Here is a 288,358-nt window from a genome sequence, read left to right on the forward strand (position 1 = left end):
GAGTTCGTTGAGTTCACTGACAAAGAATTTTGGTCAGGTTTAAAGCAATTCTGGCAAACTAATGCATCTCAGGAGGAAACAGTACCCACACTGTATAGTGGGGATGGAGTGCTGGTGATTTAGCTACGCTGTGGAAAGAATAGTTTGAGGATCTCCTCAAGCCTCGAAGAAGAAGCAGAGTCTGGGGATGATGGGGAACAGCTCCTCAGCAGTGTCTACTCTGGATTAGCAGACTGGGTTGGTGGGTTTCCTCTTTAAGAAAGGGGAGCTATTAAAACTATTAAAAACACAGACGTGTTGTTTAATTGTCTGTCTGTGGGAATAAACTTGAAAACAATGATTCTCAGGAAGGTGAATAAAAATATGATTGTTGGATTCTGTAAATGGATTATGGACTAGAATGATAACAGCATATTATGTGGTGGTTAAACTCTAAAGAAAGATTCAAAAACAACATTTTGGTGCATCATTTTATTTTGAAAGGAAAAAATATACATATACATATACATATATATATATATATATATATATATATATATATACATATACATATATATATATATATATAAATATAAATGGCCTTTAGAAAGCAGAGAGGAATGTCATGATAGGAAACAAAAAGAAAACCTTAAAGTACATTTACATTTGTACGCTTTAAAAATTCTTTAAAATATGAAGTTTCAATAAATACTTCAATACATTTAGGCATGCGGATATATTTTTCATGATTTACATTTCATTACAGTATCATTCTTAAAAGCCCCCCCAATCTTCGTTATTGCACTTACGTTGTAACTGGTTTGTCATCAAACCAATCACATGCATAAGGTCGTAAAGGTCAAACTGGCAAAGAGTTATGGGTGGAATTTGAAATCTACCAGAGTTAAAATGGTTAAAAAAAAACAAACAAACAAACCTAAAAAAAACTCCTGTAAAAGTTAAAAAAAAAAAAAAAAAAAAGAAAAGAAAAGAAAAGAAAAAAGGAGAAAGTCAGATCATCTGCTGCCAAAGGTTTACACTCATACAGATATATTTAAAAATCTAACAGGATGAAGAGGAACTGCGTGCAAATTATTCATGATGACTTTAACACTTAGTCTTTTACTCTGACAGTCGACTAATTGTCTTCCTGTTATACAGTATGCAGAAAACATAATGCTACAGTTAGCTTAGCTTAGCATGAAGACTGGAACACAGCCCCACAGGTATTTTAGGAGCGATACTGTTGAGTCTGTGTTTCCACAGGCCCCGCTAGTTTAGAGACGAAAAAGATTTTTCATTTTAAAAAATCCAGTATTCAGAGACATGAAACATAAACACAATTCCCTAACATTTGCTATGTGTAGTTATTTATTACTTTAAACAAGGCCAAATTCAGGTTTGTCAGAATTTGATGGTCTGTGTTTAAAATCAGCCAAGTAACAGTCCTGCTTTGACATAATTACATCATAAATAAACAAAACAAAACTAGTGTCTAAAACTCATTAAGTATCGCTTTTAAACAGAGAAGCTAGCTCTGTTTTTAGTCTTTATGCTAAGCTAAGCTGGTAATCATTCAAACACAGCAGCACTGATGTTATCAGTGCAATGTCAGCATATGTGGGAAGAAAAAAGAAGACACACATTTATTTATTTATGTGTAATATATATATATATATATATATATATATATATATACATACATATATATATATATATACATACATATACATATACATATACATACATATGACATGTTGCTCACTCAGTGCATGGCTTATCAAACAGGAAAATGTGGGATTAGTTTTTCAGTTAACAAGTTTTCTGAACAGATATTAAAAACCAAACCAAAACACCCCCCCCCCCCCACACACACACACACACACACACACACACACACACATCAACACAATCAACAACTCCAGTAAAAAAGGTAAGGAAGCAAGCTCGGAAAACATATTTCATAAAAGAAGGCAGTGGAAAGACAGCATCTCTCAGGTGAGGAAACTGACAGTAAAAACAACAAATGAGCGCAGCACAATAAATAGAAACGTCACACATACTCCTAAAGCTCATCTATGAATCCCTGCCACACCGTGTAAAGCATCTGAATTATTACAAAATAATATGCTGGTTATTTTCATTGTGTGGAGATAATAGTAAAAAATAAAGACAAGAAGGAAGAACACCCATCACCGTTTCCTAAAGCCAAAAGCAATGTCTTCAAATGTGTCAAATATCTAGGTTACGGTTAGCTAATGTGCAGCTAACTATCACATGCTAAATGAAACAGAAAAAAGCAGCAAAACAAAAAAAACAAAACAAAAAAACAAATAAAATTCTAAAAATTCAACATATCGGCCAAATATCATTACACTACCAGCTGATATCGGCCCCTCTTGACTGACGCTACCCCCCAAAAAAAAACAAAAAAACAACGATTTTACCGATATTAGTCAATATTTTCTTTTTGCCAGATCAATTTTGCACTGTTGAATTCTTTAAAAAAATAACACAATAAAGAGATTAAAAGGCAGTTATATTTTAAAATTAAGATGAATTTGTTTGCTAGCACAAAAGCAGAAATAAACAGGAAAGAAATGTCAGTCAAACTCTTATTTTAGAGAATGTGAAATTCTAGACCGATAACAATCTGTGGATCTGTATCTAAAGAGCCGAGCTCCATTATAGTGATTCATATCTACTTTTTTTTTGCTTTTTGGTTCTGCTATTTGTCAATGATGAATCAAGATCAAAGTAATAAATGAAAGGGAATATGGTCCCAACAATATTTCCATCTGTAAGGTGGACAGTAAACTCTGCCAAACACAGAAAACATCCAAAGCTACATTCAAGAAATCATTTATACTTCAAATGGAGCTAAAATAGAAATGTCATACAGGTATAGATCTGTCAAAATACTGACCTGGTGTTAACGGCATCCTTATAAAAGAAGTGGAGGATGCACAACAACAGATAAAGCTTGTTATGTAAAACCACAGCTCTTTGTGTGCTGATGATTACAGTGTTACAGTGTGACTATGACGGGAACACCAGGGGCCAGATGTGCTACTGGTCTACATCAGCACCAAGCTAAAAGACGCCGGCAGGTTTTCTTTGTGGCTGGCTTTATCGTTTATGTATTAGACAGATTTTTCAGTTCAGAGTGCAAAGAAGAAAAAAAGCAACACATTTAAGAGAAAAACTCGAAAAATTGTGGCTTTTGTTTCAGTCAAAAAGCATCGCTTTACTTTTCAAGGTTCAGCTGATCTTCTGGGATCAATAACTCATTAGAACAACAACATCTTTTTTCCAGCATGTTCATAAAAAGACACGCAAGTCATGCTCTGACCTGGACTAACAACACAGGGACCGTCTGCAAAGTGTAATGCCGAAACGTATAATACATACATATCCCGTTAATCAAACCATATGTAAAAATGAGCTTCTATTGTTATCAATAATTGGCAATTTTTACAAGGGAAATTACTAAATGACTTTCAGCTAAGAGAACATTTAATATCATTTCCTTATAAGCTTTTTTATTTTTATTTTTTAACAATTTGCAGCAATGGACCACCCAGAATCTACATGTTGGTGACATAAATGAGAACAAAGTTATTGCTGATATGAACTTCTTTTTTCAGTGTTGAACTTTATGATCCCAGTGCTGTCTGTACAGGTCAGATGATGACTTTTAAATGCATGGAGTTGGTTTGGTATGCTTGAAAAAAGGCATACCGAACATATTTGTATGGCTTATTAGTCCCAGGAGTTCACATATCTGAATTTCTTCTAACTTAACCTGGAAACGTGTAACGACAGATTCCTTCTTCCGAGTTTTATTCTCGTAAATTTGTACATTTTTTTCCTCGTACATTTGACACTTTTTTCTAAAAAATGTACCACATGTTTGTGTACATATATGAACCACCATGACCCTAATACGCTTTTTAAGTTCAGGCATTTTTGAGTTGAATTTGTCATTTTATTGAACCTATTTGAGTCTTGTCTTTGTCCTGAATATGAGCAGCCTCACGCAGCATGCAGGAGTGAAACAGAGTCATGAGCACATTTACAGTTACAGTAAATTCGACAGACAGATGGTTTGGGGTTGGCCTTACTCTGGTCCTGCCTGAGACCATTATCCCAAGAACAGCTGTCCCAAACTCCAAGATCCCACGCAGACTTCATCGAGTTCTAACAGAAGAGTTCGCCTTTGTCTCAAAACATATAGATTCTCCTTCAGCTGTTTTAGAGTGAAAACCTACACTTGCTGGATTACTTGCTTCCTCGTCCGCTCTGCATGTTTTTGACCCACTCGTTTACACTGCCCTCAGGAGACTGCAATGGTTGAACTGGTGGTTAGATTTGCACATTATCAGCATTATCAGCACATTCTTGCATTAGTAGCATCACATCGAGTAAATCTGGCCCCAGGTCTGTTATTCTCACACATATTTAGAGCTGAAAAGCAGCAAATCTACAAGTTTGCGTTTGTCTTTGATGACCAGCCGAGCTGTCTCATCCTGTGTGACGTGCAGGTAAACAGAGATTTTACACATTTGCAAGATGACTGGATTATTTTCTAACAGCCCTCAGAGTATTTGGGGGCACTTTGTACTGCAATCAGGCGCTTTCACAGTTCTAAAGCCCTAAAACAGATGCTGGACGTTCAAATTGATTCCGATAAACTGCGTGGGTGATTACACAAAACATCATCTCAAAGTCAAAGTTTGGCGATTTTGTAAATATGAATGTTAATACCACTCTCGTATGTACTCAGTCCAACTATTCCTTTAAAAAGATGTACAGTACAAATGCTTGTTGTGTAGTAAAATGTAAACGCTCAGACTGAAGGTTTACCATCACTGTGAGCAAAATTCGTGTCCTCAAACAAACCCGTCACAGCAAGCTACAGTACGACTCGGACGTGATGAGAGGTCAGAGGTTGTATCCTCGCCCAGAGAGCCACAGCAATGACATTAAAAAAAAAAAAAAGATTAGTGGTCCATCTTTACAAACAGCGTACATGAGTAAGAAAAAAATCCTCTAATATATATTAAAAAAAGAAAAATCGAGGGTTTTTGTTCAAATTGCACCAAGAAATCTCCAGGTGACTTAACCCTGGCTTGCCTGCTTAACTTGGTTTCACTTTGTTTAAACTCTTTGTGTTAAAAAAAAACAAAAAGGTGGGGGGGTTAAAAGATTCCTTTGATGAACCGCATTAGTTTTCCCAGTCAGTGCAGGGAAGACCTTCATCCTCTGACTCTGACTCAGGAGAGGCCTCCTTGATTCTCCTCAGAGCCTCGTGAATGCTGCGGGTCAGAGCGTCGGCCGAGTGGGGGAAGCTTTTGGGATGACGCTGCTGCTCCGGTCTGGTCCGTACCTTCCTAAGCCGGACGCCCTGTCGGATCTGAGCCAGGATATTGTTGCTGTCGTCATCCGGATCCGGGCCCAAGACCCGCAGCTCAGCCTTCCTCAGGTGGAAACTGCCCCGCTTGAGTGAGGCCAGCACCTCATCCATGGGAGAGCTCGCTGAGAACACAGGGCAGAGACAATTAGCCTCACAGTGTTTAGGCTTGGTTCACCGTTTAGCACACGGCCAAACAACCTAACAACACACAATTTAGCTCCAACCTCTGTTTAAATACACCATTTCCTGTGACTGATAAAATGCTTAAATTACCTCATTTAAAAGTAGGTACCGAATGAGTGTTGTGCCTTACATTAAACATTTGTAGTATTAACCAACCATGAAGGTCTCTACTGCAATGAAAAGTTCCCTGCCCACCTCTCCTCCACTGCGACGAGTCCAGAGAAGCCGTCTTCCGCAGCTTTTTCCTCGCCGTTAACAGCTGGCTGCTGTCAAAGAATCGAGGGGAAAATGGAGCCAGCGGGAGCGAGGTGGAGTCAGACTCGCCTTTCTGGTGTTGAAGCGTGACGGCTGTGAGGTTCTTCTGCTGGTCGTCCTCTGAGGTGGGAAGTGGTGGAGGAGGCGGAGGAGGAGGCGGTGGAGGCGGGGGACCCAGTGAAAAGTTTGACGGCGTGGCTGAGAGTGGGGGCAGCGATAGGAAGGGAGGCGAGGGATCGAGGCCTTGGAGGTCGACCGCAGGTAAAGAGACGCTGTCGCAGCCGTACGCGTCCGGCGGGAGAGGAGCAGAGAGTTCTGGGAGATCTGAGATGCAGTCGGTCTGAACGCCGGCAGCCTGGGTGCTGGGCTGCTGCCCAGCACGCCTCCGACTGTGAGTCTGACTCAGGCGCAGGCGGCTTGACTTTAGAGTCACCTGGCCTGGATACCTCTGTGTGGGGAAGCAGCAAGAAAGAAAGTAAAGCTGAAGGACTGAGTGTAGTTTAAGCAACATTACACACATGATTTTGCTTTAACCTCCTAGGACCTGGCGTACACATATGTGGACATCACAATTTGGGTTATTTAGACCAAAATACTACATTTTGCTCTACAAGTGCCTGATATGCACTTACGAGGACATTATACTTCCACTGTTTTATAGAAATTTTAAACAAATATCCTCATATGTGGCTCTCACTTTTCTTAGAAACAAAAATCAGGTTAAAAAAAAAAAAAATCTGGTAATTCTTTGTTTTTACATTCATCAGGTCCCAATCAGCCCAAATATCAAAGAGAAATTAAAAATGCATGCTGTGGAAGAGTTCGGGTGTTAGGAGGTTAATGTATCAAGACTATGTAGATGTCACTACAAGAGCAAACACAAACACAAAATCATCTTTTAACTAAAAAAACGAAAAGTTACTAATCATTGGTGTTTGCGGAGGATTCAGTGAAGGTTCCTCCTCAGATGACGTGTGTGTTTATGTTAAGTCCTCACCTGCTTGAGGCTGCGAAGCCTGTCAAGTGTCCTCTGCCTCTCCTGACTCACTCTGGCGTTTCGCTTAGCTTCATCATCTTCATCTCCCTTTTCACAGAAACAGCAAATGAGATGAATGTGTTGTAGCAGGGTGAGGAACAATTGCTGCTTTCACTGCTTTGGTATCGATATTTGAAATTTGTCTCGCAGCAAGTTCTAAATCAAAAAAGTTCAATCATTGCTACAGAATATTTGCCATGTCTGTGAGCATCAAAGTGGACTCCCTGTTTTCTTTCTGGTGCTATAAAAATAAAATTGCATTGAATTAACTGGTAATATCATCTCTTCATTTACTGATAGAGTAGAACAGTGAATATATAAATCCTATCTCTTGCAGCCACAGATAGAAGTTTCTTACCTGCTGCAGCTCCTGCAGGGATTTGCTGTCAGTATGGCTACCTTGGCGCTGTTGTATCTTCTGGTTGTGATTGATGATACAGATTTCCTATTTGAGGAAGAACAAAACACAAACATAATGTTATTATAAACAGACCTGTCAAACTGATCCTTAACCCACATGAGATAAAGCACACGACCGTATCTTTAGCTATCGGTAATTTACCTTCTTATTTTTGAGGTAGACTTTCTTGGCAGTAATGCGGCCCCTGCGGGCCTCGAGCTGCCGGGTCCTCTGCTGCAGGGCGCAGAGTTCTTCTTCTCTGAGGGGTGACGGTGGGGTCGTGGGGTCTTCTACACCCTTCATGGCATCAGGACTCTCAAAGGTATCGTAGTACACCACCTCATCCTGTCGCTCTGGCAGAAAATCAGAAGACATTGAAGATTCAAATGCTGCTTGTGCAGCTTATACAGCTCGTAACAATGGCTCGAGGATTTGATCTCTAACTGACTATGAGTAGAAGAAAAAGTGGTACTGAGTGATAAAGTCAAAGCAGGACAGCTGTGGTGCCACGGGGTAAGCAAAGGACTTTTAACTGGGAGGATGAGGTTGGAAACCAATGAGAAGCCAAAACATTTTGTTTTATACTTGAAAACCACATTTTCAGCACATGTAAGCATCAGTCACGGGTCTGACACACTGAGCTATAACAGAAAAAGAGAAAGAAAAATAACAACCCGAACCAAACCATCTAAAGAGATGCTCACCTGTCATCTGCCTGCGCAGACTCTGCAGCTGGGCAGTGAGCAGCAGCTCCTCGCAGCGCAGCACCTCGGCCTGAATGTCATACAGCTGCAGCTGTAACTCATAGTACAGCGCCTCCAGCTGGTCCAGGCGAAGCATGGCATCCTCCCCACCCTGTAGACTCTGCATCTAGAACAACAACCACAGAGACTATTTCAAAGGCCAAAGGGCACTGTCCACAGGATTTTCCAAAAGCTCTACCTGAGTGACTGTGCATTTATATTTCACATTAACACATCCGGTGGAAGCTGAGCCAGTGTTTGTGTCTTCTCTAAGTGCTATGCTACAACACACTGACCAGGTACATTTTTAGTTTTAGTGTATTTTCAAATGCACAGCAAACATTTGACCTCACAGTCATTCCCAGTGAGTCATTTCCACTCCTACAGACCAGGAAGTTGTTCCCTCCATTACAGGATGCCACAGCCATGAGCTCATTTTTCCATCACGGCTATTATCTCGAGTTCTTCTCTTCTGTTAACTTCACTATATCCATGTCCTCTTATTGTGGCTTCTTAAAAACAAACCTGACTGAGCACCACCTTTTCAGAACACACCCAGATAGGCTTCAGAATTTTGACACCGATCTTGGTCCACATGTGTGATTCGTTTTTGGGTGTTTTTTCAGCAGCATCAGCATGTTATGTTTTACCTCCTCCTTCAAGCCATGTTTCCTCTGTTCCAGGCAGATCTCTTTGGCCCTCATGAGCTGCAGAGTTTCTTTGGAAACAGCAAACTGCAGCCGCTCCATGCGTTCAACCGCCGCTGTCCACGCTGACTTTCCAAACTTTCTCTGGTCAGCTCGCATCCTCTCGTATAGAGCTATAACACATACAGTAAAGAAGTAAGTGAAAAGGGCTAGAGCTGCAGCGATTAGTCAGCTAGTTATCTGGCAAATGATTAGACATTTAAACAGCAGTTTAATGACCATAATTGTGGTTAATAGTTTTGAATCATTTGGAGCAAAAAGAACATGTGAAAAAATGGTTTGGCCTAAACGCTATAGTTTATTTCTGGTATAAAAAGAGGAGCGTTAAATGCCTAAAATGGACAAACCAGCAGCGCTTTGACTTGAAATCCGAAGTAAATAAAGCCCATTTGAGGAAAAACATATTTTTATTCCAATTCATAGCAGAGAAGGTTTGAGGATTAAAATGTGTCACGAGTCAGGGTGGAGTGTATGTTAATGACTTTGGTATGCCAGAGGTTGGAGATGAGAACAGAGCCAGAATGTTTTATTTTCACATGATCTCTAAGCGCTCTCTTATGAAGTAAACATACTTTTATAAAGGTTCAAAGGTCACCACAAAAACAACGCCACACATTGTTTTCTGAAGAGAGAAACTAGCCTCCTGTGTGTGTTTACCTTTCTGAGATCGAGTTGTGGTTTCAAAGAACTTGACAGTCAGGTCTTGAATGGAAAGCACTGCGGCGTGAGCCTTCTTCTGCCACTCCTCGTCCTCTTTTCTCAGGCTCTCCACACGACGAGGGCCGAGTCGCTCAGTCTCCAGAGAAATCTGGCAGGAGTTAAGGCAGCTTGTTAGAACAGCTTAAATGTACAGTACTTACATCACATCAGGTATCATCAGTGAGGTAACAAGAGTTTTTATAGGAAGATTTTGCAACACATGTTGGTATTTATGCCTTGGTTTTACTGTTCTTTAATAATGTTTTTTTTAGTCTATCTTTGTTTACATTTTGGCAAACAGGCTCCAATTAAATGATGCCAAACTAGCAGCTGTTGGTTCCTGTTTATGTATGTTTATGTATACTGGATTACTTTGAAACTGTAGAAAACTAAAATGACCATCGTAGACTGTATATAAAAGATGGACGCAGCTTCCTGGTCTGAAATTTAAAGCAGACGAGGAAGCTCCTATTAGGCCACAGTTTTTTTTCCTGATGAGTTTATGGACTTGATAATTGAATTTCAAGCAAGAAGCAACATTCTTGTGCCAAAAACTTCAGCTCTAATCGCGATTTGAGTCAATCCCTCTAGACTCACACGTCATAAAGCCCAACTTCAGAGAGCATTAGAAGGCATGTTTACACACACACACACACACACACACACACACACACACACACACACACACACACACACACACACACACACACGTTTATGTATATATAAATATAAAAGAACAATTTTTCAATCCCAGCTGGGCTAACTTGGCCCAAAGAGAAATCCATTGCCTTAACTGCCTCTTTGAGCTTCCTTTTGTTTGAAGAACACTGGCATGCACCTGTTCTGATCATTGTATGCCCCGCCTTCCTTTCTCCAAATCCCACTTCACGTCTGCCAGTTTGAAAACCACCACAAAAGACCATCTATAGCATTCTGAAATACCAGGAAGTCACAGCAGATGGTGATAACAAAAAGGAAATGGCTTAGGCGCGTCTGTGCACGCTTATACAGTGACACTGACCCAGTATACTTGTGAACAATAAATAAAACGATACATGCGCCGAGGTCTTTTTTTTCCCTCCTGCCATGTGAAAAAAAGAGTAAGAAAAAGAAAAGCGGTGTCACGTGGAGTTGTGTTCTGGGTGTTGAGGGAGAAATACGACCCCCTCTAAGAGGAGAGGGCAGGGAACAAAATGTACACACAATATAAGCTAAACTCCTTGCGAGGGCCTCCTGTGCATGCAGTCGTATTTCAATATCTTGATGCAAAACAGATGTGCGTAGGTGCTCAAAAATAAACAAGACTATAATAATCCCAATCAAAGCCCAAAGGCTTTGATTTATGTTAACCAGCATACTCTGTGCTTTTATTCTTGTGCAAGTGAGGCACAAGAACAGGGAGTGGTTCGGGGGTGAAACCGGGAGCAAGCGTGGGAGGAGAGTCTACATCAAAAGAAAAGAAAAAGTCTGGCAGGAACAAATCTTAGAAAGTATATTATTTATTCACCTAAAAATTACAACAACATGAGGAAACAAGAGCAAGGTTGCCTTTTAGCAGGTCGATCCCACCTGGTGAGGATGGACAGACATTCACCAGCCTCCTTTCCTTTACCTCTTTGCATGCCATCACTGACTTTGTCCCTGCTGACATCTGCAGCAAATAAACTGAAGAAAACATCTCTGCATAAAGTTGGCTGTTGATCATCAGTCTGTTAGACTGGTTTTATGCAAAGCTGAAACGCATCCAGACAACTGACAAAATGCATCACCTGCTCTACCAGTAAAGCAGGCCAAAGCCCGTTGAAATGTAACACAAACACTAGCATTTGGGGAATTTCCTGAAATGTGCATTGTTTGAATATACTTGGTGTCTGATCAAAGTCTCAATAAGTTATGGAAATAAAAGAAGTGCGGTGCAAACAAGTGATGATTCAAACCTGTAAAGTTGCTAGGAAAAGGTGACACATTCCTATGACTAATATACATTTGGACTGTGAGCCAAACGTAGTAAAGGAGTTTTACATTTTAATTACATGTCAGCTTTGAAATGCTTTCTGCATGTTTGGCTGTCTGAAAAACAGGCCAAGTAGCCACACAAATAAAATTAGCATCCTTTTCCCCCAGCCTGCTCCCTTCTAGCATTTTATCACTCACTTCCTGCATACAGTTTAAAAATACAAAAAACAATGGTGGTGGGGGTTGGGGGGGCTGACTGAGTTACGTCTGTTAACACCTCTGGTCATGGTGTCATACAGTGATATGTCAGCCCTACTTAAAACAGAGGTGTGACGCCATTTCCCACGCTAAAGTGCTGGGATTACAGGACGGATGCTGTCATGGTAGCCCTTATCTCATTTGATTAAAATAGCATGACTGTGGTAGATACGAGGCAGTCTTCATCAAACAATTATTTATAATTATTTGAAAAACCTGCAGTTCCTTCAAAGAACCAATTTTAGATCGTATCGTGAGGCATTTTGTTACTAGCATCCTGTCGCAAAAACACAGGAGTGAATGCATTAAAAAAAAAAAAAAAAAAAGACAACACAGTTAACCAGGGATAAAATATAATTTTTTGGACCAGGAAGGTGATTCTCAATCAGATATTAGCTGAAAACTTGACATGTGCAGCGTGTCCTTCACATCTACAGGAAATGAACAGTATCTGAAAGTCACGTCCTGCAAAGAACTGACACAGGCCTGGGACGTGCATCTGGCCTAACAGTTGATCAAGCAACTGTTTCCTGAAGCCTTATCAGAGATACTCTCAGTGGGAGGGTGGCCGCCAGGAATCAATCTTAAGGATGGGAAACAGGCCAAACTGCACAAGAACTGGATTGAAAATCAGTGCCAACATGTTTTATGAATTACTGGATCAAAATTTTACATCTTTAGTCATCAGTATGTATTGAGGAGGTAAAAACAGAAGTACAACAGTGAGTGTCTACAGTCATCTGTAAAACATGGTGTCTTGGTCATGGTTTGGAGCTGCTGAGAAGGAAGTCCTTCAATATATGATTTATTTAATTAACTTTGTGGTCTAAATGTTTAAGTTCAAAGAAAAAATGAGGACACACCGCCGTCCCCAAGTTTGACGAAAAGCTGTACACCGAGCAGCAGGTATACCATCGCGTCGACGTCCTCCATTGTAGGGTTGTGTGTGTCGCATGCAAATGGCATCACAGGACTTTCAAGAGCATTGGTGTAATGACCCCAGGCACATTAGGTGACATTCATATGTAATGAAAGCCACCAAAACCGAGCCAAGTCGAGTCCCTTCGAGTCGAGTTGAGTAGGTACTAGTGGAAAATGGCTTTTTGAGTCACAGGAAATTAAAACAAAGCTGCCTCGGTGACACACTGAAGTAATGACAAAAGAAGTCGAGGAAATAAATGTTTTTCAGTGATGCAGGGCGGTGGAGAGGTGGAGCATAGATAAAAGAGCAGAAGAACTTAGCAGAGGTGAATCTAGTGTAGCATGTTGATAACTGTTGCCATGTTAGAATGAATACAATGTGAAACTGTAACTGGAGCTCACCATGGCACAAAACCATCTCTGCCATGCCACAGTGAAACCACATTTTTAATTCATGGCTGCCCTCTGACCTCCTGAGCAACAGGACACCCACGCTGGACTGCTCTGACATGCTACGGACAATGCACCGTTCACCAAAATGCCTGATGAGAGAACATTCATTCAATTTTCCATCAGCTCTTCGCTGTTTCTGGTAAGCTCAGATGTCTCCAGTTGAGAGCGTGAAACCTTTTAGCTGAAAATTCACAGTTGAGCAGTAACAATGGTCAAATTAATGATTATACACATATATTCATACATCTCAGCTCCTAGTTTGTCAGCAATATTCAGTGCTTTCTGACATTTTACAGACTAAACCATTTTAAAGTTAATTTAGGAAAAATAATGATCTCCAAGAAGATTAACCTAACTTTTAAGTACCAAAAAATATATCATGCGAGTATTAAATAATTTTTTTCCAATTCTCTCTAATGTGTAATACCTCTACCTGACAAGATTACACCTTACTTAGATTACTTTCAGACAGTCATTTCCTCTTATGTGATTCCATCTGATTATGTTAGCTTCGTATATGAATGGCAGTCTGGTCACTTTTCAGTAAAGGTCAAACATGCATCACTTTAAACTTTCAATACATCCTGAGTCTGAATGCACGTAGTCACATTAACAGCATGCACAGAGCTCTCCTCTATCTGAAGTTGCTTAGCTCACAAGGGGACAATTTTTTTTTTTTTTTTTAGAGAAATCATCATCATGTCAGGGGCAAAAAAGAAAGGAAAAGAAACTGTTAGACTGTTTATTAAATATCCGGCCACTTCAACATTTCAGCATCAACAGTGATCTACAGTATAAACATCAGAGTGAAAAAGATGGTTTGCTTGCTTTTAGTTGCCACATCCACTCACAGGCCTCTATTCTATCTATCACAGATTTAAGACGTTATCAAATAAAGCTTTACAATTTCAATAAGGAGAACAGAGTCTGGCTAATGAAACTCTTTCTGTTCTTTGGAATCTCATGTACAGAACATTATATACTGCAAGTACTATGCATGGTTACATTACTGTTGCAGGAACGCTTACATGAAGCCATAAAAGTGACATATGTCTGAATAACAGGACGCCACCATTTAACAGACTGATGAAACCAGCATTGTTGTTTATTTAAAAGGGCTCCGCTGTAACATTGCAGCGTGTAGGTCCTTGAAGCACTTTGGTCTTTTCACAATAACCTCATACATGCCATGTGTATTACTGCATTCACACTTGCAGATGAGGTCAGAACAGGTTGTAATACTAGCACCCGTCTGCCTTTTTCCTCCTCACCTTTACGACAACAAGCAGGATGCAAACTGCATGTAAGTGACATTCTCCTATGTGCTGATTCCCTCTTACACCTCTTCCCCTTTCTTCACAAAGGAGAGAATCTCCACAAACCCCTGACTCATCAGTTTGAAAAAAGCCAGCTCCCTTTAGTCTGTGTCAAGGTATCATTTGCATACAGCTTTGTTTTCAGCCGTTGGATCGCCCTGAAGGGAGCAGGTGGTACAGCTGGAAAAACTTGGGCACATGAAGCACATGGAGAAAATAAAAAAGGTTTGAGGTAAAAGTTGAAATAGTTGCATTCATTAGACACTACATTAAAGTTCAGGTTTAACATCATACCACACACAGACTACCAAACAAATGCTGAAGGATTTGTTTTCAGCAATGTAGCAGATCTATAAAACCTGAGGAATTAAAAGAAAGTAACAGAAAGTCTGACTCTCAGACTCTCACTGGTTGTAAAACACCTGAAAAATCTTGGGGTAAAAAAAAGAAGAAGAAGAACAAGAAGAAGAACAAGAACAAGAAGAAAGAAATGTAATCTTAGGAAAACATTTTGATGTTTACCTGTTTTTATTTATCTATTTTATTTACAATCACAAATTCTCTATTTCGTATTTCAACAGTTAAAGCAATATTATAAACATTACTATGTAGTATATAAAAATGCTGTCATGGGCTAAGCTTGCCACATGCTGGACTACATTTCCCAAAATGCAATTCATAAGCTCTTTAATTCAACAAAACGCCATGCTTTTATAGCCCCACCTACCCACCCGCAGCACAACAGTTTGTATTGCAGCATTGTAGTAATCTACACAAAAATGTACAAAATGTCAGTGAAGGCTTCACACTTTGCACAGTTCATCAAAAACACATTGCTTATTTCTACTGATTTTTTTTTTCCACAGCATAAACAAGACTGCTAATCTTAAAACATAAGACTGCCAACACAGCTTAAAGGATTAGTTAATCTGCATTAATGGGTTACACAACTTATAAGCAAAAAATATTCACTGGTCATGGCCGGTTGTGTCAAATGTAAAATATTCACAATTTTTACTATTTTCTACCTTTTTTTCCTTGGTGCTTTGCACTCTCTTGCTCAAAAGAAAGATACAAAAAATATAAATAACTAATTGGCTATAGCAAAATACCAGAAGCTTTGAAAGATAAAGTACTTCTCTTACATTTGAAAAAAGAAATCTGTAGATTTACTGATTCAGACATATTTTTCTTATTGTCAATAAATAAAAAAGACCAACAATCAATGACGTGTTGGCCCTCCTCTAAAAACAGGTTGTGAAAAGAAATATTTTTAGTAACACTAACTTTACACTTTATTTACAGGAAACTATTTTAGGTTATAGATAAATCCATAAAGCCTTTGGTAGCTGGACATTTATAACAACAAACCACAGTTTATATTTGACTCAGTTCCACTAAGTGCAACACTGATGTGTTTTTAATATATCTGACAACAGTGGAGCTTTGCGTACAGCGAGTAGAAAAATGTACTAACACTTAAAATTTAGATTTCTTTTTTCCTTTTTTCCTAACTATTGCAAATATTTAGACTTCTCCTTTAAAAAAAAGTGCAAAGGGGAAAACAGTGAAATATCTCGCTTAGCATCAGCATCCGCCCAAGAACCATCATAACACACACTCAGAAATCACACCCAAGAGACACACACACACACACACACACACACACACACGCTGTTAGTGACAAGATGCCGAATAAGCATGCTGTGAAAGGCATGTTGACAATGTAAAATACTCACAGCCCAACTGTGGGTGAAAGACTGAGACAGTCTATGAAAGAGAGAACAGGTAGAGAGATAGTAATAGGGACTGTATGGGACATTATTTCTATTGTCCATTAAATTAATGTCCATGAAACGTGCCTAACATGTGTTGTGCTTATCAGTGTAGACCGACTCTGTTTAGAAATGAATGGCAATTATTTACAAACATTCACCAATCTGTCTGACAGTGTTTGCAATCAGTCTGAGCTAGACCACAACTATTTGGATACAGGATGACTCCCAAGAGACAACCCAGGCAGTCGCCTTGTGATCAAAAGTCAGGGATGCTGCATGACCAGTCTGTGGGCAATCAGGTGATCACCCTGACCACTTTTGTGGCTGAATGTAAAGAAATTCAGTGCAATCACAGCAACCTGAGCTAGTTGCAAGACAGTTGTTGTCCTATTTTCACTCTAGTGTGACATTAGCTAACTATTGTCTGATTGTCTTGGTTGAAAATATGAATTATCATATTAGTGAGAAATCAGCTGACTTATCCAATTTTCTATTGAATTTCAATGTTATGTATATCACTTCTTATCCGCTGAGCTTTTGGACAAGTGTACGAGAAGCAGCTAGAACTCTGACCTACTGACTGAGCAGGCATGTGCCTCCTCCTCTCCATGAAGTCTGTGAGACAGTAGGGATTAGTCTGTGGATTTACTTCCCTTTCCAAGCCTAATGAAGAAAAGCAACAAAGACAGAGCAGAGAAAGAGAGTGGGAAACAGAAGGCTGTGCTGAAGCTGCAGAATTACTGAGTGGTTTAGTGACTGCTGCAATAATACTTATGCTGGTTAAGCTGCTCTGCGCTGGGGGAAAGCCTCTCTGCTGATCCTCTGACCTCCACAGCCCCCAGTAGCAAATGCATAGCGCAGAGCGGCTACTACCCAACCATCATTACCATTGCACCCAGCCTAAACACCTAACACTGCTGGTCAATGCACTTGGCTTAGAAGTGTAGGCTCACCATGTTCAGGGATCGTTTTCCAGCACTAATCAAACCATAGCAACAACACTTTAACTGCTAACATGCACCACTGTAGAGCACACCGACCAGTTAGTCGGCAATAGCTAGTGCTAAACCTACTTAAATCAAGCCCCTCAAACAGATGGTATTTGTATCAGTGTGCCTGTGTGTATTACCTTAATCTGCTGTCGGCGCAACATTGCCAGTTCCCTCATGTCCCTGAAGGGCTGAAGCAGGTAGTGGTAGAGCTGAGTTGTGGCTTCCAGCAGCTCTCCATACGCTTCGTCCTCCTCCGGGTACACCTGCAGCAGCTCCACCATGCTGTCCATCGCTTTGTGTTTATCCAGCACCTGGAGATAAAATGTGCATTGAACAGTATAGTCAGACAAACAGTCCACACAGTGAAAAACACTGCACTGGAGTAAAAGGTTGCTGATGCGAGAAATCTCTTTAATAAATTCCACAATAATAATCCAAAAGACTAAACACGTCAGGCTTTACAAAGCCCTAGTGGTTGCCAGTAAAGACCAAAATCTAGACCAGAAGTGCCACAAATAATAGTTTTATAGTTTTTACAGGCTTGTTAACCACTAATTACTGTACTCTGTAGCTTTTAGCTGGGTGTAAATATAGTTAAATCAATAGTTAGTCAATCAGCAACAGATTTAATGATTAAATAGTGACTTAACATTCAAGTCTTTTTTTTAAGTAAAATTCTCTAAGTTGACTGGTTTCAGTTAAGGTGAATATTTGCTGGTTTCCTGATAGTAAAGTGAGTCTTTGGGGCCTTTAGCTCTATTACAGATCACCCAAAATACCTGAGAAAGTATTGGGCAGATATATTAATAATGACATTGTTAGTCATCCCTAATTTTCAGCAAGCATCACTCAAACCTGAGTGCATGGTGTATTTGTATTTGTTAAAGCTCTTAAGCTGTTTATCAGGTGCATGTTAGTGGGTGAAAAGAGCACCAGGACAGTGTATGAAAAATATCACCAGTGGTTTTTTTTTGTTTTTTTTAATGACTGGATATGTGACCTATAAAATCAGCATGTGTATTAAATGTAGCAGGAGAAACCTGGTTATTCACATATCTGTTTACATAGTAGATTTCTGATATTCTGTGTGCACCCATGTGTTGACTTCTCACCATCACAACCACTATCTTATTCACCCACAGAGACAGATCGGAACCAAGGATAAGAAGTTAATTATTCACTGTGTCCTGGTCCCGATTAGTACTACAAGTAACACAGGCATGTTTCTGAAAAGCAGAATGTGTACGTGTCTGCATGTTAGTCTGCTCAGTACTTTGTAAAATACACAAAGATACCATGATTTCATATAACTAACACACTTGGAAAATATACCAACACACCTATTTGTCAGTCTACTTGTCCTGCAACTGGTGCGTTGAGGACATTGGAAAGTTGTGTGAGCTCAGAAACATGTGCATGTTAGAAAAATTTGAACATTATCATTAAAAGCTTTAAATTGATTGTAATTTAATGCCAATGACATGCATCTTTTCATAATTAGGCATGTCGTTTTGACTCTTTATAGATATTTTGGTACTATATCTATATCTATCTTGGTATAAGTACTTTGAGTACTGAATTATTACGCAACTACAGTCCTGTGACAAAGTCTCAAATGTCCCTAATTTCTGTATATTTTGCTAGGAGAATGGGAAATTGATGCAAACATACATGGAAATACACTACAGAAGCAAATCAGAGTTTGTACAAATCTAACAAGCTTGAAAATCAAGATTGCATGACCATCTTTATTCAACATAGACTGAACTCGCTTATGCAAGCCTTCATGTAATGTCTTCAAGTAGTCTTCAAGAAATAGTTCTCTAGGCTTCTTGAAGGACATCCAAATCTCTTCTTTGGACCTTGACTGCCTTTTGTTGTGTTCAGAGCTGTGCAGCCAGTCAGACACTTTCCAGATAGTACTGCATGGTTTGATCAAAATATGGCACTTTACAATACTGATAAAAACCTGCTGCCACTGAGTTTCAGTTCTTATGCAATTTCGCTTATCTCAGCCTTTCCTTCTCATTTACCTTAAGAAGGGCATCTTGACAGTCACAACTGAGACCATTTCTGATATTCCGTTTCTGATATTCCGTTCACCAAGTTTCCAGCTAATAGCTCTTTGGGAATCATTGTTTTGGTGCAAAAAAGCGATTCTATACCTATACTGGGAACAAATTCTGTGTTTTTGTGACAGTGTGCTTGTAACAACAGTTTAAAATTGGCTCTTTGCTAGGTTATCTGTCATTTGTAGATAAAACAGGCTTTTTTGTCTGAAGGACAAGGATAAATGTAAAGTGGCTTACTAAACCAAAACAAAAGAAAAACACTTCTCTGAAGTGGTCAAGTGCAAGGGCTGGACTGGAAAGAAGTGAAAAAGCAGACAATGTCCAAGGAAAAACTTTGAAAGACCTTCAAAAAACTGGTAAAACTTTGCTCCAGAATACTTAACCTTCCTCTTGCATTAGGGTCGGCAGTGGCCCGTTTTTAGGTTTTAAATGCATAAAAGTGGATATTAAATTTGTTTGTTTCAGCAAGACCTTAGACTTTGTCAGGAATCTCTATTTAAACAAAACAAAACAAAAAACTGAATTTAACTAAATTATAAAAAGCTCTGGTGAAAATGATGACCTTTGTGTGTTGGGGTTGGTTTCGACCCAGTTCGACCCAGTTATAATATAAGACTATATCCTTGTCAGATGCCCGAACCACCTCAGCTGGCTCCTTTCAATGTGGAGGAGCAGCGGCTCTACTCTGAGCCCCTCCCGGATGGCCGAACTTCTCACCCTATCTGTAAGGGAGAGGCCAGCCACCCTTCGGAGGAAGCTCATTTCCGCCGCTTGTATCCGCGATCTCGTTCTTTCAGTCACTACCCACAGCTCGTGGCCATAGGTGAGGGTATGGACGTAGATCGACTGGTAAATTGAGAGCTTTGCTTTTACACTCAGCTCCCTCTTCACCATGACGGACCGGTGCAGCGTCCGCATCACTGCAGCCGCAGCCCCAATCCGTCTGTCGATCTCCGGCTCCCTTCTCCCATCACTCGCGAACAAGACCCCGAGATACTTGAACTCCTCCACTTGGGGCAGGAACTCGTCCCTGACCCGGAGTGGGCACTCCACCTTTTTCCGGCTGAGAACCATGGCCTCAGATTTGGAGGTGCTAATCCTCATTCCCGCTGCTTCACACTCGGCTGCGAACCGTTCCAGTGCGAGCTGGAGGCCTTCACCCGATGAAGCCAACAGAACCACATCATCCGCGAAAAGCAGTTGTTGTTGACAAAAGCAGTTGTTGACATATCTTTTTAGTCCAATAACTCCTGGCTTACATGGTAGGGTAATTGCTGCACATGTCATCAAAGTGACGCCTGGGATTACCTGGTTTGCTGTGACAAGAATAAGTGACATCAAGACACGTTTTGATCCGTTTATGTCATTGTCATTTTTTGAAGGAAAAAAAGTCCATGGCAACATTTGGAATGGCATTAATGAGAATACCTGGATGCCTATAATGGTGTTCTTCTTGCTGGTGTGTACAGATCCAGCAATGAGAACACTGATAGTCTTAGGGACACATCAACAGGCAGAACTATTTTCCAGACTACAATGTCACTTCAGACCTTCGGAATAATATCAAGAGTCCTCAGATTTTACAACACCGATACTAGAGCAACATCTGACAAGCTTGCTCCCATTAGGAACGGATGCAGGTCTTTCCACTGACTGATGTTCAACCCTGAGGTGACAGTAGATGAACATTTTGCCCCTTCCCATGAAAAATGCACCTTCTGGCAATACATGCCCAGTAAGTCAGGTAATATGACATTATGTGATGTGATGCAAAAACTAGCTATGCATAGAACTGTGGAAGATGCGGAAAAGGAAAACCAGTGAGTGACATCCCTGAGAAAATTGAAGGAAAACATCTAATCTATGATACGATAACTGGACTGCAGGGGTCACAATGTGACAAATTCTTTACCATCTATGATACTGGACAAGAACTATCTGCCACAGATAAAAACAATACAGGTATAAAAGCTACTTTTGGCTGCTCCTTTATTCACCAGGGGTTGCCATAGTAGGTAGCTCCCATGTTTGATTTGGCAGATGTTTATACCAAATGCCCTTTCTGACACAACCCCCAAGAGGTTTGTGTTTCCCTTTGAAACAAAAAAATGGTATAGGTATGATTACAACTAAGAGAGCCATTGAAAAGAAAAAAAAATCCCTCTATAACATGTAATGTCAGTCATAAATTACACTACTTCATCACTGTAGTCACTAAAATAGTGTTCTCAGTTAAGGGTTATTGATTCTGGAGCTGCACAATTACACTGCAACTTAGAAGAAAACAAAACAAAACAAAAAAAAACACTGTTGGTTTTAATTTGTTGACTTAAAATTTAAACACATCCTAAGAAGCTTTTGCACAGCTGATATTCAGACTTCAAAACACATGGCGGGGGATCCTATTTCTATGCGTGCTGGTTCACCGTCAGGGCATACTGGGACACTTGGTGGAACTGGGTCATTATTAACATTAGTAACTCCACCCATGTTTCCCTTCTGTCCGGAATATGTGACGTGAAAAAGGTCTATACTGTGGCTTATTCCATGACAACGGTAACCTTTGATTTTTTTTTTTTTTTTTTTTTTTACTAGAAACTATTGCCAAGTTAATTCTGTTATCTGTAGAAAAGGGCTAATGTTGCGACACTGGAGTCACTTGCTGCACCAAATGTGGGTCTAATTCTGACTCATGATTACAGTCAGGTCCAAACAAAAGCCCTTTCAAAGCACAAAGAAAAAAATCCTAGTAATCATGTGTAAGTGCAGGCACACTAGTGTGCGTGGTCAGGAATGATGCCATAAAATACATTGTTTAAGTGCAGTACAAGACGAATAAATTGGCCTCTACTGTTGCTGATTCATACCATATGTCCAAGCGTCCACAGACACTTCATTGTTCCAGAGAAAATAACCATTAAAACAACTATTGTTCACAGGAAATACAATTCACCTCCCAGCTCTCAGAAGCCAGCAGCTTCAATTCACACAGCATAATACTTCTCCTTCACGTCTGCCTCAGATAATATTGAAATGTACCACCACACCAATCGTCATCCAAAGTAGTGAATAAAGTGATCTCGCTCTGCAGAAACAGATAGATATGAATAGAGACTCCTATATTAACTGTGGGCTGAGTTTCCACAGCCCTCCACAGTGGGTACTGGGGTAGACACTACACGATTCAGCTCCAACACTGCTCCTACTGTTTACTTTAGCTCTGCGTAGCCCTGGAAACCAGTGCCCAGCCGTACACCCCCTGCAGCCACTGCTAGCCAGGAAAGCCCCTGAGCTAAATGAGCCGACTCTAATTCAGACTGGAGAATTTTAGAATAAATCGCTAAAGCTGGACTTGCACATTTTTCTTTTACAATTCCCATTTTTATAATGCAACAATTTCACTTCCTGCAGTGATGTCATTTAAATGGTCTGATAGATTTGTTGGGAACAGTATAAGGCAAAGAGCTGCTGCTCTTGCCCTCCAAAGCCAATTGTATTACTTGTCTTAATTAGTTTTTGGGCAATTACCAATTAATCAATAAGTTAATGAACAGAAAAATACATGGGCTGCTGTTTTAATAACTGATTTTTCATCATTCATCATCACATTACAATCCTAGTATTGTAATGCTTATTTTTACCATAAGTGACATTATATTGACGATGAACTGAATGTTGTCAGGTGTGGGGTGTGTAGGTGTGTCAAGCTTTTCCTTTTCTTTTTTTTTTTTAAACTGGGACCAGTTAAACAGTATACTGTGCAGCTGGTTGGCCTGCTGCTGGCCTGTTTGGTGACTGACAGAAAAAAGAAAAAGCAGGTAAACTGACAGATCTTAAGATTACTTGAGCTAACAGCTGCAACCCCGTTGCTTTCTAGTAGACATGCCTATAGCATGCAGGGGTAAGTCTAAAGCTTATTTTATGGTACGGCACATGTGTCCTTAATTACCTATAGTGAGCCTACCAAGAGGTGTTGTCAACCTACACAATCATGCTCCTGTGCAGTCCTCCAAAAACCCAACAGCATGTAGCTCAGGTGTCCTTACTGAGAGATATCTATTTCACTTCAGCTCTTTGTGTGTTACAACTTTACTCTTCTCCACAGCTGACTGAAGGGTCAAAAACATCAAAAGCTGAAGCAGCCCACAGACTGATTGTACCACATACTTTGGGGACTGCTTCCATCTGGCAAAAGACACTCTCTGCAGGTAGACGGGCTGTTCGTAGCTTCCTACAGCCTGCCAACACACCACCAATGGAAAGCCATGTTCACCCCATAAAAAAGGGGGACAACATTTACCCTACTGCATTTAGTTTTATGTTATTGTTACCATGTTTTTTGCAGATACATTTTTATAATATGAAATCTAAATCTACTAATAAATTATGATACATTCTTGTAGATTATGCTACCAGTACTATGTAATTACACATTTATAATGTAATTAAATGGGACTTTTTTGTGGGGAAATAAATGGACTGGTATTCGTATAACTACTACTCAAGTTGACCACTCAAAGCACTTTCTACTACAAGTCTCACTCACCCTATCACACACATTGATACAACGCTATTATCTATGCCTCTAAGTGCTTTGTCTAACACAGACACACACGCACGCATGCCCGCCACAATAAAAGCATGAACTACTGCTCCTGTGGGGAAAATAAATTATGCTGAAAACTGCACAAATGAACTGGACTATTTGTTTGAACATCAGTCTGATATTGCCTAGTGTGATGTTGAGCATTTAGAATCCCCATGCACCACATCCAAAAGCTCATCATTTAAGAACAATCCTATTAACTTTCATTAAAACTGTACTCAACTGCTGCGATCATAGTTTTTTGTTGTTTGACAAATTTAAAAGCTAACAATTATTATTTCACATTGTAAGACAAAATTACTGTAACCCCTGCTTGGTCCATTTTATTGTGTACCCAGACATCAAGCACACAGCTGAAGGCACCATCCAGGATTTCAGGCATTGCTCTCTTTTAAGTGCCTCTTATTATTACTCTGACTAGTTTACATATCATTTGCTTATGCCTTATTTGTGTTCTGCTCTTACTCTTGTTATTCTATACCAGTCTCACACTAAGAGTATATTGTGTGTATGTTTGCTTGTCTGCTATGGATAAATATGCATGTTTTAAAGCAGTTTGCAAATGAATAAACATAAAACCTATGTTAAGCCTTGCTGTTAAACAGAAGGCCTTCCAATGTGAAATGAGTACATAATAATTACAGGGACATTCCTGGTAATATGCACTACAGTATAGCTGCAGTATACCAGCTCTGTCATCAGGACTTACTCTTGCTGCTGCTACATCTGCTCAGTCTTGCTGAAGCAGTTTCCCTTCTGCCTTTTAATTGAGATGTGAGGCAGGAAGAGAACGCCCTGACTGAGCAGAGACTGGATTTTAAAGCTCGTTTGAAACTGAATGCTGTTCAGGAGTCGTCAATCCACAGACCTCAGGCCTAAATCTTTCAGACAGCTTGATTGGTTCTGGCTTTCTCGGCACAAAAGTTTCATGTAGTGATAGATGAAAATAGCAATGCCACCTGTAATCAACAGAGGTAATGTCAACTGGTTAAACACAACGTTTAAGATGCATTTTTAATATCAATAATTTGCATATTGTAACTATTATTTTACTTATTTTTGAGGAGTTGCTCTGACAAAAAATTGTCGGAAAAGTACAGCTTCAGTTTTATGTGTTCCCATTTTTAGCTCCAACAAGACAATACCAGCAGGCAAAACAGCAATTGCCTGCTGGTATTGGACATGAAAAGCAATCTAACTAAAAAGATGTGAGTGACACAAAATGTAAAATACCCCTATACATAAATGTGAATGAAGTAAACTGCTCCGTTCAGTAACTGTACAGCAGACTAACAACACAGCTGTGCCTGAGGCAAACATGCAGACACACCACAACAAACAAACTGTGGGCGTACACAAAACACGCAGAAGCCATGTTAACCTTCAACATGCAAAGGTCAAGAGGTCGCCCAGCAAAGAAGAGAAACTTGATTATTGTACACATTTAGGCCTGAATTTCAAACCACCCGGAGGAGTAGTTTAACTGTCAGAAAATTTACAATGGTTGTACAGATTTAAACGTCACTGAGCGAACGATTACAAAATGCAAAGATGCTGCTTTTTCATATATATCACAACAATAATATATGTCATACATATATTTGCATTTATTCAAATGACAAGCATGTTGATTGCCAGATTCCTTCTTGACTGTTTTCTCAGACTACCAATCGCTATATAGACATTGGCAACTTGGGCTTACAGGACTACACACATGAAACAAGCAACTAATCCCTTTTTCATTACTCTTTATTGTTTTGCTATATTTATTTGTACAAATGAAAAACTTTACATCAGTACTTTTGTCTTTGCCTCACAATATATTATAATCTAAACCTGACTTATAAAACTCTACTATTTTCAATGTTATAATTAGAGTATCATCTATAAACAACAGTCTAATTTCGATTGCACAATCTACTGATATTTTTGCTTTTATGGAAGAAATTGTCATATTTTTGTCATTTTGGTGACTACATATGGCTACATGGTTTATTTTATCAAATATAACAGTTTACAATTCAGGAAATACTAAATTTTTAAGTATCTGAGAGGCCAGAGAAAATTTAAAGGTTTCATCTAGTCATGTTCAAATTGATCAAAACATACTGGAAGTGGGTCAATACACCTTTTTCCAAAAATAAACAAGTAAAACCTTTGAAATTATTTGATATATGGAGCTATAATTTCACAGCCTTATATATGTGCAAATTTTAAACCATACATTTCCAGGCAAATCAGAGGTGCTTGAGCAGAAAATGTTCTGATCTGAGATAGAATGACTCTTATATGATACCTGTGGCTTAGATTTTATAGTAAACACTATAGCGTGATTTTTTACGTCTGCTTTCACTTTAATCTCTCTGCGCTACAATTGTAGTTAACCTCCCATCACCTTTTGTTCGCTTCACATCCTTGTCATCGCAGAACAACAAAAAGATGTTAAATTGTAACTATTAACTTGCAACATGTCAGGTCCCCTGGCAATAAGCTCGATTTCATATGGCATCAGGCCACAGATAAGGAAAAACTGGGAAAGTGTCAAAGTACAATTATTAACAGCAGTGATTTTCAGTCTGAAGCTTTTCTAGACAAACCAAACAATCAGGACAGGCTATTCAGTGTTTATGCCAAATCAGAAAAAAATTACATAAACTGGCATTTTAAAGGGCTCTACGTAATGCAGTCAAGTCATTTATTTACTATACAGGTCAAAAACCTAAAAATATTGTTTAATCTGATGAAAATTATCATTCTTGGCAAGGATTAAAAAGAACAATTTTCTGTGTTTCTGTTGCTTGGATAGAGCAACATAATTAGTGGAGTACGGAAGCACATTACTATAAGATTACCATATCTTTATGGTAAAAAACTGTCAACTTTACCTGAGGTAAAATGACATGCCCTCCTTTTCTCCCAATATCATCATGCAATTAAACCACCTACAGCCCTGAAAGTGTTGGAACCAGGTCAGCATACTTAAAGTCAAAGTTCATCATGACTGAACCTGGAAACTTGGGAACAAGTACAATCCAATAAAACAGAGTAAATATTACATCTGTTGCTGACACTATAGTGTTCCAACGTGAGGCTGCAGCTTATGATTTGAGCTAGATTACATTTTATTGTTATGTATTAGTAACTGAGGAGTTCTTCCACATGAATGTGTTGGATAAAATAACAAATAACACTAATTACACATCAAAGGAAGAGTCATCTTTGCTGCTACTAAGAGCTGCCCCATCTTTCACTTAGTTCCATTATCGATTAATCTAACAACTGTTTTCCTGACTAGATTTTAAACACCTGATGAGAGCTGTATGTAATGACTGCTGCTCTTTCTATAAAACAAGTTCAAACAAAACTCATTCCTGTTTCCTCTGAAGATGTGCTCTGTCACATATGAATCACTAAAGTAATTAAGTATTCCTTGCTCCTTGTTAACCAGCCGTTTACTGGTTTGGTGCATCAGTCAGTTAAAACACTCTGGAGGTTAACATTTTTTTCCTGAGGCTACAATTATGATAATAACTTACACCTTTATAGAGTATCTGGCACTTCACCTTGCTTTGCCACTCACATCAGGCTACAGACATGAAATATAGCAACACAGCTGGGCTAAATATACACCTTCATCTGTCTAGGATTACACTGAAGCAATCTCGACAGCTGTGGTGACACATCATTCCTGTAACTCCACCTCTTTTTGTTCTCCTGTTTTTCTATGCAACTCCCTTCCAATGGTTCAGCCAACTGGAGTGTAATGTCTGGCCAGACCAGATCATATTACTGGCTTGTGAATGTGCAGCAACAGATGGTAGATCACAGGAGGGGAGGGGGACAAAGGAAGAGGAGGGAAGAGAACCAGCAGCCCATGACTTAAAATTATACCAAAATTGCCCCGTTTATCAAAGAAACCCCCCCAAAACTGCCTTTCCATGTAATGTCAGGCTGCCATTAAGAGTGTACTTATCAGATCTCACATCATCAAGTACTAAAAAGCTTGATTCCCTGCTTTTATTTAAAAGCAAGTCAGACTTCATGACAACTGAATAAGTTACTTCACCTCTTGCATGCGTCTTTTGGCCCTCTCCAGAGCATCTTCATAGCCTTTCTGCCTCAGCTCACTCAGACTCTCGTAGTACTCCTCGGTGTCGTCGCTCTCTGAGAAAAGCACCTGTGAGAGGATCTTCCAGCCGCAGGTGTCCAGGGCATGACCCAGGTACACCTGCAACTGATAGCACAGGGCGTCCGTCTCCCGCTGTGACATCCCGGGCGGACCGAAAAGGACAGTCCACACGCCGGACTGCTCCTCCGGGAAAGAGGGCAAACAAGGCTCTAGGTCCGAGTTGACGGCGCATAGTTGGAGGTGGGCTGCTCTCAGTTCCTGGAAGGAGAACAGTCCAGCCCAGCTGAAGTCTTCGCGGTTACTGGCCTCGATGTCACCTGGGTCTGCATCATCCGGAGACAGCATGACATCCACTGGCTCCAGGATCTCCATATCCGTTATCTTGGGTGTCACAACGTCCCATGACCCTAAAGTGTGACTTACGCACTCATATGACTTTGAACTACCGGCTTTTAAAGTCTTCCTGTCTGCGTTAGCATTTGTTGCGGGTTTCCCTTTGGGGACAGAGTGCGGTCTAACTTTACCCACTTGGCAGACTCCATCTTTCTTCGCCGTGACGGGACTTTTTGTGTGTTTTTCAGCCACGCAGGCACCGGTGGGAGGAAGCCCAGCGATTGGGCCACAGTCGACGTCCAGTAAAGCGCTCCGTCTCTGCACGGTTCTGTTGTGGCAGGTTATGGCGAACTTTCCCTCGACGTCGTTCCAGGCCACAATGAAAACAAATTTATGTCTCTCTTTTTCGTCGAAGACTTTGGGCCGGACGGACACCCATCCGGACTCTAAGTTATCCTCCATGATGAATGACATCTCATCCAGCCAGTAAAAAAAGACACTTAGATATGCGTTAGCCAGAGGAAAAAAATCTTCCCTGATGTCGAGGCTAAATGCTACTCGTAGCCACCGACAGCAGACCCCACGTTTAAAAAAACAAAGTAAGATTTGGCGGAGCTACAGCGAACAAACCGACGAGCTAGATTAAGAGATGACACAAAGCTTTCTTGCTTTGTTAACCCGCTGTCTGTTGCGTGTGAGCGGCCGAAAGCGCAGCCAACGTCGTTGTCCCTCCTCCAAATGGTCGGATTTGGGATTCCGACATGAAGAAGTTCAAGCAGCCAAACGCACTCGGACACCGCGGTCTAATCGAAGGAGAGAAGTCGGCTTCATATTGCGGCAGCTAATGTCCGTTGCCATGACACCTGGCCGCTCACCTGCCCGATGCTCGCGCTGTCTGTATGTGCAGCTCTTTGTCCGCTCTCAGACAATGCCGTCGCGCGACGCACATCGGCTCTCGATGTCACGTGTGAGCTTCTGTTTACAAGCAGAAGGTGCGTGCGTGTTTGTCCGGGGAGGGATTTAACTGGTGACCCCCCCCCCCGCCCTCCGGTGTTGCATTCCATCTCCACGATGAAAATGGTAAATATGATGCTCCTAGAAAATGTCGATACCGTACTGACATGCAAAACGATCTTTGAGCAAATTGTTAGTTAGTTGACTAATATTTCTTTATCTCTACAAAACAATCCCAATAATATGCATTTTAAAAGACGTTTAATGATGCATAAAATGTACAATATGCTAATGCTGGTTAACTATATCCGCTAGTCTCTCTTTATACCATGCGAACGTGAAATATATCAATTTATCATTAAAAAGCAATGCAAAGTCTAATATTTTATCAGATGCATTAAGCGTGACATGTCTTTCTATCACAAACTTTTATTCTTTTCACAATTCTTTTTATTTTTTGGATATTTTTAAACACAGTCCAGTTGTACATACTACATCCTAAAACTGTTTTGTTCATTACATTAAAGTGTTTAACGTTTTCATTATGCGTACACTTTTTCCACATGAACCTTTGAAGGCAACATAACAGTCCGTTTCTTTTAACAGCTTAATAAACCAAACGGCAAACGGCACACAAAGACAGAAAACTGTTCCACGCAAACTACTTTTTAATTCAGTAACTTTACGTGGTTAATTTTTAAAAAGTGTTCATTACGATTTGTACTCTTTTGTTTTTTATCTCTATTCCTCTGTCTCTTTTCCTCACTTGCATACGTGCACGAGGAGCATAAACATCTGCACGTGGGCAAATCCATGACGCAAATACGTACAGAACGTGTTTAGTGCCAGACTGCGTACGGTAAGCGAACTGGGTCAAAACAGATTTATGCACCATTTATTCTCTAAGAAAGTTAATTTTCGTATGCAACTTAAAAATCAATCTAGCAACTAGAAAAAAAACGTCGAGTGGGGCAAAGATTACCTTTATGGTGCTTTTAACGCTACTAGAAAAAACACACAAAACTGTATGTAGAACCAAGTGGGTTAGTTTACTAAGGGCCTTTTCCAAAATCTTGCTGGTGCTTGACTTATATTTAGAATCTTTTCAACTTTTGATTTTCTCTGAGTGCAAACTTCAGTTCTGTTAGTCACTGCAGAGTATTTGTAGAAATATGCCAGCCTTTGTTGACAGTAAGCTTGAGATGGAAGATGTGCGAGGATTCAAAGTACGATGAGGCAAATCTCAAACGTGAATATGAATGTAAAATACAATCAACGGCAGAAATTTTGGCATTGATTGTATTTTTTGAACGTTTCGTTGTTTTATTATTATTATTTTTATTATATTTGAGGGGGGAAAGTAGTCTGAAAATAAATGCATTTCCTGCTTTTTAATTCTCTGCCTCTTCTGGTAAATCATGTGAAAACACATTGAAAAGACATTTCAATGTAGTTCACCAGGTGAAGGTCATGCATTATTGCCATTAAAATTTGGATCAGTTGAGTCAGTGTGCGGAAAGAATACTTCAGCCTAATAAACACAGGAAACCAGAACTCCCTTTGGATTTCCATGGTTTAAAAACAGATAAGCTCTACAGAGCTTTGTAGATTGTTCCCTTATATGGAAATAGGCACATTGATGTCTGAGTAATAATCTGTTAAATTGACTCGATGTTTCACATTTGGTCTCACCCACTAAGGCATGTTCTCTTTCCAATAAAATAGCACCTCTCGTACACTGCCACAGTCCCTGTTTTGACCTCACTTTATTTACTGCTCATTAATTTCTATAGTTAAGGTGTAAACAAAAAGAAAAACTTGTAATATTCCACTTTGAGACCGGTTGCATCATTTATCCTCTTGGAAAAGTAAGATGATATAAATTATATATATATTTTTTAAACAACAAATAAATAGCCCTGCACCAACTTTGCACTTTGTCCTTGTTTTGCTGGTTTGTACTGAAGTTATTAACTGTTAAACCAAACTGATAAAACTTCTTAATTTTACTTCAAACTCTGAATCCAAAAATTTATGTGCATGTCAGAAAGGGTGAAAAAGCACTTTAATTGCAACATAGCAACTTCAGACATTAAATTCTGAATTCTTCAGACCTCAATCCAGTTGAGCATCTGTGCGACAAAAACAAAAACCTATTTTAGGTGATAAGCAACACACCATTTCCTGAAGTTTGACTTATATAGGTAAGGCTATGTCCATATTAATGCATTTTCGTTTGAAAACACATTGTTTTCTCTCCGTTTTGGCCTCCCATCTACCCTGAGACGGCATTTCCCCCTATCCGGGTTAGTGTGGACGTAGTCTAAATGACCCTTCCAAGGAACAAAACCACCAGTGCTGATTTCTTTGTTGCCGTTTGTCATTTATTGCTGCCCACATCATTGAGACATTACTTGAGTGCTTTCACAAACAACTGTACATTTGTAATACAGTAATTTCACTTTTTTTCTTTAAACAGTTGTGATGGTCATAATAACACTGTGATGGCTCAGTCTGGAAAGCCAGTTTCAAAGGTTAAGCATATGATGCCAGTCTTTCACAGAGTAAAAATGGTCCTAAAAAAGAAAGAACTTCAGCATTTCGATCTTTTTTGGTACATAAACTTTGGGGAATGTGTGAGTATGCCTTCTCACGCCACCCCTTTGCTTCTCCTCGTCAAAGGCCTCAGACAGGAGCTCAGTGGCCTTGGCTGGCCTTGTCAAACAGAGCCTCCAGCTGCTCCTTGGAGGTAGCCTCCTTTTGCTGCATCAGGTCAGCGTGGCCTTTGGTGACTCCCCAGCTATCAGGTGTGGACATGGAGGGGCAGAAGGGGCGGCCAGAGGCGGGCTTCAGCTTCTCCCAGTAGTCACGGCGGGCCCTAAAAAGAGAAATGGCAAGCTGTCCTGAAAACAAAACAGTGGGAATAATCTTGAGGTACTTTGAGAAAACTGAAATAACATCTACCTAGCTCTAACCCAAGGCTTGGTGTGCAATGACAGGCCACTACCCCAGCTGCCATGCTTCTCAGATCCAGCAGGAAGACAACCTCGCTCAGCTTCCAGCTCCTCAGCCAAGGCACGGATGTGATACGGTTCAAATCCGCAGCAGCCTCCAATGTAGCGAATCCCAGCATTATATGCTTCCCGGGCATATTTATGCATGTCCATTCTGGTCAGGATCCTTGGCTCCAGACCTGTTGGAAGAGGAGTTTATTTTTGAGGATTTCTTAAAAAATTTTTTATGTGGATTGAGAATTTTATTTTATTATTATTATTTTTTTAAAGTAGGGTAATGACCAAACGGGAATTCCGGCAGGTCGATGAATCCCTGGCAGCCGCAGTCCGGAGTATGAAAGGCCAGTGGCTGGGACATGTAGTGAGCCTTCAGCCCAGCCTTCTCCACACCCTCCTTCATCAGTTTCACAGTCTTCACACAAGTCTCTGGGTCAAAGTGGCAGTTAATGCCAACAATATCAGCACCTACAGAGAAGATGTGCAGAACAGATCAGAACTGAGGCAATAAATTGTTGAGATTGTGGAAAATTCTTGTGAGAAATGGTAGCAATCCATGTTGGTTTCAGCTCAATGCTGGATGTGTCGTATCAGTGCACATGGCTGATTACCTCAGTATCTGTTCATACCACCACTGGATGGCAGCAAAAATCTGATCTACACAGTGGCTTTAACAGGAAATCTAATGACTGAACATTAACACAGACTAAGACTTCAAATGAATACAGACTGCGTGCATTGAGTTTAAGATGTCAGGTCCATACCACTAACATGCTAAAAATGCTTTGTTGGTGTATTTGGAGATTGTGACAAATGAAGTTTTGGACCACAAAAACAACACCAGAATCAAGATATTTTGAAACGTAGACACTTTGCAGACCTTGCAAGTCTTGATTTTTTTTTCTTTCCACATAACAAAACGAGATGTCCAAACACCCACATTTAGTTTTGCAGTGCTGTTGCGTAATAATATGCGCACTTGTATGACATACCCATGGCAGGCCTGATTGCATTGCTAGACTATATGCCGTATGACATAGGACCCGAGCACTTCCCAAACCAACTAAAATTAGTCTTCTGGAAATGTGTAGATCAGCTAAATGTGAGCAAAAGATTGCCAGCATCTGATGTAGGAAACAAAGATTGGCGCAAAGCTTCCACATGTGCCAATGGGAAAACTATACTGAATCCCACATGTCAGCTGAAGATAGCAGGTCCAAAAACAAGCTTGAGCATAATGTAGCACTAAAACAGGGTGAACAGTTTCCCAGGAGGGTAAACAAGTGCAATGGATAATATTAATTACAGACCCACTGTGTCCCTCCAGTGTGCAGCATGCACTACACCCTGACTGGTCCATCTACACAGAACAAGACCAGTTCATTTTAAACTGCTTGACCTGACAAAAAAGCAGCTGTGAAGAGAGGTGCACTTAGCTCTGAATACAACATTGAGGCCCCATTAAGATACTGAATACACTGTATGTTTTCCACATGGTTCACCGTACCAGGAGGTGTGCGGACCACAAATGTGGGTTCTTACCAGGCAGGGAGAGAGGAATGAAAGATGCTATAGAGTTTCATTACAGGAAACAACTTTAAGCACACAGGCTTTCTTTACAGAAGACGCATCGTAATACTCTAGACCGAGTTACCAGGAGAAGTCTGGAGTACGAAGAAAACAGCCTTAAGTTTATAAGAGACATTTCAACATAGTTCATAGTTATTCATAGGCAGAACTGTGTGCAGCTGTTTGAGCAATGAAGTCGTGATAATGAATTTGAAGTCTGCTTTTATCAGACCTGATCCAAGAGCTTCAATGACATGCAACAGGGTTCAAGGATGCAATTGTGACCACTGATGTATGCATCTATTGCTCTGTAGTTACACTACCAAAACATTAGTTCTCAGGTAGTTTCTCTAAACTCTGCTGAGTTTCTTCATATACATCAAACAATGGCACCAAAATTAAATAATATTGTTGATTAAACATTTTTTTAAAGTCAACTTTTCTTAAATTCCTATTACTCAACGTGCGGGAACTTGTCTTACCAGCTTTAACAAGTCTGACTGCACAGTCTCCAGGGCTGACGCTGTTCAGGTCCCCTTCAGGTCCAATGCACAGAGTCGCAGCGACTGGCTTACCGGAAGCCTTCAAAACCTGGACTGCCCACTCAGCCTCTTCCACGTGCTCAAAGTACTGCAAGGAAGCACAAAACGTAAAGACTGCTGAATTACTAAAACAGTTTAAAGCTGCTGTGGGAGCTCTTTGGTACCCCTCAGCTCTACAGAGACCTGCAGCTTTTCTTGGTCAATCTTTTTGGTTTTCTGGTCAAGCAAATAAAAAATAAAAATTAAAAAAAAAAAGGAAAAGGGGGAGAAAAACAGTCAACAACTGGTCAACAACAACTTAATATCTCACTGTTGACCGGCTCAGTACTGCTCAGGTCCAAAAAAATGCTACACTATAGCAAAGCATCCCTGAAATGTCAGAATGAGATTGTTGTACACCTGAATTCAACATACCGGTCCATAAAGGCGTACAGTCATGAGTACAGTACAGAGTTATGAGAAACACATTCAAATACATTTTTTTGCAGGATACACTTATCTCAGTTACTTGTGCTATTTAAGCAAACAGAAGGGCCGTGTCTGCAACCAAGGGAGGTGACTTTGCTACTCACTGAAACGACTTTCTTTCTAAAGTCTAAGTGGAAAAAATATATAAAGTGGTCATTAGTAAACCTGGGCTCCAGCATTTAGATACTGAAATGTGAGCAGTTATACAATGACATGGTGTAACACCCCCCCAGACTTCTTGAGAGTTCAGCACCTTATGAGAGGGGAATTACATGAATATATAGACATAAAATATATAAATGCATGAATAAATTAATTTCTAATTGCAAAGATGCCCAAGCTGAAAATGTTTCATTATTAATAAAGTCATTCAGAGACAGGAGGAGAAGAGATGATATTCTAACCTGCTGCAATGGTTTTGTTAACTTTGCTTTACTCCCAAATCTGCACCGAGACAGTTCTAGTTCAGGGTCATCTCTTTAAATGTTGACCTAAGTGATCTCTTATCAAAAGTTGCTTTAAGTTTCCAGAAGGAAATGTTTAAGTTTATGCCATACCTCTGCAATCAAGAAGTCGACATTTTTCTGGACAAAGACATCGATCTGTTTCATGAAGATGGCCTTGACCTCCTCCTCGGTCTTGCCGCTGAGGTATGCCGGGGTCTGAGAGACTCCACCTGCCACCAGAGCATCACCCTCATTGGCCACCTCTCTGGCCAGGTCACAAGCTGCTTCGTTTATTTGGCGTCCCTGTGGATGAAAGGAAATATTTTTTAAAACCACTTATAAATCAGTTCAACTTTCATGTTTTGAGTCTGTTTAAACCCCTCTGCATGCTTGATGAGAGCTCAGAGCAGCTGCACATGAAAACAAACTCACGGTGAAGCTCAGAGTCTGGCCCCTGTTCTCCAGTTTGTCATCGCTTGCGTAGAAAGTGAACGTCTGCATGACATTGGAACCAGCTCTCAGGAACTCTCTGTGCAGCTGCCGCACTGCAACCACAACACCCCCCATTCAGCACTCACAAAACTGGAACTTCAACATTTAAGCTTTAAATGGAGACCAAGCAGAGTCCTACCCGCTTCGGGGTGCTCGGCAGCAGCTTCAGGTGTCCACGGCCCGGCTTTTACATAACCTCTCTTCTCGAGGGCGAAGACAAAGCCTCCGTCCCCAATAACGACCTCTCCTGCATCCAGGCGCTCCAAAATGTTCTGCCGTGAAGTTAACACGCAAATCAAATCAAAACAACACACAGAGCTGCACAACACCCATTTCATTGCATGAAGCGCGCACAAGCTGATTCAAGTTCAGAGCGCCCTTTACATTTTTTTAATCATGCAACATGACGAGAAACATAATAAACAAAAACAAAATACAACGTGTGCAGCGCAATCATTATCCAGGACTGATCGGAGTGCACGCCTACCTTCTTTTCTCCCGCTGGTGCCATGATTACTGTAGCAGTGACCGCCTCACACTTCTCAGCAGCAGAGTCTTGAGTTTGGAAAAGGCTCGCTTACTGCGTCCACGCTGCATTTATAATCCAAGATGGGTGTGTCGCTCCTGATGTCACCCGAATACCACCTCCCTCTTCCACTTCTGATCTTGTTGTTGGTGACGGCACAGAATCCGTAAAATCTCGGCTCTGTGGAGAGGCGTTGTTTGATCACTTTTGAGGAATAAAAGTACAGCATCTAACCTTTATAGGAAGTTTGAAACCATTACCTATAAAAAAAAACAAAAAACAAAACGTTTTCTAAAATGATTTTTCGCAGTGAGTGTTTGTGTAAGGACAGGTCAGGTAAGTGAACACACAGGGTCAGACAGCACTGCCTAATTTTTGTGTTTGTAGGTCAGTTATGCCTAAGAAAGAGCTGAATGAATTGTGTGTGTATGCTCACTGATGATGTTATGTCAATGGCAACTGGGAAAACAACGATGTGGTCACAAGGGAGCCACCAAGGGGGGCCAGGGGTGGCACTGCCCATCCCCCAAAATTTGCTGGCCCCTCCCCTGGCAAGGCTGTCCTATTTTGGTAATGATTCTAATAAACATGAGCACAAGAGAGAAGAAGACACCCCACAATGAGTTGAATGACATTAATTTGTTATTTATTCCTGCTTAAAACAGATTGTTATGGATTTCAAAATCTTATTAGATTTGTAATATGTACATGTTTTCAGTGATATCATCTTTGATAGCAGAAAATTAACTAGGCATATAATTCTTTTCTTTCTCCCTTTTTTTTTGCCATATTTTTCAAGTAGCCTATATTTGACAACATCATAATAAGACTGGAAATTCTGTTTTTGGTTTGCCACCCTAATATTTTTAGTGGCCCCCATATGGCCACTCCTATGTAAAAATTCTGGAGGCACCCCTGGTGATTACACCTTACAAACCAGTAAGGTGTAGGTTGTTTGGGTGTGACAGGGCTGAATATAGAAAACAGTGATGTAAACTGGGGTCAAATCCTCAGGTTCAGGTCTTTGGCTCAAGTCTTCATTCGCCACACAACTGCCATGGTAACTGAGACCCTGTTCACCCAGCATGCCATGTTTTTAGGGTCCTACACAGTTTTCTGTACTCGAATATGCAGTATTATATGAAAAGTCTAACTGTTTAGCAAAGTAATGAAAGAAGTATTTAAATCATTTACCTATGTAAAATAAGCAATACTACAGTTGAATTTGGATTAAAATTTTAATTTTTGCTCTAAAGGAATTAACCAAGGACTGAATCTTGATGTCCAAATAGCTAACTGTGGCTATATCCAGAGTGAAAACATATATTATATACACAAGGCTACTAATAAAAAGTATGGGAGGCAGAGAAAGGAAAGAGCAAGCATCAAAGGTTAACAGCTTTTATTGGATTTCAGAGAGCAGCTAGTTACTAACAACGCAAGTCAGTTTAATTCAGATTTATTTATTTATTCACAGCAACCATCACCTCAAGGTGTTTATACTGCAAAGCACAGACCCTAGATTATTTGCGAGAAAAATGCCAACAGCCAGATTCCCCATGAGAAAGTGCTTGGAGATGGTGGGAAAGAAAAACTCAATTTTAACAAGAAGAGACATACAGAAGAAATGCTCAGGGCATCACAGTGGAAGTAAAGTAGCAGTCTTGAGCATGTGGCAGCATGATTAAGGGATAGTTCAGGGTCACATGACCCAGCCCTAATGAGAAACGATAAAACAATAAAGTTTAGTTCCAGTAAAATAAACTTGTGGACAAATGATGGAAAAATAGATCCACATATATCTGGGAATTTTTGAAATTGGAAAATATTGTTCTGTAAAGACAGAGTTAACTGATATTAGGCCGTAAATGACCAAAGAGATGATACCATATGTGGGGGGTGTAGACTTAGGTGTGGAAGCTGGGTGGGGCTACTGCTCAGCTGCAGGAGGAGAGGTGGAGCAGTTGATTAAGGGACCAGCGATAGTGAGGTTCAAGAACAATAGAGCAAATGTCTGTAAAATCAAGAAATTACTGTTCCATCAATATAAAGAAAAACAGTAAATTGAGGATATGGATCAGTTACCAAAGTTTCGGTACAGGTCTGCTATTTCATGATGATTTCTAGCCCTGGTTGCTATGGGTCTGATGTTGCCTGAGGAGTTTTATCTGTGTATGTTTGCATGTAGTAGAGTGAAGCCATCATTCCAGATCCAAAAAAAACCCCCAAAAAAACCCAATGGGAGGCAGCAACTCAAAGGCTTTGTCACATTGACAACACTAAAATCTATATGAATCTCTTCAGTCATTCAGCAGAATGACGTGTAATTGCTGTGCAGTGTGTGTTGTTTGGCAATTAGTTGCTAAATTTAAGAGCACCCTCACTGAAAAGTTGACAAAACCTCAAATCACAGGAAGAAAAAGAAAATGTCAGGCGCTACCACTGCACTTGGGTTTTCCATTATTGTCTTTACAATAGAATCTGACCATAAAATAAACCCACCAGACATGGAGTTGGAGACTGAGACGGTATTCTCCTGGAGACAATTCTCTGAGTTTCTCAAGCCTTTAATTAACCGCCTTGTGCTCTTCAAATACCTGGTCTTCTATCTTGTCTCACTTTCCCATGCTACATTTATGCCACTGATCCCACATGGATAGCTTATCTGATTGGCTTGTCGAGAGGAGTTGCCTGAGACTGAGACTCAACAATGTGGGAGGCACAACCAGAGGCCTGCTTCTCTCTTACCTTAACTCAGGAGATGCAGAAAGTATTTGGCTAACCTTTCTATGAAAAACATGTAACTAAACTCCATCTCCCCCTCTGTCAGGGCAAAATTAGTGGCTGAAATGACAAAGTCTTCAAAGCCAACTAAATGATTGACTGCTGCTTGTTTCCTTGCCTTACCCATACTCCCCTCAGTGAATTAGAATCTTGGTCAATCACATCTTCATCTTTCATGGGATTCCATCATATTCTGTCTCTATAAAATGCATCTTTCATCTCATAAGTCTGGAAGACGTTGCATTTAGCCCTATGAGCCTCATACTGTACGTTCTCTCTTCTGGTTACCATCCTCATTCCTAAAGCTAACCAGGAGATGAGGACTGCCCTCTGACAATCCTTCCACCTGGAGTTCTCAGCTGCCCTGCCAACCTAATGCCTCCTCAAGTATTTCTCCTTTTTTATCCTTTCTTGGCTATCAATCTCCCTCTACAGGGGTAACAATTAGCTGTTGAATCAGCTAAACCTGCATACATACATGAGCACAGGAAATGAGCCTGCACTGCCCCCCTCATCTCCTCAAGATCCAGAATCAAGCTAACTGCTGTTATATGCCTGTCCCCAGTTACAGACCAAAAGGTGCACATTCAAAAAGGACCAAAAGAGACAATCAGTGCTCTCTTAGTTGTCCTTGTATTTTTTTTTAGGTCCTGTGATATGAAATCTGAGTTGTCCCTTGGAATTCACCCCAACAATTCCCACATCCGTATAGTTTGTGTGTCCTTGTGAAGCAGAGCCACAGGAGGTGGACAGGAGGTGGCGGAGGCCATCAGCTTCTGCTGGGCTGCAACTTCTGCAGCCACAGCCATAAGTCTCTACCTCAGCAGACTGCCAGATTGTGTTTTACCACACTAATATCTTTTTAATTTCTTCCTACTCATCAGCTCTTCTCTCTGAGCTCAGCTGCCCAGCCTTTCCTGCCTGATTATACTCTCTCCCCTGCCTGCAAAGTTTAAAAGAAAGAGATGAAATTATTACTTTTTTATATGTAAACAAAAGGCAACACATTATTTAGTCACAAGCAAAACCAAAACTGCACAAAAATTTTAGGTTAGTCTAGATCTCCATGGCACTCCTCTGGCAAACCAGCCCAAACTAACACAAGAGTCAACGAGGCCAAACAACCAGTGGAATGCTAATTCTGAGGGCGGCAGAGCAGACTTGTCATTATGAACTGAAGACAAACCACACACAGGGAGAAATATATTTATATAATTTTCACTGTGTACAGATGACCATATAACATTTATTAAACACAACAATTGCATGGATATGAAATCTGACTACATATTTACTCAATATATACAACTCAGGCACAGTGGGGGCCACAAGCCAGGTACTCCTAACGCCAATCCCTAGATCGGATAAATGGGGAGGGTTGCATCAGGAAGTGCATCCATTGTAACTAAAACATGTGGATCGCCATTAATGAGATTTCCACACTGGAAAATGTGTTAGAGGGCAACAAGAGAGAAGGACAGACAGGAGTGTGATGGTGAGAGCAAAGATTTTAAATCTAGGGACTTTAACTGGTAAAGGGACAGAGCTGGCTGATATGGAGAATTTTGGTAAAGATGTATCACAGATATATTGTGTGTGCAGGAGACCAGATGAAAGAGAAGCAAGGCTGTGAGCACTGGAGGTGGATTCAACCTGTTATGTTGATGGGAAGGCAAGTGGAGTAGGGGTAGTCTTGAAGGAAGATATGTGAAGATTGCTGTAAAGGTGAAGAGAGAGCCTGGAAGTCAAAGGTGTGATGTTGAACACTGTCTGCCTTGTTGTATGCCCTGCAAGTTGGATGTTAGTTAGAAGTGAAAGAATTATGAAGTAAGTTGAATTAAGTGTGTCGCCATGAGGGAGAGATTGGCAAAGCAGACTTAAATGGATATGTAGGTGAAGGGAACAGAAGTGATGAGGAGGTAGTGTTAAGGAGAAGATAAGAAATGTAGATGGTGGGTGGTTTTGCAAAAAGATTTTTCACAGACTTCAAAAATATGGAGGAACATGGGGTAATAATGTATAAAAATGGAGGAAGGTGCGCACAAGATGACCTTAGCCTATGCAGAAGATGCAATCTGAAAGATGCACAAAATTGGTCTGCAGGGCAGCTTTTGAAATGAAGAAGTGGAAGTAAGTGAAGGCAGATGCAAGGATTAAATGGTGTAGGTTGAAGATGGAGGAATATTGCAGAAGTGGTGCTCCCACCCCTTTATGCATTCCAAGGAAGAGGGAGGAAGTTACAAACTGATCATACCACACATTATGCGCCTCGCTATGAAACCTAACAGAATAATGGATATGCTGTTTTGTGCCCTTGGTGTTATCAGCACCTGTGAAAGGAGTTGTCTTCTCCACCTGCTGAGGCTGAAATAAGTTCATCTAGTTTTAGAAACTTTCACTGAACAGTCTGTTACAGTGTCACAACTAAGCATATGCATAAGCACTTAAATACTTTAAATGAGAATAACAGAAATTTAATATTACAATCCAATGAACACGGGAAAGAAAACAAGGAGTCTTGGAGGTAGAATGAGGAATTGCAGGAAAGTATTTAAAGAAGGATGTTAACAAAGATGTGGGGCACTCAGAGAGATGCAAAAAGTACGAAGGAATACTGGGAGTTTAATTGTTTTAGACTATGTGATGTAAGTGTTTTGTAACATGAAAAAAACCCACACTGTTGTATACTCAGGTAAAAATAAAATAAGATAAGATAAATAAAAAAATGGTTAGAGTCAAGGTTTGCCCTGGGATTGTAGTTAGGTTTACGGGTTAGGTGTGTGTGTGTGTGTGTGTGTGTGTGTGTGTGTGCGTGTGTGTGCACCACACTGAAATTGGAAAACTATTACATCACAGAATTATGATTGATCACTTGCTGAACCTGGACCAACATTAATTATAATGATCCAGATCCAGGATCAACACCAACATGGGGTTTTCAGATTGTGCTACAAACTCTAAACAGAAAGCTCCCAGGGTGAGTGAATGAAATAAAATTTGGAAAACTATCAGTTTTAAATACTGCTGTATTATTTTACCATGTTGCCTCACAGCAAGAAGTTTCTGGTTTGGAGTCCACCATCTGGTCGGGGCCTTTCTGTATGGAGTTTGCATGTTCTCCTTAGTTTGCGTGGGTGTTTTCCGGGTACTCCAGCTTCCTCCCACAGTCCAAAGACAGTGGGCATTTATTGGGTTTAGGTTAACTGGGGATTCCAAACTTCCCATATGTGTGAATGTGATTTTGAATGGTTCTCTGTCTTTCTGCATTTTCCCTGTGACAGCCTGTAAATCTGGCCATCTTAGAATGAAAATCAACTCTGGAAATTTTTTTATTATTATTATTTTTTAGAAGAGTTGTAGGCCTTCTATTGTTGTATTTAACCATAATTTGATACTAAGTGCAACAGTATTCCTGGAATTTTTACAATGTCTATTTAAAAGTATTCGTTTTTAGATTAGCATGTTAAGCTAATTATGCTAAATGCTAATGATGACGTTGAAAAAATTTTTTTTTTAGTTGTTTACCTGTTAACAATGATATAATACAGTGCAGGTTATTCAGGTTAGTCAGGACAGGAAACTGATGAAAGCAGGAAGAAGAGGGTTTCCAATGGGATATTATTAAAGTGCAGCACGTTACAGTCCAAACAGAAGCTGGCAGCCTATACACTGCTACAGTTTTTTCTTCAGCACCATTTTTTAACCCCACACTCAAAAACCTTTCTTTATCAGACACAACGCAGTAAATTTTTAACTGATCAAGTCCTGTTTCTAGTCCATGTTTGAGTTAATAATTAGTCCAGCAACAGCGGTGCTGTTCCTTTGTTGTTGTTATTTTGCAAGTGTTTGTGTAAAATTATATATTTTGCCACTGCACGCGTTTGCATAGACTCTGGCTTTTCTTTTTTGTGAGCTTAACTATTACATGCACAACATGCATCAGTACTGTAGTGAATATCCTTTCTTCATTTCTGTGTTCATATAAAGCAGTTATCAGCACCCAGTTCAAACCTACTGCAGCTGTCCCGCTTGGGTTACAGGCTCAAGGGCTACTCAGAGATAAATGCTCCCATATCTCCCGAGAACCAGCAGCATTATAAGCATAATTTCTGCATGTTATGTTTTTGTGGCTTAAAGCGCTGCTGTCATTATGCCAGACCACAGGACTCTGTCACATTAATCACCTTTTCTGCAGAGCTTATGTAACCTCTGCAAACCTAAAGTCTTCCTGTTCATAAAATAAACACATGGCACTGCTACATTTTTTAGATGTTGCTGAAACAAACTGATCAAATGCTCACAATTGTTTTAAGTTTTCTCTGACAGCACATTAGTTTAACCCTCAACAAAGTTTTTCTTCTTTCTTTCTTTCTTTTTTTTTAAACCAGCCTAACTGACCTACATTTGAAGTCTCAGCACACAAATCGTTAACTGCGTTAAACCTTCGTCCTGACTTGGTTCGCGAACTGTGGGCGTGCCAAAGCGGCTGTCAGTGCAAAAGTGGGATATTTGTAACTGCACACGACAGTAGAGGGACTCCGAGAGAGGGGGTGGTCATGCTTCGTGGTGCATTGGTAGTTTTTTTAAACATCAGCACTGGTTCTCAGTCATGGCTCGGATACTAAACCTCATCAAAGTTCAGTTGCGCAGAGATTTAGCCTCGTGTCGAGGCGTCGCTGGGCAGCCTGTGAGAACCATCAGCTGCACCTCAAGAAAACAAGCAGAGGAGAGGTGAGACAGTTTAGTTTGATTCATTTTTAAGGATTCTTCTCATGCAGCCAGTTTTGGTCAGGGTAACGATCACAAATGAGGCTTTAAAAATGCCATGAAAGTGATCGATTTGTGCAGCAAAACTTAACGTGATATGCAAGCTTCACACAAAACTGTTGGACTTAACACACTTTAGTCTTATCTGACCTTAAAGTCTCAACTTGCTGACCTGACCTCAGTACATCATTATCAAGCTACTTTTGTAACTTGTGCATGTTGCATGGCGCTGTAGCTATTTTACCTGCAGTTAAATTGCTTCCTGTCCTGGCAGTGATGCATCTTCAGTTTTGGGAAAGCGGTGGAAGGACACTGCAGAGACTGTCATCATTGGTGGAGGGTGTGTGGGCGTCAGCTTGGCCTATCACCTGGCCAAAGCTGGGATGAAGGATGTGGTGCTGCTTGAGAAGACTGAGCTGACAGCTGGATCTACCTGGCATGCTGTAAGTTTACAAATGTGCTGAGACCAAAGACCCTACAGGGGTCCACAGGGTCCTGAATGTGAAGCCAGAGAAAGGCCAGGGTCACACATTTCACTTCCATGTTGGTTGGCGACCATTATTACCTTCATTAACGTTGAAAGGACCACAGCCCAAAGTCAATAAACCACTGCTCCCATTAAACTTGAATTTTACATCAGTTATTGAAAGAAATCTTTACATTTGGCTTCTTTCCTTCAGTTGAATTGTAATCTGACAGTTGGAGTTTTGCATAACAGAGTAGAATAGCAAATGGTCAAAATTAAGAGACTGGAAAGAGGGTATATTTGGTATTTGTGCTTGGAAAATGAGAAACAATTATTTTATTTTATTTTCAAATTGCCTTTATTTTTATATTCTCTGAATGAGCTTTCTTAGCTTAATACTTAAGAAAAATATTATAAAATGACTCAATTTTGGGTCTTGGGTCAGCGATGTGGTGTAATGATAAGCATAACATGTCTCCAGAATAATTTGAAGGTACTGAGCCCTTAACCTCCTAAGACCTGAACTCTTCCACGGCATGCATTTTTAATTTCTCTTTGATATTTGGGCTGATTGAGGCCCGATGAATGTTAAAACAAAGAATTACCAGATTTTTTTTAACCTTATTTTTGTTTTTAAGAAAAATAAGAGCCACATATGAGGATAGTTGTTTAAAATTTTGATAGAACAGTAGCAGTATAATGTCCTCGTAAGAGGATATCAGGCCCATGTAGAGCAAAATTTAGTATTTTGGTCTAATAACCCAAAATGTGATGTCCACATATGTGGACGCCAGGTCCTAGGAGGTTAATACTGCTAGAAAACTGATGTCTGGCTCTTCCTCGACAGTGAAAGTGTTTAGATCCAGTACTGGCAAGTGGCTGTCATCCAGTTGTTACTCCCTTTCCAGTGAGAGCAACTGTTAAGTTTTCAAGGTACTTGTGGTCCTGATCCTCTTGCTCCTTACACTCCATGTTATTCATTTACAAAAACGCAACACTCCTATACTATTAATAGACATTTCACATGTCAGAGGGGAAACTTGCTCTTCACTTACTCGCCTCATTGGATGGGCAGGGACCCAGTGGACACTGGGTGAGGAATTAGGGTAGCTGCAGACCAGGGTAATTGCCAACCAATATATGTAATTCGAATCAGAATCTGAATACTTTATTGATCCCTAGGGGAAATTATGTTGGTTACAGTGCTCCAGTACAAACAATAACAAAAATGGACAATACAAGAAGTAAGAAATAGCACAATATATAAAAAGGGTGTAGCTATAGCACTATACTGTGTATTAGGTGGATGAGTTGTACAGGGAGATGGCCACAGGCAGGAATGATTTCCTGTGTCGTTCAGTGGTACTTTTTTGGTAATCTCAGTCTCTCACTGAACGTGCGCCTGTGGCTAGCCAGCACGTCATGGAGTGGGTGGGAGAAATTATCCAACACTGACTTTATCCTGGATAACATTTGCTTTTCCATCACCACCCTAAGAGAGTCCAGCTCCATCCCCACAACATTGCTGACAGAAGTTGTGATTTCTTTTTTAATGTTTAATGAAGAGCGATATTAGCGGTTCAGATTATGTATATTGCTATAATGCTCCTTAGAGCTCCCACAGCTTTAAGGAATATTTTAGTGTTTTGGCTCATTGAATTTTTTTTTGCTGCCCCCAAGTGGCCAAAAAGCAGTTCTTGCAGCTTTAAGTTGGAATATGTGAAAGCAGTATTTTGGTGGGTGTATTTTCCAATTATCTTAATGGTGTGTTTGTATTTTAGGCTGGCTTGACAACATACTACCATCCAGGGATCAACCTCAAGAAAATCCATCATGACAGCATAAAATTATATGAGACCCTGGAGGCTGAAACTGGACAGGTGAGGTACTTTCCTTAGCTTTCATAGCTTTTACAAGCATAACTGTATTTGTATATTTGTATACCTTTTATATTGACTTTCTCTGCAGGCAGTGGGCTTGCACCAGCCTGGCAGCATTCGTATTGCTTCAACACCGATTCGAGTAGATGAAATGAAGTACCAGATGACCCGCACACACTGGCATGTGACAGAACAGTACCTCATCGAACCAGAAAAAATCCAAGAACTCTTCCCTCTGCTTAATATGGATAAGGTCTGTATGCCCTTGTGGATTAGTCACATTAATGACTTCTGATAGCAAGAAGTCATTAATTCGATTGTTCTCAAACTTGTTCCTGCTCAATCTTTTTATTGTCTTGAAACAGACATTAGAAACTGTGAAGAAGCACAGTGTTTATCTGAACCTTGACAGATGTGGTTTTGGTATTCAATTACCTAAAACTTTTAAAGCCAAATACTTGACTTCTTGACAAGAGTTAGAGAAGATAAATATCACTCTGCTAACTGTTCACTAATTATTACCCCTGCTATGGAGGATATGTTTTTTGCACACGTGCTTGCCATGCTTACTGTCTATAAGCGCAACAGCTCGAAAAGTTTTAGATTAATTTTGATAAAACTTTATAGGGGTGGAGAGTAAGTGCCTTAAAATTTTTCTTACATCCACCAAGGTCATTAAGGTCAGCGTAATGACCTGTTGGTCAAGAAATAACCGTTTAACTTAGATGAGTCTTACAAGTGTGCTGTGTATTGTCAACATATAGAAAGTACAGTATAAAGATTTTAAGTATCATGTCACATTTGACCTCTGACCTTTTATAAAAGTCAATAGATTAATCTGAAAGTCAGAGAGATGCTGTGCAGAGCTATTTAAAACCATTTTTCCTTACTGCAGTTGTTTGTATTGACAGCATATAGAGAATGATATATGGGGATTCTAAATATCACATTACTTTGGACTTCTGACTTCTTCTTCAACATCAAATACGGTCAAACTTTCATAAAATTATAAATAATAATAATATTATACAATAAGCTCTATATTGTATAAGTAATAATATTCATTCCCTGTTGATTACAAATCAATACCTATTATCCATTACCTTCTCCTGTTTGTGTAATTAAAGTAAACATTGGTCATGGTTTTTAGTGCGCTACAAACCTCTGAAAGCACGTTAAAAAAGATTAAAGAAAACAAAATAAATATAATAATATAATAAGAATAATATAATGCTATTCCCTTAAAAGGAAACACTGCCCAGACAGTGAACTGCCTTGGCGGACATTTGCGTTCTTGGAGTGCTTCCTGTTCCATTATGAAACTACAGCAAGGAGATGTTTAACTTAGACTCCGACCAATACTGGATTTTTGCAGGCAATTCCAATACCAGCTTTTAGACAGTAAAAGGTTCTCATATCCCTCTATCAGCTGTTATATTAAAAATACAAGATAAAGTGATGAGCTCATTGTTTAACAGATTTCAAGCAATGTATTTCAAGAACTGGTTAGATACTTGCCATAAACATTCCCCCACTTAAGACCATGCATGCGTCTGCTTAGTTGTAATGCTGCTCTGGTACATACTTTAAAAAGTGCTGAGAGTATTGTAACACTGGAGTGCTAGACTCTCAAATGGCACAAACTATGTGACATTTCTAAATGACTCTCTGCATCTTTTATTTGTAGCATGGTTTTGTAAACAAACTAGTTCCATCTAGTTCAGACATTTCAGATAATCATATCAGTATAAATGTATCCCTGATCTATATCTGTATATCTATATCTATATTTAATGATTAAATTAGGTTTGTAGACTCTACAATAGAGAGAAAACCCCTACAGTAAGATGAACCCCATGTGAGCAAACACTTGGTGACAGTGGGAAGGAAAAACTCCCTTTTAACAGGAAGCAACCTCTGGCTTGGGGAAGGCCAGCCATCTGTCATGACCGGTTGGGAGTGATCCAAATCAAGAAATATGTAAAAATTATTACTTTATCTGAGCTTTAAACACGAGTAGAAATCTTGCTGAAAAATGGATGAGCTATTAAAGTTTAAAATAAATTTAGAAATGTTTTTTTATTATTATTTTATTGCTGAAACATGTCATTGTATGTTCCTGGTTTTGTGCTCTTGGCTCTGTCCAAAGTTCACAGTTTAGCATTAGATCCAAAGCTAAACATCTCGACGAGTGTTGTAAAGTTGGGCTTTAAAGTTGACCTGATCCAGCGCTCCTGAAATTTACCAAACACAGTTATGATAAGGGAATAATTAGTTGATCTAATATTAGGTTTTTGGTATGACATCAGCTTGGAAAGGTAAAACCTACAAACCTCTTAAGTTAAATGACCCAAAGAATGAGACATCTGTTGATATGTTGTTGACCCGCGTCTGCTTAAGTGCTTAGAGTCGTTGACATATTTCACTGTTAGCAATATATCTTCATGGAGCTGCTTGATCAGCTAATTATTAAGTTTATTATTATTATTGAATCACCATTTTGAATTTGTTGTGTGAAGGTTTCTGTTTAATCTTAGGTGTTGGCAGGTCTTTACACCCCAGGAGACGGCCACATCGACCCTTACTCTCTGACTATGGCTCTGGCTGCTGGAGCGCGTATGTATGGTGCCCAGATTTATAATAATGCCCCCGTGACGAGCCTCAAGCCAACGTCTGATGGCAAGTGGGACGTGCAGACCTCTCATGGAACAATTCGGGCAAACCGCATTGTCAACACAGCAGGTGAATATTCATAATCTCTATACGCATTTATTCAAAGGATAATAGGAGCAGTGATCCTGATATTTTAGATGGTAAACACTATATCCATGCAGAAAATGTAAGGAAAAGTACAAGGGAATAAGTGCAGTCCGCAACTCACATGTGAATATGTTCAAGTCCAGATTTTTCTTCTTTGTCTCAAGTTTCTTCGTGTGTATGTTGGTAAAAGAAGAACAGTTTTTGTTTTATTTGTTTCTTTTTTTGTGGGAAAAGGATAGATATCGGATTTCAGAGCACAGTAAAACATCTTATCTATCTATAGATACTCTGGTAGGAGACCTTTGCCCACCCAGACCACTGGCTGAAAAGTTTAGAAAACAGAGTTTTTGTTCTGAACCGGGTCATACCAGTTCTTGGGGGATTTTGTTGGCCGCGACTCTTTGCTGCTGTTGCCTGTTTTTCTGGCAGAAGTTCAAGAATGTGCTTCACTCTCTTTCTCCTGTCTGTGCTCCCCTGTGGAGTCATGCATTTCATTAGTCACCCTTTTTTTAATGTAATGCACAAACTTAGAAACAAATGGCAAATGAAATAACGACTGTAGTCAAACAACCACCGCCAAAAAAAATACAAGAATTTGAAAGATATGCACGGTTTAAAAATAACAAACTAGAAACAAAACTATGTCTGTTCATGTGTTTTGGAGCACACACAAAGGTGTAAAGAAGCTGAAAATAGCAAATATTTAGCAGCAGAGCATATTTACTACTTCATTCACATTTTCTTCCTTTCATATTTTCTTTACTCTGGTTGAATCCAGTTATGTTGAGGCCTTGCTGGCATTTTGCCATCACTGTAACAGCCAATCGACTTAGGGCAACAGGTCAGATTTCATCCAATCTTGAAGCAGCAGCACATGTAATCCTCCTCCTCCTGACATGCAGTTCTAAGCCTTTCACTACTGCTGTGCTGCTGCACCTTCTTGCATGCAGGGACTTTGGGTTTGTGGTTTAGCTTTAACAAAAGGCAAAGTTTTACAAAAAAAGTTTAAATTCATTCAATTAATATAATTTTTTGTGGTTCTTGAGTTTCTTCTGCTTCATGGGCAGTCTCACATAGCGTGGCAAAAAACGCCTTTACATTCTCAAACTCTATGCTTCTACAGCAAACATCTCTTTGTTGAAAACATCTCACAGTTGAAAGTGTGGTCTGCAGTACAGCCTGTAAGTCCTCTTCCTATCAAAGCATCCTCCTTACCAAAGAGGGCTCAGTTGAAGCCAAAGCTCATGGTTGCCATGTGAACCTAATATACGAGGCGATCGTTTGATTATCTTCAGTGTTTTCTCAATGTTTCTGTCTGTAGTACTAGAGTCTGTTCATCATGTAAAATATGTGTGTACAGGCTGGTTTGGTTCTATTTACTTGGAATTTCATTTGTTGTTTCAGTGATTTTTTTTGCATGTATTTTTGCACCATTGCATAACTTTCGATCTGTTATTAATAAAAACTGTTTCTAATACTTCACTAGTTATCATTTTTAGCTCTTACTTAATCGTTAGTCTTAAAAACTATTTATTAGCATTAGATCAGTAACTTGTAGCTCACCCTTTCATTTCCTTATCCATCCTTATTATAGCAGATCACATGATGAAATAGTGTAAATGTATGGCCAAACTAGCAAAGTTAAAACCTTGCTTTAGTTCATTGAGGTTTATGAGCATTTGTTTTTGCACCACTCACTTAAGGCCCCGCCCACAGCCTTTCAGTCAGGAGTCTTGACTTTGATTCGGCCATTGCAGCAACTTGATTATTTTCTTTTTCGGTCATTCAGTTGCAGATTTTCTTATGTGCTTGGGATCACTGTCTTGTTGTATGACATAAATTTCAGCCAAGCACTAGCTGTTGAACAGATTGCCTCATGTTTGACTGTAGAAACTGCAATATGCAGAGGAATTCATGGTCGACTTAGGGACTGCAAGGTGCCCATGTCCTTTGGCTGCAAAACAAGCCCAGATCATTATTACCCCTCCACCTCCACAGTTGTTGTGAGGTGTTTATGCTGTGACTACACTTTGTCTGTCCAAAGGACATTGTTGCAGAGGTCTTGTGGTTTGTTCATATGAGAAGAGAAGAGGCTTTCTTCTGGCAACCCTTCCAAACAAGTGATACCTGCTCAGTGGGTTTTTTTGTTTTTTTTGTACTGTCTTTAATTTTAAAATTTAGCATGCTAACCAAGCCCCGTACAGTCTGAAATGTAGCTTTTGCTGGGGGGGGTTTCTTTTGCAGTCTATGCGAACATTGTAAATGGGCTGGTTCTTATATCTACTCTGAGCACTCAGAGCACTTCTGTTTAACTCGCCTTAATCAATCATTCACACAAGCACTTTTTCTGTGCTTTTCCTATGTAAGTACTTTCTATCTAACATTCATACACACTCATACTGCGATGGATGCATCAGAGAGCACCTTAGTATCTTGAGCAAGTATATTTTGCATGCGGACTGGAACAGAGCGGCATCAAACCACCAGTAAGGGACCTGCTCTACTTCCCGAGCCACAGCCACCCCAAATTGTACAATCTGACTTTGCAGCAATTGTGGCTTTGTGTTGACACAGCCCTGAATCTTCCAGACCAGCAAAATGCCAAAACTATATACATGTGTTTACACTTTCTAATGATCCATAAATTAAGTGCATTTTTAGCAGCACCTGGCTGCTACTTGCCCTCTGAATTCCTGTGGAAGCAGTAAGTGTGATTTGGCAGTTTTGCATTATGTCATCCTTTACATTTAGCTAATTATATAAACTACAATCCATCACTTCTGGATATCTCTTCTGACCATTCAGTGCCTCACATTGTAACATATAAACTGGGTTAACCATTTTTTGTTTTGAATCGTTTAAGTATTACTTCTGGCTAACTTGAATTGCTCTCCCTCCAGTAGCTGATAATAAACTTTTATAAACTGAGTCTCTTCAAAGTTGTTTTACGCATACCACAGTTGACTAGCAGCACCCACTGAACTAGACATATTCTGAGCATGTGGCAAACAGCTGTTTTAGCCTCTGATTTTACAGTAAATTGGTCTGACTATTATAATTCTCAGAGAAACAAACTTTACTCCATTAACCAATGTTTACTAGGTAACTCAGTAACTCTTAAAGTGTTGTGTATATGAAGCTCCAACCTGTAACCAACTGTAAATAGAATCTGCAATGTTATTATGTTGCAGACTTACATATGAGTACATAGATTGAATAAAAACTCTTGTGAAGAGTTGCTGACAAGAGTATGTTGCAACACTTGGCTAAAGATAGCAGGGATAAACAGGTTTTTCTCTGGCTTCACACTCTGGGCCCCAGCAAAGGCATTAGTACACATCTGTGTTGCTTTCACGTGTCCCAGCATATTTGTTTTGTGGCTATTAATTTATAAAACGGGTTATGCTGTACTTCAGGTGTATGCAAATTTATTTTTTTAAGAGAAAGAGTTGGGGAAACTCTAAGTGAACACATTCAAGTAAGCAACTTGTGCAAAATGTTGTGATGTTGTAAATTAAGCTTAGTATTCCTTCTACACACTGAAGTGCCCTCTATGTGAAAAAACTGCTCTGGTGAATAATGTAGAGCTTTGAACCCTGAGGGTAACTTCTGATTCATGTCTGGTGTCTTCTCATAACATGTGATTTTTATAGTTGTGACTTGTATTTTCTTTTTTTTTTTTTTTGCTTCTAATGCTGTAATGCTTATACATTAGATTAGCGATAGGGCTCTTAAACTAGTTCCTCGTGGTTTATATTGAATCTATTTAATCTGTGCTGTCTTATTTATTCTTGCCTTCATTTTCGGGTCTTATGTGTGTCTGTCTTGCATATATCTATGTGTACACCTGTGTGTTTGCCCCTGTGATATGACATTTTTATGAAATCTAATCCCTTAACCCTCCTTGCAAGTGATGAAATACTCCAGCAGTCAGTGTTATTAGAAATCCAGCTTGCACCAGTACTAGCACACCTTGCCAGTATTGGATTGGACCACCTGCTGGTGGCATATTTTCAAAAACTGACCTCAGAGGTCAGTACTCACATTATAGCATCACATAGTTGGTGTAGATTTGTCAGCTGCACATCCTTTATATGAATTTCCCATTCTACCACATCCCAATGTTCTACTAGATTGAGATCTGGTGACTGTGGAGTACAATGAAATCATTGTCATGTTCAAGAAACCAGTTAGAGATGGACTTTCAACCTTGTGACCTGGTGTGTTATCCTGCTGAAAGCAGCCATCAGAAGACGGGTACAAATGTGATCATGACGGGATAGACGTGATCAGCGGCAATACTCAGGTAGACTGTGCCATTAAAACAATGCTTATTTGGTGTCAAAGTGCCAAATGTGTGCCAAGGAAATATTCCAGGAACCATTACACCACCGCTAGCATCAACCATTGTTTGATATAAAGCAGGATACATCCTTGTTTTCATGTTGTTTATGCAAAATTTGGATCTTACCCTCCAAATGTTGCAGCACTTCTATTGTCCAGTTTTGGTTGTAGTTTCCTGGTCTTGGCTGACAGGAGTGGCAGCCAGACTCCCCCTGCTGCTGTAGCTCATGTGCTTCAAGTTTAGACATGATGAGCATTCAGGGATGCTCTTCTGCATATCTTGGTTGTAACAAATCGTTATTTGACTTGCTGTTTCCTTCTTATCAGCTTGAAGCACTCTGGCCCTTTTTCTTTCATCTTTGGCATGAACATTTTCACCCGAAGAACTGTCGCTCACTAGATATTCTTTCTTTTCTGGATTATTGTCTGTAAACCCTAAAGATGGTTGTGTTGGGAAAATCCCAGTACAACAGCCATTTCTAAGATACTCAGACCAGCCCATCTGGCAGTAACAACCATGCCCCATTCAAAGTCACTTAAATCACATTTCTTCCACAATCTGATCATGCCATGATAATGATAATAAATTGCTGTTTCAATTTAAAAACACAGAGACAACAGAGAGACCTTTTAAACATTCTGTAATCTGTTTGGTAGTTTTATAAAGAATCAAACAATAAAAGAAAAACATCCTTTAAAAAATGTTTCTTTAAATAGGAAGATGATTGTTACCACTCTGCTTCTGTAAATTTTTATGAGAAGCTACATTTTGGAAATGGCTGTTGTTTGCTAGCATCATGATTCCCCTTTATGCAAAGATAAGCTAGAACTCTTGAGCCTTCACCTTTAACTGACTGACATTTATGTTTTCATGAGAAGACAATTCTGAACAAATATTTGTCAAAGATGCATTTAGAGATTGAGAGCGAGCCAACTCTATCTGTTGGCTGACTTCACCTCTTCAGCTGAACTGACTGCATCTAATTTGTTTTCAGGTTTCTGGGCCCGGGAGGTTGGCAAGATGATTGGGTTTGAACACCCTACTATTCCAGTGCATCACCAGTACATTGTGACAGCAACGATACCGGAGGTGAAGGCTCTGAAGAAGGAGCTGGCGGTCATCAGGGACCTGGAGGGGTCTTATTACCTGCGTCAGGAAAGAGATGGCCTGCTGTTTGGCCCCTATGAGAAGATGGAAAAGATGGTTTTACAGGACTCCTGGGTGAGAGATGGAGTACCAGCAGGTCTGTCTGCCACATGAGATTTTCCAATCTAAATATTTCTACAAAGTTTTCATCTTCCTGTGCATGACTGTTTCTATCTGCCTGCAGGTTTTGGAAAGGAGCTGTTTGAGTCTGACTTGGACAGGATAATGGAGCATGTGGAAAAGGCCATGGAGATGGTCCCTGTACTAAAGAAAGCTGACATCATTAACATTGTTTCTGGACCAATCACATACACTCCTGACCTCCTGCCTATGGTTGGACCACACTGTGGAGTTCGCAACTACTGGACAGCGATTGGCTTTGGGTGTGTGTTTAGTCAGGTGTTGCTGAACCGTATCTAGCTAAAATACTGCTAAGAGGTGAAAGACAGAAAAAATAGCTGATGTACTATGAGTCGTTGATTTGGCTAGCATTACAACATGCAGTTGGAGTTGCATCCCAACTATATGTAACTTACAAATGTGATGCGCATATTTTTAGATGCAGTGTGACTTAAACCTCTAGAAGACTTTGATTTTCTTTGAAAAGCTTTATTTTTTTCTTAAAATCCATCAAAGCCAATCGATAGTACCTAAAGCTCTGATTTAATATTTGTTCAGGTATGGTATTATTCATGCTGGTGGCATAGGCAAGTTCCTGAGTGAATGGATCACAAACGGAGAACCTCCATACGACCTGATCGAATGTGACCCCAACCGCTATGGCAAGTGGACTGATGTACCCTTCATATGTGCCAAAGCCCGAGAATCCTATGGCTTCAACAATGTGGGTAAGAAGAACATGGGACAGCTGCACAGCATTTGTGGAACAGAGCCTTCTATTATATTGTTACTAAAAGCCTGCTGTGTCCTCCTCATGCTGTTGGTCACTGCAGTTGGTTTCCCCAAGGAGGAGCGTTTTGCTGGCCGACCAACCTGCCGAACTAGCGGTGTTTATGAGCTGCTGAAAGACAAAGGATCTATGGGCTTTCATGCTGGCTGGGAGCAACCTCACTGGTTCTACAAACCTGGAGATGACATTGGATACAAGTAAGGTTTCTCTGTAAATTTCTAACAGTGTCTTTTTGATATGGAAAATCTGAATGCTAATTTATTCCACTTGAATCCACTGTGCATTACAACACCACATCCACCACCCTTCAAGCTCTTTCAGGTAGTACAGGTACAAGTTCGCCCGAGATCATCTAACAGGCTTTCTGACGATATTAGCACAAGAGGACCATTTAAATTCCCCACTGAAACTGAACAGCTGCTACTGTTCAAGAACACATGCAGCAGATGCACAAGTCTCTTTTACAAACCCACATGTCGATGAGCCTTTGGGTTGTCCAAACCTCAAACATATCCAGTTGGCCTTCTTGGCAGTTGCATATTTGGCTCTTTCTGGGACATAGTTATTTTAGTTTGTATGGAAGCTAAAAGCTGCGGTTATAATCTTGCAAAACATTTATTGTGTCTTGCAATGCAACTTTCCGCTAGCCAGTTTTGCACAATAAAATGTATATTTTTAGCCAGACCGAATATCTCAAATAGTTGCACTTTTTTTTTTTTAGGCACTCTGGGTAATCTCATGATATCTCATGTAGAGCCTGACCGATCAGCCAGTTGATCCGAGCAGTCAGATCAGCTATAACATGGGAGTCTTTTAAAACATTATCTCTTTATCTGAATTGAGTGTAAATGAGTACTGGATAACTACACATGAGAAATGTTATGGAAAAAATATCAGCCTGTATATTGGAATACTCCGTTAAAAGACAGAATATTGGTAGTGGTATGAGTTTGTTTTGCTCAGGCTTTGTTCTCTAGTGTCAGCATGAGGTTATCATCAGTTGTGGGGGGTGGGGTTCTGCTTTGGACAACATTTTGGACAACTTCTCTGATTTCATCCATGCTTCCATCCATCCATTTTCTTTAACACTTATCCAGTGGAGTGTAGTAGGGAGGTCAAAGATGTCACATGTCAAGACCATCTCACCTTTCCCTACTTGCTGAGCTTTCCTGCTGATATATTCATTTCTAATGCTGTCGATCATGGTCACTCCCAATGAAAATCTGAGCACCTTCAACTCCACCTGTGTCCACCTGTGTGCCCCTGTCCTCCGCTCTTATATTTCACCCTATGTTCTTCCCTCTTCTTGAAACATATTCACCGCAGCTATTTCCATCCTTTTTGCAAAATCCACCACCATCCATATTCAACCACTACCCTTCCACATTTCTTTCCTGACGCCATACCTACCCAGGACCTCATGCTCTCTGTTCCTGGCACCTACATGTCCAGTGAATCTCTTGTCAGTCTCTCCTCCATGGGAACACTCTACCACTAAATCCAACTTACTCCAGAATTCCTCTTTCTCTTCCAACTATCCAACCTTTGGGGCATAAACACATTCAACATTACCCCTTTGATTTCTAGTTTCAAACGCATGATCCCGTCTTGCACTCTCTTCACCTTTACAACCCTATTCACATAATCTTCCTTCAAAATTACCTCCAATGCTTCTGGCCTTGCTTCCCTTCCCCGTAGTTCTCAGTCTTCACTTTCTCCATCATATCAGTCAGCTCTCTCTTTACCAGTCATAGTCCCTCCATTTAAAGTACTTATTCTCTCTGCCACACTCCTTCTCTTTCGCTGCCTCCAAACATGCCTTCCCTCTTTCCTTCTCTTTTATCTTCAGCCAACAGTACCACAGTTTTCACCAGCACCCTGTTGGCCAACAGCACTGCATGTGATTGTTGTTAAACTGGGCCTCAATCCATCCACTATGGTTTGGTCTGCCAATGATTTACCATTGGATGCCCTTCTTGATGCATTTATCCAGTCTTGGGGCCAGCAATGTGTTGGCTTGTATCAATTCTAACTAGAACTGCTTAAAAAGATTGTTGAATTTGCTCCAACATAAGCTTTGAACATTTTTCATGCAATAGCAATGGATAGTGTTGCTTTCTTTGATGTTACAGAATGCACTGCCTGCACAGATGTTGGTATGTCTGCAAAACTTTAAAACTTTTATCAGTGTTTTCTCTTTGTCTTCTAGTCTTGTTTATATTTCATTCCCATTGGAACAATATTCACTCAGTGCACTGCCCTTTTACAGTGAAACTTATAACACTTTCAAATAGAAAAAGTAATAAAATAAGCAAATCACTAGTAAGTAAAATACATAGTTAACTGATTTTGTGTTGTGCTCAGACCCAGCTTCCAACGCACCAACTGGTTTGGACCAGTTGGAAGAGAGTGCAAGCTGGTGATGGAGAAGGTTGGAGTAATAGACCTGACACCTTTTGGCAAGTTCATAGTAAAGGGGAAGGACTCACACAAGCTTTTGGATCGCCTCTTTGCCAACACCATGCCCAAGGTAGAAGACCTAATGTAAACTGTTCACCTCATGAAGTGATGATTGTGTTGGTCACATATCCAGTGCACTGTACTGCTGCACAAACGGTCCTGACCACACAGCTTTCTCAAATTCCATAACCTGTTTTCAGGTGGGCATGACCAACATCAGCCACATGCTGACACCCTCTGGGAAAGTATACGCTGAGGTTACCATCACCCAGCTGGCACCAGGAAGGTTTCTGCTCGTCACAGGTTCCGGTTCGGAGCTGCACGACCTCAGGTGAAATGGATCAAACCCTTTAAACTTTAAACTCCCAGTCAAATTCAGCCGTAGATAATTTAGCAGCAATAATTGTCCTGAATAGTTTCTTTAAATAAAAAAGAATATTTTAAAACATTATCTCTTCATGCAGTTTCAGTAAACCTGGGCTCAATAGATTTTCCAGACTGGGTTCCTTATTACAGTCTTACTTAGAGAAATAAGGTGCTTTGTTGCATAGCACAGAAAAACACAGGCTGATACTTCAGATTTTCTCCAAGTTTTTGTTTTCCTTTCAGTTTGCTTTGGGTCGAAATACACCAATACCCATGAATATCAGTTACTGAAGTGAGTTGCCAAGATGTGATTTGATATTGAAAATGAGTAAACTAATTAGCTCATCAAATAAAAATAACTCTGAAACTCTTTAAATGAAGTACTGCATCATACTAAGAGTGGCAGAACTGAATCAGTGCAGCATGTCTAAAACGCCACACACATATTGATTTAGACTACATTTCAATATTTCAGTCCCTGCACAGTGCTCATACTGTTAGCAGTTAAGCAAACACTGTTTTGCTCTCTGTCCTGCGCCCAGTTCAAGCTGTGCTGGCTTGCTGTCTGTTTTGTACTGCAGAAACTTAAAACCTATCGGCAGCTGTTAACACAACGCCCCTCGAGCTCCTCCAATCACGAGGCAGAATCGTAAACCATTTATTTTCATTCCTTCACTGTAATCAACTCTCTACCACAGTTTAAAAAAAGGCTATGAAGTTTTTTTTTATGCCATGTAGCGACATCTAGTGGTAATTCACATATTTGCAAAGCCCATAAAATTTGCCTAGTCTATAAATGTATTAACGGATCTTTGCCTTGTGGATTTGCACTTGCCACAGGTGGATAGAAACTGAAGTTGCACAAGGTGGATATGACGTTGACATTACAAATGTGACAGAAGACATAGGTGTGCTGGGCATTGCCGGACCAAACTCTCGCAAAGTTCTCCAGAAACTGACAAATGAGGATATGAGTGAAGCTGGATTTAAGTTTCTCCACTGCAAGTCCATCCAGCTTGCCGGCAAGCCTGTCCGTGCCATCAGGATCTCCTACACCGGTAGTGCAAGGCAATTCATTTATTGCGTCTTGCAATGCAACTCTCCATAGGTAGCTTTGCACAATAATATATATTTTTAGCCATGCCTAACAGCAGTGTTGGTCAGTGCTTCCTCCATACTGGTCCAGACCGAATATTTCAAATAGTGAAAGGAGTGAAATTTTCTACAGGCACAGATCCTCTGACATCTCATCTTTTGTGTCTAAACACAAAAGATGAGAAATTCAAAAACATCAGTTTAGTGAATATAAAAAAATACGGAGGCTCATTTATCCCAAGAAAAGAAAACTCCACATGGATTTCGAGATACTTAGAATTATGAGATACCGAGTGAACATTTTTCACTTACTTTGACAAAAATGCAAGATTCTAATAAAATAATGACATACTAAGTCAAATAATAAGTCATTATTATCTTTCAGGAGAAAAAGAACAATGTCAAGTATTAAATATAAAATCAATATTATGAATTACTCAGACAAACCTATACCAAAACAAAAATTCTGACTTAATAACTCAAACTTTAGCCTAATTTTTAAAATAAAATGCAAACTATGACTTATTACAAACAAAGTTTAGACATCAATTAAATATTATGACTTGCTAATGCAAAATTCTGAAATATTCATTAAGAGATTTTAAATGCAAACTCAATACGAGGACTTATTATTTTTATAATAATAATAATAATAATAATAATAATAATTAGTAGTAGTAAAATTATGATAAGTCAAAATGATGGTTATTGGGTTAAAAGTAGAATTATGAGTTACTGAGATGTTTTATTTAAGAAAAATGTGAGATGTTAAATAAAAATTTGAATTTACTCATTCAAAATTATGCAGAAACCAAACTAAAATCTTTCTTCAACTATTTCAACTACTTTAATTTTCATGTGCCTAGATTTTTATTTCATTAATCTTCATTTTATTTTTATAAAACATGTACACTCCATGGTCTCAGTTCACAGTCTATGGATATTTTCTTTTATTCTTGTGAATCTTTTACAGTGTGCATAGTCTCATAGTTTAGAGTTTATGACTGCCCTCATTCTTTTGTCTTTTCCTTTCAGTGACATAGTTTTCAGTGCTGAGTATCGACATGCTCTTAAGTGTAAGTGTTTTTGTGTCTAGGTGAGCTTGGCTGGGAGCTGTACACTGACCAGAAGGACTTGGCAGCTGTGTACCTGGCCATGATGGAAGCAGGAAAAGACGAGGGCATTGACAATTTCGGCACCTATGCCATGGCCTCGCTCCGACTGGAGAAGGGCTTCAGAGGCTGGGGAGCTGAGGTACATACATATATACATGAAGAAGGAAAAAAAAGTCCTTGTTTAAATGTGAAGCAGCATATTATGCAGTAACAGGGAGACAGAGGAAATGAAAACGTCACCTCTTGATAGCTGCGTCTTCCACAAAATCAGCTTCAGCAGGAAACTTTGAGTGTCATATTGCAACTTTTTATAACAATTTTGAATAAGTTTCTTGAAAGTATTCAACTGGTATAAATTATGCATCGCAAAAAAGCAAGTCCTTGCAGCCATTCTGCCTCCTGTAATTCTCCTGTGAATCAAAGAGGCTTCGGTGTGGTAAGGCAGGCCACGCATGATGCTTTCTTCAGTATGAAGGCCGTCAAACTGTCGGGAATTCAAATCTTTGGCTGGGATGAAAATTACAGTTCACAAAACCTCACTCATGAATTCATCCACTTTTAAGGACAACACGGCGACACAAACAAACTACTTGTTGTGACAAAATTCAAGAGAAAAATACAGGCTGCAAATGGAGGGATGCATTTTTTGGACTTTTCATAAAGTTTTGGACGACAGCTGTCTTTTTTTGAAGTCAGGAGGGTGCTGCATCACCAGCCAGGCTGATTCAAAAAACACAAATCGTGTGGTTTTTCTCCATGATCTGTCTCATAGTGGTCCTTTAATATTATATTCCATCAGCGATGAAAACACCAAACACACAGCTTCCCTTTTAGCCCAGTGAAAAACTATGAACTATGGTCCATTTTTTCTCACCAAAACCCAAACTGTGTCAAACTGTGTCAATTTCTTCCTTTTCTGATAAAGATATTTTCAAAAGAGGCCTCAAATAAACAGCAGCGTATGCTTCACAGTCTAACTTGTAGTGTTTATATTAGAATATCAGCCTTTGGCCTTGATACTGTCATTAGGAGAGTGTGACACCCAGTGGACCAATCGGGAATAGCATTGCATTGGAAGGGTTAGGGTTTTCACACTTTGCAAAGCCATCATGAGGGCTGGATTTCACTGTTCACTGGGGCCTTGGGTCATAAGATTGAAACCCCTGGATTAGAAGAACATCTGCAAAACAATGGAGATGAAAGAAAGACGTCTTTGTGTGACTTTGGAAAAGAATCTGAATCTTACAGAGTTGAATTTTTGAGAGAGAAGATGTTTCTTCTCTTATCTTTTTCACCTAGTCTGTATATGGTATACACTCCAAACACCTTTTATTAGACCCGCCTTAATAAAGTGAAGTTGCATTTCACTGTTTTTAATTTACAACAAATGACACAATTATATTGGTGAAAATTTTACTTTATAAAGTACAGCTTATGATTTTTTTTATCATTGATCTTTACAGATGAACTGTGACACTAACCCTCTGGAGGCAGGACTGGATTATTTTATTAAACTAAACAAGGTAACGTTGTTTCCTGCATGCATTCATATTCCAGTTTCAGTCATGCATTTCCTCTTTAACTGTTTGTGTCTGTGGTCCTGCAGCCTGCTGACTTCATCGGCAAAGCAGCTCTCCAGGAGATCAAAGCCAAGGGCCTGAACAGGAAGCTGTCCTACATTGCTGTGAACACAGATGATATCGACCCCGAAGGCAACGAGACTGTCTGGTACAATGGCAAGGTTAGCGACAACAGAAGATCAAAACTTAATTTCCAATTTAGTTTAGAGATTTGGTGATCATTCACACGACGCTGATGTCCCTTGACCTTCTCTTCAGGTGGTTGGCAACACAACCTCTGGAGCCTACAGCTACAGCAGCCAGCAGAGCCTGGCATTCGCTTATCTACCTCTGGAATTAAGCACTTTGGGCCAGAAGGTGGAGGTGGAACTGCTTGGGAAGAAGTACCCCGCCAATGTCATCCAAGAGCCCTTAATCCACACTGAGCCCACGCGGACCCGGCTGCAGAAGAAAGCTCAGAGCAAAGCATAAACACAGGCCGTCCTCTCATCAGTTTCCCACCAGTGAATGAAGAACAATCTTGCTGTGAACAAGAGTCAGGGTGGTTCACATCCTGAGTTGCTTGTGTTCACGTCTGTGGCCAGTTCAGGTCAACTTTATTCCGTTTTCTTACAAGGAACAAGTCTGAAACAGGCGTGCGAAAGCTCAGCACAGTCTTATAAACTGGGGTGTTCCTGCACCACAGTGTCTTGCATTGTTGACAGAGTAATTTCATTTTTGTAATTTCATGAATGGTTGTCAAATGTTTACGCATCAACTGTTGTCTCTCTTATGAAGAAGAACTCATTTTCAGATTGAATGGTGCCCAAATAAGTCTTGACTTTTGTGCTTAAACAAAGATCAGTGTTTGCAAAGCTGTACAAAGATTTAACCAAATGTGTTTTCTGTAAGTATAATTAAATGGGTACACATTGATAATTAAAGCACTCACTGTGTTCCCACTCCTTCCCTCTAACATTTAGTAGTTTACAGTCAGCCGTGTATACTAACATTGCTTTACTGCATACTTTTAAGTATATAAAAATAAAAGTACATCATAGCGAAGCATGTAAAATAAAATCATGATAAGTAATAATAGATTTTTAAATAGTAGCTCCATAGCAAAGTGGTTTACGCATCTGAACAACAAGTGAAAGACCCCGGGTTTGATCTGAGGAAAAGACACTGATACCTTCTGGGTTGGGTCAGGAGAGGCATCCAGTGTAAAAACTGCCAACTCGAACATGTTGTGGTGACCCCTTGTGACAGATGAGCACCAAAAAGTAGCTTCTAATAGATAATTATAGTCCTATACCTGATATAAACTAATGCCAAATAATGGTTGATTTACTGCTAGTTAATAAACACAATGCAAATGCAGTACAAATTTTAAACTCAGCAGGAATTGAAAAAACAAAACAAAAAATGGGAATGTAGTTCTACAATCAAATAATCAACATTTAATATATTTCTACAGTGAAGTGGAACAGAGAAAATATATGAAATATATTTAGAAAACACTTAGAAAACACACAATTATTTACAAGTCACAATTATCAGACAGGAACAACTAATATATACAAATAAATGTCCATCCATTCTCTTCTGCTTTTCCTTTTTCAGGGGGTCGCCAGTCTGTCGCAGGGCTAACACGTAGGAACAGACAACCATTCTCACTCACATTCACACCTGTGGGAAATTTAGAGTTACTAATTAACCTGACCCACTAACTGTGTTTCTAGTTTCGCTCCCCCTGTCTCCTTAGGTCTCATTCCTCCCAGCTGTGTTCCCCTTCTGTCTCTAATTCCTTGATGACTTCCTCAGTGTATTTAAGCCCAGTGTTTCTTTGTGTCAGTGTTGTGTCGTACCCTCAGATTGTACCTGTGTGTTTCTGTTCTCAGTATTCATTGTTCAGGACACAAACACAAGACTCACACGGTAAATGTAACTGAAAGTGGCAGCTTTATTGTTGGAAATTACTGCTATAAATACAAAACAACTCAAAACTAGAAATAGGAAAACTCAAAGTAAGCCAGGAACCAGGAATTACTTAGAACACGGAGGGAAGAAACAGCATAGTGAGGATACGATGAGACCACCAACAGAGAGAAACACAGGTCTTAAGCAATGTCAGAAATCTTTCTCTACACAAATTTGTGTGTTTGTATTTTTCCATGCACACGTTCAAACACAGTCGCTGTAATTCTTTTTGTCTTTTTGTCTGTTTAGCCCCACCACACTGTCTTTGCCCTAATTTTGCCCTAAAATTCAAGTTTCTGGGTGTGCACATAGACACAGACCTCCAATGGAGCTCTAACACCTCTGCGGTCTTAAAGAAGGCCCAACAGCGTCTCCACTTTCTGAGAATCCTCAGAAAAATGGACCTGAAGAAGGAGCTGCTGACCGTCTTCTACCGCTGCTCCACTGAAAGTGTGCTGACATATTGCATCGGTGTGTGGTTCTCCAGCTGCACCACAGCACACAGAAAGGCACTCCAGAGGGTCATCAATATGGCCCAAAAAATCATTGGCCATCCTCTTCCCTCCCTGAAGGACCTGTACAGCACTCGCTGTCTCAAGAGGGCACGCAGCATCCTACGGGACTGTACACACCCAGGACACCGGGTGTTTAAGCTGCTGCCATCTGGCAGGAGGTTCAGGCTGCTGAGGTCCCGAACAAATAGACTCAAGGACAGCTTTTACAACAGGGCAATAGCCCTGATCAATACAAATAGCTGACCTGACTGGATACCTCCCTGGACTTTTTTAGGGGGGAGGTAACAATGTTTAAAACAATAACAATAATATTTATATTTATAACAAGGTGCAATAATAATTAATGTGCAATAATAACAGTGTGCAATACACATACACTTATTCTTCTTTTTTTATACTAAGTTAATATACTGTGTTGTGTTGTTTGTGTTGCGTTGTGATGTGTCATATCGTGTCGTGTTGTGTTATATGTAATGCCGACGTAGGACAGTTTTCCAATTTCATTGTACTACTGTACTATGTATGACTGTGCAATGACAATAAAGAGTTATCTTATCTTATCTTATCTTAATTGTCTTGATTGTTCTCACTTGTCTCTATTGCAGTAAGATAAAGTGTTTGTGTGTCACAGACATGAAGGATGTATACTGCAAAAAAAGCACTAAAAACCAAGCAAACCTAACAGAGAATCACATCATTGTCCCTCAGTGCTTGTTTTTGAGTCACCGTGCTTGCAGGTATAAAGGACTTCATGTGCGAGTTGTGTGGAAAGACTTTCAGTGAGAGGACCACACTAGAGACTCACAAGCTCATCCACACAGGTATTTCATGTCACTGTGTCATCATAAAACCAGACTGCTGTGCATTACTCAGTTATATTGATTATTACAAGCCTGTTACAAGCTGAACATGAAACTCTTTCATCTGAATCTACTTTCCTGCTGCATTTAAATCAGAACATTGTAAACAAGAGTGGACCAAAGCCCTTCATAATGAAGTGAGAGGCTGATAAAGTCACACAGAAAGCAACTTATTACTTATAATCTTCAAATGTAATGCAATGTAGTAATGTAATATCTTATTTTAGTCATAATTTAAAGTGATTTTACCAAAAATAATTTTAGCTCTTAATGTTAACTGTTGTGGTATGAAAATGTAAGTTAGCTCTTATTAGCTGTTGATGAATAGAGGAAAGAGGAACTTTTGTTTGATTCCAAAAACGAGAAGGTTGACTTAAGTTAGCATAAAGGCTAAAAACGTGTGGTTACAGCTAGGCAGTTTGGTCCAAAAGTAAACTTGCCAAAAAGCCCGTGACATGCAGCTGCTGCCAGGACCTGATGATTTAAGAAGCATGTTGTATTCTTTCATGTAAACGCCTGCTATTTTTTGGACTGAGACAAATACTAGCGTAATGTTAGCTACAACTAAGCAGTAGTTTCGAGTTCTATTGAGTTCATGTCCGGAGAAACAGTGTAGCCACATTTACCCATAATGAAATTCTTTGGCTCGTGCTCCTCAGCTTTACATGAACATGTAGAAAGTGTGCTGTTATATTAAGAAGGAAATAGCAGAAAATAGCAGTAATAATAATAATGATAAAAGAGAAAAAGAGAGAGAAAAAATTCTCTAAATATTTAAAAGTTAGGGCAAGTTGGTATTTACATCTTGTACAAAACTTGTGCAATAAGCATTTAAGTGGCATTTGTTGAAGTGACAGTGTCTAGAGTCCTGTAGTTGTAGTGAGTGTGTAATGGTGTGTGCAGAACGTCAGCAGCTCAAAAGCCTGGTGGCTTGTGGGTAGAAACTGTCTCTGTGTCTACTAGCGCGGGTCTGAATGCTCCTGAACCGCCTGCCGGACGGCAGGAGTGAGAAAAGTCTGTGGCTGGGATCGGAGAGGATGCGCAGCGTCTTCCTCATGCAGCGCTGTCTGTAGAGATCCTGCATGGCTGTGCTGTCCTCACCACCCTCTGCAGAGCTTTGTGGTCCAGAGCATTACAGCTGCCTTACCAGGTGGTGATGCAGCCAGTCAGAATAGTATGAAGCATGAACTATGAAGCAAAGTTACAAACAATTTTTTAGGAAAATGTGTTTTCTTTCTTAAACAAAAGTTTAATAAGACAGGGAAGGACTTGGAGACTTAGCAACTGAGATTAATACATTATTGAGCAAAATTGTGATGGAGTAAATCATTTGTTACACTACTCGGTACATTCTTTTGCTCCATAAATTGACCTGAAACACATTCACATAATTACCAGTTCTGCTGTTCTACACACCAACATATATCCCTATCAAAGTCAGAACACACATGTGATCTTTCATATGTATGAACACAAATCCAACAACACAAAGCAAAGATGCTTTGGAGTGCATTACACACAACATTGAATATGATAGAGTTTAATTTGGGGCTTCATACTAAGTGATGCTGTTGAGCTGACCTCCTCTCCTTCTCTGCTGCTGCAGTGGGTAAGACGTGGACATGTCCCACATGCAATAAGAAATATCTGACCGAGTACATGCTGCAGAAGCACGTCCACCTGACCCACAAAAAGGTAGAGGCCCAGTCGTGTCACCTCTGCGGGACAAAGGTGTCCACTCGCGCTTCTATGAACCGACACCTGCGACACAAACATCCCGAGGTGAGTGGGGTCAGACCTGAGAGGAAACAACCCATATTACAGCATCCTAAAGGCAGACTCGACCTGAAATGCTGTCCTTCTCCTATATGCCTACAGGTGGTGTCTGTGAGAATCGACGAGTTTGATGATCTTCAGGAAAATTTGTCAATGAATGATTCATCTATCAGCATTGTGCAGGTTAGAATAAAATTCTGGATTTCTGACACCACAGACCAAAAACGATTCATTGTATTTGGTCTAGACCAGGCCTCCATCCATTGTCTTCAGATGGTCCAAAATGCAGCTGCTCGCCTGCTAACTGGTATCAAACGGAGAGAGTGTATAACCCTAGTTTTAGCTTCTTTACACTGGCTTCCTGTCTCCTACAGGATCCAATTTAAACTTTTACTTTTTGTTTTTAAGTCGCTTAATGCCCGAGCGCCTTCTTACCTGTCTGAGCTCCTCTCTGTTTATGCTCCAGGAAAAACCATGAGGTCTAGCTCAAAATGAATGCTGTCCATCCCACGGACTTGTCTCCAATCTCGTGGTGATAGAGCCTTCTCTGTGACAGGTCCCAGACTCTGGAATAGTCTCCCCCTAAATATTAGATCTGCACAAACACTTGAGCAATTTAAATCACTACTAAAGACACATTTTATGCCCTGGCTTTTAACGCACTATGACCCAAGCATTCTGGTCTTATTTTAAATAGTTTTAGTTATTGTTTTAATTCTTTTATTGTCCTATTATTGTTTTATATTGTTATTATTGTATTACATTGTTGCTTTTTAATGCCATTTTTATATTGTTAAGCACTTTGTGCAGCATCGGCTGTTTGAAATGTGCTATATAAATAGATTTGACCTTGACCTTGACCTTTGACCTTATTGACAAGCGAGGTGGTTTTAGGGAGGTGTAGCTATGGAAACACTGACAAACAACAAGAAACCATATTGGATTAAGTATGTCTGTGGTGTCAGCTGCCTTAAAATCTGCATTTTTCTGTACACTAAAGATGTTTCACTTCCTTCTGCAGCCCTCTCTGACCATGGAAAAAGACGGGATGTGTCAGGAGCGGCCCAGTCGACCTTCCCGACACCCCAAGAAGAAGCAGAGAAGCTCAGCTGAGCCAGAGCTCTCCGAGTCCGATGAATACGTTGATTTTGCTGAACCAAGGCATTGTCGGTGATGAGACTGAGATGAGCTCTGCTGTACAGAGCATCCAGCAGGTACATGCACATTTCCCCCAGAAGATTCTGCTTTGTTGCTACAATAACGTGTCCAACTTCTTTCCCCCCGAACACCACGGTAAGTGGATAAAGGCAGGCGGCCTGATTAAAAAGGAAAACACAGACTGAAGTTTTTCTCCCTAAAGAGCCCTTAAGTCACCCACAGCGGCTGGCTCGACATTGCCGATGAAAGGCTGAATAAATCTGGATTTGCACTTGTTTTGTTGATTATTTGATATGAAGTCATCATTTAATAACTGTGGCAGTTGTCTAATAAAGTTTTTTTGAATGGGCTATAATGTTACATAACTTAATAAATTGCTGACTTTGGTAATTGTTGACCTAGTAGTTATGACTTCATTGGGAATTGTAGGATAAAATGTGGATCTGTTGAGTAAAGCAGGTGTAAAATACACACAGTCAAACCACAAAATGATTACATTTATAATATCAAATTGTTTTCCTACTGTTAAGACAGTGTTATGAAATTACACAAATGCAGTGCAACGCTTGAAGCCACAATTGACAGCTAAGGCTTTGTGATTACAGATGTGCTCAAACACATTAGACCTTTAACAATTTTAATAATATAACTATACAAAGTGGCATGATGCTTAAATAGTTTGATTTAAAAATGTGAAATAAGACATAGTTTCTAATTTTATTTATTTATTTTCCATTTTTCAGATGTGTTTACTACATTATTTCTGTCTGGGCCACTTGAGTCAATATAAGACTGTTTTTCCAGCTGCAGTAATTTATATTTGGCCTCTGTTCTGGAACTTTCCTAACATGTGCAGTATGGAAAGCCAAGAGGCCGGGAGAGCGGCAGCATCAGTAACAACACGTTCCTTCCTGTTAAAAGGGAGTTTTTCCTTCCCGCTGTCACCGAGTGCTTGATCACTGGGTGGTGTCTAATTGTTGGGGTTTTCTCTGCATTATTGTAAAGTCTTTACAATATAAATCACCTTGAAGTGACCGTTGTCATTTGGTGCTATGTGAATGCAATAAAATTCAGTTCAGTTCAGTCAGCTGGTCTGCCAGGATCGCTGGCTGAGCTTGACTCACGGCCTCAGCCAGCTGCTGTTCCTTACAAACTTAGATTATAACAACAGTGTTGTGCTTTGGCAGCAGATGAGCTGCTTTCATCATCGAGTTGCAATTGATTTCATTGTTGCCGTTTCAGGTGGTGGTTCTGACCGACCCCAGTGCTCCATCAGCCTCCTCCCCCAACAGCTCAGTGGGACTGGCCAACATCACAGTCACGCCCATCACCAGCCACGCCCCTGCCCAGTTTACCAGCCTGCAGCCTGTCGCCGTGGGCCACCTGACAGCCAGCGACCGGCCCCTCACACTGGACAACTCCATCCTCACGGTCACCTTTGACACAGTCACAGTCAAGCCGAGAGATAAGAATCCTATGATCTACGGTATCAAAGGCAGCACTGAGGTCTAATAGTATTAAAATGGCAGAATCTCCCAAGTCAGCAAAAGTGAAAAGGTCGTTAAAACCTTTTAAAAAAGCAGTTTCAGTACTGTGGTGGGCTTTAAAACCAGACTGAAATACTTCACTAATGCCATTTTTATCTAGAAAGGTCTGGAGCTGAAGAATAGGTTCCACCACAGCATGTTTAAAGTCAGCAGGGACACACCCAGACTGAAGACTGCTATGGACAATAGACAGCAAACTCATACCCACAGTGTCATAACATCTTTTAGTAAATGAGATGGAACAATATCCGGAGTACAAGTACAGTGAAGATTTTGAAGCAATTCACCCGATGGTCCACTGGCTTCAAATCGGTCTGCTGCGCGGCCTCTTGACTTAAGAAATTCTCCGTGTTCTGGGCCAAGTTATTAATCAACAGCAACAACATGATGTTGAGGAGGACAGTCCTCAGAAGGATGAGGAAGAGGCTGATGAGGAAGAGGAGAAAGAGGCTGCTGTTCCAGCAGCAGGCACAGAAATAAATCCACCTCAAGTAGAAGGACCCTGGGTCAATAACAGAGCAGAGATCCCAGCAGGAGAAATGGAAATAAACCCGGCACAGCAAGCAGAAGATCCCATAGCTGAAGAAATGAGGTGGTACTGGGATGATGAGGAGGCTGAGAGCGACAGTGACCCTGATAGTGACGCCAATCACAGTGACACTGACGACAACGACAGTGATGATGATGGAGCCAAGAGTGGAAGAGAATGATGAAGAGGAGGATGGGAGACCCAGAAAACAATCCAAACACTGAATTTTGCTCCTGGACACTCAGTGTTGCACCCATCCTCCAAACGCACTGTCCCCCATCCTAACAAACTGAATCTCGGCTTTCCCCCCTCTGACGCACTGACTTAGTTTCCTGCCACCAGCGACCTTTTCACCTGACTGCCACGTACTACCTGTGGATATCTGTTCAGCCTGTGACCCACTATGATTGTGCATACAAGTGGAATACAACAAGTGTGTGTTTCATACCACTGGTACTTTGTTAGGTGGTGATGATCGTACTCTTACTGGTCCCAGTTATGGAGGGAGTGGTCCTATTGGTTGGCTCCCACATTAGGAAGGCGGGGTTGGGGCCTTCCTATCATCATTAATATGGTTTGGTAAATGGTAAATGGCCTGTATTTGTATAGCGCTTTTCTAGTCCCTAAGGACCCCAAAGCGCTTTACACAACCAGTCATCCACCCATTCACACACTGGTGATGGCAAGCTACATTGTAGCCACAGCCACCCTGGGGCGCACTGACAGAGGCGAGGCTGCCAGACACTGGCGCCACCGGGCCCTCTGACCACCACCAGTAGGCAACGGGTGAAGTGTCTTGCCCAAGGACACAACGACCGAGACTGTCCAAGCCAGGGCTCGAACCGGCAACCTTCCGATTACAAGGCAAACTCCCAACTCTTAAGCCACGATCGCCCTTTGCCCGTCTTCCTCCCCTTTTTCCTTCCCACTGTCACCAAATGCTTGCTCAGAGGGGCTCAAACTCATCAGCAACCAGCTGCAGGTATGCTGCCTTGACTGATCATTATACCTTACAGTGATGTCACTTATGGTCCTAATAACTTGTTTCAGAGTGATTCACTGTTTGTTGGAATATAATATCTATTGTGTTTCTTTCTACAGAGGAGCTTGCATCTACTAAAAGCAGCAGGAACAAAGTCAGGAAACAAATGCTCTGAAGGAAAAAGTGAAAAACCTCAAAGCAAACAGACACTCAAAGAAAGGAAGACGAAGAAGAGAAAGGAGGAAAAACAAAAGATGAGAGAAGAAATTCACTGAAACATCACCTGATGATTGCACAAAAACCCAGATCTGCCAAACGATACAGCTTGCACAAAGCTTTGGAGCTCATTACAGCACCAGTTGAAGATGGGGGTTTGGTCCACTCATCTGGTCTGGGTTCTGCCAACTTCACTGAAGGGATAGATCTTTGCCATCAAATGTATGCATATATTCATTAAGATTGTTTGAGTTAGAGAAATGCAGGAAAAAATCATCTGCAAATATGCATCACTGTAATTATTGTTATATCACTCTTGTGCTGGACAGAACACACTGGATAACTTCTTCCGTGTGCAGTGTTGATGATGTTGAAGAAGAAGTCTCCAGCTCCACTGAGGCAGCCTGTAACCTGGAGTAAGGCAAAGGGAGTGGAAGCATGGTAGCAGCCAAAGACAGAAGTGCCCTGAAGCAGTACATAAGTCCACATTTTCTGTATTTGTCCCGTTACCTTGTAATTGGTGATGTGTTTCAGGCAAACGGACACTACCTTAAAAGGAGATGGGGGTTAGGTTTGGGGGATTTAATTGGTTGATGCATTTCTTTTGGTACCAAGTTGAACCTGCCAATTAGTTTTGGTATGATTTACCCTTCTAAGATGAAGAGCATGCTTAGACATGACTTAACTAGGCTTTCTTATTTTTTACTTTCACAGCGCACTGAGAGTTTTGTTTGAAAATCTCTCTCGTTTGAGCAGGCCTGCATGAATGGAACTGAAAGCGCTACACAACATTTTGTCAGGAACGATTGCAAGTGAGCTTCTCCACATTAAAACTGGCTGTGGAGAAAGCCACTTATTTGGGACGCAATTAGATAGCAAGTCCCTGTCTAAAGGATTCAGTGATCCAGTCTAAATTAACTTAATGCGACACGAGAGGTTCTGCTATCAGCAATATACATGGAGGACTGACTGGACTGACAAATGTTTGACTGACTTGATGGCTTGACACTGAGGATACATTCACCAGTCTCTTGCAGGTTGAAACCAGGCGATTGGGTCCTAATACGGGTACTCCAGAGGAAAAATTGAAGCGTGCCCCGCTGGGAGGGCCCATACCAAGTGTTATTGACCACACCCACAGCCTGTAAAATAGCAGAGAGACCATCTTGGATTCATGAGAGCCACTGCAAGAAAGTAGAGCTTGAAGCCCAGACCACCAGAGATTCACAAGTGTAAAGGGGTGTTTCACCAGGTGTCAGTGAGTCCAGTGGTGAGGGAGGAGTGCTGATTGAGCTCAGCTCACACTCTCATTCTCTCCAGCCACTGACCAACTTTAGGCTCACTGATACATTTGGGTGTGGCCAACTTCAAGCATGAAGTGTTCTCAGGTGATGACTGGCGTCTTACTACTGGCAACGGCTCTATTCATCAGACTATCCGACCTGGAAGACGGCAGAAACCCATACACGAGCCGAGATAAGAGACATGACAAATCACATCTACCGGACATGACACAAGACCACATCCATCCTTGGATGAAAAATGCCTGATACAGATACGTGTTTAACAGAACCACAGAGAAAGACTGTTACGTCTGCTCGCACATGCCGAGCACATCAGTACAACCAACCATATATGGGAAACACCCTGGAACATGTGCACCAATTCTGATCTCTGACCACATCTTCAGAATGACTTGTGTAAAGTGCACATCAACATCACCATCCTCATCCAAGAAGAAACGCTCAACTTCAACAGTCAGACCACATGACTCAATCTGGGGAACCGACTGTACCTGAAGAATTCAAACTCTGGACAACTGGACAAAAGGTACTCAACTCACTCTTCCCATGGGCAGGAGTTGGAAAACATGCTCTCGGAATTGAGACACTGGACTATAGATTCGGCTTGTTCCTCAATGCATCCTGAAAGGTCAACGAGGGACAAAACCAAGAAATAGACGCTCTCAGAATTGCTGTAATGCAACATCGTGTAGCACTGGACATGATCCTGGCTGAGAAAGGAGGATTGTGCGTCTTATTCAACACCACATGCTGCACTTACATGCCAGATAATGTACATTCTTCAAAAATGGCTTCAGATTCTAAAGAGACTGTTGATCGGCGTTTGAGTTTCCCTGGTTTTATTTTTCTTTTCTTTACTTGTGTTATTCCTTGTTTAAGAGCTGTAATTTCACAGATGATAAGTTTATCACTCACAGCATATGCAGATGTACCACAAACCGATGAAGATTATGAAGAGTTCTTTTCCTATTTGATAGATGAAGATGAAGTGCAACTAATGATGTAGTAACTGAAAATGTGAAAGACAAGTAGTTACTTACTGATAACATGTACATTTCATTTTCTGATCTTCAGGAGGGAATGTTAGGAGAAAATTGTACATAGTGTGATCAGCTTCATGAAATGTGTTCTTTTGTTGATCACTAAGCAAATGTCTACGTGACTTTTGACATGAACTCTTGTGTGATAAACAACTAACAGCTTCCTCTTTCTGTAAGAACATGCAGACTTAGAAAAGGGGAACCTCAGCTCTGAGTTCTTAGAATAACTCTGTTATCTTTGTACACACACACACACAGACACAAGCTTGTATAAATAAAGAATGCAGACGGTGATACAGCGCGAGTCCGTGAGTGCCTCCTGCGAGGAAGAGCGCTCTATGACCATCCTTGCGAGTAAAAGACAACTGCAGTGTTGCGCCAGAGGGAGTGTTCGCCCAGGGCGCCAAACAGGCTAGGACCGCCACTGGCTGGGGGACTCCCATGATTTTCCTTTTCAGTCACAGTTTTCACTCACTCTGTGTTAATAGACCTCTCTGCATTGAATCATACTTGTTATGAATCTCTGTCTCTCTTCCACAGCATGTCTTTATCCTGTCTTCCTTCTCTCACCCCAACCGGTCGCAGCAGATGGCCGCCCCTCCCTGAGCCTGGTTCTGCCGGAGGTTTCTTCCTGTTAAAAGGGAGTTTTTCCTTCCCACTGTCGCCAAAGTGCTTGCTCATAGGGGGTCATATGGCTGTTGGGTTTTTCTCTGTATCTATTATTGTACGATCTACTGTACAATATAAAGCGCCTTGAGGTGACTGTTTTTGTGATTTGGAGCTATATAAATAAAGATTTTTTAGTTGCCACTTTCTGTGTGTGCTTACCAACGGTGTATTATTCCTGACCTTGTATTGCTTACAATACAAAGGTCACTGTGAGAGCAAAAAGGTAATGTTTCCATTTGTCCCAAATCTCAACAAATGTGTCATATTGAAATCTGTTAGAGAATGTAATTTTTTCCATTTTAAACAACCATAGACAACCTCATACCAGTCATTTAGTGACAGAATTTTTACACTTAGCCATTTCTTAGTGATAGTCTTTCGGGCAGCCACACTCAAAATGCCATATAATAGCTTGATCACTTTATCCACAATACTGAGTATAAACATCCAAACAAGAGTTCATCCCAGTTAAAGGGAAGCTGCATACTAAGAATAGTCTGTAACTCAGAATGAATCGAAACCCAAAAAGTGTTTATCAATGGACAGGACCAAAACAAGTGGAGGTGCTTTACTCCTTGGGCCCCACAGTTTCTCCAGCTGCTGGAGGAGTTGGAATAATGTTTACTTTGTGCAGGTTTAATAAAAAATTGGCAAAGACTCTTCCAGCCAAAACATCTAAATATATATGAGCTAGAGATTCTTTCCCATTTTTGTTTGATGTAAATTGTATTCAAATTCCTAACCTCCTGTAAACCCTTGTACAGTCTAGAAATCACTTTGAGACCAGGATCCACATGGTATGCCTTAACAAATATATTCAGAACAGGAAGAAAGAAAAGATTTGTTCTCTTGGGTATAAAGTTATGTAAATGATGCGGGATTTGGAGAAACCTGAAAAAAAATCAGTCTTGCTTAACTGACTGGAAGTCCCTAAGAGTTCCCTTATCATAAAACATACAGTATGCCGTTAAGCCTTGTCCTGCCCAGTTTTTCTATCTCACATCTAACTTATTGGGTAAAAAATCAAGATCATAAGCGCATCATCTTAAGATGATTCCAATCATTCTTGTTAAGAAACTATAACCAGAGTTTTAAAACCAGGTTAATCCATTGGTTTCCTTGCAGGAGTCCACTCTGCAGGTGGGGGAGAGACATATGAGAGGTGGAGAATAAAATCAACCTGGGTGTCTATTGTCTTGTGTAGTCTGGGAGATGATTGAATGTTGGAGTGGGTACAGTTTCCTCTGCGGTGGGGTCGGGTGCGCTGCCCTGGGTCCTGTGGGGCTTGGCGGTGCTGCTGCCGTAGGCCCCAGTCTGGATGGGCCTGGGCCCCCTTGCCTTGGTGGGTGTTGGGGGTGCCTACTAGGGTCAGCGGTCTATTTTCCTCCCCATCCCCGACTGCCACGCTCTTCCCGCTCCACCACACCTACCCACAAAAGTAGGGCCTTGGGGTGCAGGGGTGTCACCAGTGTGCAGGGGAGGCCTATCTCCCCTCACCACACTCCCTGCCAGTGGCTGATGCCCTCAGGGGTCGGTGCGTTGGTTCTTGGTGTCTGGGGCCTTTAAGGCTGCAGACCCTGAATTGGGATACAGCCTGTATGTCTTTGGACTGTGGGTGAGAACCCATGCAAACTCCACACAGAAAGACCCTGGTGGTGGTATTGAATTCAGGACCTTCTTGCTGTGAGGCAACAGTGCTAACCACCATTTATTACTGCCAGTAATGTACAAATACTTATTAATACTTTACTTTGTATTTTCTAATGTAATTTTATTTTGACAAATTTATCAAAAGATTTCCATTATGCTCAGTTTTCTACACTGAAGTATTAAATTGGTGTATTTAATTTAATTTAATTTAATTTAATTTAATAGCGCTTTTATAGCGTCGCTTATAGCGTCGGGCTTCCATACATCACGTGCTTCGCAATGTTTTCGATCATCTGATTGGCTGCTGCAGTCTCGGCAGTGTTTTTAATCTGTGGAACAGGGAAGTGAAAGTTAGCTGCAGTGCGTCGTTCATTATTGATGTGTGTAATCATTACACTGACACCTCATTAGTTACAATAACTCATGAACAGCTGGTGCTACTTTACTCTTTCTTGGTTAGCTAAACGCGGCTGTACCGACTTCCTGTTTGACTTTGACGGAAAAAAACTGTCCCATTGAGGTGATAAATAAGAAGATGACTGAAGGTAATGGCAAGGCGGTTTACTGGATCATTGCCTCGACTTTCATAGTAAATTTAGCTCAAACTTTAGCGGCTCGGCAGCCTCACGTCGTGTTTATCCTGGCCGATGACTTCGGCTGGTACGATATCGGCTACCACGGCTCCGAGATCAGGACGCCAAACCTGGACAAGCTGTCGTCCAGAGGAGTCCGCCTGGAGAACTACTATGTGCAGCCTCTGTGCACCCCCTCCAGGAACCAGCTCATGACCGGGAGGTATCAGGTGAGAACACAGACTGGATATAAAGATAGTTTAAATACAGTCGATATTTCTTAATGACCAATAAGCCAAACAGTCCTGATCTGAACTTAATTCTTAATTTCTCTGACACAAATTACCGGTGTAAACGATCAATCATTTTAAGAGGTGTTAAGTGAATATGCTCCAAAATCAGTGAAATGGGTACAAACGCATACAGGGGAACAAAATAATAAATCTATTCCAATATTTTAGAATCATTATTGTCACTTCATTCGACGAGTTGGAAAATATTACATTACATTATTCACATTAGTTACTTGGTAGGCTTAAAAATAAATAAAAGACGGACATCTATATAGAGTCAGGTAATAAGTATTTGGACAGTGAGGCATTTTTTATATTTTGTCCACAATTAAGCATATTTATGCAACGTAATGCCATATTAGTGACGAGAGGAGCAAAAGCTTCAGGAGTGGTCAAATCAGCAATCTGCTTTTCTAAAAAGACAGAATAAAGTGGCCAAGTTGGCAACACCCAAAGGTCTGAAAAAAACACACAAAAAAATTACTAAAGTGGAGGATTACAGAATCTCTCCTGCTAAACTGAAGACAGAGAGACCACAACTGATGGTGGCTGCATTAAAGGCATAGCAAATGGTTGATAACAAAGCATCTCAAGGGAGAACACTCATCATGGGAAGCCCCCAGCAGCCTAAGACCTATTGCAGCACAGCTATAAGGGGGGGTTAAAGTCAACTCCTCTAAAGGAAGCTTTTAAGCCTAATCTTAAAGTAGAGAGGCCGTCTGTCTCCTGAATCCTAAGTGGGAGCTGGTTCCACAGAAGGAGGGGCTGAGGGAAAGAGCTCCCATTCTACTTTTAATTATCAGAGAAACCACAAACCAGCAGTCTGAGAGCAAAGAGCTCTATTTGGGTGATATGGTACTATAAAGTGTTTAAGATAAGACGTGGCCTGATTATTCAAGACCTGTATGTGAGCAGAAGGATTTAGAATTGAATTCTGAATTTAACAGTTTACCAGTAAAATTTACTTAATTAATTTACTTAATTTACCAGTAAAAAGAAGCCAATGTGGGAGAAATCTGCTCTTTCTTTCTAGTCCCTGTCAGGACTCTTGCTTCAGCATTTTTGGATTAACTGAAAGCTCTTCATTGAGTTTTTATGAGAGCCTGATTATAACAAATTATAATAGTTCACCCAAGAAGTAACAAATTCACGACTAGTGTCTTCAGCATCACTCTTAGATGGATGTTTTAATTTTAGAGAGTATTGCGCAAAGTAAAGAAAGTAGTCCTACATATTTGTTCAATATGGACATTGGAGGACAAATCCTGATCAAAATCACTCCAGGATTCCTCACAGTGTTACTGGAGGCCAAAGTAATGCCGTCCAGAGTAAGTATCTGGTTAGATAACATGTCTCTAAGATTTTTAGAGTTTTATCTGCAGCAGGAAATTAGAGGTGATCCAGGTCTTTATGTCTTTAACACATACTGCAGTTTACGTCATTGTTGTGTCATCTTCACGGATCGATAACAGGATATTTAATGAACAGATGATCAATTCTGTGGACAGAATCGAGATCAGGATGTGGGAGCCAGAATTCTGGCTAGGTTGTAGGTCACTCAGTGAAATGCAACTCAATTTACAGATTTAAGTAATGTGGTTTTTTTGTTGTTGTTGTTTTTTTTCTGGATTTTTGGTTGATACTGTTTCTCTCCTTTAAATTGAAACTACCATAATAATTAGAAACTTGTGATTTCTTTGTAAGTGAGAAAACTTACAAATTCAGCAGGGGATGAGTTAATTATTTCCCCCACTGTAAACTTTAATGCAACCAGATGTGTGTGTTTTTTTTAACCGCAGGAGTCATTCCCTGCTGGCCTTCATAAAGGCGTAAGCTGCACATCCACCCACAGCAAAAGTGGAAAGATCACCAAAGAATTTGCATTCAGTAGCATGAAGAGTCACTGATGGAGGCCATTGTGATTCCAGCTAGCTAGCGAGCTAACACTTTTATGTCCGATGTTAACGTCACATGTTTCGTGGCATTATTTGGTGTTTATGCATGTTAAATTGTCTTTCCTGTAAGGAACAATCCCCGTTATTATAACCAACACTTCTAAACAATAGTTAGATTTTTTTTCTTCATGTAAATCAAATGTGAAATTTGGTTAAGCCAATCACAGAGGACCCTTCCCTGCACGATGAGAACAGTCTTCCTACAGGCTCTACTTTGGATTTGTAAACTTTATTTTAATGGAGTCTTTCTAGGGAAGTACGTATTATTATAGATGTTGATGGAAAGGAGAACAACAAGACAAAGTCAGGACATTTATTTTGAAACTTCTGTTTGAGTCATCGCCACCACAAAGGCTGTTGTTTTCCTCTTTTCTGTTTTTTAACGATTTTGTTCCCTTTTTACTAAATTGCAGATTTCTTCTTAACCGTTTGTGTTTGTCTTTAAACTTCAGATCCATACCGGTATGCAGCACCAGATCATCTGGCCCTGCCAGCCTTACTGCGTTCCTCTGGATGAGAAACTGCTGCCTCAGCTCATGAAGGAGGCGGGGTATGCCACACACATGGTCGGCAAGTGGCACCTGGGGATGTACATGAAGGACTGCCTGCCCACACGCCGTGGCTTTGACACGTACCTTGGTTTGTATAATGTGGAAGAAACAATTCACGGAGCACATTTTGCATGAATGCTACTCAGTAACAGCTCATGTGTTTATCTTTGTGTAAAATCATGCACATAATAAGTGACGATTGCCTTAGTTACACGTCACCTTCATGATACATTTGAATCTTTTGTATTTGAACTAAAAATATTAGATCGTGTATTAAAAGTGAAGTTACCCAACAGTTATTGCAATGTTTTTGTTCAATCCAATCATTAATGCTGACACCTTAGATGCTAAGGCCACATGCTAAAAACTGAAGAGGGCTTAGATGAAGATGTTTGACTTCACTGAAGAGGACACTGTTAAGTGAATAAATCCAGTTCTAAACATGCGGAGGACAAAAGCACCGTTTGGACTAGAGCATAGCGCCTTAAGGGAGGACTGTTCTTACGAAGGTTTAGCCATCTTGTTTTTTGTTTTTTGCATAATTTTGTTGACAAATCAACACGTATACCTCTGCTGAGGAAACTTTTTCCTAACCGCTTGCTGCATTGCTCGCTGTGTGTCATGCCAAAGTCTGCAATTTCTTCACATGTGAAATGAGCTCCTCAGTAGCTGACCACAACTACAGCATTTTTATTGTAGCCTTTGTTTATCCCAGTAAAAGTCAAATTGAGAATTTAAGTCTTTTTGTTTTTTAAAGAGTGACATAAATTAAAAAACTGCGACTATTAAAAATGCTTCCCTATACTCCTGGTCCAGAGGTTGAACAGTATTATAGACATTTTGCATTATTTTTAAATAATATTATGTATTTAATGATTTAATGATTTTCTTTTTTAATTTTTGAGCACATACAGTACTTTTCCCATCTATATTTAAAGCCTAACAAAACTAGTGTCATTATTTATCTGGCATCTTGATCGTAGGCTCATAGATCACATCCGTCTGTTCTCAAACTACCCAATATACACACACGTCTGAATGACACGTACTATATAAACTGCCAGTACCAGAATTCTCAGTATCTATGTGGCTTTTGGGAATCATTTCTGTCACATTCAGATCTTTACGAATGATAAAAATTCTGTGTCGTAGCTGACCTCAAAACAAACAGCGACATTACGTGTAAATTTTGCTAATAGTGTCTGTAATGGACAGTGAATATGTAGCTTACAGAGAAGAAGAATAAATATGTAATAAATATTTAATATTCATTTGTTTTTTGCCATCTCACTATATAAAGTGATATAATGAACATATAAAGAATAACAGGATAAATTACCATACATGACTGTGCTTTCATTGTTTTTAAAGCTGTTTTTAATGTATTGATTATCCGCTGTGTGCCGCAGGTTACCTGACAGGTGGTGAGGATTACTTCACTCACTTCCGCTGTTATCAAAGTCCCTCGCTGAACCTGAGCCGCTGTGCGTTGGACCTTAGAGATGGGGAAGACGTCGCCACAGGATACAAAGGGGTCTATTCCACTGAGCTGCTGAGCCAGAGGGCCATCAGCATCATTGAGAGACACAACTCTCAAAAGGTGACACACAACATCTCATCACATACATTAACTGTGAAACTGCTAGCCTAACCAAATCGTAGAGTTAACCTTAGTTATCTTAATCATAATCCTAGATTTAACATGTGTAGAAGGTTATCAGCTCAGACATCAGATGATGTACGCTGGCACTAATGTTACGCTTGATTTTTAAATGCTGATTTTTTTTTTTCTTTATTTATTTTAATCTCATCCAAGAATTATCTTTATTGTTTCTTTAAGCTTGTTTAGCTCAGCCTCTCATTTGGAGTAATATCACAACTGTGGGTTTTTTTTGGGGGGGGGCATTTAACGTCTGTAATGACAACAGTGTGAATGTTCTGTCCCCGTTTCCCTCTATCTTTCAGCCACTCTTCATGTATGTGGCGCTGCAGGCGGTCCATGCACCCCTGCAGGTGCCAGAGCGCTACGTGACTCCCTACAGTTTTATCACAGACACCAATCGCAGGCTGTACGCCGGCATGGTGTCAGCTATGGATGAGGCGGTGGGCAATATCACCCTGGCTTTACAGAAAGAGGGACTCTGGAACAATACGGTCCTTGTGTTCTCAACTGGTATGAGTTTAATTATTAGTTGTTGTTGTTTTTTTTGGTTTTTTAAACTGAGATGCTAGATAAACCACTATTTGTTTTACAGTTGTTGTTTTTTTTTTTTAGAAATAAATGCATTATATAGCTGAGCACTAATTAGAGCTGTGTCTCAGTGCCTTCTATCTCTTCATGTAATCCCAAAATTGACTCCATGATGTTGAAATCAGTCCCCACGAGCTGAAAGAGATCTCAAATGTCCCAGATTTATTTATTTTAAGTTATCTTGGCTGACAGCTGTATTTCTGCGGATGCCCACTAGAGGGCGGTGTTTTGCTATGTTTGTTCAAACGTCACTGCCGGCTGACAGAAGTAAGGAAAACTTTTCTTAGCTTATGTCTTCGTGTAGAGCTCTACAGGCAACTCACCGAGAAAATGACAAAGGAAAAACATCTAATAAACCTTTGATGAAGAACGTAATGTGGCCAAGACGGGCCATAAACCACATCATTTAAACCTGTGCCTGCTCGCAGGTTTCCACACGTGGAACATCTAATGATTTGCATCTGAAGTAGGTAACTACGTTTGAGGGTTATTTTTAGGGGGTTTAGTGTTTTTAAAGGGTAATTAGAAGACAGGAACAATGCTGTGAAAGTAAAGTGTGAGCGTTTTTATGCCTGTGGTGGGCTACGGTAGGTGGCCTGTTTCATTGTTCCTTTACACATTTGGCTCGCTGTGATTCTGAGGATTGAGCCAACCATATGCTGGGCAGACACTGACTCTGCTGATCTGAAGCAGTGGAAAAACTCAGTACTTCCTGCTTCTGTGTAAATGTGGTGCAGAGCTTATGTAATCTGTGATTTGACCAGATAAATGTTTAACTATAACTTACTGAAAGAAGGCTTATCAGTTGTTTGGTTAGTCACATTTCCAGCTCACACTTTGAATTCATCCTGGTCAAGCTGTTATCACTGACTAAGCTTAACAGGACAGAATTGGCAGAATTTGGTTTGGTTGGACTTTGAGTTTCCTTTATGATGACATTTTCTGTAAACTGACAGCCTCACTGGGAATTTACTGTAAGCAAATGAGCAAGGAGGATGAAGGGACATTTTGGGGGAGCTGGGAAAGACAGAGTTGGCCTGTAGAGAGGCGAAGCAGCTTGAAAAGACATTAAGAAGCAGACGGTCTTTTCCAAAAACTGTTCGGGAATCGACACAGACTACTTCCTGGACTTGGATGACACTTTGCCTGTGAAAGGGGAGCCTTGCCTGGATGTGACTGGTCAAGTCTATTTATACTGGATCGGCTTATTGGGATGATGACAGTCTAACCGCCTGTGTGTGCACTTGTGTAATGGTTGGATATTTTATAGGTGTATTTGTCAGACAGCGAGACAACATCGGCGTGTTGTTTTAATGTCTCAGCTGATCACTTGTTTTCAGCAATAGCAGCCCTGGGGAGTTCACTGACAGCTGCTTCATTGGTTGTTCAAACTGAAATCCTTCATCGCTTGGGTGGATTGCCATTGAATTTTTACAGTCATGTTACAGAGTACATGAATCCCTAATGACTTTAATGATGCTTTGACTTTAGCTCAGCACCACATGAAGTTTCCCAATAACTGCTGATCACTGGACTTTATGCAGTTCTATTAAAAAACAAAACAAAATTCATAGATTTGCAGTGAAATCTATAGAAGATTGTTCTTCACATGACTGTATGTCACACATCTGAAATTGACAACAACAAAATAAAACCCTGTGTAGCCCCCATAGCAAATTGGCACATTACATTGTGTCAGCTGTGAAACTTTGTAATGTTGCAGCTTATTGATGCTGTTCATTTGCTATAAGGTTAAAGGCTACAGTTGCTGCTACAGTCACAGTTGACCTTATTGGCATACAGTGATCAATGATTCAGCTCACTTTAATTAGGTAACATAAAGTGGAAGGATATCAGCTGACTGGATAAAGTTTTATCAGGTGATAGGAGTTTCCTGTTTCTTTTTTGCCTTTAAAAAAAAGAAGAAGAAAGAAAACAACTTCTTTATGCATTTGCTTAAAGAGTATTTGACTCATCAAAACCTGAGCACATATCGCTTAGATGGGTTTTCCACCTTTAAATTCATTTTCATGGTTTCCCACATGTCTGCTGGAAATATAAAATGTTTGGCTGATGTACAATCAACATTCAGAAACCAAATTTCCACAGACTGACAGAGTGACACTGGAACCTGAACATGTATGAAATCCAGACTCTGGGAAATTTTGAACATTGTTTCAGTATCTACAAATGATCTTCATACCTTTTGCCCCTGTGGTTGTTTCAGATAATGGAGGTCAAACGCTGTCTGGTGGCAGCAACTGGCCTCTGCGAGGGAGAAAGTGGTCACTATGGGAAGGAGGAGTCCGAGGCGTTGGATTTGTTGCCAGCCCGTTACTGAAACAGCCGGGTACCGTGAACCGTGAGCTCATCCACATCTCCGACTGGCTGCCTACACTTGTTGGCCTGGCAGGAGGAAACACCACAGGCACGAAGCCACTGGACGGCTTCGACGTGTGGAACGCGATCAGGTGAGCTGGGCCGTTTTTTACTGTCAAGATCTGTCACAGGACTTGAGGGGGAAGTTGGCTGTAGCCTGGAGGGTTTTTGTGAGTGATACCAGCTCTTAAGTTTGACAGCTTGCCCTCTCTTGGTGCCCCTTTCAGACCCTCCCCCACCCCGCCCCATGCTCGCACTCTCCAGCTACCTCTGTCTTCTTGTCGTAGGAGCCCCTGCTTCTTCAATAAGCCCTTTGTTGCTGTGGCATTGAGAGCTCAAAGAGAAGGAAATTGCATCAGTCATTCTCACACAAATCTGTAGTCCGTCCATCCCTCTGTTCTGCCCCCCCCTCCCAGCTTCGCTTCAGACTAAAAATTAAGCTGTCCTCCTGTTAGATCGGCTAATTTGTTTTGCTGCAAATCCTTTTGTGTCAGGACATGCCTGAGATGATGCAATTTTGTTAAATGTAATATATTCAATTAAACGTCTGGATGACCTCTTGTGTTTTGGAGAACTTTGCAAAGAAGCTATTAGTAAATCGATAAGTCACACGGAGCAGCTTGCAGACCACAGATGTGCTTTCCATGTGAGGCGAGCTGTCACTGTGTCCCATTTGACTGACACATTATATTTGTAAACTAAATGCGGACACAGTGAAAGAGGTGAAATTGAGGGCTACAGCAGAGCCCCGGCAGAAAATCGAGGCTTAGCCAGGACCGCAAACTACTACTCGCAGCCTCCACTTGACTCGATTGGCCGTTGCGTGTCAGCTGACCACCAGCTGCTGGCACGGCCGTGTGAGCAGCACTACAGGGCACAAAACGCTGCTTTCATTGTGTTTTAATTGGACGTCCCAGTTGCAGAAAACAGCAGCCCCGACCTGGGAAGCGTAAACCAAACGAAGGCCCAGAACAGAGAAGCACCCAGTGAGAGAGTGAGACTTATTTCAGTTGTGTTATCAGTCAGTGTGGTCAGAGAAAGTGGTGCGTTTTCTCTGTGGTGGAGTGCGGTCAGCGCATATGACCGCCTGGTGAGCAACAGCCAGCTGCTTCAGATTTACAGATCCCGGTGGGTTTCACAGCACATGAGTCAGCGTGGCGTGTTGGTTGTGTGTTCTCTTATTGAAGTGCAACACTGCTTTTATCTTACAGCAAAGGGTTTGCCTCACCCAGACTGGAGCTGCTGCACAACATCGACCCTCTGTATTATGACATTGCTCCATGTAAGTTCACATTTCTTTTTTCCACTTTAACGTTATTGGAAATCTTTTTTTCAGTATGTCTGAAGATTTTCTCAATTAATCCAAACTGCTGATTTCACAGAATGTCCATTGTTAAAGTCAATTATGCCTTTCCCTAAAGGTAGAGTTACTATTTTTTATAAGGTTATTTAATAGAAAAATAGAAGATTATACTGGAAATATGGATTGATTTGTGTGTAATAATGTCTTCAACAAGCTGATACATTGTCATGAACTTAGATGAATCCATTGAAAATACATGAGAGTGGGCATTGCTTTGGGGAAGCTGCTAAACAGCTACATGTATGATGTCATAAATATCAGATAGCCCTGATATGATCAACTTGGAAACACTGTTTCGACTGTGAGCACAGAAGCTCCACCTACCTGTTGTTTATTAAAGCTTTTGTTTATGAGGGTGTAGCTAATCACAATAGTGTTGGTTTAAAGGGCTGGTGGGATGACCCCACTGGTGGGGAATGACCACAGAAGAAAATCTTCAGTGAAGCTAAATTGAATGTATATGATTCATTAAAAAAAATAGAAAGTATAAACTGACCATCACTGCTTATTCAGTTCGGTGTCTCCAGGTAGGTGGAGTCTATCCCAGCTGTCATAGCGTGAGAGACAGGGTACACTCTGGACTGGTCGCCAGTCCATCAAAGAGCTAACACATCGTATAATTGTGTCTTTGGGCTGTGGGAGAGAATACCCTGAGACAGGCAAGCCCCACAGAGAAAGGTCCCAGCTGACCAGTGGATGTGACTATTTTGAGCTTTTAATTATTCAAAACTATTTTGGTAGAGCTAATGAAAAAAGATACAGATCTAGAAATGAGCTTCCAAAGATCCACGTAACTCTTTACAATACAATAATTATTTCAATTTATTTTATTTTCTGCACAGTGCAGATAATTAAAACGTTATGCAGATTAATTACATTCACTTGCATTTAAAAAAAAAAACAGTAATTAAGAGAAGTGATGTGCCCTGTGACGAACTGGTGACAGGTCTGGTGCTACCCAACCTCTTGCCCTATAACAGCTAGAGTATAGGTTGCTCCCCAGCGACCCTGAATTGAATAAGCAGTAAAGAACGTAGATGGATGGCTGACCTGTTATTGCAATAAATGTGACAGGTAATCATGATATGGATTTTAGCTGTTCTTAAGCGGCGCTGCTGTAAATCGTCTGCTCGTCCTGTGCAGGGTCATGGGTATCTGGAGTGTACTCACATTGGGTCAAAGGTGGACTGCAGGCTGCCTGGCAGATCATCTGTTTATCACAGACTGCAGGCAGTTTAGTGTCACGGCTAAGCCTAACCTGCATGCTTGTGTACTGAGGATGAAACTCACACAGGCAAGCTTAAGCCTTCACTGGCATGTGAATTATGACTAAGAGTGTTTAAGATGATGAAAACCTCATGCACTGACCTCCTCCTCCTCTGTGTGCTTGCAGTGTAGGATATGTTCTCCTTTTCTTACTAACAATGTAATTCTGCTGTGTTTTCTCATTAAGCCTGTATGAAAGGATCATTGTTTGAGCTTAGACCTTAGAATAGAGTCTTATATAACATTTGAATAAAGCAAAAAGAGTGTTTGAAATTGTTGTTAGGTTTGTAAGGAGTGTTTGGAATCTTAGTTGAAATTAGCTGAATCCAGAGAATTTTATCAGTTTTTTTTTCTCCCCTCACGGTTTCGTATATAACAGATATTTTGTTTTCTTCTGAGGAATGCTGATAACACGGGGGTGAAACTCTAATCATTCACTGTTGACACTGTAATCAGTCGCCAGGGAGGAAATCTGAGAAAGCTGATGTTAGAGGGCAGGGCGGGTGTTCGCTCTTTAACCTCTGATTGTAGGGTGGTTTTACAGGAAATCTGCTATGGGACTGCTTTTTTTTTTTTTTGGACTCATCCTTGTCTAAACCACTTAATATTTAGTGGACCAAACCGCTTCCATCTCTGCGGAGGTAGCAGGGCAGTTATCTGGGGCCATGCTTTCTGACTTTTGGGGCGGATACTACACCTCAGTTACACATTTAAAAATAGTAAAGGTCCAAGGGGACTGAAATGGTAAAAAAAAATCCTGCTTATATAGCACCTTTTTAACCTTGGTGGTAGTGTTTCTCCTACAGCATTTTTAAAGCAGCAGAGACCTACAAGGTGCCGTCCTGCCATAGGGAGCAACTTTGGGTTTAGTTTCTTGCCCAAGGACACGCAGACGTGTGGAGGAACTGCAACGTGAGCCACTAACCTTGCTATTAGTGGACAGCACACTCTACCAACTCAGCCTTGGTTGCTCTGTTTCTTTTTTTGCAAACTTTTTTGGGACTGAAAAGCTTCACAGATGTACCAGACAGATATTAATATGTTGATCAAACATATGTGAAACAAACAGTAGTCTTATGTATTAGGGGCTTTTCAAAATATTATCTGGATTTCTTTAAACAGCAGTCCTTTAGAGTTTGTACAAGTCACGCTCCTTCCTGAGTCCATATTCAACAATGAACGTTAGCCTGCTTTAATGAGATTTTCAGTGTTCGACGTCAATCCGTATTTCAAGTCAGCTAAGCACTGCACAGATCTGGGCTTAATTTCAGGTTTAAGGGCAACTTTTGGTGTTCACTGGTGGGGGATCATGTTCACTTATCTACATTAGCGACTCTCTAGTGGGTGGGTTGGACCAGGCCTCAATGCTCATCAGTGAGTCCCTGTTTGTTCCGTTCTCTGTCAAGATGATGCAAGTGCGGCAATAATGTTGAGTTACGGGCCCCGGGGAGGCCAATCCATGACTGGTGTGTGTGTGTGTGCATGTGTATTTCCAGGTATGCTTTTGCTGTATTGCCAGTATATCTGCTATCAATGTCACGCTGAAAAGAAGCCATTGTGAATCAGGTACTTTTGACATGGTATTGCACAATGGATGAAAATCTGACTGAACTTTTCTTCGTTCGAAAGTCCTTCATTTTTCTTCCTAAAAACCACTGAATGAAATGCAGCCCAAAACCATGAAAGAGCCTCAACCATGTGTTACAGATGAGCGTATAAACTCACGGGCCTCTACTGTCGACGTCTACTGACTGAAATTAGAATTCATGATCCCATAAGACCCGTTGGCACTGATTTTCAGTCCACTTCTTGTGTGTTTGGCATCCCCAGTCTTCTCTCTCTGCTTGCCTTCCTTAAGAATGGCTTTTTGACAACCATCTTTCCATAGAGACCATCTCTGATAAGGCTTCAGTGAACAGTAGATGGGTGAATTGAAGACAGATGCTTTGCTCTGGTCCTGTGTTAAGTCTCTGTATGTTTTTTTTTTTTTTTTTTTTCCTTATTTCTTAAAACTGTACAGCAGATGAACAATATCTGAAAGTCATGTCCATAAAGCCCAATTCTTATAATTTTGTCCTACTTGTCTTTTCCTCAAATTGTTTTAAAGGAACACTGCACACCGTGCCAAGGTTTGGCAGGTTTTTGTCAGTTAATGCCTGTCAAACTGTTTGATCTTTGGCATTTTTCTTAGATTCAACTTAAGTAGTGAAAGCAAACTGTTTTTGTGACAGGCTGACAGTAACAGAGTGCTGAAAGAGCCAATTAAAAACTGGTTCTTTGCTAAGTTGTCTGTTGCATGTTCATACAATACTGATTTATTCCTCGAGTTAGATTTCTTTTTCATCCTTGACTGATAGGTCAGTGTTAGGTGGCTTAATTAAGAAACATTTCATCCCTCAGTACACAAGCATGCAGGTTAGGCTTAGACGTGACACTAAACTGCCTGCAGTGTGTTTCTAAAATGGCAGTGTACAGGATTAGACTGAAAATGAGTTAAAAAGCAGACAATGTCCTAAGAAAACTTTGAAAGACCTTCTGAAAGTTTGGAGAACTTTTGCTCAAGATAACTATCAAGGACCAAATTAGGTCCTTGGAAGCCAAATATAAAGAAATAAAGGATGGCTCAGGACTTTTACAAAGTACAGTATGTTCTGTCTTTAATGATGTGTAGTAGACATCAAAAATGAGGAAGAAAACAAAACAATATTAGCATCCATCAGCAGTCCTTTAGGGGCAACCGTGGGCTCAGATTAACTGGTTGCTGATCTCTTTGGTGGGCTGTTTATTGCTGAGCAGGGAGTATACTTTGAGTTTATCAGGGCCTCTTGTACTGAACTAGAGTAACAAAAGTTTAAAGTTGCTGATTGTCAAACCAAAACAAGGAGCTTAAAGACACAAAAACAATCATTGAAAAAATGTAATGTGAAAGCTGTAATAGTTGGTTGCACCAAGCTGAGAGGAAGAAAACCAAATACAAATATTGGTAAATGAAGCTTTAACTTAATAAAATCCCTCATTCACAAACCCGTTTAAACGAATAATTCCAGAAAATCCAAACAGTGATTTATTGTCTGTTTTGAAACAGGCTGTTTGTACAGCTTCAGCCAGTGTTGCTCAAATTACCCTCAAAGTTTACTGGTGGTCATTAACATTTAAATCATTGGCTTGATAAGGGAAGCACTGCTTTACAAGCTTTCAACCTCATGTTTTATGTTTGAAAGTTTATTGTCGGCCACCGCTTTGACACCCACCCTCCCTTCCAGGCTGAAATTCTTCTCTTTTTTCCCCTTTTTCTTCTTTCCTATTATAACCCAGCCCCTCTTTGAGACCTCCCTCTCCTTTCCTTTCTCCTTCTCCTCTTCTCTCCTTTTCCTTCTCCTCTTCATGCTTTTTTTTTTTTGGGTGTTTTCTATTTAGCTCATGAAAAGACTTTTTTCCTTCATTTCTTTTTTTCACTCCTTTCAAGTCTCTTTTTCAAAATCTTCTTTGCTGTCGCTTTGTGAGTAAAAGGATTGTGGCTAAATGGGTCACAGAGGGGTCCCTGAACTTCTCACTTGCTGAGAGAACGATTCCTGGACTTGACCCAAGCCTTAAATCACTCCTCAGCTCTCCCTCTAGAAACTTCTCTTGCTCACTCGGGGTCTCTTCCCACTGTTCCTCCCTCCCTCCCCTTCCTCCTGTTTGTGTGTCATCCTGCTGTGGATCCAGATGAGTGCAGCCTCCTTTGTCCTGCAAAGAATGAATGTAAGAAATGGACATGTGTACACTGCGGGCAATCTGTTGGGGTTTGAGGTCCAGTCCCTTTTTAAGAATGGAAGAAGAAGCTCGTGCGCAGCATAATTAATCAAACCTGTCAATCATTAATCACCTGCTTACATAACGGTGTTCACACCTGAATCTGAACACCCCATTCTTACGCAACCATGTGAGCGATGCCGATCTGAGATGAGCTGAGCAGCTTAGCTCTGCATTTGGAAGTGTTTGAGATACCCACACGTCATTCGCACAACGATCAGCGAAGAATTCATTGTCGAAGCTTTTATCATGTAGTCGCAAAAAAGCTGAGATCGGAAATGTTTTAATTCCCTCACTCATGTTGCTGCGGCGGGATCGGCTCTATTAAACAAGCCCCGATGGGGAACTTTGGCTTTGTGTGGGTGCGGATTTCTCTTTATGTGAAGAATGTTGAGGACATGCTTGTTTTTGACAGCGTTAGGAGGCTGAAATGACTTGCAAATCTGTCTAACCAGGACCATATTGTGGGGGTCAACAGCGGTATGAACCTGAGAAGGCCAGATCTCCTGTGTTTGAAGGTGCGGAGATGTGTACTCGCTTCTGGGAGACATTTTCCATAAGGGTCAGAAATACTCAGTGTTGGGCAAGTTACTTTGAAAAAGTAATTAATTATAGTTACTAGTTACTTCTTCAAAAAAGTAACTGAGTTAGTAACTGAGTTACAAGATTCTAAAAGTAATTAATTACTTGAAAAGTAACTATTGTGTTACTTTAAAAAAAAAAGTTTACCCCTCTGGGCTCCAGGGTATCATTGGCCATTTTTAACTACTTTTGATGTTTCCTCTACATTTCACCTTTAAAAACTATTTATTTGCCTTGTTTGGTATCATTCTTTTCAGCACAACCTCACGTGCCTGAATTTACAGTTATGTTTTTATTTTGACATACTTTATTAACACAATTGATCTAAAATCAGACAAAAAACATAAAATCTGAGTAGAAAAACTTATAGTTTTTACTGTAACAACCACAAACATGTTTATTGAATCATATTTCATAACTTTTTATAACTTTAAATGCAAATATAAATTGTCAATTTTAAAATCCTGTGGAAACAACAAAGTTATTTGCAGCCATTTACTTTTTACCCATTTCTTTTAATTTTTTTAAAAAAAATAACCATTTCAAACTATTTGCATAACAATCAGCTGTTCTGCATTCAATAAGATGCCGCACAAATTATTTGTGCCACTCCAAAAAATAATTTCTGTCCACTATAAAGGAGAACATCACAGCCTGATACCTGGAGACAGCAGTCACCTCATTGTTCTGACACACAACACAAAACTATCCACAACTAGGGATGGGTACCGGTATCCGGTGCCATTATGGCATGCTTTAAGGTGATACTGTGCAAAGGAGGTAACTCCTCGAATCTGATGAAACACCTGGCGACGTATAGCATTTTGTTAAAAGCCGAGAGATGCGCCGTATTTGATAGCTTGCTGCGAGACCTCACACCGAGCACATCTACGGCGGGTGTGCTGCCTGTTATCGGACCCGGAGTTAGCAACATCCCCCAAAAACCCGAAGAGTAGAGTCCTGGCCCCTAGCCCTGCCAGTGTAGCAGAAATGATGACGGATGATGATGGCAGCAGCAGCCGTTCTTCTCTGCGTGAGTAGCTTAATGTTGTCCGTGTGTAATTTGCGTTGAGTAGGCTAACCACGTTATTACATTAATGCACGTAAGGTGAACTAGCAAACACCATCATAGTTACATGCGGCTGTCTTCTTGTTTGATGGCAGATACTCCCTTCACCCTGGCCAAAAAGGCTAAAATGACCAAAGAAAAAGAGGAAAACAGCTAAACATGAGAGGTTTTTGGACAAAGTTTGTGTTTTTTTTCCATTGTTTAAGCACTGCTTCCAGCCAAGAGTGATGCCATAAATCCCCTATAGCTGCAGAAAAGGCTAACATTGTTATCTTTTTACAAAAAAACAGCTGAACATGAGAGGTTTTTGGACCAATTTTGTGTTCTTCATTCTTTAAGCACCGGTTCGAGCACCGTTTCAAAAGTACCTGTTTGGTACTGGTATCGGATAAAACCTAAATGATACCCATCCCTATCCACAACACTATACATTAACTACACAAGACAACACATTAACTACACACTCCAAACACGCTAAACGTCACAAATCTCTCACATCTCAGAACTCGCTCTCTCTCTTTTTCTGCTTTCTTTCTCTCGCTCTCTGTCTCTCTATCTCTCTCCATCACTCCTAAAACTTCCCCCTCTTCCTAAACAACCAAATGTCATGTTGCCATATAATTTTTTGATTGGTCGACATGGTGCATTTTTCCACCAACACCAAAGGGCTGTTTTTTGGGGTTTTTTGGTCATAAGCAGAGAGTGTTTGCTAGCGCTGTCCTTAGACAGTAAATGTGACGAAACTGTTGAGGAAAAAAAACGCGTATATATTGTTTATCATGACTCTGGTTTTACGTGGCCTATCAACACAATTTAAAAAACTGGTATATATCACCTTGTCGCTTTGTCATCTTTAAGTGGCCATGTGATTGGCTTACCATGACTAATTTATTCTTCCTCGGTCAAACTGCAGCATTCATGCGATTGTTTTGCCCCTTTAACTCCAGGTGTTGTGCCAAAAATGATCGTCTACCAGAAAGTGATTGCCGTCCACGGGAGCGCGCGCAGCTGCTTAAAGCTGTAGCGCCCGGATTACTTACAGCTACTTCCATGCAACTGATATAAGATGCGGTAAGCTGAACACAGCTTCAACCGTCTGTTTGTTGAAAATAGTAACGCGACCACACCGCATTTTCTTGTTAGTAACAGTAACGGCGCTGTAACGATAGGAATAGCAATTAGTTAGATTACTCATTACTGAAAAAAGTAACGCCGTTATTCCCATCACTGGAAGCTGCAGATATTTCTACACCATCAAAAGGAAGATCAGTTATTTACTTTTGCCCTATGAAACTGATAAGTGTGCTCATTGGTAACTGTGACCCTTGTTTCTGTGCCATCTTTGTGTCTGCACAACTGCACTAACAGCACATTATTCATTATACTTGGCAAACATGGAAGACTGGTGCTGAGTCGACCACATTACCACCGTATCTGTCAAATTCCTCCAGGCCCAAAGTTCTGTGTGTTTGCAGAAATGTATACATTTAAAAAAACCAACTTTTGTTCTTGAACAGGAGGGATTTTCATGGGGTTTGTTTATTTAAACTGTTCTATTTCACTGCAGATTTTGCAGCACAAAAGAGTCTGTTATTAGTACATTTATTTTCACACCCTTCACCTGATACCAACTGTGATTGTCAAGTATGCTGATGCCAGTCTACCTTCTCATTTGGTTTCCGAAGACATCCACAGAAGGCGCTTTGTATCCAGGGGTGGACTAATATCATCTTAATCAGCGAACTGTAGTTTTTAAGATGGATAGTTTCCTTGAATCAGCTCTGTCCTCTGTCTACAGGTCCTGGCAGGCAGCGCGAGTTAACTTTGGCTCAGGTGGCCAACTCCGGCTTCAATGTGTCCATTCACGCAGCCATTCGATCTTCAAAGTGGAAGCTGCTGACTGGGTACCCAGGTCAGTATCTTCTGTCACTTCTAATGTCATATTTAGTCTAAGTGGGACGTAGAATATGAAACACAGTAATGCACAGGAAGACATTCATTTCTTATCTTTATTAAAAAAAAAAAAAACTTAATACAATCAAACACTCCATGCCAAGTAAAAGTCCAACGTCATAAAGTAGCAATACATGAAGTAAAGTTGGTAGTAGCAAATATTTGAATATATCTTATGTAAAACGGTAAAGTTGTTGTTGTCAGAGCTGACAGCATGTCCTCATTGTGCAGGAGGAAAATAGTTCTCTCTTCATTTTTGAGACCCAGAGGCCATCTTTTATCTTCAGTCTGTGGTCTGGTCAATGAGCCAAAGTGCCATTAGCTGTGGCCCTGCCCACTGGGTACCACTTGGCCCATGACATTGTGGAAAATGTATATTATATTATATTATATTATATTATATTATGTTATATATTATATTGGGGGGGGGGGGTAAAAATGTATTCTGGGTCTTGGAGGATTTTTTATTTTTTTTAATTATTGTTCTAATACCAATACTAAGTGATCGATCTAACCAGTAAGAAGCAAGTTGCCTTATGGCTCAGTCACACTAGAGTAAAAATATGGCAGCCTTGTTGCCACTAGGAAAAGCAGTGGTTGCCTGGTCATTTTTATTTATTTATTTAAATTATTATTATTATTATTATTATTATATATATATATATATATTTTTTTTTCTGTCTGATCTTAAGTGGACCGGACCAGTGAAACTCCTCTTTCTGTCAGTAAAGAAGTTTAACGACACATTTAATCCCTGAGATATTCTAATATAAGAAAAGTGCAATTTTTGCAGTGCGTCTCAGTTTTTGCACATGATAAAATTCATCTATAATAAGTAGGGCAGGAAAAAAGAACAAATAAGCTGAACAGAAAATGGAGATGGGGTTTTCCTCCCTTCTTAACAATACTGCTAATGTCCTTTTTGTTATCCCCAGGATGTGACGTTTGGTTCCCCCGACCTGACGGCAACACCTCCGACTCAAGCTCCTCTGTGGATCAGCTGAAGCCTGTCATGCTGTTTAACATTGAAAAGGATCCAGAAGAGAGAAATGAGGTGTCTGCTCAGTTCCCCAAGGTAGTCGAGCATCTCCTCTGTAGACTAGAGCACCACCAAAAAAGTGCTCAGCCCATAAACTTTCCTGACGATGACCCTAGATGTGACCCAGGCCCCACTGGAGCCTGGGGGCCCTGGGCTTAGGCGGATATTACCGATATTGTAGCATTTTGTTTACTGTGAATTACAGCAGCAGGAATTTTCCTTTGTGGGGAAAGGTGAAGTTTTACAACAATTTTTTTTGTTTTTAAAAGAGAACAGCCAATACCAAAGAATTCAGAAAGTCAGTAACAGCAGCACCTTTACTCTGCCTTACATAAATCTGGTTACAGCGGATTAGTTTAAATGAATCAACACTGCCAATTGTCACCTAGAAGCAAAGGCTGAGGAGGGTGGATGGCAGCAATCTTTCACTCCAGCTTATTAATCAACCAAAGATTCAGACACTTAATTCATTTGGAAGCCTAATGTTTAGCCCCAACCATCCTTGCTGCAAAACTCAAAAAGCAGTTTTATTTGTTGTTATCTATCATCCACCTGGGCCTTACTCAGAGATTCTTATCTGCTCTCTCAGACTTTTTATCTTAGGCTGTATCAGGTTAGGGCTGTATCAAGTGAGCCTGAATCCTCTCTTAGTTACTCTGCAACAGGTCTAGGCTGCTGGGGGCCCCTGATGGACTGAGTGTTTCTTTTTCACTCACCGTGTGTTTATAAATCACTAGTTATTATTAATCTCTGTCTATCTTCACCAGTGAATCTTCATCAGATCACGACCGGTTGAGGTATATAGTGCATAGTGTTGTCTCTGAGGGCAGCTACACTATACATTTGCATGTCTAGAATCTGAGCAGGAGAAACTAATTTCTTTCATATACACATCCTCTTTGACCTTTGACCCCTAGGTGTTTGACCTTCCACTGAAAGCAGCATGCAGACTAGAGCAGGAAATGCTTCCTGCTGAGAGCAGGCGGCCACTGTCCGAATGTGGGCCGCGACCCTTAACCTGCCCTGCATGTTGATTGACAGCTGAGCAAAACAAACAACAATACTGCTGCTACAGAAAAACAGAGCCGTAGACCTATTTGTCATTAAGGAGTCAATGACGCTCCTGTTTTGTTTGTCACATTTCCCAGACTTGTCACCATAGAAACCAAAGCTGCAATGCTGTTTGCTCTCAGCTCCTTGCTCCATGTGACATTTAACATATATCTTGCACTGTTACCCACTCAAATCTGTCCTTTAAATGTGAAGGTGGTACCAGGATATGCCAATATGTTTATGCAAAGTTGTGAGGGTTTGAACTCGTGTTTCAGTTTAAATGGTTTGTTTTGAAATGCGCTTTTGTTACGCTAAAAGCAAATCAGTGGATTGATTTTTGTTTTGTAATGTAACATAAGGAAATGGATACCTTAATTTATAATTATTAATTTTGTTCCAATAATACCAGCACCACAAAAAGTCTGTATGAAATATATTATCTTTATTAACATGTTTCCAAATCCTGGTCGGTGCGCCTAAATATGTGACATCACTTTTTTTCTTCCAAGCCCCACCCACTTCATGTAAGTAAAAATGTATAGTGTTTTGAGATTAATCTTTTACTGTGTTGCACAGTATAAAGCTGATTGAGAGTAAAGTAGTAAAGTATATTTTAAAACACTGTAAATCTCTTTTCTATCTGTTTTAATAAACTCAGTTTACTTGAATATCATCTCTTTAAAGCACAAAACTGATCATAATTCATAAGCGTCACATTGACTTTCTCAGCGTCTTCACTTGTCGGTGGTCCAAAGTAAGTCCTACTTAGTTAAACTGAATTTTGATGCTTAATTGATGAGTGGCCTTTGAGATTTTTTAGGGCAAATTTCACTAAATTATTTATTAAATAACAGTCAGCCCAGATGGCATGCCCATGGCCCATGTCCACTGCCAATTTCTTACTTAAATTTTTAAAACCTACTCTACATTTTTGTTTTCTAAGTTATTTATTTGGTGTCTAATTCTGTCATGGTACCACATGCCAAATGCCATTTGTGGCAGTTAAATGGAGTTCAAACTGGGATTTTGGTAACAGCAAATACCATGGTACCACATGATTATTTTATGTTTCTGAGAAAGTGCTTCTTACTTTGCTGAGGCTGTAAATTTGTCACTTTGTCAGTTTACTCTACAATCAAAACTCTGCGTTTCAGTATGATGGGATAGTCTATTTAATTAGACGTTACTAGTGTTTGCAATTCATGTAAAACCAGGGCCTGTAAGTTTCTCAGCTCGACTGCAGACCACTTTTGCACTTCTCATACCCCGTTTGTGGTGAAGTGCCCCTCCTGACAGGCTGCTCCGTCTTCCCCCTACGTGTCATTATAATCAGGGTGCCCCTGCGGTGTCACAGCTCGTCTCCTCCTCATAGTTTTCAAAGTGGTTTTGGTGTGTCTTTCGCACTTAATTCTGCACTTTGACTCAGCACCGTGAGTGTCGAGCACAGTCTTCAGCTCTGATGTGCCTCCGCTGTATCAACACTGCGATTCGCTGACTCTGATGTCACCCCACGTTGTTGTTTTTTCAGCTGCAATGACAAAGCTATGTGTGGCTCCAGAGAGATGCCCCTGAAAGATATGACAGGGTAAAGATATGATATCCCAGTGTTAGGCTCAGATGTTTTTCCAGTGAGCACATGTGGGACACACACAAAAAAACATTCTGCCACCCTTGATTCCTTTCTGGTATGTTCACAAGATGAGACTGAAGGTCTCACAGTCAAGTGGGACGAGAATTCCAAACAAGATTGTCTGTCTGTGCCGCCTGCCTGTGAAAACAGATTAAAATCATACTGACCAGTGCAGTCAGGAATGTGTTGAACCTTGAGCCTCGAAGAGGGGAAACCCAACGGCTTATCGCACCTAATTAAAAACGGCTATGTAGATATTTTGTACCGTACGTTGGTGAGGGTCACAAAGGTGTTTGTGTGGGATATCGATGAAATTTTGAAAACTTTACATAGATAAAATGATCACATTACATCAGCAAACAGTGGACTTTGAAAAACATCACACTTAATGTAATTTATATACACACTAACAGCTCTGTTAGGCTTTACTTAGCATTAGCACTGGGGCGCTCTCAGCTAAATGCTAACACATTGCTTTAACAAGCTAACATTTGCTCATTAGCTTCCTGCCAATGAACTTCTGGGACCACAGTCTTGTTTTCTTTTAAAGCTATCGGTTTACTTTTATTATGTGGCTTAAGATGGTTTTGTATTGTTCTGGTTTTATTGTATCTTTTCCTACCTCGGTCAACGAAATTTACTGACATTCAAAGAAAAACTTGCACATTAAAAGGCCGGGATCTGTGAGAGATGCATCAGGTCATTGGGAGTGGTTTGACTGGAAAAAAGAGAGTGCTTATTCCAGATAAGTCTATTAGGAGAGATTCCAAAGAGATGTTCCAAGGTTTGTTTGTTTTTTCAATACAACAGGGGTTGGTTATTTTGCAATACCAAGGATGATACTCACAGGGGGACTGCTGGGGTTGTAGGAGGGTGAACAGCCAGGTGAGTTGCTGAGGTGAGTATTTCAGAAGGAACTGGTCAGCTCAAGAGACAGGTAAGTAGTCCTGGTAAGGGAACTGCTCTTCAGCCACACAGGGAATACCGGGAAGCTACAACATCAGTTTGCAGGAACGCCGGGGCACAATAAATCTCAGAGACAGGCAGAGAAGCTGAGTGCTGGAGGTGGTCCTTGCATACTGGCTGCTGATGAGGATGATTGGGTTGACAAGACTCCAACACAACCTCGGCCGAAGCACCAGAATAAAAGCAAACCAGTGCAGGACTTTCTGAATTGTTTGAAAGCACTTCATAAATAAACTTTATTACTTGCAGTACTGTGCAGTATTTCATTGGTTCAAATGGTGGCCTTTGCTGCTAGAGGAGCCAAAACTTTATCAGAAACTTTCATGCAATTTGTGATATGCTAATTATTGTTTATTTTCTGTTGGATGTTGTTCAGATTGGATCTATGTATCTACTTTAAAAACATGCACAATATATTCTGCAACTCCAAGCTTTGTAGTTATAAAAGTAAATACCCAGGTACAGTTCAAATATGGGCTTATAATGAATTATAACACAGATTATGAGAATGATCCTGTTTTTAAAAGCTTAAGCTCAGCTCTTGGCTTTAAGATTTAGCAATACACTATGTGCCATTACAAAATCAATGCCATTCACTCTGTTTACTTTTTTTCTTTCTTCCTGCATTGTCACACAGCTTAGTTTACCTTGTATTTATTTTGCAAATATACCAGAAACATTTTTACATTTTCCCACCTTTTTCCCTCATACTGTGTCCTCTCCTATGTATGCTAAGGAAGTACACAGTAATTTGTGGGCTGCTATTTATAGAAAAAAACAAAGCCTCTAAATGTAACTTCTTAATTGCTGCTTCTCATACAAGATTTTGCACTGAACAGACTGGAGACCACGTTGAGTTTTTTTGAGGTCATTTTTGCACAAACTTGTAATTCGCTTGTTTTGCCTCTGTTTAGCACTTTAGGCTACCCTCCCTCTACATGGTGTTAACAACAGAACCATTCTATGATGTAAATCCTTTCTGTAATTATTCATTATTTATCTCAAGTTCTAAACTTGTGCATTCATTGATGAAGAGTTGGATTCCTGGTACAAAGTCACTCAGATCTTAGAGAAGCTAACCTTGTAGATCAAACTAGATAAATTAAATTTACAGATTATAAGTTAAACAATTTCTGCAGTGGATTTTTGCACTTTCAGTCCGGCTTTCAAACCAAAGGTCGGTCAGAGTAGCAGTGATCCCAAGAACTGAAAGGATAACATCAGGGCTGCTATTATTGTCAATAACTGCAGTTGTTTAGCCAGAAACTCCATGACCGAGTCATGGGACTTCCCTTGTGTTTCCATTTTATTCCAGTTTCATTTGACTGACCAAGAAGCACAAATAGGTGGGGCACTGAGGTCCTGGCAGCAGTTGCTCCCCTCCTAGTCACAACACTCTCAAAATAGTGCATTCACACTTGTTCACTGTTGTGCAAAGTGCACACAAACATACAAAACTTTTTGTTTGAAACTATTGTTCTTCAAATGAACTGACTGAGCAATCTTACACTAACTCAACATATAATTCTATTGACAATGAAAAGAATAGAAGACTGGAGATGCGAGATGGTCCATTCACATGTCTGAAAATATTGCAAGTATGGCTCTCTGCTGTGTAGCCTTCAGACTGTTGGACCTTCAGTATGTGACCCTTCTGTATTGATTGATGATGTGTCTAAGACTCAGCTGTTAGCCTCCCAGACAGCCTCAGATTTAGAGAGAATGTGACAGGTAGCCACAGTAATACTGTGTGAATGACTTGTCGATACAAAGTGAGTGTAATAAACGGACATTTTAATTGGGAAATAGTTCACCTTTTAGAAACATAGAAATTTCCCCTTTTTGTAAACTTAACTGAGTTTTTACTTGTTTGACTTTTGCTTTTATGTTACAAATAAAGGTCAATGGAGTTACTCAGATGAGAAAATATGGATAAAAACCATATAAACTCTGTAGCTGTAATAGTGTCCTATTTGTCTTACATAGTAAGTCATGGGAGGTCAGCTTTGGTGTTTGTTACTTTTTTATTAAATCCTCATGGAGGAGCAACTTGCAGTAACTGAATATGCCCTTGTTCACTTTTGACTAAAGAATATCACCCACCTGCTATATCCTTTATAGGTGTTGAGTCCTTTGTTATTGGCTATTTATTGTGTCACATACAAAACAATCCCATTCTAAAACAAAAAAACAAAAAAACCCTGCTTTCCACCTTTTGATTTTAATAGGGACCATAATTTACACAATGAAGATGGTGTTGTTATGAGACTTGCAATTAGAACCATAAACTCATCTGGAAAGTGTTTCATCATAAATCCAGTGAGCTGAAGGCTTGTTTTCTCTAAAGCTTTGATTAAACTCTGTTGGGGACACAGGCATGGACAGCTTGAAAAAATTACAGCCAAGAAGCGATTGCTGCTATGCTTCTAAAAAGTCCACTGCCTGGAGCTGTTGCACAGTTGGTACATTGTAATGTAACGTCTCCACAGACGAGTCTCACAGTTTTAAAAAGATTGTCAGGTAAGTCCACATGGACCCACGCTCACTGTCTGATGATGACATTATGTCGCTGATTCCTACAGACTCACAAACACGGAAAGTATAACTGTAGAATTAGACTACTGCTGTGAATCTTTGTAGAGCCTACAGTGTAACCCACGTAGTGGCCGATGCCATCGCCAGCATTTTCGTTACATCCTGCTGTTTTTTCTGCGGTGCTAGCCACGATAGAAACAAATAAATTCCTGGGACTTTGTCCCTCCTGGATCCCCACTGTTTGTTGTGATCAGTTTTTCTTTTCATACATTCCTTCCTGTCCATTCCAATAGTTTCCGAAATCTCCCTCCAGGAATTTTTTTGACATATGTGAGTCTTTATTTTGAGGTTATAATTATGAGCTGTTATGACATAACTAAGGCATAGGTTTAATGCAAAGGGGTAAATCTCCTTTCAGGCTCCATGAGTCTCCTCCTATTGATTATTCAAGAGAATGCAGCTTTCAGGTATTCCCATATTAGCTACGTTTTCCACATACAGTTGAGGGAAGTAACTAGATACAAAAACCTTTATGGAATAACAGGTCCAAATTAAAAAAAGAAAATATCCCAAACAGATGATCATCCTTAGAACTTAACAAACTATCATGCACATTAGTGGGGGATTAATTACACACACACACACAAAGCCCATTCAGCTATCTTAGTGAGGACCTTCACTGGCATAATGGTTTCTCTAGCCCCTTACCCTAACCATTAAAAATGAATGCCTAACCCTTACCCTAAACCTAACCATAACCGAATTGTAACCCTGACACTAAAACCACATTTTGAGCCTCAAAAAAGCCTTCAAACTTGTGAGGACCGGCGAGTGTGTCCTCACAAGTGACTGTTGGTTCTCACAAGTATAGTAGGATGCAGATTTTGGTCTTCACAAAGATAGCTAGACAGGAACACACACACACACACACAGTTGCCCCTTTGAACAGCAGGTGGGTAGGCCTTATTAGAAATGACCATATTAGAAATATCTCCTCTGTGTGACATCATAAAGGTCCAAATTTAAAAAAGTTAAGAGTTTGCTGCCTGAGGTTTGGCCTCACAGGGATTACTGGTACATACTCTGACCTCATTATTTCAAACTTCAGCAATGTTTAATATTAGCACCCACCTCTGAAATAATTTATTTATAACAGAAAATTAAGGAAACACATCAGGACTGCTTTAAATGACTTTAAATCATAATGGTTAGATAACTTCTTTACTCAAAAACAAGATTGTTCACTCAGTAAACACGAAGCAATAATTTTGACTAAAATGCAACTGAAACATATAAAACTCAAAGGTTTATTTATTCAAATACTTTATCTTTTAGGAAAATGTACTCGGTATAAACTAAATGGATACCAATCACGTACATTTCATTTGACCAAATTTCATTAAATGTAACATTTTACATTGTACATGGAAAAATTTACATATAATTAAATTATCTAAAATCAGCATTTTGGGCAGAAATGTTTTGTGAGTGTGCCTGGTGCTTACAGGCTGATATACTACCCCTGAGTGAAGAAAAGTCTATTTTTTCTGATATTAATACTTATTAATTAATACAGTGTTTTGTCCAGTTTTTTCAATTAGTTGGTGAAAAAAATGAAAATACACCAAATTCAGAAATATACTGGTGACACATTAGACTACATTTAATACAAAATTATCATCAGTTTTCAAGAGTCCGCTGAGAGTTGCAGAGAGGCAGTAACTGGTGGGTTTGGGGCGGGCTCTAGCGGAGCAGTCACTCCCATCCATCCTAACAGCAGTCCTGTCTGGGTAGAGGGTCGGACGCAGGGAGCCATTCATTCTTCTGCGGTGAAAACGTGGAGGAGGATGAATAGTCTGTGAGGGAGAAAATCAAGCTCGAATCGAAACAGATAGTCAAGGCAAAACCTGCACAAACTTCAGAGAAGGCGCAAAAAAGAGATCATCCCACTGTGAGGATTTCACAGCTCCAGATCCGCGCAGACTGCAGCTTTTACACGTAAGTACGTGCGCAAAGGGGGAATGTTTTAAACAGTACTGTTCTTCCCTCAACAATGGAGTGGTTATTCTTTTCTGAAACAAGCTTGAAAGTGGAGAATCTCTTCCAGACGTAAGTGACTTTCACGGGACTTTGGCTGGTTTTTGTATTTCTCTCGGAGCACTGAGGGGGAAACTCGTGGCAGAAAAGCCGAGTGGTCGGTTTCTTTGCCATGTAATGAAGCGCACTGGGACCCCAAAATGATGTCACTGTGACACCAGTCTGTTGGGTTTAGTTCTTTTATTAAAAGTCTCACCCGCGGATGACGCACGCGATACAATAAAATGCGTAAATTTGAGTTTTTTTTGTTTTTTTTTAAGGTTAGATAAAACGATCATCAGTAGTTGTACCCATTTATGCAAATTCCAGTTTTAAAAATTAAAAATCCCTTCTTTTCTTGGTGTTTTGTTACACCTTGTTTGCCAGTTGTTAAGAACCATGAAACCTTAAAACTCGCATTTGGTCTTTAAAATGTCATGTGGTGGTGGTGGTGGTGGTGGTGATGATGATAATGATGGGAAATGTCACACAGGTCTTGTTTGCTCAACAGTCACAAGTCAGTTTACTGTCAAAGAGGTCGATATGCAACAAATCACATTTGAGAATCTTTGATAACTCATCTTTGTGTGATCTAGCTCTAAAGCAACACAGCATGATTTTTATGAATATTTTTTCAATGAAAACGTCCCATCAAAAGGCGTCATTAACCCCAAACACCTGATCCCTGCCCGGATTTCCTGTGTCAGTGGGCATATTGAAAGTTTAAAGTTGCTACGCTATTGAAACTCTAAGAGAAAGTCTGTCAGCGGTCTTGACAAAGTGCTACACAGATCGTTGGCTTGTGTTTCAGCAGTAAACCTGAGAACCGGTTGAAACCTCTGAACCAGAGTCTGAGAGAGGCAAAGAGCAGCGACAACTGGCTTTTGAGCTCTCTGCACACAATAGATTTCAAAAATGTTTTTTGCTCTAATACATAGTATTGTTGTCACTTTATAGCTGGGAAGGTCTTGTTTATATTCTGTAACTTAATGATGCTTAGTGAATGAATGACTGCAGCATTAAAGACAGTGGTTGCTTGAGGTCCACTGTCAGGGCTTGCCAGTGGTTTGAGTTTATGTGCCAGCACACGTGGTCCCTCAGGGCTCTGTGTTTGGCCCATTAAAAAAAGGAAAGAAAAGCACGAGCTTCATTCGTTACAACCCGGCAGAACTCTCCTTTTCCCCCCATTCAGGCCACAAGAAAAGCAAAATTCTACCAATTTTTTTTCTTTCCTTTGGCAGCGCAGATACTTTGGAAAAGTTCTTTCATTTTTTTCCCTCTCCTTTCCTAGACTAAATGGTAAACTTTCAAAGCATGGGAAAAAAAAGACACTGCCTGCCTCCTTTCTCCCACCGATGCAGATGATGCAGTTGGCGATGCTTTTTAATGCACGATACGAAAACATAAAACAAGAGTTTTAACTGCTAAGCCATTTACGCAGACCACATCATCTGCCTTTCGTGCCTCTCTGAGCTTTGATGGTAGTGCCTTTGTCATTAATCCAGGATTCTGGCTGCAGTTTATGGGATTGGTCAGTATATTTCTCCTGGAATGAGTGCCATTTTCAGTAGAGGATTTTGATCTACATCTTCTCTGTGCATTTGAATCCTAAATAAATACTGTTAGAGTAAATGTTGCCGAGTGGTCTGCTGATAGAAATCAGACCTGGGCTCTATCAGTGTTTTCTTGAAACCAAAGCCAGGACCATAGTGTCACCATGACCAGAGTGTGAAATCCACTAATTGAACGGCTGCTCCCGTGTCAAAGGTTAAACCAGATGACTCCAGCAGGCTGGGATTAACATCTGGAATACAGTTTGTTCCAGCAGAGGCCTGCTGTGGATATCCTCCAGTGTAGATGGCCGAGATAACGAGGCCGGTTTATTTGCATGGCACTTCCTCGGACTACTGTAACTGCTGCACGTGTACGTTAGATCATTCGCTCACACATCTGTTTTTCCACAATCTGTGCTCTTTTTTTTTATTCCTTTTTTGTCCCCCCACCTCACCACCCCCAATTGTATTCTTTTGTGTCTGCAAGTGTGGCCAGTAAAACTTTCAACAGGAGCATCCAGGAGGAAGCGCTCTATGAAACCAAACATCACAGGTTTTATTTAATATGCCTCTTGTTACCCTAAAGTTTGTTTATTTGCTTATAAAGTTGACGTAATGTGAGGAAGACAGTCTTAAAATCTTGACAAACCCAAAGTGGGTCACATTACGTTATACCGTTTCCATTCCAAGCTTCTAAAAAGAGTATTGAATTGAAAGCAGCCGTGAGTCTGACTTTTGTTGATTTTTTTTTTCATAGCATGGCCTCGGAGACAGGCTGCTTGATCAGTGCTAGGAGAACTGTCTTTCACAGTCTGACACAAAAGCAACTGAGATCTTTTGTCATGTGATCGCATATTTTCCCCATTCTCCATCTTAGTGCTTTCACTTTTTAATTGATTAACGAACTTCAGTACCAGCTACTTCCTAAACTACCATCATTAATGGTGTAATCTGGTCTGATACTGACGACTAAAACAGTGTTTTTGGCTAAAAGATGGCTGTAGCTTAAGTGAAGTCCTGTTTGGAAACCTTGAGATGGCTGCTTTTCTCTGCCACCTTCTCGGTGAAACCTGATTTTGTGAGCAAAATTTGCTCATAGGCTAGCTTGTAAAGCTAAAGTTGTTAGCTAATGACTTTATGCCCTGGTGGCCACTGGAAAGAATGCATATTTAAGGCACTTTCTTGTTGGCTTTACTTTTCATGATTGGAAGCCATCTTTAATGCTGTTTTCATGTGTGCATTGCAGCCCTTAACTTTTAGACAACCCTTATTTAACAACTAATGAACGGTGGTTCCTTGTCCTGTCTTCTGATTTGTAAACACAACTTCAGAAGGGCACTGTGGTAATCTGCAAGACTGACCTTTCCTAATGTGTCTTTAATGTTGTCAGAGCTTTTAAACCTAACTATGACTTTCCTAACTGACATTCCCAAAACTGACCAAAGTAAGAAAACAGCGAGGGAAAGTGACATTTACAAACGGTCCTCTTTATGAGTCAAACTCCAGTGTCATGGTTGAAAGTCACCTGTGCCCTCTCCACCCCACCTACCTCCTCAGATTCCTTAAGTGGGGTGTGCAAACACTAAGGCTGGTGGTTTTTCCTCTTATACTTCTTTGAAGTCCATGAGAAGGCCGCCTAAAAGGAGGCATGCACAGTTGGTGCATTATAGTTCACTAGCATGGTCATAAGAAACTGTCACTCGCATGGATGTCTGCATCAAGCCTGGTGCTCGCCTTCTGATGATCCAAGTTCTGTCACTAAAACCTAAGCACACCCAAGAAGATTCACATAAATGTGAATTCTGTTTTCCTCTGACTCTCTCCGCCCTTCATGCCCCCACATTGTTCCTGGAGATGAGTCTCTCCTGGGGGTACCTATGCTTCCGGCAGCTCTCCTGTTTACTGGGAAATCAGCACGGTGGGGTCACAATAAGAAATCCCTCATCTTACACTGGAAATAAAGACCTGTCCAAAGAAATGACTAGTAGAGGAAGGAGGAGTTGGTGGGGGTTGAGGCGGAGGGGTGTTGGGTAAAATGAGGAGAAAGAATCTGCAGTGGGTTTTGTCCCTTTGTAACGAGCTGTGGGTCAGTCTCAGGGGAATGGACGGCAGACAGGAGGAGGGTTTTGCAGCTGCTTGGCCTGAAGCACTTCATCTAGTCCCTGAGCAACTGCAGGCTCATTAAACTGCACTGTTTCTACTCAACATTAACTTCAGTTTATGTCTCCTGTTTTCGTCCGTGCCATCCATCGTTGCTCTTTACTGGCAAATGTTGTATGAGACATGCTTAAATATTGATTAGGCTGGAACTGGAGTCACCCTGGGACTTGGTCTGACAGCTGTATGCTAATGATAAGGGTATAACCTCCCACAATAGGCAGTCTGTGTGCGATGTGCGATAAGATGGTTTGTGTTCAGCTTGGCTGTGGACATGGAACACGTTTTGTGTGAACAAGATTAGTCTACATTGTGTGTTGCGTATGTGTGTGTGTTTGTGTTTCTAATTCACACAGTATAACAGAAGATCAGCAATGACGACAAAGTCATTGTAACTGAAAAACGAATTATTGTCTGTTTCAGTTTTGGGAGGAATTTTCATCCACATTACTGAAGTTCTTTCACTTGTTTAATGTTGATAAATATTGGGGAATACTGCTAGTAAATTCCCCCACTTTTTCTTTTATACTAGTCTGCTCAAGAATCCTTTCATTTTCACTCACATTCATTGCTAAATCCCAGAACAGCTGAAGGATCCTCCAGCTGGTCTGAGCCAATTTTTCTTAAAACCACACATCTGATTTTCTCTGTTTGAGTCAAGGTTCCAGCAGCACTATGGAAACCTTACTTTGGTTTGGACTGGCAGGCTGTCACTGGTCATTATCGCCACTGTACGCTGGTCCAGAGCAAAGCGAGTCCAATGGCTGTAACACCCTCTGGCTGCATTCTGTTTTGGCACACCTACTTTGAATAGAGATGAGTCATTCTAAAAGTAAAGCAGGTCACTGGTTTGAGCTAATCCTGTTCATGTTACTGACTGTATTAACAGTAAATTGCTGTTTGCCCCTTTGGAACTGTTGCTATGCAAGTCAAGCTTTATGTCAGTTTACAGCAAGTTACTTGAATTTCTGAGTAATATTTTTTTAAAACAGTGGGTCTTGTCCCCAACAAGTGAAAAGCTCAAATGGCAACTGTTACTAATTACAGCTTATGTAGCAGATGAACACTGAACAGTCATTATTTTTGCTGTAGTGTTTCTTTTGCTTTTGGGACGGCTAACAAGTTGGTGTCTCAGGGGAAAAATATTTAAAAGATTGTATATAATATCACTTAAGTGTATAATTTAAGCATATACATGTCTTATAAACCCATTGAAACTGGTTACTACACATACATCTATCTAAAAGAGTTGTTGCTTCCATGCATACAAATAAGGGCCCACTTGGTTCAACTGTATGCCTATGAATTTTTGTGATGCAGAAACACTTAACTGCACTACTTGAGCTCTGCACATGTTCTTCAGGCAGATTAAGTGGACTTTAGAGAAGCATAACTGGAAGGACTATTTGTCCATGGTGTTTGCAGCTGTTTATGTTTGCAACCAAGTATAATCCCTTCTTAATGGTATTGCAAAAACATATGCTCTTTAAATAAAAAAAAAAACATTATTACTGTTTCTTTTCGTAGGGCTTATCTATTTAAGAAAAACACTGTCAAGGCTATAGCTTAAATAAGGACATAAATAAAGACCAAACGTGACTAGGCTAAACTGATTTGGAGACAGGACAGATTTCCAAGATGCAGCCTCATTATTAGATGGATTCTGTTTAATATGTCTAGTTAAATCAAGACCAACACAGTTTTGGCTGAAGTTGGTGTCATCTGTCTCTCTATCTTAAGTCATAAGTAAACATTTATGCAGTTGCAGGACTTTGTTAAATTTGACTTTATTTAATTTACCTTTGTTTTTATTCCAACACCTTTATGAAATGTGCATATTTGCTTTGGAGAAAGCAAAAAGAATGCAGAGAATGAGGCATTTCTTTGTTTGCTCTTGTCATTTGGGGCGGTCCTGCACAGCTAAGAGGTATTTGCCAGCTTAAGACGGCAGGGATTGTGTCTTGGCTCTCTGTGTGGAGAGGGTAAACAAAGGCATGACAAAGTGGATAACAGAAGACTTTAATAATAGGAGTTGGAAGCACAGACAAGTCATAAAGGACATATGTTTCAGAGTGCACCATGGATCAGAGAAAACAAAGATATTAAACAAAAGAGTGCAAAGAGTAAGCATAAAGATAGTAAGAAAAAGAATAAGGCTTTTTTTTTTTTTTTTTGCACAATTAACTGGTATTTTCTTGTTATACCCACTGATGAAACCACTAGTTGTCCCACAGAACACTTACTCAGAGGGGTATCGCTTTCTGAAAAGCTGCCTCTGACCTCTGACCATTCATCTGTCCATCTACAGCTTGGCTAAAAAAATGCCCATAGAGAGGTGATCATTTCCACACCAAGATGATTTTAAAAACAGCTTGTATACTTTTGAACATTTAGGGCTTCCCAGGGCTCATGTGGTGTAAGAAAGCATTCAGGTGACAATCTGCGGGAACTGATCAATAGACTGCTTGTGTGTACTGGCAAACTGAGCGTGCAGATTCAACTTCCTGACCTTAGCACCAGTGGATTTACACAGTGAGGTCCATTTTCAGAATCCATACACTACTATAAACACAGTTTTGGCTCAATATAGCACCAGGGCAATGATGGGTTGACTTTACTCAATTCCAGCAAGGAGTAACATTGCACTTGTGCAACATTGACACATAGCTGAACTGTCTTCATCGCACTACCTACCACTAGAGGTAAATAACAGTATAAATAACTGTGATCTGACCTTTTTAAAAGCCACCTTAAATGTAAATGAAGGCCCCTTAACAGCAATTTCAGATTGTTGTTGACAGTTTAAGGGCAGACATGCACTTAACCAGATCTTATCCTCTTCTCTGGATCATTAGGCATGTTGAAGAAACCGTTAAGCTTTTCTCACTGCAGAGACATCAGATTCCTGGTGGTCGATGGCCTGTGGTGCTCAGTGGGAATCTTTATCACCTCAGGCTCAGGGATTCACCAGGGAGACAGAGAAGAGCTTGGTTTTCCAGACATGATAACAGAACCTGGCAAACATTAGCCAGGCTGCAGTGCATATACAGATGAGGGCAGGAGGGGAATGAGTGTGTGTGTGTGTGTGAACTCATGTGAAACTTTTTTGCCCATTATATCTGTCATCATGTCTGGGAGAGACTTGGCTCTCATCCAATCCAGAGAAATTACCCTCCTATCCACATTAGGAGACCACTTAATACACCTGTCTTCTGTTATTAGGGAGAGGTCGATGACTTCATTGGATTTGAACAAAGGCCACACACACACACACACACACACACACACACACACACACACACACACACAAACTTAAAGCATTTTGAAATCTCTTCTTTCTCTTTGATTCAATTTCTCTTGTTTTTATGAAACTGCTGCAGCTGTAACCATCTGTTATGTTCCACGTTGCTCTAACACACTAATCACTGCAAGGTGACATCATCTCTGTGTGCTCTGTGCGGTCTGTGGTTTACAAGCAGGACACACATGCATCCACGCACACACACACACGCACACACACACAAGGACATGAGGAAATTGGATCGAGTATGGATAATCATTGCATTAGTGCAGAGTGTGTAATCAGTGTGTGCCTAAGGGAGTAAAACACACCTTGTGTTTTTACTTTACACACCGAGCGCTCTCATAGCAGTTCAGCTTGTGCTCCAGTGTTGAGGGTTTTTTGTTGAATGGAAAGGGTGTATGCTTGCATCGAAAGGAAGTGGGGGCTAAAGGAGATACTAGCGTGATGTCACTGAAAAGGATCAATTTCCGTGTCCTTAGAATTATTGTGAAGAATTCTGAGAGTAAATGTTCAGATTTTTAATTGTGTTTTTGAATGTTTCAGAAAAACACCATGGACAAAGTTACAGTTAGCATGCCTAACTAATTATCTGATTACCTCAGTGTGAATGCCTGGGTGCACATGACACGGCTCTGTTTTCAACAGGGCAAATGCTAACTTAATTAGTTAGCTATTAATAACTAACTGAATATATGATTAACAGATGTGGTCAAATCAATTGTGGAGTTAGTGCTTTTCTATCTCTGTCATACAATAAGTGATTAATCTGGTATTTAATGACCAGATTAATTAGACAAGGTTATCTCATAGGCAACGTTCACAGAGGTGTGTAGGGCACACCTAATGGTCTCTGTTTCTGTCTTTCTGTTGCCATCAGTTGATCCCCTCATCTCCAAGCAGTCGCGGCAGATGGCTGCCCGTACATTAGCCTGTTTCTCAAAGGGGTTTTTCCTTCCCACTGTCACCAAGTGCTTTATCATAGAGGGGTTGTCGAATTGTTGCAGTTTTCTCTGTATTATTGCAGGGTCTTTACCCTACAACATAAAGCATCTTGAGGTGACTGTTGTGATTTTGCACTATATAAAACTGAATTGAAGTGAAACGAGTGTGCACTCAATGTGGAAGCTCCACAGGCACCAGCAACCCAATGTTTTTGTGTTTTTTCTTGTCCCTGTTTGAAGATCTCCTGGTGAGGCTTTCAAAGCCCTTCTGTTTCAGCGCTACAGTAAATGTAACACAGCTGTACAGCTGAGCAGGAACAAGCAACACTCATTATTCTCCGCAACCGTAATGGCTTACTTTGTGTGTTTGTGTGTTACTTTTTTTTGCACATTTCATACATTTTGCATAACTAAATAAAGTCTCACTGTCAGCTGCCACTTGTATTTGATTTTAGCACTAGTGAATAAATCTGGGACTCTCCACCATTTGACCCTAGAGCTGAAGAAGCTTCTTGGATGAGAGGTGAAATGTCTTCAGGCAACTTAAAGAAGTCCAGACGCTTTTCTTTCCAAGCTCCTTAGACTACGATGACCTGGATGACTGAGAACCTTCACAGACACTAGTGAATAACATTAGTGCGCTTGTCCCATAAGCACAATACTGAATGCACTGTGCTGCCACTGAGCGGTTTCTGTGGTGCTGATGCAGCAGCAGTTTGATAGTCATATAAAAATGTTCCAGTCTCACACACATACACACTGGCTGCTGTCTGCTATGATGAGGTCATAGTTGGTCAAGTCTGTTTTGTATTGTATGAACAGAGAGCAGCTGTAATGCCCATTCAGCTTCGGACTTAAGATAGAGGGCTTATATAACCTAGTGTACACTGACAATATCTATTGTGTTTCTGTAAACTCTGCAAACACATGTTCCCGCTGGGTTTACAATAGCAAATATTTCCCACTGTTCATGCCTTTGAAGTTGACGTTTCAGACCACAAAGGTGAGTTGCAGCTTTGAGTTCCAGAAAAATCTGCTCTAGTGCCTGATCTTCAGCACTCTTTAAATATTTACTCGCTGACGCGCTTCAGCGATTGCTCATAATCGCTTTGCAGTTTGCAGTGCATTACAGTGATTACTGTTCAGAGAGTGAATTGGGTTCGGGGTGCTGGCTGCTTCCTGACACCTGTGTTGTATGTGTGTGTTAGCCTGAGGGATGGGGCTACCGAGCTGCTTATTTTTAATGAGAATGCTCTCTGCTTAGCCTCACATGCCTCTCATTACTGCCCGCAGACCCAGAGAGTGAAGAAAAGACGAGGATGGGAGAAATAAATATAAAACAGATGGAAAATGGTAATGAAAGATCCTTCTGATTTTGATCCTCACTGCCAAATACAGTATCAGTGCTTGGTGTGTCACAGCCTTGATGGAGAGTAACGTATGATTTACATCAAACAGCATCCAACTTGGCTCCTGCATGTGCAGCTACAGAAACATTTGAAGTAATAATTACACAGGACCAATAAAAGTGGTTCCATACCTGATGTGAAGCTATAGGTAACCGGATGTTAGCTTAGCATGCAGTGCACAGTTTTCACTGTTTTCAATCGTGATGTTAAGAGAATCTAACAAGCAGTTGGTTCTTTTTTTCTGATTTCACTGATCTTCTCATCAGAGTCTGTGCAAAAAGAAAAAATCATCTAAAAAAATCTATTCCACTGGAAAATGGCAAACCTCTTTTGTCCCTTCCATTCAGCTCCCCTGTTCCCAAAGCTCTTAAATGCTATACGAAAGACCCTTTTGTGGCGGACCTGGCTGCAGTGAAATTGCCTATGGTTCCCACATAATAGCCTGCCATCTAGTCTGGAAGGATTCAACAGCTGAGCTCCAAACACTGACATCTAGCTCACCTAAACTAAGAGGTATTAGGTTAAATGTATGTTGGGGCATTTTTTGGCAATGCTTTAGAGAGGTAAAAATAGTAGTTGGTCTGTAACACTTGGGGAAAATCCCCTCAGCTGTGCAATTTGGAAAATAATTCACACTGTTGAGTTTCCCCAGAGGACAAAACTGAACTCAGAACATCAATCTGAAGTCGTTTCCTTATCTGTTATTATGTATTTCAGGGCACTTTTCTGTAAAGTTGTTCTTCCTGTTTTCCAGCCAATATATTGATTCTAAATTCATCCAAAATCACAGCCAAAGGATCAGATTAAGTCATAGCAAGTGCGCTTTCAGTTTTGACTCTCTGCGAAAAATTGTACTTAGCTCGGGGGAATATCATTGACTGAGAGGCCTACTGGCCTGTGGTATATTAGTGTAAGTCCCAGTGATCCCAGAGAAGCTGCTGTGTGTGTCTTGTATTATTTCAAGCTTACGCCAAGTTTTTGTGGCAGGATACTGCTTGTTTTCCCACCGTTCATAAAGTCGATGCTAGTGTCGATTAGATCTTATTTGATTGTGTTTGTGTTGAAATGTCAAAATCTCTCTTTTAGCCACAGCTGTTGCTTTTAATGGCTAAAGGAGATGAAGGCATATTAGTTTATTAAAGATCATTTTTTGTGTACCTTGTAGCTTATCAAATTGTTGTAGAATTTTTACAAAATATTTCATCAGTGCTTTTTTGTCCCCATTGGTCAGGCTACAGAACAATCCCAGTGGAAATGATGTTTTCTCAGGTATAGAAGAAATGGGATGGCTTATGGAGAGTACTGGAAGTAAACTGATTGGATAGTGTTGGATTATTTTACTGGTTTTACTGGAAAATCTGGTGTAACAGAGATGAAAGTTTAAGACATGATGAAGTGTACATAATTAAAGAAACAGCACCAACTGCACAAGCATGACAAACTTGTTGAGTTCAGTAACTCCAGTTAGTGGAAAGAGGGCCTAGCAGCAACCAATTGGCCCTAGTTGCATATCTCAGCACACCTATCAATCAAAGTGGACACGCCCCTACAAGAACAATTGTATAAGAACAATTCACTCACTTTAGAGTTGTTATGAATTCTTATGAAGGCTAAATCTATCCATGGAGGTTAGAAATGTTTTTTAAAGTGTCCCTAGTGTCCCACCTTTCAGCTTTGGAGTTTGCTGCTTGGTCAGTTTGGAAGCAAAAACATCATGAAAGAGAGATTGTGGATAAGTAATTTGAATTGAATTTGAATTGCTGACAGTGGATCCCAAAGAAACTCCATGTAATCATCTTGGAATTTGTGAAAATGTAGGTGGTCTCTGTCTCCACTGTTTGAATCAGTCATGGATTAAGAGCATTGTCAATCCAATGCTGGCAGAGAAAAGGTATCCTTTACCATCACAGTCTTCTATCATTCTGCCATCTGCACACAAACAAACAAAGAAACAAAAAACTTGTGCTTCCTTTTGAGACAGTCTGTGTGTTTGCTGACCTGTTATCATCACCTAATCTGGTCCACTTATCCTGTGTTGGTGTTTCTGTGCAGTCTTGTTATGTCAGAGTACTGACCTGATCATTAACTTAGCTGAGTGCTATCTCTTGACAGTAACCATTAAAAGGCCCCAACATCACTGAATAAAAGGGAAGAGAGACTGCCATTAGTCAGTTATCTGCAGCCTGTAGAGTGTGTCTGCCGTCAGTATGAAGAGGGTAGAGAAAGCTGAATGTACTGCTGACAGCTGAAACATGTTTAATCACTGTCAGCGGTGCTATTGAGATTTATTTTGTTAGCTCCACAGTGATTACTTTCTTGCTCCTTGTATCGACTGATAATGTTACGATTTAGTATTATTTTTTTATTAGTTCTTCTTTTACTCATGAGTGTGTTTCTGCTGTGACTTTTAGATTATAGGGTCAGAATTTGGCACTAACAACTTAAAACCATCATGGTTTGTATCAACAGCTCAGGCTGCTGCTGCTGGGACCACCATATTTTTTTGGCACACTTTGGGCCCTGCAGTCCAAACTAAGCATTGTTTAAACACCACACCATGCCTACCTGATTATTGGTGCTGACCACGTCCATCCCTTTATGATCCCTGTCATAAAGAGCTTATATATATATAAAATATAGTCATTTGAGTCAATATTGACGGAACAATAAACACAAATGTGACCATTGTAAGGACTCTGGATTGAGCTAGATGACAGAACAGACACACTGCGTGTAGCTAAAGTAAAAATGTTCTAAAAATACAGGTTTTTCAACTTTTGAATATGAATAGAAGTAATATGATAAAGCCGGCACGATAAGGTTGGAAACACGAAGAACACAAGCAGAGTAGTCAAACACTGGGTTGAAGTTGGTTTGAAGTTTTCCTGAACTGAGGGAGTGATTCAATAGTTGGAGTTTGTACTGCAAACCTAACATTTGGACAGAAGATATTGTAATTTCTTTGATGCACACAGAGCTTAAGAGTTTGCGCTGTGGTTGTAAACATTATGCAACTTTGCTACTGAGCCCCAAATGAGGCTGCACCTCTTCTCTTTTTTTATGAACATGTGAACCAGTTTAAGAGTTTCTCCAGGTGCAGTTGCTCCTTAGTCTCGGGTTTAAATGGAAAATACCAGTGAGCACTGAGAAAAGGATGCTCATTATTGTTGGGGAGCCAACAATGACTGAACTATAGCCCTCTGGAGATGGTGTGTTTTTGTCATTTGGACTCATCACTGCTTCGTTCTTGCTCTCTACAGGTTGTGACGATCTGAGAGAAGAGCCTTACGTCTGGATTTCACCGAAGAGATTTTGCCTCTGCATCCACTGCCGGGTCCTGCACAGGAGGTCGGTGTTGTCGTTTCTTGTCACATGCGTTTTTCCTTTCATTTCATCTGCGCTCTTTGGTCAACTGTAAATATAAAGATTTTCCTCTGGAGCAAAACAAAACAAACAGAAGCATGATTTCCTGCTTTTCTTGTCATGATATTATTGCAGTTCCTGGCACCTTTCTGTTTCTAGTGGAAACACAAACTGTTCCCATGGTCCTATTGTTCCAGGCAAGTGTTAGGTAAATCTTGTAAATCCCAATTTTAATGGATGCTTAAAGGTTTCATTGCAACACCTAAGCTGATCATTTTGCTGGTGTTAAAAGTCAGCAATGCTTTTATAGTTTCTGAAGTTTCTTGCTCAACAAGCAACCTGATATGTGGGTTTAAGACTTTCCATGGTAACACAGCGACCTCCACCAATCAGAAATGTCGCTGTTCCAATTTGTTTAGATTGTTGGTCGAGGAGGGTTTTTTTGTGACACTGCAAATAAAACAAGGTTGATTTGGTTTCTACTGGAGTGCTCACCACCACTTCACAATGTCAAAGTGCTTGCTCATAGGGGGTCATATGATTGTTGGGTTTTTCTCTGTATCTATGAAGCGCCTTGAGGCGACTTTTGTTGTGATTTGGCGCTATATAAATAAAATTGAATTGAATTGAATTGAATGTCGTAGCTCACAGTAAGTCTGCTTTGAACAACAATATGAATCACTGTTCATATTGTGCTTTTTACTGGTCCTCATTGAATCCGCTCTGAGGTAGCATAGGTAGTTGGCGCACTTGTACTGTTGTGTCTGTGCTGCAACAGTGCATGCAGATAGGTATCTGCACGGAAACTGCATGTTCCCACACTGACAACAAAATCTGTGTCAGATCCTCATGTGCTCATGGACGTGGAAACTGTTGTGCCGGTACCAGTAGAATCCTCGTCTCTGTGCAGCCAGAGACCTACGCAAACCGACACCAATGCAAGGCTGTTAATCCAGCTGCACATTCAACAAATGTGATTCAGTGTATGACTTTCTTTTTTCTTCTTCTTTGCTTCACCGCGAATCGTCTTGTGACCCCAGAGATTTATGAACCATGAACTTTGATTTAACTGAGGGCAGAAAAGCATCTTCAGCAGCTACACTCAGTCTTTTCATTGTCTGCCATGCTGACTCTTAAAATCTGTTTGATATATGTCTTTCTGGATGAAGTAAGGAAGTTGGGGGGTGTCCGGATGGAGAAGCGTGTTTTTCCAATATGGAGGAAAACAATGGAGTAGGAGATATTGTGCAGGAGACCACCTGTGAAGGTCATTTCAAAGTGGAAAGCCCCAACTAACACAATAAACAAAAAAAGTGTTTGTCACTATCTTTAAATAGGGAGACTTTGTGTCAAGCACTCACTTCCTGTTATCTCTTACTTGTTTTGACTGAACCTCATTTGTCTTCACGCTCTGTTTTAAACACATCCAGTTTAACTGAATCTGAAGTGTTCAGTCATAATTCAATCTGAAAGCTTTTATTTCCACTCATATTTTTTCAGTTAAATTTCATTTTAAAGAAGGATGTCTGAGGTTGTTATTCTTCCAGTATGAAGCATGATGGTTTTTATCCTCACGTGTCAGCTCTAATTTAGACCGATTTTTATCTATTGTGTCTGCGGGATGCAACAGTGGTACAATCTGACAAGAACAGGGTTTTTGCTTGGTATTCATAAGAAAAGCATGACTTTTCAACACTCATCTCTTTGTCCGCAAGTGAAAGCACCTACACATCTCACTTTCCTCCCCCAAAACCAGTCTGACAATAGCAACACGCTTCTTCATTTCCCACCTCTTCTTTTTGTTCTCAGCATCTCCTCATTTGTCTCCGTCCCTCATCTACTCACCTCCTACACATGCTGTGTTTTCCCAAGGGCCTGAAAGTGGGGGATGATATCACTTGACACTTTTATTATCCCAAACTCAAGTGAGAGAGAGTCTGGTGCCAGCATTCCTTGGTAGTGCTTACTTTGGATTTTGAGCAGAGTATCGGGTTAAGTGCCCTCAACAGCCATGGCTGTGTCCCCCAGGGGTGTTCGGATAAAGCAGGTAGAGCAGTCTCAGTTTGCAGGGGGAGTTTTTGTTACTCTGAGCTATAGTGGGAAACTCAGCTGGGAGTAGTGGGTCAGCACCACAGGGAAGTTAGGATTAAACTGCACTCATCCCGAGCACAAAACACAGTGAGAACAATGCTTTTGGCCCTTTCTAGAAGGAGGGACAAATGGCGTCGACCCAGCTTAGCACAGTGAGTGATTTCCTGAGTCTGGGGGAGAAAATAGGATTTGAAGTGGAAGGACTTTTCCCCCCACCACGACCCCCTGCGTTTTTGGACCCCAGGGCAGTTTGCAGAGCTAAGGTGGGGCTAGAAATGGTTAAGCACAATGGAGACAGTGTTAGGCCTGAGGGGCCCAAACGCTGCAGCTCTCTTAACAGTGAGGAAACAGGAGTGCTGGTGACTCCTCAGGGCTCTCAAGTCCATCAGCAGCCAGAGGAAATAGGTGTGAAGAATGTGGCCCCTAATTTCTTAAAGTGGTATTTTCTCTTAGTGGAATATTTTCATTTTTTACTGCACCAACACTGAATCCCTGGAGTCTGGCCAGAACTCTTAAGTCAAGATCATGCTTTATTAATTTCAAATAGTACATCTAAGGTGTCTGTTTTTCTTCATTTCCTTCAATTTTCCAAAACATAACATAAAAAGTGTAATTAGTTTGCTTTGATTTCAATATCAACTTGCAAAATCTAAATCGTCACAGTGAAAAATGCAACAGCTTAACAGTTTTAACATTACATATAAGTTTTAAGCAGATACAGCACTATAAAAGTTTGTTTAAGGACCCACTGAAATACAAGACTGAGTTGGTTACCATATAGCTATCAGTAAAGGATAACTTACAATCCTGGATATTTCCTCCAGATTTGCTATGTAACAGTTTTGAATTGAATCTAGCTGATTCTCAGCTGTATTACAGTTCATCTCCTCAGGTTATAGCAACACTGTTGAAGCCAAAAAAGGAGTATTACAAGTACTAAACATATTAGACATTACTCATTACTTGACAGAGAAAGTAATTTGTTACATTACTCATTACAATACTTTCTCATTACTCTGTTAAATGATTTTTTTTCTATCTTTCTGTCTATCTGCACAGATAATTAAGCTTTGTCAAGTAACAACATAACTTGAATTGAATTTAGTATAATAACACATTACATTACTGATTTAGTGAATGTGATTACAGTAGCACTCCTGAGTAATGCTAGTAGCACAACAAAACATATGAGATGGCTAAGCTGGAAACACTGGAGATGAAAAAGTGGTGCTGTTGTGGAAGTGCCAAAAACCACAGTTCATAGCCATTTGTGGCTGACTCCAAAACTGAGTGAAACACTGTAGAAAACTGTGTTAAAAAAACGTAGGATGCCACATCTTGTCTGATCTCTGAAGCTAAGGAGGGTCATGCCTGGTTAGTAGTTGGATAGGAGACTCCTCAGCCACTTATTCTCAGCTTCTTAACTGCCAAGATATAGCAATCTGGAGTCAGAGCAGAGCCAAGAAGAAAAAAAAACCTGTCTTCTGTGGCAGGCAGAGAGAATAATCTCTAACCCCTCCTCTTCTGTGGCGATCCGGTTGGCCACCCACTTTGACGCCAAGCTGTGATATGTCAGATGGTCGTTGTTTTCCTTCACCCTCTTAACCCTCATGGCGCGGGCTAACCGTACGCCGCTTGTGATATGGTCAATATGAGAAGATGAGGGATTGTTGACCTCTGGTTTCCTCCACAGAGGCGCAGCTGAAGAATGACTTTGTCCTAAACTGGATGTGGATCACAGTGTAATTCCTGCAGAAGACTTAGGTCTACCAGAATCACTCCTGCTCCACCTCAGCAGTGACACACAATCTGTCAAGATTACATAAACAGATGTTTCTGGGGCGAAATGGTGACCGCATGCACAGAGATCAAACAGAGGTGTGCATGTTTAGATCCGTTGGTATTTTATGATGTTCTTTGTGTTAAAAAAAAATACTGCTGTTCTGTTCTGTGGGGGACGTGTTATAGCGCCACACCTCTCACAGGTGTGCCCCCTGCTGACCACTAGCTGTGGCTTCTGTAAACCGTACCACCATTATTCCTTTTCCCTCCTTGTTTCTTTCCCACACTCCCGTCTTACTTCCTCTCGAGCTCAGTGTTGTGATTTCCTCACCTCCAACACACATGTGTGTTTTTGCTCCAGCGGTACTCCCGAGAAAGTTGATAAAATAGCAAATATGCTGCAGAGATAACACTCCCACGCTAAGATGCGGGGAAGTAAAAGCACCGCTGACGAGAGCGGAATGGATAAAAACGAGCGGTGTGATCTCGCTGGGGAGATTTATCTGTCTCCTGACCTCAGCTGTCGCATTAGATAAATGGATCGCTGTCAAATGTGTGAATAAGACGCTGAGGTTGTGAGTGACGATGAGCCAGTGTCAGTGAAAACTTACATCATGTTTGGCATTGCGTAACATGAAATGAGATGGCACAGGCTACACATGCCCAAATATTGTGATCAAAGTGTATCTATAGCATAGAATAAAGTAGTACTAAGATCCTAATTTTAAAAAACAAATTGTGACGAACTCAGTCAGTATGCTGCTTGATATTTGCTGACCTGTTAAGAAAGTTAATGCCTGCTTGTTTTTTGAGCTAAAGAATCAGTATTCTTCAGCTGACACCGTACAGCCCTGCCCAGAATGTTATTTCAGTAGATGTGGACCTCGTCCCCTGTGTGTGCGTGTCGAACATCTGTCTCCATGTGCCTGCTGATGGGCCTCAAGCAGCCGTGGCCTTGAAGTGGCAGATGGTCATAGCGGCTCCCTCTGTGGGATTCAAACTCAGCTCAGGCTTCTCCGATTGCGCAGAAGCAAATGTACATCACTGCAGTCTCCCTACATACATTTGTCACCCCTGAGCTGCTTTTAGGCTGCACTGATGATCCCGAGGTGCTTTTTTTGGATAACTAAGGAAGGTTATAAAAACATGGATAACATTTTCTTCCATGTGCTACCATCATGTGCAAGATGCTCTGTTTTTGTCTGGGTGTTTGTTTAGTGCTCTAGAGATTTTTGTCTAGCAAACTGCATCTGATTTCAGCACTCAGTAAGCTGTTTTTTCCGCCCAACTGGAAACTCCATAGGCTCTCATCAGAGCCAAATATTCCATCTGTCCATCCGTTGCCTCCAACTCTTTCCATATTTCTCTCCTAATGCCATCTCTTTCCACCGCAGTTCTTAAAAGCGCACTCGGGGCAGCCTCTTAAGGCTGGACGCTGGAGTGACATAGCATGTGCAGGCAGAGCTCAGATTGAAAACATGTGGAGATAAAGCCCCAATGAGATATCTGTGGCATGTCTGGGAAGCATGCATTGACACAAGCCCAAATAAAGCATTTGGTTTCTCTACTATGAAATCAGTTCCTTCCTGACTCAAACTGGGGCTTGGGCACACCTGAGTATTCAGGTCACAAATGCATGCACAGTCATGTTAATAAGTTGTTTGTTTGTTTTTTATCATTATTAATGTAAGTGTATAAAATCAGAACATGCTTCGGGTGGATAAACAATAGAGTTCTCCATAAGTACACCCGGCACCTTTACAGTGGCGACTGCCATAGTAGCTCTTTCAGGGACCACATTTTGCCATGACTCGCAAGATAGAAGAAACACCATTCAATCTGTCACAGTCAGCTCCCAAACTTTGTTTCAAATCCAAAAGCTTGCAGATTTTTACACATTTATTTTGTTTATTGGGCTACTTGGGGTCAGCAGAAGAAGCACTGACACGTTATAACACTACACAGCTGCTTCATGTTCAGTGTTGTGTTTCTGTCACTGAATGGATGTAAGAAGAGTGTATATTTCTTTTTGCTCTTTGTTCACTTTCCACCAGCTCTAGAATGAAACACGTGGCTCTAAACGCTTCATTAGCTACTATTATTCACTTTGTGAGTCCAAGCAGACAGAACACATTTGGATTTGAGACTTTTCTCATAGTGAGTGTGAGTTAAAACTGGAAAGTGATGAGATGTCCCGGCCCATCAGATTTTACTTATTTTCTTATCTTATCTTTCTTATCTTCCATGTTTCAGAGTTAGTTTTTTTTGTCTTTTGGTTACTTTGTTACTTTGAAGTTCACTTTTCCCATGTACCTTGTGATTTTCCTTGTTTGCTTGTTTCCTCCTGTGTCACATTTGCTCCCATGTCTAATTGCCAGTCATCTGTGGATGTATTCCTGTCTCATTATTAACTCACTGAACTGGATGAGCCCAACAAAGACTTGACATTTGTTGTTCCGTCCTGCATTGATATTCCAGTTGGAGAACCAAAACAATAACCTGCAGCTTTTTGTGGATGTGTAACTATATACATCATGAATCCATATATATGTAAATGTTTTTATGAGTATATGAAGAATTAGGGCTGTTTAGACACATTCATTTCTAATTTTAATGATTATTACAATTTAAATATATGTCATTTTTTTCTGTTGATCAAAACAAATGTATTTAAATACTTTTTATATTTATTGTGGGAGGCTAATGAGAGCATTTTTTGTAATTGGGGGAAAAAATTCTTGTTTGTCTGTTTTTTTGGGAAAACCTAATCTCGCTGCACTGTCCGTTGGATTTCTTTTATCAGTCGCCACCCCACTTTTTATTCTCTTCCTTTAAGTCTTCATGATTCCACAGACAAGTCTGTCAAGGAAAGATGAATGACTAGCGGCTCAAAGCAAGACACCTTATGTTCTGTTTGGATCTGTATGAATGATGTTTTAGCCTGGCAGGCATCTGGTGTGTACATGTAGATGGTTACTCCCTGCTGATCCACTGGTCTTTGATGTGAGCGTCTGTGCTTTGTCAGAGTTCCTGAGGCTGCCAGGAGAAATCTCTCGGAGATGTTGGTAGCTTTCTCTTTGTCTGTGAGAATCAATTGAAGTCTCTGGGTGTTCTGAGTTTGTATCTCTACATAACGAATATCATATCTGAGAACTAGGCCCACTCACAGTCAGGATAATGAGTAAAAATATTAACTGAAAGTGGAACTGATTGGTGTCTTTTCGGAGGACTTTTAGCCCCAACATCTTGAAACAGCGATTATCTGGATAAAAGCTTAAGCAACAGCCAGTGTGCAGTGACTCTGTGTGCAGTACATGGAGGTCTGATAACAAAACCAAACCACAGGAGTATAAAAGAAGTAAATTGAACAGTGTGTCTTTTCTGATGTAAACCGCCAACCTAAGTGTATCCAGCTACTTCTACTACATTAGTATTCGAAGCAGTAAATGTCAAGAAGCACATAACCGATGAATATTAGTTAAAAGAATTAAAGATTATAAAAATAATATAATAATAAATAGCACATATAATGATTATTATTATTAAGTAATTTCTGCTTAAGATTCTTGAACCATCTATATTGTGATTACACTGCCCCTTAAATTTGTTTTTCATTTATGTACCTGTGCATATTTTGTGACATAAAACACCTGAGTAAAATGAGGAGTACCATAGTATCTGACCTTTGACCTGGGGGTGGAGCAATCCTTTCTAGTGCCAAATCTGGATGTGGCACAGTGCTAGCTACTGCTAAGACTACTAACATTTTTTATGTATGTTTGAATTGAAATGAGTACATTTAAGAAAATATGTGCATGTGCAAGAATATCTGAAGAATTACTTTTAGTTGATTAGAGACAGACTCTGATTTCTGAATCAGAATCTGTTTTATGTTTTTAGGGGTTTCTCCACTCCAAAACACCTGGTTCAAATGATCAGTCAGGCAGTTGCAGCCCAGCAGGACATTTGAAGGAGGTATGTTGGAGCAGGGATTGAGATCACTTTTTGAGAGCATTGATTGATGTGATGTGTAAGCAATCAAATCATGCACTAAAATGATAATGTACAAAGCTGCAGGAAATGAGCACAAGCAGCTTTCATAGGAGGATAAAATTTGATTGGACAGTTAGGGTCATAAGTACACTCCCTCGGTGAGGACAGCGAACTGGATGAGAGTGACAGCGAGTACAAGAGGGTCCCAGAATCAGGTCTGAGGTACAGTTAGGAGATCAGGGGTCAAACTCCCCCAAACTCCCAAAAGAAAAGGGTGATTTTTTTTTCTCTGAAAAACAAAAATGCACGCTGTGTAGTTTTCTTTTCTTCATTGTTGTAGTTTTTTGTATTATTTTTATTCATTTATAGATTCTAACAATTACTGCTTACTATAGTAGTAGCTAGTAGTTAGTTAGCTAGTAGTTACAGTGTTACATTTAATTTTAGTCTTGTCTTTACTTTTGTCTTGTAATCCTAAAAATAAAGAAAACTGTAAATTACTTTTTAATATAAAGAATAATGAAAGCTTATATTAAACAAACAAGGTTAACCTGTTAATTAGCTAGCTACAGCTTTTCACTTCTGCTGGATGCTGCGATCACACTGTTGGACAGATATGAGTGCTCTGGTTTCTAAAATCATTCGACATAAAGCGCCACTGTATCAAGAAATAATAAGAATTTTGAATTGTATCACTGCTATTACAGAAAACTGTATGTTCACAGTATAAAAAAAAATAAAAAGCCTGGAGCCTTCGTAGCTGTTTTGTTGAGTGTGACTGGGTTGAATTAAAATGGCTCATTTAACTTCTTCCCATACAACTCTACCGTAGGAGGAGGATGAGTCACCAGGGTTTATTAGAAAATAGGTTAAAGTTGAAGTTTTATTAGGTCTAGCATGTATACATCTGCATTCACAGGCTGCGTTTTTGAACTGTTCTGGCCTGACTGTAATTGAAAGTGATAAGAAAGGCCTCTTCCTCATGCTTTGCAGGTTGCATTCAAGTGTCTAACTGACCTATTGGCTTCTCTTCCTGTTTGCCTCCTGTACCCCCCCCCCTCATTTTATTATTTTTTTTGTCTTCATATGGATCTCATTTGCGAGTGAACACAAAAGTCAGAGAAACACTGTGGCTGAGTGCACTGTTGGCTGAATGCACACTGTGCTGCTGTAAGCAATCCCAGGGCACTTTTCTCCCATCAGCCAGAAAGGTTAATCCATTAGTCAGACATCAAACCATCTGCTCAATCAGTCAGTTAACAAGCATCGAGGCAGCTATCTTTTACAGCAGTCTGATGTAACAGGATCTGTGTGTGTCATCATTCATGGACCCCTTTTTAATAGAAACAAGCCTGATTACAATTTTAGAGTTTTACAAACTAAATAGCAAAACCTATTTATATTCAGTGTGCCATTTTATACATTAGTGAACAAATCCTGCACTTCAAAGGTTATGTATATATAAGCTATATAAGTAATTGTTTTCTTTAGGTATACTTGCATACATACTTATTCCTTCCCTTTCACACAGCATATGCTACAATCTCCCAGCTGTTCTAGGGGGGATACTGAAACATTCCGAAATCAGCCAATAGACGTAATCTCTTCCTGGGTCTGCTGTGGGATATCTTCTCAGCTGGATGTACCCCAAGCACCTCACCTGTGACAGACACCCAAACCATTCCAGCTGTGCTCCCACCAAATAATCAAGCTCCATATCTATACGACTGAGCTCAGCTGTCAGTTCCTTGCTCCATTCATCCTCGACTCATATATAATGAGCTTCTCCACCTGAGGCAGCCACTCGTCCCCACACAGGAGCAGGCAATCCACCCTTTTCCTGCTGAGAACCATCATTTCAGACTTGGAGATGCTTATTTGCATCCCAGCTGCTTTGCACTTTGTGGCAAGTGGTCAATCAGGTCAGCATGACCACCCACATTCAGTCCCAAGCCCAGCGAGCTTGGCACTGCAGCTAACTCCACCTAGAATTTCTATCCATAAATGTTCCCAACACATCCAGTAAAAATGGATGCAACCAAAATATGTAATTTACAACCCAAATTATAGAAATGCCATATTGTAGTTTATTATTAACATGGATAAATAAGTGTTAAACCAGTCTATTTTGAAGTGATGCTCACACAGCTGTATGTTACCCAAATGCTTAAAGTTATATATTTCAGATTTAAGAAATTGAAAATGCAAATCTTATTGAAGCTGATAGTGAAATGTTGGGCTTGGATGATTGAGAAGGTGCAGTGAGCCATGAAAACAGAGCGAGAAGGTGAGAGAAACTGAAACCAAGAGAGAAAGAGGAGAGAAATCCTGGGCAGCTCCACATCTTGTTATTTTAACCCAGATTCAGCACTGAAATATGGCCACCATGTGGACCCTTTCAGAAAGTTTGGATCTGCTGTCAGTCTAGCCAATCAGAGCAGATGCATTGGTCCAAGAGGAGGGACGGTGGGAGGGTCCTGGAGTCTCGAGCGTGAGGGAGGTTATTAAAGCGTGTGAGCAGAGGAGAGCAGGGGCACAGAGGCCGCATTTACAGGAGAGCTGGACTATCCACAAGCCAATGGAGACAGGTTGGACTATTGTCTCATTTCTCTTAATTTTCCTGATTTCATTTCCTGTTTAAACAACTGGGTTGACTCCTGGGGTAAACTAAATCTAAAGAACTGCCTTGCTGATGCAGTAAAATAGGATACCTTGTATTTGGTCTTAATCACAGACTATTTATAGTGTTTCGGAGCTCCGGGATTCTGAGCAGATGTGCAGAAGTGGTGAGAAACAAACTCCTTTGTTAGTGACAGAAACTGTAATTTTCCTAAAATAAACAAAGGAAAGTCTTGAAATACAAAGAAAGACAGATGCTGTGCTTTCATTGCAACTTATTTACAGAGTTGACGTTGACCCAAATATATATTTGTAAGACTGCTTGTCATCTTTTCACCATGTGGTTTATCTTGAATGGTTATTAGTTATTTAAGACCAATCACAGCCTGCATTCCCCCTCTGTAGCTGCAGGGGCTTCTCATTCAAACAGATCCTCACAGATAATAAGCACACGAGAGGTGTGGCTGGGAATGCAGGGAACCCAAAAAATAAACAGGATTTGTGATTTGTCACTATGGTGGTATTACCAGAATGACACCAGAGGGTTAGAAGTGCTTTGTATTAATTGTATCTGATCTTTTTGGCTCTTTCTTAATGAATAAACTCTTTAAATTTCTTTAGGCAGGTTGAAGCAGTGGTGGGATGGGATTTTAGTTGCAACAAGTCCATACAGTAGATATGTAGATTGCTTCCTGTCAGGGGCAGTGTGGAAAGGCGTTTCCTTCTGTTTTGCTGTTGTGATAAGGGAAAAGCTGAATGGATGCTCTCAGCAGGAGCCGTAGTGTTAAGCTTTTCAGGCCTATAAACAGCTTAGTTTTTTGGTTTACAATGAATGTCTCAACAACTACTGGATAGATAGAGTTGTTTTCAGAGCCATTCATGACCCCATGACTTAGGTGAACATTTAATTTTGCTTAAGTCCCATTATGAGTGGAATTATAATCTTGCCATGAAATTGATGTCCACGAAATCCAGAGGATAAAAGTACTCCACAGAGTCAGCTAAACGTAATTGTAGTGGGAGACTGTTTCAAAGGGTTGGAAAGGAAGCCACACTGCTAAAGCTCAGTCCACCCCTAGTCTTCAGGCTTGTACGTAGAATGACCAGCAGATTCTGAGATTCTCATAGAAGACTATGAGTAGCAGTGTGTTTGATATAAAGATGGACTAAATAGTTTAGTTTTTTTTAATGTGAACGTATTGATAGTCTGGCCGCAGCTTTCTGTATCGTTTGGATGCATGAAGGAGATCAATTGTTCAAGTTAGTAATCTTAATTGTGATGACAAATGTATGAATATATTCCTCTAGTTCCACCAAAGATCAATTTAGAAATGTTCCTTAAATGAGAAAAACAGGAACAAGAAAGGTTTTTACATGAGAGTCAAACCCAGAGAGGAATCAGATATTTCTCCAAGTTTTCAAACAAAGGATTTACTGGTTAAACAAAATGAAGTTTTGTTGGTGTCGAAAACGAAGTAATTGATAGAGAGCCAATCATTAATCCTGGGTAAACGCTGGACTAGGGTGGACAACGTATCCAACTGGTGAGGCATAAAAGACATACACAGCTGAATGTCATCAGCATAGAAATGATAAGAAAAGACTGAATGATGCGAGCTGAAGGGAAGAAATAAAATAGTATTGGTATTAATGGTTTCAAGAGGATGATGCTCGGTGACTTAAACAATCCATTAACCTTTTCTTCTAGCTACACCATGAGTTTTTTTGTGTTTTTTAGTGAAGTGTCTCCATAGCTTTGAGATTAAATGCTATGGAATTTAGTAGACATAATCAAGTTAAAATTTGGTTTGCGTCCAAGTGTAGTTTGGTCTAAATGTCATATGTAAGTATGCTGATGTGATTGTGTGTAGATTTGAAGGGTATTGGCATCGGCATCAGGAGCATTTTAGCATTAGCTTAGGAGTGTACCCTAAGCTAATGCAGCTGAGGCGTGTTCCTCTTTATTTGTTAATTTGTTTCAACAAGCACAATATTTAATGGCTGCAGGACAACTGAGATGAAACTCTGGAGAAGTTCCTTTTCTTTCTAACAGCTGGTTACTTGCTCACACTTTATGGGAGTATGTGTCAGATGCAGGGAGTCTTGTAGATGGGGATTAGTGTTGGGTGTCACTATCGTGGCGGGTGCAGTCTGAGGGCTGTTAACTCTTTTGTGTATGTAAACTGATCCTCAAATAATCCTCTATCTCCTGCCTGGTTACTCTGGGAGTATAAAAGACATCATAAATCCACCTCAAGCCTCACACTTATGGACTACCATGCTCCACTCTAGCTTGGGAAACCTGCGTTCTTCATACCTGCTCAAATCTGTCTGTCTGGGAACAGGAAGCAGACGTCTGGGTATATATTGTCACAAATACCAGGTGCATTAATTGAACCAGACTTGTTTAAGTACCCAAATTCAAAGAAACTTCACAGACATAGAAACCTGCTAGTTGCCTTTGTGCAACTGAGAGGCATGTGGTGCAGACACACTATGGCTGAGCAAGGTCAAAGTTTAAGGCTCAAGGTCTTCAAATACTTTGCTGCTGGTTTAGATTTTTTTTTTTTTTTTTTTTTTTTTTTTTTGGCTCCAGTGTGTTTTCAACAATATTTCTGTCAGGGAAGAAATAGTCTTTGCAACTGGCTAGGAAATGTTTTACTAAATACTTTAGAGTCAAACATTAAATCTTAAATCTTTATGTCAGACATTATTCAAAACACCCCTGAGACATCATCAGTTTAAGGCCTGGGAAGAGTTCTTCAAAAAAGTGAACTGTATGAGTGTGCATATGTTCTCGCAATTGTTCACGGTGAAGCAACGAAAATGCTTGTGATTCATAAAACTAACTCTGGTCCAACTCCACTGAAGCAGCTCTCTGTGCCTGTTCTTATGATCTCATCTGCTTTACACAGTCCAAACATATTGTACGTCAGCTCACACACATACACAAGGACCACAGATCTGGCTCATTTTCTCTACTGGAAAAGACAGGGGGGCTGAGGAAGGCGAACCGCTGTTGATATCTCAACAGGGTGACAAAGATCAAAGTTTGTGATGTGCTCTTACACACACACACACACACACACACACACACACACACACACACACACACATACTGAGTGTTACACAACGGGATGTAACCACAAGGGGACGAACGTCTGTCCCGACCCTCTCTGTAAGGGCACTCCAAGGGCTGGGCAATGGAAACCTCACAGTGCGGGCGGCACACGTGTCAACAGTGGCCCCCGGCTCCCTTTGCTGCTCTGCCAAACATTGGTTGGAGAATGACTAACAGACTCCCCAGAGGCAGCAGGGAAACCATGGCATAAAAAACCCTCAAAGAAAAGAAACAACTCTCAGCTTTAACCTAGAGCTGTATTTAGAACATGAGCACAAATACTTAAAAGCTCCTATATAAGCTCCTTTTAATCTTTTCTGGCGTTCCTGCTTACATTTGTTAGACAAAAACTCTCTGTAGGTTATCTACAGGTTGACATTTTATCCATCTAGTCTTGAGACAGCCTTGGGTAGGGAAACCATTTTTTCTGTGTAGTAAAATGAATGATATCTCTCACCCGAAAAGGGTTTTATTGCAGTGTAATTATGATATGTAAAAGGTTTGCAATAAAATAAAACTTGGCGATAGCAGGAAGGAAGAACTTCTTTTTAACAGGAAGTTTACAGCTCATCTAAAAACGCTTTTGGAAATTGATAAATGGAGAATTCAATAGGAAAATTCAACTATTATTGCTAGTGGAAGAACAATCAGATTAATCCACTTAGTAGTAAGACCACATTATAAAGAATGACTATGAGTCTTGAATTCAAAATTATGAAGTGTATATAAGTTTTTTCAAGAGAACATATGCCATTTATAATAATCTATTAATGTGCATTAAACTAGTTAAAATTAGTTATAGCTTGTGATAAAGTATAGAGGATTTCAAATGGAAACACCCATGCATGAGGTTTGGAGCTTGAGTATATTTCATCCGTGTGCTGTGCCAGATGTGCATTTGAGACCACCTGCTGCTTCCTGCTTGTATCATCTTTGACTCTGCAGAATTGCTGCCACTGAGGTTATCAGTGGTTGTGTGACAGCCGGACGGCCGTTACGCTATCAGCCGTTGACTGACCCCAGGTCAGCTGTGTGGGCTGCTTGATGAGAGGCCTCGGGCTTGTTTTTCTCTTCGTCTGCATCCGCTCCTCATTCCTCTTTTTTCCAAGTCTATTTTAACCTTTCCCCTCTTCCCCCATAGCACACACACATATGCACAAACGAGCACAGACATAGATAGAAATGTTCTGTTTTTCAACACTTTAAAATTTTACTGCCTCAATCACAAAGCTTTACAGGGAGTGCAGAGCCTGATCTGTGGCCTGATCACAAATCATTCAACATAAACACAGCGAATGAGGCCCACTTCAAACGAGCATGTCTCTTCACAACTCATTAGACCCCCCTCTTAAAGATCTACACCAGGAGCCTCCCTGCCTCTTTTCTCTGTTCCTTCTGCACACTCTTTTCATCCTCCACACTCCTGCTTTTGTAAAATATGATGGGAAACCGGGAGGCGTAACTCTGACCTGCACTTCCTCAAGCACAGCAGAAATGACTGATCATCTTCGAGCCTTTATATGTGCAATTAAAGCACTAACCCTGTTCTTGTCCCTCCCTGTTTTATCTTTTAGGTGTGTTTGATGTGACGCCAGCGGGCTGGCTCAGGGAACACAACTTCAATACAATGTAGACACCAAAAACCAAGCACAATAAGAGTCTGAAGACCGCACCGACAGGAGGGTGAGCTCAAGGAGGAGGAACCTGCTGTACTGAGACAACACCAGGTTAAGATAAGGAGTGAGAGAAGTGGAGAGAAAAACAGAGAAGGAGCAGGCTGTGAATCATTGACGTGAACCTTTTGTGTACAGCGGTGTCACCTTCTTCTTCCTCTGAAGGGTTTTCACTCGCTCTCACGTCTTCGCTGCAGAAGGATCACAACCATTGCTCTCTGTCTTTTGAGGACTTTCTATCCACAATCCAGCTTTTCATCTCTCAGCAAGTAAAGGTCGCAACAGAGGGAGCCATCCAGCCACCGTCAGCATGTGCCATGTTATTGTCACCTGTCGCTCCATGCTGTGGACTCTGCTGAGTATTGTTGCTGCGTTCGGAGAGCTCATCGCCTTCATGAGCACCGACTGGCTCGTTGGATTCCCCCGTGCATCCGATGCAGTTTTCGGCCCCCATGGGGCCACCACAGCCGGAGAGGCTTACAGGCCCACTTTAGGCATCTATGGTCGCTGTATAAAACTGCCTCAACTGCGGGGAATACTGTGCGGACCGTACGCAGTCCACTTTGGAGAGATTGCCAGCGGGTTCTGGCAGGCTACTTCTATCTTCCTGGCTGCAGGGATCCTGTTGCTGTGTGCCGTGGCATTCATTTCCGTCTTCACCATGTGCTTTCAAAGCATCATGAAGAAGAGCATCTTTAATGTGTGCGGACTGCTGCAGGGAATTGCAGGTGAGATTCTCACACAATTTATATAAAACAGTTTTGATATTTAACACTGCTTTGAAAGGTTTGGAGCCCATACTGGTTTTTGGTCAGATGCTCAAATTTGTCTGATGGATGGAGAGCTTTAGAAAAGCACACGCCTTTATGGGCAGTAGCTTTCCGAAAATAACAATCTGACATCCACACTTTGGCAATGATTGACCAGATCTGGAGGTGAGAAAGTAAACGAGGTCTTAAACTGCCTTACTTTTCACATCAGTGATACAAAGAACATATAAGCTGTATTTAACAAATATTTGTCTGCTTTCTGTAATGCCTGGCTTTCTGTTTACCTTCAAAACACTGTGACTGAACGACTTTAATCTTCCTCGTGCTTGTTTTTCTCGTACCTAATGAGGAGTCAGTTTAGACTGAGGACATGGAGTTGAGAAATACGTGTTCAAGTTTTGTAATCTGAAAGAAAGTTTGTTCATCTGAACCGTATTGTTTCTGTTCATTCCTGCGGCGTCCACCATTCATCAAGGTAAATGAAACGCTGTGCTCTCAGTTAAACACATTCATTATGAGCACCACAACTCCCACTGCTGGAATTATGTGTTTTATTCTTGTGGAGCCCTCAGTGAGCCTTAACCCAAGCAGAAGTTTAAAGGGCATGGTAACTCTTTGTCATCAACTGGAGCAACTACAGCCCAAATATTTATTCTTCACGCAGTCAGCTGGAGCTTTCTGCCACTCCTCTGGTCTCCAAAGGGGTCGAGTACGCATGCGTATCTCTCTTTATGTGTGACGGCCGTACATTCTGTGTCTGTGCCTGTGCACATGAGGTCAGATCCCGGGCCACTTTGACTCGCTGTGGTGAATTATGGAAGGGAGGAGGCCATGAGATCATGCTCGCTGAACCTCATCTTTTTTTTCACAGAGTGTAGCCTTCAGCTCTCCGGTGATTATGGCTGTCCTCCCCCACAGTTGTTTATTTGTGGGAGGCCCAAACAGAAACGGTGGGTGTGTAGACAAGGATAAGCCAAGCTGTACCCTCAGATCTATGCAGGCCTGCTGACCTGAGAGAGCAAAATCCATTCAGCCAGCGGGTGGCTCCTTTGAATGCATTTCTTTTCATTAAGATTAAGTTGCTCAATGTTTATTTAGGACAAAACATTCATTTACCAATGCCTCTATTCAGCGGCATAACCTTCACCCATGATCAGTGAGTTAATGTATAGGAGACAGATGACTCTTTGTCAGCTATCTTAAATTTATTATGCTGCTGATACTGAGGAACTAAACATAGATTTCTCTGGCTATTATAGGCCATATTGAACAAGCAGAAATCCTTCAAAATACTATTTGTATTGCCAGTCATTCTTTCTTTAGCTTTCTACATATGAGGAGGTGGCGGTGTGGCAGAACTACTTGATTTTATAATATACATAAAAGTCAGTCCTATACTATTTTCAGCTTGAAAATAAATGAACATTTCGAAGTCATCTTGAAAGCCTACAGAAATTAAAAAACAAAACAGAACTCCCTACTCCCAAGTACCTATTTGACCCATCACTAAGTCCTACAGTGACTTGATCAGTTTAAATGAGTTTACCAATAAAATTTGTTGCAATTTGAAGTGATCAGGTGACAAGTAAGTTTGCTTCCTATTTTGGTAAAACAGCATTTGCTAGCAGGATTCAGGATTTAGCATTAAAGATTGTTTCCTGAGATCCTTGCATGTTGCTTTCCAGCTGATGTTCAGTTCAAACAGTTTTCAGTAACAGATTGAGGTTAGAGTAAATGCAAAATGAATGTCTGTTTCCATCCGCTGCCATTATGAGAAAGCCACATGTGTTTATAACTAGACTAGTTGTTGCAAGGAAACTCCAACTAAAGAGCCACTTTGGAAGTCAACAAGGAAGTGGTAATTAATAGACTCAAAGGAATTTTGGTGGGGTTAAGTAAGCAGTTGAACATTTGCTAAGCCGTACAGACTTCTTCTTTGGACATGTTCATATACACTTCAGAATAAGTTGGTCATATATCATTCGAACTTAGTTGCAATTTTTTTTTAAAGTAGATAATAGCCTAATAGCCACCAAAGTAATGACAAGAAGTTTTTGGGTGCAGCACTGTAAACCTGTTTGTGGCCAATTTCACGCTAGCAACTGCCAGGAAACACTCGCCAGCTTATCAGGGCATACACATTTTTACCTAGGGAATGCTAGTTACCAGGGAGTTGCTCAATTTGTTCCCCATAACACACATTACTGACTAGCATGATAAACTACAGTTTACACTGAGAAGTATATTAATGATTGGATTGAATCCATTCATTTTACCTCTGTTTATGTTCCAAAGAGTGATGAAAAACAAACCATCCTCCACACTGAGCCCAGATTGACGGTCACATGTCAGGTGAGCTATAAAAGTGGATTCATGGCCCCACAAAGCACAGTGTTACATAACCGTAAAGTCCTCTATTTACATATTAAGACCTCGGATTGCAGGAGACATGGTTCAGATAAAGAAAAGGGGAGAAATGCACCCATGAGTTTCCTCTTTGTTGAGAGGATGAGGATGTGAAAGAGGAAAGGGGGCGAGGAAAGCATCAAACAGTTGAGGAGGCGGGAGAGTTTCTTTTGTGCTTCCGAAGCACTGTTTTCAGCCACAGGATGAGAAAGGAGATGGTCAACTGCATCGGTATCTTAACAGTGTCACTACTTCCTACATTAGTCAGCCATTGTGCTCTACAGCCTTCTACTCCACTTTTCACGAGGCCAGTGAATGATATCACAATCACTTGATATCCATCACCAAGGCTACCACACCGACTTTTCTACTATCATTATTTCCACAATGCGTGCCGACCCTCCGGTAATGAGAAAACTGGAGCCAGACGGCAGATGTTTGGGGAAATGATTGACCTCAGATAGGAAGATTGCGACTCTCTTGCCAGAGACGGTCACGTCATTTCACTGGAGTGACTCCCAAACCTATTAACCTCGTCTTCACATTTGTTGATGTCACTTGGACTTTGTACTTCAGCCTCTGCAGTCTTTTTTATACGACGCCTTTCTGATGGCCGCAGTGTCCCAGATGCAATTTAAACAGACAAATAGTTTAAGCTCAGATGGTTTTGAGATTTCAGGAGAAGTTCAAGTCATTCCTTTCACCTTATGCAATCAGATAGCTAAAACAGACAGACTTCTGTTGAAGGTCAGCCGGGTTAAACTTTGCATCCTGCAGGCGCACACTTTAGGGGCCCTAAAGACTTGTTATACCCCAGTTAAACTTGCTGTACATTTACTAAAATGACTTACTCACTCATCGTCACTCAAGCTGAAAGGGATTACAGATAGAGCGGCAAACAAACAGGGCCATAAAACTGTCTCAGATTCTTGCACGTTCTGTGTCAAATACTTTTATTACCTTCCATAAACTTAAACAGGTTTAATCGGTGACTGTGACTAAGCTCCAGGCTGGAGGAGAAACAAAATAAAGCAGCGTCTTGCGGGAATTTAAGCTGTGCTGTTGAGTAATGATGACTCTCACACAAGATATCACGTTACATAAAAGAGGGAAGCAGACTTGTCAGCTCTGAATGATAAGACATACGATTCCCATGCACTGATTCGCTTTTCCTGTGGTTACAGTGGAGGTGTGGATGTTTCATAATGACGGTAAACAACTTTTAAAACCAAACTAACAACCTCTCTTACTGAAGACAGAACTGACAGTTTGGAAGTGAACAGAGACGCAAGCCAGTGCAGAGAGAATAGGGTGGAGCACACTGGGATATTAGGTTAGAAGGTCCAGCTTGAAGGTGGAATGGGAATGTGTGTGTGTGTGTGTGTGTGTGTGTGTGTGTGTGTGTGTGTGGAGTGGGGGTCTTTGGAGGGGTGGGGTTGTGAATCAAAACCATGCCTTCAATCCATCAGCAGAGCCGGTCTGGCCGTTAGGGCAAGGCAGCAACATGTGGAAAGAATTTATGACCTAGTTTTCATTTCCCTGTTTAATACGATATTGGGTGCTTTAGAGAATGGGAGGAGGAAGAAAGAGGAAGAGAGATTAGAAGAGAAAAGGCATGTTCTCCTCCAGACTTGAAGCAGGATACACGTGAGGTTTTTATGGAGCAAAGCTAACAGGACCTGCTTGTTGAAAGAGAGCTAAATCCTCGTTCCCTGTCTGGCTGTTTTATTGTCAGTAATTGTATTACTGTAAATGCTTCCTCCTGAGCTTTGATTGAAGGCAGACTCCTCGTCCGGCCATCTGACCTCGTCCGCTGTCATGGCAGAGCAGAGCAGAAGAAACAACGCAAACGCATTTAGAACGAAGGTTGCCTTTCCATCTATGAGACAAGCCGTGCGTGCCGAGGGGCTGAAGCCAAGCTGAAGAGGCAGAGTGGTAGAAGTGGGTCATGGTAACACAGGAAGCGACCCCCCTCCTTCTACAAAGACTCAGGACGCCGGAGGGTCGGCCAGTGACCGGGCCAGGCGGGAAAGTCCATCGGCTACTTTTATCCTGTTGATCTAGTCTCTGCTTTGTGCACAGGATTGAGAGGTCTTTCTGTCATACATCAGACAGGAAATCATTTCTGCCAGTTTAAACGTTTTCTTCTTCTTTGTGTCCCGATAGGATGCTTTAGCTGCCAGCACGCCGCTGCGGCCGGAAATGTTTTTTATTTTCAAAAAAATAATCGGCCCGAGTCTCTTGCAACAGTGACACTTTACTTTCACCCTCACCTACTTAGCACCTATGTGGCAAGCACTACTTAATACATGTTTAGAACACAGGAGGTCTTCTCGATGCACTGGTGAATCCACATTCAGTTTATGGAGTCACTGCTTTATCATGTCCTCTTTGATGGATTTTCTTGATGCCGTCCCCTAGATTTCATTTAAAAAGTCTTGACAAGAATGTGTCCAAACCTGCAGACGTCCCTCCTACCGTTGAAACAACCCTGGCCGCTGCATAAACAGACGCAGTAAAACAAAGCTGTAATCATATTTAACCATATGTGATTAGAATCACGGACAAATACTGACAATGTGTTTATATATGTGCACGGATTTATAAATATGCAGACGAGATGACGTGGCGCTCCTCGGTTAATTGTTCACATTGAAAACAACGTTTCACTCAAAAGCCACTCGGTAAATTTTCCATGTGCGTTCAGCTGCTTCTCGTGGATGAAGTTCAGCTGGCACAGAAGTATTTCTGATGCTTTTTTTCCTCTTTATTTATGTGTGTAGACATTTTTAAGATTGCAGCTGTTCTACATTGTAAAAGTCGTCTGAGCGAGAGGCCTGAATGTTGGCCAAGATAAGGAGCTGTGCTGATGCTGTGTTTTGGGTAATAAAAGCAGCCTTTCTTTGTAAAGAAAACTCATCTTTCTTGACACCACTGTTACAGAGTGTTGTGCAGGCTAACTGCTATTCCTTCTCCTTGATACAAGCATGCCGTGAAAGCGAGTCTGTCTCTGAAATGAATCCACTCCTAAACTGTTGATATGATGTGTTCGCTTACTGACGTACATCATGACGTTACTGCTTAGCTTAGGAAATTTGGGATTTCCATCTGTAGCATGCAGGATTAAAATTAAAAAGCTGGTGAAAGCCTGCTTTGAGTTAAAAGCTCTTCTGCTGTTGAAGCACACCGTATTTCAAGGTATAATAAGCACAGGGCTGCTACGTAGGCTGGATTTCATTACAAACACTTGAGTTATGATGTCTTTTATCTGTTTCCCTTCTTGCAGGTCTGTTCCTGATCCTAGGTCTGATGCTGTACCCTGCTGGCTGGGGTTCAGACAAGGTCCAGCTGTACTGCGGACCAGACGCGGCGCCGTACCGCGCTGGTCTCTGCTCCATGGGCTGGGCCTTTTACACCGCCATGGGTGGCACTGTGCTCACCTTTGTCTGCGCTGTCTTCTCTGCTCAGGCTGAGATTGCCACCTCCAGCGATAAGGTTCAGGAGGAGATCGAGGAGGGCAAGAGCCTGATCTGCCTCCTGTGAAGCTCAGATAACACTTATTGTGCAGGTGGGAGGAGAGAAGAAGGATGAGGCAGAGATGTGCCACTTATGATCTGGCCCTCTTCTGCCTATTCAAAAATAAAAAAGCTGGCCTGTGAAATTGAGGGCCCATTCATTGTTTACCACTAATACTGACTCTTATTTTGTCTCAGTTTTCTGTTTGAAGTGGGAGAAACTTATAAGTGCCAAGTTTGTTTGTTTTATTTCTATGTTTCTGTCTTTGTCTTTCTGCCACTAGAGGTGCTGTGTCTGTTATTGTATTCATTTTAAGCATGTGGATGCCCTGCGAGGCATTGTCTGTTACCACATGTTCTGTAAATAAGCGTGATTATATATATTTTGTACATAGTTATGATCGCAGAATGATGGTCAGCTGGATCCAGGCTGGGCTGATGATGTCACTCTTGCCTTAAAAAAAAAAAACAATGAAAAAAAACTTAAAAAAAATAAACCTGGATCTGTTAACTGTCAACAAGGGAACCACTAGTCAGTCAGAATAAACTGCTCATAAAAATAAATGGCCTTTAGCTCAGAGTGGATGTTCTTTAGAGCTTACAGAATGTACTATTTGATTAATTAATGTGTTTGTAGACGCTTGAAATGTATCGGTGGAAACGATTCTTCACATGGACTGCACAAGGACGAGCAAAGGAGGCTCTTCGGTGCATTTTGTTTGTCAAATCCTAACATGAAGTGAGCTTAATCCTAACCAGTTGGCCTGTGAAGTGTCTGGTCCTCCTCAGCAGACATCCTGTAATCTGTGCACATGGACTGAATGATGAGGACACATAAATAAATGAAGTATTGCTGTTGTTAAGTAACGTCTGGTTCAGGGAGTGTGTCGAGTCATACAGAGTGTCCTATCTATTCCCATTTGTTTCTGCCAAACAAATAAAAAGAAGGAGGGGGGAAAAAGAAGTTTGGTTTCAGTTCTTATCCAGGGAGAGCCTTGCTGTGGGGAAGGGGGGAGAAGGAGGCCCAGCAAGTGGAGCAGCCAGCTTGAGACCTCGGTTTGGCCCTTGAGGTGGGGGTGGGTGCATTTTCCAACCAGTGGGTGACCAGTTTTTCCACTGATGCAGAACTCAGCTCTCCATGTGTGTACCTCATTTTCAGTGGTGTAATGTAACTAAGTATATTTAGTGAAGTATAGCTTTGAAATACATGTTCTTTAGAACTCCGAGCTACTGAACTGCAGAAGAAAACAATATATTTTATACAGTTAAATAATAAACCAGTTTGATTAGCGTCTAGCTAGGATTCATTATCATGTACAGATCTATCATCTAAATTAATATTGTTTTGGTAATATATGGTATATTGGGTATTTTGTTGACAACTTGATTTTGTAAAACTATAGACTGTATGTAAAGGATGAATGTTGCCACCTTTGCATTACTTAGCCTTTTGTGAACTCCAGTTTGGAAGCCTTTAAATTAAGCATCTCCAGAAGTGGATATATTAGGTCAAGAGAGCAGATAATGAAGTTAAAAGCTAATATTAGCCACCTTTTTTATCAACAAGATTTCTTGAACAAGTTCTTAGCGCAAACTAATGCACAGTAAGCCATATTATTTGTGAGACGAGTGCATTAAAATGCTCCCAAAGGTAAAACACACAATAAAACATGTTCAAAAGGCCCAATTCAATGACTGGATTTAGCAAAAGTGACTACTAGCATTCAGTTAGCGACCTAGTCTGTACTTACCGTGTGCTTAATGCAAAAACCTTTCACTGCCTAAATGGACAACAACACATTTCTCACCTCTAGCGTCTGTTTGGCCCTTTTCCTCCCCCAGCACTGAATGCCAATACTTGCACTCAACCTGAGTGTATTTGGAGTTCCTTCCACAGATGTCCCGGCCTCCATGTGGACTACAGAGAAGCTTCTAGCTCAACCCTGTGGCTCCCTTCCTCCACTTCAGACTTAGCTCAAACTAAACACAGTGCTTGATGACTTCCAGATTAGGCACATGACAAATAGTGCAATCTGAAGAGCGCAGCAGAAAGTCAGGCCTGCTTTGCTGCCACAGGCTTTTACTTTTTGCTTCTCATTTTCCTTTTGAGTCAGGAAAAAAAAAAAACTTAAAGAAAAGAGCCAGAACTTGTGAGCTTTGTTTCCTTTCAAACCAGGAAGAGGAAAATTTCAGTCTCACATGTTGATAAGTCATGTTAGAGAGGGACTTACACATGATTGTATGAGAATCTGGTTCAAATTTAAAACTGAAAAAGCCTGGACTGATGTCAGATTTTACCTTAACGCACACAAAAAACTGTTTTTATATTGATAATTGTTCCTGTCACTATATGTAATGTTAACAAGGGTGGTTTGTAACGAGAAACCTCCCTCACTGCTGCTTTACTCAGCTCCAAGAAGCTAATTAGTGACGTTCTGCTCATTGTTTAAATTTTTTGGAAATAATAACGCAACTGTAATCATCCAGGGGCAGCTGACAGTCAGGAAGCCCATGTGACAGCACGGACAGAGCAGCCAACAGCACATTGGGTTTTCACACACTCCTAGAAAATGTTTCAAACGCATTAAAGAATGGCTGTTATTTCTCCTCTGTGCCCCTTCCTGTTGGCAGTGAGTCTGGTCTGCTAAAAGTTTCCTCCTTTGCGAGAGTGTCGCAGATCTGTTTCAGACTCAGCAACTTGTCGCTGATGTTGGAGGACATCTTCAACTTCATAAAAGCGTTCAAGGGACTGGATGGAGATAATTTCAGCTAGTTTTTCTTTGAAAATTGTTGTTTAAAATCATCATCTATAAGAATTAAAAGACTTACAGGTGGGTATATTTTTTAATTAAAGTGGTCAGCAACAATATTCAGGTAGGCTGTGGTTTACAGCAGGTCATCTTAACCAGGTCTAAATGCCTATATGCACTGAGTTGTTGCCATGTGGTCTAATGAAGTGGCCACTTGAGCAGCTAGCTGTCAGTCAGACCTATGTCAGTGCGAATTAGCATCTCAGTCTTTAGTGAAGCTGAAGCAGAGGCGCAAATGTTACTTACATTTTTACACGTAGCAAAGGGACTTATTTTGTTAATCACATAACAATGAACTGGTTTCCAGCAAACATTTAAAGACTCACAGATGAGCCATGTACACACAAAACCCAATTATTCTGAATCACTTTCTGTTGGGTCCAATTCTTTTATAAAGGTCAGAATTGTTTCAAATGTCTTTGTTTAGTAGACATATTTCTGCCCGTCTTTCAGTATATGTCGTTCATTGTAGTAAAACATTTGACATGATTTGTCTTCCCCATTGTTTCACTTTTGGTATACGAGTTTCCTTTTTATTTTCACAAAACATGTTATTAGATTTTCAGCATTTAAAAAGTTGAAACTCTGATCTCTGTCCGAAATGTTTTATTAATCCTAAATTGTTAAACAAAGTGAAACATTGTTCCTTTAGCCTCTTCATATTTAGTACTACACTGAGTGTTGTTATTTTATTGATAATCTTACAGTCTTTCTCAGATGTGGCCCCTTTCTTCTGCCTACCTACAGTTTGAACCTCTTAAATGAACTCAGATTAATCTTCTTGTAAAACAAAATCTGATGCTGTTGGCTGGAAGTCACTCTAGCCATATTTACTCTGAGGTGACTCTGATCTTTACATCCTTTGATAAATACTGACCTCATCTGGTTTTCGACAGATAGTGCAAGCTCATTTCCCCCCCTGCTTTTTTCCCAGCTTCAAGTCTTATTCTTGGAATCTGCTGAATAGTTTTGCTTGACTGAGGGTTAAAAATATCTAAACTTATTCTGGGCTTTTGTGCAACTTTAATGCAATGTTGTTGGTTTTTTTTAATCCAAAAAAACATTTAAAGCTGTTGTTAGCTCGAGTGGATTTCAGTCAGTGTTGCCAACTTAGCGACTTTGTCGCTATATTTAGCGAGTTTTCAGACCCCTTAGCGACTTTTTTTCAAAAAAAAAAAAAAAAGTCGCAAAAAAAAGACGTGAAAGCGCGTATCGCTTTTACTCTCAACAAGCAGCGGGTGCTGTAACGCAGTCAGTTCTTCTTTTACTCTTTTACTCTTATGCTGTTTTGTGGATCACAAGGTTTAAAACTACTTATAAACACACACACACAAAGTAACTCCACCAGAGTGCCTATTTCGGGTCACTTTTGCCGGTCCAAGCTCGGGTAAAGGAGCAGGGTTGGAATTGTGACATAAAAAAAAAACAATAATTGCTAAAAGAAATTTAATTTGTAGTTCTAAATAAACTCTAAATGCATTTAGGACGTTTTTTACTCACTTTATGTCTCTTCCACGACGTTATTTCTCTCTCCAACAACATAGGTTACAATTAGATTAGCATGACCAATTATGCAAATTAGGCGATGACGTCATTTAGCGACTTCTAGCGACTTTTAGGAGAACCAATAGCGATTTTCCTTACTGAGGAGTTGGCAACACTGATTTCAGTGGGGATGAATCCATCACTTGTCTCTTCGTGAGATAGATTTTTTTTTTTTTTTGTGAAATTCACAAACAGCTGACAAAAACAGGAAAAATTTTGAATTTTTGATAGACTTTATTTATAATCCACAATCTGCGTACTTGTGGTTCACCATAAGCAGCAAGGTGGTGAAATGTTAACCTGCAGGATAAACCATTCACTTAAAGTCCCACTCAGGAAAACTAATAACCCACCACCTGGTCACCATACCTCCTCTAATATTATGGCATCATTCTCTTCTCTTTGGTTCCCTCTCAGTAACAAAAGGTTTGTGGGTGGGTGGGGATTCTGTACTCATAGCCAGTGCTCATGCTGCGCTTGAGTTGACATCATGCAAAGTTTTTAAGGAAGTTTGGTACTTTTGGCTCACAGCTAATACTTTTAGCCAGTAGTTAATACTCATTATTTGAAAATTTGGTCATGCTTGATATATTAAGACATACTCTTCTTAGATGAGACCACATTTTTAGCACCTATGAAATTTGAAGTTTTTCATAATTTTTCCCAAGTGCTTTTTTAACAGCGCAAAAGATTTTCAACATAGCTTTTCTAAATTCGTTTTCATTAGAAATCATAAATTAACAGAACTGACTACGAGAATTAAATTACTAGGGTCAATATTATTAGCCTCCTGAGAAATGGCTCTTTTATTGAGCCACAGCACAAACCACTGCTGTGCAATGATGAATTTTAACTTTGCAATGCTCAAAGCTGGTAAAACCAAGTTAAAACTGAGGGTTACCTTCCAATTTACACACAGTATAAAAACTTCAGCGAGGGTGTGAGCTGTCACTTGTCATCATGCCAAAAACAAAAGAAATGACTTTAGACTTCAGTTTAGAGAAAAAGATTCGTTGATGCTCACAAAGCAAGAGATGGATGTACAAAGCTATCACAGCATTTCAAAGTGTCAAGAACTGAAGGGAGAAGTATCATCAAGAATCAAGAAAGAGTCGCACAGCACAGAACAAGTCTCGCAGAAGTAGGAAGCCAAAGATTTGAAAGACTTGGGAAAGAAAACTCATGAGAGATGAGTCTAAAGACCCCAGAACAACTGCTAAGACACGAGCGAATGACTTAGCCAAGTTGGGAATTACAGCCTCAAAAAAGATAGTCACTTAAACCCTGCACAGTTTAAGCTTACAGACCAAGAAACACTCCACTTCTGAAGAAGAAACAATGGAGAGGTGTAGAACCCAAAGTTACCATCATCACAGGGGTGAGAGTGTCATGCTGTCAGGAAGGACTCATGAAGAAATAAAAGGCATGTGAAGATTCTGAAAGAAAACCGATCAGCATCAAAACTTGATCTGGGCCATTGCTGTGTCTTCCAACATAATAACGACCCAAAACATACGTCGGTCCTTGTGAGGAACTACCTCCAGAAGACCATTAAATCTGGAGAAACTTGAGAGAATTACCAAAGAATGGACTGGGATTGACAAGACAATATAAGAAGGCAATAAAAAAATCCAAAATAAATTTAGGATGTTTGGAAAGGCTGTCTAATAATAATAATAATAATAATAATAATAATTCCTTGCTCTGTTTAACAGCATGGAAATACTTACATTTTCATCTATATGCCTGTGTGTGACACAGAAGATAAGTATAATGGGTACCTTTTAACGTTTTTCTCTACAATGCAAATATGAGCATAATTTCATACAAAGAGAAGCCATGAAACACATATAGAAGAAGAATTTTATTCAGTGTTAATACAATAAATATACAAAACTCAAACTACTGGTCATGCGATTGTAGGTGAAACCTTAAAATTGCACAAACAATTAGAGCAGATAGTCTACCATTTGTAAACCGTACAAAACATACACACATCCCTTCATATTTCATCTCAAAAACATTGATATATATTAATATATATAAAATTTAAGAGATGTGGATCAGCATTTTAATTTTCATTGTTTCTCTACCACAATTCATGACTCTAAAGCACAGCTTGAAGCCACAGTCGGTCTACAGTACAACGCACAGTTCACATTGCATTGCAGCTTCATGTTTATATTAAAACTAACAGCAAAAACTGGAAGTGTAATTCAGCCTGATGCTTCTTAACTGTACTGGCCCAAATTAAGCCAGTGTGTAGGGAGAAAAAAAACTTAAAGAAATACAGAAAAGGCAAGAAGGAACCCACAGCCAGACTGTCCTGCACACACATTAAAATTTAAAGGCCCAACTCCCTCCATCTACACACCACACACACACACACACACACACAGCAAAATCAAGGAAAGTGCTTTGCAGTTTGAATAACACATAGAAAGACAGATTCAAAGACATTTTAGCAGGTGGAATTGTATTGTTAAATCTGATCACAAAAACGAGAGAGTAAAAGAACAGATGTGGTTGTAGTTTTGCTGGACTTCCATAAAATTAAGAATACGCAAGTGTCACAACACAACATCAATGTACTGGCCCCTTTTGTCAAATTTAAGTCACTTTTATTGTGATTATAACATACTGATACTGATTTACAAGACATACTTAAAACCAGAGGCCTGTCAAATTTTGTACAATCTTGTATAATATTTAACCTCGTCATGCAAGCGGAGAGCATCCTGAGTAAAGCTGAGGTAAATCTCCAGCACTGAAGGGAAGCTAGAGACGAATTACACTTTCCTTGCTGATAAATCGTGCAGCTGTATGTATGGAGTAGTGGCTCTCTTTAGGAAAGGACACAAAATGGTAGGCTTCAGGTGAAAATCAAGCTGACTCAGCTAATGCAATAAAAAAAGCAAGTTAAGCATCTAGACTACTGAGCAGGAAGGCCTGAGGGCACTGTTAGAAGTATCTGTACCAACTGCCAACGTCAGAGAAAGAACCCCAAGTCCAGATTTAAAATGCGACTTGCTTTTGCAGAATGACAACTGCTGTCTGCTTTGATGGCAAAACAGTGCCATCAATCTGTGAGCACAATCTACTTCTGTCCATCCCTGTACTGACGACGCAGACTATAAACGATGGCGTAGCCACTGTGATGTTGCCCACTGCTTTGTGAACTCTGAGTTTTGAAACTTGATTGTTAGCACTTCCACAGCGCCAAAGCTGGATTTGGAGCCAGAAGTGACCATATTTGGATGAAAGGGTGGAGTGGCTGATGTTAGAGAGCAAATAAAGTTGTCGAGGCTCAACCCGTTTCTTGTTTAAAGCTACAAACACGTTAATCTAATGGCTACACTTGGAGATTTTACATTGGGAATCTATGGGGGCTGACTCGCGTTTGGAGCGTTTTTGGCACTTCGGTGTGTTTCGGCCCCGGAAGTTGCCGTTTGCCTAAAATTGAAGGGTTAATTTTTTTATTTCTTGCTTCATTCTAATTGTAATATTTCATTAATGACAGAAATATCTTCCTTCTGTTATTCTACAGTCTCCACCGGTGAGTGTTGATACTTGGGTAGGTAAGATTTCAGATGTGATATCACTTTAAGGAATTTCAGGCTACATACTTTTTACATACCCAATTCTAAATCGAGCGAAGAGAGTAGAAAGCAAAGCAGCGGAGTGGAATGCACAGCATTCATCTTCAGCAGTATACAGTTACTCCATTGGGGGTCAGCAGTGTTAAGCCATGCACTCATGAAAGAAGAAAGCACCGAAACAGATCAAATAATGCTGCTTTAACTCAAAGATAACTTCTTTTTGCCAGATAAATAAATAAATTCAGAAACAGAAAGTGGTGATTAGGTTGATAAACACACAGAAAGCAAGCATCTGTTCATGGTGAGAAATGCCCAGGTAACTTCAGACAGTCGGTTCAGCTACATTAGAATCTGCCTGAAGACGAGCAGGCCTCGAGGACAGCAACAACATTTAAAAAAGGCACACAAACCTTCATTTAATTGGCCATACACCCACACAAACCCTGAAATCCACACAGAGACAATAAAGTTGAGCACTCTGGTTAAAGGACTCCTAGAGTGCACGATGTTGCAGGAGCAGGTAGACTGGGACCAGAGAGCCTGTTTGAAGGTTGAGAGGCTACAGATTGTAGATGAGTGGATGTTCAGCTGTAGCGCCCCCACAAAAACCCCTTCAGTAGTGTCAGAAAGATGGGGAGGGGGGCTGTAACTTGTTCAAACAAGGCAGTTATAAGTGGAAGCTGGATACAGAGGAGGGTCAGATGAGCGAGCTCTCTGCTTCAGACTTGCTCCTTGAAGGCTCCTTGTGCAGCCCTGGAAGCAGCATTAGCCGTGGCCGTTTGTACCGTTTTGTTAGACATGACGCCCGTGGCAAATTCCTGCTGTGCCTTCTCAAAACTGGCACCGGTGGTGCGGTACATCCCATGGACCTGAGGGGAGAAGGAAAGGGGGACAAGAGGGCAAAATTAGGGCCTGAAGAGTCTGTAACAGACATCACTCAGATATCTTATAGGCTGACTGTGCATTTACCTTTTTGAACATGATGAGAGACAGGACAGCCAGAGCGGTAAAGAGAGCAGCAACGAGGATCATTATAATGCCCACTGGGATGCTTTTATTCAGGCCAGTCAAAGCTGAGATCCACCCGCTAGGGATAAGAAAATCATTAACACACAACAACAACGTGACAACTAACCAGTCTCACTACCATCTCAATCCTCTGAGAGAACTACTTGTTTAAAATGCTGTAGTTTACTTGGGTGAAGTCACACACCAGGAGCACTCAAACTACAGAGAGTAAAGCAAAGACCTGGCCTCCACACTACCTAGACCTAAAGGATGTGCCACCATAGACACTTACAGTGGCACAACAGGGACCTAGACAGTGTTATCCATGTGGCATGCTGTAGCTGTTCACTGTAAATACTCATTAGACTAAATGTATATTCTAATAAATTTTTTTTAAATGGTTCTTAACTAATGCAGGATTTCCTCCTGCTTTCCTCCTAAAAGCAAAACAAAAACTGCAAGAAAAAAAAAAAAAAAAAGATCTGTTCACTTTATTTAAAAAAAAAAAAAGACAAGAAGTTCAATATCTAATTAACACAAATATAGAAATATTTCAGACTTGGTCTTAATCATCGCATTAACTGATCAGTTCATGAGGTCTACGATATAGAGTACTGATACTTTTCTCAGTACAATACTACGACCAAAATCTAGACTAAATGCAAAGCCAACCACCTCACTAAGTAACCCCAGATGTGTCTTTGTAACATCTGTCTTACCTAAAAATGTCATAAAAATACAGTGCTATGGAAATTTATTTTACGTCGTATTATCTTACCTGGCTCCCCAGCCAGCGATGCCAATAGACTGGATGACATAGATGCCAATCTGACAGACGTAAATGAAGAAGAAAATAAAGAACCTGAACGAGCTGTCGATCCTGTAGAAAGATGAAAGTGGAGGATATGAAGAGCACAGTGGGCACAGGAGGGTCATCGTGATTGTTGTACTTGTGGACACAATTTTGGATCATGTTGTTTACCTGAATGCAGCATAAAGCGGTCTGTACCAACAGACAAAAGAACACGGTGTGAAAAGCAGAAGCCAGAGGATCGACAAGCCAAAGTCCACACCTCGGTTTCCATCCACAGCAAACCAGGAGAGGCAGGCGATCAGGTTTGCAAGCAGAGTCCCAGTGTGCACTGAAAGGTCAAGAGAGAGAGAAAAAAAAATACAGTAAATATGTGGAGGGGGACTTCGGCTTAAGTGTGACAGTGTGCCAGCCCTGCTGTTTAAGTGTACATGCCAAAACATGGAAAATAAGCTGAAGGAGAAGTGTCCAATCAAGTCCTACCAAATCAAGCCTTGGATGGAAGAGGAGGAAACACTGAAACTTAATATTTAAACATGTAACACAGTGCAGGACTGGAAACAACATACGCACACACACGCGCACATAGTTAATAATTCATTACCATTTGCTCTCGAGGGCCTAACAGTGTCTGCAACGTTAAAGGTATTACACATTCACTGAGTCAGTTTGACTGCAGGGATTTTACAGCACAGTGTGAAATATGACAATAGCCCGCTAGCTGACATAGCAGTGGTACCGAGACCCTTCACCTGAGCTTGAAAAAGATACAGCCGGTTGATTTAAAAATCCAAGTCTTTGTACTTATTAGTAAAAACGACTGAATTCTGTAAACCAGCCTTATAACAAATCATATGACCAAGCTGCTTCATCAGGTTGCAAGACTGCGGCACGTGCATTTGTCATGTGGCTACTGAATTCTACTTGAAGTCTTGATTCCACCCCTCACATACACCAACAGACAGTATTTTTCACCATCAGGAGCTGTGAGGTTTTGACTCGGGGAGTTGGTGGATTAAACTACTCAGGACTGCTTTAAATGAGTCATCTGAAACAGCAGATTATCAGCTCATTAACAATTTCATTATTTCAGCAGATGTGGTTCTACGTGTTTGCACGTATGAACGTAGTTTAGAATGCAGTTTGCTAAAAAAGTTTGCTAGTATTAGCTGATAATTTAGCACAAATGTTTAATGCAAACAAGGCCACTTCATTGGCCAGTGCAGAATCAATGGGTGATCTCACAGTGTCTAAGTCCATCTTTTACATACAGTCTGTGGGGAACATGCATAAAACTATGTATGCAAGCAGGAATAAAAATGCAGATGCTATCTTTTTATCAGATACGTATGTTTATAGTCATTTCGACTCCTTTCTTTAGTTGTAAATGGATATACACACCCTCTCTTGTCATTTTGCACAAAAAAAAAAAAAAAAGAAAAGAAAAAAAGGAACTAAAGAGCATGAGTAATCTGAGCTGCAGTGGCCGTCCCTGTAAGTACAAGTAGGCCACAGGTGATGCACTACTTATAGCCTAGCTCTGAAATCCAGAGGATGAAAAACTCCAGACTTGGTACAAGACAGCAAATTTCTTCTGTCAATTTTAAGAAAAAGTTTACTTACACATCCAGAGGTAGTACATGATTTTGACTGTCTTCTGAAACTCTACGGGAATGTCTACAGTAATATCGTGGTAGAAACACGGAGCCACAGGAAACCTCTCTGGGAGAGGAGGCCAGTTGTTTTTCCTGCCTACAATAGCAGAAAAAAAAAATCAAAGTCAAGCTTGTGAGTTACTTCATCATCTTTTTGAAAGTGTCGCTCAGGTTTTACGTGCTGCTCTTCTGTCAGATGACAGTTAGCAGTTACTAAGTGCAAATACTGATTCCCGCTTATTTTTTGTGTGCATGACAATTAACATTTAAATTAACGTGTAGTCATTGCTTGGCATATAATGAGCCATTCTGTGCATTTACAAGCGTCATCATTATCTGTAATGCTTTGCTATGACAGCACTGATCTGTGGCTGTGTTGTGATGACATACTAACCCCCAGATACATTGATTGACTGCATCTCTCGCTCCCGGCGGTCCAGCTCTGCAGCCTTATTTTCCAGCTCTTCCTGTCTCCTTAGCAGCTCAGCAGCTGCCTGCGACTGCTCCTGCAAACACACACAAACAAATGTCAACACATTGGAAAAAGTACACAAACTTTTTGGCCAATTACTTTCCCCCTCCCTGCTCACTAGAAATGCTCTATTTCTACTTTTGGAATAAATCCAATTCTCTGCAGAGACAGCACCAGCAGGAGAACAGACATCATAACAACACATTCCCCAGAGTCTGCTTCACAAACGAGATGCTCAATCTCAAGTTATTTCCTCCACCAACCACGATTTCCCTCTGACTCTGTGTCTACTTCTGCTACAAAGGCCAATCACAGATAGAGGCGGTCTCCCGCAGAGCCACTTTTCTGTCCACAAACTCAGTGTGAAATCAGCCGTGGTGTTAATACATTTTCTCTCAGTCTCTGCTGGTGTTGCTGGACTAAAACAATAGATGCACCACAGTCTGCTTACTCATGGTGACACGTAACGCTCTCACCTCAGTTCCAATAGCTTTGGTAACTCAATCAGCATTTCTTTGTGTAAAAATAAGAATGCCTTTGTATAATCTGAAAAGAAAGTGGCAGAAACTACAGCAGCAGCTGTAAGCATAGCCAAAAGTTCTACTGAAATAACTGCTGTTATTTGGCTGTATACCATCAACACATATACCTGTGGTTGAGCTTGTGAGTAGGCTGGGGGCTCCTCTGTGGGTTTCATGATGGCTGGCTGAGTGCTGACAGCAGGGCCCATAGTCTTGGGGGCCGTACTTGCAGGTGTCTATAAAGTACACATGGTTATAGGAATCATGTAGTTTTGTTCTAACTGCTAATGATGTGACCTCACGGTTAATCAGAGGTTTGTAATGCAATACTCAAAACACAAGCCAAAGAAAATGTCAAATATGGTACAACTAAATCTCATATTTTATTAGAGCATTAATAAAGAAGCACAGCAAAAAAAATAGAAAATAAATAAAATAAATGAAAGCAACAAACGGTGAAGAGCACATGTATGAAAAAAAAAGTACAATACAAATTTGTGAAATTGATGAGGTTGTACTGTAGAGAGAGAGAAGCCTGTGTAAGCTCTTAAGAGAAACAAAAATGTTTGAGCCAAGCTAAGCAGTGCTACAATATCCATGCTCAAAATTCTAGTGCCCAACCTTTTGCAGCCCTATAACAACATCTTTTCAAGGCCATTTCTTCTCAAAGCTTCAAAATGCTAAATTGACCACAATACTTCAGTCTCTTGGCTTCCAAACTTTTTATTGAAACAGTCTTCTTACTGCCCTTTGTCACTGATAAAGTTGCTTCTCAGATGGATTCAGTCAAATAACATTTAGATGGCTGAAAATGATTGCACTGACACAGTCACATATCTTGCGACTGCTGAAAGCGATCTTGAATTCCAAGGTGGGAACCACTGCTCAATGTTAGGATTTAGTCTTATGTAACTGCATGTGTGTATGTGCTAAGATATGTACAGTTAGAAGGCACAAAACAACGATGGCTCCTCCTGTAGGCAGTGAAGCTATCGAAGAATGGCTGAGCCTGTTGGGCTGCACGGGTAAAGGCTTAATAATCGGGGTCTTGCCAATGGACCCTAACCCAAGGTCTGAAGGATTCCTAGTATTCCTCTCCTGGGGAAGATAACAGAGGTCCCAACTTTCTTACCCATCGCCATCTTTTGAATACTTTGCTACTGGAGACCCCTCCAGGGGCAAGTCAAAACTCCACCTCAATAAGGTGGCAATTCTTAGAGTGGAAGCTTTCAGGACACATGTCTTGGTGGCTTTAGGAGCTGAGCATGTGAACCACGTGATCACTTTATGTTCTAGCAGTTGCCTATATATACAGACTGTGGGCAGCGACTCATAACAAGACTACAGCTACAGACAAGAGAAAGAAAAACAAACAAATAAACAAAAAAAACAAACAAAAAATTTCTGGACTCATCTCTAGAGACAGGGTGAGATTAGTCATTTGGAAGAGGCTCAGAGTCGAACCAATACTGGGATGGATATTTCTCAGCATTTAGATAAGGTGTTCTGGCCATGTCTAGCTGAAACAACAGGGCAGTGACATCAGCAACAAAGAGAGGTCCGGTTTGCCTGGTCTGTACCCACGACCAATAACATAGCTAAGTGCATAGAATACATGTCTGAACTATACAAAACTGTAATTGTATATTCCATTATTAGCTTGGGACCCATTAATATGATGAAATATTTTATTTAAAAAACAAACAAAACTAAAGCATAAACTGAGACTGAATAATAATCAGCTGCTCTTTTCTGACTGAAGAGTGTGGCATTTTACAGATAAATCACAACTCTTTGTTGTCACACTTGTCTGCCTTGGCGGACAGATGTGGGATTTATTAGTCTTTTATTCTGCTGAATATAATTTTAAAGGATTGTGACTTTCACATGATGTATTACAAAGCTGGAAAAATAAGTAAAACTTTAGGCTCAAATACCTACTGAGTAATTCTGGTGGACCTACCTGATCTTTAACCTCACTGCTACTAAATGCAAACATCCAAGTACTCACTGATTTGCCATCTGCAAAGGGATTGTACTCCTCTAACCCTGGAGGAGACGTCTGTCTCACTTGTGTCACTGATGGATCCTAAAAAAAAGGAAGAAAAAAGGATTCAAAGGGAATGCTTTACATGAGATAAATGTAATTGAGTAATACTATAAAGCAATACATTTTGTTTGATCTGTCTTGTCTTTGTGTTTCAACCAGGGATAGCAGTAGAAATCCCTACAGAGTAAAACCCTCCATTATTCTGCTGAGATCCAGGCCAAAGCTCTCTGTATTCAAAATGCAACAGGCCTATAATTCAATACTGGCAAAGACAAGATGATTCCAATAATTTTCACGAGAACGTCGTTATAAATAGCCAAGACCACGAGTTTCTTGAGCTGCTCTGGCAGCCAAAGACCGAAATAAAAAGACATACTTTGGTTATGCTTTGTGCTCCTAAACTGCTAAAGCACTCCATGCTTCTTTTAACTACAGTCCTAATTTGCCAGACTGACATATCAAAACTACTTTCAAAATAAAGCAAGCCACTACTTTATATTCTACCTCCATTTGCATGCAAAACTCCTTTTTCCTGTCGGTGTCAGCTAAGCTACACTGTCATACATCTCTTTTGATAATAAGCTCACCATCAGCTGCCGTCAGTCACGCACGAATTTCAAATTGTTGCTCAAGATTAACATCTAATCCGTACAGTCTGAAGTGCTGTCCTTATCCCGTCTCAGTGCAGTCCTCTCCGTCTCTCTGACTCTTAAATTTCTACTGCGCCCCCCCCCCCCACACACACACCTTGTCACCAGACCAGGAGCATAAATATTTCAGGGCCTGTCGTGTTTAAAATTTAACGCTGCACTAGTGCGCGGCTGGACAAACACACTGCAGATTCACCGAAGTCTTCATTTTGAAACCTCCAGCTCTGGAGTTCCTGCTCCAGAACCTTTAAAAAAAACAAACAACAACCCCCCTACCCCCCCACCCCCCCACCCCCCCAAAAAAACAAGGACAATCAGCAAACGTGTGTTCACCATGATCTTTATTAAAGTGCAGGATTCAAAAAAGGTGCACAGTTCAACCACCTGAGGACACCATATCTAAGACTTCAACTCTCTGTGGTTTCTACTCATTTCACATTTGATTAAGCTACAAACCTTACAAAGTGAGCTCTTAGCTGCCTTACAAAGTTTTTTTTATTCGCTAACATAGAGCCTAATGTCTGAGCCCACATCCAGAGAAATAGGCCAAAACAGCCTCAACAATCTGATGCATGACTGCGAGTGATGAAGCTTAGTAGGAAAGGAGCCAACGAGTACCCTGGAACCACATGTCACCATATGATTTCATGAACTATTGAACATAGCTCAGAGAAGGGAAAAAGCTCCCATTATCCTGAGGCAAGGCAGCCAGAGCCAACACATGACAGAGAAGTGGGAGGACAGCAGGGCTTCAGCACTCGTGTTAGTATGTTAATGAACCCAATTAATTATTCACTCTCCTTGCGTCTGTGTGGTCAGCCTGTACCATCTTCCCATCAACGCTGGGTTCTTTTAAGTCTGTGCAATGAATCAAACCAACTAAAATAGATTTTTTAAATGTGGTATTCTCTGACAACCCCCCCCCCAAAAAAACAAACAAAAAACACACATGCTTTCCTTGTACTGTGTAGAACCGAACAGGCACAGATATATCACAATTAACAAATACATTGGCTGCGGTTAAAGAACCACAGGTCTAATTCTGGATTAGTCTGATTCTGACTCAGAAAATTAGATCTGTTATTTATGACAAAAGGCTGATCTATTTAGTTCAGCTGTATGCTCTGTTTTATACTGCTAAATATCAGCAGCAGTGTGCTGTGGCTACTGAGAGGAAGTTAACAGCAAACTACCAACAAATGAGATGACCCGTATAAAAAACTGTGGCTTTGGCTTCTCTTTTTGTTGTTATAACACTTGCAGGGAAGTATTTACTGCATTTACAGTAGAACAAGGTGTTGTCATCTATCAATTACTGCTATTTTACTTCCTGTTTCTTACCAGCAACATAACACACGTTGTGTGTGTGTGTGTGTGTGTGTGTATACGTGTGTACAATATTGACTCTTAGACTGAGCTTAAATTAAGCATACTGTAAATAAATTACAGGATTACTACAAATACGTGGGTTCAACCACTAGTTTAACATCAAACAGAAGACACCATAATGTGCATTTTGTAAATTATCCTCATTTAAAGAGCATAATTTATAATGTTCTTTGAATGAGCAATGATATTTGAGGGCTTCTAGTTTCCAAATATGAAGATTTGCTCATGTTATTTGTTGTGTATGACAAAAAAAAGTTGATTTTAAGCTTTTGATGGACATAACAAGCACACTGAAGATGTTACTGCTGATTTCAAGAAACTCAAAATGACGTCCAGATGAACAGAATCGACTTTTGGAGATCTAAATGACAGTCCATTTATTTATCTTTTAAGCATTTCATAGAAAATACTAAAAACAGCATTAAATGTTTAGATTCTCAATCAACTGCTAAGGAAATAAACCCAGTTTGGCTGGTTGATGTTAAACAAACAAACAAACAAACACTTCTTTAGCTTATTCTTGGCATGCTCCAATCAAACAATCAATGTTAAAACAATCAATGTGGTCTTAATGAAACTGAGGGAAGCACCTCGTGATTATTTTAATTATTAAATAGTCTTATGTTTTTGGTCCATTAATGTTAGAAATTTCAGAAAATAGCAAAACTTGATTGTTTTGATGAGTACACCTGATATGAGCGGAGGAGGATAGGCCTGGAAATACCAAGGAGCACATGATCACATGAATGCTTTCATTATGACACAACACTGTGTGAGCGTAAACACAAGACTTCTTCAGTCAGACGTCTAAATAAAGACAACAGCACAATAAAGGCAAGGGAAAGGATGTTTGTCTCTGTTTTTACGTTCCTACACAGCATTACATGATCAGGTGATCAGTTTTTAACATTATCGTCTCCAGGTTGGCAAGTTAAGTCAATCACTCTAACGTAATGTCGAACATAAAAGAAACAATACGCAACATCTGAGCATAAGTTGTTTAACCAGGTCGTAAATGTGAGGAAATATGTCGAACAGGTGGGAATTTAAAGGGATGGGGGATAATTATAACAGAACCCAGCGACCCAACCTGCTTCAGTTTGAATCAGAGCCAACACCTGGAAGCATAGCCTCATATCTTTTAATGTAATGTCACTTCTGCCAGTCAGAGTGCGGCAACATTAAGTGACAGTTCAACTGAAACCGAGCAGCAGGAGGACGGGAGGGTTTTGGCAGCAGCTAATTTAAAGTCGCCTTATCAGAGCAGGTTTATTCAAACCAACCCCATGCCAGTCTTTCCTAGCCACGCAGTCTTAATGTAAAATGATACGGCAGCTAAAGTTAAAGTGGCTAATGTAGGCTGTTAAGGTTACCTGAAACGGGTTGCTGAAGTCCGGGTCCGCGAAAGGGTTGCTGTCGAAATCTGACATTGTCCAAATAGGACGACTTATTCCGCTAAATGTGTCTTAAGGCTAATATTTATAGCCAAAGTCGGCGCAGACAGTTACAAAAGACCAACTGTTTCGAACAAATTGTAATAGAAAAGACAAGGGCTGAAGTCAAACGTCAGACTGTCCAGGTGGGGGATTGGTCACCAGCAGCGGAACACACGTGACATAACGAGACGTCAGGCGGAAGTAGGGAAACGTCAAAAAAAAAAAAAAAAAAATCCAAAAAGTAATTTTTTTTAAAAATAATGTTTTATTTAGAAATAATTTAACGCTTTACTCACACTCATTTTTACATTTTGTCATAGAATTGTGACATTTTATCTCCGATTAAATGTCAGGTCGTACATCGACTTATCTACGTAAAATGAAAGAATTAAAAATATCCCAAAGTTATTTTAAAAAATAATATTATTACTTGGAAAATATTTGATTTATTTTTTTATACCCGCACTCATTTAGACTTTTTGTCATACTTTATTACACTTAAAGTGTAAAAATAAAGTATGACAACAATAGCACAAACTTCAGGAAAACTCACTTTTCTTGAAAATATCCTGGTCTTGACAAAAATGTTGCTGTTTTGACCTTGTGGACTTTATCGTGATACTTTGGCTATTCAACATTGTGGCAACATCTATTTTTTGGCCGAGTCTCTTCTAGTTGCCATAGATCTATGAGCTCTCTGCCTCTGAATCCCTGTCATGTGACGCTCACTTGTCCAACTCACACTTCCGCTACTGCGTGTAAAAAGTTGGGTGATACATTAAAGAAGTTTTTGCAGGAACTTTAGCGTCAACATTAAGTTAACATTATCACCAACTTTATGAACATTTCATAGCTCGTAAGAAAAGGCGAGTAAGTTTTCTTTGTCGGCCGTTTGCCTTAAAGCTCAGCATGTCAACAGGAGTCTCATACAACGACCAAGGAGGAGCGGAGGCTGCGGTGGAAGCGGGTCAAGAGAGCGCCCCGACCTCCTCGAGCACCGGAGCTGCCTTCGGACTGTTCAGCGCCGACTTTAAAAAGTAAGCTAGCTCAGCATGTGTTCCGTTTCTCGTCACGGTGGTTGTTTTTTGGCACAGCTGGGTTGTTTTTGTTGAACTCCATATGGCTAACTTCCAGTTTCGTAGTCTTGAAAAGAGGCCAGTAGCATCCACAGGCAGGGCAATGGTGGCAAATGACAGCCCCCTGTCTCTTCTGCAGTAAGCAAAGTTGAGCGATAAAATGGCAAGACGTGGCTTGGACGTGTTTGTGATTGTGATCACTGAGTTTTCCTTTTTCTGGTTGGTTTTTCCAGTTGCTTTGCACCTTTCTGTGTGCTCAGGGTGTACTTGTATTGCCTGTTTTTTGCTGTTGTTGTTTTTTTTCCATCTCGTGGTTGTTTTTCATATTGTAGTGTACACTTTTTGTCACGTTTTGTCATTTTTGCGATCATTTTTTTTACTATCTCCACCTGATTACTTTGTATTTTACTGCGATTATGAATTTTGGTGGCTCTTTTGTGTATTCATCTCTGTCCGCTTTGTGATTGTTTGGGTTAGTTCAGTAAGGCTCCAGTCATTGCAATCACTGCACAGGGAGAGCTTGATAAAATATCAACTGCAGTGGCTTCATCACAGAATCTTCAGATACCGGTATTTATTGTGAAACAGCAGAAAGTGCTTGCATGTTTTTAAGCGGATGCTACACACTTCACTGTTAAAAGGGACGCAATCCTCCCCACTGGGTGGTTATAGTGGAACACCTGATCGTTGGACTTCTCTTCCAAATCTTTCAAAAGGTTTTACCAGTTTAAAGCACTTTAAGATGAGAGCTGCTGTGAATTTGCTGGCTATAAATGAACAAGCGCTGGGACACTCGTGTAGTCCTGTTCCTGCAGGTGGATTGCGCTGACCCTATTACACAGTGGTCAAAAGGCTTAAAGAAAATGTCGAAAACTTCATTTTTTTATGCTCATTAAAGCTGCTGTTATCCAGCTCTAAGCAAGTAAAGGAATCCTTGGAAAGATAAGTTTGTTGTATTTCTTGTCTGTACTTTATTCACCTCTTTCTGTCTCAACCTTTATAAAACTGTAGTGTATGCGAATATTTCCATGTTTGATCTACAATTCAGTTTACTGCTGTATTAGCTACTTTTTTTTTTAAAACCAATGTTTTCCAAATGTCATACTGGGCCTATTGACTTGTCAACAAGTAAGATGGTCTTTTACTTATATCGTTGATCTTTGTTGGATCAGTTTTGTGCTGCATAACGCTTAGTTTATACTTCTGCTGTAAATCTATCTAGAGCCTATGATGTAGCCCACATAAGTGCCCCATACATTTGCATGTGCTGAGAGTAAATGATCAAATATGGAATGATGATAAAATGAAAAGTTTCAAAATGTATTTTTATCATGAGAATTTCTTTGTTTTCTTGGCAGAAAAAAGCACAATAACTAGCAAAACATAATATACCACCAAAAAAAGGAAATAAATACTGGACCCTGAATTTGAGAGTCAGTACATTTCTTTCTAAGACCAGCAAATGGAGAAATGCTAATAAGTTGCCTTCATAAGCTTTTGTTGCTCATGTATTTTAAGTTCCATGTCTGCATTCTACCACTAGAGGGCAGCCAATAACCAGTTTAATCATCTTTTGACTTTGGAAATTTCTTGCAAATTCTGTGACTATGCATCTCAGTTGTTCTAGTGTAACAATCTGTGTTTGAAGGTACATAAACAGGGTACCAGATTCTCTGGTCTAGATTTGACTGCAGTACTTAAAATCTGAGGAGCTCTAACTTGATTTAGACTTATGCATTAAGCCTATGTCCCTGCGACGTAACCGGAAACCCCTCTTAACCATACACTGCATCTACTGTGCTTCAGTAAATTTCCTACTAAAGCATAATTCAGGCCTTAGTCTGTTAGTAAGTTTTATACATTCATAAAAGTTTTGTGTCACAGTTCAGCTTCTGATTTGATTTTAAGCGTTTCCTGCAGGAACCGTCCTCATGTATCCTTTTGCTTTTCATCACTGATGCAGATCTTGGTTTTCCGAAATGTTTCTTATTAAGTTGAAATAAACCTTAACACTGTCTCACATGATCATCTACCCAGTTGGGGGAGGTTTGGTCATGTGTTTGGCCACCTCAGGGCCAAGCTGAGGGACCAGAAGAATATGCAAGGGTTTAAATGATCCTTCTGTTTGTATGTCTGTCAGACACAATGCACAATGACCAAGTCTGTGAATCCAAAATGCATTTTGTGCTAGTGCCAATATCTGTGTCTCATATTAGTGCTGCACGCAAGGCTTGTCAACTTCACCATGTCCATGCTTGGAGAATACATTGCATATTTGTTCATTAATGTTTTAATAGCTGAGGATATATTTAGAGTCAGTTCTTTTAAAATTGGATCAAATTTGGAAGTTTAGTTAAAATTGCTGAATGTGTGTTGCACGTGATGAGAGATGCAACTTTGCTCTAATATGTTCTAGTGTTTAAAGGGCGCTTGTTTCTGTTTGAGAGCTCTGTGCTAGGGTTCAACAAATCATAGAAACATAAGGCTAATTTATTATCTGAGACCAAAGAGATGTCTCACTGTGGCCGAGCGGTTTGGTTGTATATACTTATTGTATTTCTCTGTGTTGAAAGCAGTCACAAAAAAATAAAAGGAGCGATGGATTTAAATGGAATTATACTATTTTCACTTCCCTAATCTTGGGAAGTGCTGGAAGATTGAATTTTGTATTTGAGGCTGGTTGTGCATGTTAAATTGTTATTTGGTATTTCCAGACTACTGGCATTAGTCAGGAGTCATGCAAATTTAGGCTTGCTACTCTTTTTTTGTATTGCTGCCGCCAGTTTATCCCTGAATCAGCTGATAATTCCCACTTGCAAAATATTTTTTTTTACAGTTCTTCTTTTATTACTGCTGTTCCAGTATTGTAGACTAGTCTTGCTTTTCCCAACCTGTTGATAATGTGGATCATAATATTTTAACAACCTTGCATCGTAGATTTAACTTCAGGGTGATTCCACGTAAAATAACCAAATGTGAAAAAAGTTCACATCTGATCTCCTCAGGGTCAGCTGTTTATTCTTCCCAGTAACTTCAGCTCACAGTAGAAAACGGTACCATCATATTATGAATATTTTCCGAGTTGCAGGCAGTTGAAATTTAGTGCTTTTAAATTTTGCCAGCATTTTTCAGCCCCTTTGACATAAACTATGATATGTCACATGATATTGATGCTAAAGTTTGGTCATAGCAAAAACAAAACAAAATCATGATTTTGCTTTTAGGTTGGGACCATTGGTGTGGGTGTGTAATTGAACTGGTTACAACTGCTGACGACAGATTAAATGTGCTTTACAGGTTTGAAAATTTCACCGGAAGAGCTCCTGTTCTTACGAAGTTATGATGGCTCAAAAATGCTGCAAATGCTGCAAAATTTGGCACCCATTTAGTAACCACCTTTTTTTTTTTTAGATCTGGCACTTCGGACTCTTTTCCGTGTTAGTTTAAATTGATGATGATTGAGTGCCAAGAAATATTTTCACCATGAAAATATTTTATTTTCTAATTTTATACAAGTTATTTTCTATACACATCATAAGGTCTGTGATCAGATTTCTGCAAAAAGGAGAGACTACATAATAAAATGTGTTTGCGTTCACATATTACAACACAGCATTAAATGAGATGGATACACATGTGGCCTGTTTGTGATAAATATTCATTAGGAGACTGCCATGGGTGTATTATATTCTAATCAATCTCAGCAGTGATGGGGAAAAAAGATTTGAAAAGCTAATAATCAGCCACACGTGATGCAGCTCTTCTTCTTTCTTTTTTTTAACCTATTTGAGTTGTTTAGGTTTTCAGTGTAAACAGAAAAAAATTGGATGCTATGTTTTTTTTTTTTTTGTTTGTTTGTTTGTTTGTTTTAAAAAGGAAAGAAAATTGGATATTGCTGTCGCTACCAAACACAGATTTGTTCCGCTCATGTGCAAATATGTACTATTGTACTTAGTGCTCACTGAAGCCTGGATTATACTCTGTTGTGGACACATACAGCTGGTGACCCGACAGCCAAGTAGTGATTGCTGTTTTATACTTTTCATGTTCACGGGTCCACTTGGGTCCCTGTGTTGTGAATTTCGTCCACAGAGAATTTATATTACAATGCACCAACCAAGCATGTGCCCAGGCGGCGGATTACAAAGAACTATAAAGGGAATAACTTTTTGGCCGTTAGGTCTCCTGCTGTCTGTGTTCTGCAACAGAGTATATTTAAATGGTTACTATAGATGGTGTAAAGGATCAATTTAGCTTAAAGTGTAGCAAGCACACACTTTAATTGTGCATTCTTTTTGTGACCATCGTGTGGTCGCGATACCTGTGTTTGCAAAAAGATGTCTGGTCCCACAAAAGTGTAGGAAGGTTGACTTTGTAAACAAGGATGGGCTCAGTTACTCATTGTAGTTTCTACTAAATTCAGCAGTAAGTTGACTGTGGAAATTATCCACATTATGCTCACTGGCTAACAACCTGTCAATCAGAAGTCCCCAGCCAATGAGAGCGTGATTTCAGTCAGATTCATCCATGGCTTGTTTCAAAACACAGAAGATGGCAACAGTGAAAATGCTCACCTTGAGACTTTAGAACAGGACTTCAACATGGTAGCTATGTCCTTGTCCTTTTTACTTTCTATCATGTTACTCAAGAAAATCTTTTGGAGGAGGGAGCTTTGGATATACCTGCCAAAATAATCCTCTGTCATATCGCGTGTGATGAATGTGATACTGTGTAGAGCAAAAACGTTTCCCAATTTGCGCCAATGTTGCTTACAAAACATTTCAAAATCGAGTCATTACTCAGTCAGGCCCTCATGTTACTCATCTACTCCGGAATAAAGTCCACATTTCTCCCTCTTCAAAACCCTGTTGTACCATTCACATCTTCGGGAGTATTTCCTGACATTCAGCTCGGTGCTGTTATCTTTGATGTCGGCCTGTCCTGTTGGCATTGTCAGTAAAACTTGGCAGGCGCATGTGCTCTAAGTGGTGCCAATTTAAAGTAGATTATTGTGCAGTGGTGGTGATGAAAAGTAGCTCAGTGTTTACCTACCAGAGATAAGGCCCTCCTTTTTCCTCTAGAGGGAAGTGACCATAGTCACACAGAGGCAGAGTCACATACACAACCAGGAGCCAGGTGAGACAGCTTTCCATATGAAAGTCAGCATTTTTCAGAATAGAGGAGTAACAGTTTAATATAGTAATGGCTAATTAGCCAAGTAAGCGGTCATTACCCTCAGGCATAAGGATGACTTGCCATTAGTGAGCTGACGGGGCATCTTGTGACTTTTTTTTTCTCCCTTTGCCCAACAGAAGAGGAAGGGAGTACCGGTGAATGACAGTGACAAAGCAGTGGAGCCTGTGCTGTTTTTCCACAGTTCCTAGCTTTGACAGTTATGAACTGGACAAGAAGACAGCTGTAAATAAAGCCAAGAGAACTTGGGAGTACACCCTGAAGGAAAGTAATTACCACAGCTCTCTTTGGTCCGTGGAAATTCAGTCAGCCGTGGTTTTGTGGACTCTGTTCTTTAGACAGCTAACACACGCACAGACACCACTGAATGGACTGCAGCGGTATGGACGCTGGTTTCTCTTCTTTGCGCTCGGAGGCAGCAGGAGCCATGAGGACAGTGTTGGTGTCTGCTGAGAACTTACAGCTTACTCTGAAGCCTGAGCTCAGTCAGGAAGAACAGTCACTCACACACACCAACAGTAGCCCTAAGGACTCACACAAAGCCGGGTACTGTAGTAAGACAACACAGGTTATTGTTTTCTTGTAACATCTGACAGCTAAATATATGCGTTTTCCTTTAAATAACACTGAAATCTTTAGATGTAACTAATAGAGGTAACAAATGTTTAAAATGATGACTATTTGTGGATGGAAACTGAATAATTACAAATTATTCCTTTAGAATTAAGATTATCATATGAAAAAAAGTATGAACAACAGTCATTGAGTTAAGTGCAGTCTTTTTAACTTGGCAATGTTTAAAGTGGATTTAAATAAAATACTGAAAACCTATAATGAATTAAAAGTAAAGCTGTTTTCACTCCTGAATGCTAAAAAATGTCACAGGATCAGGTCTAGTTGTGACCAAAGTTGTAGAAGCGTAGATGCTGTTTTCTTTCCCGTCACCTCTGAACTAGGCCGATGGCTTCCCCTCCCTGAGCTTGGTGCTGTCAGAGGTTTCTTTCTGTTAAAAGGGAGTTCTTCCTTCCCAAAGTTGCACATTCTCACCTTTGGAAAGACTGCTAGGCGTTGGTGAGTTTGATGCCTGGGTGTTACACAGGCGAGTTCAGCATCTCATGGACTTTGTACAAGGGAGCAGTTAAAGACAGTTTAAAGTTTGATCTAAATGTTTGGACAAGTTCACATATCATGGTAGCAGATCTGACATGTCAGTGTTTTTAACGAAATGCTTGTTAACAGCGTAAATTGACAGTTTTTATACCATTTAACAGTGTCACCATTTGTCTATTGCAGTAAGATATAAAGTAAAACCAAGGTTGTTGGGAATTTCTTTAGTTACATTTGCTTCTCAGTGGTGTAAACTGACTGAAGTGATACTGAAGTCATACCAAACAATATCAGATATTACAGATTCACATGCAGTGGAGCTTTTTTCAAATTTAGTTCAATCATTTTGAGGCTCTATATAAAATATTGTTAAGGTTTCAAAGATTTAGTTGCTCTCCTACAAAAACTATTTTTTTTGTTTACAGATTAAGAAACTAAAGTTTGACCTTTTGAGCTTTAGGATATAAAATATAATTGCTCATTTTATCCTATGAGACATCCCATATGGAAAAGAAATAGTAAAAACTTATAAAAGACTTGCATAAGATGTGGCCCACTTCATATAGTGAATCATATAAGGCTTATATGATTTACTCATGAAAGTGGCCACTTTCTCATTACTTTCATATATTGTTTTAGTAAGTATCCAAAACATACAAGTTTCATTTATATAATTTTTCAAGGGATCTTATATCTGTTTTCACTCTTGTATGCTTTTCATACAAGTTTCACACAAGACAGATACAAACTTTATAAGATTTATATATATCTTTTCCATATGGGATTTGTGTGAAATAATTAGCATGTAAATTCCTGAGTTCTAGATAAAGTCTTGACCCTTGACCTTAGACCACCAAATTGTAATAGGTTTTTGCCTAAATTCAATTTGGAGGTTTGTGTTTTTTAAATTCACTTAATGTTTTTAAGACATAGCTTCCTCACAATGGGCTGACCCAAAGCTCATAAACACAATGCATCTGTGTCAGTGATAAATAATGTCATGCATCTGGATTGCAGCTCAAGCGCCATGTTGTTGAGTCACTACTGCTAAATATTGGCAGATTTGATCTTGTCATTAATTCTGACCATTTTGGATAAGCACCAGGTTATTATATACCTAAAATAAAACAGAACATATCTGCACTCCTTATTTTTGTCTGCAGCTTGCTTTCCATCCTGCACAGCATCTCTGTGGAACAAGCATCCTGTTGTGTGGGTTGTTTTTGAGCAACATTGCCTGTTTGAATTAGTCAAGGAATTAATGTGGTGATCATGTGATTGCTGAGTAGCATCATTGTTATGATGCTGTTGTGTTGTTGTTTAGGACACCATTGTTGCTGCATTGTGAGCAGACACCTCATCCATTTACATATTCTTTTGTATTTGTGCCCATGTTATGTACAAGCATGAGTTATGCTTCAAATCTAAAAACTTATAATTCGAAACCCCAGGGGTGTTCCTCCTCTAGCTCAGTAGGTAGAGCAGCTCATCTATTAATTGGAGGGTTGGTGGTTCAATCCCTGTCTGCTCAAAGTGCTTGTCTGCTCTCTAAATAGTGAATCTGTAAAGCACTTTGAGTGCTCAGGTAGAGTAGAAAAGTGCTATATAAGAACCAGTCCATTTACCATTTACGATCTTAACCCGAGGCTGTAACCTTCCAGTCTGCGTCGATCCAACATGTAGTTACGTTTTTCTAGAGGTGTACAAACTGTTAGGCGGATGGTTACTGCTTAAGTTGCAACATAGATTTCCCGCTGAATCATAATTCGGGCATAAGTAAAGCAACTAACCACTGACTACAATAACACCCAGGATGTCTTCTGTCCTCAGGAATGAAGACCTTAAAGAGATGTTGGAGAGCAACAAGGAGTCGCTCAAACTGGAGGCCATGAAGAGAATTGTCGGGGTGAGTGCATCACAGGAATCCACTAAAGCATTTCTTTTAAGTAACTGAGCTGTTTTGTGCTGGTAATAATTTTTTTTTATTGTTTCTTTCTTCTTTTTTTTCTCCAGCTCATTGCCAAGGGCAAAAGTGCCTCTGAGTTGTTTCCTGCTGTGGTGAAGAATGTTGCGAGTAAAAATATTGAGGTATGACACGATTGAGAAATAACGCGCACTACTTCATTTATTTTAATGCAGTTCACTGTTATGATTCATTTCATTCTCACGCAACGCAGCACGTGGCTTCCCAAAGCATGACGCCCAAAGGGGGAACTTACAGAACAATAGTTAGATCCACTGAGAATCTTTTTCTTGCTTTAGACGCATGCATGTGCTTGAGCATTTAAAGTTAGTGTTTCTACAGAACTCAAAGCAAGGAAACGGGAAATGGTCGCAACAGATTGAGATAATATTGTTAAATAGACTTGGTGTAAGAATACAGTCTGTGTTATGGAAATAAATACCTAATACATCTCTTCACTTGTAAGAAAATGCACCTCTTTGTTAGGTGTATAACATTTCTAGCAAGTTCACAAAGTTGCACTGACTTCTGTGTCTTAGACCACAAAGTATGATAAAACAGCAGCATTATTATGCAGAGCTAATTAAAATTAGATTATTTCTCAGCCCTACTTTGAGCCATAAATTGGTACAGCAGTAGCAACAGCATAAATATTCTGTAAAGCTGCTGTGAGCTTGCGCCAACATGCCACTGAATCCTGCGAGCCTTGGAAAAACTCAACCACCGCCTATTCCAGTGAATGACCGAACATTAAGCAGCAGCTCAAGAGGCGCTCCCATGCCCAGAGCCTGTGAATATTGATTAGCAGCAGCAGAATAATCAGGTAGCATGAGAGGCAGCATGTAAGCCGGGGCGGTGGGGTGTGGAGGGGGGTCCAGCCAGGCCAGGCGCTGTGTGCGAGGCATGCAGCCGAACCAGCTCGTGGCAGGGGTATGGGAGCAGGTGGGTGGATGTAATTGGGGGAAGAGAGCTCCGAGTCACATCTTCTCTCTCCTGCCTCATACACACCAGCTGCTAAGGTAGTGTGAGGTCTTGGTCTGTGCTTTCTCTCTCTTCTCAGTTTCTGCTCAGCTACAGTATGTCGTGCTAAAAATGGCCTCTTATTTCGCTCCCGCCGTCATCCCTTCTACTTCGTGTCATCTCGAGCTGCCCATGAGCCCCAACAATTAGAGCGTGAGCGTAACTGCACAAGAACATGCAGTTTATTGATAGCGTTTCGTGGTTTAATGTTGGTGCTCTTTGTTTTATTTACTGAATTTTACACTGAAATTCAGGGACAAAATAAAATAACACGAGATGGAGCAAGTTTCACCTGTACTGCATGTAATTGCCTATTTAGCAGTTCAAAACGAAGTCCGTTGCATGCTCTGTGGTCACACAAACCCGATCCTTGAGGGCAGATGGGTTTTGTCTCCTTTTTTTATAGTGAGTAATGCCATTACTTCCAGCAGTAATGGCCTCAATGATGATTGAGAACTGTGCTGTGAAACCACAGGTCAATACTCGTTGCATTAGAAAGCATGGTGCTGATTACTAGCTAAAGCGCTTGGTGATTTGTACCTAAAATGTAACCTTAGACCTGACCTCCAGCTTAAATCAGGTTATAAATTAAAAATAGTTCCTTAGGTAAATCATTTTTCATAACCCTTTCCTCCCAGTTTCATGGTCTCCAACTCAACAGGCTCATAGGAAGAAAATTAGCTCCATCTATTCTCTCTCGGAATAGCTGATGTGAATCAGCAGGCAAAGCACCTTTGACCTCTAGTTAAACTTGTCAGAATCCAGAACAAATATTATCTCAGGCTTTCCGGTGAGCAAAGAATAGGTGAGGGAGCCAAAGCACAAGACTCGGGAGGGAAATATAAACACATAATACAGCTCCTCTGTCTGAAACCGTTCTCTATTGAGAGTGCAGGTTTTGAAATTAAAACAGGAAAGCTTTCCACCTCCATTGACCCGCCCCCAACCGCCAACCCCCAGTCTTTTAAAATAATAAACTCAAATTTTTCCCTTAGAAAAATCAACGTAAAGGAAGCCGATTTTTGTATTGTGTTATATTTTGTACTCTTCTTGTCTGTAAAAAAACAAAACAGTGTGTCCTCACACAAACCTGCTTAAATTTTCCAACACAGCTGGTTTGCTCGATTAGTTTCATGTCTGCTGCAGTGGTTTTTCTTTTATAGCCGTTTCGTTTTATTGCTGTTTTTGATGTCATTGTTCTTCGCAGCTCAAGAAGCTTGTGTACGTGTACCTGGTGAGGTATGCAGAGAAGCAGCAGGACTTGGCATTGCTGTCTATTAGCACATTCCAGCGGGCCCTTAAGGTAACATTCAGTCTCTCTGGATGCGGATAGATGAATGTGTTGATGATCAGAGGATGATAAATGTCTCACTTCTCCCTGCTTTTCTCTTGGTGCTGGGAGGCACTGTTTTTGTTGTGGCACACTGTCTCGCTGACAATTTGTTTCTGTGCCAGGACCCAAACCAGTTCATCCGGGCTAGTGCTCTGAGGGTTTTGTCCAGTATCCGTGTCCCCATTATTGTCCCCATTATGATGCTGGCCATCAAGGAGGCTGCAGCTGACCTGTCCCCATATGTGAGGAAGACTTCAGCACATGCGATCCAAAAGCTGTACAGGTAAAGACATCAATGGATAAAGCCGCTGCACTTGTAAGTTTTACTGGCTCGTCTTACTGCCTCAACAGTGAACTGAGCAGTGAAGGTTGGGCAATGTTGGCATAAGGGGCTTTGCCCCGCTTTTATCGCTCTCTTATCTTAGTAGTAGGTGCATGTTTGATGATCAGTGATGGTTCTTTAGAAAACCTGGCACAGTTTTGCTATTTATCTGCACTGCTTCTATCAGATTCTTGAAATTCCTTCATGCTCTATATACCGTAGACCTCTTATGCTTTTCCTTATGTTCTGTTCTATATTGTAGAGACTTGGCAAAAGGCTTTGTGAGTTTATTCCAGTGTACACATAGAAGACAGAAACCGCCCTTACAAAGTGATAAGTTTGGGGTAATAAGTTTACTGTGAGCTGTAGAAGTCCATACATTTGGAATAAGCTTCAACACATTTTTAAAATGCCTGTCTTCAAACAAAAAACACCTCTAAAATAATTGTAGCTACTTGATTTTGAAGCCTGTATGGCATGGATCTGTCAAAACTTTGCTCTACATGAGGCTTATCCTATCGTTTTCATGTGCCACTGTCTAGATGTATTGGATTTTTAAAAATGTATTTATTTTATGATTCCTACGGCAATCTTAAGATATTTAGTGATTCTTTTTGGTATGATAATGTACATTTGGAATTGTTTATATATTTGCTGTTTGTTACCTGATTTTATGCAACTTATAAGCTTTGGGGAAGCCTGTTTCACAAAGAACTATCTTATGTTCAGTTTGGAATTTGTATTTTAATTGATTTTTTTCTTTTAATAAAATGAATGAAAACTGAATATAGGGCTACATACTACTACTCATATTAAACATGGCATGCAACCTGTTTGTGTGAGCACAGCAACTTGTGAAGAGCTGCCAATCACAGGTAAGCGGTTTTAGGAGGTACGGTTGCCTTAAAAGGGGAGGAGCTAAAACAGCTTGTTTCAGACAGAGGATAAACTGAGGGGATGTATCGAGCTCTGGATTAGTAGTAGTTTCGGGCTACTGGATTTAATTGGTTATGAAAATGTTTCGTGCTGATCTAACTGGTCTCTGTTAATCAAAAGCAGCTACTCTCCTGTCTGCTAACATACCAGCAGTGTAACCTAGGGTGTTTTACAGGTTAAAAATATGGTCAATGATGATGTTTTACAGTAGTCTAAAGTGAAGCAGTGACGGATTGATGCAGGGAGTGGCTTTGGTTAAACACGCACAGACATCTTTGTATTCTGAACGCACAGCAGGGACATGATTTAATTTGTTAGTCTGTATGTGAATAATTGCCATTCTGTGGTTGACAATTAGTTTCCAACCTCTTTGTCTTTTGTCCTCAGCCTGGACCCAGATCAGAAGGAGCAGCTGATCGAAGTGATCGAGAAACTATTGAAAGACAAAAGCACGGTAAGCAGACACAGAGTACCTAGTGGTTCACAGTACACCTCCCATGTTTGAGAACGAAGACCACTGGAGGGCGCCCCAGTCAAGTGATTCTTCTCTTAGCTCTCCATCCCACAGCTCATTCGGCAATGCCACGGTTTGTTAACACCCACTTAAACCCACACATCTTCAGATGCTCCTTGTTAAGTGTCCATTTGGAAGGAATTTTTGCACTGATGCTAGTGTCAGCTTAATTTTCTCAAAGGCCAGCTTCTTCTTTTTTTCAAATTTTCTCCCAAAATGGACCGTAAATGAGTTGGATTCTCAAATTCTGCAATTTGGCCAATCACACACACAATGCAGAAGGCGCATTAGAAGTCAGCAGGCAGCGCATTAATTTGACGAGGTCACAGTGAATACTAAGGGTGCTGAAATGCCAATTTCAAATATGTAGATACTGGCTGGAGGATGCAGTGCGTTGTGTTTGCATGTGCAAATCATGCACAGTTTGTTATAATTATGTATTCATAGAGTATGCCTACCATTATATAAACAAAGCACAGCGGCTTAGGCCAAACGGGAATGGGGGGGGGGAGTGGAAGCCCAGTACCAGATGCATAGCATATTTAGCCCCAGACGCTAACGAAGACAGATGACTTCTCCCTGTTGGAGCCCACATTGTGAGGCAGGGGACAGAGAGAGAGGGCACTATCATCACACAGATGCACAAGCACATCAGTCGGTGATGAATGGTGAAAAACCTAAATGCAGTGGATGCTGAATAGCTTTCAAGTGAGGCGATGCATTCGACGATGCCATGTAGAATTTACAAGTCCCACAATAATGTCCCAGAGCTGAATCGGTGCCATCACAGGTTCTTGTTATATTATATGTAATGGAAAGGATTACTCCTGCTACTACATTCAAGTGTTAGTGTACTAGCTGGATGGCTGTTTTGTGCTGCCTTCAAAAACTTTCTAGGATCCTTGTAAGTGTGAAATAAAAACCCCGATGATGACATCAGTTGTTATATATCAGCTGGATTGATTGCGATTGTGAATATTTGTTATGTAGGTTCTATTATGAACTCAGCGGTCGTACTTACTTTGGGGTGGCAAAGTATTTTTTAATCCTTGTCTCATATTAAGAAAATATCTCACATTATGACTGCCTTAAGTTTACAAAGGTGAATCTCTCACAAAATACGTGTGGTCCAAACAAACAAATGTGCCGCTCTATGATCTTCATCCCTGCTGAAATCTAAAAATGAAAACAAGACTGCAGTTTAAATAAAAGGGAACAGTTTTAACAGGTATGTTAACAGGTGAACACTATTTTCATACAGTTTTGCCAAAAATTAACTGTATATGTCCAAATTTCAAATTACAGACAGCATCAGCTCTCAGCATTAGAAATCTGGACTATTTTGCTTCTGTACTAGAGACTGAGTTGGTATATCTCAGCTTTTGCTGGTTTGATTTTATTCATCAAAATCACATCTGTTGATGTTTACAGACGTGAAATGCTAATTTTCCAGGCTAGCCTCTCGATAATCTTGCTTATAATATTGGAGAAAAAGACGAGGCATTTGGAGCAGTTGTAAATGACTAAAGATTACATATCTAATTCGTAAAAATAACACAGGCCAGATCGCCATCCTCTGTATGTAATTTTTGCATTTTGTATCTTTTTTTTATTTTAATAAAAATATCAGCATTTTCAGGAATGTCATTGCTTATGACTAGTCATAACTACTTCTGGCTTGGATATATGAACATTGGTTGAATATCACATGAATTTGTCAAAAATCCACCTTCTCCTGCTACGAAAAAATGTCATAGTTAAGTTAAAAATTGCAGTTTAGAAAAGAGGCCAATTCCCCAAACTGTGTTTGTCACAAGGTGACTGGAAAGGTCACTATTACCTCTTTTAATTTCGCACGTTCCCACGAGATCAGGGAAGTTTGCTAAGGAGATGTCCTTGGGTTATTTGTCTTGTTGTCCAGGGTGAAACCTAGAGGAGACTGAGCCTTTCGAATAGCTGTTCCTAACCCCCGGTAAACCCCATTCACCAACAAAGACTATTTTTAAAGACCTGGTTGAAAACTCATTTTAATTCCTTTGCCTGTAAATCAGATCGAGTTTTGATGGGAGTTTTTGTGGATGTTTTTTAACGCTGTATCACACTTTGATCAATGCCAGTTGTTATTAGATGTGCTTATAAATAATTTAATGAGACTTGACTATAAAGGGTATCCATATGCATTCATGCCTAGACATTTAGGTGTGCTAATGTTTAATGTAGACGAGTCAGCATGTACAGCAGGGTTACGGATCTGGTTTTACATAACGAAAAACATATTTTGTATTTATAAAGCTATCAAAATTTCAGTTTTTAACAACAACTCTATTGGAACCTTACGTTTTTCTGGCAGCTTTTCAGTCAGATTTCAATTTGTTGCACAGTTTTTCTTCATGTGTCACTACTAAGTTAGCTGTGTGGCTTAAAGCTGTTGAACTGGTATCACAATGGTGTTAGTGGGAGATGGAAGCATTTGGTTATCATTCAGGCTATGGCGTTGTCCAGGCCTGCTGACATTTACCTTTACAGATGTGCCTCTTTGGTTAAATGGCTGTGACACATGTGGTGGTGGGTGGGGGGGCTGCTTATAGGCAGGATGGTTTAAAGAGAAAATGGGAAGGCCTGATGACAGAGACAACACAGGAGTTTGTGCAGCTGTTTTACCGTGATGGATCTATTATCCAGCCATTACAAGATAAATGATCGATCTCTCCCGTCCTCTCCCCCATGCACCTTCTGCAAAATTGAAATGAGAAGAGAAAGGAGGAGCAGTTGGGGGGAGTGGCAGTGGGGGTACTATGATTAGGGGCTAGGTGAGATGCCCATTAATTTAAGAGAAGAAGGAGAGAGGGAGGGAGGGAGAAAGAAGAGAGTAAGCAGAGGGAGGATAGGCCGACCCCACACCGGGCCATCAATCAAATAGGCGTGCGTTGTCTCTGACGTGATGACCCAGCACTCTGCCTTCCTGGCACCCTAATTAGAATTCATAGCAAAATAGATGCAAGGAAACGGTTTGAGCCCTTCATAATTTTATAGGAAATTTATTGTTATTAGAAGAACCATTTGCTTAGTGTGATTTTTCCATTACCGGCTTGTCATGCAGGGTAGATAATATGGCCGAGGTAGGGGACGGGGAGGAGGTGTATGAACTCCATAGATTGGGGTGTCAGTTTTGTTGATGGTGCATGTAGTTTACCTTGGAGCTGTGTCTAATGGGGGAAGTTGGTAGAGAATGCACAAAGCCTTGCTGCAGGATGCACGTGCTAAGGAGTGTTGCTTTTAATAGCCTCAGAGACAGGAGAGGGTCAGAAGAAGACAAAAATACACACAGACATACTTAAAAATCCATGTTTTACTAAATGCTTTGACTAAGTTAGTGTGCTGTAAAATGTTATTGACACTGATGCTTAAATGAAGGTTGCTGGAAAGATTTATGCTACCGGTCAGACTCTATGAATAGTTTTCATTGGACCGTCTTTCTATATATTACAGTGGTTGTACAAGTTCTTTAAATCTTTTTAAATTCTGAAATGATTGGATAGAGGTGTGATGATTTAATTTTTGTGGCTTTAACTAATTATTTTTTCTTAAAGTTCCATTTAGACTCATGATGATAATGATAATGATGATGATAGGATATAGTGAAACATGGTTTAGGGTTATACTTTCAAACAGATTTTTGTGTGAACTACAATTAAAAGTAAAGGGTGAAACATTAGGTAAAAGCTAAAGTATAATAATTAGTTTTCAGCAGTTGTTGAAGACCAGATTCAGTTAACCCGGTGGGCTGATGACGGCAGAAAGTTTAAGCGGTACAACCTCAAAGGTGTGGTTGCCTCTGTATTTAAAACAGAGTGTGGACCTGATGATTGAACAGGCTGGAAAGAGTTGTCAACAGTTTTGCTATATATACAGGAGCCTGGCATTATAGAACTTTGTACAGTGTATCCGCAAAGTATTAGAAGTGCGTCACTTATTCCACATTTGATCATGTTTCAGCCTTTTTTCCAAAATGCATTAAATTCATTTTTCACCTTAAAATTCTACACAGTGCTGCAAATACTTTCTGGATACACTGATGTAAGTAATAACATTTTAAAATTATGAATTTCACTGAAGCGAGTGAAGCAGTAATAGGGGTGACAGGCTGCCAACAAAAAACAACAGATACTCCTAACTGCGGCATTCTGGGTTATTTGAAGACATGCAAAGAAGGACTGAGAAATGCACATGAAAAACGAGTTGGAATAATCAAGACAGGAAAAATGAAAGTTAGAATTATGCATGTGTCTGTGTGTGTTACTATTGGCCTTAGTACATTAATCACTGTCTGGAGCGCCATTCCTTGAATATACATAAAATTCCTGTGCATATCATGAAATATAACTATATATACAGCACTGCAGTATAGTAAAACATACTTGTTTGTGTGTGATTTCTCTGGGAATCTACAGACGGCAGCTATGCACATGCACATCTCTCACACTCACACAATCAATGCAGGCTCATGACAGTGCTGATGGGTAAATGCTCTGGGTTCCCACAGGGCCACCAGGGGCCAGAAGGCTTTAATTGGGAAGACTGAATTCTGCTCCCTTTCTCTTCATCTTCACCTGCCTGCGATAATGCTGTTTGCATATTAATACATTGCCGTGTCACTCACTCAGCCTTGCAGTCAGTCAACGAGGCAGCAGGCAGTTGGGTGATGGTGTGGGTGGGAGTGGGAGGTGAGCAACAGTCAAATGGGTTTTTTCCCTTTACCAATAAAGCATAGTTGATTATTGGATCTCTCAGCTGCTGCTTCCTCCTTGGCTTGCTTTCCACATGAACTGAACACTTATGCTTGAGAAAAACACTCTGACTGATGGGCTTCTCTCAAACACAAAGCAGTAGAAAACTTATGTTTTTAAGTGCAAACAATTTACTTTCAATTATCAACTAACTGCTTACAGGATGAACTGTGTATTTTAATCAAAGCTGTAAATTGCCATTGCTTTTTTGAAAGTGCAATTATAATACTTTGCAACCAGGGTCACGTCTGTTAACCAGTGTTTTATTTCTCTAGAGTTTGTGTATATTGCAGCTTGGCCAATTTGCTTAACAAAACAATTTGCTTAACTAATCTATACAACCCTCATTAACTCGCATGTTAACAGTGGAGTGAAATAAATGGGGAAAAAAAAACATTTTCCTCATGAGTTTGCTTCTCTCTGTTCTTTGTTTTAATTTTGATCCTTTCTGTAGCTGGTGGCTGGGAGTGTGGTCATGGCCTTTGAGGAGGTGTGCCCAGATCGCATCGATCTGATCCACAAGAACTACAGAAAACTGTGTAATCTGCTGGTGGATGTGGAGGAGTGGGGCCAGGTGGTCATCATCTCTATGCTGACCCGCTATGCCAGGACACAGTTCACCAGTCCCTGGACAGAGGTAAGGGTTTCATGGACCTAAAAGCAATAGTGATTCACATTTGTAAAGTATCAGTTACATAGACTGTATGTAAAAGATGTGCAAAGCCAGTGTGATGCCACCTGTTGATTTTTTTGGACTGCACATTTGTGAAACAGTTGACTGCTGTTATGTTTTTGGAGACAGAAGTTACCATATTAAGACAACAGGGTTGGATTATGCTAAGAAGCTTGGTTAGCACACTGCATCTATAAACTGCATGGGTGCATCACACGGGCACAGGCTATTTAGTGCTATCAAACAGACTAATAACTCTCCTTGTACTTCACACCAAACCACATTACTTGATAGCTATTGCCTTTTAAGCATTCTCCAAAGTGAACCATGAGCTTAAATGCACTCGAGATCACCAGTTCAGTGACTTAAATTAGAGGAAGTGAGGCCTAGCAGACAGTTGGCCACAGCTGCCTGTGTCAGCACATCTGTCAAAGTGGTTCGTGCCAAAAATGGCAGTTCCTGGAATAGCCACTTAACACCAGCTCCAAAAGAGAGTCAGTCTCTATAAACATCCAGGTTAAAAAGCATACATTTAGAGCATTAAAACACACGGTTTAATGGAGTTATCTGACAAATAGTACAGTCCACATGTTTGTGCTTCCTTTTTTTATGACAGTCTACATTTTAATTATATGATACTTATGAATTAATTGGACATATCTGAGGACATGTACAGTTTATAGATGCATCTCACAACCAAGCCTGGCACCCTTAGCTGACAACTTAGCACTCCAACAAGACTTAAAAGGCAGTGTTCCTTCAGCTTGAGGGCTGGGCATTTTTAGTTCACAAGAATCGAATAAAAATCATTAATTTTAATTTTGTTAGAGGGTTATTTTTATTAAAATAGTTTTGTGCATTAGTTTGATGTACTATGCTTGTGTTTCAGGGTGCTGAGTTTGATGAGAATAAAGCCTTCTATGACTCTGACTCTGAGGAGAAAAAAGACCAGACAGAAGCAAAGCCTTACATCATGGATCCAGATCACAGGCTGCTGCTCAGGAACACCAAACCTCTACTGCAGAGCAGGAACACCGCTGTGAGTCACTCAAACGCTGACATGTAGACACAAGTTCAGGTTTAACCCTGGATTTTCATGGTTACTAAGGTGGTTCACATTGCCATGGTAACTCATGCTCCATCAATAAGAATCTGTATCGCTGATTGATTAGCATCAGTGTGAGATGCAGAGATACAGACTGGTGCAGTCGGGCGGTATCTGCAGAAAGATAGGAGGTAAATTTACTGTTTTAGTTTTTGTTAAAACAGTGTCACTGGTCTATAGTTATATGCCAAGTCTCTATGAAATGAGTTGCGAAAGTTTTATTCATGCAGGCCTGGAGAACAGTCGGTAACAGCTGGTCATTGGGGAAAAGAGTATATTCTGCAACCATTTGATGGGTGGATGCTGAAGGTTGCTGGAAGCATGAAATTGGTGGCAAAGAGGTATACAGTACTGCACCAAAAACCTCTTTGTGATTGCTGTAGTTGTTAAAATATTGCCACAGCACATATTTTAATTTACTTACTTTACTTTACTTTTACTTTGAAGGAGAACATTCTTCGTTTCAAGTTTCAGTATAGCTTGGAGAGAATATAGCGAGTGTTTGCAGTGTGTAGGAATTATAGGTAACTGCAGCAGCCTTCTAGCAGCCAAAATGATCATGCAGTGTTTTTCATCTGGAGACAGTGGGCAACATTCAGCAACAATCATCCCTGATCAGTTGGGAAGTGAGAGACCAGAGGTTGCCTGTCACAGACAGACCTCTAGACCTGTTTGATTCAGACGTCAGGCTAACAAACTGTAACACCATCTGTAGAAGCAGTCCCCTCATAAACAAGTTACAGGCTACATTCACATATTATTATGGCACTTTTTTTTAATGGTATGCAAACATGCATAGACTAATAAGACTGTTTTTAGTCGAATAAACACACATCCAAAGTTGATGGAAATAGTAGGAAACACAGCGTCTCTTTGTGTCTGTTGCCTACTGAACACATCAGCTAATGCTGTTGTAACCCTGGAAGGACACATTTATGTGCAATAACACATTCACTCAAAGTACTACATACAAAGGACACGCCACACACACAAAGACACGAGAATACCTGTCTTAATGCGCCACACAAGCCTGAATAAAAGCGATAAAAACCAGAGTGAGTGCGGGTCTCCATCATCCAGGAGCCTCAAGGTCTCTGTCGCTATGTAGCAGCGGGAAGGAAAAATGCTCCCAAATGAAAGTGTTGATTAAAATGTGACATGCTGTGTCTTTACTCACGACAACACGGTGACATCCTCAATCTTCATAGACGCCCGAAGCCTCTCATTGTGCCTGCAACGACGGACACACGTCCTCCTGCTATTTAAAGCGCTTCTGAAAAATGACTTTTAGAGTCTCTTTGAGAGTGCCGGTGTAGAGCCTGAGCAAATGCATGTGAAGGAAGACGATTTTAGTGTGAGCAGACAGAAAGTAACAAGTTTGTTTTAATAAGATGCTGTAAGATAATCTACTTGGGTTGATATTTTTAGGTAGTGATGGCTGTTGCTCAGCTTTACTGGCATCTGGCTCCTAAACATGAAGTCAGTATTGTCACCAAGTCACTGGTTCGACTCCTGAGAAGCCACAGGTAAAAAAAATAAATAATAATACATATATATGTGTGTATATTTATACAGCATTTGCGTGTTTGCTGCTAGTGTCTATGTCCATGTCTGTCTTCTTGCTGTTGTGTGCAGAGAAGTGCAGTACATTGTGCTTCAGAACATCGCCACGATGTCTATACAGAGAAAGGTGAGTGCTCATGGATAGCAGAGGGATGAGAGTGTGTTGGGTTGATGCAGCCTGTGTAGTAACACGAGTTCTCTTCAAACAGGGGATGTTTGAGCCCTTCATTAAGAGTTTCTATGTGAGATCGACAGATGCCACGCATATCAAAACACTAAAGGTAGCCCCTGTTTTATTTTCTGCATTATGTACATATAAGCTCAAATAAGAATACTGAGCTTAGTATTATGTGTAAAGCTTGACACATTTAAATACTGCCATATTGGCTTTTGAGCCTCTTTGACCTTTTCGTGAACCTAACAGCAGTCACCTTTCTGTTTATGATTTTTCCAGTTGGAGATCCTGACCAATCTAGCTAATGAAGCTAACATCTCCACAATTCTGAGAGAATTCCAGGTTTGTTGTTTTCTTTGTGTGATAAGATGTGTTACCTACTTTCCAATTGGGGTATTACACTGAGTACATCTGATCGTTCTTTTTTTTTTTTTCCCAAGACCTACGTGAAGAGTCAGGACAAGGCGTTCGCAGCAGCTACCATCCAGGCCATCGGCAGGTGTGCCACCAACATCTCTGAGGTGACGGACACATGCCTCAACGGTCTGGTGTTGCTGCTTTCTAATAGAGACGGTAAAAAGGCCCCACTGAATACCTGAGTCCATATTTGCACTTTGAGCTCGTCATTAGAGATGTTGGCTCTGTCCAGTTTTGTGAAGACTTGTTTCGGTTCTCCAGAGACCGTGGTGGCCGAGAGCATCGTGGTCATCAAGAAGCTGCTTCAGACTCAACCCACTCAGCACGGTGACATCATCAAACACATGGCCAAGCTCTTCGATAACGTCACTGTACGGTTCATGATTGTGCTGCTCGTGAAAGTTATCACTGGAGCATTGTGTCTGAAATAACACTGTGACAGGTGCTGCTCTTTGCCTCTGATATGTCACCCTCAACTGCAGGTTCCCATGGCCCGAGCCAGCATCCTGTGGCTGATGGGAGAGTACTGCGAGAAGGTGCCAAAGATTGCGCCCGATGTACTGCGCAAGATGGCAAAGACGTTCACAGCAGAGGAGGACATCGTCAAGCTGCAGACTGTCAATCTAGCTGCAAAGCTGTACCTGACCAACTCTAAGCAGGTGCAAAATAAGACATGCAGAGAAAAATCAAGGCTCTGTGTGTGTGTGTGTGTGTGTGTGTGTGTGTGTGTAACCGTTTACAGAGCTTTATGTGCGAATAGTTGCAACTCATTGCTAAATACCCATTTCAAATACAGAGCTGTGAAGCAGTTTTAATGTAATGCATCTTCTAGAGCCACTTGGTGTCTGCAGACCCATTGAGTCAGATGAGGTAAAATTGGTGTCTGAGCTGATTTTATGAGCCCAGACGCTGCCTTCTCAAAGCACATTATCACACCTCTTGCTCCTTGTAATGACAATTCAGTAAAAGATTGGGGCGATAATGCTGCTGTCACGACAGGAGCAGATTTTGTTTTTATGTCTACCTAAATCATTTATGTTGGTGCAAGTGCTCGGTCTCCCTGTGCTTGGGTGAGACGGGGGTTTTGAAGTAAGGATCCTAGCCTTGTGGAAAAGGAGATGCCTGTTGATGAGCGACACTCACATTTGCTCCTGGCTCAGTTCACCTGGTTGTACACCAGGTTTGCAGGCATCACTGAAAGGGTTCATTGATTTCTAAAGTGTTAGTGGATGTTATGGAAACGTGTCTGCTTTATGCTTCCACAGCTCTGTCCAAAACAGCACCTCTAATGATATTTTTTTTAATTATTTTATTTATTTATTTTTTAACTGGTTTCATCTTCCTCTTAAATACTTGAATTGTTTCCTTGACATTTTTTGTTGTGCTTTTGTGTACTTTTTCAAATATTCACAACCTAATGGTCTGTCTTGGGTTGGTCTCCCTTCAAGTTTCTAATTTCAGGGGGACCTACTGGTTAAGTACATAAAGCATTGAAACACCCACACTTTTGTCCCCAGACCAAGCTGCTGACCCAGTACATCCTGAACCTCGGCAAATACGACCAGAACTACGACATCAGAGACCGAACACGATTCATACGGCAGCTGATAGTGCCCAACGAGAAGAGCGGTGCGCTCAGCAAGTACGCTCGACGCATCTTACTGGCCCCCAAACCGGCTCCAGTGCTTGAGTCTGCCTTCAAAGGTACTTTTAAATACCTTTTCCATTTTCAGATTAAATTTCATTCCTCTCCCGCATCACTGAATACATATTAGCTGCTCATCTATTTCAAACCTAGTGGCTCTATTTCCTGCAGTATGCAAAGTTGATTCAGGCTGAGGTTTTATTATTCTGCTGTGTGTGTGTCTTTCTGAAGGGCAGTTAGGTCAGAAACCTTTACCTCACACTAATGAGATGGGTAAATTATTGAGCTCATGCTAACCTTTTTTCCGGCTTTCTCATTTAGCTGTCTTTTCTTTCTCTCCCCCCGCTTGACACCAGAGAAAAGCTGCCTTCTACAACATTAAAATTCCAGCTCAGTTTGCACTTACTGGATGTTTATGAATGTGTTAATGGCCTCTGTCATTCTTAATATTCAGAAGTAGTCCTTTTTTGTGGTTGGCAAATCACACCTCCCAGAGCACACGCACTGATTGTCTTCTTGTGCTGCCCTTTGGGAAGGCAGAGCAGGGAGTGTGATCACGTGTTATCATAGACAGAGAGGTGACGGTGCTTGGTGGAGAAGATGCCACTATAAGCTGTTTCCTTCATTTAAACACAGTGAGGTCATTGCTGCCCCGTCCCATTTCTCCACCACTTATTAAACTTTTTTTTAAAAACTTTTTTATTTTTTTCCCATAATTTTTCTTCTTGATACTTTCAGATCGAGACCGTTACCAGCTGGGCACTCTCTCCCACAGTCTTAACCTTAAAGCCACTGGGTACCAGGAGCTCCCAGACTGGCCTGCTGTTGCTCCCGACCAGTCTGTGAGAAACGTGGAGATTGTTGAAACAGTAAGAAATCCACCTTCCTAAAGGTCTTTACACACCAGATGTGTAAAATTCAGGAGACTATTTTACACATCGAAAATGTTTTTTTGGACTCACTTATATTTAATGCGGTGATTTTTTTGTTGTTGTGTTTTTCACAGTGGGTTTTTTGAATACAAATTTTCTGCAAAAACACAACACACTGAGTGTGTGTATATGTTACATGACAAGTTCAGATGTGAAAAACTTGGAGTTTCGTGTTGCTTTTTTGCCTTTTACACACTCCTCATCATATTTGCAGTATTCAAGATGTGTAAAGAAAAACGTGAGCCAAATCAGACATTCAAAACTAGCTCAAATGTGAGGAAACTCATGCCCTTAGGGGAGGAAAGAGAATGCACCACATCTCAGTCCTGATTCTAGAAGTTATAGGCTCTCTGTTAACATTATGAAGCATTTGTCAGGAAAAAATGAGAAGATCATTGGTTTTACCTCCAACTATTACTTGGCTGACTGGAGGGGAACTCCAAACTGACTGTTTTTAAAGGTGACAAGTTTTGCTAATTTCCAGCTGCAAATCTTTATTCTTGTTTTCAAATTACACTTCAAAGTAATTCTCATTTGCTGCATACTTGGCCTTTGTGCAGCACCTTAGATTATTCTGTGAGGATTTATGAAGTGGTGCATTTTTCTCATTTTTCTCACATTTTATCAGTCAACTAATGACTGAGCAACACAGAAAATATAGAAAAGAAAACGTAGAAAAGATTTATTTATATTTTAAGCATGATCATTTACAACCTTTATAGAATTATTCTTGTGTTTAGTTTTTTATTTTGTGAGGGACATTATTGCTTTAGCATTTTCTCTCAGGTTTATCACTGTTACTTTGTGTGTCTCCTGATAAAACAATAAGCAGCAATAAAGCGGTGGTGTCAACAAACTTAAGTCTGAGCTTTAGCAGAAACATATTTGGGGATTTGGTGGTGACGACATACTGCTAAAAACTCCTTTAATTGAAAAAGCCACTGCTGGTTTTGCGTAATTGAGTACATTTAGGAAGACTGTGTGGAGTGACCAGCAGCCACACAACGTGCAAAATGTGAACATGCCTCTGTTACGTGTTAGGAATCAGATTTTTATAGATTCTAACTCATCCTTAAATTGCAAGGCTTGGATTCTGTAGTTTAACCGGTCCATCTTCCCTCTGCTGTGTCCATTTAGCTGAGAGAGTCGGCACCAATAGTTGGGAAGACCAAACAGCCTAAATCTGATGACAAGTTCTACTCAGATGATGAAGACGAGAAAGAGGAGGAAGGATCCGACAGCAGCGGCAGTGGAAGTGAAGACAGCAGCAGCCGCAGCAGCGAAGGTTTGTTTCTGTCTGTCCGATTTAAAGTTTCTCCTTTTATGAGGCTAAGTTAATGTTGTTGGTTATTAGCATAACCAACATTAGCATGACTGGTTGATTTAGTGACACACTCATTATTTGAGGCCATGCTCTGACTATCCTGCACAGGGCAAAGCATATCAAAGTTTGGTATCTTGTTTAGAAGCTGGAGGTGTAAAGCACAGCAACATTTTCACTGCATTAAAACTTTCTGTGTGTATGGTTCTGGATCCATCCATCCATCCATTTTTTATTTTATTTATTTATTTTTTTTACCATTTATCAAATCAAATCTGAGATGCAGGATCAGCAGTGTTGTAGACACAAGCAAAACAGAACACACACCATTTTACTAAGCATAATAACATTAAACTATACAGATTTGTTAATGTATTTTTCATTTTGATGTTTTTTCAAAATTGTTTGATTTTAGAAATGTGTCTATTTTTATCCTTCCGTCTATTTTTCTGATGTTTATCCAGGTCTGGTTAACTGATCATTTTGAGAATTTACAAATTTGAGCTGAACAACATTTGATGTTGTTGTGCTTTTGGTTTGGAATATATTAGTGTTGAGCAACAGTCATTTCAGAGTCATGATGATTGACAAGCTGTTAGCCAGTGAAGTTTTAGATCCGTCCCTCATTCATCCCGTGCAGTTGCAAAACAACCAACTAAAACTTAAAGAGGGGCCTTCAGAAATCTGCAGGCAGTGTCACTGTAGCGGTCTCCATGTTTCATACCATCTTTGATAAGTAGTAGCTGCAGCACAGATCAGAGTCAGCAGCAAACAGTGAGGCTGGTAATTGATAAATAAAATGACAAAAATCGTTTGTATTTGATATACAGGCTATAAATGCATACTATAAGGTGCTAATTGAATGTCAGTACATTTAGTGGCTGTTGCTGAAGAAATTAAGACCATAAGTAATATGAAAGGAAATCTCAGCAAAGAATAAAGTTGTTTTGGGTTTAATATGTACAGTGTCCATGTGTCTGTACAGAATCGGGCAGTGAGAGCGAGGAGGAAAGCAGTGAGGATTCAGAGAAGACTTCCAGTGATTCTGGAAAAAGCTCCAGTGGATCTGAAAAGAGCTCCAGTGAGTCTGAATCAGATCAAAAAAAGAAGAAAAAGACCAAGAAAGCACCGCAGAAGAAAAGCAAGCCCGCTGGTGACAGGTACACTGAAATCCCTGCTGTCTGTCACAGTCTGAAAGCATAATTTTTCTTCCCTGCAAAGGCGGCGTGTCCAGATGTTACTTGCGTCTTTCTCTTCTTCTCTTTCTGGCTTTGCTAATTAAGCAGGTGTGTGTTTGCCAGAAACACGTAGTCAGCAACAAATGTGCCCATGATTCTGCTGCATCCGAGCAAACTCCATCTGTTGAAAGATTCAGCAGTTTATATTATTCATCACAGCCCACTCACAGTTACAGTTCTTAATGCTCAGTTGTAGCTTTCCTCCACTAAACCCCTCAGACTTGATATGTCAGGATTTACATTAGCACCTATAGTGTGGATAGAGGATGCAAAATTTGCTCAATCACATTTAAAAAAGGACATTCAAAACAAAATGTGACGATCAGAAAATGTTGTAAAATCTCAACTTAAAAAAAGGTATAGCTGTATTCAAACTGGCATGTTTATGGATGCCGGAGTAAAGCCTAGCAGTTGTCCAGCTCGAAGCCATGGTCTTTGTGCCAGAGTCTTTGTCTCATCTACTTCTAAGATATGCGAGGGGCATGGAAACTAAATCCAGTGGATCTCTTAGAAGGAAAAAAACAAACATTATAATGGCCTGTAGCTACGCAGCCCCATACACAACCAACTGTACTGCACGGTGTATTTTGACATCTTTCTGTCAAAACCAGCATGAACTTTTTCTGCAGTTTGAGCTGCAGTAGCTCCTCGTCTGTTGGATCGGACAACACGGGCCAGCGACCTTGGCCACCCATGACTGTAGTTTGTGTTTTTTTTTTTAGCACTGTTCCTTGGATCAGTTTTCATAGATACTGACCACTGCAGACCAGGAACACCTGACGAGAGCTGCAGTTTTGGAGAAGCTCTGATCCAGTCGTCCAGCCATCACAATTTGGCTCTTGTCAAACTCTGAAATCTTTATGCTTGCCAATTATTTTCTGCTTCTAACACATCAAGTTTGATAACAAAATGTCCACCTACTCCCTAATGTGTCCCACCCATTAGCAGGTGCTATGATGAAGAGGTGATCAGTGTTACTCATGTCACCTGTCAGTGGTCAGAATCCTTTGCCTGATCGTTTATGTTTCTAGTTAAAGTCTTCTGGGAGATTCACATGGAGGGAAAAAAAACATCATACACACCTGTTACACTCTATATGCACCATCTCTCTCTCTCTCACACACACACACATGATGGCAGCACTGCTGGAATATTGTTAGCGCGAGTTCCATTAACAAGCTAATCAATGAGAATTTTCCTCCAGTAGCGTAACCCACATTTACATGGCTAATGGATAATGACTTTTGATTGGTCATTTAACAGCCCGGTGTTACCAGTGAATGAGATTTGAGTCATTACTACTGAGTATGCTCACGTACACTCTCTTACACACTAGCAAATTTAGTTTCTTATGCACTCTACTTCATTTGCTCATGGACACACAAACTCACACCGAATGTACCTGATTTCACTGTGTGACAGGCCGGCGGCTGACCCTGTTCTCTCCATTAGAGAGTATAATTAGAGCAACTCACCCCAGTGCTCAAACACACACAAACACGCGCACACACACATACACATGGTAATTAGAGCAGCTCACCCCAGTGCTTCCACAACAAACACAGCATAATGCCCTCATTATGGCCCAGTCATTTCAGGCAGGGCCTAATCAGGCCCACAGTGATTTATATCACTTTTTCCTGTTCGCAGCAAATGAAATCTGTAGGCCAAATTAATACTGGCTTTTCATCATCGCCCAAGTTAAAAAGCCAGTTACCGTCACAATTCCCCTCATTAATTTAACGGCTGAAAATCCCAGGCAGGCGGAGTAAACACTCATTATCGGGACAAATTGAAGAGGGACAGCAAGACTGAAAGAGAGAGGAGAAAGATGGAAAAAATCTTTTTGAGTAAATGCAACATTGAATTAACTTCACAAACAAAAACAGATTGATCTTTGTTGTTCTAATCGGGGCTGAAGCTTTCAAGTTGGATGCAAAATAGGAAAACAATAGCACCAAGTTTGTTTTATTTGTTGGTTTCCAGACTGTTTTATATTATGGAATAAATAAATTTTTTACTTTTAAGAAATAATGGAGAGTGTTGTTTTTTTTTTAATGTGTGTTCTCTGACTACTAAGCTCATTTTGGTTTTTTTTTCTTCTTCAGTGACTCTGATGAAAATGGCAATGGACCTGTTGGCCAAGCTAGCAGCTCATCCTCTGAAAGCTCCTCGGACTCTGAGTCGGACTCTGAGTCGGACTCGCCCGCACCCAAGAAGAAGACTGAAGAAAAGGCCAAGCCCAAGGTGACGATATAATGCATGGATAAAGTGGGCGTATTTGGATTTAACTGCGAGTGAGAGTTTCTAACTTTGAGAACAGAGGCTGCCAACAGCATCAGTGCAGTTCCACCAAAAATAAAATGCATTTGCTTTTTCCAAAGATGGTGGGGTCGTGGGTTGTTTGCAGTTAGTTGATCTGTCGTTTCAGGCTGGATCAGATGACCCTCAACTACTGCTTTATTGTACAAGGTTGAGGCTGATTCTGCCCACACCGCTTATCTTCTGTTGGACAGTAGCGCATGCCAAAAGTCATGTCGCATCCACTGGCACGCACCACTGTTTTGCCTCAGCTTTTTATTACGTGATTATAGGATTACTGGGGATCTCTCTGTGTCATTGCAATATCTCTAAATTGAATGAATTGAACTTCAACTTAATGGTCGCTGTAGTTGCACACGTTTGCAATAATGGCCTTGAATCAGTGTCTTTGTAGAACTTCTTAGACTATTAAAAATACACGTTATAAATGAAATTTAAGGGGAGAAAGATGCATTATGCAGTGCTAAAGAGAAGATAATGGTATAAAACAATACAGGAAAACACACCTTTGTCACATTATAATGTATGATATTGTACTATATTTACAATGCATAATGTCTAAATCAGTATAGAGTATGATATTAGGATAATGGCCCTGCTCTGCTTAGCCTTCTAAATATTAATGTGCAGTTCTCGCAGCGAGTTTTTGTTCTGTAGGTGCACAAGAGCTTCTAAATTAGGATTTATACCTTGGGATATGATTTGGCTCCACTATACCACCTTTTGTTTTTTCGCTTCCAGCCTTTCATTTGGCCCCTTTCAGCCCTTACAATCTTTTTCTTATCTGTTTTGCTCATCACATTATTTCTCGCCCTCCGTTTGCTTTTCTGCGCTATGAAATTCTCATTTCATACACTTTGTCATTTGGGCATGGCTTATGAATTATGCATCTCTACCTTTCTTTCTACACCTCTCTCTCTGTCTGTCTTGCTCTATCACAACACCCTTTAGTAACAAGGTTTCCGTCTCTATTACCACCACTGAGCGTCAATCAGAAAAAATCTGATAAGATACGGCCTCTAACTTTATGGTTTGTTTTCACTCACATCACATTGGTTTTTTTCCCCCCTCCCTATCTGCTCAGCTTGGGCTATGCAGAGTGGAATTTTATGGCTCTTTATGCGATGTGAGTGGTGCCAGGTTGGTTAGTAGGGTATGGAGAAGGAGCGATAAAAGCCCTCTTACGTTTAAGCACTGTTTTATTGTCAACACCGTGCAAGCCTGACTCAGTTGCAGAGGGTGGTGAGTAGCAGTTGTGTCTCAAAATGACATGTGACCGGTCACTGAAAATTCCAGACATGTTACCCGTGAACGTGGGATGAATGTGCTCAGAGACACTGTTGGTGAAATTGAAATTGAAACCATCATGTTGTTGTGCTTTCTTTTTAGGTGGCAGTGAACTCCAAGAAGGAAGTCTCTTTACTGGATCTAGATGACTGTGAGTTTTCCTACAGTTTCCGCTTGCATAAACTCACATTAACAAGAGCAGCAGGCTTCACAAAAAAACCTCTGATGTGTATTCTATTTCCCCACCGCCCAAAGTAGCAAGCAGACATAGATGATCAAGTCCTGGTGAGGAGAACTGAATTGTACCAGTTAGAGGTAGAGAAAATATTGGACTTGCATTAATCGCTTGGCTAAAAATAAAGTCCAGTTCATTGGAGAACTGTAGTGTAGGCATTCCCGACATCACGTTAGAATTTGTAGTAGAGTTTAAATATTTACAACGTGTGGACCAAGAGGCGGAAACCTGCAGTTTAGTTCAGTCTCCACACACTCCCAACTTTGCAGCATGGAAAAGCCTTTTTAACTGTATAGATAGTTTCCCACCTCATAACAGCTCTGAGTGAGGTGAATTTATGTATAACTCGTCCATCTGGAGGATTATGTCCAGATGTCCTGACACAGGCAGCTGCAGCTGGTCGCTATCATCTCACCTACTGAGTCACTGACCTGCAGCCCTCTGTTTTGCGCCTTTGAAGCATCTTAATGGATTGTCTTGCTAATATTGTATCTTGCTGTGAGGTAAAGACCGCCCAAGAAGTTTTAGCTTCAGGTCTGTTGAATGAAATTCGAGTGTTTTATTGGTCTATTACTTTGCACTAATTAGCTGATATGTGTATATGTCTGATGCATCTGCACAGTTTATGGAGACAGCTTGCTAACCAATTTTCCTGGAGTTATTTGATAAATCGCTTCTCCTCCAAATGAGATCATCTCTGGCTCCAAAAGCTAACAAAGTATTGAGGTTTCAAAATGTGGTCCATCTTTTATACTCTCTATGGTGTGGGACTGTATTTTACCACATAGATGTCAGTTCATGTATCGGCTTACAATTTGTAGGTAATCATCCTGTAGAAAACCTTTGCTGAAACTCATCTCACAAGTCCGTGCACACATTTGCTGCACGTTTATCTGTGACTGATGCAAGCTATCAAATATAGAAAGCAAAAATGTCATTAACTTCTGTCTTGGACATAACTCAGTATCTGTGGAACTCAAGGGAGGCATAAAAGACGAATGCTTACAGGGATTTGTAGGATGATGATGGAAAAGAGCTCTAAACTTCTTGTTCATTTCTTCAGTGGCAAAAAACATTCAGAGTGTTTACAGTTCCAGCTTCCAAAATCAATGCAAAGTAAAACACCACAGTTTTTATGTGATATTAAAAAGTGCCGTTCAGCTTGTGTGGAACAGGAGAATCACAGTGTGAGGAGTAGTTTATGTTAAATCCCGTCGAACTCCAACAATGGCCTTTCAAATGCAAAAATGAATGCCTTTAGTTTAAAACCGGCTTGTAACCTGCAGATTGTGTGTCTAACTCTGCATCCAGATAATCTTCATGTTTTGGGGTTTGAATCAGGTTTTCCTAAATTACTTTTTGACACAAGATCCCATGACCCTGTTGACATTTATATCAGTATGACTGCTCACGTTCAATGCTGAAATATTTTTATACGTCAGTTTGTTCTGACATGTTGTGACGTGACTTAATAATAACACTGGAGTAAAAGTTAAACAGCCTTCAGTTGCTTTCTTTTGTCATAAAGTATTATTATTATTAATATTGTAATTATATTTTAAAAAGTAACTTTGTGTGCGACATCGCTGTAGTAGCTTTAATAATCTTTACGTTGTTGTTGTTTTCTTTGCGTTCTTTAGTTTCTCCTGCACCCACCAACGCACCAAAGCCTTCTGTGCTCTCTCAAAGTCTGCTGTCCGACCTCGAAGGCCTTTCTCTCTCCAACATCTCCTCCACTGTGCAGGTTAGTGTGTGTGTGTGTGTGTGTGCATGCGTGTATTAGATGCACACAGGCTGACATTTCCTCCATCAATGTGCGTTGAGAGTCAGTCGTTCCTTTCTGTCTGACACTGACAGTACAGCAGAGCAGCATATGAGATGGTGAAATGAGCCTCACTCCCTTGTGGAACATTTCTGCTCCAGACGTCAACTATTGACCTTTTCTGCCTTGTTATATTTATAGCCAGTCAGGATGGTCCAACAGCTCTCGCTGTTTCCTGTATCTCTTATAGTCTGTCTTTCTCACCGTCACTGTCTTTTGCACTTCCACACCCTTGATCTCTATTTCTCTCTCGTCTCTGAGTCCATCCCCTTGGTTTCTCTCTCTCTCTCTCTCTCTCTCTCTCTCTCTCTCTCTCTCTACCTTATTTCTCTCCTCCTCCTGTGTCACCTTCCATCTCTCTCTGTCAGATGTTGTGTCCCTTGTGTCCTCATGTTGTGTATATCTGATGGTTGACCTTTCCCAGTGTGACGGCTCCTTTCTCTCCTCAGTATATGAGCGACTCTGCATGTCCGTGTATTTTGTATCTTGTCTCCCTCCTGGGAGGGAAATGTCCAGACTATTCTTTGTGCCGTTGCTGTGTCTTATTTTGTGTCACAGCTGTATGGAAACTCTGTTCTTTGACAATGTCACATCAGAAGGTTAGAATCTAATTGAGTAGTTTTGTTGTTTGTGGGCTGTAAGTAATGATTATCGTTCTAATACAAAGCTATTTATTGATTTCAACCTTGTAAGCATGGCATAGCTTGCTTTTCCCAAAGATATTAGTTGGTGAACTAAATAACAGATAATCTATTAATGTTTTTTTTTTTTTTATTAATTTTTTTCTTCAGTGAATGAATTCCTTAAACCGCTTAGTTGTTGTTATATTTTATTACTTCAGTGTCTAGTTCCACTTGTTTTTGGGGTTTTTTATAGCTTCTTTGTACATGCAAAGGGTAATTTACTACTTCAAAAAAAAGCTGAAGCTGAATTACCTAAAATTTTTAGTCTAGGTGTTTTCCCCCATTACTTCTTTGCCACTATAATCCATTACTAGAAGCTCTTCTACTAACTAACAATTGCCTTTTGCTCACTTTTGTCACCCTCACCAAAAGTGACATCAAAACTGCTCAGTGTGCTTTAGTGTCATTTCAACTTGTCATTCACAGTTTTTGTCCCAGCTCAAAGACGTGAGCACGATTTTTGTCGCACTTTACTGCGATTTCAATGACAGGAGCTCAGAGATTTTCACGTTACACAGAAGCAGAACAACAGTAAAAAAAAGAGGAGACAGTCTGGTGAAGTGTTTGAAAAACAAAATAAAAAAAAAACAGTTGCTGTGCTTCCTGTTTTGACTTCGTCTTGCATATAGTGCTGATACAGAGGTTTTTATGTGAGTGGTGAAACCTATTGTTCATGAGAAGACTGCAGTGGGCCCTCTGGCACCACAGCACCACAGTTGGCACGCAACACAATGAATACAGTGACCGTAATCGAGGCATAAAATAACTGTATAAATGTAATTTGTTGACTATAAACGTGAACCCCAACTCTTCCTGAACTACTGGCATCCAAGGAACTGAAGACTGAAGTGGATTGCTATAATAAAGAAGGGCTGAACGTGGGTTACTATGTTTTTATGTTGCCTTTTGGTTTTTTTGCTTTTTGCTCTGTAAACTCCACTGACTTTTTGTTGTCATCACAGGCGTGTAAATGAGCTTCCTTTGGTCTCTTTAGAAGTGACTTTAGGCTGTCTCTAACTTTTTGTACACCCAGATTTAACTGTGTGTGTCTGTGTGCGCACTCCCAGCTTATGTGAATGGCCTCTGCTGCTGTGCGTAGCCCTGCGGTGCGTTGGTCTGTATTCTAAGTTTGCCCGTCAGTCCTGCTCGCCTGTCACTCAGTATGATTGACAGCTGCTCTCAGGCCAGCATTTATGCAGCACAAGTCTTGTTAGCCAATCTCTCCTCAGGTGAAGGCCAGGGAGTAATAGAGAATAGAAATGCAGATTAGAACAGGGAACTTTTTGCACATCAACATCTGATTTAGAGTCAATTCTATGCATAAATACATGATGGGCAACGGGATTCATAGACAAGGGTAAATAACCTCACCTTTATTCACGCACGCCCCTCCCCATGCATGCTCTTCAACAACAGCTCTTTCCCACACCCACACACACACACACACTGGCCCCAGTGTCATTTCTATTTCTCAGCAATCTGCCCACAGAGGCAGCGAGTCTGTCTCAGCTGAGCGCTCGGGCCTTTTTAGAGAATTACTGCATGGTTATCAAAGGCATTTAGATTAACCCTGGCCACTGTCTTTGACCCACCTCCTCCTCTGTCTCCTCCTCCTCTCCTCAGCTTCTTCATGCTACCGCTCTCTCTAATAACATTTTGACATTAGGATCTCTCACAAATGCCTCTTAAATCCTCCCCACCATCGCACCTCACCCCCAAACCTCTTCCGACCGCTGTCCGTGTGTGCGGCGGGGTGGCTGAGGCTGATAACTTTTCATTCATAATTAGCAGTCAGCGAATGGGGCTGCGCTGGGGGGAAATTGAACTGTCAGCGGCGGGGCGCGGGGCGTTTGACCCCATCACACCCAGAGGGGGCCATCATAATTTGTTCATTTGGTGTCCATCAGGCGGACGCCGGCTCGCCCCCTCCTCCTCCCTCGCCTCCCTCCTCACCCTTCTGACCTCCCCCGTAGTGGGCGCTCTGGGTTCACATCTAATTATGAATCAGCAAAAGGACCTCGAGCGCCACGAATATAGAAGCTCCTGCCCTCCAAACCTCCTGCTGCCACTCAAACTGCGGAGATTGCGGCTTAAGTAGGAATAAATGCCCACACGGAAGCAGCCAGTCAGTGTAGCCAGCAGGTAGTTTGGGAAATGTTTGTATTTTAATGGTGACTGCCTTAGCCACTTTTTGCTTATTAATAAGTTTGTTTCAGGTGCAATTCATTTTTCTATATCTATTTTTATATATATAAGCATTTTATCTTTTTCATATAAGTTTTGTTGACGGCATTGGTCTGGTGTGATTAAGGTTATGACCGTGTTCTCTCAAACCTCTAATGATCATATGTGTGTTTTCATTAACAGTTGACACCTAAACTTGTCTTAGCAAAAACACTTTGCCATTTAATTAATGCGGGCCACTGCTGTAAGCTCTTAAATCTTTATTTTTATAGTTATTAACATAATTGCTAGGCTATTTTTCTGCCTTTTACTGTGAGTCTATTTCTCACAATACATCATGTTTTCTGATCCTCAAGTTAAGGTTACAATAGCATTAAAATGCTTGTGAAGATTTGACCTCCATAAATGATTGGACTTTAATAAAATATGTGATTATAAGTGTATTTTCTGAATTGTACTACAGTACGTCTTTCCTATTGTGTTTCTCAAATAAATGTGCCACTGACAGCTACATAGTTAACTGTCAACTGCTTTCCCTTGACCAGATGTTAAAATATTAATTAAAATGACAGTAAAGCATAACATCTAAATCAATTGTAATGGACTTGCAATTGCTTCAGACTACAAGTCACATTTTTCATATACTTAAAGCTGTTTAGCCATGGATGTGAGACAGACAGCTGAATTACCAATTAACCTAGTATGCATGGCAGTGGGACTTTGGGAGAAAGCTGGAGTACCCACAGTGGCAAAGAAAAGCCCCACCCGGGGTTTGAACCAGGAACTTTCTTGCTGTGAGGCAACACAGTTAATCCCTACATCACGGTGCCATGCACAAGTAGTAGTGGGTTACTAACTGTGGGTGACCCACAATACCATGTGGGACAGTGTGACAAACACAGACATAAAGCAAATGAGAGTAGGCAAGGCAGATGTGCTGTAACTTGATATGATGTCAAGTTTTAATGGCTTTTAACATAACAAACCTAAGGATGCAAGAATTGTGTTCCCCCAGTAGTGTCCAATAAAGAAAAAACACAGACAATATTTGGGTCAACAGTGCTTTGCAGGAGTTGAGTGCTTGAATGGCTGGCAAGTTTGTTTGAAGAAGTGAATAAAGTAACCGTGTTTATTTCCACTACAAAAATGTCATTAGTACACTCTGTCTTCTCTGCAGCAGTGGCTATGTTAGAGGAGCAGCAACTAGATAAAGAAGTATAGTCCACATTGCCCGTTCTTGCCATAAGCGGTATAAAAGCTTGCATTCTTGTTAATGGTTACCAGGGAGCCTACCTGTGGTTCCAACTTAAGACCATAACTGATGGACGTGGTTAACTTTGACCCTTTGGTTTCTTAAGCTACGAGAGAAGCCATGTTAGTTGCAAAAAACAGAAATAATTTGCAGGGGCGGGTTTTACAGTGAAACCTCGTGCTTATTGGCTAACACTTAGTGATTGACATTTGTTAGCCAGTGAACATGTAGTTTCACTCAGACCTGTGCTTTTGTCGTCACATCCAGTTTTAAAACATCAAAATGGCAAAAATGCTCAGAAACCAGCTGATGTCACAGCGGCTACGTCCATCTATTAACCTATCTGTGGTGGTTGGACGTTTTCTGACACTACCTTCTGGTGACAGTAAGTATACAAAAGCTTTATGAAGCACCAACATACAACCACATTGAGTGCTTAAAAGTAAGTGTTGAACATTTAATAGAAGTTCTTATTATGAAAGCTTTGTGACCAAATCACGAATTCTTCCTGTGAATAACAATGTGTAGTGTTGGGAAAATATCCAAGTATATGCGAGTTGCTTCCTTATTCTTATGCCAGAGTAAATGTATACTCTTATCATCCACTAGTATTTTTAGTGCTGCACATTGATAGTGAATAGCGAATGATCTGTGATTCATAAACACGTGCATACATCTGTTAGTATTCTTTAATCCTGATCTAAGTGTCTGTGAAAGTTGTGTCTAGTGAAAATTCATGTTTTTGTATTTGGCTCTGAGTAGAGCTGAGATGATTATCTGATTAGAACCTGTCATCAAAAAAGGTTTCGGCACACAATTTTAATAGTCAAATGGTTCAAATTTGACGGCTGCAGCTATTAAATCTGAACACTTGCTTTCGTAGTCTTCCGTTCTAGTGTTTTGATTCAATTATTGTCCAAGTTATTAAGTGTTAATGCAGAAAATAATCAGTTGCAGTTGAAGATCTTTTGACTATGATGCTAATTCAAAGAAAGTGTTGACAGGCTGTTAACAGCACTTGCGAAACTCGATGAAGGACACCTCTGTTTCTGAATAACAGTCCTCTATTATTGCTAATAGTCTTTAATGGAAAATTTCAAAATTAATCATTTTAGAATACCTAATTTACAGAGAAATTGGCATAAATGAACTAACCTCTGTCTATATGCGCCAGAGAGACTTCTTGTTACATTAAAGTAGTTTTAGGAGGCTGTAGTAACATTTATTTAATTCAATTTGCAGTCAAGGTCCTTGTGACGGCCCTCAATTAATTGTCATCTCCTGACTGAAGGGAACAATTAGGCCCTAAAGTCAAACACATGTCCCTCACCTTAATCCTCACAACTCTTGTAGAGCATAATGGAATCTGGTGTCTGAAAAACAGAAATGGATTTTCAATATATGCCCATACATCTCTGTACGCCTCACCCTGCTTTCTTTGAAATTGGCCTTCTAATACACACAGCACAAGGCTGCCCGGCTCTGGTTAGCCCTTTTGAATATGTCAGCGGGATTTTCAGGTCATTTGCCAGAGAGGATGCTGGGAACGTGTCGTCCGGGTTCTGAAGGTGACTGGTGTCTGTGTCATCCATCATGGGAGCTTCCTTTAAGTTGATGCATAATAGAGCCTCTCAATCAACTTCCTCGCTCATTGTCACCTCCCTCCTTCCTGTCTAAGGTGGAGACTGAGAACCAAGCTCAGAGAGGCGGGGAGGGAAAAAAGGCAGACTGACAGAGAAGTCAAGGTTACATTCCTCTTCCCTTCTTATTTACACTTGAGGTGTTATGGGCTTGCACCGCATAACAGGACAACAATGGATGGAAGGGTGAAGCGGCTTGCGTGGGCACTTGTGTCAGGCTTTAACTGTCCGCTGTGTCAAATTGGTGATAATAAGCAGTTTGAAACCCTGTCCTATCGCTGTCCGTCCCTCCTGCCGCCTGCTTGGGGCGAGGCGACAGATAAGACCTTGAAACAGGATGTGTCTGTCAGGGAGGTAAATCTCTGCTGTGATGGGGTGGCAAACATTACGACGAGCTTTATCGACACCGACTGCTCTGACACATCCAAAAGTGGCCCAATAAATTTGCGGGCCGGCAGTGGCGTGACGGGCGCTTGTGGGGGCAGAGCAGCGTTACAGCGCAGCAACAAATGTTTGTTTGACCTCCTTTAGAGACAGCGGTCTGGGCACAAGAGACGCTGCGAGCATGTCATGAGGCCGAGGGGAGATGATGGTGTTGTTGTTAGAAGAGTTTATTCTGTATGTGTTCGTGGTTATGAATTTGTTGATACTGGTGGCAATAAAATACATAAATGGCCAAAAGTCTTTTGTTACTATTGAAGATTTAAATAATTGAAAATAAGCCACAGATGTCATACTTAGTAAAAGTAATACTTGATATAATATTTATTGAATCCTACTATTAGCAGCAGATGACTGTTAAAGCTCTGATGTTTACTTACTTGTATACTTGCAGAGGTACTTACCTATTTAAAGGTGACTGTTTTAGCTTTTATTTGTTTCTGAAATGGCAGAGTTGAATCCAGTTGAATTCATTTTTATTTATATTGCGCCAAATCACAGCAACAGTCGCCTTAATGCACTCTGTAAGGTAAAGGCCCTAAAACAATAGAAAGAAAACACATGACTTTCTATGAGCAAGCTCTTGGCGACAGTCGGAAGAAAAAACTCCTTTTTAACAGGAAGAAACCTCCAAGAGAACCAGGCTCAGGGAGGGGCAGCTATCTGCCATGGCCGGTTAGGGGTGAGGGGAGGGACATGGGGCAAAAGACACACTGTGGACGAGAGCCAGGGATGAACAGTAACTAATGGTTCAATGCAGAGTGGTATATAAACACAGAGAGAGTGAAAAGAAGTGAGTGAAGAACAAACACAGTGCATTATGGGAAGCCCCCAGCAGCCTAGGCCTATTGCAGTGTAGCTAATGGAAGGGTCAGGGTTACCTGATCCTTTTTGATAAAGCTTAAAGTTAGGACTGGAAGGTTTTAAGTGTAGGACATAAGCCTGTACATAGACCTAATCTTGAAAGTAGAGAAGATGTCTGTTTCCTAAATCCAAACTGGGAGCTTCCACTGAAATATGAAGGCTCTGCCTCCTGTTTTACTTTTAAATATCCTAGGAACCATAACTAAGCCAGCAGTCTCAGCAAAGGTCTATAATGAGGTGATTATAAAAGCAAAAGAATGAATTCAGTGTAGTACCATTTATCTGACTCAGCCAACAGCGCAGGCTTCAGACTGCTCTTTGGTTTCTCCTCTTGTACCAAGGCGACATCAGCTTGGAAGCGATTTACGTGCATCTGAGGCAGAGCTGAGTTCACCTGAGTCCACAAGCACTGGGTTCTCTTTCTGGGCATCCTGGACTTTATTTGAAGTTGCAGAATGTCATGGTCTTGGTGTGGTCTCTGGTTGACATGCTGCTAGTAATCTGTGGATGTCCCTTTAAAGCAGGGGTGGGCAACTCCAGGCCTCAAGGGCTGATGTCCTGCAGGTTTTAGATCTCACCCTGGGTAAACACACCTGAATCACATGATTAGTCCTTTACCAAGCCACTGGTAAACTTCAGGACATGTTGAGGAGGTCATTTAGCCATTTAAATTAGCTGTGTTGGATCAAGGACACTTCTAAAACCTGCAGGAAACCAGCCCTAGAGGCCTGGATTTGCCCACCCCGACTTTAAAGAGATGAGAGCTACTAGCTAACCTTCAAGGCCTGGGAAAAGAAACTTATGTCCCATGGGTTAATGTTAATCCAGGGTCAATCCACTGCGTACATCAGATTTTAGGCTCAATCTGCCGTACTCGTTAGCTGAATGAAGCTGTTAAATTTTGTTTGTATAGTATTTGTTGAAACATGTAGAATTTTCTGTCATATATACACTAAAGTGATGAGTGGCCACATTGAACAAGTTTCATATGATGATCAGTGTATAAGTAATCCCTGTGAGCAAAACGTTTTTTTGTTTTGTTTTTTCTTTCAATCTTTGGTTTGTATGATGTCACTAAGAGGAGATATCCTTAATGCGGTCATCTCAGGCACACAGCTCTGGATGTTAAAGGGAGAGGTACTGAGAAAGTTAAAGGATTATTCTGAGCCTTCAGTCTCATAAAGCTACTCTAATAGTCCCGAGATGGAGAGTATGCAGTAGGAAATAAGCAAAGAAGACTATGATGCTGTCTAATTTAGTTTTGTGTCTTTGTTTTTTCATCAAATTTATCCAAACTGTCAGACTTTTTGCTTTTCAGCACGTTGCTCCAAGAGTACAGCGATCGTGTCTGATTTCGTCTGATCGCTTCCTCGAAAGCAAGCACATTCAGACTCATCTCGGCAGCGATGTCAAAGCGATTCTTCATCCTCACGCAGCACATGACAAGGCGAAGGATGCCTTTTACATTTCCCACCCAACTGAGAGCGCTCTGGCAGCACGTTCAACTTTAATAAAACAATGCACGCTGACACTACTCCACACGCTGAGATATACCATCAAGCCCGCCCGTTTCCACAGTTTCCTCGCATTATATTCTTAGTCATATTCAATTAACTCGGTTAGTTGAAACACCTCGCTTAATCATTTATTTACAGGATCTGTTTTTCTTCCACCGCTTGTTTTTTTTTTCTTCTTCTTTTGCCATTCATTTTGTTACTCTTGTGACTTATTTGAGGTTTTTTTTTGTTTTTTTATCTCTTTCAGGTGATAAATAGATTTTTTTTTTTTGTTAAGTCTCTGTACTCATTATTATTTTCACCAGAATGACATGCATCTGTTTAGGCTCTGTGCTGGTGTGTGAGTGCATTCAGGTGCTAATTGTTTCAGAGGGTGTGAAAAGGCTATATCTGTCTCATGTTTGTAACTAATTAGTGCTGTCATTCCAGACAGAAGAGCCTTTGACTTCTATTGACTGTTAAACTACTGAAAGCTGTCATACTTTGGAGATTTTTTTTTCAAACTTAGTGTTTTTTTTCCCTCCTGCAGCAGAGATGTGTCTGGTGTTTGTGCACATGATGATTTTCCCCCCACTTTGCATTGTATAGTGTACCACTGCTGGCTGACCGTTCTTAAAGATAAAAATCTCAGCCGCACCGGTTGTTAACAATTTTTATTCTAGTAATGAGATGTTTAATTTTTACATTTTTTAAAAAAACATTCAACCAAACTCTTCCCCCTCATTTCATGTCTGTATGTTTTTTTAAGTTAATGCTGTTTTCTGCCTCTGAAAAGGTAAAAGCCCCTTTAAAAGGCCAGCGAATGGCAGTTTTGGCCCATGCAGGCACTTGTGTTTCTTTTCATTAGAGGTTGTTTTTATTCAGCCTGGGTTGACTGAGCATCCAGCCCATTTCCATCTAACTGGACTGATTGGAGGGCATTTCTTAAATGCGCTCCTCTTTATCCTACAGAGTTAATAAAGGGAGCTTTGGGGTAGGAGAGTGGGCAGCCAACACTTCGTCCCACATCGCTAAAAATGCAGCCTTTTGGCCGCTGATTGGATGAAATGAATTGCGTGAATATAGGTGATGGGCAAAGCGAGGATTCTTGTATTAATTTGACTTTTTGTGTTGATGCATTTGCGCTGTAATGTACAAAGCAGTCTCTGGTTTTGTGTTGATTCAGGAAGCTTTACACTGTTGGGTAATGTGCTGCATTTGCGGTTTTGTTCAGTGTTTGTTTTTGTTTTTTAATCATCAGCAGGCTTTGGTTCATTCCTGCCCAAACTGCAGTTTATTACTATAATGATCAGTTTTTTAGGATTTTTTTTTTTTGTCAGCATTGTTTGTTTCCTCAAAATGACTCCAAAAAACCCACATTTAGAACCAGTGGTATATCCCTGTTTTATATGTCCTTCCAGGTCACCACGTCATCTTTTGGCCTTTTGAAAACCTATGAGCTGCTTCACCATATGACAGGAAAAGGTCTGTCGGCCAAGTACCATTTCCCCAGGCAGCCATGTTTGTACCAGCCCAGTATGGTTGCAGTACAGGTCATACTGACCAACAGCTCAGACCACGCCCTGGAGGAGATCCATATAGGAGACCGGAGCCCTGCAAGCCTGAACATCCACTGCTTTAACACCATTGGTGAGTTTGATTTCAGTAAATACTCCACAGTGGGTCATCACAAACCCAGTAAATAGTAAGCACACTACTTATTTTTAATCAGGATGGCACATGTTCATCATTGTCTTGTAATTAAAGTAGGTCATGGATTTACATCAGTGCTAACAAAAGAAATATGTGAACTGGATGATGTTCTGTAATTCTTCTACACTGAGGATTACAGTTTTAAATCTGTGCTAATGATGTATCGTCTCCTGATGTGTTCTTCCTTAGCATGCTTTGTTGTGCTTCTGCAAGCTGTTTTTAGTTGCTTATAAGCAAAACTTTTAGTACTTTTAGTAATTTAGTTACAATGCATGTGTCGAGGGGCTTCACTGGAAGAAGCTTTTTTTCTCACAAGCAAAAAAGATCAGTGACCCAAAGTGTGTGAGTGGCAGCGATAACAAGAGCTGTTAGAATTCTGCAAATACTAACAAAAATACTATCACTGCTTCCTTTATTACTTCCTTTAGCGTATAATACACTGGGCTAGCTTTTATTACAAGAAAGGAGATAATTCTATCCCTTGTACTTTTAATCTGGCAGATGTCCTGACACCTTGTCAGGGAGCAGTGCAAGTTTACTCAGATTCTCTGCTCTTCTCTTTTGCTCAGTCCTGATAAGTCTTTCTTCACACCTTGTTTGAGCTTGTTTGAGTCAGCAGCCACTTCAGTCTGAGTTTAGGCCTCCTAGAGTCTGCCTATAGGACAAGCAATGACCATACTACAAACCTGACTTTTAAACCAGAACAACACTCTAAGCTTTAGATGTTTTTGATGTTGTGTAAACTCATTTAAATGTTGGTTTTTTTTTCTTGCCATTTTATGTCATTCTGCATTAGTAAAAATGTTTGAGGCAGTATTACTGTCACTGAGTCCTTGATGTTCTGGCAGCGGTGGTGGTGAGGTCTTTGTTTTTCAGTCAGTGGATTAACCGTTGGTCTGGATAGTGACTTAAAAGAATTCCTTGATCTGACCAGTACACTCACAATCAGGTCACTCCTGATTGTGCACAATCATCTTGTGCAGTTGTTTGTTTTTGTTAAATGGATATTAATGAATGTAATAAAAAAAACTGTAACCTCTCATCAGCTAATGACACCATCTCATTCCCTGAGCCTGAAAACAGCCAACGTTACTTCAGCTAATCCCTTTTCTAATCATTACAAACAAACATACACTCACACTTATTGCCCTTACACACTCTTGTATGATGACTACACTTGGTATATTCCATTTGTGTAGACACACACACACACAAAGAGAACTGCTGTGCGTCAGAGCATGTTAAAACTGTCAGTTTCGGGGAGATTGATTGGGCATTGAAGAAACTCGAGCAGCCAAACAGTTTCTAATTTGGATCAACTGAGCCCGGCGAGTGGGCGGCTGAACTTTATTTGGATAATTTGCAGAGGACGAATACAGACAAACCTTAATGTGTGGTGAGGAGAAAATACATGACACAGTTTGTATTTAATATGAAATCTTGCCCTTTGATTACTTGATTTGTTTACCGACATGTTCCTAAACCAATTAACAGCTTTTCTGTTAACTCATTTGGAACAAGTACTTTACATGTAGCTTATCTCAATATGGCCAAAACAATTATTGTAGATTTAGATTAGTGGATATGTACATTACATGTGTAGGTGTAATGCAGATTATCTTCTTCCCCAGTCCGTGTTAGATTATCTCCAATTTTTACCCTGTGTGTTAGAATAAAAATTGTAAATACTAAAACAAGAATAAACTGTTCCTTTGCTATTTGTTTAGAGGTCCTTACACCCAGCTGAGTGTTCACAACCGAGTCGATATTCTTCTTAAAATAAAAGAAATAGCTAATAGTAGAGCTGGGCGATATAAGATTTTTTCATATCACGATATGTTTTTTTCATTTCAGGCGATAACGATATATATCACGATATAAGCCAAATAACTATATTTGTAAGATTTAAACGTGCCGTTGCTCACAAGTAAAATGTGAAATAATCAGCAGCTTGTTTTGATTTAGATATTTATTTCCCGTAATAACTTCAACAGGGTAGATGTACTTAAGGAACATGAGACTTTTTCAGATAAATAAAGGCAAATATTGCAAACTACACAAAAGGCAGCCGCTAAAGCGTTTAAGTTTCAAAATAGAACAAATGAAACAGACTACTAAATTGTCAATTCCACTTAGAAACAAAATATTAATTCTAAAAATAAATCTTAGTTTGTTTTACAGAAGAACAGACAAAATTGACTAACTTTTGTCAATATCAAATAAACTGAGAACTAAAAGGAAATTCTCAATCTCTCCTTGTTGTATAGCTTAGCTTTTCAAACAGTTTTAACAGTTAGTTTAGTCTGACAAAAGCCGAATGACGAATTAGCGCTTCCAGTCAGAGATTGAGCATGCACCGGTTTATTGTATTTCCAGACTTGCTTTCGGCACAATTTACAGTGCGCGCTACTCTGTTTTTTGTCAGACTTGAAATAGCAGAAATACCTTCACACTACGGAACTTCTATGGCTCTTCCGTTCGACAATCTCTCCGGCATTGGAACCATCATCGGTTTTCTCTTCGGTAACCTTCAGTCACGCTCTCGGTTGATTTTTCTCTAGTCGGCACACTCATTTCCTCCATTACCCAGGCGGCACGGCGGCTGGCTGCTTCCCAAACAAATACACATGTGCGGCTTGGCACTTGTGCTGTACGTAACAAGTCACCTGACGTGACGCTGCGGCTGTGATTGGTTCGGCTCTGCGCTACTTAATTTGGATTGGCTGTTCTTCTTTTTTCTTTTTTTTTTTTTTAAGAGGACAAGAGAGATGAGGCCTATCGCAATAGTTTAACTTTTCTATCGAGAAAAAGTTATTTCGCAATACATATCGTTATCGTTCTATCGCCCAGCTCTAGCTAATAGTGCACATTGCTTATTTATTTGTGTACAGACTCAAAGACCCTAAAGACAAAGCAAACCCTTTGCTTGATTTAGAGCCCATCACAGAAGGCTGGATTGGAGGGCGTCCATGACGGCTCTGTTTTTCACTGGGTTTCCACTTCCTCCTCCTCTTCTATCTGTGGAAAGAGTTGTACAGTAAACGGGCCTGCTCCACAGAGAGAGAAACGCAGGTCGAGTAGGGAGGCGTGCAGGATGTTTCTGTCTCTCTGTGTTCTTCTCATCGTTAACCTCCCACTCCTCTTCCTCCATCACCTCTAACATTCAGCTGTCCAGATTCACTCTTCAGCATTTTTGGCTTTGCTTCACTTCTGTCTCTCTCTCTGTGCTGATGCTCCCTTTGACAAGCCTGTTGTTTTGGAAATATGCTAGTCCTTCATGTTTTTTGTTTTTTGTAGCTGAGGCTGAGGTGTGTGGAATGAGATTGAAGGATAGATTTCTCACACACGGTGGCCTTGCTTTGTGAAGTAGAAAACACAAGTGGTGTGGATGCCTGTCTGTTCCACTCTGCTGCTGCCCCCACCTCCCTTCTCTCCACCTTCCCCACACTGCACACTGTGCCCTTGTCACTCACTGATTCCTTTTCTCCTCTTGTCTTCCCTCCCCTCTTTTCCACTCTCAGAGCGGTTGGAGCCAGGGGCCTCGGTGACGGTATCCATGGGTATTGACTTCAGCGACTCGACACAAGCAGCCAACTTCCAGTTGTGGTAAGACAGCCTGACATCCACTCATATTCAGTCAGGTGTGGTTTATGTTCCTTTTTCCTCTCTTCGTGTTCTTTGTTAATTCTCCTTTTCCTACCTTTCTCTGTGCCAGCACTCCCAGGTGAGACATCAGGCACAATTGATCCTGGTTCACTGGAATAACAATTATTCCTCCAGTAATCAGCCCTAGCCCAATCAACCTGCTGAATGCCATTGGCACCGCTGTGCAGCCGATCAATAACCTTATCAGAAAATCAGTTTGAGATTGGGCAGACGGGGGGATCAATGTGGCCCAAAATGCCATTCACCCAGCATGGTTTACAAGATGATCAGAGAAACATTTCATACACAAACCGAGCATACATACACAAAAGTGCACAGATGTCTTAAATTATGCAGCAAAAAAGCAATAAAGTGTTTTTGTTTGGTTGGTTTTTTGTTTGTTTGGGTTTTTTTTGGGGGGGGGGGGGCATTTTTGCTTATTTCGTTGTAAGAATCTGTTTTTGTTTTTTCTTCTGTAAATAAATCATTTGCTACTGTGGTATGTGCGTGTTTACCCTTCCTCAGCACCAAGGAGGACCAGTTCAGTGTGTCCATCCAGCCTGCTGTAGGAGAGTTGTTAATGGCCAGCACCATGACAGAACAAGACTTCTGCAAGGAGCAAGGTGAATTACTGTGTGATTCAAAGATTATTGTCAAACGAAGTAAAAGTGTGTCTTGTTTTTCCGTTCTGTTAGCCGAAATGAAACAAGGTGTTTAACACACAGAAGCAAACAAATTGAACCAAATCGAATCAAATCACCATATTTTGAGATGGAAATGTCAATTCATGATATATACTGAAATTATTATAATCTCACAAGCACTTTAGCAAAACTGGCTGATGAATTTGAGAGAAGCAAATAAATTTAATAGATCATATTTAAGATTCTGCTGCGCTTATCAGCGAATTTCACTTTGTATATTACCTTCAAATGAAACCATTTAAACTGTTTTTCCTCTACTGAGGATAGTTGAGTTTTTCAGATGTTGTACTGTCAGGGTGTTAAAGTATTTGGCATCAGGCACTGCTCGAAGCAGTCAGGAGCTCTGAACGGCTCAGAAACTGAGCAGACACGGTCAGAACAGGAAAAGAGATTTCTGCTGCTGCAACTGCCGTCAGGCCACGCTATGGCAAGATGTTTTTGACAAATCGGTAATGAAGCTTCACAGAAAATGAGAAATATGAATGACTTGATTGGTTAGTTTGCAATATTGTGACTTTGTTGTTCTGATTGTGATTGATAGATAGATACAAAATACACACACACACACAGGCAAATGTTAAATTTAATCAATCACTAATCAGCATTTCCTTACCTTTGTCATTAAAACACTGCTTGCTTCTTTGAGGCACTTAACAGTATTTCCAGCACATACAAACACCTGTAGAAGTGCATGCTGTTGTCGCTATTGAGACTGGAGAGTGTACTCTCATATCTGAACCATCAGTGTGCTCTTAAGTGCCTCCTAAATGCTGCTCCTGCATTAATTAAGTTTCATTCAATGTGCTTTTTTTCCTTTTTCTTTGAGTGCCTCTGAAACGCAGACAAAAGAATTTAGAAAGAACAACTTGCTTTTCAGGACCATTTTCTCTCTAGCAGATTTATCATTCTTAAAACCAAATGAGTGGAGTTTAATTCTTATGGTAATAGGTTTTTAATATATTTGTCTCTTTTATTTTTACCTAACCAGTGATTTTCTTTTAAACTGCTTGCTCATTGCTGAGTGTTCATGAACCAACCAGGGAGTCTGTTTTTGCTTTATTGATGAAGGCATCATTTCATTGGGAGGTTTTAATCTTGAAACCTGATTCCACAGTACTGCACAGCTAGGGTTGTGTTTTTTTTCTGTACTTGACTGTACTGACTTGTAATTTTGCACTTACTGATTTAAAAATGCCGAACTATATTTTTATTGGTGGCTAAACATTTTGATCTTCTCAGGTAAGCTCCAGGGCATGAATGAAACATCTGCAACCATCACCATGGCAACAGCTAATGCGTCCAGGCAAGCCATCAACAAGCAGGTCCTGTCTGTAGCCAACGTAGCAGAAGTGCCTTCCAGTCAAAACAACTTCAGCAGGTAAAGGGACGCACTTGTCATTCACCTCTCCATTATTATCAAGCTCTTTTTCTTGCTATAGATTGGACCTGCAAATAGATTTGAGATTTTCTTATATAAGCACTATGATTTTTTTTTTCCAGATGTGTGTTTTTTAGTTGTCTACCACCAACAGTTGGTTAGCTTAGCAAAAAGACGTGAAATAACGTTTGTGTGCCAAGTCAGTACAGACTCGGATGGCTTCAGCGTTTGGCTTAAGGGTCACTGTTAATTGTCCTTTACCAAAGTTAACTTGAACTGTGGTTATTCCTTCAAATACAAGGTGATTTTATTTCATCACTTAAGTCTTGTTGAGGTCTTATTTTCAAGGGAGAATACTAGTTACATAAAAGATTAAAAGAACCACTGTGACGACACCCACTGGATTATGGAATATCAGTTTGAAGCCTTGAGATTACACATGGCACACAGCAGCAACTCAATTCATTTAGGCATGTAGTCAGGATGTTCTGCTGAACTTCAAACTGAGCATTAGAATGAGAAAGAACGGTGATTGAAGTTACTTTGAATGTGGTATGGTGGTTGGTGTCAGATTTATCTAAGTCAACCAGCTCTAGAGTTTAGAGAAATGCTACATCCAGTGAGCAGCAGTTCTCTGGGCGATAATGGTGGTTGGTGCTAGAAGTCAGAGGAGATTGAGTTTATAGAAAGGTGACAAACTTTTTAACAATGTTTTGCATAACAGCATCTTTGAATGTGCAACAGATTAAGCCTTGAAGCAAGATGGGCCACAGCATCAGAAGACATTCCTGTCACCTAAAAACAAGAAACTCAAGCTACAGTTTGCATTGGCTCACCAAAATTGGATAGAAGATTGCAAAAACATCGCCTAGGCTGATGAGTCTTGATTTCTGCTGCGATACTTGGATGGCAGGTTCAGAATTGGGTCTAAACAGCATGATGGTGTTAGTTTATTCTGTCTGATATCAATGGATCAGGCTGATGATGGTGGTCTTATAATTCTACTTTTTTCGGACACTTTGGGATCCTTGGAAGCAAGTGTTGTTGCTGTCTCCATCCCTTTCTGGACACTTTGTGTACTCAAATAGCTCCAGAGCCACCAGATCTCAATCCAATAACACCTTTGAGATTTTGGTCCATGTTACCATTCTGTCGTTCCACCACATCTCAGAGGAGTGTTTCCTGCAGCTTGTTGAATCTTTGAAGAATGTCGTAAACGTCAAGGCAGATGGTGAAAGGAGATTCAAGTAAAGTGTACCTAATAGTAAAAGAGTTATTAAGTTAAAGCACATTATAATGAACCTTTTCCCCCTAATATTAGTATTACATTTTGACTGGAGTGCTGCATTCTAAAAAAAACAAACCAACACTTACGAGCAAATCTTTCCTCACCAAAAAAAAGATGTTTGTGCAGCTAACACCAACGATAAGGACTCATATCAGACATTTAGTAGTCTTACACTACTGTCTGCGAGTTGTTCCCGGGCGCCCGGTGCATTTTAGGCCGAGTTTGGTTAAGCAGCGTGCATGTGGGTGTCACTGAGTGGAAGTGCCTGTTTGTCCCCAGCAGCCTCACATAGACATGCCAGGGGAATGCCCTGAGAAGCCTGGCTGTGTAATTGGTGTACACAGAGTGTGCTAATGAGCTTCCTCCTCTGTCACGCACACCCGAACACCTGATAGATAATTACACCTCCCTCTCTCCCTCTGTTTCCTGCTCTGTCTCTCTTTCAATTCATCTCTGCACCCCCATCTGTCTCTCCCTCTGCGCTGCTGTCTCTCTTTCACTTCCTCTTTGTCTTTCACTCCATCCCTCTGCACCGTGCTCCGACCTCCTCACGGTCTCTGTGTCTGTCTGTTAATACCGGCCCGTGTCTCTGTCTGCTCATCTCTGAGTGATCTTGTGATAATTTCTTTATGGATTAAGGCCACAATAGAGGAGAAATGTTGGAGAAGCTGGCTAAATAAGGGACAAGCGAAGAAGAGGGACACATTTGCACAAGGGTACAGGGAGCTGAAAGAGTGAGTGGAAATCAATGTTAGCCAGCGGGAAAGACGTGCATCCAATAAGCCCATACTTCATTCAGAATAACCGATAGCTCAAATGACTCCACGCTATCAATCTCCCTGCTGCATTTGTGACTGCTGAAGAAGAGGACAGCATCCCAGCATTACCCCGTACCCTTCTAGTGATAAAGACGCTCTTCCATATGGTCCGCTGCTGTCCATACGGTGACCACCTCTTCCGCACTTGCTTCCCATGGAGGTCTGTCTGATGGAGAAGGTGGTGTTCCTCCCTGATAGTCTCCTCAAACATAACTGACATCTTTGACAGCGTGATCTGTAAGAGGTGGTTATATGTGGTAACCTAATAAAATGGAAAACATATAATAATCATAAAGTGATTTGGCAAGATTAATGCTAAATGTGCTTGTCTAGTCTAATCACACACACACACACACACACACACACATATAGAAATGGACTGGTTCTGTAGTGCTTTTCGACTCTACTTGAGCATTCTAAGGGTTTTATACAACATGCCTCTTTCCAATGAACGCGCAGGGTTCAGGATACTTTTTCATGCAGACTGGAGCAGCCAGGAATTGAACCACCAATCTTTCAATTAGCAGATGACCTGCTCTACCTGCTAACCCCACTGATGAATGCGTTGGGACAGTTTATGGTTCAGTATCACACAGGATGGAGGAGCTCAGGAAGTGGACTGCTGAACTTCTCTTTACCTCCTGAGCTGCTCCTGAGCTGCAAAAGTGATTTTTTTTTTCAATACAGACTTAACATACAGTAATAAGGTTAATTATGAAAATAGTTTTGAAAAGCACAAAAGTGCTACTTTTGGCTATTCAGATGTAGATATTTTGTTTGGTCCGCCAGACAATGAGCAGTCTGAAGTTTGCAGATGTGTCTTTCTTTAACAATGTCAGCAGACTGCTTTTAATCATCATTTCCCAACCCTGTGGTTTCGGAGGTAGAGCGGGTTGTCTGCTAAAGAGAAGATCTGTAGTTTGATCCCCAACTATTTCGGGGCAAGATACTGAACCCTAAACTAATTAATCTGTTGAAACAGTTTGTTATAAAGTAGTGAAACTCGCCCATCAGAAGTCCAGCATTTCTTCTGAATCCCCCAAACAGTCAAATATATCTAGGGCTGGGTATCATCACTGATTTCTATCATCGATTCGATTACGATTCACAAGGTCCTGAATCGATTCGATCCACGATTCGATTTGAATCGGGGAAATTTTGCCTCAGACAGTCAAAAATATTATAATTCAGATCATGCATCAGCACATTTCCATATTTTTGTATCTATAAAAAGAAAGCTGACACTTGTGAGACTTTATCAAAGGTGTGAGCATCACAGCAGATGCCTTTGTGTCAAAGTAGCTGAGGATAAAACACAGAAAAACGTGAAGGTGATTTTCCTGGCCTGGGATTTTATAAAAATATTCTGCAGTAGATCAAAAACGACAGAAAACCATTAATCAACATATGAACATTACCTGATGCTGCTGAAGTGAAGCAGAGCAAAGTTACAGAGGTTTTATTAGAGACGCAGCTAAGCGTTTTGCAATTTTGCATAATTTTTTTTTTTTTTTAAAGTTTAAATTTGTTCAGTAGCCTATTGAACAGCAGAAATTAGGCTTTCTTTTCAGAAGTAAGTAAAAGGAAAAAAACAGCGGCCGACAGCGCTGTAAACAACGGTAGACTTGTGCATAATAAGCAAGCGAATAATGCAGAAAACAGATTTTTAGACGGGAAACTGTTCTTGAAGTACACTGAGAGAGAGAGAGAGAGAGAGCTGTGCATGAAGTGTGATTTTTATCGTGATGGAAGCAAAACAGCAAAAGTCAGAGGGAATTCATGACGATGTTTATGTGAAGCGTAGTTTGGATCTTCTTTTGCTGCTGGTTCAGTCAATATTGTTTGGAGAGAGATAAAACCTACAGCTTCAGAATCAGCGCAAAAAGGGCGTAAACACAAAGCGCGGACCCGCCGAAACATCAGAATCGGTGAGCTGTCTGCTTTCAGCCCCGACCGTGTCCGTGCCGTCGGGTGAGAAAGGCGACATCTCACTGATTCTGATCCTGGGTCCGCGCTTTGTGTTTACGTCTTTGTGCAGAATCCGTGTTCCTGCTCTCATTTACTGTTTCAGCTGTTTGGTGGTTATTGAAATTTTGTGAGTTTTAACCTGAGATTCTGGCATCTCAGGCAAAATAAATTCATATTAAAAAATCGATTCAGGTTTTTAATGAATCGATATCATGTTATCCAAGCTAGAATCAATTTTAATCGATAATCAAAACCCACCCCTAAATATATCATGGAGCCTGGTAAAGTGAAAAGCATTTGCAGTCTTGTTACAGTCCAGTGTCCTGCTGGGAAACCATGTGCATGTGACTTACCCAACATTAGACGGTGGTTTTAATGTTGTGACAGATCAGTGCATGAAGCAGTGTAAAGCAATAAATCTTTATATTTCAGAATCTGCAGTGAAAAAAAAATAGCATAATATTAGCACCGTGTTTGAGCACTGGTGATAATTTTACTTGTGGTATTTGTGTGTTACTGTTTCCTCCCTGAATAACACCCCAACCCACACACACAAAACCGAGTGATCGATCAGATCGGATACACCCACTGAGAGCTTATTGTAGAGGTCACTCTGCATTAAATGTGGTATGTGAGGTGACCTCCAATCCAGGCCCTGTTTTTCTGCTCTGATCTCCCTGGAGAAAGGCCTCTCTAATCTTGGTAAGATCACACAGGAATCTCCCCTTTGCAGAGTGAGACTTGGGCTTTAATGTAGAAATAATGGATGGGATTTCAATATGAAGCCCAAGAATGATACAGTTCACAACACACACTTCTTGCTCATGAGGCTTTGTGTTATAGATCACAGCGCTCTAGTCGGCACAGGTGCTTTTTAACAAAGTAACAGCCTGCCTCCTCCCAACCCCCCCGCCTCCCATCTACATCCCTGCATTCCCCTTGTTTATCAGCAGGGTGCAGCACTGCTTTTCCCAAACAGGCGTGAAGGCTGAGCGGAGGTGGAGGGGTGGGGATGCCACTGAAACACAAAAATTGATTGCTGGAAAGGAGGATGGCAATAAATCAAGCAGGAAAGCAAATGTAGAAAACGCTGTTCTTGTTTATGTCTAAACAGGCGGAATAGAATAAATGTGCTCTATTTTTCAGTCCGTTTGAAAGCAAATTTGATCGAATTCTGCATGCATTGCCAATCCCTCCTGTTAGAGGCTAATTTTGAAAAGCAAAAAATAAATAAAAAACTCAGGCGCTTGATTTATAAGCTGTTCATTCTCTTTACTTTACAATTTGATATTATTATTTTTTTTGTCTAAACACTGGATTTTTCTCTTTTTCACTGAAGTTGTCTCTGTTTAAAACCGGCCTAATTACACAAATGTCCTCTGTGGATGGTTTATTTTATCTTTTATCATCTTGTTCCGGTCTGTGTTTGTCCTCTGCTGTCTGTCTGTCCCTCTGCCCTTTGAGTGCAGTGCTGCAGTTTGTCTGTATGGCTTAGCTCTGGAGATGCGCGGAGGGTTCCTGGTTCTAACCGGGGCTAATAGCTTTGGCCATCTGCCTGGCCGCGGTTGAGTCTGCTCGCTTGTGTTCAGCTCTGGTCTGGCCTCACTGACCACTCAGTTGAAGGACACTTGTCCACCTGGCCAAGAACCAGCATGGCTCTAGCATCCAGCTGTAGTCTCCACACAGTCAGCTTCAGCCTTTCTGATTTTGGTGAAAACATACATGATGGTTTTTTGTTTAATCAAACATGGTTGCATATTTAGTTGAGATGCGGGTGAGGAGTGTGTACTTAATCCATTCTTGCGTGCCGAGCTGTATCTTCTGGGCCTTCGCTGTCTTCTCCACGTGAGGCTGAATGTAAAGGTGAAGCCGACGTTGTGTTTCCAGTGACGGGGTGGAGGGGAGGCAGATGGCACACACAGCCTCTCTGCACTGAGGAGAATCACAGATAATTGGAGAGTGATGCTTAGCTGCAGCCCTGCCGATCGATGCCAATCCACCTGCTCTAAGTCCAGGGGTTATGCTTTGCTTTTCTTTCCATACACTGCAATTAATCCAGTTTTTAGCCCGATATGTGAAGAGTGCAGGAGAATACCAATGACCCATTTAAGGCGCGCTTGACCTTAATCTTTCCCCCTTTTAGTCCTTAAAAACGCACAGAGATTGTCTGATGTTTATGGGGTTTTTTGTTGTTTGTTTTGTTTTGTTTTTTGCACCTGCACACAGCTACAGACGGCAAAGTGAGAGTATTCAAAGCAAATACGCTCAGAAATCAAACCCAATCATGTTTCTTTCAGTCGCTCTTATTACCACACGTGAACAAAAGCCCATGGCAGCGTCTCCTGAGACGAAATAAAAGCAGCCTCGGGGTAGTGTTAACTGTCTGAGTAAATAAAAGATTTATATCCTAAATCTATTAGCAAAGCCACAGGGACCACATAGACACCTTAGGCTGTTTGACAGTGGGGGGAGGGAGGGTTAGGGAACAGGGCAAGGGACAAGCGTTTATGTTTAGATTTGTTCGTGATTCTGCAGTGAAAAAAGAAGGAAACATTTCCTTAGCACAAGTAGGATTTTGTTGTTTTGATTGGAATGCAGTGCAGCTGCAGACACATCCTGCACACAGCTGGAAACCTAGATGAATACACATGCCCGGAATTATTTAAAGAAATAAGAGCGGGGCAAAAGAGGTTGGTACTTTTGCAAGAGAGAAATTCATCCTCTTCATGAATGGCTGCTGTTTCCTGCTGAAGTGGCTAATATTTTAATTAAGCCTGAGGAGGACTCTCTCTCTCCTCCCTGAGAGCTCCCTGATAAACTCCCTCTTCTCTGTTTATGGTAATTTAGCAGCATCCCCAGAGACACACCACAGACACACTGAGCTTCATTGTGTTCGCATGTGCCCCCCACCCTCCTTCCCATCTTTAACGTGTGCGCGCTAATTGGTGGATGTGCTAGTCGCTCCCACCACGCAGCCTCTGTGACGGCGCCTGTTCACGGGCCATCCTGTGGGGGCTCTTCACAGGCTTTAGTCAGGCCTAAGTGGAGCTCTTTGTGGGCTGTTTGTCAGGCCTAAGCGGGCTGCCACGGGGGGTCTTTGTTGCACGATGTAGTGCTAAATGGAGGCAGATGGCTGAGAGTTAGCCACGTGAGGCTCAGAGATGCAGAGGGCCAAAGGGGGGCAGGAGAGGGAGCCCGGCACCCTCAAAGAGGGTCACACTGGGTCATAGCCCCTGTCTGCCTCTTGTTAGCACTCTCAATGGGGACCATGTGTGCACAGATATGCCCCCAGTCTACAGGGGATGGTATCCAAGGAAACGGGAGGCTGAGAATTCTCCTCACTGCCCACAGGGAGTTGGTTGGACGGAGCGTCCCCCATACTGGTCTCGGGGCTCCCACACACTCAGACACTCGGAGTCCATAAAAACAGGAGAAATTGAGTTTGACTGACTGCAGGGCGTGTCTCCTCCCTAATGAACTGTCTGTTGCATTGCTCTCTGTATTTCCTGTCACATCGTTTTCCTCTTTTGTCTCATTGCCTAATTTAGGGTAATTACAAGGTGTGAGATGTTAGAGAAGCTTCCATTGCAAAGATTTATGAGTTTGGGGAAACAATGTAATTATCATTTATCATTTATCAGTGTTTATGTGGATCTGAAGGGGTAAAATTTTAGTAAAGTTGTTGTTTTTTGTGCGTACAGTAGAGATTAATAGATATATGAGCTGATATCACAATAACATTTTTAAAAAGATACTTGCCGACATCTGTGCTAATGTTTCTGTTTCAGTTTTTTGCAGACAAATGTTCAGATGGTGTGATGAATGTTTGAAAGACTTTAAAGTTATTGGGTATGAAATAACACAAACTAATCAAGCAGACAAAAATGTCAGCGCTGGGGTCAGCGATCAGCTGAATCTGCATTTTAAATTGCAGTATTGGCTTAATATCTTTGTTTACTTATAGGGGGCAATGTCATTCGCCTGGTTTATCTGTTGTTATCAGCTCTACACTGGACAGGTTCAAAGATGGTCATCAAATAAGATCAGTAATCATAAAAATTATATAAATTTGTATTTATCGGTGGTATAGAATTAAACAGTCGCTCATAGTATGACCCATATGTGCCTTTTAAGGTCCCACTCTCAGCCTTGCACTTCAGTTCCTGGTTTCTTCTTTGGTTGTTTGAAACTGATCCAAGTGTTCCTCCTCTCCTGCAGGTTTGCTGGGCAGACAGTCAGCAGCAGAGCTCTGGTCTTGGTGTCTCTAGAACTGAGCGAGTCCTCGGGAGCGCTGCTCACTATCAACACAGAAAAGAGCGTCATGGCCTCCATGCTGCTCCGAGACCTCAAACAAGCCCTCGCCCAGGCGTAGGATCCTCCCCTCTTTTCATCTCGTTGTAATAAAAAATAAACGGGGGCAACGCTTAATTGAAGATTTCACCAAAATGCAGAAGAACCATAGCGAGAAGTGTTCACAAAGAATGAAGTGTAAACAACTGAAAAATGCTATTCAGTGTTTATTTCTGTTTTCTATGTGTTTGGAAACAGAATATCTTCAAACACGGGAATAATTGAAATCTTAAATCTTTAGAAGCCTCACAGAAGTTAGAATAAATTAGAATTAAACTGAACTTGCTGTCGTTGTGTTTAAGTATTTCCAGACACAACTCCATGGTAAAAATATCCGACTAACTGGCCATTTTCCTCGGCAGTAATTACTTAAATCTCATGCTGTTTATGGTTTGATGAAGCATGATAATGTACCAACATCTGTACATACATTTGGGGGGAAGAACTGCATCACCGCTCCACTCACAGTGCCAACATGTCTGTGCCTCTGCGATGTTTCATTCGACGTCTTTGCTGCCAATAACAGAGAGAGGGGGGGATGCTCTGTGGCATTTTGACCCACAAACACAATGTCAAATCATAAAACTGTATGAATACCGTGACACCAAACACTGATTTAGTTTTACATTCTAGCCTTGAAACGTTACCAAATCACATTTGTTACAGTGCCTGACATTATCAAGAAAACCAAACATCAGACTCGGATCTCCAAGAGTGTTTTTTATCTGTACTGCTACATCTCAACAATAAAAATGTGACTTTATTAAAACTAAGCTGTGTCATGCAGTCTAGTCATTTAACAGAATGTGGCTGAAACAAAAATTGAGCTCTAATTGGCAGGCTGAGGCTGGTAACGTTTGCACAAGCCCCTACTTGTTTGCACTTGTTTTAAACTAAAGAGGTTGATTCCTCTTGAATCACTGCCCTCCTACAAGCTAAGGTCATTCACTTTTAAAAGAGAGTGCATTATATGTGGAAGCAGAGTCAGTATAAACATGAGAAGAACACCAAATTTAGTTGTAGCTTAGTTGCAAACTGAGAAAAGTAAAAGTAAGGTGCAAGATTAGGTGCACCATAAAAAATGTTTTATGGTAATTTTTGCAGTGCAAGATGCATGAGGACTTTGTGTATGTACAGCCATGAAAAGGCTTCAACTTGACTGTTGAGCAAAGCTGCTTCTTGCAAACTAAAACCTCTGTGCCGTCTGAAGGCAGTTCTGCCGTGTCGCTCATTGTTGAGTAAAGTTGTGCAGATGTACGTGATGTGTTTGAGCACTGAGGAGGCCGGTGGCGGAGTGTGCTTTTGCGTCTGGCTGTCTTTTCCGGCTCATAAATAGCGTCTCTCTGAGGGCTGTGGTGAACACCTGTTAGCTCATCTGTCACAGGAGCTCCACTCGCATCCATCACCTCTCCCTCTGTACTCATTCCCTCAGCCAGCTGTTCCCATTACACACACACACACTGTGTCAGGCCTGCCAGACACACACACCTTGCATTTCATCATACAGATCCACACAGAGAAGGTTTCCAAAAATACTTGCATGCTTTACAAGTTTTCACACAAAAAGAAAGACTTTCTTTCACATGAGGCCCACAGGAAGCAGTGGGTTGGGCAACTTGTTGGTGATTATATGATTGTGTCTATGTGACTGGCTCTGACACAATCAGCCCATATTTCTGCCTAAAAGAAGACTCATTTAAGTTACAATTTCATTGTGTGTGTGTTGAAAAATCGGATTCGTCAGAGGCTGAATGAGGATATCTATATCTGAGATAGTGAGTGACTTAGCTGGTAAACTAGAGGTGTTAAATGAGGACAGAATCATCCACTCATTCAATAAGTCAAGCACCTAACCCTTTAAACGTGTACCTGCCCTTGCTAATGACTAGCCTCCATTGGCAAGATATTCACAACCATATGGACCAATTAAATAAACAATCATCATAACACACAGGTGATGCTCAAATTACAATTTTCTTCTCAAAGTAACAAAGTGAGCAGGTAGCTCCTCCACCATTTCAGAACCAGAAGCAACCATATTTGGATGAGAGAGTGGGGTGCAAACGAACAAGCTAGCACTAGCAAGCTTAGCAAGTGGTTTTACCAGATAGAGATACCTGACAATTAGTGCATATAGGATGAAATATGTGGAACATATGGAACATATGAATAAAATAGACCGTAACCAAACAATTATCAGGTAACTGTTTTTTTTTTAAGCTTCAGAAATCACTAACACCATCAACATGACCGAGAGGGTCAGATTAGCTGATGTTGAAGCCTAGAAAGCAGCTAGCGGTGGCTACAGACTAAGCAGCCAAGCCTGTAATAAAGGGTTTAATAGAGTTTAAATGACTGGGATCTTAACATGTTAGATGCTCCACATGTTAGAGCAGAATTTTAGCGGCATGACTGCATGCAGGTTAACAGTCCATGTGGAGAGCAAAAGAGATATTGCTCTTAATTCGCTATTATCTGACAATGAAGTAACTTTCTTATTTTTTTATGATCTAATTATATTCTTAAACAACACTGATGGATAGAACTTGAGGATACCTGCTGGCTCCCCCAGAACCACAGAAAAATTTCCAGTTGCCCCCCATACGCTCAGTCAGCAGATTACCTTACTGACTGAGATATTTCCCAAAAAAGAGATATGTGTTGGTTTTCACTAAACAATATTGAATATTAAAGAATATTATTATAATTTTGTGATTTAGGTTCAGTCTGAAAACACTAGAGTACAAATCCTGAGGTTATTTTAAGTAAACAGCCCATGTCCATGTCACAGTATTGTGACTGTAGTCAGAAGCCACGAATACCTGGTTGGTAACATGATGATGTCATAATGTGTGATAGAAAAGATCCTTCAGCGGCCTAAAATATAAACGGGTGTCAAATCTAGTTGCTGAACTCCTGATCGTGTAGGAGACGTTGGCGTTAATATGTTGGTGTATTATCGTACGATGATGAGCATAAACGGAAGAAGAGAGCAGCAAATGGTGGAAAGGTTTGAATAAACATTAGAGCCTTACTTCAGCGCTTGCTGACTGATTGTTTAGGGTTAAATAATCCCTTAGAAAGAGACTAATTCATCTTTCGTTTATTAATTTAATTTTTAAAATTATTTCCAGCTACAGAAATAACTCGTTTAAAATCCTGGTGATGAATAGATGCCTTTTGTCTGACTTCAGCTTCATGATGTGCATTTAATTAACGGAAGCTTAGCTGGCTCTGGTTTATTGTCTTTTTATAGCTGTGCAAACAGAATCACTTTGGAAACCTCAGCATAACAACAATATAAGACTCACAGATACTAGAGCAGAGCCGAAGGCCCCTACATATAGGCCAGGTGCAGGATAACTGATGTTGTGAAGAGAAATGGCATTATACTGTCAATAGGTTGTATATGGACATATTTTTAAGTAACTGGACTGATCACGTCATCAGAGGTTAATGTAAACACAAGGATGATTGATATCGGATAAATAGCTATGAAATCTATTACAGACACATTAACTGTGGTGATCATCTTACTTTCAATAAGCAACTTTATTTTCCTTAGCATGTGGTCATAAAGCAAATACTAAGGAAAAGAGCACCACTGCACTGGATTTTCTATCAATCAATATGCAACTGAAGTAGAAACTAGTGATCATGTTACACCTCCCAGCAACCTCGAAATCCAAAGCTCATCTATTGGCCAACTGAGGCTGGCTCCTAAAGCGAGTTGATCCCAACAGATTCAGATGTTCAAATGCTCAACTTCAAGCATCATTAAAGATTTTCTTTAGCATTTTTAATTCATATTCTGGAACAAAAAAACTAAACAAAAAAAGCGTATGTATAGTAATTGCGTGGGAACATGACCTGCTGTGAATTGCAGACATTTAAAAAGTTTGTGCTTCAGCTTTAGTGAGTAAAGCTTTAGTATGTCATCACTTTGTTACTTAGCACTAATTATCAGATATCTGTGTGTGCGTGTTCCTTCTCTACAGTTAATGAGTGTGACTTGCTAGCTAAGCTTACTAATGATAGCATTAGCATTTCACCTCCTCACCAAAATAAGGTAACATTTTAGGGTAAATAAAATGTAAAAAAAAAAAAAACCCAACACATGACAGAGGCTAAGATGCTGACACTGAGATTAAAAAATGGGTCTGTGCTACTCTGTGCTAGTAGCTCATCACCTGCTAGATTTCAATCATATAACTTTGAAGAAAGAATGCTAACAAGCTAAACTAAAGCAGACATGGTAACAGCAGAATAGAATTACCTTTATTTTCATTGTACAACCTCACTTGGGCTGACAAAATCAAGTCGTCATAACATAAAACATTACATTTTCAGGGTGAAGACTTGGTTTAAGGTTGGATAAGTTTCTAGAAGATGAATGTAAGTCAGTGCCATGTGCTCTGAAGTAATGGAAACAACACTGTGTGTGTGTGAGTGTGAGAGTGTGTGTGCATGCGAGATCTGTCTCCCAGTGTTGGCACCTGCTATAATGGGCTCTGTGGAGGGAATGGGAGAACAGGCGGCTACCTCTCTTCCCCTTCACCTCTCCCTCAACACTCCTGCACGGTGACAGCTTGATTCGGTTCCCCTCACTGGGCTGCAGCACAGTGACATGATGGGCCTGTTCACTTGGTCTTATCACAGCCTCTGTTTGAACAGAGCAGAGCGAGATGAAGGGAACGATGGCGCAGAGAGAAAGAAGAGCCCGGCTCGGGAAACGCCTGTCTGACCTTACCACCGAGAGCGACTTCTCATTAGCCTGTGCAGTCTGATCAACCCCTCATTCATCTGACAAGGAGCCACGGATAGTGCAGACAAAGATACAGCACGCGTAAGCAAAGACGGCAGTGGCAGTCCAAATTATTCCTTCGCTACATTTCGAGTTTTAGTTCTGTCATAACAATAAAATTACATTTACATTTGTTTAATCAACATGTCAGCTTCTCTTACAGACTCAAACAAAGCAAATAGTACTCTTAGCAGCTCTTTCTTTATCATCGTCTCCCACTTATTTGATTTATCAGTATCTAAAAAGCCATTCACAGACAACACATGAGCTGTCTCTCTTTATAACCCTTTGGAAGTCTTTACTGTTCAGTTATCTTTTAGGGTGTGCTCTCTTCCACTCTTACAAAAACCAATAAAGGTCATGTTGTGAATTCTAATTATCCAACACTTTTCATATCCCCTCTCGTCCACGGGTGAAGGCTGAGCTCTAACAGCACGGATGTATTATAAAGTGATGGTAACATATTCATACTGTATACTAGCCGTAACTGGGACTGCTACAGCTATGACCCACTGGTTTTTAATGGGTTTTTAATGACATCATTAGAACCACAATGATTCTCACTATTGCCATCCTGTTCACCATTATTGTCACCACCACAATCATTATCACCAACATCACCTATTGCCATAATCTTTGCTATCATCATCAGTGCTGTCTTCATTACCATCATAGTCACTATTATCACCATTATCATCATCATCATAAACAACGCCATAACCAGTACTATGAGTAGTAGTGTAAGTGGTTTGGAAGAACTATCCCTTATGCAACATTTTAAGCGCTTGGTCAGGCATTGGAGTTAAATGTGCACACACACATAATAATATATATATATTATCCAAATCATTAGCTTACTCGCTAATGGCTTGCGATTGATAAGTTAATAGCTAGTAAGTGTGGGTTTCATAATAAGATCTGCCTGTTGCTAATCACTTCCTGTCTCTAGAAACACTCATCTTGAGGTTTTAAAATAGGACTTCACAGCAGCTGCCTCCATCTCTTTAACTGTCTGTGGTTTGCACACATGAGCCCCGGACAGTGTCGGGAGAATCCGATTAGAGACTGTTGGCCTTCTTCATGTGATGCACACGACAGGTGTGCTTCAGCTGTGTTCTTACTACTGAAAATTCTTTGGTTTAAATGGGGGAGTTGTCCGGGCACAGCGTGGAGGCTACAAAACACATGGCGACCCCTCGCTTTCTGTGAATTAACCGGACTACTACCTGTGCTCATCTCACATGGGTGATCAGACTTCACACAGACTTTGTACCAAGGTAATGGCAGATTAGAGACTATTTAATGTCCAGGTCAAGTCCCTCAGACATTTCTGGTGTCACGTTTACCCTTGTTGAGTAATCTATATGGGGAAAAAAATCAGGGTTGCACAACAGCTTCATGTTTCTGAGGGTTCAGTTGTTTTTAGCAGGTTAACGTTATCAACGCAATACATTATCAATGGTTAGAAAAAGAATAGGGGAATGCCTACAGTCAGATTTGAGATATTTATTAAGATATTTTCCCCCAATATTTATTTATCTTTTTCCTTTTAAGAAGCTGATTGAGATCGCCCATTGGCTGATTCCAGCCCTCAGGCCATGTTTGGCTCACGTGTGGCCTACAACAAATAATATCACATAAGACTTAAAGTTCTGAAAGTAAAAAATGTTTCAGGAAAGTACATTATGTCAAAAATAAAGGTGACACTTCTTGTAAAGAACCTCACATTTTGTTTCGATTTTTCAGTTATTGCCGTTATTATGCTTAAAGGCACAGTGTGCAAAATCTCACCACTAGATGTCAGTAGATTGCAGATGGCAGTCGGCTAAGTTCTGTTTTCTGACCCATCCCAATTTAAGTGCATAATCCTAGCTATGGTGGCTGCTGTAGAACAAACAACTCATTCATCTATTCAGTTTTTTTTATACATGGTAAAATGGTAAATGGCCTGTATTTGTATAGCGCTTCACTAGTCCCTAAGGACCCCAAAGCACTTTACACACTCAGTCATCCACCCATTCACACACACACTCACACACTGGTGATGGCAAGCTACATTGTAGCCACAGCCACCCTGGGGCGCACTGACAGGCGAGGCTGCCGGACACTGGCGCCACCGGGCCCTCTGACCACCACCAGTAGGCAACGGGTGAAGTGTCTTGCCCAAGGACACAACGACCGAGACTGTCCAAGCCAGGGCTCGAACCGGCAACCTTCCGATTACAAGGCGAACTCCCAACTCTTGAGCCACGATCGCCCATAAAACTATACAGGGCCTAATCACAACAACAGTTGCCTCAAGGTGCTTTATGTTGTAAGATAGACCCTATACTGTACTGTAGTGAGTCTGAGCTGAGTCCTCTGTTTACCTCAGCTGGTGTCCACGTCTATTTGCTGTGGAGGAGGCTATAAAACTTCGTGAAAGGAGTTGGATATGAGGCGATGAGTCAGTAAGTGACTCATTGCCATGATCATTGATAGTGATCATCATCGACAGTGATACTGAGGTGAGTTGTTTAGGTTATCCTGAATTTTTTAAACATAAAACGTAGCTATTTTTGCTGCTGTTAGCTACTATTAGTGAAACTTTCTTTGAAATGGATCCACTTCAAAGACAGTTAGCAAATAAACTCATACAATGTGAGAATGTAATCAAAATGTTTATCAGAGGGAAAGAAACTCAAGCCTAAAATTAGATGATATAATGTTAGCTCATAACCAGCTGTTGTCGTTTAAGACAGGAGGATAGCGTGCCTGATCTGCTGTCAATAAATAACTGTGACAATATCGTGACCTGACTTTAATTCAGGAGATGAGGCCTGAGGTGTGGAGGAAGAGGATGAAGTGGAAATGAGGGAGGAGAGAGGCAGAATGAGAAAGAGATGATAAAAATATACACGTACAAATGTTAAATGGTCATATATAGTTTAAAGAGGTATTTTTAAACTTTGAATTAAAAGGAACTTAAAAGGCATACGTAACCGATCTGTAACCACAAACCTTAAAACACAATTAAGTGGGATGGTGATGTTGATCTTGCCCACGTTTCTATTGTATAACCTCAAAAAAAAAAAAAATCACCTACTGTGCCTTTAATGCTGTTAGCCCATGAGTTTAGCTTTAATAATTCTGCTTTCTGACACAAAGAATGGCCAGACGTTCCTAAGCTTTATAACCACAATTATTACCCAAGCTTTGTGAAAGAGAGCTGACTTAAAAGAAGGGGAGAGAAGTGAACTGAGGGGCTGGACCAAGACCTAGTATGAGATACAAAAGGAAAGTTACTGGAGTCCCAGAAGAGTCACATTACCTCAAAAACTTTAAGCTCAGAACTTTAAGCAGAGTAGATTTGCTCCTTTCTCAGATTTAGATGTCATAAATGTGGTTTGATCGCTAAGGCCATATTTTATAGATTGACTTACCACAAGCTGTTGTTAGATGTGTAAAAACAATTAATGGTGACAGAAGACTGACAAATAAAACAAAGCTTAAAAATATGCTCAGGCCTGGCAGATTAATTTATGCCCAGTGGGCTAGACTGCTGTGGAAGTGAAAATTGATGCCCGGATATGTTAAAGGTTTCCAACTCAGGGCAATGGGAGATCATTTAGGACGACGATGATATTTTTGTTTTCTTTTCACTTTAGCAAATACATTTAGAAAATCTCCTTAAACTCAGTCAAAAAACTCCCATTTTTACTACGCTGTTCACTTTGAAAGTGTTATTTTCCAGACAGCATATATTTTCACTTTTCACATGTATTTACAACACAATTCTTTCCTTAGATTTCATTTAAGTTGCCATAAAAAGTTAATTTAAACAAAAAGATGTCTGTAATTTCCTTGAACTGACCCTTTAAACTATCTCATGAAACACACACATATGCACGCATATTCGATTTGTTTCCCAGGCTGATTGGTAAAAGTCTGCAGTGCATAAACAGCAACTGATCATTTCACAACACGCTAATGCAGTTAATCCTCTGGAAACACAAAATTATGCTCCCTTGATGAGCTGAACGCACTTAAAACACAGACCCGCGCGGCAACGAGAAGATGTGTGACATCTGAGGAATAGGTGTCATATCTTCGCAAAGACGTTTTCTTTCTTCTTCTTCCCTGAAAACAATCACAGTGTAACTTCAGTAGACCCATGGGAGCAGTAATTGTGGTGATTATGCTTAAATTGATGCTTCACAGCTATTCCTGTGACTCCTGTATTGTAATTTGATTTTTTTTTCTCCTTCTGAAGTTTCTTTTAAATGCTTCCTTGGAGCACAGAGACTAATGACTACATGTTTGCCCAGTGAAATGTTCAATCAGAGGCTCATTAGGAGGACAGACACATTCAGCTCCGCTGATTTGATTTTTCACTTTCTTTTTTGGTTTCCCACATTTATCGATCTACAGTCCAGAGGAGATGAGGAGCGAAGGGTTTCTGATAGGTTACTTGCTGAAATATGCTTTTAAAGATGTCACTGATGTAGTCTGAAAAAGTACTTACATGGTATTTCATAAGTGATGCTATAAATGAAATGTGTGATAACAGTTAACAGGTATTTTCTATACTAATATATTTTTACTTTTTTAGTGAAAATAAAATACAAAGTAGAATACATATATCGGTTTGTGCTTGTCTTTTAGATGTTTCAAAAATAAAAAAAAGTGCCTTAATCTTAGTAAAAAGAGTATTCGCTGCCCGCTTGACCACAGTTTGGTCAATTCAATTCAATTCAATTTTATTTATATAGCGCCAAATCACAACAAAAGTCGCCTCAAGGCGCTTCATAGATACAGAGAAAAACCCAACAATCATATGACCCCCTATGAGCAAGCACTTTGGCGACAGTGGGAAGGAAAAACTCCCTTTTAACAGGAAGAAACCTCTGGCAGAACCAGGCTCAGGGAGGGGCGGCCATCTGCTGCGACCGGTTGGGGTGAGAGAAGGAAGACAGGATAAAAGACATGCTGTGGAAGAGAGACAGAGGTTAATAACAGATATGATTCAATGCAGAGAGGTCTATTAATACATAGTGAGTGAGAAAGGTGACTGGAAAGGAAAAACTCAATGCATCATGGGAATCCCCCGGCAGCCTACGTCTATTGCAGCATAACTAAGGGAGGATTCAGGGTCACCTGGTCCAGCCCTAACTATATGCTTTAGCAAAAAGGAAAGTTTTAAGCCTAATCTTAAAAGTAGAGATAGTTTCTGTCTCCCGAATCCAAACTGGAAGCTGGTTCCACAGAAGAGGGGCCTGAAAACTGAAGGCTCTGCCTCCCATTCTACTTTTAAATACTCTAGGAACAACAAGTAGGCCTGCAGAGCGAGAGCGAAGTGCTCTAATAGGGTGATATGGTACTACAAGGTCATTAAGATAAGATGGGGCCTGATTATTTAAGACCTTGTATGTGAGGAGCAGGATTTTGAATTCAATTCTGGACTTAACAGGAAGCCAATGAAGGGAAGCCAAAACAGGAGAAATATGCTCTCTCCTTCTAGTCCCTGTCAGTACTCTTGCTGCAGCATTTTGGATTAGCTGAAGGCTTTTCAGTGAGTTTTTTGGACATCCTGATAATAATGAATTACAGTAGTCCAGCCTGGAAGTAATAAATGCATGAACTAGTTTTTCAGCGTCACTCTGAGACAGGATATTTCTAATTTTAGAGATGTTGCGCAAATGGAAGAAAGCAGTCTTACATATTTGTTTAATATGTGCTTTGAAGGACATGTCCTGGTCAAAAATGACTCCAAGGTTCCTCACAGCGTTACTGGAGGCCAAGGTAATGCCATCCAGAGTAAGAATCTGGTTAGATACCATATTTCTAAGATTTTCAGGGCCGAGTACAATAACCTCAGTTTTATCTGAATTAAGAAGCAGAAAGTTAGCGGCCATCCAGGTCTTTATGTCTTTAAGACATTCCTGCAGTTTAACTAATTGGTGTGTGTTATCTGGCTTCATGGACAGATAGAGCTGGGTGTCATCTGCATAGCAGTCAAAATGTATGCTATGTCTTCTAATGATGCTGCCTAAGGGAAGCATGTATAATGTAAACAGAATTGGTCCTAGCACTGAACCCTGTGGAACTCCATAATTAACCTCAGTGTGTGAAGAGGACTCTCCATTTACATGCACAAATTGGAGTCTATTAGATAGATATGATACAAACCACTGCAGTGCAGTACCTGTAATACCTACAGCATGTTCTAATCGCTCTAATAGGATATTATGGTCAACAGTATCGAACGCTGCACTGAGGTCTAGCAGGACAAGCACAGAGATGAGTCCACTGTCAGAGGCCATAAGAAGATCATTTGTAACCTTCACTAAAGCTGTTTCTGTGCTGTGATGAGCTCTGAAACCTGACTGAAACTCTTCAAATAAACCATTCCTCTGCAGATGATCTGTTAGCTGTTTGACAACTACTCTTTCGAGGATTTTTGATATGAAAGGAAGGTTGGAGATTGGCCTATAATTAGCTAAGACTGCTGGGTCTAGAGATGGCTTTTTGAGTAAAGGTTTAACTACAGCCAGCTTGAAGGCCTGTGGTACATAGCCGATTATTAGAGATAGGTTGATCATATTTAAGATCGAAGAATTAATTAATGGCAGGACTTCTTTGAGCAGTTTTGTAGGAATGGGGTCTAAAAGACACGTTGATGGTTTGGAGGGTCAGTCGTTGATGGTTTGGACGGTCAGCCGTCTCCTGTTCTACCGTATCCCAAAGCTGCTCTGTTGGATTGAGATCTGGTGACTGTGGAAGCCGTTTGTGTACATTATCATGTCTGAGATGATCTGAGCTTTGTTACACGGTGTTGGAAGATTCCTACCCATCAGAGGATGGGCACACTGTTTTGACAAGGACTGGGAGTAGTCAGCAACAATTCTCAGGAAGACTTGGGTGTTTTAGCAATGCTCAGTTGGTACTAAGGGGCCCAAAGTGCACCAAGACAATATCCCCCACACAGTTATACTACCACCAGCCTGACCCTTTGATATAAGACACGATGGATGCAAGCTTTCATGCTGTTTATATCAAATTCTGATCCTACACTCCAAACGTTGCAGCAGAAATTAGCACTCATCATACCAGGCACTGTTTTTACAATCTTCTATCATCCAATTTTGATGAGGCTGTGCAAATTGCAGTTTCAGTTTCATGCTCTTAGCTTACCGTCTAACTCAGCAGTCCCCAATCTTTTCTGCGCCATGGACCAGTTTATGTCCAACAATATGTTCACAGACCAGCCTTTGAGGTGTTGCGGATAAATACAACAAAATAAAACCAGTAGCGGTACCCCAAAAAAAGAAGATTTATTCATAACACAAGGTAAAAGTCCTGGGGAAACTGAGTTAACAATAAAAAATTATAAAATTTTAACGATAAAAACCCTTAAAACCATACATTTCACACCGGAGCCTCAACTCTCGTGGCCCGGCACCAAACAACTCACGGACTGGTACCGGTCCATGGCCCGGGGATTGGGGACCGCTGGTCTAACTTGCACTCAGTGTGGGCTTCTGATGCTGTAGCTCCTCTGCTTCAGTTGCTATGTGTTCAGGTTGTAACGAGTGGCTGTTTAAGCTACTGTTGCTTTCCCATCAGGTTGATGCAGTCTGTATATTCTTTTCTGACCTCTTACATCAACAAGGGTCTTTCTCCCAGAGAACTGGTGCGCAATTGGGAAAATCCCAGTAGATCAGCAATTCAACACGACATGTTCAACGTTACTTAAATCACTTTTCTTCCTCATTCTGAAGCTCGGTTTGAAGATCAGCACCTCGTCTTGATCATACCTAAATACCTAACTGCACTGGGTTTCTTTCATATGTTCGGCTGAGTAAATGTTTGCATTCACAAGCAGTTGAACAGATGTATCTAAAGAAGTGGACAAATAAGAGTATGTTCCAATTTGTTTTTTAAAAAAAAGAAAAAAGAAATCACAATGAATCACATTTTTCACAATGAGTTTTTTTTTCTCTCAAAATCTCCAGAAATCTCCACGTGACCATCCAGTTTGATTTCTATCAATATTGTTAACATTTCAACAGGTGATGTTTGCTCAGATATCATTCAGGCTGCAATTTGCCGAACATTTAATTCTTAAAAACATGATGATTTTTTTTTTCTGGCTGTTAAATTTCTAACGTTCCAACAAAATGAAACAAGAATTGAATATGGCTTCAGTTTTTGCTTTGAATTTCGTATTCAAATTGGCTCATATGTAGGTACATAATCGCTTGTTTTCATCATTTATAATTGTTATACAACAGAATTTGTTTTAACTGGGTAAGAAAACTGAATAAGATTCATTGTGAAATCTGCCAATAAAAATAGTTGCAGTTTCTCATCTGAACTGAACATTTTAATATGATTTTCTTAAAAGAAAATGTGGAACATACTTGAGGTTTAAAAGTCTATGCTCTAGTTTACCCACCCTTCAAATGAAAAAGAAAGCCTGGCCACTTGCTAATTCTTTCAAAGGCGACGTTCTTCACCTTCTATTTTCTTATTCTTTCAAAAGAAGCACAGCTCACCGAGGGCCGTCTTGCAGGTGCTTTTAACAATTGACTCATGCTTGTAGTTCCCCCTTGTTACAGTGAAAGCGTGCACAAAAAGAAAACACATTTATGGTCAGGCTTTAAGAAAAAAAAACCCGCCACTAGCCTTTAATTAGCATTTTATTGCACTTTAAAAACCACTCAAGTGCATTAAAAAGTGATCACGCAGTCAAAATGGAGATTGGCTTCTTTAGTAGTGACTAGGGGGTGGTGGGGGAGGTGTGTGGGGGGGTGTTTTTTAAAAAAGGCTTGATTGTGTGTGTCTTCACACAGGGGTAAACACATTTTGCACTGAGACACACTCTTTTGCACGCGCCGCTGTGATTTATTTGGGGATACACACGCAGCGCAGTTGACAGGTTAAAATGAGTTAATATAAGTTAATAAGTTAAAAGGGGTGAGAAGAAGGTGAGTGCTGTTAAAGTGCTCCGCTGTCCTATTCGCCACCAATTTGCCCCCATAAAGGCTTGCACTAAAGCAGACTCCATCTGACATAGTGGCATATTAGTGGTGCAAAAAGACACATAAACCTCAGTGATTCACGCGCACAAAAGCCCCCTCGCCAAGTCTCTCGACGCTCCTAATGAAGACCTGTATGTGACAGCGAGCGCACAATAAAGCACAGCGAGCAGAGTGCCAGGGCTCTCTGCCTGCAAACACTTTGCATCTGCATCAGCCTTCCGTTCCTCTCAATGATTATAAAAGCCGGAGCGGAGCCTGGAAATCAGAGAAGAAGTGCCTCTGTGTGTGTGTTTGTTTCTGCTTTCAGTGAATGGGATGTTCATTCAAGGAATTTAGTTGCATTTAGAAAATTGACTGTGCCCTTCCTCATGATTTGGTTACTGACAGCGGTCGTATCTGCTGTTTTTCTTCTTGTTACACAGTGCATTATGTTTGCATGAGTTTATTTCCCCTTAGAACACAGTGAATTTCTGCAGTTATTGCTAATAATCGGAGCTTCAACCACGCAGATGAGAACAGTGAGGATTTGTACCTTTTGTTTGTTGGTCTTAATGTGCATTCTGGACTGTCTGCCTCTAACACCTCCGGGAAGTAGAGAGTTTACACTTAACAATTCACTGATTAACTGAGAAAATAAACAGCATCAAATTATTTTTGTTGGTATTAGCATCTCTTAAATCTTACTGAACCTACCTGCATTTATCGTGAGGATTACCAAATGCGCTCTTTCATATTAAAAAACATATAGATTTTGCCAATACTTAACTACTTTATGAATACACTATGATAAAACCTGCCAAATTTGTGATCTCTGACTATCTTCTGACTTAAAATCATAAATTTATAACTAATGAGCGCCAAGGTAAAAAAAGAAAAAAAATATTGTAAATTATAATAATGAAATAAAACATTAAAAAACATAAAAGAAAAGAAAAGAAAATCTGACTATATGGTTTCCCATCGTCAAAGTCAACCCCCCGCTCATGAATCATCATAAATATCCATGAATAGAATCTGTTTTGTGGGAACAATGATAGCAGTTTCTTTTAATTGTACAAGCTTTGCAAGTAAATACAGGAAACGTCTAATGGAGATGCTGCTTGCATGGATCCAAACATTTGAATCACTCCACATAATGGAGTGACTTCTAGGCCGAAGACTGTGTATACTGAGTGCTACAGGGGGCTGATGGTCAGCTAATCACCGCCATGCGTGGCACTGACACTGTGGAGCTGCTGTGAAGCATTTTTAAGTGTTGTGGCCCGCAGACTCGCGCTCACTTGTTTGTGATGCATTCACGCATGACTACTGCGCAAATATGGAAAAAAAACCTCTGCTCAACTGTTTCACTGTGCACCGCTGAATTCTTAAACACTGGCATGCTGACATTGCTGTGCATCAGTGTTAACTTTAGATGATGTGAGGCTGAAGAAGATGTATTGACCTCTAGTCATTAGATGGAGAAAATGAACGCCTCCCCTCCCCGTGGAAATAAGATAGTGAAGGCAATTTCAGACTGAAGATGGAAACGGAAAGGGTAATCAGCTGATAATTCTTTCTCGAGGAAGTTACTAAATTCACTACATTACTTTTTTCCGAGCTGCACTGTGAATGAATACGGAGTGTGTTTGATAAATGCATGAAAAGAACAGCTGCTCTTATCAGATAACTGTAACTATCACTTTTTTTTTAAATAATTTTTTTTCTGCTCTACCTGAGCATTCAAACTGCTCATTGACACCCATTCATACAAGCGCTTTATTTTCCCTATGCATGCTTTCTATATAACATTCACACTCTAGTGGATGAATCAAAGAACAGCTTGTCAGAGGTTTCTTCCTGTTAAAAGGGAGTTTTTCCTTCCTCCTGTTGCCAAGTGCTCGCTCACACTGAAAAAAAGGGAGCATTTATGTATTTAACACAATTGCCTCATGCTTTAAAGTTAAGCGTAACTATATAGTGTAGATACTACATGATATGCAGAGAGGGTATATTAAATTGTTCATATCATGTTCAAGTGAAGTAAGTCAATAATAAAGCAATGTTAAATCTTGCAACACCGCACGTGATTTTGGCTCGCGCACTTTGGATCATGGTTTGAGGAAGGCATCCATCTCATTCAAGTTGAGCAGCTGCCTCTACTTTTTTTTGGAATACTGAAAAAAAAGAAAATGGGTTGTCGTTTTATTTACAAATTTGTACAAAATAATTTCGTGTTTCTATCTTGAACATAATTAAATCATGTAGGATCTGTATGAAATTCAACAACTTAATTTGATCTCGTTGAGATGACATGATACAGTCTAGTAAGAGTGGTTAGTTGCTAGTTATTAGAGTTAGGTTAACTGGTGAATGCAAGTGGAAATGGTTGTTTGTCTCTATGTGATAGACTGTTGAGCTGTCCAGGGTGTACCCTGCCTCTTAACCTATCACTTCGGGGTTATTTCCCTGCAACCCAGATAAAGAAAGGAGGAAGGAAGTTGTTGTAAATCCATTCAATTTTTATGTTAACCAGACTCTAGACTTTGTTGAACAATATGTTAATATGAAGACAACATGTAGTATTTAAGTAACCAATTAGTATTGGGGTAAAAGTTATTGAATAGTGCTGGAATAAAATGACAAATTTGTGAAGGATTAAAATATTCCAAGAGCTCAACTTACTTCATCTAAACATGTTTCAATCATGTTTTATAAACACAAAATGCACAGGTTTATTAAATATGAATAAGTTGTGTTGCTTTAACTAAGTTGTTTAAGTTTCTGCCAAAGCAAAACATCTGTGTGCAACTAATGTCCACTGTTGAATTAAATAAATCTAACATGCTCTTTTTTTCAGTGCAGGGTGGGTCACCTGATTGTTGAGGGTTTCTCTATATTATAGCAGGTTCTTCACCTGACAATATAAAACACCTGGAGGTGACTGTTGTTGTGATTTGATGGGTTATAAAAAAAACTGAATTTAATTAAATACAGTGTCTTCCTGTCCATCTTGGGCCCACACACGTTGCAGCTCTTCTTTTTGTTGTTACTGGATCTGGAACATCCCAGTATCAGGGATAGCAAAGTTCAAAATCAGATTTGATGGCACATGAGTAACCATCATTTATATTGGCTCTGGTTGCACCACGCTGGCAGTCATGCAGGGTGGCCCAGAGTGTACCCTGCCTCTTAACCTATCACTAACCTATAACCAATCTTTGGGCAAGAGGGCCAATCAATTTCATAATTTCACAATTTTTTGGCATCCATATTTCTCTCCTTAATGGTTGCTGATGAGCTTGTTTTGTAGTTGACAGACTCTGAACTGACAATGCTGCTATAGCTCACCTGTTAAGCTGATGACCCATGTCCTGAAGGTGAGTGACCTCACTGCAGGGCCTGGATTTGAGTCTACCCCAGACCATTTCCTGTGTGTCATCCCTCCTCACTCCCCACTCTCCTGTCTAAAGTATGCATTGTCCTGTCCAAGAAAGGCGAAAAAAGCCTCTTGCTCTGAAAACTCTTCCTCTTTATCATGTTCCAGATCTTTTCTCTCTTCTAAAATCACTCCTGAGCAGGGACTCTTTTTGGCATCTTGATCGATTAAGAGCCACCCCAGCAAAGCTATTTGTTGTTTCCCAACTTGAAATTTGCAGCTGGGATAGAGTATGAGAAAACAAAGGCTGGGTCCGGCAAACACAAAGTGTAAAACGTGTGGCATTGTAGGAGGAAAAGGTGTAGGTGCTTGAAATGTGACAATGTTCGAACATTGTGCAGGAATAGCAGCAGCACAAAGAAAACATACACATGGTAAGAGCAGGGTGTGAAGGAAGACGAGAGTGGAGCGACACCGCGTTTCCACACCTTTCTAACCTGAATGCAACGTATGTAATGTTAACGTGTGCATGTGTGGCAGAAAATAAGCCAAAGGCAAGGAACCTGAAGATGAAATAGCGATCAATCACATCATTTTTTCTTTTAGTTAAATACTGAAAAGAAAAACCACAAGAGGGTTAAGAAAAAAAAAGACAAAAACTTTGCCTCGTGAATGCAGGCAGTGTCACAAGCACTCATCAGTGTCTTCCCCTGGACATAAAAATGTATCATCTTTAACTCTTCCTCTGTCCTGCTCTGCAGCCCAGAGCTGTAATGCACCTCATCTGAATGCTAATTTACTATTTAAAAATCCTCCCTTTATACGCAATGGGGGGGGGGGGGGGGCGGCGGATGAATTTGCTAGGAATCACAGATGTAGAGAGAATCAAACCTGAACTCTCCTTCTCTTGCAGCTCTGAAGGCCGCTTAATTAACCCCCAGGCGGGGCAGGTTTCCTGGCAGCGCATGGCCACAGGCGGCGGACACTGCTCTCAGATTTAAATGCGCATCTCATTTCCACGGTGCTGATCACGCACAGGCAGGGCCTCTTTAGCGCAAAGAGAAAAGAAATAGTTGGGGGAAAGAGAGTGTTGCAACCTCAATTCTCCTCCTAAATCCAGCATCTAATCCCCTGAGATGGCCTTTGAGTGGGCGGATCTAGGTCGACCGGAGTCACTTTTTTGGGGGGGTGGGCGGGGAGGCTAAACGCTTTGGAAAGATCCTTTTGTTTGCGCCACGCACACAGCGGAGAGCCTTTGAGGCGGCTTAAATAGAAAGCAACTGGCCTTTAATTGGAGTGGTCTGTGAGCAGTTGTCATACGGAAATATTTGAATAGAGATCGTGTGCAGCACTTGAGCCCAAATCCACTGGCGGTTTGGAGAGTTTGAGGACAGCGAGGAAACTGAGGGATTAGATAAATGGACTCGTTCAGCCAATTAACAATTTAAGCGGCTTCAAGAACATGCTGGTTAACATTTGAAAGGAGTTTAAAGGCCCGGCCCCCTCAGACCGACACCTTTGTCACATGTGCTAATAACAGATGTGTCATAATACTGCGGGGGGATTACACGAGAGGGCGGCGGTAATCTTGTTAGGTTAAGATTACAACTGTGATCTGGACGCGATCGTGTGGATTTCGGTTTCGTGCCTCGCGAACGCTATTTGAAGTTCACAGAGAGGGACCCAGTGTTTGGTTTAAGTGTCAACTTGTTCCATTTAGTTTCATTTCTCATTGAAGATGATTTCATATCAGCTCGCCGGGCTGACAAGGTTACACGCTGCATTTGTTTGAGTTTGGCATCTCTAATCATGGCGTTTCCAATTGTGTGATTTATGTTCGCCGTCCAAATGCGGGCTATGATTACGAGGCCTGGTGGCGAGCGCAGTTTGGATGTCTGTGGTGGGCGAATGCGGGGGGTGGGGGGGAGTAAATGGGCGTTTTATTTATCACCGGTGCCACAGCCCCCCTGGAGCGGAAGAGCGCCCTCCCAAATTGAAATATAGCGGAGTTTACTCTCCTGATTAGGGCTCTCTCCGCCGTGCGCAACCCAAGGCTATCATCAAACTGCGAACAGCGGCGCTCTGACACCTAATTGCGTGTGGATTAATGTGGCCCAGAATGACAGCCAAGACACCCCCTCCCCTCCCCAAACCAGTCAGTGCACCTCCTCTGTGGGGACAATGAATTCAAGAAAAATCACTGGATTTACGAGCTTCTCCGAGAAATAAAGTACACATTAATGCGTCTATGTGTTGCCTCATTTGAGATCATTGAGCTAAGTGTTATCCACTTCTTAAAATTATTATTATAAAAATAATAATAATAAAACAAGTGTGGACCTGTGCAGCAAGCAAACATAAATCTGACTAATATCAGTTCTGAAAACGTCTTCTGTGATCCTTGAGATTAAGTTGCCACCAAGACACAAATCTACAAAACTATTTCAGCATGAAAGCAATACAGTAACCTATATTACAACAGCAGTCTGGATCTGGTTCTGGTACCTGTTGGGTGTCTAGGTATTTGATCTATAGGCTTTAAAAATGTGTAATTAGCAATAAAAATAGACATGCTAAAAAGTTTTGTTATTTAGCTTTCTAAACAAAGGATGCAAGCGATAATAAATATAATTGACAGTGTAGTACTTGCTCAGATGTTGGACATCACAGATTTCCTTACTCAGCTTCATCTATTTGACTTCTCAGACCTGAACTTCACCAAAGCTCTGAAGGTTCCCTGGTGCACATTTTATATGGCATTATTAATATAGATGTTATAATAGCCGGATATTGTAATTTTTAAAAATGTAAACCCACAGATCAAGAAAGAACAGAGCCAAACTGGACTACAGACTGAACATGTTTAATCACCACTGACTGTTGTTTTCTTTTAATTAATGTTTTGTACTCATGTATTGTCAGCAAGTAAATTACTCTCTTAGGAAAGAGTTCTGCGTTGGGTAGTTTGACAATATTATATTACACAATTAAAATAAAGATTGGCTTTATTATAACCACATAACCCCAGAGTAAGTCTGCAGAGGTTTGAGTGACGAGTATCTGAAGTTTATTATTATAAGTGCTTCCTCCTCCTCACGCTCACCGATATTCTTCTACAACTTGTTGCCAGAACAACAAACACCATACAGTTACTGTCGGTACACTGCTGGTAATGTGGTAATTGCAATTACAGTAACTGTGTGTTTGCTTTTTTTTAAGTACAGTTGAGTCCCACTGTGTACATGATGTGTCTACATCATGTTCCTGTTGAAATTAAATTTTATTCTTATGAATTTATAAGAATATAGAATATATAAGCATATATAAGAATGACAATAAAAACCTCCTTGAAAGTTTGTTAAAGGCTGATGAACTTGGATGATAATGTGACTGTGATGTCTAAAAAGCAGATGATTTTAAGATAAAGTCTGGGTAAAATGAGATCCACAGGGGGAACAAACATGTTCACACATGAATGAACTACTTCTTTAGTAATGTTCATATTTGAAAAGATATAACAAATTATTATCATCTTATAAGTTACAAACATTTAAATAAAAGGTTTATACGTGCAATGAATACGTTTATTACAGTTACAGGTACATTAAAAATGTTTGCACATCCTGATTTACTGTCATAATAAGAAAAAATCAATGCTGTGTTTGGATGACACATTAAGTCTTAAATAGAACTTTATATATATATCAACCAACCAGCTATAGCCAAGGAACATGTCTTTATTACCATTACAAATAAATACATAAAAAAATCAACTGTAAATGTGCAGGGAAAAAAAAGGTTGATAACTATAGCACTGTTTTTTTTTTTTTGGTCTTTCATTTTTATAGCGCTTGAAAGACTAACACCAATAACAAGAGAAATACTGATGTACTATCAATAATCACATAAAATTATAATTCCTCTTCTTGTACACTTACAGAATTAAAAATCTGATATCTAAACCAACAATGAGAGCTTCCATTGGTTCATTGGAAAGTCATCGATAATGAAGAATTCCAGTACAACAATTTTCACTGAACTCCGTGATTTATAGCACAGAGGGATTGGAAATGTATAGATATATAATTTTCTAATAAACAAAACTTCCTGTTTATTTCTTTTACTTTCAAAACTGAGGGCTGTTTATCTCACTTGTTTTCTGACGGCCATATGCTCCTGGGAAGCTGAACTTAAATGTAAATAGGAAAGGTAAAGTTGTGTTATCAAAAAAGTGACCCCACCTCCACTTTTTTTTTCTCTTGAGATCAAAAACCTCCAACCTGATCGTTTATGTGTGAGTGTGCGAGGTACCTGCCTGGCTGGCCAGCCGACCCTGGAGGCAATCACCTGAGCGTTAACATACAAACCCTCCATAAAGCACCAGCAGGCTATGACCTTTACTATAATTCATCACACGGCGCGAAGACAGAGGGGCCCTTCACAGGCCAGTAATTTGATTACTATAACATCTGTAACATCAATAATGTCCGATGAGATTGTTTTGCGCAACCAAACATGCAGAGGCCATAAAGGATTGCTGTGGCGGGGAGGGGGAAATGAGGGTTTGTGACATTTAACCGCGTGCAGCCAGTGTATAGCTTTATGAGTGGAGGATGATGGTCGTGCTGATAGTGACGACGATGGTGATTCAGGGGCATAGCATGATTTGGCATCACCTTTTACGCACAAGTGTCAGTGCGGGTCAGGGATGCAGACTCAGTAGGAGTAGGAGCTTTAAATTGAGCTGGACCCCAATGAGCCAATCATCCAATCATCTAAGCCCTTAGCCAAGTCGTGAATGAATTCGGATCACCCGAAAACAAGCAAAGCCAAATTATTGCGCATGGCCCAGAGAAGGGTGAGCAATTAAGCACGCGCTCCCGCAGAGCTGTTTGTGACGTAACAGCGACAGTACGAGAGAGAGGGAGAGAGAGGGAGAGATTGTGAGATATAAATGTTTTGCTTAACCAGAGGAAACACTGTGCCCGCTAACCGATCGTCGAATCCATTAAGCTAATTTATTAAATGCAATTTGCCGTGTGTCATTGAGCTGAGTAATGCCGGGGAGAGCTGAAAACGGGGGCGACAAAGGGGCCATTGGGCGGGACAGCGGGGATGCAAAGCCCTGACACACGGAATTAGAGAGGAATTAAGAGACTCACTGAAGAGCTGCTTCCAGGATAAACAGCACAGCCATCAGACAGACAGACAGATAGACAGACAGACAGACTCAGGGAAAAAAAATCCAGCGGCCTCTGAGCCCCTCAGTGGATTTCTGCTCTCTTTTCCAAGGTAGTTTGATTATTGAATTTCCATGTCCAATAAAGCCTATATTTAGCCAAGCATACAGCTTTGATTTGCAGGCGCTTATTCCCACTGGCGACCATGCATGATTAGCACTTCTCTCTAGAAGCTAATATGCTCGAGGTTGTTTTCCTCCACGCACCTTGCATTAAATCATCTTCCAGTGTGTTTTGCAATCCTCTTTGTTCTGCTCTGCAGATTCCTTTATTCCGCAGGTACCCCCGGTGTCACCAGGAGGCATTCAAGGCCCCTATTTAACCCACAAATGCAAGCTTGACATTTTTCCCCCAACTAAATAGTTTTTTTTCTCTCTTCGAAATCCTCTCTCAAATCCTCAGCAGGCTTTTAGTCTCACCCGTCACAAAAGCGTCTTATGTTTCATCGTTTTGACCAGTGCAAAAAGGAAATGTGTTCCAATTCCCACACTGGAGAAATAAAAAGAAAAAAAATCGAATGCGCCCCGGTTATTAGCTCAGGCAATCCATGTGTGTGTCAGAAAACAAGAAGAGCAGAAAAAAAAAGAATATATAGGCTTTCTTTTTCATTACCAGACATTACAACCTTATTTCCATCACTGCACCGTTAAGTAATTTGCGGGGGAAAAAAGCCAACACAGCCTGGCGGCATTTTCGCTGCGTGTGTTTAAACCCATTACTTTTCCTTTTAATCAAACGGCGCGCTGGTGTCAAAAAGCACTATTTTCTCCATGCATCTCCCCCCCGGTTCCAGTTCACTTGGTGACCTTGAAAATGTTTGCTCTTCTAAACGTCTCCCTTCGCCATCCCCTGCAGCCCCTCTGGGCTCCGAACCTCTCATCAATCCCGGAAAAAAATAAATAAATAAATTAATTAATTAATTTAAAAAAAAAACAAAAAAAAACAAAAAAAACCACATATATATATATATATATATATATATATATATATATATATATATATATATATATATATATATATATATATTCACGGATTCATGGCTTCATCATCAAGTTTAAGATGATGACGGTGTCGACGATGGTGTGGGGCTTTGAGGTGGAGCCATGATTAGGTGAGCAAATGACCTCGTGGGATTATCAAGATACTAATATCAACAACAAAATGTATTATAGTTCCAGAAAGGCGCGAGTTAAAGCCCCCCCCCCCAAATGATTGATCGCATTCATTTATGTCATTTAGATTTATCCATGAGGAGACTTCACCTGTGCTCATGCTAACACATATCTATCTATCTATCTATCTATCTATCTATCTATCTATCTATCTATCTATCTATCTAGATAGATAGATAGATAGATAGATAGATATACAAATGTGTGTGTGTGTGTGTCGATTAGCCCAAAGAATCAGATGTAAATTAATAAAAGGGAATAACTGTTTTGCTGTCACCGTATCAGATGATGGACTAGTGCTTCAATTACACTGCTGATCGGTTGATTTAACCCTGCGAGTGCAAAGGTGAGAGAAAAGCGCGTGGCCAGGCAGCACGTGATACTCTACTACTAGTGAGCGTGCGCGTGCCAAAGCGAGACTGATTTTGGGAGGGAGGGGTAAAAAGAGGGAGGGCATGATGTGAGTGTGAGTGGAACAACATTGGGCCGTATGATTTATCGCAATGGGAACGCGGCTCCCGTTTTTTGGTGCCCGGCCTGTCCTAACGCATTTCGCTCCAGCCATCAGCTATGATTAAACACCTGCTTTTGCGGGGGAACAAAGCACACTAATCCAATATGTATTTCTGACATCTTAAATATCACCCAATCCCCTGACATCACGGGCTGGGCTTTTTCCGCGGGATGGAATTCTAAAACATATTTTTCTAATTTATGGACGGACTATAAATCAAAATTAAGGCCGGTGCACAGCGAAATATACATCAGTGCAAAAAAAAAAAAAGACTAGAAAAAAAAACTGACGATGAAGGAGGCTTTCACAGCTATCGCACACACAACACTGAATGCCCTTGTATGCTCTCTCTATCTCACAAACACACTGTGGTGCTTCTTGATAGATTCCTTGATGTGTCACATTGTTCGTAGTGAAATACTGATCCAGTTTTTTGTGATGATGATGTGTATTTATTTGGTCAGAACCTAATGGTAGCACACAACCTGCTTTGTGCTAAGAGCCCATTCAGCCATTTGAAACCCTTCAAATGTTCATTTAGCTCCACAAATCGAATCAGGACTAGTGATAAGTCACTCATTCGCGCCTTTTAAACGTGCTCTCAGTCGATTAGACACAATTTAAAAGCTAAACTGGACAGGGACCTGTGGGCTCTTCCTTAATTAGTCTGCGATTTACATCCCTCTCTGTTGCCTATACACACCATGCACCATGGGGAGCTTTCATCGATGGTTTCGGAGGCACATTTGGTATTGTGTTGCACTTTTTATCAAGTAGCTGAGTACTTTTACTTGGTTGTGAAGTACTTGTAATCCACCTAAGGGGATCAATGCATCAATACATGCAAAACCTAAATGGAACATAAAACGATGCCAACACGATGGCCGTGACATTAAATAAATACTTTATTTCTATTTCCTGACAATTTTCTATTGGAAATGTCAAGATATTTTGAAGATAAGCCCATCTTAGTAACCTAGGCACCACAAATGTTGCATTTTTCTATTGGAAATGTTAGCAAGACACTGATCATAGTCAGATTTCAGAAACATGGAGCAAAAAATTAAGGTGTATTTGTTAGTGGTTGACATTTGGTTGACAGTTGTAGTAAGATGACACTCATCAACAATCCTGTCATTTCTTGTACTGCATTGGTTTCAACCCCAAGTCGGCCTTTTACATTGTTTCAATAAATATCAGCTTTACTTCTTTAATTTAAGAAAAACCAATTTTTCTGTCATTGCTGCAAAGTTGCAGCAGTGTTTCCAAAGGTAATGCTGAATTTGCCCCCCGGGCTCCCCCACCCTCCCATCCGCGGTCACTGTCCCCCACCCCACCGCTAAGGTGACGCTTATTGTATGTGACTCTTCAATTTCGCTGCTTCCCTGCATTTACAGCACATTTCTGCCGCTGTATTACCGCACTATGAACTATCTCGACAACCGCTGTTTGCACCAGGTAATGGATTGTTTTTTTCCTTATCCTCTGGACCCCACTGCTATTGTGCTGAGAAGCCATTTCTACCGCAAAAAGAAGAAGAAGGAAAAAAAAACACCCATAAAGCACAAACATTATTCCATTTGTTCTTTTACTTGCTGCTGGAATTCATGCCCTTTGTGCTGTCCTGAGTAGCTCTGTGTAGAAATTAGTCTCACCGTGGTGCTGATTCCATCGCAACAATGACCCATTCAAGGAATACTGAGAAACTAACCCAGATAATTGTTTATAGTGGCCTTAATTAATGCACTAATGACTGCATTTCATGCCTCCTAATGAAAATAAAGTATATTTTCAAGCATATAAAGTTTGTGGCCAATAGGGCGGATAATTGTCATAATGTCTTCTTATTGATATTTATGTAAATAAGCGAGTTTCTTTAATCCAACAATTTGAATCTAGTGAAAATGTTCATTACAATGCACACACGGTGAATCAATGCAGCATTAAATTTTAGCACCACAGACAGCGCACTTTAAGCTGAGGACGTATTGGCCAATTTGCATCTAAAACGACTCTGTCAAACATGTTTTGGTAATGCGTTTATGAATGTTATTCAAGCATTAGTGTTGTGGATAAAGAGTGATATTAAGGTGGGTTATTTTCCCTCATAAACACACACTTCAGTTAAATAGTCTGGACTGGGAGAATGTTAAGTCCTTTAAAGTGGGCTGAAGTTACAGACTTTAGTGCTGACAAACTGGATAATATCCCTACTTGGCACACAAATAACAAAGTCAGATGAAGACTTTGGAACATAATAGTCCCGTTGGATCTCTTCTGGGCTTTTGGGCTTTTTTGTAGGGAAGCCAGTAACAGAGCAGGTGATCCGTTTCTCTCCTTCAGAAATGATTCTAAAAGGTTTTGGGGAAACAGGTGGCATTAATTAAGAGAAGAGTGAAAAATGTTGACGTTCCCATCCATTCAGCGACTTTTATGTCAGACAGCACAATTTAATGGTGATGTCGATGTACACAAAATGAATGCTTTAACTATGATTTTCATCTCCCTGACAAATTGGGTTTCTTTTGCCTAACATACGTCCCAGTGAAGCTGTTTTTCATTTTTCACCCTTGCGGCTCCCATCATCCACCTTTCTCCTTCCTAAAACTCCTAGTACTGAATTACTGCAAGTGTCCTTTTCTGTCTCATCTCATCTCTAGGCTTTATCACAAATATGCAATGTTCAAAAGCAGTGCGTTTGATTTAGTATTGCAGTTAATCAATTAATATACTTTCATGTTACATTAATACCAACTTCACTTATTTCACAGCTACCTATCTAGTTACTTAAAAAACTCTTACATTAATAATTAGCTAAATTTACCCTTTTTAAGCAGGAATTGGCATTAATTATAGCTCGTTACTTTATATAGTGCAGTATTGTTGCTTTCAATTGAAGACCAGTGTATTCACATATGTGTGGCAACCAAAGACATTTTACATATACAATTTACAAGGTTATAGTTTACTTGTACTTCTTTTCATTCTTTGAAAAAATTAATTCTACAGCACATAATTTGTGAATGAGTGGTTGGTGAATATTCAAGGTTTTCCTAAACCTACGATGAACTCATCACATAGTTATATGTTAGCATAACTTGTAAATCACTAAAAACCAGCAATCAGTGACTGGAACTTAAGATAATTATAGATGAATAATAATATAATCAGAGGCATAAGTAGCTTTTATAAATTATTGAGGTCCAGAATTTTTTTCTCTTTATGCACCATAATAAAAATGCTCCAATGAACAGTAGAAAAAGCTACACTTTAGAAGAGGCTGGTTCCTGGAGTTGCAATACAACCAAAACGTAAACTCAAAATCAAAACCAGAGACAAAGAAATATAGAAGATGACTGTTGTGTTTATAAAACAATGAAAAAAAAGAAGAGTTATTTCATTGCTTGAAATGAAAATGGCACGATGGAAAAAGTTCCTTACTTCCCTGTGGGGTTTGTATAATTTGTAGAATTCCCAAAGAGTCTTTCACATTAAAAGTCACGTTGAAAATCAGACATTGATTCATGGCATTTTTTACTGTCTTTGTTTAAAAAAACATACTGAAGTTCAGACCTTGATGACATCGTAGGTGGTTACAACCATGAATATAATTATATGTACATGACTCTAAATAATACTTTTATAGAGTGAAATATAACATTATAATAGAACTCTTAGATTATCCAAACATCTCAGTCACCACTGAATACATGTACTTTTACATTTTATTTCTTTTATATGACATAATAGTGAATTTTTTGCATGCATTCAGCATTGGTGGAAAATAAGTTATTAGAAGTGCTATAAATACACACACACAGGTATATTTTGCACCAGGAATCGCTGTGCAAAAATTAAGGATAGGGAAGAAATTAGCTTTATGATTATGGACTGTGATGATTGAGCTTAAACTAATGTGCTTCTTTGAATAGTGGCAGTATTATTTTGTGACAGTGAATGTGAGAAAGCTGAACCATACTGCACACATGAACTATAATCAGGTCATCACGTGTGATTTAATAAAGTACCATTTTATACAATATTTTGCTCATTATACTAAATCAAAAACACTGAAACAAAGTATCAAATACTACTCATACAGTAGTCACCATTTGTTCTAACTTGAGATGATAAAATGATAAACTACTGGCTACACAGTGATGCCACAATAATAATAATAAAAACAATAAATTTAAAATATAAGATGTTTATGTATCATCAGTGGCATCAGTGCAGTCACACGGATAAAGTAATGAAATACTTCTTGCACAGCTGCATTTTTAAAAATACACAGCATTATGTAAATTACTGTGTTTGTATATATTTTCCAAAAAGCCACATATAGTAACAACACATGTACAATGTCAAGTAACTGCTAAAACATTCAAACACAGGCATCCATGAATCTGTGTGCAAGAGAAATGAGAAGTGCGTGGGGAGACGATTTTTCATTTGGTGTTTCGCTTCAGCTCTGCCCCCTTCTACAGAGGATCCAATCAATCTGCCAGCTATTAAGTTTGTTAATTGATAATGCATACTAATTAGGCTGTGCGCAGTTACTTTGGAGACTCTGAGGAGGTAATTGTAGGCACGAGTCCAAATGGAGTTTAAAACAGCCTGTGCCAGGTAAAAATTCATTAGGCGGATAGATTGGAGAGGACGAGGAGTGGGAGGAGGCGTGGAGCAGAACAGGTGGAGGTGGGGGAGGGAGGAGGATGGGGGTCAATGCTAATGCCAGTCTATGGAGAAATTTCCCGCCGTGATCCAATCATTGTTTCTTTGCTGCGCGGTTCAACACTTATGGAAAGAATTTGTTGTTGTTCTATAAACTTCTCCATTCAAGAAAGAAACGCTGAACTGACTTTTCTATTCTGCGTAAGTGAAACTTGTTTGATCATTTCAAACACTGCAAAATATGTCATTCTTTGGAACTCACATTTAGGGCCGCGGTTCTCTAACTCGCTTCTCTCCAGCACCGCCTCCTTAGCTTTGTTGCCCTGAGGCTTGTGTGATTGACATCCATTTAACATAATGAGACCTATCTTCGGGATCCATGCGTGACAGCTGTGAATCAGTTGCTAATTGAGACGGTTGTGGTGTGTTTACTGTCCCCTTTTGGTGTCAGCCCGATGACCCTTTGAACTGTCTGTCAGTCTCCTCGACAAATGAATGTGTCCCTCACCGTGAGAGGCATGTCTGGGGATCATGTCAAAAGCATGTTTTACAGCTCGGCTCAGTGTCTTTGTCACTGAGACAGAGTGACAGAGATATACTGTGCAGGAGTGGAAATAGATTTGGCTTAGAAGCATCTCCACATCCCTTTAGGACTCAGAGATTGCAAATGGGAATTGTATTATAGTGGACAAGAGTGCATGGATTGTTGTACTATAACTCACTTGAATCTAAATCAGCGGTATAAATGGCCTACTCCAGAGGGAACTTCTGCAGTAGACAGGGCCTACATGGAAAGATGAGCAACTGTAAGCAGACCTGAACAAGTCTGAGCAGAACAGTTAACTAGATCAAAATAATAAGTAGAGAAGAGTAGCTCAAAGAAATGCATAAAATATTAAAGGAGATAATCTTTAAGTGAGTAAAATGTTAGAAAGAGTTTTGTAAAAGTCTAATAGCTAAAATTATTAGCTAGGGGTACAGATAAATAAATAGACTACACACATATGTTTTTCTACTCTGAGCACTCAAAACACTTTCCTACTTCCTCTTTAACACAGTCATTTTTTTTAATTTTTTTAAACAAATTCAACATTCACAAACACATTTAAATAGATGATGCTATGGTGATGATGCTACTTGCAGCTAGCTTGCACAGGGATACTTCAAAAATAAAGAATAGAGGAGCCAGGAATTGAACCATTAAACTTCTAGTTAGTAGACCGCTATCTCCTACGGCAAAATTAGGAATTAATGTTTAAATACAGTAGTTACCTAAAACTTAAATAAAATGTTATCAATTAGCTAACTAAAGTTATAGCTAGAAGTTGAATTCTTTAGCAATATCATTATAGATAAGCAAAGAGAAAAATAGTAGCTAGCTAAAATTATGAATAACATGTAGCTTATATAGTAGCTGTTCGGTTCTTTAGCAATATCATTAGGCCTATGAATAAATTAAATATAGTAGCCAGCTGTCTAAAATTGTGAACAAAATATAAATTACCTAGCTAAATTCACGGCTAGCATGTCAGTTATTTAGAAAGAATATCATGGATTAATAGTTCAAATTGCAGGATAAAAATACTGACTCTGTTATCTAAAAGTGCTAATGAAATATTAGCTGAACATAGGAAACAGGTGAAATTGGTCGCTAATCACTACAAGTAAAGATATGAATAAAATAGTAGCTAAAACCAACATCGTAAAGTATGTATGGACTGTTAATACTAATAAATCTAGCAATTACTGAAAAAGGGTTGACTAAAGGTTATCCAGACCCAGTTTAAGATGACTCCAGCTGAACTCATTTGAACATGAAAGATGTTGAGGGAGCAGACATTCCTGAGTCCATCTCACAGGGCTGAGTGAGTAGATAAAAACAATGGGGACCATCGGCCTAACTGAAGAGAAAATAATCCAAGTACACACAAAAGCAGGCATCTTGAGTACAGTGTTGATGGGACTTTTTCTGTCAGACAGTCACCTTTGTTTTTGTCTGTTTCCCTGTTTTTGTAGCTGACAAAGTGAATTAGCTATTCTGCTGCTGTAATATGAAAAAGCAGGACAATTTATGGCATCCCAAACTCGATGAAGAGAGACCGTAAACTCTACAAATTGCTTTGATGTTCTGCTGTTGTCACATTATTTATCCAGCAATATCCTCCATTTTAAATATCGACGGCCGCCTTTTGTTGCGTTAATAATAATTCATAGTGAGAGATTTCACTTGCAGTGTGAGCCTATCCTTCACTCTTTTCCCCCCAGTGGTCACTTGTTAAATAATCTCTCTCTTTCTCTCTCTCTCAGTTTCTGTTTCTCAGTTTTGTTTGTTTCACGCTCGCCTCACGGGACACCCAGAGACAGACAGCCTTGCCAGATTCATTTTCTGATCAAAGCTGTTTGATTTGGTCAATTTTGCCACATTGGAGACGTTCTCTATTACTGAGATAAATAGCCTCGGGCTAACTGTCAACGAAAACTTGTAAGCTAATAAATTATTCCAATTTCTTCCAGCTGGATTTCTCTTGGGAGTCAGCCTCTAGGAAATACACTTTTTGATTAGTAAATTTCTGCCCGAGTGTGTGTGTGTGTCTGTTTGGGCATGCAAGCATGCGCATGTGTGTATGTCCGGACATTCGGATGTGTCGTTTTTGATTAGCGGGCAGGCTTCTGGAGTGGAAGGCGGCAGAGGGGGCTGTCAGGAGAAGGAGGCCTCTAATGCATTATGCATTGACAAGGCTTTGGATCCTGCCACCTTCGCTGGCACGCCTGGGAGAGGAGGCTGAGTCTGGCTCACCTAAGGGGCTGCTGCTGCTATATGCTCTCCTCCTCCCTTCTTCTCAGTCCTCACTTGTACTCGTGGGAGAGGAAACTTTGACAGAAGCCAGCCCCCGCCGTCTTCAGCACTTCTCCCCTTGGCCAACCCCCAGGTGTGTGCTCTCTCTCACTCTCTCACTCTGTTTCAGACTGACACACACACAAACATGCACATTCAAGACAAACACACACAGCTAGACTTTCTTTTCTCGCTCTTGGCCTGGAAATGGGCCGATGGGCAGAGAAAGTGTGTCATCAGCAGAAACGGACAGAGTGAGAGGACATGACTGATAGGCTGGAGGAGAAAATTGATCGGCTCCACGTCTCCGAGCCAGGCGGTCTGTCCTCTTTCCATCGCTCCATCCCTCCACCCCCTCCCATCCTCCTCCTCCTCCACCTCCCTTGGCCTGTCTCCTCACTCAGCTAGCCCTGGTGACTCAATAAGGCTCAGCATGCTCCACATCTCTAGCCCTGCTCGGCTGGGTTTGGGCTGGAGCAGATAAATAGGTGTGCATGTGCGTACGAGCACCAAAGCCACACACACCATTCATCAACCTACCAAAACTGTCCCTAGATGATTACCTCTTCCAAGCTCCCCAAAACCAGGGGGAGGGAGATAGAAGGGGGGAGATGGTAAATGAAACTTTTGAGGGGTCAGTGGTTTTGTACTTTGGCTATTCATCTTCTCTCTCACCTCGCAGGGCTGCAGAACGGCAGGAGTGCTGCTGGGTAATTACCTCTCAGCGTGCCGCACTGCTTCATTATGTCCTGCAACTCCAATCCACTGAAACATTTGTAATTTAGTCTGGGAAGCTTCGCGCAGGCCATGCTGAGAGCAAGATGGTTGTGTGTAGATGCCTGCAAATGTGTGTGTGTGTGTGTGTGTGCGAGAGCAGCCGTGTATGGTGTCTGTGTGCCTCTGAGGGTAATATGTGCATGCATATTATTGGTTGGGATCACTTCTATCTCTAGCTAGCCCATTTAGGAAATGATTTGAAATTTAATTCATCAGCGGCAAAGATTGCCCATTATTTTCGATGAGTATTGTTTTTCAAATCTGCGATTGAATTTGCATCCACCAATCCTGCTAGAGTGCCGTATACATGATGCTTATGGAAGAACAACTTCATCTTAATATTGTATTATTTTGACACGCTCTGCAACTAGTACTTGAGGTAATTGACCAAAACAACCATTCTTCATGCTTGACTTCAGGAGAGACTCTGGAAATCAAGCTGGACTACAACAGCTATGTTTCCAAGTTCCACATCTTACCTGTCATGACCTCTAAACCAGGAATGAACCCCTACCATACACACAGACCAGTCATAACATACCTCCAGCCCCCACAGAGCTGTCGTCCATGCTGAGGCCCGGCGTCTCAGATGTGGACTCAGATGAGAGGACTGATGGATGAACAGGCCTTTGTTTTGACAGAACCGACGGGACTGAGGTTACAGTCCCTGGCACAAGTTGTGTTTTCTGATCTTCTCTCTGAGAGAAAACACAGCGCTGTCACTCAAATGTATATGATACATGTTTTACCTCTTACTTATCTCAAAGACTGCTCAAACCTTGTGTACCAGGTGCAGGGGAAATATGCTTAAGAATAAGACTCTTAAAGCTCACTGAGCACTCAGTACTTAGAAATACGTAGATAATTTCATTATTTTATCATGTTCTTTGTGCATCATTACTTTGAATTTGTCAGCAACTAAAGCAATGTACTACTGCTCAAAGAATTAAATAAAGTGTCCAGAACTCTGGGGTCCACTTTGATACAAATTGTGAGTATTTCAGATAGCACTTAACTCAATAAACTAATGTGTTTTAATAAGAATGTTGATGTATGTATGTTGATCTATAATTTTAAATGACAGTACTGAAAACACATTAGTCACTCGGTACTTCATGATTTCCCATCACAATTTGTAGGATATTGCCCTAACTCCCTGATAGATGCCATCCATCCATCCATCCATCCATCCATCAGTAGCCTTGGTCTGCTCTGGGGGCTTCTGCCAGTACGACATGGGAAAACCTCTCCCTAGAAGGCATTCTCCCTTGGGAGAAAACTCATTTTCATTGTTTGTAACCGCAATCTTATTCTTTCAGTCATGACAGACAAACAGCGATTCACATGACCTCAAAGAAAAACAAAATCCAAATGATCCTGCCTGGGACCAGGGTTCCCAGGAACCTGCCCTGGAGCCTGGCCTGGGGTGGGAGATTGAGGGTGATTGGCTGGTTGTCAGGTCTTCGTTCTTGGGGCCCAGCCAGGCGCAGCCCAAAGAGGTAACATGGGCCTGCCTTTCTGCAGGAGGCCCCGGCAGTCCGAGCCCCAGCTTCTGAGGCTGTCTGTAGAGACAGTGGAAGATACAAGTCTTGTACCTGCCATTTTTAATTAATTTGACTTACTTTAACTTACTTAAATTGGTTGGAAACTGTTTTCATCAGCAATATAATGCACATTTATTGGTTTATTTAACTTTATACTGTATATAAAATGAGCATAATCTTTGGATCTGAAACATAAAACCAGTGCAGAAGTACCTTATACCTGCATTTTTTCTAATTTCCAGTAAGGCGTGACCCCTATGGTCGGCAAAGAGAACCCTAATTCTGTAGAAGTCTTGAAGAATGTCATATTTTTACTCCATCTCTAACCTTTAAAACTTTACTAATGAGTTTATGGCCTCTAGCAGCTTCAAGTCTTCTTTAATGAAACACAGTGTTCATTGTGTATATTTATGCCCATTTAAAGTAAAATAGACAAGAAAGGAAGGAGGTGGCCACCTCGAAATGCCCCCCCCCCCCCCCCACACACACACACACACACACAATCACACACACACAATCACACACACCCTCCCTCTAACTAAGCAACTCCCAGACAAGTCCCTATTAGAGACCATTGGCCTCTAATCTGCTAATCAGAAAACTCATTTTTCCCTTATCCATGAAGTCCCAGCAGGCCACAAGCGCACACACATTATGCTTCTTCACTTGGATGTTTACACACACACACGCACACCCACACACACACGCACACACACACACACACACACACACACACACACACACACACACACACACACACACACACGGTGTTGTTCCTGTTAGAGGTGGGGCCTTACAGTAGGAAGAAGACCCCACTTCAATTCCTCCTCCTCTCACCCTCAGTGGAGAGGAGAGAGTGTAGGGAGGGCAGGAGCAGCCAGCTGGGTTGTAGGAGTAATAAAGAAGGAGAATCAATAGGGCATGCAATGGAGCCAAGGTGCTGCCATTCATCACGCCGCCTCCCTGACTCCCATCATTCATCATGCTCAATGAGGCAGCAAATAGGAAAATGACTATTTGTATCAAACACATCTGCACTCATCCACCAAGGTATTTTATTCCCATTAACTCTCAGAGTAAAATACGCACAGGGTTGTTGTTTTTCCCCCCCTCCTTGTGTGTGTTTGAGTGCGTGCCGTCTCTGTGTTGCATGTGTCTCTCTGTTTGTAAAGAACGGTCGTGAAAAATTTCTGGGGAAAAGAACATATTTGTGGTGGCGTTAGCTTCCGTCCCTTTTTTGTCTCATTTCTTCTCTGTCTTTTTTTTTTTTTTGGGGGGGGGGACTTTTTATGATTTCACCACACCCACATCCCCACCCACCTCAACCCCTCCCCTCCCAGGTCTCACATCCGCCTCCCCATCATCCTTTATGAGCTGTCACTGGTGGATTCTTGTGGATGTCTTTATTCTTGAACGGGAAATAGCAGAAACACACACACACACACACCCCAGCATGTCGATCCTATTTGCCTTTTGGGTTTACACTCCCATAATAAATCTCTGCGGCTGACTCTAAGTGCTGGTTGTATTATTCCAGAGCGGCTTATTCACGCCTTCGCTCTATAAATTACCCGTGCCAGGTAAGATGGTGGTGCAGCTCAGCAGCTAAAGGCTGGATGGGATGCAAATGTCGAGGACTATCATCATTATAGTGTAATACCCCATGAAATGGTGGGATCATTACAGTCTATGGCAGGATCATTATCGTCTATGAGCTTTATGAGGTTCTGGAGGTGGGGGTGGCAGAGAAGCACGATACGATGAAAACAGGCTCGTGTGCACGTACGCTCGCATAAACTTGTGCCTCCTGTTCGAGCTTTTGTGATCCAGCCCCTCAACCTTTACATTAAACCAGTGCTGTTTGTTTTGAGGCTGCTCCCCTGGTGGCAACCCCATCACATCATTATGGGCCCACAATTTTAATTGGATCTGTCAAATTCTAATTAATGTGGATGATCCTCAAAACACACAACATAAACAACCAGATTCTCATTAAGATCAAAATAATGCAATATGAGCTTTGAGGGACTCTTTTTTTAATTTAATATAAATAGAGTGGCCAAACAGTAGGTAGGCAGTGAACAACTGATCAGCTGAGCATATATACTATCTGTATTTCACAAGGCCTGTAGGTAACATTTTAGCATTTCTAAATAAAGTTTTAATAAATATCCTCTAAATCTTTAAGTCATATACAGCAAAAGTCCTTTAACTGTTCTGGAGATACAGAGTAGTGTAAAATATGCCTTGATTAGAGATTATAGTGCTGACAAATACTGAAAGACAGCATATCTGTTTACAATTACATTATGCTTTTTTATGTAATTCTAGACTTAAAGAAGTTAACTTGTTGTTTAATTTTTTATGATACCGTATAATTAAAAATACTATGAATTTAAAAGGAGGAATAACTGATAAAAGTTAAAGCTACAAATAACAGCTAAAACAACAACAACAAAAAACCCCAATAAGTTATTAAAAAAGTTTTTTGTAATCATGTTTTTTTTTTTAAATGATTTTGATCCTGATCTTTTTCTTTTTATATTTTTACTTGCCTTCATACTTAGAGCAGAATGAAACCAAGTTCAGATGAGGTGAGGCTGGTGGTAAAGTAGCTCTTCACTTCTTAAATAAACTGCATCCTTGTTTTGGTTCTTAGAGGGTGACTGCAGGACTCAGAGAGACACTGATGTTCAATCATATATAGAACATAACCTGAACATGCTTTTGAGACCAATCGTGGGCCATTTAAAACATACAGACAGCAGTTTTTACACTGAGTAATGATTTGAAAGAAAATTTTAACTGTTAGTCAGCTCTGACATAAATCTTTATACCAAGTATGTTGTGTTCTTGAGTAGGTGTTCCAATTAAAGCAGCAAGATATTAAGGCTGCAACAGTGACTGCGAACACGCCCAGCCTTTGACATACTGTAAGTGTTGCTAAACATTTGCAGAGCACTAATGCACACAGCAGTTTCTGATTAGTGTTAAGAGCTGACCTTATCACAGTTCTCACCCAGACTCATTTTGCTTCTGTGCAGCTAGATGTCCCAGTGACATCGTGGAAAGTCAAGGGGAAATCTAAACTAAGAAGATGTAAATTTAAAAAAATATACTTACTTTTTAAAAACAGATTAGTGTAAATAATGCAGCTACATCTGCTCTGGTGGACAATGTTGAAGTTGTAACAAGTTATCAGAGGAAAATATGATGTTTGCAATGTTTGCTATTTAACAAAATCGCCACCACCCACCACAATCAGGGACATTGTAGTTGAGGGAAAGGTGACTGACTGCCCGGGGCCTCCAGTGGAGGGGCCCCTACAAGCATGGAATGAAAATTTGTTTTTGTTTGCAAAAAAAACTGTGAGCATCATAAGTTGCAAAGTTGCATGAATAAATTGGACAAAGCTGGAATATCACAAAAAAAAGAAAAAAAAGAAAAAAGCACACATAAAAAGAAATGGGAGGCAGAGAAAGCAAACTGAGAGAAGTCAGCTATAACACTATAACTGTTAAATGATGCCGCACAACTGAAACACATGGTTCTTGCACACATGGGTCTGAACTCATATAGTGGCAACTAAAAATTATTGAAAGATTTGTACCGTTTTAACTGAAAGTTGTGCAACACCAACATTGAGCAGCATTAAGCTTTATTGTGTGCTGGACCAGCAGTTCTCAGCTGGTGTGTTATAAGGTAAGCAAAGCATTCTGCAGAGGCATTTTAAAATACCACAATGACACAACTTCTTAATTAAAAAAATAAATACGTTTGCAGTTAGTCATTTGAATGCTGATTTGATTTGTTTAGTGCACAAACGTACCCGAGTACACGCTCGTAAACATTTTGATGTATTACTAAATCACCCAGAATATCCACAAGTCAATATATAGCAAATGTAACCACTGACAGAAAATACAATTTATGTGTCAAATCACTACTCAACAATTTAATCTAATGCATTTTAAAATACTGCTATTGGGTCTATTTAAACAAGAGTTTTAGTGTTACACTTTCATAAACACAACTATGATTGGACATTTATTTAAACTTTAAGATAATTGCTTTGTTTCTAATTGTTATGGTGTACCTTGACCTCTGACCTCTGATGGGCATAAAAAAAACTCCTGTATTTTTCCTTCTGTGTAGCAGACAGTGAACAAGAAAATGTGATAGAGGATGATGAAAGTGCATTTTTAAATTATTTCTATCTATCTATCTATCTATCTATCTATCTATCTATCTATCTATCTATCTATCTATCTATCTATCTATACACCTTTTGAACTGTTATTTGAAGCTGATTCTTTTTCTCTGTTTCTGAAAATAAAACATGTTTCTAGTCTTGCTTAATTGCATTTTTCATGCTGTATAGTATTTTCTCAGTGTGGAGGTTATAACACCAACACTGCATTTTTAAGCATTTGTATATATGAGAATTACAAATATTAAAAATAAAGAACATATCACACCCATTCACCTGTAAATTATACATTATTTTTAGTAATGAAGGTTGAAATGTGGTGATGTTTTAAACTGTGCAGCCAGAGACCGCCTATGTTTTTAGGGGCTAGAGTTCTATGCTATGCCACTGTGCATAACTCAGCAACCTAATGTTACTGACTTAGAAATCCAATTACTGAAATATGATGCTGTTAAATTACAACATTATGGGAATACATACGTTTTAAATGGTAATGTAAATGACGTTACTGCAGGTAAATGTTATTGTGGTCTTTCTACTGAAACTGATTACAGATAATAGCCTGCTGAATGGTAGGTTATGTTTAAAGATAGCAATTATCGTTGTGCCAAAAGGGTGCAAATGGAACTATAGGCATGTCTTAAACAATATTAATAAAAGTGTTTAGTGCTCAACAGTGTGATCAAACTTTCTGACCTTTTCTGCCAATGACCTGGAGTCTAGTGGTCTACCCGCATATACATAGTTGAATTTTGTCAAATTCTTTAGGGACAGTTTTTATGTGTACAATATGCAAAAACACCTTTTGTGTCTTAGCATAGACTTTAAGTAATTATAATAATAATAATGATAATAGGGTTTACAGAAAGATGGATTTATCATTGACATGACATGATAACTACTTGCATTTCTAACAGTAGAACTGTGTGCTGCTCCAAAAGTATATTTAACTTCAGTGAATGTAACAAATAAATGTGCTCAATATATAAAATTTAAAAACAAAAACAAAAACGTGATATTTAAAGGTGTAAAATTAAATGATTTTATGTTTAATGGAAAATCTAAATTTGTGTTTGTGTCTGCCATTATTCCAGCTGTGAACATTATCATTATTGGATATTACACATAGCTAAAAAACAAACAAACCCTAACTTTCTCACATGCTTTCTTGCTTAAATGGCATCTAAGCATCTTCCAGTATGATCAAACAGCTCTTTTTGTTCCTATGACTAACTCTGGCTATTTTAAACTCTCAGTTATCTTAGACTGCAGACATAAAGTTCTGTAAAAACCTTTCTGCTCCCTCTTTCTCTTTTAAATCACCTCCATTTGGCCTGCTCCCTGTGCCCTACTTTCCCCCGGCTCCTCGGGGAGCAGCTAGCAAAGTCACAGACTGCAGGAACAGACCTTTCAAATTCATAAAATTCATAGGATTTTTCACAAATGAATGAACACAATTTTCTACCAATTTCCTCATTATGCAAATATGCAAAATATCGCATTTAGGCCAATTAAGGCTCCACACAGTTCCAAATTTAACCGTTTAAGCCGTAATTGCAGAAACTATCAAATAATTACCGCCGCTAATTGGGAATATTTGTGACAGATACAACAAATTCTCACACAAATTACATTTTATTCAAGAAGCCACTGAATGCCACTGCAATTTCTTTCTTTTTTTGTGTAAAGTCTAATTTAACGTACATAATAAAGCAGATTGAGTGCTTGTTATCGTATCTGAACAATTCATAAGGCTGTAATGCGGAATGATGAAGTAAATTGGTTAGAGATCGGCGCAGTATTTTACTGATCTTCTTCACTGGCCTTTTCATTTATGGGAAGAATGTCTCCCATGATTACTGTAGGTGTCACAAAATCCTTCAGTCTGTGATAGAAGCTAGTAAGTGTGATAGTCTCTCGTTGCCAAGCCTCACCCCTCCTTTCAGAACTGCTGCTCTCTATATTTTTTTGATGAAACAAGCCTGTTAATAACAATATAATAAAGCCTTTTGTGACAAAGTCTGTCTTTCTTTTTTTTTCTTCTTTCTTTTTTCTCCCTTTTCTATAATAAACTGCAGGGAGCACTGAGCTCTGCATTCAGGGAAGGTCATCTTTGGACGTGGACATTTATCCTACCCCCAGTAGTAGACACAGGCATTTATAACTGTCTTGCTGGTGACCCGTTAGTGGATTATGGATGTCCCCCTCGGGCAGTGATTTGTTTAATCCGTGGAAATGGTCCTGGTGCTATGTAAACAAGCCAAGTGCGGAATGAAGGTGGCCACCCAAGCGTAGCAGGGAGGCCCTATTTGTCAGGAACCCTTCAAAAATATGGGGATGGTGCTGGAGATGTGATGTCTTCATTTTATACAGAGGGCAAAAAAGACTCAAAGGCTATTTCAGTGAATTTAATAGGTTCTGTTCTGTTCTTAGCCACTGAGTGGAATGAAAGTATTTTAGAGTTAATTATCTGGTTAGAATATATTTTTAGATTACACTGAAGTTAATTAGTTAACATTTGCAAAGTCGAATTATTTTTTTGTGTGTTTTCTAACCTTGATCAAAATTACTTCATTTATCTCACTGACCTTTTTATTTTATTTTATTTTTTTAATAGTTTTTGTAGTTTTATAGGTTTTCTTATGCCAGTACTGTTATTTAAAGATATATTTCAGGATTTTAGTATCTGTCTTTCTTGCTGAAAATACAACAACCAGTAAGTTGCCAGGTGGCTAGCATAAAGGTTGCTAGCAGAGAAAAACAGGCAGCCTCAGCAGAAACCATTAAAACTGATGTATTTAATCTGTAACTGTAGCTGTACAAAATAAAAAAGACCAAAACAAACAAAAAAATAAATAAGAATGTTTTACCATAGAGTGGGGCTAGCTGTTACGTTAGCTAAATCAAAGGTTTAAACAGACATTCTTTTTAATAGCAAGGGCGGCCATATTGTAATTGCAAAAACACTCATGGTCCTGTAGAAGGCTATGGAAAAATGTCCCTCATCCTTGACCCTTGTAAAAAATGTTCCTGTTTATTTGTATGGCCTCAGTTACTCATTTCAGATTATACTGAATAAATATTAAAGTTAGTGTGTAAAACTTCACCAGTAGATGTCAGTAGATTACAAAGAACACAGGCTGCTGTCTAAGCTGTCAGTGCCTATTCACCTTAGCTGGTTTCCATATCTATTCACACTGATGGAGGCTGTAAAACTTTGTAAAAGCAGTTTGATACAAGTAGAAGAGTCAGTGACGCTCGCTTATGTTCAATGACGGTAATACTGAGATGAGTTGTTGAGGATAGCCTACACTTTTCTGTCAGTAAGCGCTGCTGTTTTTGTCCGTGTTAGCTGCTGTTAGCTAGCGTTCATATCCACTTTTTAAAAAAATGTATGTAACATTGTTAGACACAGTCATTAAACTCTCATACAATGTGTGAATCTAATCAAAATGTTTAACAGAAGGAAAGTGTGATTTGTAGGGCATTCGAGCCTAACATTAGCTAGCATATTAGCTTATATATGAGCTTATAACAGCTGTTGTGAAGGAGGAAGAGGATGAGGTTAAAATGAGGGAGGATAGAGGAAAAACACATGATGACAAAAAAGTTGATGAAAATATACATGTACAAATGTTAAATGATCATATATAAAATACTGTTTGTGTTCTTTAACTAGCTTTAACTAGCTAAGTACATAAAATTTCCATCTCTGCCACTGTGTTTAAGATGGCAGGGCAACGTGGTGGCTCCCACAAACCGGCTCCTGCTCGTATTTATTTTTTAGTGGATTAATTATAAGTTCATAAGACCAGACCAATTTTTTGGTAAATGCCATTACACACCAATTAATGTATATTTGTGAATACAATGTTCTTGTTTCCTATTAAATAACCTGAAAAAATTACTTGATGTACCTTTAAGTCTATTTTACAAATGATGATCTTCCTGAGTTCCAAAAAGGACTATTATTCAAAGCATGCTCAAGCAATTTCACAATCAGATCAGTCAGATCACTCGTCACACCTGACTTTTAAAATACAAAGTCATCGTGTTAGCTAAGACCATGTTTTATACTGTCTTTGATCGGGCAAGGACACTCATTTATCACCTAAACAATACATGATATTAGTAGTCTTGCATTCAGTTTCATTTTACATGTTCGGATCCAATTTACATGTGAGGATCATAAAGGTACAAGCAAGCAGATGAATACCACATCTGATCCTGCTTCATAACCCCTCAGTCACCCTCTTATACACACACACACACGCACACACACACACATACACACACACACACACGCACACACACACACACGCACACACACACACACACACACACACACACACACACAGGATCCTCACAGAGAATGATTTTGGGAGTGAATATAGATGAAGGAAGGAATATTAAGTCACTCTATATAACATCCAGGACACAATGCTGCAGTGATTGATGGGGACAAAGTGGGAACAGCAGGACACAGGGGGGTGGGGGGTCCTCAGCAGACAGGAACAGTATATATGGAAAAGGAAGGAGAGGAGAAGAGAGAAAGAAGAGAGTGAATAGAGAGAAAACACATTTCGGGAGGGACCAGGCAGACTTTGGAGTCTATTTGTATGAGTAATCAGACGACCATCTACCATCCAACACACCCACATACACACTCACAGCTCTCTCACCCTCTCTCTCTGTCAGCCGTGTTTACTCACTGATTTTCTCAACAAGACAGCCATTGACACTGGATGGATGGGGCTAATCCGACACAGAGAGGAACAGCTCTGCCAGGGTTACAGGTCTGAGATAGAGCGCCCTAGACACACTCTCTTCACCTAATCTTCCGGCAAATATTTATCACTATCAATTTGGCGTGACTCCATGACATTAAAATACCACGTATAGATAACCTCTTGCTGGAGAATCGATTGTGGACTCCTGCTGGCTCTTCCAGCCCTATCTCCCTGTACAGCAAAGGATCAGGTGGAGAAGGTCAGTAGTGGCACATCACACCTGATACCAAACAGGTCATCCATGCTACTGATGCTGCTGCTGTGCCCACGGAGGCCCTATGCATTTTAATAGGGGTTTTATTATACAGCAGTGAGTCCCAAAAAGAGATTCAGGTGCCAATTGAGTTCCTAAGGAGAGGGGAACACCAAGGGCTAGATGGCAAGAAAACTGAGGAGCTCATCACAATGGAGTTTAAAAGCCACGGTCTATGCATTTATCTCCCTTTAAACAATTCAGAGCCTCCTTATTAAAGGTGGGATTTACAGAGTAACACTTACCTCAACACTGTTTCATATATTGCTTAGATACATCAAAATACGACTCTACAATAAGCTGACAGATATTACAATATCAGTTTAATAGGACGAGGAAAACCATAAGAATTATTCATGACTTTATAGAAGTTTTCAAACGTGCTTTTCTAAAATAATACATTCATGTCATTTTTTTGTTGATGTGTGGCTGTTTTCTTTATTATTATATTTAAATATTAGTCCAGTTCAACTAATTTGCTGTTTGATTTGCATCCCCTCACTGTCAGCCGTATCGACACTGTGAAATTACAGGTGAGAAGCTGGACTGATACTTTACCCTCAATTATTTGAAGAGTCAAGATGTAGTGACTCTGGTCAGTCAGAAGGAAAATCTGTTTACAGCAATGGTATGATTGGATACAAATATTGATATCTGGCACTAGTGCATCAATAACATAATGCAGGAGGAAGTATGATGTCCAGCCTTATTGATATTTTGCGACACATATTGTCCTTATTTTTGGCACAAACTCAACACAAACTCATGCATAAAAAAATGAAGCCCAACATACACACACATTCATATATATACATATGGAAAAATTGTAGCTTGAGATACAGCTGTTCTACACATTTTTCTTTGAGTGTGTTTTTTAAACAAACAAACAAACAACCTTTTTTGGGTTTTACCATCACAAAAAGGCTTTATTTCCCCATGGCTATTGTTAAACAATCATGTTTTAAATATTTTAATTAGTTTATTTGTAAACCTATTATAAACCTACATAGGTTTTTATGTTTTTATTTTCTGTGCTAAATGCATTGAATTTAAGTATCATTAAAAGTGCTATATCAATAAAACTGCCATTGCTATATGTGTAGTTTTGAGTAATAAGGTCACTCGAGTGAGAATACTTTTCATGTGCTTGCACTGTGTTTGAGAATTAAAAACAAATTCTGAAGTAACCTTGATTGCACTACATCGTGGTTAGTTACATTATAGATTTTAAATAAACAAAAAAATATATAACAAAAAATCTGTGCTTTTTGTATAATGATACATTATACAAAGGGCAGAGATACAAATTTGGGTAATGGATATCTCAGAATCTGACAAATAAAACTATCTTGCATGCCTAGATGCCACTAGTGGCAGGGTTTGCTTAATTTGAGTGAAATAGCACTTTAAGGTCTGTGGGAAAAGAAAAAAAAAAAAATCACATTTCACTAATGTAGGTCTAGGAGATGCAAACAGCCAATACAAAACAATTGTCTTTTGTCATCACGGCCACAGAGGTTATTTCTCCAACTTTATTAAAATACAGAGAAAATCACATAAAGCTTCTGAGATGGAGGGTGTGTGTGTGTACTCTCCGGACAAATGTTCACTATGAGAGTACCAGCTCTTCCTCTCGCTTGTCGCTAATTGACCGACAGCGTTCATGCGCACATTTCTCACTAATTTCGCATTTGCTATTCCAGCAGTGGCCGAAGCGCGTCTCGAGGAATACATTCCACCCTCACGGCAGCGGAGTCCGTCATCGACATCCCCTCCCCTCTTATAAATGTGATGTTTTGTTTGATAATCAAATCTCTGCGATTTAGCCACACACACACACACACACACGCTTTCACAAACAGTTTCTTATAGAAAAAAAACGCCAGCATTAAATTTGGGAGTTTTGGATTTTTTTCGTTTTTTTAAAGCCAGTTGGATAAAAATGTGCGCGCATGCTCTGATTTAAAATATAAAGAGTACAAGGGCGCACAGAGACATGCGCACAGGCAAGGCAACACATTTAGAAAACTCCAAAGTCATCCAGTTTGCTCTAATCATTACAATTAGTCGTGAATTATCACCGGACTCTGACAGACGTTCCTTGTAACTCTCTTTTATTTCCACCCCGCGCTAATCAGCGGCTCTCATTACAAACGCTGATTAAACTGCAAATTACCCAGCAGCGGCCCCGTCCGCGCTTACCAGTGCCTCGCTCAATATCAATTAAGTCTAGCAGCCCGTCTGTAGTCTCACGGCGCCTCCAAATGCTTGATAGTGCCACTTATTAGTTTGGAAAACTCGGAAAATACCAATAATCAACGGCCATGAAGCTGTAGGGAAAGAGCCCGGGGTTTTCCCACCACTCAAATGCAATCACAGCAGCTTTGCCCAGTAAAGGATTTCTCCTCTGCTGCTGAAGGAACACCCATCATCTTTTATTCATGTTTACTCGGGAAGACGAGGGAATAATATATACTACAGGAGCTTATATCTTTAGCTTAGAAGAAAAAAAAGACATCCATGGCAGATCTCCAATTTAGCATCATTAGATCGATCTGGTTGCAGAGAAAATGAAACACTCTCTACCCTCTTATGCTAACCGATTTAGCCTTGGTATAGTACAATTTAAGAATAACTAATTATAATGATTTTGTATTGGAAGAGAATCCCTGTCTTGCCCCATTAGTGCTGCTCAACAAGAGAGCTTTGAAAACATCTACACAAGCAGTGGAAGCAGTATTCACACTACTTTTTATATACATATAGTAGTGAAACATGGAGGTAAATCACTACATTACTAGCACAAGTCTTCAATTAAAATAAATTCTATATTGATTAATCATTAATAATCCAATGATGATAATAATAATAATGATATCATAGTAATGAATTATTTTTCATATGATGCTGGGTTTTTTGTACTATAAATGCAGTAGGAAGTGTCATATGCAAGTATTCAAGTACAAGCAAATTCCACTTAATTAGCGTGTTTTAACATAATTATCATATTTGTAACCATATATTAAACACCGCTATGTAAAAGTATCAAATAACTTACCTTTACCATGTTAGTTTAGCTGTGGTTAAACTATGTTTGGTTTCACATTTGGTTGTATGGCAATATGTTTATTTTATCATATTTTGGGGACTGAGCATGTGCAGTGATTAATGAGTCACCATGTGCCAGGGTTTAAAAGTGCCACATCTAAATGAAAATCTTAAGTTCAGGTGGTAGAGTATCAAATGTAATCACATATAAACGAAGTCTGCAGATTTTTGGCAGCACAAATATTAGCTAGTGCCGTAAGTCAACACAACATGTAGATTTTATCCACTTGTACATATTTTGAGGCAGGATATATAAAAAAACAAACTAACAACCAAACTAAAAAATAGATATTGTATATTGAATAAAGGCAAATTGCTTTACAAGAAACAACACCACCACTAGCCTGTAAGTCTTTTGACCTACTGCCTACAACAATTAAATGGTAAATGGTATCACATTTACTTTATGCTAAGGTAAAAAATATTCCATTGTAACAAGTAAAAGTCTTGAATTCAAATGTAAACAAAGTAAAATTATTACATTTAAGAGAACTGTACCATAATAATAATTATAAAGTTTTTCTTTGGACGTTGGCTGCCTGTTCACTCATTTTCAAGCCATTCCTTGAATCTGACTGCAGACTTCAGACTAATATTTTTCTTTGTTTGTTGAATGATTATGAATCGTTCAAGCTTAAAAGAGGCTCCTAACTCAAGGAGACAACTTAGCAGAGAAGTAATTTTATATCGTACCTTTAGGCACTAGCACTAAAATATTTGAGGAAACTAGACAAAAGAAGAAGCATCAGGCTTAAAAGCTATCTCCATCAGATATACAGATCTGAAAGTCACATCCTTAAAAAATAGGAAATAATATAGCATAGACCTGACACAGGACCTAAGAGATGCATCTGACCCTTCAGTTGATCCATCTACCTAACCCTCATCAGAAATGGTCTCAGTGGAAGGGTGGCTGTCGAGAAGCCATTCTTAAGAAAAGCGAACAGAGAGAAAAGGCTGAGATATGCCTAACTACACGAGCACTGGACTGAAAATCAGTGGTAAAAACATCTTTAGTGAGCATCTAAGGCCTTCTGTCTTCTAGCCAACATCCAAAGAAGAGCTTCAATAAGCCTGGAGAATTATTCCTGAAGATTACTTCAAGAAATTACAAGAAAGCTTACCTAAGATATTTCAGACTGAATTGTAATAACTCTGTTTTTTTTTGCCTCGTATTTCCATTTAAGTCTGTACCTAGATTACCACCTTTACTTTACTACTTTCCAAGCAAAATATAATGAAATCAAGGGTGGCTCAAGAGTTTTTCACAGTACTGTATGTTTGAATTTCTACATAATTTGAGTATGTGCACGTTAAAAGATCTATATGACCCAAACCTGGGATTTATTAGATGAAGTGGAATTGCATTATGAGACACAACACCATCACTGCAAACCTGATTACTGCCTCTAATGCAATTTGACCTGCTACATACAACAATCTGTTGTGTGGCCCTGTTTCCTTTTATTTCACTTTATTCTAAATGTAGTTTCTTACTTAAATTATGCTTGTGTGTATAATTCTATCAGTGACAAGATTCAATTAAATTCACCCTAGTGCATGAAAAACAAGACTACTGAAGCTGTATTTAACACAGTTTCTCTTTTATGGATAATGTGGGACATTAGGTGTCTTTTTGCATTTTGTGAGAGTGGGTCTCACAGGTGGAAACTTTTTCTCTTGCTCAAATAAAAGAAGTTGTACTCCTTTCCCAGCACTAACTTCACAAGTGTGCTGCTGTTCCAAAGCTTTTAATGTGCAAAAATATTGTAAACCCTTAATGTTATTGGGAAAGCCGAGGTCTCTAGTATAAAAATATATATATTTTGATACAGGCAGCCATGTAAAGTACTGTGAAATTGATTCATTTTGTCATAGATCACACAAATCAATATTAAATACACAAAGATTCAAATGATATTGAATTTTGTGTCTTTGTAACACAGCTTTATAAGGCATGTCAATCGTATCATTTAAGTGATCTATTGTGTAAATAAAAAAAGGCTCATTTTGAGGCTTATAAACCTTAACTTACACACACAATATTTGTGTATACACAGTTTAATTCTTAAAGAAACTAAATATACAAATCTTGTGAAAAATAGCAAGGAATAATATTATGGACATTTCTTTCTTTCGCTTTAGAAAAAGAAGATGCATTAATCCATGCAAATCTATAATCTGACATCAGATTATTAAAGTCTTATTCTCTATTCAATTCCATTCAGTTCAATTAAATTCAGTTGAGTTCTATTCAATTGTTTCTTCTTCACTCGCCTTTTTCATTCACTGTGTTTATACACAACTCTGAATTGCATCATTAGTTATTATTAACATTTGGCTCTTTTAGACAGTGTCTTTTGTCCTATCCTTCCCCCATCAACCACAACAGGTCATGGCAGGTGAGCCTGGTTATGCTGGAGGTTTCTTCCTGTTAAACGGGAGTTTTTTCTTGCCTAGTGCTTACACAAAGGGGGTCATTTGATTGTTGGGGTTTTCTTTACCTTCTGGCTGTAGCTCAGGATGCAGAGCAGGCCATCTACCAATATTGTTCAATTGGTGGCTGCTCCAGCATGCATGTCAAATATCCTTGGGCAAGATACTAACCCCAAGTCAAAGGAGCTTGCAAAGAAAAGCGTCTGGACTTCTTTAAGTTTACTTGAAGACGTTTCACCTCTCATCCGAGAAGCTTCTTCAGTTCTAAGGTCAAATGGTGGAGAGTCCCAGATATAAACCTAGTGGGAGTATCCCCCCACAGAGGGACAAAAGGACCCCCTGATGATCTTCTAATCGCCTGAGCCAAGGTGTGAAACTGGGTGTGGGTCCCAATCAGCCAGAGTTTCGGGTGTGTTCATTGTGAAACCTGGCCCCACCTTATCATGCGAATTCCTGAGGTCAGATGGCCCAGGATGTGAGTGGGCGTTAAGGCGTCTGGGAAGGGATCTCAAAACTGGATTTAGATGGCAGAGAGTTGGTGTCGTAAACCCCCGCCTCTGTTCAAAGATGGTCGCTCACAGTGGACATAGATGGCTTCTTTCACTCCTCTTTCAAACCATCTGTCCTCTCTGTCCAAAATGTGAACATTGGCATCCTCGAAAGAGTGTCCTTTATCCTTAAGATGCAGATGGACTTTCGAGGATGCCAATGTTCACATTTTGGACAGAGAGGACAGATGGTTTGAAAGAGGAGTGAAAGAAGCCATCTATGTCCACTGTGAGCGACCATCTTTGAACAGAGGCGGGGGTTTACGACACCAACTCTCTGCCATCTAAATCCAGTTTTGAGATCCCTTCCCAGACGCCTTAACGCCCACTCACATCCTGGGCCATCTGACCTCAGGAATTCGCATGATAAGGTGGGGCCAGGTTTCACAATGAACACACCCGAAACTCTGGCTGATTGGGACCCACACCCAGTTTCACACCTTGGCTCAGGCGATTAGAAGATCATCAGGGGGTCCTTTTGTCCCTCTGTGGGGGGATACTCCCACTAGGTTTATATCTGGGACTCTCCACCATTTGACCTTAGAACTGAAGAAGCTTCTCGGATGAGAGGTGAAACGTCTTCAAGTAAACTTAAAGAAGTCCAGACGCTTTTCTTTGCAAGCTCCTTTGACTACGATGACCTGGATGACTGAGAACCTTCACAGACATACTAACCCCAAGTTGCTCTCCAATACATCTGGGTCTGAATGTGTGTGTATGTCAGATAGAAAGTACTCAAGCATGGAAAAAAGTGCTTGTATGACAGGGTGAATGAGATACGTTGTATAAAGTTTTGAGTGCTCATGTAGAGTAGAAATGTGCTATATAAGAGCGATTTATTGTGGGGTCTTTAGCTTACTGTGATTTGGCACAATATAAAACATCAAATGCAAGTATTCAAGTACCAATAAATTGTACATGTAAGATATTTCCAAAAGTCTCCATATTATTAAATTATAATGAAATATATATATAATGAAATATTTAAATCTTCATAATATTAAACTCACACCAATCAAACAGTGATGGTTGATTAGTTTGGGAGTTTTTTTTGTTTTGTTTTTCTTTTAGATTAGGTGTTTAAAGTTACCCAAAATATTTATTTGTTGTATATTGAGAGGCTCATGTGTAATTGTAACTAACATTGTTAATTGGTATTAGTGTAACCAAATGCTTTGGTCCCTTTTAGTATAGAAGGCTTAGGTTAGGCTTGCAAACTTGGAGTACAAGGTCAAGCTTAATGGAAGAGAGGGCTCTTTCATATTAGTTACCCTGTACTGTTCCTGTTATGTCTAAATGTTTCCTGGAAATGTCTTCAGTCAGTTTTCTTCAATGCCGCAGGACTACCTATGCAGACACACAACAAAGCTACTTTACTTTAGACAGTTGAATATGTTTAGTTTTTCTATCCTGAAAAAAAAAAGGCATCAGGTCAACATTTCAAATGATCCTTTTCTTCGCAATCCCTACCAATCATATAACTACAGATGTAGCTCTGACTGGCTTACATCCTCATATTTTGGTGCTTACATAGTATTGATGCCCACAAAGTGACGCTGACAGATATCTTCATTTCCTTACCCAGAGTATCTCAGCTGATTTCTCTTATCTAGAGGGGCAGTAGTTGGCCATTAATTCCTTTGTTACAGCTTCATGAGGTAACCTTATTTTACCCCAAATTTGGGATCACTGATGAGCAGGTAGCTGAAATGGGCTAGTTGTCTTTTACAACAATTATCAGACTTTGTGGAAAACCAACTACATATAACATAGAGCTTCCAGTCTCCATCAGATACGATAAAACATCATACACCCAGTCTCCCAAAAGGAGTAATTATTTGGAAGAAAATAAGCGAGGTCCACCAGCCTGACATTAGATTTAGTCTTCGTTGAGAACCTTCACAGACATATCTTCGTTATAACGACACATAATTGAATAATGAAACTCTTGCCTAAAATTTAAAAATTGCAGAAACAAAGATATCAGCTTGTCAAACTAACAATACTATATCATAAATTTGATATTGCTAAAGCGAAACGAATTAAATCAAATAAAGTCAAATCTAATATTTCATCAGCAGTACTATGAATAGCAGAAGCCTTAATGGTACTCCGTAATTGCTCCTGATTTAATTAACTTAACCACCATAGTGTTTATTTATTTTCGTCATTCTATGATTTCGGTTTATCGAGGTGTAATTTGAAGAAAAATAGCAAAAGCATGCACAAGAACCAGAGAAACACACTCACGAAACTGTATTACCTACCAGATCTGTCATTCAGACCGGAAAACTCGACAATGAGCTACTCTAACGATCGATTTATCTGCCAGCAGCTCATCATCCTTCCTTCCCCTTCCATCTGCACACCGTTAACACAGTAAGCTAGCGACAACACGTTACTACCCAGTAATACATTACATCTACAGCCATGGCAGATCCAAGAATACGGCAGATTAAGATTAAAACTGGTATTGTTAAACGGTAAGGCTGGCTCTTCGTTTAACTTAACTAGTATTTCGTATGTTATGCAAGCTACTTATAGAAGCTAACGTGAGGTCGGCGTTTTTGAGCTAACTAAGTTAGCCGGGCGGCCAGGCGAAAACCTACGCCGCAGGTCGAAATGTGTTACCAGCGACATTTTAACTTTAGTGCGGTGTTGGGGCGCGGCCTATAGCTAGCGGCTTGAATGACAAGAAAGTGTATTCTGTTCAAAGCGGCTATTTTTTACCGTCGCTCAACCCTGAGTAGCTAATAGTTATAATGTGGGGGTTAGAGTTCACTGTTTGTTCAACCATAGCGCTGCATCATAATTGTAGTGTGTGTAATTCAGCTCAATTCAAAGTGGTGGTCGACTGATCCCTAATGTTAGCTAGGTAGCTAACACACTGCTGATCAAATAAAGTGTCCATTTTCTGGCTGCATTTTAAAACTTCCACATGCTGATATCAACTGGGTCACTCGAACTCAAGTTCGTAAACTTAAGTTATAGCAACATAACATTAATTTTAATATTTGTCATTAAAAAAAAAATCTCAGTGGAAACTCCCTCATCTTTGCTAATTGGAGCTGCTGCATGAAACAGCCCAACGTGGAAGCACCGTTATATTATTATTATCATTAAACTCTGCGGGTGTGGGAAGCACCTGCTGAGTAAGCTAGCTAGCTCCACGTTGGTATCATGTTACGGTGAGATGGACTTGGGGTGACATTTTGCAAATACTTGCATCCCATTTTGGGGTCAGAATTGTTACAGGCAGGCAGGGATGACAACACAGTCTTGACACGTACATATTATAATGAGGAGTAAAAAAATGACAACTAATTAATGAATAATACAGGCCAGTGCACCTTCACTGCACTAAAGTACTGCTGCATATGTACTTTGGACCCCAGGCTTCCTTAAATTGGTAGATGTTGGGTAATTTAGGTTGAGTCGGTACAATTCCTACTGTAAGTTGTTATATGAAAGTTATAAGCTACACAAATGGAGAACAACTGGAAGGAGTGAAATCCTACTGGCATAGGGACTAGTTGGTAACCAGCTGGCAACCTTTGATCACTCTGGAAAAATATGTATTTGCAAACCTTTCAGTGAGTGTTCCTGGAGATTACTGGCTGTTGGTGGGTGAAATTGGTTGCTAAGAGGGTGCTACACTGAAAACCTTGTTGTGATTGCTTTGGTTGCAAGCATCTTGCTGTGGTTGCCCATAGTTTGTACTATACTTTGCATGGAAGACGTTGGCAAGTTAGGATCTTCCATTCAATCTATGAGTAACCAGAGTCATCTTTTAGCACTTGCCACAGCACCTTGTAGCTTTTCTTGCGACCAGTTTCAGTGATCGCAGGCAGCCTCATGCAACCACTCACCAGCCTGCCGGGGAATGCACATTTTTCCCAGCAGGTGGTGGCTAACAGGGCATAACTGACTGGTCTCCAGCCCAGTGTGACTGAGGCTTTGGCAGTCTTTTTCACAGTGACTGCCAGTAACCACAACCTGCCAGGAGAGTACACATTTTTCCCTAGCGACTGGTGATTCTCAAGCAGTTGCCAACTGACCCAAGGCCATGTGTGACTGGGCCTTAAATGCAACTCTAAACCTAACTGTAGCTGGTTGCCTGATGGAGTTTAAGAAGTTAAAACCTGGTTTGATGTTGTAAATAAAGTTTGTTCTCAGTCATCCAGATCATCGTAGTCTAAGGAGCTTGGAAAGAAAGGCGTCTGGACTTCTTTAAGTTGCTTGAAGACGTTTCACCTCTCATCCGAGAAGCTTCTTCAGTTCTAGGGTCAAATTGTGGAGAGTCCCAGATTTAAGCCCTGTGAGAGTGTCCCCCACCCAAGAGGGACAATGGACCCCCTAATTATCCTCTGCCTAATCACACGAGTGAAGGTGTGAAGACGGGTGTAGGTCACAATCACCCTATCGTGTAATTTACTGAGGTCAGATGGCCCAGGATGTGAGTGGGCGTTAAGGCATCTGGGAAGGGATCTCAGAACTGGATTATAGATGGCAGACAGTTGGTGTCATAAGCCACCGCCTCTGTTCAAAGATGGTCGTTCGCAGTTGACATAGAAGGCTTCTTTCACTCCTAAAGAAAAGAAACCTTACAAGAGAAAAGTTCTTTACAATTAAATTAAACGTTTTTCTTTAAAATAGATGTGAGCACCACTAAACTGTTCTGTGTGCAGTGCAACCAGGACATATTCCAGTTCACAGTTACACCTTCCTTAAACACATATCCTGTATTACACACCCTGCAATAAACTTAGCCCTTGTTAAAGGCTTTAATGTAGAGTTTCTGTTTGGGCTTGGTTTAGAGAGATGTTTGTTATGCTGTTAAATTATGTTGCAAATGGCTGATGAATATCTAATGTCTTCTAATGTATGACAATCAGTGAGGACAGGCTAGATAATAGACTCACATTTCAAATGCAATTAAATTGGAGATCAAGCATTTTCAGGAAAATTTGAAATAGTATTCATAAAAAAAGAACTCAGGGATGTTTCTGGTTTGTGATTTATGAGTTGTTTAAATGACAGAAAAAATTAGGCTAGTTAACTAGTATAAAAAACTGAAAAAAAGAATTCAAAAGCACAGAATATCTTAAATGGACAAAGTTAAATAATGGCAAAACGAACATTTTGTGTATTTTTAGGAGCTTCGTGAACCAGTAATTGCAGTTGTACATTATTAAAATAACAATAATAGGTTTAACCAACTTGTATTTCTGGCGGCAGTTAGCAACGGCATCAATGTTTAACATCAAGTTGGCTAGTTGCACACATTCCTGGCAAGTTCAGACATCTTGTATTGTGTTTTAAGTTTAACAGTACAACTGGGTGTACAGTAGCTGTTTCGTCCCATTTGTTTCTTCATTGTTTGCCTAGTTTTCCAAATTTTCTAATGAACATATTCCATCTTGATTCTTTCTCTTTTCCAAACTGTAAATCCTGTCTGTAGGCAAACACTGCTCATCTATAATGGTTTAGTTTTCGCTTCACTTCTAGATAGATTTGATATGGGCCTTTTGATGTAGGACCTGCAAACTCATTAGTCTAAGCTGTCCTACTAAAAGAGTTGGCATCTATTTCGAGCTTGGCTCCACATTTGTACAACGGCCAAATTTACCATGCTGGAATAGAAAATATTGTAGACATTATGAGGATTCTTGAGATAATGGGCTCAGTTGTCTGTGGGATGGTCTGAGTGTACCTCTCGTCAATCAGGCAGACCTCTAATTCCCTCCTGTCAGTGCTGTTTGTGTAATACGCTATCGATTGCACTTTGATGAGGGTCAGATTACCAACAGGCTCCCCGGTGGTAATGATGGAGGCTGGACATCCCAGAGAGGATAATGTCACAGAGTGTCCAGGAGTGGTCAGTATAGGAAAAACAACAATGCAAGGGTGCAGTATTTTATTAGCCAGTATCATCCCTGCTTTCTCTTCTGAGGTTTTTAAGTTGAGTATATTATTTGAACAAAAGACAAGATTTAAAATCTCACTCCCTCAAGGCCAACAGCTGTACATTGACATGAACCTTTTATCAAACTGTTTAAGTGTAGTGTCATTGTTCTCTGTTGTGTCCTTCTCTTTTAGTCTCTTTTTTTCCTCTGTTCCCAGCTTTTTCACTTCCTCTACACACTCTCTCTCTCTCTCTCTCTCTCACTCACTCACTACACACACACACACACACACACACACACACACACACACACACACACACACACACACACATATTTATATGTACGACTTTAGAGGAAACCTGCCTGCTCTTTTAGCCAGGCCTATTTCCAGTGGCTTCTGCACATTCCAGTCAGTGCCTTTCTGCCCTAGCGAGGCGGATGCCCTTAATAAAATGACAACAGTAATTTGCCTTTGTCATTCCGGTCCCAGCGCAGACTACATCGCGGCTCAAAAATACAGTGCTAGAGCAGGCAACCGAATGTGTGTGTCGGCTGGCTTCTAATTCCTTTTTTTTTTTTTCTATTTTCCAGAGAGCTGCCTTTTCCATTAAGCCTGAGGTGGCAGGTCTATTTAAAACCAGCCACGACCCCACCCCTTATTCGCACAGCGCTCCAAGTCTGGGAGAAATAAGAAATTAACATCAGGACTGGAAAGGGGAGGAATGGACATTTTGTTATTAGACTGTCCTTCAGTTTTATTCAAATTATTTCAGCCTTCCTACCTCCATCGTTTCTCCTCTCTTTGCCACCTTCTTTGACTCTTAACAGGTGACATAACTCATTCTACATCAAGCATGAGAGTGAAAGACAGGATCTGCTATTGCATACGGTGCCTGTTTAAAAGCTTCCTGATGGAACCGTATTAGAATGAGTGGTAATTGATGTAAAATATGACAGAGTGCTATTGGCTTCCTTGGCTAGGCAAAGAGCAGTGCAACGCGTAGGGAAGGGTCTCCAGTAATGTGACTGACTAATGAAGGATTACTCACTTACACACACACAGCTGATTTTATGAAAAATGAAATTTGTGTTGTCAGTCCCACCATCAGGCGCAGCCGGAAAAAGACTGTTAGTTGGAAATCATTATCAATAGCTATATTTTCAAACTCCATTATGCCAATCAGGGTCGGAATCTATTTAAGAGATTTAGTTCCATTTGGGCCGTAATTGATAAATAATCAGAATTTATCAATGTACTCAAGCCTATTTTCACTAATAATCAAGAAAAAGAGGCCCATTTACCACCTGACTTGGTCTAAATTAGGGATTGAATTGATGATCAATTAATGTCTAAAAAAGAACTAGTAGCTTCTGAGAGTGTGTGTGTGTCGAAGACAATAAAGGTGGATAAAGGAGCCAGATAATCATGTTGATAAGATGTGAGCTGGATGGCAGTATGTAGGTTACACTGATTTCTGTGTGTTTTTCTGTGACATGCTAACACAAAAGACATGAGTGACATGATATAATGTCCTACTTTGCACATTTCAAAAATGTATTGATAAAAGTAATATGTATGATGTAATATGATCTTTAGATGAATTCAGGGCAGAGACCTACTATTAATATTTTTAAATAAAGAATGAATTGTAAATGTGTTTTCAGAGGTTTTCCTCTCTGCAGTAAAAATCAAAACAAAAAAAGATCTGTAATTGTCCAAATTCGTCTGCCACAGGCTCGATTTTTCCAAAGCCTTTGTTAGAAGATTGGAAATCCACTGGGATTACTCAATTTTAGAATTTTTTAAATTCTTTAGTTAGCTTTCCGTTTCTATTACCCATTTTCCCTATGTATGTAAAGGAGAGAGTTAAATCATTTTAAAAAGAACCAGCCAAATGTAATGAAGTAATGCAGTTTCATGTGTTCATATATGATCACTAGTTAGATTAGGTGAAATCATTTATTGCTATTAGATATACAAAGGAAGTTGACTGATTTGTTGCTCTCATGTAAGCTGTATTGCTTTTTCTTCACATTGAAAATAAACCCTCCCGGCATTGAACCCCCTCAGCTTTTCCATTTATTCCATGCAGAATGCTGGAAGTTGCCAGACAGAGCTACATTTATGTGCGTATATAGATTAGAGATGAACAAAATATTTGATGATTACAAAGAAAATTCTGTGTTTGTTGGTCAGCCTTCTCAAAAATGATGATTTGCGATTTTTGCTCTGTGACTGAGAAGTGTGTGTATATATATTCATTTCTTTATTTTCAGTGCACAAGACAAACGTGAACTTGGGCCTTTGAATCCCTTCTTTGGCCATTATGGCAGAAAACTTAATTGAATCATTTAGTATTATTATTTTTTTTAATCTAAATTCAGTTTAATTTATCAGTGTTATCCTGTATGTAAGTTTATGATGTTGCATTCTGTGTACTTGTCGTTAAATAAGAATCAGATCTCACTCACTAGTGACGCATTCATATATTGTAATATATGAAGTTAAATAATATAATTAGTGAATACTGTTGACTGCAAGATGCATAAGTTCAAGGTTTAAGTGCTGCAAAAACAATAAGAGGATACAAAATGAAATGCATGTTATATAATTGATATATTCTTCCATTTTAGAGCAGGCCAGACCGTGGACATCAACTGTCCCCTAAAGTTTTTTTCTATAAAAGTTAACAAAAAACAATCAAATATATTACATTAAAATATATTGCTGGCAGCTCACTAACAAACACTGGTGTACAGGCTAAAAAGCCCGATGTTTCTCTGATGGTTGTAAAGAAACCAAAAACAAAACAAATTTCCAAATCTGACTGCAGATGAATGACAGTGTTGTGCTGTTTAATCTCAATTTTAAAGAGTTTAATGAACTCAGTTTTAACAAGTGCATAAAAATAATAAAACCTCATATACTCATATAAACACCATAGTTCTCATCCACATTATTTTCAGGCTTAGATCTGCTACTGCCAGTTATTAAAGAAAAAAACTGTTATCCGGTTTAAATTTAGTGTAAAGCGTTGCTCCTTTCCAGAAATAAAATGTCTTTCATGTAAATGCATCCTATTTTAGCCACTGTTAGAGCGCTGTGTAAATGATAAGTTGAATTTCAAAGCATTATTTAAGGCTGATCTTCACTTCAGAGCAGTGAGGAGAAGTGATGTGTTTGCTGTGTGTTATTGAGGTGTGTGTCTTGCCATCCTGTGGGAGATGATCTCACTGTGTCCTCCTCAGTCACAAGAGTGCTGGGGAGAATGAGGATAGATGGCCCTGTCTGTAAAAAGTGACCATCACAGTCTGCTTTTCTTGGTTCAGCCTATATTATCCGTCTGAGAGGCTGTGCGTTTACGTTTTATGTTTGATGGAACAACACTGTATGGCTGCCTTTAACCGTGTCTTTTCCCGTCTTCTTGTTTCTGTGCAGGCTGGCCAAGGAGGAGATTGCGTACATAACTGAAGCGAAGCAGCAGGAAGAGAAGATCGAGCGCCTGAAAACAGAGGCGGCAGATGATTATCTCATCAAGAAACAGGTACATTTTGCTTCTTTGATGCTGTACAGCAATTATGTGTCTTAATTTGAAAGCCTTTGAATTATCCATTTATCACCACCTGTTCCTTCTGTTGATCTCAGCCAGTAAAGTGAGGGAGGGTTGTTGCTCTCGCATAGTTAGGGAGTGAATTGTGTCTTGATAATTCGAGTAGCCCTTCGTTCATGTAATGAGGTCAGTCCACAGTGATAATGAAGAATTAGGTTTTGAGAGGAGAATCATTAGTGATTTTGTAATTTGCTTGATTCAGATGTAATTATATCATGTTACTTTAAAAGAGTTTGATAATTACTGACACATGCTGGTAATTTAGTGTCCCTAACAGATCACTGGCCCATATCCTGCTCTCCATTCTCACTGTGCCTGCATCCCTCCATCATTTGTCTGTACATAGGTTGTGGAATTTTCTCACTCCAACATGTTTCTTATGTCTTTTAAAATATTCAAATAATATAATAATATTAACGTTAGCTAGCAAAATGGACAGTCGTGTGGGCAGTTTTTGAGCTTTTTTTGCTTTACTTATGTATGACACAGATATGTATGGATATTAGGGCTGTTCGATATAACGATATATATCGGATGACGATATAAAAACGTCTATCGTTTCATTTTACGCTATCGTTTGTTTCGTGGTGTCGCAAAAGAAACTGTTTACGGCAATATTTTTTCATCGTTTTGATGGTCACTGTAGTGGCTATATTAATTTTTTTAAAGTTCTCTCTTTCTCTTATATTTTATATAACCACACTACAGACGGACAAGCGCCTGTTTTTATGCGTTGTCGTTAGCAACAACAACGGTAACACCATCGCGTGTCCGCTTGTTTATGTTCCACATAAACCTTTCACAATAAAGCTCAAGATCCTGTTGACTTTTCAAAATAAACTGAATCACGTGAAAGAGCAGATTATTTACGGATAAGAAGTAAAAAAGAGAAGCCAGGTGCTAAAAATAAACCTTAGACTCAAACGTTAGAACAGGCTTTTCCCCGCAGCACGCCGTGTAATAAATACTCAAAGAAAACGGCGGCCTTTACAACTTATGTCTAAAAATGTATAGTTTCATGCATCTGTTAAAACACTCGACTCCAGCTACATGACGCGCAGCTGGAAACACATCCCGCAAAACGAGCTGCCCGAGATTCACAGAATTTACAGAAAATGTTACATTTTTGTGATTTATATCGTTATCGGACAATAGAATTCTTATATCGGGATATGAGATTTTGGTCATATCGCACAGCCCTAATGGATATTGTATCTTGTAATTCTAAACATTTTCATTATACCACTGTATATAATCAGATGGCAAACACTTGATGGTTTATAAACACCAAACATCAGAATGATATATACATAAATATATTAATGTGTCATCTTTGCAAGCTACATAGTCAAGGAACATAGAAACCAGTTTAGTTTTAAAGGTTTTGTCCTTGTGAAGCACTGCATCACTTTTAGCATTTTTGATATGGAAGCTGGAAGTCTGGTTCTCTTCCATGTGCACATTTACCCTTTCACCACAGCAAGGTCCAAGGTCTGCTTCTTTGTTAGACTGGACCAATCCTCTGCTGATGAAAACAGTCTCTAGATATGGTGTCCAGAGCTTATAATGTCAAAGCCAGAAGAAATTTGGCACATAAGCTCAACTTTGTCACATAGCACTGTGCCGTGAACCCAGTTGTTGTCCACCACCAGCGCTACTTGCCAAATTTGGCCTTTTACCATTTGCTTCTTCACAAAATAATATTGAAGTTAAAGTTAATGACACTACATCACTGATTTGATCTAGTCGAGGAAATCTGGTGTGTGTTGCGGATGTAGAAGTGATCAGGGTGATCAGGTTTGCTGGGTTTTTTTAGTAAATAAGCAGATGGAACTTTTTGATTCCATGTGGTGTTGCAAGCACAGAGACATTTCAATTATGCCTCAAAATATACAAACAAATCACTACCCGCCGTTTACAGAAAATAAAAGGAAATGGCAAAATTATTTAAAATCGGAGCGTTGCGTTATGGGTTCTTTATAGCCCTTATTTTGTAGGCTAGCGAGGGGGTTTATCAGCTTTAAATGTTAAATGAATTTCTGAATTTGCCTTTAATGTGTGTTTAATACCTGGGGGAAACTAAATTCACAGCTTCTCTTGATGTCTTTGCTTCATTCCAGTATCACAACGATAAAGAAATAGTGTGAAAAAAGGTAAATAATACAAATATTTCAAGATCCTGTCAAGAGAGCCTGATATTCATATATAGACAAATATGAGTTTTGCCTATTACGGTATTTTATGGTCAGCTTACACAAGATTGTTGGAAGGACGTGGTTTTTCATATAACTGCCCTTTATTTGGGCCAGTGTTCGCTGATGCGGATCCAAACTTGATTCAGACGGGGAGGAACTGAACCACAGATATCACTTCTGATTATGTTTACGGCTTCCATTAAAATTCAGTGTGTGTGTTGTTTTGTTTGTTCATTCATAGAGTGGCAGCTCAGGCTGAGCAGCAGGCTTGGTTGGTGTTAAATGGGGAGATTGGGAGGCCAGATGGATTATGGTTGGAGATGAGAGGTCTGAGGCAGGATGGATTACAGGTTTTTATTTTAATGGAATCAATACGCTGTAAGTGTCATCTTTATCCTGTGCTGATGGGATCATTCCACCGAACCGGGAGGGCACCGTGACTTTTCTCTGTTTCAGTACTCTTTTGCCTACTCTAGCTTACCTTGTCACATCTAGATGGCAGCCAACTTGACAATTTGTCCACTATTTTTCGGTATGTCAGTTTAGGCACTTGGATGAACTTGTACGCCATCAGGCAGGCAGACTGTTAGTGTGCATAGCCGTGTAATGTACACATGTGCAACTGAGTCCATGTTTTGACTTTTTCCAGCTCGACACAGGCCTAGCTGAGGAAGCATCTGTCATGAGTGACTGTGTCTGACAGTGTTAGCCAGCTCCTCTCCGCTCTTTAGGGTGCCAGCTGGGGGAATTCCACATTAGCCGCGGCTGTGAAAGTACCCCAGGCTGCAACACAGTTACACTGCAGGCGTAGTAATACCTCTTTACGCCTGATCACAATGCTCTCGGCTCATTCATCCAGGTGTGGAGCCAGATCGAGGTGGTCCCCCGCTGCCCAACTCCCGGCCCGATCAATAACTCAATAACATTTTTCATACTGCCGGCTTGTTGAGAGATGTTAACCACAGCAGAGTGCATGAGGGACACCCTGCATGTCACTGCCAGGAGTAAAGCTACAGCACAATCCAGCCAGTGAATACACTTTGTCTAGCTGTTCAAATTAATGGTCAAAGCTTGGAAAATACATGTTCAGTAATGTGTTGACTTTTGTGAAGACCTGTAATGAAAGCTGGTAATAGGAGCAGTGGCAGGGGTTTTTGGATTAATAAAGGTGGTGATGGCACTGATGCGGTCTCTGTGTGGTTTCAGATGGAGGTGTTGCAGGAGTCCAGAATGATGATCCCAGACTGTCACCGCCGGCTGGCCATAGCACACGCAGATCTGCTACAGCTGCTAGTAAGTACCACCATGAGGTGAACTAAATTTTCATAAAACAACAGGACACAAGCTATTGTGATAATTAATTCAGTTGGACTTCTAATATCTCATGGCCTCCCTGAAAAAGAATTTCATGCCATGCGTTTGTGGGTAGAAGAAAAAATGTTCAGCTTATTATACTTTTAAATTCCAGCATCAAGAAAAATGGTTAACCCCAGCATTCAAGTTTTATTTTTAATCTTTTTTTCTCTTTTGTATGTATCACAATATCTAATAACTAATTATGTGTTTCTTAGTAAAGCTTCATTAAAAATGCAGATTTGTAATTATAATTGTATGAAAGACACACAACTCTCATACTCTTGCTTTCTAAACATAGTAGGATAGAATACCTATCCTTTTTCACATCTGGTAGACATGATCAACACCTGGATCATGCTTAGGAATCCCTTCCTGTCAGGCTTCATTTCACTAAAATAGTTAATAATTAAAATATTGATAATCAAAATAATTAATAATAAAGAATGAAAAGGCCTAAGATCCCAATTTTAATGTGTTTGGATTTCAGTTTAATGCCAGATCTTTAAAAAGTTGTCTTTCCCAATGAGACCAGCATGTAACAGAAGAAAAAAACGATAATGGAAAAGACAACATGAGGTTATGTTTACTGCTGTGATAACAAGCTACATAGTTCCCTTAATGCTGTACCATAAATAAGCAAGGATGTAGTAGTAGAATTAGTAGTATTAGTAGTAGTAGTAATAATGTTCCTGTTAAATTTACTGCCATGTCACAACAGGCCTCCATGCCTAGAGACCAGTTAACCACAGTTTGCTAGGAAAAAAATTAGTTTTCCTTTACTGGTTGTGAGTGTTTACTGAAGGTTGCTCGCAGTCGCTCTGAAATTGGTTGCTAAGCCCCAGTCACACAGGGCTAGAGACTTTATTTTGAAGGTGAATAGTCATTTTTTATTATGCATTATTCCTTTTTCAAGTTTCACTACAGTTTAGTAGTTAGTTAGCAAGTATTTGCAGACAAATCTGCATCTTCCATTCAAATTACGCAGGACAGCAACAGACTGCTAGTGACAGAAGCAATCATGAGAAGTTTTTTAGTGCAGCACCTTGTGGCAACTGATTTCACCTGCCGGCATCCAGCAACCAGTGAATCGTAGAATGCAAATTTGAATGCACACTTGTGACCAGGGGTTGCCAATTGGTCTCTAGCACTGTGTGGGTGAGGCCTAGCAGACACTAAAAGCCCTTTTCCACTAGTACCTACTCAGCTTGCCTTGACTTAAGGCTGTTTCGGTCGTTTTCCATTACAATCATTACCACCTAATGTGTGTAGGGTCCTTATAGCAATGCCGCCAAAAGTCCTGTGATGTCATTTGTATGCGACACAAACACCATAACAAAAGTGGACGTCGAGGCGATTGTACACCTGCTGCTTAGTGTATGGCTTTTTGTCACACTTGGGGACCAGGATGTTGTTTTTTGTGCAGCCTTTTCCCTTGTTGCCGGGTTTCAAAAATGGTGGTTTTGATTTTCATGAAGGACTCTCATGACTCAATGAGTGACGCCACTGACTAGCCAATTGGGGGAATGCTGTCTGTTGATGTCACGTTTTCGGATCGTCTCAGATCACTTGGAGCCCTGGCTAAGTGGGTACAAAAAAAGTAACTGGTGTCAGGTACTCCCACCTAATGGTAGACCTTAAAATCCAAGTCCAGCCATGCCAAGCTGACTCAAGTACATACTAGTGGGAAAGGGCTACAATTGGCTACAGTTTCATGCCAGGACACCTGTGGCCACATATTTAAAGTATATCGTGGTATCCTGGATATTCCAGTGTTGAGTCAGATTTTTTTTTCTTTTAAATGTGTGTAGACTTAATGAACTGATCATTAGAATAAGCTCAAGCACCACACTTTGCACTTATATACAGATATATATACACAGTATATATACAGCCACAGAGCATGCCAAACCCTCCAGGACTTAAGCTGATATGGTGAGAGGCAAACATCAGCATGGATGTCTCAGGGTCATCGAAATTAATGCAGAGCAACAGTCAGACAGCTGGAGGTGTGAGTCACTCACATGGGAGCTGAATGCTGGGCAGAGGGAGCTAACCTGAAATTAGCAACCTGTCCCCTTCCCTGTTACTCATCCTCCCTTCTTTCTTCCCTTCAGACAGGCACACGCATATGCACATGCTCATCACAGGTCATTAGAAGTGCTGTCACTGTGGTGACTACCAGAGGAACGCAAACACACTTCAGTGTCAGGTTTTACCTCATATCAACCCTTCCTGGATGAAATTGGTTCCTACCATTATGATACAGTTTGAAATATTTCCTCAAGAATGCTTTTATATGAAGACCACAAACCTGTTTGTCTAGTGAAGACAGTTGTAACTCCTTCTTTGGAAGCATAGTAGATGGCACTAAAACAAAACCTATACGTGTGTTTGTGTGTTTTCAGGAAACAGAAGAGGAACTGGCTGAATCAGAGGAGTACAAAGAGGCTAGAAGCATATTGGACTCAGTGAAGCTTGAAGGATGATTTCTGATGCATTTCTGTTCTCACTGTGAGATTCACTTGCTTAAATGTCCATTCCTTTCGTCAGGCCTTGTTTGGAACCGTGGAGGCCAACTGAATCCATTCAAAGTCTCTTTTCTTGATGTAATTATTTCTTTTCTTTACTGTTAACGTGCCACCACATTTTGATCACGCTTCTCCTGTGTGAAAAAAATAAAATAATTCCACAATAATATTATAAAACCTTCAGTTTATTATAGTAGATTAGTGTAGTGTTTTCTTTAAGTGTTGTTTGACCTTTTATGCACTGTTTACACATTGAAACTGGGAGAAACACATGAAAGTTATCTTTTGATCTCATAGATTAATGAGATTAATGGCATTAACAGTGCTGTTATTCCTGTTAGCAGCAGTGAAATGGACTGTGTCTTGATACCTACAATAAAGGCAAGAGCTCTTTTGGTAACCCTGTCAGTCATATGACAAATGTTAGTGTGAGCCATGAATGACAAAACAGGCCTGTAATGTCCCCTCTGCAGTTACATCTATTACCCAGATGGCCTAAAATAAGACACCTTACATTAAGGCTGAGGGAGTCCTTCCTAAATAGTCATACTAATAAATGAACTCAATTGCCAGACAAATTAAGGTTACATTTGACTTGATCCTTATTTTACAGATTTCGATAATTATCGGGATCACCCCAAAGTCTCATTACCGCCCTAATGAGGCGCTGCTACTCCGTGACATCTACCCCGCTCCATCTCGTTAAGGAAATCGCTCTTCAATGCTGATTATTTTATTTGGAGGTATAATTATATTTCTTTCGGATAAATCACGGGCCTAATCGAGTCCGTGCAGAGGGCAGCGGCGCTAATTGAGGCATGAGATGCGGCGGCGGGGCGCTGCACCTGCGGGTTTGTGTGACCGGAGGACCCACGCAGGCTGCTGCTGACAGCTCGGAACGTGTCGTGGCCGGATGAGAAAGTAACAGCGCAACGTGGAGAAAACACTGACCCGAAATCCTGTGTTCAAGTGGACGGAAATACTCGCATAGACTGCTTATAAAATAAAAGCACTAATCAGACGTATTAATAGCTAATAGTGGCATGGCAGACGGTGGGCTGATGTAGCTTTTTCCTGGTTAATCCGTTGAAATGCATTTTAATTTGCGTGCTTTGTAAACATGTTGCTCTGTAGTAATACATTTTTCAGACTGAGTACAAAGTGGACTACACATTTGCTTCTGAGATGCACGGGAACCCTGCGTTGCTGCTTTTTACAGCTGTCGCCTAGAAGTTTCATTTCGCGCCTTCCGTCACGTGACTTATCAGGAAATCCAATTAAGTCTTCAGAAATGACTCCTTAATTAGCTAATTGTCTGTTATAGCTTCGGAGCATGCTCGATAGCCATTTCCAACCTGAAAAAGGTTCCTTTTTATTCACCTGTTCTTTATTTGAAGTATCTACACTTAATTGTGGCATATTTTTTATTTTCCCCCTATACTGTAGACAGCAGCCTTTATTTGCAAAATGTGGATTACTGTTAATAAAGTGGGTAGAGCCATACATATTCAAATTTCTATGCATACAGGGATTTTACATTTAAGAAAATGTTTTAAAGTAGGATATTATGTAACAGGCTACATGGTTTTACGCACAGCCCCCATCAGTCATTTCGGTCGACACGTTGTTTTCGTCATATTCTGCTCCTGAAACTTTGTCTGTGTCAAACTTCTTTTTTCATTTATTTTCTCTTTTTTTTGCCTGACGCAGAGCGGAGAGCTGTAGGTTGCAGCCGAGTTGCAGCATCAGCTGCAGCCGTTTCTCAGCTCCCTTGTCTCTGTATAACTTATTACTCCAAATACCCCAGACAGCCACCAAATCAGCTGCGTGAAACAAGAATCTCATTTGTTAAACCGGGAGCTCGTGCAGATGGAAGATCAATTGTTTTGCTCCTCAGAAATCTCGAACTGAGTGAATCCAGACTGCAAAGGCAAAGCAGGGAGAGCGAAAGAGAGAGAGAGAGAGAGAGGTTGCAAACAGTGGCCTGGGCCATGGTTTTGGCGAGCCTGCACTGTGAACCAGAAGGTCACGGGTTCAAGTCTGGTCTGTTATCAAAAGTGCCTCCACCAGCAGCAAGAACACATGGGTTTGACTACACCACCCTACACCACATCGAGCAGTGTTACATTTTTATTTTCAGATATTTTTTTTTACTCTCAGTTTTATTAAAAGTCAGTTCTCATCTCCACAATGCGTGAAAATGTCTACTTTCCACTCAGATGCGCCGCATTAACTTCCGCAGGGGCGGGGGGATTTGTTTGTTTGTCTATTTTTATTTATATGACGGAAAAGATTGATGCGAGCATGTTAGAAGAATTTACAGGAGGATAAACGCAGTAATAGCTGTGCCTAGGTCATTTGCTTACCCTAATTAGCCAACAGCCTTTAGCAACACACACACATAAAATCTATTCACGCTGTAAGGTGAAAGGTTGCATTTAATGAAATACACTGTTATATAAAAGTAGACACTAACAGTAATAATATTAAGAAGGAATTAAAGATGTATGTCTGAGTCTTCATTGCACTGAAAACATGAAATATTTTTGGTTTCATATTCTCATTAACGGCTAAATCATTATATACAATCTAAAATAATTAAACCAGTTAAATAAACATGGGGGCCAATATTCCCAGCACTGATATTTAATAATAAATACATTAAAATAAACTTTGCATCCATAAAATAACTATCTCCTCTCCTTTATCTTTGTGCATAAAATTTTTAGGATTCGTTTTTTTCCCTTTTCGTTTTGTATCTCAGGCCCACATTCAGCACAAATATCTCACGCTGCTTGACGTGTCATCATCACCTCTCACGTTGTGTCGACCTGCCGCAACGAGAGGAGTCATTCGCTCGTGTTTGTACAGCTATAAAAGCGTGCAGCTCTGGACAAGTCGTAAAACGAAGCGCACGATCCATCATCGGGGAATGTGAGGATTTGAAATGATCCTCACAGCTTTGGGGGCGTCAGGAAAACTTCCTCAAACACGATGCCAGAGGAAGAATATATTTCACTTTTGCATTCGAGTATTAATGCGATCAGTAATGACATAGACCCTTTTTGGTTTGTAAAATTTGGATTTAAAACGGTTAACTCCGGCTTAAAAAAATCTTCACAGCTACCTCAAGTCCGGCTTTCAAATGGAGCCTTGGAGAGAAAAAAATAGAGACGAGAAATATCCCCAAGTCCGCCCCCCTTTGTTAAAAAATCTCCTCCACATCCCAAACAGACCCCCGAGCACGGCTCCTCTCCGTCCGTCCATCCACCCATCCCTCCCAGTGTGTCACTTGTGCCACCAGATTTCATGCAAATAAAAGCTGCGCGGAGGCAACTGAAGCCCGGACGGACGAAGAAAAGAGACCCAATCGAGCCCCGGGTTCACGCTCGGACGCCTCCTTTGTGTCTCTATTTTTTCCCCCAGCACACAATAAATAAACCGGTTCTCTCAAAACGTTCCGACATCTGTCTTAAGTTTTTTTTTCTTTTTAAATATATAATGTAGCAGACTGTTGTGTGCATGTGTGTGTAGGCTAGTAAAAAAAAAAAAAAAAGCAGGCGTGCTAATTGAGTCTAATGGTGGTTTACTGACAAAGAGAGTTTTCAGTTAATTTTTAAAAGCTTTTTCTTGTTTCTTCAACATAATTTAGACAGATGATTTTAAAAAAACAACTGATGCCTCTCCCCCCATCCCCACCTGAAAGTGTTGGAAACATGATTACGTGGTTGCCCGTGTTGTCAGACTATCTGTTCAGGTGTCAGACTTTCGGGTATATTAGGCTGACTGTGTCCCTTTATCAAAGGCGAGCATCCTCACTTTACTGTTCGCTGAATTAATTTACTCACACATCATTTAGACCGAGTCCCTCCCTGCCTGACAGTTGGAACTATACAGGAGATCACATCCACTTTATACTGCTTTTATTTCAAAGTGCTCAGATATGACGAATTTTATATAAACCTGCTGGCCTTGAACATTAGCCTGGTCACAAATAAAGTTAGTTGATTCCAGTAACGGGAAATAAAAAAAAAGGAAAAAAAAAGTCTGACCTCCAAGAGGTATTTAATGTCGTAAATAGGTGGACGATATCGTCAAGCTGACTAAAAGAAAAAAAATGAACAAGAAGAAGCAGTATTAAAAGATGCAGACTCGTAGCTGTCACGTGGTATCTCTTTATGTGGTTCTTCCTAATACGAGTAATAATAATTCTTGTCCGAGTGGCTTGCTGTAAAAGCACGCGCAGAGCAGCGTGCGCAATTAAACAAATATTGTGGTGATCCAACATTTCTTGAGCGGGTCGAAGCTTTCGCTCAGATATTAAATCAGGTTATTTTATTGGATGTAATTTGGGGGGAGAAATCAAAGCCAATTACAGGAATGAGGAGGAATGAACTTGTGGATGTGAGAGGATGGAGAAGGAGGAGGAGGAGCAGGTGGAGTGGGTGCTCGGGTCTCGGGCTAAAGCTGACATACCTCAGGCTTCAACTCTGATTGGTCCTCGTTTGGAGAAGCTCATGGGTTCATTCCGTTGTTAAGCGCCTCCCCATTTCGCTAAACTACATTATAATGCAACGAACCTCCCTTTTAACCACAAACCGAATTTGCTTTCATTTAGGCTATATATTTTTCTTAAATAGGTTAAAGTCATAGAGATTTTTTTCTTTTTTTCGTTTCCTTTTTTTTTTTTTGGGAATAGCATTTCGCCCTGGAGCGGTGCGCAATGCTATCTCATGCCGACCTCCTGGATGCTCGCCTCGGTGAGTTAACATCACCAAACTCCGGTCTTCAACTCTACTGTAAGCTGGAGGAACTTCTAATCTTAAATCAAGCTCAGAAATTGTCAATTTGCTTCTTATGTGATCTTAATGGGGCTGAAGTGAGCTAAACTCGCTTAATTCATTGGAAAAGTAATTATTATTATTATATTACTGCGTAATTTGATTTAACAATTTTCCAAGATACCAGTGTGATCAAATTGAATGAAGAGTATTTAAGGAGCAGATTGCAATGTGCATGCTGTCTCTTGAAAATAGCTGCAGTGGCTGTTTCTGTTTCTGTTCTGTTCTTTTCTTTTTTTTAAATGTCTGTATTTGTGTTGAGGCGTTTAAAGCATGCACAACAACTGCTTCATCTTCTACTGCAGCCTAAACAATGCTTCAGCGGCTCCTAAATCCGCCTTTTCGCATGTAAGGCATGCTTGTTGTGTGCACTTGAATATGTCACTGCATTTGCCTAACACGTTCCTTTTCCTTCCTGTATAGACCAAGTGTTTAATGTGCAGCTCTCACCTGCTGCGGTTGTCTGTGCAGGGATGAAGGATGCCGCGGCGGAGCTCCTGGGCCACAGGGAGGCTTTGAAATGCAGGCTCGGCGGTGGGGGACCTGACCCGGGACACTCCGGGGAGCTCGGCCCGGGCCCGGACGGCGTGGAAGGGACTACGATGCTCCCGGGTGACGATATCACCAGCGGCGGGGGATCCAACCCGGTGCAGGTGAACAGCAAAGAGCAGGACAAACAACAGCAGCAACAGCAGCAGAACAACAACAGCAACAACAACCCCAACCAGTCTGGAGGGCAGCAGCCCCAGAAACAGAAGCGACACCGGACCCGCTTCACGCCGGCGCAGCTCAACGAGCTGGAGAGGAGCTTCGCCAAAACACACTACCCTGACATCTTCATGCGGGAGGAACTGGCTTTGAGGATCGGCCTGACGGAGTCCAGAGTGCAGGTGGGAGGCGGCTGAGAGTGTGATGTTGATAAGAAATGAAAATGAAGAAAATGAACTTTTGAAAGCCCAGATTTGAAACATACAGGCGTTAAAAATAATATCTTCCCGAGTACCGAAAATGCAACTAAATAATACCTGCACATTAAAGTGATTAAATATTGAACTATTAAAAAAAGCCCAAATGCTTTCATTTGGAGCTCAATAGTTACTGCAACATAACACAATTAAGTTACTCTGCAGACGCTACAACGGCTCATTAGAGGAAGCTTACTGAAACACTTTATTAGGATGGAAAAAAAAACCAACCCAAAAAACCCCCAAAAAACAGTCAGGGTTAAGATTTTAGATTCTTTTGTTTAATTTACTCTTTTATTTTTTCTCACAAAAACCAAATTCTAAGCTAGAGGAATGTGTTATATCAATTTGTGCAAATAATCAAGCTTATTGCTTGGTTGACATATCAAAATATTGCCTAAGAAGGAATGCAAAAAACAAGTTTTAGTATTTCACAGAATTGTAGTCATTGTAAAAAATAAAATAAAATAAACGACGTTTTATGGCACCCATCTGTTATTAATATTATTAGGTTTTTATAGTTTAATTATTTTTAATGTTAATATGTCTGACACACACTGCGGTTTATCATCGCATTGAACATAACGAGTGCAGGTGTTATTAAAAAAGCTTGATACTAACATGCCATCCTTTCGTTATAAAAAAAATAAGGTGCATTAATTGGGTTGTTTGTAGTATTATATATAAAATATCATAATATATTATAATATTATAAAATATCACTTTTCTTTTAAAAACCGCGGGTGCTTTATTTTAATATTTACTTATTAAAATGGCCCAAATTCCAGTGTCTGCCGCATGTAATTCATCTACAGGGAACCAAATGCTGACGGCAGCTTTATTATACTCGATTAATCGCCTCGTATCAACCTTTTAACAGTCCTGAACTAACAGTGATGGTCAGTCTACAACTTCATCAGACTGCATTTCATTCTCGCTGTAATGCTGCCACTTCAGTGGCTCACTCTTGCGCCTTATTGGATGAGAACGGCAATTGCGCTTGGATCGCTCGCATGTGAAATAATACCCCATAATAATCATTACTATTATTGCAAGAGTCCATTCAGTCCCTCCGCCATTTACATAAAATCAAAATTAGCGAAATGACGCTCATCTGCTATTATGACAGCGCTGAAAATAAGAAGCAAGATCCAGATTCGATTTAGCGATGGGCCTGTCACCGCTGTCTGCGTCTTAATGCCGGACGCGCTGAAGATGCACTCTGTCTCATTTTTATTTCTGTTTTTTAAGGGGGGGGGGATGAGAAATTGCGTTTTCTTTCCTTTGAAGTGTAATGCATTTCAGGCCGGATTTCACGGCTGGGCTACTCCGGGGGAAGAGAGTGCGATTGTCCCGTTCTTATTACTGCGCCCCACTTTCTCAACCAAATCTTCACATTAATCATAGACGCCCGCTTACAGCCAGACCCACAGAAGCACGGGGACTCCGGGAATAACAGAGCAAACCACCGCTCTACAGCAGCAATAACATTGCCTTTTTTATCCCAGGCCGGATGTAGCACAGGAATCTGAAAAAATGTGGCTCAAACTATACGACGACTGCTACTACTACTGCTACAAATAATAATAATAATAATAATAATAATAATAATAATAATAATAATAATAATAATAATAATAAATAGCCCACAAAATAACTTTAAAGTAGAAAATATTTAGCATAAAAATCTGGTTGAACCTTTCTTAAAAAAATACAAATAAAATAATAAAAATCGGCACCACGACGTCAACGGCAATGAATAATTAAAATAATATAAAAATAAAACCTAGTACTCTTTAGTGTCATTTCAACATTAATGTGAATGTTCACTCATTACTGCAAACAGCTGTTATTTGAGAATTTAACCAAAATTCATGAATCTGTGTATTTCTGCTGTGATTTATTGCTGGTGCTTTTCCATGATCACACATTGATATCATGACCTTTTTTTTAAAAAATATATATATATTATTATTGGTGCTCCCAGCGTTGGTAACGTGACCTGTCACTAAAGTCACTGACTCAGCTCCCCCTGACTCCTCCCGTCTTTGTCTGCAGGTCTGGTTCCAGAACCGACGCGCTAAGTGGAAGAAGCGCAAGAAGACCACCAACGTGTTCCGGGCTCCGGGGACTCTGCTGCCGACGCACCACGGTCTGCCTCAGTTCCCATCCGCAGCTGCGGCAGCAGCGGCTATGGGCGACAGCCTCTGCTCCTTCCACGCCAACGACACCCGCTGGGCCACGGCAGGGATGCCTGGCGTGTCTCAGCTGCAGCTCCCGCCCGCTCTGGGCCGCCAGCAGGCCATGGCGCAGTCCCTGTCTCAGTGCAGCCTTGGAGCCGGACCACCGCCCAACTCCATGGGTCTATCCAACATGTCGTCGAACGGCTCCGGGCTGCAGTCGCACCTCTACCAGCCCACTTTCCCCGGAATGGTCCCCGCGTCTCTATCTGGCCCGACGAACGTGACCGGGTCGCCTCAGCTGTGTAGCTCCCCGGACAGTGACGTCTGGAGAGGGACAAGCATCGCCTCTCTGCGCCGCAAAGCGCTGGAGCACACAGTATCCATGAGCTTCACCTAGTGACGACGGTCAGCGCTACGAGCTTTTCTTTCACTAACTACAGAGATCTTGTGCATTTTGTTCTTACCCACCCAGTCCACCCAAAGAGGCACAATGGGACAAATACACCCGGGATATTTGTTCAGATAACATTTTTTCTTCTTCGTCTACCCAGTTCACCAGAAAGAGGGGGAGAACTGACATTATTCGTTGGGCCCTTTGGCCTTTATGGTTCTGTTTTAGCTATAATTTATTATTTCGCATGTAACCTCGATCAGCTATTTATTTCTCTATTTAAACGAACCGATGCGTGAGTTCGGTATTTATTCACTTATTTATTTATTTATTGGGCACATCCAGCCCTCGCCATGATTGCCGCGGGGCACTCGGTGATATTTGCTCGGTGACTGAAGGTTTTTGAAGACAAATTCTGTGGATACTTTTAACTACAAAAACTAGATCACAGATTCAATCTCCCCCTTTCCCCCCCTCCTGCTGCACAGCATGCAACTCTATAAGACCAAAGGGATGCACACTGGCCACTCAAAAGCCACACACCTGGAGATTTAAAAGAAGGAAAACATGGACGATTCACCAGGAGGGAGACTGATTTGACAGGAACGGGGGTAAAAAAATAAATAAATAAAAGACTTGACTGCATGTGCTGTCCAAAGCAAAAATAAAAAGGGGGGGAAATACTCTGAATTAAGACATTGAAAGTGACTTAACTATAATCTGTTATATAGGATGTTTTGTGTAGCGGAAGCACTCTTGTTCCCATTTGGTCAGTTTGTGATAACTTATGTTTCCAAAATTATGTCTGTGCTTATTCTCAGCTATGACTTTCTTAAATGTTTGAACCGTTTTGTTTCATGGACATGTTTATATCAATTCAGTGTAAATGATCAAATAAAAACCATTTTCAATTATGCCACAACACGAATCAACCCTCGTTTCTTTACAAGCTCAGTCCAAAAGGTATTTAGATTTTAAATGATTGTAGTGATGAATCTGAAATCTTTGTTTAGCGTTAACTGTATCAAATTCTCTATCTGGTATAAACTTATTTAAGTAAAAAAAAAAAAGAGGCAGCAATGAACATTGAAGTTAGGCTTAAGTAGCAAATAATTATTCTACAGAAAAGTAAGTTTGCGTTATTTGTGATGCTGTTAAGTTCTTTGCCTTACATCTATCTATCTATCTATCTATCTATCTATCTATCTATCTATCTATCTATCTATCTATCTATCTATCTATCTAGGTTTTTATAGTTTTATAGTTATATATATATATATATATATATATATATATATATATATATATATATATATATATATATATATATATATATATATACACACACACATCGATATATATAGATATATATAGATATATCTATATGAACACTTCCACACTGAATGCTCAAAATCCAGAATCCACATTAGCAATTTAGGAGAGATCAAGCGTGTCAAACTCAATCTCAGTAAAGACCAAACTGACAAATTAGAGTCAAAGGTGTGTTTCTTCATTTTGTTATTTTTGTTATACAAATAGCACAAATAATGACCTCCAAAGCCCAAAAAGTGAGATGGAAAAGCAGCGGATGACAG

General features: G+C 40.3%; 9 protein-coding genes across 17 annotated transcripts; 6 read left to right on the forward strand and 3 right to left on the reverse strand.

Moving 5' to 3' along the window:
- Positions 1–1,926: 1,926 nt before the first annotated feature.
- jmy (junction mediating and regulatory protein, p53 cofactor) lies at positions 1,927–29,253 on the reverse strand. The gene is made up of 10 exons (XM_084935812.1): positions 27,837–29,253; positions 17,230–17,403; positions 9,377–9,527; positions 8,663–8,832; positions 7,974–8,139; positions 7,432–7,622; positions 7,228–7,314; positions 6,831–6,917; positions 5,774–6,281; positions 1,927–5,517 (listed from the first exon to the last, which is right to left on the reverse strand). The coding sequence occupies exons 1-10, from the start codon at positions 28,704–28,706 to the stop codon at positions 5,207–5,209; spliced, it is 2,715 nt and encodes a 904-aa protein (XP_084791938.1). The 5' UTR covers positions 28,707–29,253; the 3' UTR covers positions 1,927–5,206.
- Positions 29,254–31,548: 2,295 nt separating this feature from the next.
- bhmt (betaine-homocysteine methyltransferase) lies at positions 31,549–36,314 on the reverse strand. Its single transcript, XM_084935813.1, has 8 exons — positions 36,202–36,314; positions 35,854–35,986; positions 35,655–35,767; positions 35,334–35,525; positions 34,249–34,396; positions 32,483–32,665; positions 32,151–32,379; positions 31,549–32,064 (listed from the first exon to the last, which is right to left on the reverse strand). Exons 1-8 carry the CDS (start codon positions 36,223–36,225, stop codon positions 31,884–31,886), a joined length of 1,203 nt encoding a protein of 400 aa, XP_084791939.1. The 5' UTR covers positions 36,226–36,314; the 3' UTR covers positions 31,549–31,883.
- A 7,193-nt stretch (positions 36,315–43,507) lies between these two features.
- dmgdh (dimethylglycine dehydrogenase) lies at positions 43,508–64,953 on the forward strand. Of its 2 annotated transcripts, none has more exons than XM_084935815.1 (16): positions 43,508–43,755; positions 44,066–44,234; positions 46,039–46,137; positions 46,226–46,390; positions 48,675–48,879; positions 54,237–54,485; positions 54,573–54,771; positions 55,067–55,236; positions 55,342–55,495; positions 57,663–57,828; positions 57,959–58,089; positions 58,965–59,182; positions 60,316–60,473; positions 61,798–61,857; positions 61,941–62,075; positions 62,173–64,953. In XM_084935815.1, the coding sequence occupies exons 1-16, from the start codon at positions 43,634–43,636 to the stop codon at positions 62,383–62,385; spliced, it is 2,613 nt and encodes an 870-aa protein (XP_084791941.1). In that variant the 5' UTR covers positions 43,508–43,633; the 3' UTR covers positions 62,386–64,953. The 2 variants fall into 2 exon arrangements, with proteins under 2 accessions (XP_084791941.1, XP_084791942.1); XM_084935816.1 differs by lacking the exon at positions 43,508–43,755 and adding an exon at positions 45,105–45,190 and having other exon boundaries at positions 44,122–44,234.
- An 11,457-nt stretch (positions 64,954–76,410) lies between these two features.
- Positions 76,411–131,462, forward strand: arsb (arylsulfatase B). 3 transcript variants are annotated; one of them, XR_014800801.1, is made up of 10 exons: positions 76,411–76,921; positions 79,392–79,578; positions 80,900–81,090; positions 81,456–81,663; positions 83,969–84,212; positions 85,332–85,402; positions 93,994–94,107; positions 95,084–95,223; positions 116,072–116,159; positions 131,355–131,462. XR_014800801.1 is itself a non-coding variant. In XM_084935817.1 (8 exons), the coding sequence occupies exons 1-8, from the start codon at positions 76,655–76,657 to the stop codon at positions 95,344–95,346; spliced, it is 1,545 nt and encodes a 514-aa protein (XP_084791943.1). In that variant the 5' UTR covers positions 76,411–76,654; the 3' UTR covers positions 95,347–96,868. The 3 variants fall into 3 exon arrangements, 2 of the variants coding, with proteins under 2 accessions (XP_084791943.1, XP_084791944.1); XM_084935817.1 differs by lacking the exons at positions 116,072–116,159; positions 131,355–131,462 and having other exon boundaries at positions 95,084–96,868; XM_084935818.1 differs by lacking the exons at positions 95,084–95,223; positions 116,072–116,159; positions 131,355–131,462 and adding an exon at positions 93,143–93,266 and having other exon boundaries at positions 93,994–94,084.
- A 301-nt stretch (positions 131,463–131,763) lies between these two features.
- On the forward strand, positions 131,764–139,108 carry lhfpl2a (LHFPL tetraspan subfamily member 2a). Its single transcript, XM_084935819.1, has 2 exons — positions 131,764–132,181; positions 137,916–139,108. The coding sequence occupies exons 1-2, from the start codon at positions 131,764–131,766 to the stop codon at positions 138,170–138,172; spliced, it is 675 nt and encodes a 224-aa protein (XP_084791945.1). The 3' UTR covers positions 138,173–139,108.
- Positions 139,109–144,350: 5,242 nt separating this feature from the next.
- LOC146384067 (secretory carrier-associated membrane protein 1-like) lies at positions 144,351–156,266 on the reverse strand. 2 transcript variants are annotated; one of them, XM_084935820.1, is made up of 9 exons: positions 156,028–156,266; positions 152,577–152,654; positions 150,694–150,801; positions 149,967–150,078; positions 149,541–149,669; positions 148,089–148,248; positions 147,885–147,986; positions 147,068–147,185; positions 144,351–146,967 (listed from the first exon to the last, which is right to left on the reverse strand). In XM_084935820.1, exons 1-9 carry the CDS (start codon positions 156,082–156,084, stop codon positions 146,818–146,820), a joined length of 1,014 nt encoding a protein of 337 aa, XP_084791946.1. In that variant the 5' UTR covers positions 156,085–156,266; the 3' UTR covers positions 144,351–146,817. The 2 variants fall into 2 exon arrangements, with proteins under 2 accessions (XP_084791946.1, XP_084791947.1); XM_084935821.1 differs by lacking the exon at positions 156,028–156,266 and adding an exon at positions 153,203–153,310.
- Positions 156,267–156,824: 558 nt separating this feature from the next.
- ap3b1a (adaptor related protein complex 3 subunit beta 1a) lies at positions 156,825–214,273 on the forward strand. Of its 2 annotated transcripts, none has more exons than XM_084935824.1 (27): positions 156,825–157,127; positions 165,297–165,372; positions 165,480–165,554; positions 167,657–167,752; positions 167,905–168,065; positions 169,428–169,494; positions 174,796–174,978; positions 175,904–176,053; positions 177,548–177,645; positions 177,755–177,809; positions 177,892–177,963; positions 178,137–178,199; positions 178,298–178,430; positions 178,536–178,645; positions 178,757–178,933; positions 179,792–179,978; positions 180,658–180,788; positions 181,989–182,136; positions 183,158–183,332; positions 185,519–185,657; positions 187,122–187,170; positions 188,895–188,998; positions 199,058–199,286; positions 202,871–202,955; positions 203,520–203,617; positions 204,938–205,076; positions 213,369–214,273. In XM_084935824.1, the coding sequence occupies exons 1-27, from the start codon at positions 157,000–157,002 to the stop codon at positions 213,520–213,522; spliced, it is 3,282 nt and encodes a 1,093-aa protein (XP_084791950.1). In that variant the 5' UTR covers positions 156,825–156,999; the 3' UTR covers positions 213,523–214,273. The 2 variants fall into 2 exon arrangements, with proteins under 2 accessions (XP_084791950.1, XP_084791949.1); XM_084935823.1 differs by lacking the exon at positions 156,825–157,127 and adding an exon at positions 161,159–162,905.
- Positions 214,274–265,113: 50,840 nt separating this feature from the next.
- Positions 265,114–278,550, forward strand: tbca (tubulin cofactor a). The gene is made up of 4 exons (XM_084935829.1): positions 265,114–265,270; positions 272,133–272,238; positions 275,706–275,792; positions 278,261–278,550. Exons 1-4 carry the CDS (start codon positions 265,218–265,220, stop codon positions 278,339–278,341), a joined length of 327 nt encoding a protein of 108 aa, XP_084791955.1. The 5' UTR covers positions 265,114–265,217; the 3' UTR covers positions 278,342–278,550.
- A 100-nt stretch (positions 278,551–278,650) lies between these two features.
- On the forward strand, positions 278,651–287,685 carry otpa (orthopedia homeobox a). Of its 4 annotated transcripts, none has more exons than XM_084935826.1 (3): positions 278,651–283,182; positions 283,696–284,114; positions 286,248–287,685. In XM_084935826.1, exons 1-3 carry the CDS (start codon positions 283,107–283,109, stop codon positions 286,767–286,769), a joined length of 1,017 nt encoding a protein of 338 aa, XP_084791952.1. In that variant the 5' UTR covers positions 278,651–283,106; the 3' UTR covers positions 286,770–287,685. The 4 variants fall into 4 exon arrangements, with proteins under 4 accessions (XP_084791952.1, XP_084791951.1, XP_084791953.1 ...); XM_084935825.1 differs by having other exon boundaries at positions 278,651–283,143; positions 283,648–284,114; XM_084935827.1 differs by having other exon boundaries at positions 278,651–283,143.
- The last annotated feature ends 673 nt before the right edge of the window (positions 287,686–288,358 follow it).

Source organism: Perissodus microlepis, chromosome 7 (genome assembly GCF_051167445.1).
Source record: "Perissodus microlepis isolate ML-2025 ecotype Zambia chromosome 7, ASM5116744v1, whole genome shotgun sequence".
Taxonomy (NCBI): Eukaryota; Metazoa; Chordata; class Actinopteri; order Cichliformes; family Cichlidae; genus Perissodus; species Perissodus microlepis.

Coding starts and splice junctions, on each gene's coding strand:
- tbca (XM_084935829.1), top strand. CDS start 265,218: ATGGCAGATCCAAGAATACGGCAGATTAAGATTAAAACTGGTATTGTT. Junction 272,239..275,705: donor ATTATCTCATCAAGAAACAG/GTACATTTTGCT, acceptor GTGTGGTTTCAG/ATGGAGGTGTTGCAGGAGTC. Junction 275,793..278,260: donor CAGATCTGCTACAGCTGCTA/GTAAGTACCACC, acceptor GTGTGTTTTCAG/GAAACAGAAGAGGAACTGGC.
- arsb (XM_084935817.1), top strand. CDS start 76,655: ATGACTGAAGGTAATGGCAAGGCGGTTTACTGGATCATTGCCTCGACT. Junction 79,579..80,899: donor TGGCTTTGACACGTACCTTG/GTTTGTATAATG, acceptor TGTGTGCCGCAG/GTTACCTGACAGGTGGTGAG. Junction 94,108..95,083: donor GCTGCTGACTGGGTACCCAG/GTCAGTATCTTC, acceptor TGTTATCCCCAG/GATGTGACGTTTGGTTCCCC.
- ap3b1a (XM_084935823.1), top strand. CDS start 162,727: ATGGACTGCAGCGGTATGGACGCTGGTTTCTCTTCTTTGCGCTCGGAG. Junction 168,066..169,427: donor GCGATCCAAAAGCTGTACAG/GTAAAGACATCA, acceptor TTTTGTCCTCAG/CCTGGACCCAGATCAGAAGG. Junction 187,171..188,894: donor TTTACTGGATCTAGATGACT/GTGAGTTTTCCT, acceptor TGCGTTCTTTAG/TTTCTCCTGCACCCACCAAC.
- jmy (XM_084935812.1), bottom strand. CDS start 28,706: ATGTCATTCATCATGGAGGATAACTTAGAGTCCGGATGGGTGTCCGTC. Junction 8,140..8,662: donor AACATGGCTTGAAGGAGGAG/GTAAAACATAAC, acceptor TTGTTGTTCTAG/ATGCAGAGTCTACAGGGTGG. Junction 6,918..7,227: donor CCCTGCAGGAGCTGCAGCAG/GTAAGAAACTTC, acceptor TTCTGTGAAAAG/GGAGATGAAGATGATGAAGC.
- otpa (XM_084935825.1), top strand. CDS start 283,107: ATGCTATCTCATGCCGACCTCCTGGATGCTCGCCTCG. Junction 283,144..283,647: donor CCTCCTGGATGCTCGCCTCG/GTGAGTTAACAT, acceptor CTTCCTGTATAG/ACCAAGTGTTTAATGTGCAG. Junction 284,115..286,247: donor TGACGGAGTCCAGAGTGCAG/GTGGGAGGCGGC, acceptor CTTTGTCTGCAG/GTCTGGTTCCAGAACCGACG.
- bhmt (XM_084935813.1), bottom strand. CDS start 36,225: ATGGCACCAGCGGGAGAAAAGAAG. Junction 35,987..36,201: donor CACCAGCGGGAGAAAAGAAG/GTAGGCGTGCAC, acceptor ACTTCACGGCAG/AACATTTTGGAGCGCCTGGA. Junction 34,397..35,333: donor TCGACTTCTTGATTGCAGAG/GTATGGCATAAA, acceptor GCTTCCTTGCAG/TACTTTGAGCACGTGGAAGA.
- lhfpl2a (XM_084935819.1), top strand. CDS start 131,764: ATGTGCCATGTTATTGTCACCTGTCGCTCCATGCTGTGGACTCTGCTG. Junction 132,182..137,915: donor ACTGCTGCAGGGAATTGCAG/GTGAGATTCTCA, acceptor CCCTTCTTGCAG/GTCTGTTCCTGATCCTAGGT.
- dmgdh (XM_084935815.1), top strand. CDS start 43,634: ATGGCTCGGATACTAAACCTCATCAAAGTTCAGTTGCGCAGAGATTTA. Junction 46,391..48,674: donor CTCTGCTTAATATGGATAAG/GTCTGTATGCCC, acceptor GTTTAATCTTAG/GTGTTGGCAGGTCTTTACAC. Junction 58,090..58,964: donor TCGGAGCTGCACGACCTCAG/GTGAAATGGATC, acceptor CACTTGCCACAG/GTGGATAGAAACTGAAGTTG.
- LOC146384067 (XM_084935820.1), bottom strand. CDS start 156,084: ATGTCAGATTTCGACAGCAACCCTTTCGCGGACCCGGACTTCAGCAAC. Junction 150,802..152,576: donor CCTTTGCAGATGGCAAATCA/GTGAGTACTTGG, acceptor TGTACTTTATAG/ACACCTGCAAGTACGGCCCC. Junction 147,987..148,088: donor CCGCTTTATGCTGCATTCAG/GTAAACAACATG, acceptor ATCTTTCTACAG/GATCGACAGCTCGTTCAGGT.